General features: G+C 48.2%; 2 protein-coding genes, 1 long non-coding RNA gene and 1 pseudogene across 21 annotated transcripts; 2 read left to right on the top strand and 2 right to left on the bottom strand.

Annotated features, from left to right (window-relative positions):
- Positions 1–45815: 45815 nt before the first annotated feature.
- On the top strand, positions 45816–269032 carry Trerf1 (transcriptional regulating factor 1). Of its 18 annotated transcripts, none has more exons than XM_052192243.1 (18): positions 45816–45904; positions 46773–46857; positions 133983–134069; positions 193804–193918; positions 224403–226118; positions 227391–227437; positions 228608–228761; positions 230203–230547; positions 233877–234261; positions 235180–235246; positions 237039–237178; positions 237296–237399; positions 239233–239308; positions 247386–247474; positions 251182–251295; positions 259587–259793; positions 262632–262879; positions 268169–269032. In XM_052192243.1, exons 5-18 carry the CDS (start codon positions 224691–224693, stop codon positions 268485–268487), a joined length of 3723 nt encoding a protein of 1240 aa, XP_052048203.1. In that variant the 5' UTR covers positions 45816–45904; positions 46773–46857; positions 133983–134069; positions 193804–193918; positions 224403–224690; the 3' UTR covers positions 268488–269032. The 18 variants fall into 18 exon arrangements, with proteins under 18 accessions (XP_052048203.1, XP_052048202.1, XP_052048215.1 ...); XM_052192242.1 differs by lacking the exon at positions 45816–45904 and adding an exon at positions 46049–46123; XM_052192255.1 differs by lacking the exon at positions 45816–45904 and adding an exon at positions 46277–46347 and having other exon boundaries at positions 228611–228761; positions 230203–230487; positions 262668–262879.
- LOC127692172 (uncharacterized) lies at positions 117729–120077 on the bottom strand. The gene is made up of 3 exons (XR_007979417.1): positions 119934–120077; positions 119240–119361; positions 117729–118049 (listed from the first exon to the last, which is right to left on the bottom strand). It is a non-coding gene; the product is annotated as an uncharacterized LOC127692172 (long non-coding RNA).
- On the bottom strand, positions 222894–223209 carry LOC127692171 (60S ribosomal protein L36-like; annotated as a pseudogene).
- A 9049-nt stretch (positions 269033–278081) lies between the features above and the next one.
- Mrps10 (mitochondrial ribosomal protein S10) lies at positions 278082–287397 on the top strand. Of its 2 annotated transcripts, none has more exons than XM_052193442.1 (7): positions 278082–278156; positions 280989–281053; positions 281134–281203; positions 283580–283716; positions 284577–284685; positions 286465–286554; positions 286924–287397. In XM_052193442.1, the coding sequence occupies exons 1-7, from the start codon at positions 278109–278111 to the stop codon at positions 287035–287037; spliced, it is 633 nt and encodes a 210-aa protein (XP_052049402.1). In that variant the 5' UTR covers positions 278082–278108; the 3' UTR covers positions 287038–287397. The 2 variants fall into 2 exon arrangements, with proteins under 2 accessions (XP_052049402.1, XP_052049401.1); XM_052193441.1 differs by having other exon boundaries at positions 281131–281203.
- Positions 287398–288358: the final 961 nt, after the last annotated feature.

The raw sequence follows: 288358 nt of genomic DNA, 5'->3' as shown, positions 1-288358 counted from the left end.
ATGCCTGGCTCAGCACTTCTTCAGGGCTCTGTCTCTTTCACTTTCTACGTCACTGCAGAGGGTCCTAGGGTCTCTCTGACTTGTTTTGTTTAATGTGTACGGATGTTTGGCCTGCAGGTGTGTGTGTGCCTGGTGCCTATGGAGGCCAGAAGATGGCATCAGAAGAGTTACAGACAGTTGTAAGCTGGCCTGGAGGTGCTGGGACTTGAACCCGGGTCCTCTGGAAGAGCAGCCAGTGCTCTTAACTCCTGAGCTATCTCTTGAGCCTTCTTGCTGATGTCTGGCTCAAGAGCTCTTCATTTTATTTTGTGATCACTCTAGAAGCCTGATACTGTTGAAGACAGACTTCCAGGTTAACAACATCCCTTTGTAAACCGAGGGGACCTGTTTCAATGTCTCCTTTCCTTTCTTCTAGCCGAGGAGAAATCTGTTCTCAGTAACTTTCATCCTTCTGTGAGGAGCCAGTCTTTCCCATTTGGTTGGATTTCCCTTCCTCTGGAAGGTTGTGCAGATGGAATGGTGTGGTTAGGTTTGGCCTTTGTCTCCTTGGGGCTTCATCTGCTATTTCAGTTAGAAAGCCTCACTGTGGAGCATGCCATCTTGAAATCCCCCATTCCCTCTATAAATGAAAAGCCCGGGTCCCCAGAGAGTTCAGTTGGAATTGCTCCCAGGAGAGCACGCTCAGTGCTAGCTGCTCCAGGAATCACGGGACATGTCTCGCTGTCTGTCCTCTGGACTTACTTCTTGAGGGCAGTCTGCCTGCATGGAGGTGTGGAAGCCAGGCACCTACATGCTACCTCTAAGCTCCCCCATGACAGAAGGAACACATCCAGCATTCAGAGGACCATCCTGGTGTGGAAATTGACAGTTCCACATCTGGGGATGACAATGAATCTAGAGCAGCTATTAATCCATTCCGTGGGATTGGCTAAAGTCTTTGTGGAGATGGTACCATCTTGCCTCCCACCACTGGGTCAAGCTTCCAATCCCGTTAGTGGAGGGGGATGGGAAATGTCCCCTGAAGCAATGTCCAAGTTCTTAGTGCCTTCTACAATGGAGTAGTAACCACAGTAGTGCAGTGGTTTTAGAGAGGGCTCAGTAGTTAAGAGAGCTTGCTGGTCTTCAAGGGACCTGAGTTCCATTGCTGGCTGTAGGCATAGTGCTTCAGTTACTATGTGAAGATTATCCTCTTGTTATTCAAATGCCTCTTTCCCTGCCCCCATATCTGGTTGCAATCTGGACATGGCATAGTAAAGCTTATTATAAGACACACACACACACACACACACACACACACACGCACACACATGCACACACACACACACACACACACACACACATGAGAGGAGGATTCACCATGTGGAGAGGGTCCTGGAGACACCATGGGAAAATACTGGGAGCATAGAGAGCCAAATCAATACTAAAATACAAGTATCTTGGAGATTTGGCTAGAGATTTTGGTGTAGCTCCGAGATTAAGCCAAATCAGTTTAGAGGATTAGAATAGATGAATAACTGCCCAGATATTGTACCCTAAAGCTCATAATATAAACCTTAAAGTCTCTGTCTCATTTATTCGGGAGCTAGGTGGGATAAAGGAAAAACTATCACTTATGAAGTTTCAATAGTAACTAGCACCCACATTGGTGGCTCAACTCACAGCAACTCCAGCTCCAGGGGGGGGGGGGAATCCGAGGCCCTCTCCTGGCCTCTGCAGGCATAGCACACACATATACCTACACACACACACACACACACACACACACACACTTACACACTCTCTCACACGCACACGCGCGTGCACACGCACATGTATGCACACACACATGCATGCACATGCATACACACGCGCATGCATGCACGCACGCACGCATGCACACATGCACATATGTGCACTCACATACATGCACATCTTTTAAAAAGAAAGTGTAGATTAAAATGACAGTAAAAGAATAGAACACATTCTAAAGAATGGAAGCCAGATGCCTGGGTTCTTTTTAAGAGTCTGGAGAGATGGGAGGAGCCAAGCCCCAGTGGGAGGAATGAAGTGGGTTTTTATCTTGATTAAAGGGTAGATGTTGCTTGCACTCCAGGGCACATGTGCCTTCATGTATAGACGAGAAGAGGGTTTTTCCTGACTGGTAGCTTCCAGGACAAATTTTCCCCCACTGTAGTGGTACTCAATATTGGATTTGAGCTGACAGTGGGAGAACTTTCTCTTGGAGTCTTCTGAGATAGAATCTATTACACACACACACACACACACACACACACTTTCTCTCTCTCTCTCTCACACACACAAGCATGCGCAAACACATACACATGAGCATAGATACTCACATAGACTGTGTACCTTATTGAGGTTTGCAATGCCATTAAGTTAACAATTCACTCCCCCTAGTAATGCTGTGAGCACTAGACATGCATGGGAATTCTCCCAGATCCTTTTCTGATTTTGGAACCGTAACACCACCTTTCTTTAACTTTCTCCATCCTAGATAGCTGGAGTGCCTCCATGTATACCCAGAACCCCAGATCTCAAGCCCTCCCAGTGTTGTTGGAATTTACTGTCCTAATAAGTCCATATAAAGGACACACAATCCAGGTATTTGATTTATAAGCCATATGCCTAGATTGGGTAGATCTAGGGCTAGACTAATGTATTCCCCAGCTATAAGACCCCTTGTTACTTGTTGCTTCTCCTGGCCTCGTGGTTCTGGTTCATGGTAGCTTCTTCCTTTTCCATCTTTCTCCTCCCTCTACCTACAACCCCTGCTCAAGCATCCAGTCCCACCTCTTCCCCCACTACTGCCCAATAACAGGCTCTGGCCTTTTATTAATTTGAGGAGAAGGTTCCCATGGCATCCCTTGAGTATGTGATGGTCTACTTGTCAGGGGCGACCACCTCTTGAGGAGCCAGTAGTTAGTATTAGAATACAAGCAGCACCAGGCCAACGTGCTACACCCCAGAAACTGTCGTGCTACAACCCTGTAACTGTTGAACACACACTAAGCTATTGTATCTGTCTCAGACTTCTGGAATCCCGAATGTCTATGCTCCAATGGTTAAGAAAATATGCACAGATGGATTTAGCCCTCCTTTGGCACTCAGTCAGCCCTCAGTCAGGGCTGCGAACTGGGCCTGTCTCTAACTTTTCATACTGATGCCATCTAAGGAAGACTTCTCAAAAATAAAAAATTAGAATTCCTTAGTGACTCCATTAGAGGGCGAACAGTATGTATTTATATCTACAGCACACACGATCTTAGCCAGCCAGTCTGTTTCTGGTTCTTGAGCGAGCATGGCTTCTGGGAAGCCAGAGTTAATACTATTCTATATGCTGAGTGCTCTCTCTCAACTTAAGGGCCTTAGGATTAGCATTCAGCTTCCTCCCCACCCCTCCTCCTCCCTTCTTCTTTCTTCTCCTCCTCCTCTTCCATATCTTTCCTCTTCTCCTGGTGCTGAGATGGAACCCAGGCCTTATGCGTGCTAGGCAAGAACTCTACCTCTGAGCCATACCCTCAGTCCCAAGATTCTTCTACAAACCAAACACAATGGTGCTCATGACTGGTGTGGTGGTTTAAATTAGAATGTCCCCTACAGTCTCATGTATCTGAATACTTAGTCTCCAGGTGGTGGCTGTGATGGTTTATATATGCTTGGCCCAGGGAGTGGCACTATTAGAAGGCGTGGCCATGTTGGAGTTGGTGTGGCCTTGTTGGAGTAGGCATGTCACTGAGGGCGTGGGCTTTAAGACCCTCATCCTAGCTGCCTAGAAGCCAGTATTCTGCTAGCAGCCTTCAGATGAAGATGTAAAATTCTCAGCTCCAGCTGTACCATGCCTGCCTGGACGCTGCCATGTACGATGTATGCCTTGATGATAATGGACTGACCCTCTGAATCTATAATCCAGCCTCAAAGATATGTTGTCCTTATAAGAGTTGCCTTGGTCATGGTGTCTTTTCACAGCTGTAAAACCATAACTAAGACAGTGGCAGTTTAGGGGGAGGTTATAAGAGGCTCATCCTTGCTGGAGGAAGCATATTGCTGGGGTAAGCTTTGTAAGTTCAAAGCCTCCCCCTACTTCCTGCTCTCTCTTTCATCTTAGTTCTTGCTATTAAAGATGTGAACTTTCAGATTCCTGCTCCTGCCAACACATCTGCCACTTACTACACTATCTTCTTGAGCAATGCAGTCTTCATTCCTCTGGAATCAGAAGCCAAAATGAACGCTCTCTTCTGTAAGGTACTTATTTATCATAGCAACAGAGAAGTCGCTAACACAGATAGATGCCCTTGGATGTGTGAAGATGGATTCGTTCCTTTCCCTATAACTACGGCCAGTTGTCTGACAAGAGACAACTTAAGGGAGGGAAGGTTTATGTGGCTCCCACTGCGAGGATATAGTCAGTTATGGCGGGGAAGGCACGGGGGCAGGAGTGTGGGGCAGCTGGACACATTGCTTCAGCAGATAAGAACCAGAGAGAGGACAGGGGTAGGCTGGAGAAAATCAAGGCCCACCTTTAGTGGTGCTTTTTCTTCTGGCAAGGCTCTACCTCTTAAAGATTCCATAACACTGCTTGCTGGCTTGCTCAAGTTCACCTTAGCTAACTTTCTCATACACAGGGCTGCCAGCCTAGGGAATAGTTCTGCTCACAGTGGGCTGAATCCTCCTGCATCAATTAACAACCAAGACAATCCTCCCTAGTAGACACACCCATAGGCCAGCCTGATGTGTGCAATCCTTCCATTGAGATTCCCCTCTCAGGTGACTCCAGGCTGTGTCAATTGACAGTTAAAGCTCACCATGACAGTGGTGTTTGGTTTCAGGACCACCATCACTAACCAAATAACTAAGTAAGTACCAGGAAAAGTCACTCATCTGGGCCATTCTCCTGGCCTAGGACTATAGCTCTGAAGCTCATTTCCCCAGAGCTTTATTTAAGTAAATGCAAAATGACTGTAAGATCTAAAAGGGGAAAATATCTAACACTATATATTTTTGAAGATGATTTTTTTGAAAAATTTAAAAGTAAAATGTAGTTATTTTTATTGAAGATGGTTCCCCATCTTGAACGCATTTACATTTTTTTCTTCCCCCATTTAAAGCCTGATCCCAGAAGATTTAACCGTCAAATGCTTTCCAAGGTAATCTCATGAAGTTTACAGTTTATTACATTATCAGTCCCAAGAAACTGGCTTCAACAGGAATGTTCATCTGGGTTTTCTTTTCTGATTTACTTCATGGATGGCATGATAATAAATTAAAAAGAATCTCAGGTAACGTGTTTTCTAAGTCCCTAGAACAGCATAGCAGGCCTGTAGGAGCCACGTGACGCCCTTAGGCCATCTTGTCCATGGCTGTGTTCTTACATAGGACTGGAGTTTGTAACTAGAGGGAAGGTAGGGCCTGTACCCATTCCTCAGGGGAAGATGCAATCCCCAGAGAAGGGAAAGGGTTAAGTTGGAATCACCAGTGGCTATAAACAAGGGCCTGAGTTTGAGGTTTCCCCTCTTGGGCTCTCTCCTGCCTTGCTTTGTTTGATTGCTTAATTTTTTTGAGACAGGGTCTCAGACTGGATCTTGCTCTGTAGACCAGGCTGGTCTTGAACGCACAGAGATCCACCTCTGCCTCCTGAGTGCTGAGGTAAAGGGTGTGTGTTGACATGCCTGGCATCTGCTTATCTTGTTTTCAAATCCTTCCTTCCTCTTCCCTTTCTTCTCTTTTTTGCAAGTGTTTATGTGTTGTGTCGACGGAGGAATGTATACATGTTTGCATGTGTGTGGCGTATGTGCATGTGGAAGCTGAGTTTGGCATCAGGTAATGCGGAATATTAAAACCGTCCTCCTGGATGGCCAGTGACACATTATGCTAAAGGAAGGGCACATACCGTGGGAGTTCTTCCTTTCCAAACTCCCAGAATAGACAAATCTGTACAACTGAAAAGAATATTGTTAGAGCAAGGGCCAGAGAGATGGAGAATGGAGATATATTTGCTACTGTTGTCAACACTGTAATCGCAGACCCTGATAGAAACAGCTCAAGGGAAGGAAGATGGTTTTGGAAACTTTATCAAGTTGATATTAAACTTAGCTACAGAGGTGGCTCAGTGGTTAAGAGCACTGGCTGCTCTTCCAGAGGGCCTGGATTTGATTCCCAGCACCCACATGGAGGCTCACAACTGTTTGTAACTCCAGTTCCATGGAATCCAATGCCCTTCTCTGGTCTCTGTAGGTTTCGGACACACATGTGATGCACAGATATACATACAGGAAAAATACCCATCGACATAAAATCACAGAACATTTCTAAGCACCCAGAAAGGATGGCACACACCTTTTTTTAAAAGATGAGATTAAATTTATAAACTGACTTACAGAGAACAAAATTCTGATTTTTTTTAAAATGCAAGAATGTTTTGCCTGAATGTATGGCTGTGCACTATGTAGGTGCAGTGCCTGAGGCGGCCAGAAGAAGCATCGGATCTCCCTGGACGTAAGTGGTGGCACACGCCTTTTATCCCAGCACTTGGGAGGCAGGGGCAGGTGGATTTCTGAGTTCGAGGCCAGCCTGGTCTACAGAGTGAGTTCCAGGACTACACAGAGAAACCCTGACTCAAAAAAACAAAAACAAAAAACAAACAAAGAAACAGAAAAAGAGCAGTGCTCTTAACCGCTGAGCCATCGCTCCGGCCTCGGAGAACAGACTTTTGGTAGTTTTATTGCTTACAAACCAATAATAGCCTCGGTCTTTCAGTCCAGCCTAGGTTTGGGCTCCGTGCTGTGCTTTGAATTTAGCTGCATAAACACATTGCCTGCTTCACTTTCTTTTCTTTTTGTTTTTGTTTGTTTGTTTGTTTGTTGTTGTTGTTGTTCTTGCTCTCGTTTCTGAGACAGGGTTTCTCTGTGTAGTTTCAACTGTCCTGGAACTCTCTGTAGACCAGGCTAGCCTCAAAAGCTTGGTCATGATATCAGGCAGGCCATCGTTCTCAGTTGCTGTTTCTGTCCCTGCAGACAGGGTCTTGGATGTCTCTCCATTTTGTTATTTTAACTAATGTCCTTTTTAGTCATTTAGCCACTCTGAGTAGCTAGTTGGATTCTCTTATTTTCAATGATCTTTGTCTTGGTTTGCTTATATTACTGCAATAAACACCAGGCCTAAAACTAAGCTATAGGGAGGAAAGGGTTTGACTGATTTACTGATTGGTTCATCATCAAGGGAGCCGAGGCAGAGTGCTCTGCCCTGCATTAAGACTCTCACTCAGCCGCCTTCCTCATCTAGCCCAGGCCCACCTCTCTAGGATGGTCCCACCCACAGTGGACTAGCTGGTCCCTCCCAAATTAACTAGCTGTCAAGAAAATGCCCCGAAGGCATACCCACAAGCCAATCTGAGGGAGGCGGTTCCTTAGCCAAGGTTAGCTCTTCCACGGCATGCCAAATTGACAGCCAAGATCAACCATCAGTCTCGTTTAAAAAACAAGTGTGTGTGTGTGTGTGTGTGTGTGTGTGTGTGTGAGAGAGAGAGAGAGAGAGAGAGAAGGTGAAGGTCTCAGGGTGGCCTCGGACCTGCTATATACATCAGGATGACCTGTATTTCTAGTCCTCCTGTGCCTGCCTGGTTTCGCTGGACGGCAGGCGTGTATCAGCATCCTTTTTTATGGCACTGGGGATTGAGCCAGAGCTCCGAGCATGCTCTGTGAACACGCTGTGAACTGAGCTCCGTTCTTAGCCGCTCTCTCGTGGTGTTTATATTTCCATTCATCTAATTGCCTTTGCATCTCAGCTCAGGATGGTGCTTTTGTCAATAGTGGCAAGAGCATTCTAATCTTATTCTTTCTTTCTTTCTTTCTTTCTTTCTTTCTTTCTTTCTTTCTTTCTTTCTTTCTTTCTTTCTTCTTTCCTTCCTTCCTTCCTTCCTTCCTTCCTTCCTTCCTTCCTTCCTTCCTTCCTTCCTTTCGTGCACATTGGCATTTTGGCTACATATGTCTGTGAAGGGATGTCAGATCCCCTGGAACAGGAATTACAGACCATTGTGAGCTTCGTGTGGGTGCTGGGAACTGAACCTGGGTCCTTTGGAAGAGCAGCAAATGCTCTTAACAGCTGAGCCATCTCTCTAGGCCCCGTTGTTGGTGTGTTTGTTTGTTTTTGTTGTGCTGGGTCATGCATCACAGGCCAGTGCTCCACCGCTGAGCTACACCCCCCTTGCCTTTCCTTTGGCGGCACTGCTATTTCCCATCAGGATTGATTCTGGGGATAGGAGAGGTGACTCAGCACTCAGGAGATGAGTTCAGTTCCCAGAACCCATGACTGTCTGCAACCCAGCTCCAGGGGATCTGACGCACCACTCTCAGATGTACACACACATACGTGTATGCTAGTGCTCATGTGTACCCACACACAAATGCACAAACAATAAAGTCAATATTAAAAAAATAGATTCTGGGACTGGAGAGATGGCTCTGCAGTTAAGAGCACTGACTGCTCTTCAGAAGGTCCTGAGTTCAAATCCCAGCAACCACATGGTGGCTGACAACCATCCGTAATAAGATCTGATGCCCTCTTCTGGAGTGTCTGATGACAGCTACAGTGTACTCACATATAATAAATAAATAAATCTAAAAAAAAAAATAGATTCTGGGGCTGGAGAAATAACTCGACAGTTAGAGACACTGACTGCTCTTCCAGAGAACCCAGGTTCAGTTCCCAGGAAGTAGCTCATACCTGTATGTAACTCCAGTTCCAGGGATGCAACACCCTCTTCTGGCCTCAACAAGGTACCAGGTATGCATATAGTTAGACATAAACGCAGGCAAAACACTCATATATGTAAAATAATAATGAAAACACTAATGAAATCAATAGTTAATTTTGTGGTACTGAGCCTGTGGCCTAATAAATATCTGCAGGGAAATTGTACATATTTCACAGGGATTTTCTTAAATCATGAAGGCAACCCCCCCAAGATAAGTAGTTAATATCAAGTAAAATCAAATAATGTTTCTCTTCAGACATGAATACACCAAGATTTCCATCTCTTTGCTTGTTTTGAGATAGCATGTTGCTATGTGGCCCAGGCTGACCTCCAACTCACTGTAATTCTCCTGCCTCAGTCTTCCGAGCCCTCAGAATATGGCGTGAGTGAGTCATCTTGCTTGATGGCAACATTCCTAGACTTCTGATACAGGACCAAGTTTTCACTATGTAACAAATCTCACAGTCTTCGGAAAGCACTCTCCAATTCATTTGTTTCTATTCTATTTAATGTTTTTGTGTTGAAATTTACAAGCAAGGCTGGTCTTTAGTTCTTTGCTTTGTGCAGTCTTTGAAGACTTGGGTATCAATGTTACATCTCCTCTGGAGTCATTTAAAAATAAATCCTCTGGAGTTTCTCAGAAAACACAGGCTGTGTGAAGTAGGCCACAAACCAACTCAAAGGCTCGTTTGCAGTTATGCGTTTTCAGGGGATATTTTTGTTACACCTAACTACCACAAAGATTAAAATAACACGTTTTACAAGTGACCCCCTCTCCCTCCCCCACCCCAAGCTCTTGGCTGGGATCAAACACAAGACCTCGCTCTTACTCGAAGCTATGCCTCAGCCTGCCTGCTGGGCTTTGCTGTGTCCTGTTCTGGTGTTTGGCTGTGAGTCTCTCTCTCTCTCTCTCTCTCTGTGTGTGTGTGTGTGTGTGTGTCTGTGCATGTGTCTTCCAGGCGTCTCTCCTGCTTTGGGAAGCAAAACTTTCGCAAATGAAAACATGAAGCCGGAAAAGCCGCCACCCAGGCTTTTTGTCAGACAGGTCGTTTTTCACGCATGGCTTCTGCGACGCTTGTGACTTCCTTGTGACTCATTTTTTAAAAATGTGTATTTTTTTTTTTACATCGAAAGCAAATCTATTTTTCCTTGCCTTGAATTCAGAAGACTGTTAGCTAGCGCACCGGGTCTCCTCCATAGCTAGAAACAGCTATGATGACTGCCACACGAAAAACTGGAACATTTGGCAATGCTAAAGTAATTAAGAGTTGCATGGCTTGAGTGTACATACAGATAAACCAGACAATTGTGTGGAGTGGAGGCCAGAGCACTGGGCATGTAGATGTGTAAAAATGAATGTTCGGTGTGGCAAGATGGTCCAGTGGTTAGGGGCACCTGCTGCTTTTACACAGGACCCACATTCAGTTCCCAGTACCCCTGTAGTGGCCCGTGACCATCCGTAACTCCAGTGAATTTAAGGCTCTCTTCTGGTCCTGGGGACATTGCACGCAGGTAATGCACAGACAAATATGCAGGTAAAACACTTGTGCACATAAAATAAAAAGAAAAACATAATTTTCCAGAATGAATGTTAGCAAAGAATATTGGCATGATCATACACTCAATCCCAATAAAATAAAAGGTGTTCATCAATACAGTTAGTAGTGATTTGTTGTTTAGTATTATATGTATATTAATTAGTGGTAGATTATTTGGGGATAATAAGGTGCATTTCATACCATTCTCAAAACTGATTCAAAATAGATGAAATGGGTAAACTTTCAAAAACCTCCAAAGTCACAAAATTACTAAATGAAAATATAAATATTTACAATCATTGAGAAGGGCAGAGTCCCTACAGCAAAACACATACACATGAATTACACAGACACAGATACACAAAAGCACATGTACACACACGGATGCATAAGAGTGCATGTACAGACACGGATGCACAAGAGCACATGTACACACATGGATGCAGAAGAGCACATGTATAGACACGGATACACAAGAGCGCATGTACATACACGGATGCACAAGAGTGCATGTACACACATACATGGATACACAAGAATACATGTACAGACATGGATGTGCAAGAGCACATGTATAGACATGTATACACAAGAGTGCATGTACACACACGGATACACAAGAGTGCATGTACATACACAGATTCACAAGAGCACATGCACATACACGGATGCACAAGAGCACATGTACAGACATGGATACACAAGAGTGGATGTGCAGACACGGATGCACAAGAGCACATGTACACACACGGATACACAAGAGTGCATGTACACACATGGATTCACAAAAGTGTGTGTACACACACGGATGCACAAGAGCACATGCACAGACATGGATACACAAGAGCTTATGTACAGACACAGATGCACAAGAGCACATGCACACACATACATGGATACACAAGAGCACATGTACAGACATGGATGCACAAGAGCACATGTACAGACACAGATGCACAGGAGCGCATGTACAAACACGGATGCACAAGAGCACATGTACAGGCATGGATGCACAAGAGCACATGTACAGACACAGATGCACAGGAGCACATGCACACACATGGATACACAAGAGCACATGTACAGACATGGATGCACAAGAGCACATGCACAGACACATCATGTCTGAACATTAAGCAACTGTTTAAGATGTTTAAAGGTAATACATGCCTCATGATACAAAAGTCTTCCAGGAAAGGGTCTTAAACTCGATCCATAGAAACAAACCTTAGCTTAGCATGTGTGGTGCACCACTGTAGTACCAGCACTCAGGAGGCTAAGGCAGGAGAACAAAGAATTCAAGAAGAGCCTGGCCTACAGCATGAGACTCTGTCCTCTCATCCAAACAAGCAAACATATTGTTTTTAAAAACACACCAAAACCCAAGATCAAAGAGGGCAAAACCACGAGGTCTTGTATGGCATCGGGGGCTAGGGATTGGTGGGGCGTGCTTGCCAAGCAGGGACAAGGCTGGGCTGAGTTTACTGTACAGTGGATGGCGCAGGAACCATATCATCTTCTCATGGTCTTTTGCTAGTTCTTGGTTTTTATGTATTGAAGCTTTGAGAAAACATGGCTCAGTGTGTAAAGTCAAACTGAAGGATCTGAGTTCATGTCTCAAGACCCTAACAGTAGAAAGAACTGACTCCTATATGTTGTTTTCTGACACCCCCAAGACCATACATGCCTGCACACATGTACTTGGTGCACACACACACACACACACACACGCATACATGTGTATGCACACACATACTCACACATACACTCACATACACAGACACACATGTGCACACCCCCTCCACTCACACACAACCAGGCATGCCCACACACAAGTGCATGCTCCCCCACACACTCTCACATATACTCACACACGTGCACAATGTAATGAAGATAAAATAAAACAAAAATTTCAGAACACATATCGATTCCAAACTTCCCATTTCATTTGTTCCTAGGTATGCAAGTTTCCAGGTGCATACCATATATTGCATGGGAGATGGTAAATGGGAAGAAAAAATATTCATTTGAATTTAAATTTCTTTTTCTTAAAACGACAAAATTTATGATGTGCTGCATATTCAATCCAGTTTTGAAATAGAATTGTGTTTCTATTCTATTCTATTAGAGAAAGGAATGGGCAACATATTCCCTTTTAAATAGGATTTATGTAAGGCTGGCAGCTGTTGACGGTGTAAGAAATAATGGAATAGCAGGATTCTTTTGTTCTATGTGCCAAGGGATTTTCTATGGAAAGACCTTGAAGAACATTTAGACATAGAGAAACAGTGACCTCATTAATGCCAAGCACATTTGTGTGGGCAAATAATCACAGATGTGGCAGTGTGACAGCCAGCCCGAGGGCTTCGATAGACAGGTAAGTTCAGGATCTCAGGGAAACGTTTAACTAACATTTCTTACAGGTTAATCATGGATAATGACCCCATGGGGTTCTTTGCCAAGTGCATGCAACAACACCTTTTTAAAGGTTTATTTCATTGCTTTAATGTGCATGTGCACATATGCACACACATGTCAGAGTGTGCAAGTATGGAGATCAGAGGTGGGTTCTCTCCTTCAACAAAGTGGGTTCTGGGGATCAAACTTAGGCCCTCAGAATTAGCAGCAAGTCCCTTTACCTGCTGAGCCATCTCATGCTCACAAGATTTTCTTTTTTTTTTTTTTGGAGTGGGGGGTTATATATAGTTTATTTTATTTTCATATCACAAAAATTGTGGAAGATTTAGAAAGTGAAAAAGGGGATGGGGAATCTGTCACACATCCCAACACACACACACACACACACACACACACACACACACACTAAAACTACTGTAAGGTTAGGGAAGGTTTTCTTTTTCTTGACCAACTCTCGTGTTTCAAGAGGCCTGTGAACGCCTGAAAACAGATGCAACTTTGCACAGACATGGACAAAAGAAAAGAATTTTTGTATATATGAGCCAATTAAGGTGTTGTCCCTTGGGTGCCTTCCATCTTGTTTTTCAGAGACAGGTTGATCTTTGGTCTGGGGTTCCCTGACTGGGTTAGACTGGATGGCCAGGGGTCATCTTCCCAGCATTGGGATTATCATCACACACTATACCCAGATTAAGATATATTTTATGAGTATACCTGCTTGTGTGGAGGAGCCCTAGGAGGCCAAAGAAGGCCTCAGATCCCCTAGAACTGGAGTTACAGAGAGTTGGGAGCCACCATGTGGGTGCTGGGAATTGAACCCAGGTCCTCTGGAAGAGCAGCCAGTGCTCTTGACCACTGAGCCATCTCTGTAGACCAACACTTAGCTTTTAAATGTGGGTTCTGGGGATCAAACTAAGGTCCTCAAGCTCGTAACAAGCACTTTACAGACTGATGCATCACCCTAGCCTGGAGTACATAATTTTTCACATGTTAGAAGTACATTAAAAGTGATGAAAATATACACCTCATGAGTCGGGAGTATTCGTTATCAAGTATCACTTTGCATACTTGATATATATGTATAATATGTATATATGTATATATACATATGTCACGAGTCAGGAATATTCATTATCAATTATCATTTTGTATACTTGATATGTATACATATATATAATTACACATCTAGTGCATATATAGACATGCATGCATATATATACATGCATATATATACACACACGCACACACTCACACACATATTGCACTTGCACTATACCCTGGCAACACCAGGAACACATGAACAGCACACAGCACTGAGATCTGAAAATGGCTACAAAGTTACAAGGTTTGAAACTTTCATTTATGTTATGATTTCCGAAGACCTTCACACCTCATATTAAATATTACTTAATATCTTCTTGAAGAGGAGGAACATCATTGCAGGAAATTTTAAAAAAGACTGGCAATATCCCACCAGGCACCAGCAGGGCGTTCTCATCTCCACAGACTCTCCTCTCCAGCCTGGAGCTCCCGAGAAACGTCTCCACCTGACTCGCTACGTTCCCTTGGTGGGTCGCTGCCACACCAGCCACATGCCGTGACCTTGTCACAATGTCCAGTAAATCAAAACTCTAGAAGCTTGTAATTAATCAGTCGGATTTATATACCAATAAATTCTCAGTTCACAAGATGCCCACACAATAATTTCTGGAGCCAACTGTCTACCTAGATCAGACAGGTTATCCCAATCATTCTATCCTTTATGATATTCATAGCTGCCTGTGGCTATTTAAAGCCACGCGGAATCTTAATCTTCTTCCTCTTCCTCCATTTTCTTTTTCCTTCTCCTCCTGTGTCTCTCCCCGTCTCTGCCACTCTTAGGTCCGCCTCCCTTTTCCCTGTCCAATCACTGGCTTCTTGTTGTGTTAATATTTAAAGTGATTGGAGGGAAGATAGTGCTACAGAACTTTACCTTGTAGCTAAACATAATCATCTTGTTTGGATTACATATACACTACCAATACTCTTACAGTAATCAGTAATCAGTGTCGATTGGTTTAGAACACCAGTAATGTCTGAATCAAGCTTAAGGCAAAGAAACAACAACAAAACTCCGGAGGCTGAGGCAGGTGGATCTCTGAGTTCGAGGCCAGTTTGGTCTACAGAGGGAGTTCCAGGACAGCCAGGGCCACCCAGAGAAACCCTGTCTTGAAAACCAAACCAAAACAAAATGGGCTTTATGGGAAGCTCTGGAAGGGGGAAAGGAAAAAGGGGAACGATGTAATTTTATTATAATCTCAAAAACAATAAATAATTAAAATGTAAACAAATAACTCCACTTGTCAGAGCTTTCTGGATTTTCGGACTCGTAAGTGGAGACATCATAGACCTTTACATTTTGCTTGTGTATTAATTTTTCTTGTCGCTGCGATAAAACATCTGACAAAGGCAACTGAAGGGAGGAAGGCTCGGCTTGGGCTCACAGTTGGTTCAGCCTGTCACAGCTGGAAAGTCATGGTGGCAGGGCTGAGGCAGCTGGTCACATGACATTCTCAGCAAGGAAGCCGGAAGAGATAAATGTCTCCCCGCCCCCACCTTCCCATCCCTCTTTCTGACAGGGTCTCACGTAACCCAGGCTGCCTTCAAACTCACTGTGTAGCTAAAGACCTTGGACTCTTGCTTGCTCCTCCAGGTCCTGCCACCCCAGGATCCCCAAGCATGCTTGGCTCACTTGCTCTTCTTTGTTTAGCCTGGTACCCCGCTCACAAGATGCTACCACGCACGCGCACAGTCAGGGTGGGTCTTCCCCCTCGGGGCAGTCTCCCCGGAAATGCTCTTGTAGACGCACCCAGAAGTGTGGCTTCTGGCGCTCCTGAATCTCCGCAATGGGCTGGCAGATGCAGTGGTTAGAGTGTTTGCAGTGCCAGCCTCAGGACCAGGACCAGGGATCCTCAGAACCTTGCTGGGATTGGGATCAGCCTGTGATTCCAGCCTTGGACGGTAGGGAGGGGATCCCCGGGGCAAGATGGCCAATGAGACCTCTGGGTTTGAGTCAGAGACCAATGCCAGGCCTTTCTCAATACATGCATGCCCATGCACATGCTAACACTCACACACACACACACACACACACACACACACACACACACACACACACCAGCTCGCCGGCTGCCTCACCATGCAGGCCCGGCAGGAGCCACTACGATGAGCAAGTATGTGGTGGAAAGATGGAAGAAAAGTGTGACATGCAAAGTGTGACATGCAGATGAGATGGTGGTGGGGAGTCTGCGCTGGCCACCTGAGGCCACGTGATGTCTGGGTCCACACTGCTGCTGAGGTCGATGGCCCTACCGTAGCGGGGTGTGTGTTGAAGCCGTGGCCCGCGTTCTATCAAGGGCCATTCAGATGCCTGCGGTCTGGGCCACCATCAGAAGTGATGTTGATGTCCCAGGGCAGCGCTGCCCCAGGGGACGTACTGATGGGAGTGGCCAGAGCTGCCGCCTGAGGCCGTGGTGATGTCAGGGCCTGTGATGAGGCTGAGGACCATGTCTGTGGTTCTACTGCAGCCCGGGTCTGTGTTAATGTCACCACAAAAAGTGCCTGTGATCTAGACTCCCACCTGAAAACGTGTTACTGTCTGAGGACTGTCCTGATCTGGCCCCGCCTCTCACTGACTGTCACACAATAGCACTGGGATGGCATGGGCCTGGGCCGGTCTGCCTTGCTCCTCAACGGCCACCACACACAGGAGAGCTGACCCTGGTGGTGCAGGAGAGCTGGTCCCAATGACATGGATTCGGGAAAGCTGATCCCAGTGGTGTGGGTGTGGGAGAGCTGGTGGAACTGTAACTGCAGGATCTCCGTGACTGGGGTAACTGCAGAATGGCTGAGAGGTGTCTCAGCGGGCACGCAGCATGGATAGTGTAGCAGAAGCCAGAGTTCTGGAACTAGACAACAACTCATTGTAGTGAGTATTTGCAAGCAGAGCTATTTGGGTAAAAGGCATCACACTTGATGATGCTCCGTAGCACCCAATGCCACTTCGACAATCAGTAATGGAGGGGCGGGAAAGAAGGAGGCATGAAGAGACTTACACAGAGCAGAACAGGAGACAGAACATTTGTGACAGGTATGAGGGGACGCTGCAGTTACCAAGGAGCAGGTCAATGTCCAGAGGGGTCAGGGAGACTTTTTTTTTTTTAAATTTTTAAAAAATTTCCGGACTGGAGAGATGGCTCAGCGGTTAAGAGCACCAACTGATCTTCCAAAGGTCCTGAGTTCAAATCCCAGCAACCACATGGTCGCTCACAACCGTCCTTAGTGAGATCTGATGCCCTCGTCTGGTGTGTCTGAAGACAGCTACGGTGTACTTACATATAATACATGAGTGAGTAAATAAATAAATCTTTAAAAAATGTTTAAAAATTTCCTTTTGGGGGAAGGTTCCGAGAGTAAAGGGAAGACGTGGAAAGACTGGGTAATGGTTGTGCCTTAGCTACATGATGTGAATGTCAAAGAATCAATAAAAAAAATGTGGAAAAAATACAGAAAATCTTTAAAAAGAAAAAAATGTATATTGGGCTCTGGAGAGTGCTCAGTGATTAAAAGCACTGTCTGCTCTTCCAGAGGACCAGTATCCGATTTCCAGCACCCACAGGACGACGGCTTTGGACCTACTGTAACTCCAGCGCCAGAGGATCTGACGCCCCCTTCTGGCCACTGTGGTGACTGCATGCCCATGTATAACTGTATACGTAAAGTTAAACAAATTGAAAAAAAGCAAAGCAGCCCTGGAGCACGAGGCTGAGCGGACATGACTTCTAAAATGGCAGCTCCATTATTAATCAGGATAGCAGTTGTGAGTCAGAAGGAAAGTATTCCAAGCTGCAGCAACCCTGTCAGGAGCAGCTGGAGTTTCAGTGACTGAAAAGCTGATCTGCCCGTCGGAGGCTGGGCCAGGAGAAGTCGGCGAGACTGTAGGAACAGCTATGATGTAACCATAAAAGGTCTGTTTAGGGCAGAAACGGCTGGAGGAGAAGGTCCGGGGACAGCGGCCCCACAGACTCTCCCGATGAAGCCTTCCTTTCATCCTTCTTTTATTTTTTTCCTTTATTGTTTGTTTTGAGACAGGGTTTCTCTGTATAGCCCTGGCTGTCCTGAAACTCACTTGGTAGACCAGGCTGACCTCAAACTCATAGATCCACCAGTCTCTGCCTCCCAAGTGCTGGGATTAAAGGTGTTCTCCACCACGCCCGGCACTCCTTTCATTTTTCCATGTTGTTATTCCTGATGGTGGCTTCCCTCCCCAAGGTTACCTCACGGTCAGAGAAGGCTTCGTGGATTTTTTTTCCCCTTTCCCTTATTTTTAAAGTTTTTGTGTGCATGCATGAACATTCACACTCATGTGCTTGTTGGTGGGTTTGTGCATGCATGTATGTGCACGCACACACACATGCTTACCTACAGACATGAGGAGACCCGAGGTCAACCTTAGGTGTTGTTCCTTAGGAACACGCCACCTTTCCTGTGAGACACGGTCTCTCAGCTTGGAACTCACGGACTGGCCACTGAGCCTCAGGGACCCAGCTGTCTCTCCCTTGCCAGATAATGATCTCATGTCCCGGTTTTTAATGTGGGTGCTGAGACTCAAACTCAGATCTTTGCTGATTGGGGAACAAGATGGTGTACACCTTTAAGCTCAACATGCCGGAGGCAGAGACAAGGGGATCTGAGGCCAGGGATCTGACAAGGGGATCTGAGGCCAGGGATCTGGATCGTGACCTCCAGGCCAACCAGGGCTACACGGTGAGATGAGAGTCTCCCAGAAGAAGGAAGGAGGAGGAGGGAGAGGAGGAGGACAGAGGAGAGGAAGGAGGAGGAAGAAGAAGAACAACTAAACAAAAACCAGGAGAATAACAAAACCCCCAAGAGCTGACCATAGCTCTGGGCAAAGCCTGATGACTTATAGTCCATCTCTGAAAACACATGAGAGGTAGAAAGAGAAGCAATTCCACAGAGTTGTCCTCTGATGTCTACATATGTGCTATGGCCCGCATGCCCTCTGTCTCTGTCTCTCTGTCTCTGTCTCTGTCTCTCCCTCTCACACAAATTACTAACAGCAATAATTAATAATGACGATGATGGGGCTGGAGAGATGGCTCAGCTATTAAGAGCACCTGCTGCTCTTCCAGAAAACCCTGTTCAATTCCCAGTACCCACTCTTGGCAGCTCACGACTCTAATCCAGCGCCACGTGACTTGAGCCCCTCAAGCAGACCCTCAAGATGCAGGCAAGACATCAATGCACATCAAATAAGCATAAATAAATCATTAAAAAATAATAAAATAAAATAATTTCAAGTCCTCCTTGCCATGATCAAAGGTGAGGACACTGGACTGGAGAGATGCCTCCGAGGTCTGAACGGCTGTCTCTCCTGCAGAGGGCCTGGGGTTTGGTTTCCAGCACCCACACGAAGGCTCATAACCTTCTGTGTGTGAGTCAGTTCCAGGGACTCGGAGGCACTCTTCTAGCCTTTGTGGGCACCAGGTATACACATGGTACACACAGACACGCAGGAGAAACACCTGTCCAGATAAAATAAAAGAGAGAAAGCAATTAAAATCTTCAAGAGAACGCCTCGGGCGAATATGTGACCCCGGGCAGTCAAATGCGTGGGACCCAAAGCCTCCAAGCAAAGCTCTCTCCCAGGGTCTGAGGGAGAGGAGGCTCACACGCAGGAGTTAATGGTTTATCTTATGACTCTCATACTCTGACCAGACCTTCAAGCTCCCCTTTCTAGTTCACTTCCATAAAGGATTATAAACCAGAGAGCAGGTTGGTTTAAACAAAGCAATGAGAAAGTTAGCAGCCTTCTGTGAACCCTGGCTGGCTGCAGTCTTGTTTTGTCTGTTAGGAAGCTCTGCTCTTCTAACCCAAGGCCTCAAGGTCAAACAGAGGTCGTGATTTGCCTTTTTTTTTTTTTTTTGGTATAGGTCTTTGTTTGCACTTATCCAGTTAAGTAGCTCCTCCTCAACACACATGCACAAGCACACACATGAGCATGCACACACACAATTACACACAGAAACACACAATTGCACATACAAGAGAATGAGAGAGAGAAGAAGAAGAAGAAGAAGAAGAAGAAGAAGAAGAAGAAGAAGAAGAAGAAAGAGAGAGAGAGAAGGTGGGGACTAGACAGTAGGCCTGGTAGGAAGGAGGTGTGTGAATGTCTTTAATCTTACTCAACAGAAGCCAACCAGACAAGTTCAAATCTTATTAAATGTTGGACAAACAGGATGAAAATAAGACTTCCAATTTTGATATGGAAGATAGAACCGGAGCAGGGATGCCTTCGTAGAATAAATTGTGTGCCAACATGATACTAAAACTGTCAACTTGGTGCTGTGGCGGGGGTGGGGGAGGGGAAGGGCTCAAAGTCCATTAATAACCTAACAGCCAGCTTTACTTTTTCACACGAGGAAAATTCCATTACAACAAACAGCCTGGGGCTTTCAAATGGCTTTTGTCGAATGGTTATAAAGAATATATTGCTAGCAATCATGTTTTTGGATCTTCGAATGAAATCTAGATTTTTTTTTTTTAAAGAGAGACTCACCAATGACGGGGGTCATCGCTCACAGGGCTACGTGGAAATGACGGCTTTTACGCATTAAAGACGTGACCTTTTGCAGGGTGCTCAGCTTGGTTGCAAGAGACAGGCTGGAATCCAAACCCACTCTCCCCTGTCAGAAAGCCACGAGCTGTGTGACCTTTCACAGTGGCCTTGGTTTTGCGAGATTGTTCTTTGAAGGCCTATTTATAACGTGGCTTTCGGGCATTTTTCTTCCTCGAGTCTATCATGACATGAGCCTTACTGTACACAGCTGACTGGTCAGAGTTCTCTAGAAAACCAGAACCCATAGAAGAAATGCATTGCAAACATATGTTGCAAAGGGGACTGAATAGATTGGCTTCTGTGACACCATCTAGGGAAGCCAACCGTGGTTTCTGGCCACTGGGGAGACCAGGAACCCTTAGCTGTCGAGTCCAGGGGGCTGAGTGCCTCCAGAGCCCCAGTCCTAAAGGCTTGGAGTCCTGGAAGTCTGTCCCTCTGTTGCTGGAAGGCTGGGGAAGCTGGGTTTCCATGGCAGCACACCGGGGGGGGGGGGGGGGGAAGCAGGGGGACGGGGTAGAGATGTGCGGGCAACATCAGCACCACTTTTTCTTCTCTGTATCTAGCCTGGCACTGGAAGGTGCTGGCTCCCCCAGGGAGCATGGCCTCCCTGCAATCACTCCTTCCTGAAAATGCCCTCACGGGTCTGCCGAGAGGTGTTGAGATCCCAGATCCAATCAAACTGACAGGAAGATGAACCGACGGCCTTTGAAATAATAGAGAGAAATTTTCACTTAGGGTGTGGGCTAGTGTTTTCCTTTCCCTTGATTCCAACAGCACTAGATTCACCCCACGAAGGTCTTACAGCTCCCTAACCCACCACAGCTCCCATGCACACAGTGCCTGTAGGAAGGTGTATAGGAAGGCGGCCGCGGCCGGTGTGTGTGTGTGTGTGTGTGTGTGTGTGTCTTGTCTGCCTGGACAGAGTTCTTGGGCATGATCTCCAAGGAAGCCATCTTAGCTGGGTTCCCTTAAAAGCAGAACTTCTGGAAAGGATCGAAGTAGCTTACTTCAAAGGTGATCCTGAAAGCATGGGGTGGGGGGGAGCGGAAGTGAGATCGTTAGACTAATGGTCAGAGTTGTGTCTGTGGACAGGGGTGGGCGCTATGGGCACCCTGGGTCCAGTACCATCAGCCCTGCTCACCAGGAGAGACTGCACAGAATACAAGAGGGCTTGTGCAGCTGAGGGCAAAGGTGTTGGGTGCTCACAGCTCTGCCTTGGTGGTCGGGATTGATCTGGGGACCAGGACTCGCATGGCGCTGAGTCAGAGATGGCGCTGAGTCAGAGATGGCACTGAAATTCCTGGTGCTGCTTGATGTGGTTCGAGGCTTGAATCCAGGGCCTCACGCATGCTAAGCTAGTACCCGGAGGCTACATCCCAGGCCCCACATAGACATTTTTAGAGTTACAGTGAACAAAGGTAAAGGAGAATGCTGGGGTGTGACAATACACTCATGTTCCTGGCTGAGAACATTGGGCAACATTGCAAGACATCATCCAAGGAAAAAGAAAAGGGAAAGCAGTTTGTTATTGAACTATAATAGCCTTCCACCCTCTGTAGCCCTCTTCTTTTTGTGCCTTTGTTTCTTTTCTTTTTTTATATAAGGTATCTCACTAAACAACTCTGGATGTTCTAGAACTTACTATGTAGCCCAGGCTGTCCTAGAAGCCACTATGTAGTCCAGGCTGTCCTAGAACTCACTATATAGCCCAGGCTGTCCTAGAACTCACTATGTAGCCCAGGCTGGCCTCAAACTCACAGAGATCTGCCTACCTCTGTCTCCCAAGGGTTGGCATTACAGTGCTGCCATAGTCTCCCTTTATCCGCATTCTCACTTAAGATGGGTCCAAGTTGACACCTCAAACAAATACATGCAGTCCTTAAAATATTAATAGAAAAAAGTAGTAGGAAAAAAAACCCAAGCAGCTCACTACTTTTATGTGGCACAGTGAAGTCTCTCTCCAGCCTACTTCATGCCACCCAGGGCATGAGTCAGTCATGCCTTCCCAGAGCACTAATGCGGTATACGCTGCCTGCTCCTCCACATCTGAGAGAAAGATTACATAACAGTCATTATAGCGTAGCCCTGGCTGTCCTGGAACTCACTCTGTAACAACTGGCCTTGAACTCTGAGATCTGCCTGCCTCTGTCTCCCAAGTGCTGGGATTAAAGGCATGCACTTGGCTTGTATGAGTTTATTGTTAGTCATGTTTGCCTTTGTTTTTTGAGATGGGGGTCTCATCATGTCCTGGGTCTCACTGTGTAGACCAGGCTGGCCTTGAATTCACCGAGAGCTATCTGCCTCTGCCTCCTGGGTGCTGGATTAAAGGTGTGAGCATTATATCTGGCCCCTATTGCTAGCCTCTTACTATGTCTAATTTGTGAGTTAAACCTCCTCACAGGTAAGTCTGTGTAGGAAAAATGCTGTGCACACACAGAGGGAGCTGGGCAGCCAACGATGGCAGATTTCCAGTAGGTTCTTGGGACGTACCCCTTGCTGATAAGGGGGACTGCTATCTGTAGAATGTTCTAGTCTAACCTTATAAGTACTATGAGCAGCATAAATCAGACTTAGTAAGTAAAAACACATATAATTGGGAGGGGTGGATCTGGGAGGAGTTAGGGGCAGGCAAGTCTGGTAAATATGATCAAATTGTGTGTGTGTGTGTGTGTGCGCGTGTAAAATATTCTCATATATATGAGAGAATTAAAATTAATATAAACATTATATTAAGAAGGCAACAATTCTCAAGAACCCACCAGATCCTTAGATCTCTTAGCTGCCATGAAGACGATGATCCCAAGTGTACATATATCAGTGTGTAGCTTTTTTTGTGTGAGATTCTTGTTTGAGTGGGTGCCCATGGAGGCTAGAGTTCACAGCCAGTGTCTTCCTGAATCACTCCCTCTCTTTTAAAGATTTTTATTTTTATTATATTTAACTGTACTGTGTGTGTGTGTGTGAGTGTGCAGGTATGAACACATGAGCACACATGTTCTGGTATCAAATCCTTGTGAGCTGGAGCTCACAACTGTATAGTCGCGAGCTGCCTGTGTGCTGGGAACTGAACTCAGGTCTTCCCAAGAGCACTGGGTGCTCGTAACTGCTGAGTCATGCCCCAGCACCTGTGACAGGCCCTCTGTGGGCTTAATTCACCAACTCACCTAGACTGACTGGCTGGCCATCTATGGAGGTGTTCTTCAGAGCACCGGGGTTCAATTTCCAGCCCTTCTGCTGCATCTCATCACTGTCTATAACTCCAGTTCCAGGGGACCTGACACTCTCACACAGACATATATGCAGGCAAAACACCAATGCACATAAAATAAAATAAGTAAATATATCCTTAACTGAGCAATGATGGTACATGCTTTTAATCCCTGCACTCAGGAGGCAGAGGCAGGTGGATCTCTGTGAGTTTGAGGCTAGTCAGTCAGGTCTACAGAATGAGTTCCAGGACAGCCAAGGCCATGCAGAGAAACCCTGTCTTGGAAAAAAAATGAAAAAGAAAGAGAGAGGAGGAGGAAGGGAGGGAGAGGGGGAGGGGAAAGGCAGAGGAGGGGGAGGGGAGGGGAGAGGGAGAGAATGTGTATTATGATTTTCAGTTCAAGGAGATGCACACATTATCTGAATAGACAATGGCACACGGGCATGAGGTGGCAAGTCACATTGCATCTGCAGACAGGAAGCAGAGAGCAGACAGGAAGTGAGCCCAGTTATAAAACCTCCTCCTAGACAGTTCACTTCCTCCACCTAGACCCTCAGCTCACATCAAGAATCATGCCCCACTACATATTCAAACACATTCAATGATGGTCCTGTGGGAGACATTCTGACTTTCAACCAACAATATGATGGAATGACATGGTATAAGAATTGTCAGAGAGGTGCTAAAGAGATGGCTCAGCGGTTAAGAGCACTGACTGCTCTTCCAGAGGTCCTGAGTTCAATTCCCAGCAACCACATTGTGGCTCACAATCATCTATAATGATATCTGATGCCCTCTTCTGCTGTGTCTGAAGACAGTGATAGTGTACTCATATACATTAAATGAACAAATCTTTTTAAAAAATTGCCAGAGAATAGCATTCCTAGTAAAGTTTTCAACAGAACAAAGAGTCAACTCCATCCAAGGTTAGATACTAGTTTATGTTTCTGGAAAAACCTATGAACACAGCTTATAAACCATATTGTGGTTATATAGAAAAGAGTTAAGGCTTCAGGTGTGGTCCTTATAAGGAAGCTGTGTATGTCTGTGTGTCTGTGTATGTGTGTTTTTGTGTGTGTATGTGTGTGTTTTTTGTGTGTATTTGTGTGTATGTTTGTGTGTGTGTGTGTGTGTGTGTGTGTGTGTGTGTATACCTATAGAAGACAGAGATGACGTCAGGAAACTCCATGTATTGTTCTCCACTTTCTTTTATCTTAATTCCTATTTTTTAACTGTGTGTGTGTGTGTGTGTGTGTGTTGCAGGGAGTGGACATATGTGTGAGTACAGATGTTCTCATATTCCCAAAGAGGGCACAGACCAAATGAAGCTGGAGCTGCAGTGGGGGGGGGGGCACTGACTCCAGTCTAAGGAACCAAATTTGAGTTCTTGGCAAGAGCAATATGTGCTCTTAACCCGTTTCTCCAGCCACCCACCCTTCCTGCCAAAACAAACAAACAAACAAACAAACAAAAAGCCAACCAACCAAAGCCCCAAAACAAACAAATAAACACACAAAAAGCCCCCAAACCCTAATTTTTTGAGACAGGGTTTGTCACTGGACCTGGCTCCTGGGTTCAGGTGCAGTGACTGGCCAGGGAGCCCCAGGGATCTGCCCGTCTTTGCAAGTTGAGTGCTGGGGTCAGATGATGTATGTCCCCTTTGCTCAGCTTTTTACCTGGGCGCTGGTGATTAGCCACAGGTCTTCTTGCCTATGTGATATATCGGTTATTTTTCTATTGCTGTGATAAACCTCTATGACCAGAAGCAAATCATGGAAGAGTTTATTTTGGGCTGATGGTTCCAGAGTAATAAGATCCCATCATGGCATCAGGCATGATGCAGGCAGCAGGCAGACAGGCAGGCGGGCAGGCAGCAGGCAGCAGGCAGCAGGCAGACAGCAGGCAGGCAGCAGACAGCAGGCAGCAGGCAGCCAGCAGGCAGCCAGCAGGCAGGCATCAAGCAGACAGCAGACAGACAGCAGGCAGGTGGGCAGGCAGACAGCAGGCAGACAGCAGGCAGGCAGCAGGCAGGCAGCAGGCAACAGGCAGACAGCAGGCAGGCAGCAGACAGGCAGCAGAGAGCAGGCAGCAGGCAGGCAGCAGACAGGCAGCAGACAGCAGGCAGACAGCAGGCAGACAGCAGGCAGGCAGCAGACAGCAGGTAGCAGGCAGACAGCAGGCAGCAGGCAGCAGGCAGACAGCAGGCAGGCAGCAGGCAGACAGCAGGCAGGCAGCAGACAGCAGGCAGCAGGCAGACAGGCAGCAGGCAGCAGGCAGACAGCAGACAGGCATCAAGCAGACAGCAGACAGACAGCAGGCAGGTGGGCAGGCAGACAGCAGGCAGACAGCAGGCAGGCAGCAGGCAGACAGCAGACAGACAGCAGGCAGGCAGGCAAGCAGCAAGCAGCAGGCAGACAGGCATGGATGCAGGCAGCAGGAGGTGAGAGTTCACACCTTTAGCCTCAAGCATGAAGCAGAGGGAGGTCTGGAAGTGAGATAACGCTTTAAACTTTCTAAGTGATGATATACTTCCTCCAGTGACTCCAGTTCCCCTTTACTTCTCCAAACAGCACCACCATTTGGGGACTAGCTGTTCAAATGTCTGAGCCTATGGGGGGCATGCCTCATTTGGACTGTCCCAAGTCAAACCCTTTGCTCGATGAACCAGGTCCCCATCCTCTGTCTGGAAACTGTTAGATAGGACTGTCCCATTTGCTGAAGGAAGTGGGACACTTCTGTCTAGCCACTAATGCAAACAAAGCCAAGTATCAGAGTTTCCCTCAAGAGGCTGCAGAGATGGCTGGGGTGCTCTTGCAGAGGACTGACTGGTTCCTACCAGCTGCATCTGACCGCTTACAGCCTACCCTGACAGGTGATCCAACACGCTCTTCTGGTGTCCGTGGGTACCACAGTCATGTGTACAACTTCCCTCCCCAAACACACACACACACACACACACACACACACACACACACACACACACACGCACGCACACGCACATTTATATGTATAAATAAAAGTTAATAATAATAATGATAATAATAATTCCTTAAAAATGCCTAAAAGACATCCTAACAGGTATTGTTTTTGTTAGCAAAATAGTCTTTTTTTCCCCCCAAGACAGGGTCTCTCTGTGTAGCCCCGGCTGTTCTGGAACTCACTCTGTAGACCAGGCTGGCCTGGAACTCCCAGAGATGCTGGGATTAAAGGTGTGCATCTCCTTGCCTTGGCTTAGCATTGCCTTTTGTAGTAAAAACCTAAAGTAATTGGAAATGCTTCAATGCCATTAACAGAACATAGGCTAATCTAATATCGTATGGGAGTATTAGGTGACCATTACAGTGACAAAATTTGACTTTGTGACTGCACATAGATAAATCTTAAAAACAATATAGAACATCTAACTGTAGGGTATGTGGAACGTATTACCATTTGAATGGTTTAAAAACCTTCAAAATAATATCATACATTGTTTGTGAATAAATGAATATGGAGTAAAATCACAAAATGTGCAAAGAAAAGATTTGCGGGAAACTTGAACTGCTCTCTGTCACATCTTTATTCTCCAAGGAAACCGACTGGGTGCTGGGTGCTGGGGCGGAACTCAGCTGGTAGGAACTCTGGCCTCATGTGCACATGGCTCTGGTTCTGTCTCCAGCACTTGATAACTTGTAATCTCAGCAGCCAGGAGAATTAGAAGTTCAAGGCAATCCTCTGCTACACAATAAGTTCAAGGCTAGTCTGGGCTACGTGAGACCCTGTCTCAAATAAACAAAAATGCTAACTCACTAAGCACTAAGTGTTGTGGCTGAGCTGAGTGGTCATGATGCGCTGATGGTCGGTTAATCTCTTGAAATGCTGGAGAAATTGAGCATCGCAGGGCACCCTGGTGATCCAGGATGTTGTACGGGACAGTCACATCTCTAACAACCGCCCAGGTGCTGCTGCTGCTGCTGCTGATTGGGACCACACTTCATTTCAAGTGGTAAAGGCCATTGAGGAAGGATCTCTTTTAAAATACCTTAAGGTTTGTTTACTTATATTTACGTGTATGAGTGTTTGTCTGCATGTGTGTCTAGGCACCACGTGTGTACCTGGTAGCCACATAGACCAGAAGAGGGTCCCCTTGAACTAGAGCTGCAGGCACAGACACACATCATAGTGGCTATAGAAAGGTCAGAGAAAATCTTTCAGGAGTTGATTTTCTCTTCTACCATGTGGGTGCTAGGGACTAAACTGAGGTCCTTACATTTGGTAGCACCCAGCCACTTCTATGGCCTTGACAGCAAATCAAACAATCCATTAAAAATCAAGTTTCCTTAAGACAAATATACTTCCTGTTTGGCATATGACATATACAAAATATTAGCAGTAATCATTCTTGGATTGTGGACCTCTGGGTAACTAAAAATTCTTCAAATTATGCATCAGGGAATTTTTCCATAATAAACATTTCCAGTATGAACTAGTGCTAGTAAGACATGAAGAGAATGTTATGTTTGATTATATACCAACTGTTTGGTGGTTGTTTTGCCTTGTTTTGGTTGTTGGGATAAACGTCACAACCAAAAGCTCCTTGGGGAGGAAAGGGTTTATTTGGCTTACACATCCTGATCATGGTTCAACACTGAGGTTGGTCAGGGCAGGAACTGGAGCAGAGCCCATGGAGGAGAGCTGCTTACAGGTCTGCTACTGCCTGCTCTTCTTACACAACTAGGACCACCTGCCCAGGACTGGTATCACCCACAGAGAGCTGGCCCCCCTACATCAGTCATCAATCATGAAAATGTCCCACAGGTAAGCTCCTAGACCCATCTAGAGAAGGCAATTGCTCAACTCAAGTTCCCTCTTCCCAGTCTGTCAAGTTGCCAACTGACGCTTGCTGTGACAGGGATGGGACACAGTTGGTAGAGCACTTGTTAAGCATGTATGAAGCCATGTTTTCACTCCCAGCACTGCATATCCTGGGGATAACAGCACAGCATCCTAGCACCCATGAAGCAGAAGCAAGAAGGTCAGAAGTTCAAGATTACACAGCAAGTTTGAGGCTAGCCAGACCTACGTGAGTCTCTCTCCCAAGGAGGGCCTAAGATTAGGATAGTGATGTTGTGATGGTTTGTATATGCTCATCCCAGGGAGTGGCACTATTAGAAGCTGTGACCTTGTTGGAAGAAGTGTGTCACTGTGGGGTTGAGCTTAGAGAGATCTTCTTAGATGCCTGAGCATGCCCAGTCTGTTCCTGGCTTCCTTTGGATCATGATGTAGAACCTTTAGCTCCTCCTGCACTCTGCCTGCCTGGACGCTGCCATGCTTCTGCCTTGATAACAATGGATTGAACCTCTGAACCTGTAAGCCAGCCCCAATTAAATGTTGTCTTGTATAAGACTTGCATTGGTCATGGCATCTGTTCACAGCAGTAAAACCCTAACTAAGACAGGAGTCAATACATTTTGTCTCTGAATGGTTACGAACACATCTAGAAGGGATCACAGACATTTGGAAAATGTTTAGATAGAAGAGGAATTCGTTGAGAGAAAATGTACAATTGGCAAGCACTGCAGAGGGAAAAGGTGACTTGGCCATGTGGCCTTGGGAGGCCCTCATGGGCTCACCCTCAGACAAATGACAAACCAGCTTGGGACCTTGCGGGCAGAGGTGTGTGTGGGGGGTGCAGAATCTATAAACTCCTACCACACCAGACTGTACCCAGCAGGTGCTCAGCGAGCTCTGTTGATGAAGTCATGTGAAGGACGAACGGAACGGTTAACCTACTCATACAGAAACCTCACTCGGGCCTACCATGCACACATTCAGCACAATCAGACTTCACACCTCTCCTAGACGGTGGCTGGAAGACTGAAATAGAAACCAAAGGCTTCGGGCAAGTCAAGGACAGTGGGGTCATAGGTCATTTTCTGTGTGACACGACTTTGGCACCGTGTTGGCAACTGGAGAGTGTACTGAAGACTGGGAAAGAAAGATCCTTCTGCACAGGACACACCTATCTGATGTGTTCTCTACTGTTACTCTTTGGATTTCAGGGTTCTCAGTGGAATATCAGTCTTCTAGCTTCTTGGTCCAAAACCGCACTTTCCTTGAAGAGTAATTCTTTTATATTTGGGCTGTTAGGTTTTTTTTCTCTGTTTTTGTTTTTTGTTGTTTGTTTGTTTTGGCTTGGAAACAAACTATTTTGTGGGCGAGATAGAACAGCAGGATTTGACTTTCTTCGTTAAATAACTAAACCAATGCAACTATGTGATGGGCCAGCAAGATGGCATTCAGGCGCTTGCTGCTAAGCCCAACAAGCTGAGTTCAATCCCCAGGACCCATGTGCTGAAAGGAAAGGACTGACAGCCACTGCTGCCCTCTGCCCTCTGCACATGTGCCATGGCACGCCTGATCCACACACAGACACAAAGTCAAGGAGGGAGTAAATAATACACGTAGTAAGGCACCGAGGGACGGCTCAGCACTTAAGGGCACCGGCTGCTCTCCCACAGGTCCTGAGTTCAATTCCCAGCAACCACATGGTGGCTCTCATCCATCCGTACTGGGATCTGGTGCCCTCTTCTGGCCTGCAAGTGTACAGGCTGATAGAGCGCTCATACACATAAAGTAAATGAATACATAAATAATCAAATAAACGTTTTTTAAAAACGTTTTTAAAAACACACGTAATAAAATTAAATAAAAATACAATAAAAATGGAGCAACAGTAGGGGAGACGTTCAGGGGAGTTAACAAGAGGCAGTCAAGGTCAGGTGGGAAACTCAGGAAATCCGGCATCCTTTCCGGATGATGATGATGATGGATGTATTCATCAGGTCATTCGCACTGATGCTCTCACAAGCATGCCCTTATCTGACCCTACTGCACCCATCAAATACTAGCAGTCCTATGACAGTTACCTTAATAAAACTGGTTACAAAGTAATAAGGCGGAGGCAGGGCGTGACCAGTCTGCTATCCCACACTTGGGATGTGGAGAAGGGAGGATCAGAAGTTCAAGGCCAGTCTTAACTACATAGCAAGTTCTGGGCTGGGTTGGGCTAAGAGACTCTCTTTTTGAAACAGAAACAAAAACAAGGGCCTAGAGAGGTGGCTCAGTGGTTAAGAGTGCTGACTGAACCTGTGGAGAAACCAAAGGTTCAGGTCACGACTAAGTGTTACTCCAGCTCCAGGGGATCTATCTGATGTCTTTGCCCTCCAAGAGCATCTGCACTCAGATGCATACACACATGTGTGTACATGCACACCTACACATGTGTGCATATACACAGGCACACACATACACATGCTCACATGCATGCACATACACATGCACATACATACGCATGCTCACACACATGTCCACACACATAAAAACACACATGCTCACATGCGCATGCATACACACATGTACACCCATGTACATACACACAGACACACAGAAATAATAAAAATAAATCTTAAAAATATATGGAAGAAACAAAAGTATTGGTGGCTTTCCTGTGATATTAATTGGGACGTGTATCTTCTTGGTAGATGAAAATCCTGCCAAGCAGAGGTGAGCATACAGTACAAAAAGTTAAAAATTCCCTCCATTGATCAGACCTGTCACTGCCATTAGACACAGGATGGTGCACTGTAGAATGAATTGTAAACTTTCAGATTGTCATTAAAGGGTCCTTTCCAGGGGCTAGAGAAATGGCTCAGCAGTTAAGAGCACTTTCTGCTTTTGCAGAAATCTCAATTCAGTTCCCAGGACCCTCACTGGATTTAACCACCTGCTGTAAGCCCAGTTTCAGGAAACCCAGTGCTTTCTGGCTCCTGAGGGCATACACAATGGGCACACACACACAATCAGGCACTTACACAGACACGAGAAGTAAACATGAACCAGCCTCTGAAAGGCATTTTTACCAAACTCTTGTATCTCATTGGATATTTCTTTCCTTTTTTGTTTTGTTTTGTTTGTTTGTTTGTTTTTTGAGACAGGGTTTCTCTGTGTAGCCCTGTCCTGGAACTCACTCTGTAGACCAGGCTGGCCTTGAACTCAGAAATCCACCTGCCTCTGCCTCCCAAGTGCTGGGATTAAAGGCGTGCACCACCACTGCCCAGCCTCACTGGCTATTTCTAATTATGGTTTTCCCCTCTTCCTCCTCATCCTTTGGTTTTCTTTTTCTTTCTTTTTTGCTTTTTCTTTTTTAGCTCAGGCTGGCCTTAAACTCCCTATGTAGCCAAGGATGACCTCAGTCTTCTGAACTTCTGATCCATCTGCCTCCATCTTCTGAGAGCTTGGATTATAGACATGAGCCACCACGCCTGATTCAGGTAGTGCTGGGATTGTACCTAGGACCCAGTGCGTGCTAGGCACTTTACCAACTTAGCTCATCCCTAGCCTCCCTTCTCCTTATTCTTTTTATATAGTTCTCTTCCTCTTCCTCTGCCTTCTCCCAGGTCTTTAATAAAAGATGCCCAGCGGCTGGAGAGGTGGTTCAGCAAGGAAAAGTGCTTTGCTCTTCAGAGGACTGGAGATTGGTCCCCAGTACCCGGGGCAGCTCACACCTGAGTCATTCCTCTCTGGTGGATCTAATACCCCTTTCTAGCTTCACTGGACACTTGTACTCACAAAATATCAGGCATGGTGGCACATGTTTATATTCTGAACACAGGAGGCTGAGGCAGGAGAATTGAAAGATCCAGGCCAGCTTTGGTTAGAAAGTGAGTTGGAAGTCAGCCTAGGTTACATACAGAACCAAGAAATGGGGATAGCTCATCTCTCTCTCTCACACACACACACACACACACACACACACACACACACACACACACACACACACACACGTATAAACACTAGAACCAGAATAAATCTTTTAAAAAGGTTTTTAAAAGATTCCCAGTTGGATAAAGTCGGGCTTCCCAAAATCTGCCCCTAAGCTAATGTATAGTTTAAATGAGAAATATCTCTCAAATAGACATTTTGATAGTAGGTGCTCAGTCGGTGGAGCTGTTGGGGAGGCTTGGGTGGCATGACTTTACGGGAGAAATTACATCTCTGGGGTTGGGCTTTGAGATGAAGAAGCCCTTAGCGCTTTCGATTTGTTCTCTGGGCTTCGTGCTACAGCTGATGTGAGCTCAGCTTGCTTGCACGCTTTCTTACCACAAGGGAATCATGCTTCTGGGACCACGAGCCAAAATAATTATTGTTATTTGTATATGTAATTTGTTTTGCTCATGGTTGTTTTATCACAGCAACAGAAAATTAGCTAATGTAGGTGGCTGAAGAGAATACTAACGTGCCATTTCTTCTCATCGCCGCTCCCTTCCTCTGTGACTCGGAGTCAGAAAGCCATGTGGTGGAGAGCTTTGCCTCGTACGCCTTGTGACTTGGGGAATAAATATGGAATTTGGAGATGACCATGAAATGAGATTGTATGACATTTGGCCAGATTTCATACATTTTGAGTAAAATACTGTTGTTTCCTTCTGCTTGCCTGGTCCTGCTCAACCCTTTGCCTCCTCAGAGCTACCCAGCCCAGGGTAAACTGTCTCTTCCTGGGATGGCTGTTCTTGGTTGCCAACTTGACTACATCTGGAATTAACTAAAACTCAAGTGGCTGGCTACACCTGTGAAAGATTCTCTTCTCTTTCCCTTTCCTTTCCTTCCCTTCCCTTCCCTTCCCTTTCCTTTCCTTTCCTCTCCTCTCCTCTCCTCTCCTCTCCTTCCCTCTCCTCTCCTCTCCTCCCCTCCTCTCCCCTCCCCTCCTTTTCCCTCCATTCCCCTCCCCTCCCCTTCTCTACCCTCTCCTCTCCTCCCCTCCCCTTCCCTCCCCTTCCTTTCCTTTCCCTCCTTCCCTCTTTTCCTTCCTCCCTCCCTCCTTCCCTCCTTCCCTCCTTCCCTCCCTCCCTCCCTCTCTCCCTCTCTTCCTTCCTTCCTTCCTTCCTTCCTTCCTTCCTTCCTTCCTTCCTTCCTTCCTTCCTTCCTTCCTTTCTTTCTTTCTTTCTTTCTTTCTTTCTTTCTTTCTTTCTTTCTTTCTTTCTTTCTTTCACTTTACATCCCAGTTGTAGCCTCCCTTCCTCCTTTCCCCCCAGTCCCACCCTTCCACCCCCTTTCCCCAATCCCCCTTTGATGTCTCCTCAGAGAAGGGGAACCCCACCTGTACCAACCCACCAGGGCACATCAAGTTGCATCAAGACTAGGCACATCCTCTACCACTGAAGCCAGAAAAGGCAGCCCAGCACCCAGCTAGGGGAAAGGGATCCAAAGTCAGAGTCCCACCCCCTGGAAGACAGCCAACCCCCGTCACTATTACTGAAACTCTGCTATGCGTGCAGACAGGAGCCTAGCATAGCTGTCATCTGAGAGGCTTCAGCCAGCAGCTATGGAGACAGATGTACGATGCACAGCCAAATATTGGCTGGAGTTTGGGGAGTCTTGGGGTAGAGTCAGGGGAAGGGTTGAGGGAGCCAGAGGGGTCAAGGACACCTCAAGAAAGACCTACAGAGCCAACTAACCTGGGCCCATGGGGCTCACAAAGACTGAACCACCAACCAAAGAGCATGCAAGGGGCTGGACCTAGGCCCGCTACACATATGTAACAGATGTGAAGCTTGGTCTTCATGGGAGTCCATTAACAATTGGGGTGGAGGCTGTCTCTGACTCGGGACTTTTTTCCCTTAATCATTTGGCGTGGGAAGACCTACTTTCAATCCAGATCTTTTGAGGTGGGAAGAACCACCTCTAATTTGGGGCACACCTTCTGCCGGAAGCCTATATAAAGGACATGGAAGGAGGAAGCTTTTGCTCTTTGCCTGCTTGCTCTGCTCTCAGTCTTGCTGGCAAGTCCATTCCTTCACTGGCGTTAGAGCCTACCTCTTCAGGAGCCTGGTGCATACTGGTGTATACAGTCCTCATGGACTGAACAACTACTGGATTCTTGGACCTGCGTTCATAGGCAACCATTGTTGGACAGGCTCAACCTGCTTGTAAGCCATTTTAATTGATCTAATAAATATCTACATTTATTCTATAAGTTCTGATCCTCTCTCTAGGGAACCCTGACTAACACATTCCCTGCCACTCATAACCCTTAAACTACAACCTTCCCTTGAAACTAGTAAGAGGTCAGACTTCAACACCTGCAGTCATGTGACATAGAGAGGCCTTTCTGAATCTGGAATTCCCCAACAGCAACTTATTTGCTATGGTGACCACGTGTTAACTGCATCGTGTTTTCTGATGGCAATAACCACATCTACTGAAGTTGGATCCAATGTCCTCCTCTGACATCTAAGGGTTCCTGCACACGCATAGTACACATATGTGCATTCAGGCACACATACAAAAGGCAAAATAAAATAAAACTTAAATATGACAATATGTGGGAGTATCTTTTGTAATTATAAAAAGCTGCACAAAATATAAATTAATGGCAGAGGTGAGACTTTCAATCATGTCATGACTGGTAAGCACTGACTTTGACTGAGTCAAAGAAAACATGGAGCTGGCAGGCTCTTTTCTGGGCTGTTCATTAGCTACACTAGAGGAGAAAGGTTTGGGGTTCCCCAAAGAAGGAGAGATAATACAGGGCTAGTGTACAGAGCCTTCAAGCCACAGATCTCAAAAACAGTTTACTAACTGGTAAATATTATGACTCTACTTCGCATACCAAGCGTTTTAGTTAGGGTCTCCATCGATGTGAAAAGACACCATGACCAAGGCAACTCTTATAAAGGACAACATTTAATTGGGGCTGGCTTATAGGTTCAGGGGTTCAGTTCCTTATCATCAAGGTGGGAACATGGCAACGTCTAGGCAGGCATGGCACAGGAGGAGCTGAGAGCTCTATATTTTGTTCCAAGGGAAACGGGAGAAGACTGACTCCTGTTTGGCTAGGAAGAGGGTCTTGAAGCCTACCCCTGAAGTGACACATTTCTTCCATCAAGTCCACACCTCCAAAGACTGCAACACCCTGGGCCAAGCATATTTAAACCACCACACCAAGACAGCATCTTTTTGTTTAAAAAAAAAAAAAAAAAGAGCAGACCAATAGGTAGGCATGAATTTTTCTCAGCCTACTTTGATAAGGGTTCAACCTCTCCTTTGGCCTACCACCTACCAGAGGTAGTGGAAGAGAAAAGTTATTAGGACACAGGGGAAGTATACCTGTTTAGAAATAGTACTTTGGGAGTGAGTCTAATCTCATGGTCAGGATATCAGCAGTTCACTCCTATAGCAAACACCAAATACAAATCAGCAGCTGCAGTCCAGTCCTGTCAGCAGGCAGTCACCACACCTGAACCAGAAGCTGCAGTCCAGTGCACATGGTAGACACCACACATGAACCAGCAAGGGCAGTTCAATGTGTAAGAAATTGCAAGGCTCTCCAACTGGCCCAAAGCTGAAGAAGCAGCAGGATGCCACAGGAAGCTCACAGGAAGTTCTTTGGCTAGTGTCTCTCTATGGTGTCACCATAAGCAGAGCTCAGCAATGCAATGGAAGGTGGACCAACACATGTGTGTCATTAGTGAAGAATGGTGAGGTAGGGCAAACCAAGTGAATGTTGGAGTTCCCACTGTCTGTGGGGTCATGTTTATATTCCTTCAGAACATCATATGTCCTTTCATGTGTCTGCTTCAGCAAAACATCCTTTCAAAGTGTCTGCTTTAACAAAACATCCTTTTGCCTGGGTACCCCAGCAAAGCATCATTTGACATAGTTGACTTTCCAAAGAAACCAGAAGTTTCCACTTTAGCAATGCCTCTTAATTCATTAGCCATAAAGTAACAGAATTCAATAAAAACTTGTAGGCACATATACTGTGTGTGTGTGTGTTTGATTTGTTTTTTTTGAGACAGGGTTTCTCTGTGTAGCCCTGGCTGTCCTGGAACTCACTCTGTAGACCAGGCTGGCCTCAAACTCGGAAATCTACCTGCCACTGCCTCCCAGAGTGCTGGGATTACAAGTGTGCACCACCACCGCCCAGCTCTGTGTGTGGTTTTGAAAACAGTGTTCCCAACACATACAAAATCTTTCATGTTCTACTAGTTTATAACATTAATATAAACCTGAAAATTCTGTGAAGGAATTATATTCTTAAGTCATTTTTATTTACTTTTATTTATTTATGTTTTGAGATTTTTATTTATTTTTTTAAAGATTTATTTATTGTATGTATGTGAGTACACTATTGCTGTCTTCAGACTCACCAGAAGAGGGCATCAGATCCCATTACAGATGTTTGTGAGCCACCATGTGGTTGCTGGGAATTGTACTCAGGACCTCTGGAAGAGCAGCCAGTGTTCTTAACTGCTGAACCATCTCTCCAGCCCCTTTATTTATTGTTTTATAAGCAGATGCCTATGCCTATGTGAGTTTTTTGTATCCTGCATGTACAGAAGCCTGTGGAGGTGAGAAGAGGGTGTTGAATTTCCTGGAACTGAAGTTACAGATGGTTGTGAGCTATCATGTGGATGCTAGGAACTGAACCCAGGTCTTCTACAAGAGTAGCCAGTGCTCTTAACCACTGAACTATCTCTCTAGCGCCTTCAAGGCACTTTACACATTTATTCATTTGTGTGTGTGTGTGTGTTGGGTGGCTACCCCGTGTCACAGTATGTCTGTGTATCCTCTCCTTCCACATTGCCTTTCTTGTTTATGCTGTTGTGTTGTGTGTTCTGCTTGGTTCTCCTGTGCTGTGTACTCTGCTGTGCTGAAATATCTGCTGGATTCCCCTGTCTCTGCTTCTCAGCACACTAGAGAGTCTTTAGTCTTAACAATGTTCAGGATGGAAACCCAGATCGTTCAACCGTCAAAGAACCTGGAAAATCTCTCCTGACAAGTCAAAAGACACCAACCTCAAGAAAACCCAGATGTGATTATGACACACTCTCAAACAGTTACTAACACCGCAGACAGGCAGATGGATGTTCTTGGGATAAACAGAAGGATAAATCTCATCAAAGAAATAGGAAAATGCAAAAAAAAAAAAAAAACCTGAAGAATTTTAGAGGAAAAATGCAGTAAACTATGGGGGCTAGAGAGTTAACTCAGCAGGCAAAGGGTATATTGCATATAGTTATGAAATAATCAACAAATCAATTAAAAATCTTTGAAAATAATTGTTCTTTATATTCAAGGACTTGACAAGGAATGGTAGCACACATTTATGTTCTGAATACTTAGGTGGCTGAGGCAGGAGGATTAAGAGTTCCAGGTCAGCTTTGGTTAGAAAGTGAGTTGGAAGCCGGCCTAGGTTACATAGAGAACCAAGAGATGGGGATAGCTCATCTCTCTCTCTCTCTCTCTCTCTCTCTCTCTCTCACACACACACACACACACACACACTTCTCCCAAATTAATCTATAGAGTTAATGAAATTTCAATGACAATTCTGATAGGATTTTTTCAATTAAAAAAAATCATTATTTGTGTGTGTGCATGTGTGTGCACGAATGTGGTGTGTGTAGTGTGCATGTGTGTGGTGTGCCTGTGTATACGCGTGTGCTGTGTAGGGGCCAGCAGACAACTTTTGGGAGTTCTCTGCTTCTGCTTTGTCTGGGGTAGTGGCTCTTTTCTTGCCTGTGTCACTGTGCTGTGCACTCAAGGCGCAGCCCTGGGTCCGGTCTCCTCTGCCCCTGTGTTGCTGTAGGAAAGCTGGGATGCATAGCCACTCCATGCCGTTCTTTAATCGGATCCCAAGGACCCAGCTCTGGGCTTGGCACGGTGTGGGTTTCAGGCCACATGTTCTTACTGCTGAACCACTCTGCTGTCTCCACACCAGAACCCGTGGAGACCTGGAGACCTGCGTGGACCTTAAAGCTCACACAGAAAGACAAAAAGAGACCAGGAGAGCTTCAAACATTGGGGACACAGAGGAGGGAGCGGGAAAGGGAGAGGTCTATCTATTCAATATCCTGAATTTAATTTAGTTTTTTTTTTTATTTTTGTTTGTTTGTTTGCTTGGTTTTTACAATATGACTTAAACTGAGAGGCCTTTCATAACCTGGAGCACATTTTTCACTCTGGACGGACTCTTGCCTGACACCGAGATAGCCATCTCTCAGTATTACTAAACAAATACCAGTTGGGCCTCCGGTCTTGGGTAAGCCAGATCTCTCAACACCACCCTTAACAACCTTGGGGTTGAAGTGATGATGGGTAAATTATACTCCTTGCATAGGCTAACTCTAAGTGTGAGTTTTGCATGCCCCACATTATGGTTTTGACTGTGTTGCTTAGGACAGACTCAAAGATGGAAAAGGAACAAGAGTGGGGAGTCCCCACACCTTCCCTCCCCCCACCTCCACACTCCCATCCTGCATTGCTGCTGTCTTTGCAGACCTTACCCTGCATCCCTGCAGCTGCATGTGGCTCCTCTAACCACCGCTTGGGGTCCTGCTGCAGCTCCCGGGATTTCTCCTGCAGCAGTGGGCATAGCAGAAGCAGAGACATTTTTTTTTCAGTTAAAAAATGATTTTTAGCTGGAAGGTGATGGTAAATGTTTTTAACCCCAGTCCTTGGTGATTAAACTTTGAGTTTGAAGCCAACCTGGTCTACAGAGTTAGTTCTAGGACAGCTAGAGCTACACAAAGAAACACTGTCTGCCCCCCAACCCCCCAAACCAAATTATTATTATTTTTTAAAGATGTATTTATTATTATAAGTGAGTACACTGTTGCTCTCTTCAGACACACCAGAAGAGGGCATCAGGTCTCATTACAGATGATTGTGAGCCACCATGTGGTTGCTGGGATTTGAACTCTGGACCTTCGGGAGAGCAGTCAGTGCTCTTAATCACTGAGCCATCTCTCCAGCCCCAACTTATTTTTAATTATGTGTGTATGTATATGTGGCTGTAGAAGCTCATGGAGGCCAGAAGAGGGTACGAGATCTATGGGACCTGGCGTTTCAAGTGATTGTAAGCTGCCCAGTGTAGGACTCTGGTCCTCTGCATGCACAACAAGTTCTCTAACCACTGAGCCCTCCCTCCATCCCCCAGGGTTGGAATTTCTTTCTTTTTTCTTTTTTCTTTCTTTTTTTTTTTTTTTTTCCGAGACAGGGTTTCTCTGTGTAGCCCTTGGCTGTTCTGGAACTCACTCTGTAAACCAGCCTGGCCTCGAACTCAGAAATCCGCCTGCCTCTGCCTCCCAAGTGCTGGGATTAAAGGCGTATACCACCACTGCCCGGCTTATGTTGGTATTTTAAGACATGTTCTCTTCCTATTTCTTCAACATTTGAGAAGCTACACCTTTAACACACACACAAAAAACGTGCGGTCAGAGGTTGCCTTGTAAGTACAAGGAGGACCCGCGCGTGACCCCCAAACCCCACTACAGTGCCCCAAATGCTTGGAATCCCCGAGCTGAGGGGGTTAAGGCGGGTGGCTTCCCCTTGTACAGTGACACTGAGCAGTTCCTGTCCTGTAGCCCAGCGGGGACTCGCTAGGCCAGTGAAAGACTGTCCCAAAAACCAAGATGGACGGTGCCTGAGGCCAGCCTCTTTGAGGCTATTTTCTGCCCTCCGCATGGGTCAGTGCGTACATGTACCACTCCATATATACACGCCTGCACACGCAGACACGCACATGCATGGAGACAACCAAAGAAAAGCATTATGTGGAAGGGTTCATGTCCTTGAAGAGTTACATATGAGATACATGGTCTTTTCTTTTCCTTGAAATACACACATTTTTCGCTCTCAGAGGCCAAAATTTCATTTTAGAACCAAGTCATATGTAATGAACATTTAAGGGGCTGAAGAGTTGCCTCAATGGTTAAGAGCACTGGCTGATCTTCCAGAGGACCCCAGTTCAGGTGCCCCACCCATGACAACTCACAATCATCTGTATCTCCAGCCCCTTGGGGATCTGACACCCTCTTCTGGCCTCCATGGGCACCAGGAATGTATATAATGCATTCACACACACATGCAGGCGAACCACCCATGCACATAAAATTTAAAAAAATTAAACTTAATTAAAAAATAATTCCAGCTGTTTAACTTCAGAACACAGAAAAATGTCTCCCAGAACAGCCCAGCCAAGCTGACCGGGTCTAAAACATTCCCATTGGTTATGAATTGGCTGTGTTTCTAGTTTTCATTCAGTTCCGATCTGTCCCGGAGATAGGCAAAGAGCCCGTGCGGCCTCCGCAGTGAACTTCCCCTTTGGAAAGCCAGCAGTCGGGACGCTCTGAGCTTTCTCCATCCAAATGAAATGCGCACTAGGTTGGGGCGAGGTGAGAAGTCGCGTGGAGGACACCTTCTTCCAGCGCTTTGGCTGCATCTGTGGACGTGGAAATGGTGTTCCTTCTCAGGCAGGCTTCTAGAATTTTCCCCACTTTGCAAAGAAGTGACAGGGCTGGAATTCAGGGAAAAGGACAGGTGTCAGGTTGGTCTGGTGGAAAATTGGTGAATGTCTCGTCAAGCTCCCTCAGCTTCCATTTCTGTTTGCATCTGTCAGCTGAGGGTAGTGTGATTCTAAGGGCAGAGTAAATAATCCGCGTTTAGTATTTAGCACACAGGCAGAGCTTGGCAAGGGATCTGGGGAGGAGGGTGGGTCGGTGAAGCAGTTGCTGTGCCAGCACGAGGACCTGAGTTCAGATCCCAGCACTCACCCGAAGTTCCGAGTCTGGTGGTGTGTCCCTGTAATGCCAGCCCTGGGGAGGTGAAGACAGCAGAGGGCCTGAGGGTGCTGCCCAGATCCTTAACTCAGCTGTGAGCTCTACGTTCACTGGGAGACTCTGTCTCAAAAAATAAGGTGACGAGAGATTGTTGTAAATTTCTAACATTCACATGAATGTGTACGCACATACATGTACAACCAGCACACATCCAGAAGAGAACACACACACACACACACACACACACCACACACACACTGTTCAATAAATGTTAGTGGTTATTTTAGTGCAGAGAAAAAAAAAAGTCCACAACTGGTTAATCATTTTCAAATGTAAGTAGCTCAGGTAACCATTTAACCTGTATGAGGCTAAGCATTTGGGAAGAATAGGTGTGTGTGTGTGTGTGTGTGTGTGCGCGCGCGCGCAGGGCAGTGGCTCTGCCAGGGCTGGGAAAGGAGCACTGATCATAAAGATTAAAACAGGCATCCAAAGAGTGTTTCACAGCCTCTGCTGGAAAACAGCTAGGCATATCTTCTGCCTGTGAATTTGCTTGCATCTACTCAGGGAAAATGGAGTGGATGGGAACAGGGAGGAGGAGTGCCCTTCTTGTTGTTCATTTGGACTTGATACCTTGTAAATGCATTAGGCCTAAAAATAAGGAGGAAGAAGAGGAGGAGAAATAACTACATTTAAGCAAGCTTTACCATGAGGACAAGTGCTGAGAATTGGCCATTTCCATTACTGTACAGAGGTCACCTGCCTTCAGTCTCCAGAGGGCAGGCTGTATCCAGGATCAAGAATGCCTTTTAGCTCTAGTCAGTTAAAAGACCTGATATTTTGGTAGTAGCCATCTTCTCTCTGACTCTCCCTTTTTCCATGTTGCTTTTATTTTATAGGTATGGATTCTTCGCCTCCACCCATGTCAGCGTACCACACATGTGCAGTGTCATGGAGACCAGAAGAGGGCGTTGGATGCCCCAGGACTGGAGTACCTGTGGTTGTAGAACACCCTCTGGGTGCTGGGAACTGAGCCCAGGTCCTCTGGAAGGACTTCGGTGTTCTTAACCCATGAGCCATCTCTCACGCTTTTGACTCATTACAAAAATTCATATCAGGGTGTGGTGGCATATACCTTTAATCCCAGCACTGGAGAGGCATAGGCAGGTGAATCTCTTGTGAGTTCCAGGACAGCCGGGGCTGCATCGAAATGTCAAGCAAGCCAGGTTTACATAGTATTACCCTGTCACCAACCAACCAATCAACCACAGACTGAATATATAGTACAATATAGCCTGAGCTAACTGCAGACCTGTGCCGAGACAGACTAAAACCGCAGTCCTTGTAGGGGACCGGGAATGCCACTCTGCAGACTGTCTTTAGAAGTTGGTTTCCTTGATCGAGGCCAGTGACTGGCTCAGTGAGTAAAGTCGCCTTCCACCGAGACTCATGACTTGAGTTCAATCCCTGGATCCCACTTGGTGGAGGATGAGAACTATTTGCTAGTGAGTTGTCCTCTGACTTCCATGTTCCAAGTTGTTTTCTTTTAAAAGGTGATTTCATTGACTAAATGTGGTCTTTCAGTTATCTACATCTTTATTGGTGTTTTCCAATCATTTAGGCCTAAGATAATCTTGCTTAAATAATTTCAGATTCTGGGGACATACTTTTCTCGTGTGTGTGTGTGTGTGTGTGTGTGTGTGTGTGTGAGAGAGAGAGAGAGAGAGAGAGAGAGAGAGGACTCCATTAAAACTGAACAAGGGCTAGTTGTGGTCTTCTAAGACTTGTAACTGTTTACTTGGTTGAGCCTCACCCTGACAATTTATTGTTTGCGCTATCGTTCCAGAGAGAGATTGCTCAAGATCTTCTGGGCTAACTCTTCAGCCACACTGCCTCTCTGCTCCTGGTGAACTCTAGGACCAAGTAAGAAAGCATGGTGTTTTAAGGTGGCTGGTAATAGCCTGGAGCAAATCCTCAGCCTTCTCCAGCCTGTGGTGGAGGAACCCCTGCAAACCTGGGTCGTAAAGGTCTGTATACGACCTGGGGCCACTTACTAACTCACTGGAACTCCTTATCTATTAGGGTTTCTTATCAGCCCCAGGGAGGAGCTTTTGTTCGGGCGACCTCTCAGTCTCAGGGCACTGTGTGGGTGTGAGTGCTGACGTTTGGAGGTGGAGGGGCTCAGGTTCGTAGGTAGGGCAGGGTGATGCTTTCTCCAGGCTCTCTTGAAGAATACTTGCTCAGGGAACCGACAGGCCCTGGGGCAGTGGTGGCACTCAAGCTCGGCAAAGGGCTTTCCTTAAGGTTCTGTGACAGCCTGGGTGTTAGAAGGTCTGGAGAAAGGCCCGCCAACCCCAGGGAGTCGGAGATGAAGGTGTAACTTCTAGAAGGCTTCTTGGGGATAGGGGCAGTGGACTGGAACATTGGATGTTCAAAAGGTCTAGTTAAATCAGGTAGGTGAATGGTTAGGGACCCCCCCCCCCCCAACCCTGCTCTGGGACAAAGCAGTGGCCAGACTTATCACTGAAGGAAGAGAGGGCTGCAGAGGTGAAGCACACCACCCTGACCCAGGCAAGGGGGGTGGGGTTGTTTCAGAGACTACTTTATTCTGAGACCAACCGCGTGCAGGGTTTAAAAGGCAGCAAGCTGGGGTGTGGGACACTAGTGTCCTGGGAAGGGCGGCAGTCCTGATGGAAGAAGAGGACTGGCCAGGTGCTATGCTCCTGTTCGCTGTCCTTGGCTCTTTGCGGAGTCGAACGGAGCCGGCACCGGCCAGAGGTTCACTGAGAGAAAACAGACCCGAGCCTCTCTGTTTTCTTTCAGAGGGTCTCACCCTAGTTCAGGTGTTTTAGAATTTATAGGATTTTTAGATATGAGGGCTTTCCAGTGCTGAAGATGGAGAACCGTTGCCCCTCCAAACACACACACACACACACACACACACACACACACACACACACACACACACACACACACACACACCACCTCCGAGGCTTTTGGCAGCAGCCTCTTCAACCCATGACCTCATGCTTTAAGCTTCCATATAGTCTTTCTCCCGCCCTGTCCACACCCGGAGCCTAAGTGGGGGTGGGGTGGGTTGGGGACAGTGGCTTATCTCGCGCCAGATTTGGGGAGCAAAGAGCACACCGATTCCTCCACACCGGGGAGGGAAAGGATGGTATAACTTTTCCTCGTGTAAAAATGGAACCCCCCCCCCCAAAAAAAAACCAAAAAACAAAAACCACTCGTGGTCCTACAGATCCTCCAGCACTGAAGTCTAGATCTCCGCGCGGAGTGGCTGGTTTAGTTGAACTATCTTTGGCGCTTGTTCCTCAGACTAGGGAAGAAGTACGGAGATGGCTAGAGATGCGGGGCAGTTGGCTTAAGGTCGTGGCACCTGGACTGATCCGCAGTAGGGACGAGGTCTTGTTCGTGTCCGTTCCCATTCCGAGGCCAGCCAATGGCCCTTCCGAGGGGGGTTCGAACCCTTGGCTAGCCTGCCAGCCGGCGCCCTGCCCCCTTGCTCGCAGCTGCTCTCGGTTTGGGTGCAGCGGTTTTCCCCCGCAGAGCAGGAGGAGGAGACAAACCCAAGGAGGGGGAGCGACTTCAGGGCTCGGGTTTCTGCAACCAATGCCGAGCAGCCCCGGGCGGCCCCCCGGCGGCGGGCCCTCCTCCCCGGCACCACGTTCCACAGTCATGGCGCACGGCGAGGGGCGGACGCAGGGCCGCACCCGCGCCCCCTCCTCTCCTCCCTCCCTCCTGCCCGCCTCTCTCCTAGGCAACATCCCTCCCAGACCCAGCGGAGAAGGAGACCTCTCCCCGCCCCCAAGGGGCAGAGGATGGAGGCGCGAGCTTCTCCAGAACCCGCAGATCCCTTCCTGGGAGCACCCCCAGGCCCTAGAAAGACCGGGGGATGCGGTGGTGGTGGTGGTGAGGGTTCGAGGCACAATCCTTTCCTGCAGCCCGCCTGGATCTTGGCATCTTTGCAAATCCTTAAATAAACAACAACAACAACAAAAAATCTCCCAGCCCGAGTCATTAGATTTGCAACGCGCCTTTTACAATAACCGCGACTGCGACGCAGGAAGCAATCCTGCAACGGGTCCGGAGTGGGAAGGCGGCAGCTTCCCGGCCGCAAGCTGCTCTCCCACCCCTCCCGCTCCAAGGGGGCCGAGTCTCCCACCCCCTCCTCTGATCTGAGTCTCTGCTGCACTCCGGGGACTGACAGGTCCTCGGCTCGTGGTCTTGTCCTCTCGCGTTCAGAGACTCGCCAGCTTACAAAAGGTGCAAGCTCACGCACACACAACGCGGAGCGCGGAAAAAAAAAGTCGTCCGTGCACCGGCTAGGGGAAGGCTACGAACAATGCACCGGGCGGCCCGCGCCTGCCGGAGCGCGGCGCCCCGGGGGACAGGGGCGGCGGGCGGGGGCCGCGGCGGAGAACCCGCCGCGCTGGACACCTTACTTCCTGCTTCCCCGCCCGCCGCCAGCCCCAGCTCTGCGGAGGGATATCTCTCCCCTCCTCTGTCCCTCTCCCTCCCTTTACCCGCCTGTCTGCCCCCCTTTTTCTGACCCCCCCCCCCACTCCACCCCGCCTTTCTCCTTTTGCAAGAAAATAATTTGACAGTCGATTTGCTGACAGGGGAGGAATTTGCATCCTGGATTAAAAAAAAAAAAAAAGGCCGAGAGGAGCTTAGGAACGGTTGCTAGGGGTGGGTGATGGGTGAAAAGGGGTGGGTTGGGGTGCTGGGGAGCGGATCCGGAGGGCTCGGGGAGGGGGCCATGCAAAAAGGTAAGGGCAGGTTAGCTCTGCTCGGCCCTGAGTGGGCTGCGGCCGGGGGAGGGGCGAGAGATACATATGTATTTCTGTCTCCCCAGCACACCCCCTTCCCTCTAAGCGATGGCTGAGAGGCGGTGCATGCAGATGGGGAGTAAGTTTCCTGGAGGGGAGGAGGGTGGATGCACGCGCGCAGCCCGGCGCTGCAAATTTCCACCGGGGAGGGAGAGAGTGGTTGGATGCGGAGAGTTTGGAGTTGGAGGGCAAGGAAGGGAGCAGGGCCTGGGGGAGGGGGGTGGGGAAGAGGGGTGCTGGTGGTGTTGTATCTGGGAGTAAGTTTCCAAGAACGAGAGAGCCTGCACGCTTGCTTGCTAGCTAGTAAGTTTCTGGCCGGGGAGGGCGCATGAGGAGGAGAGGGGGGGTGTGCATGTATATAGAAGGGGGGAGGGGGAGCAGATTTCCTGCGGGGAGGTTGAATACATATGGAGAGGAGATTTCCTGGAGGGAGGGTTGAGGCGTAGACCGGACCGAGTAAGTTTCTTGCTGGGGTGGTGGCTGAAGGTGGTGAGTTGGTGCTTTGGAAAACCCTGAGCTTCCCACCCGGGACTCGGGGGGAGGGGAGGGGACCGTGCTGTGGGAGGGAGGGGCGAGGGGCCAGGTTCCCTGCTTGGGGAGAGGGGCTTGCATCTGGGGAGTATGTTTCCTGGCGGAGCGATATTTGTTTACAGGCTGAGGGCAGTACTGTAAATGAGTAGCTGCGAGAAGGCGGCTGACATAAATTAATATTGAAATTATTCCATCAGCTCGGCTCGCCCCCATCTCACCCCCCCAAGTGGAGATTGGTCGTCTTGTCGGATTGCCCAGGCACTTGTTGCCGAAACAGCCAAGGTAAGCGAAAAGCTTATTAAGTTTCATTAAAAAAAAATAGTTGGGAGGAGGGATGCTCCGTAAGAAGATGGGGGTGGAGTGTGGAGGGAAGCCTGCGGGGGACACAGAAAGACAAGTCTCCCGCGGCCTCTTCACTTTCAGTACGTTAGCAGGGCCTTTTCCCGGCTCGCCTTCTACCCTGTTCCCTCTCCCGGCTCACAGCATCCCAGCAAAGGGGGAGGGGTGAGGTGGGCGGTGTAACTGGCAAACGCGAGCTTCAAGGGTGTTGGTGGTGGGTTTGAAATTGAAGGTTGGTATATTATAAAGCCTCCATTCTTCCAGCCAAGAAACCGCAGCACCCTAGGGATGTGTCTTTTGGGGTTTTTGACATGATGCATATGTGTATATATGTGAGTCTACGGGCTCTGTGGGGGCTGGGTAGTCCCCTGAAGTAAGTGTGACCACCCAGGTGGGAGAAGCGGGTAAGCGGGCGAACTTGCCTCTTCACTCCCCAACTTCAGTCTGGGAGCCTGGGAAGTTACCGCTGGTGGGCTGAAGAAGCAGAAATTACAAACCAAACCACCATTTGACCAACGGAGGGAAGCAGGCTGACAGCGCCTCACAGGGAGCCTCTGGCCAGCGCCTGGCTGTGTTAGCCATTCTTGGGTTAAAGAAGAAAATGCCTTTGGGTTCCGGGCAGGTTAGAGTCAGCTTGCTGTCAAACTCCTCAGACAAATGTTGCTTTGGTCAGTGAAGTGTTGGTGTTGTAGTCGTGCTTGATCTTTCGTGGTTTTGGACTATCTGGTAAAGTGTGTGGAAGTCATGCTTCGAGCTGACCAGCAGTTCAGGCATGGCCCAGGACGGCAGCAGAGCACGCCCGGGAGAGGCGATTTACTTGACCCTTTCCTCGGCAGCAGAGGTGATTTTTTTTTTTTTTAAAGAAAGGAGTTTGTCCCAAGTGGTGACAATCTTCCTCACCACTGGTACTCCTCACGCAAGGAGTTCTGTGTGGACTGTGCTTTGTGGATCACTTGGACAAGATGCTGGAGGACCCAGCACTTAGCTAGTTAAACCAGCAGTCTTTGCCTCTCCTTGCCAGCTTTCTTGGCGTTCAGCCTACTGGGTTCTGCAGATACTTTTACTTTGATGGGTGCTGGTGTGAGGAGTTGAACTTGGCCTGGAGAATCTGAGCACCAGGGGGTCTGGCCAGGAACTGGTTAGTAGGGTTAAGGCATAACCAACTAACACTGGGGTTAACTAAAGGCGGTTACGCTTTCCTTAGTTCTGTAAACAGGGCTTGAGTCTAGAAAGGGAAAATGGGTTACACACACACACACACACACACACACACACACACACACACACACACTAACACCCCACCCCCTTATGTTGCTGATGAAAGTCCATGTTTTCCTTCTGACCTTCCCCCCATCAGGTTTCAGGATGGAGGGTTTGATATTTGGCTGTTTGAGAGCTGAGTTAGTTATAATTATTAGTGCCACCTATCACATGTTCTCAACTAGGCATTAGCTAAACAAATTAGCTGTTATCTTTAACTGGGCGAGCAGCTGAGCCTGATTGGGTGCATGTGCTGGGAGAGTAAATAAGAATTCCTCATGTGTGTTTATTCCTGGGTGGAATTATTTACATGTCTAACCTGGGAGCCAAGAATAGTCCTTCATGGGTTTTTTTTCCCCCTCTTAACATTTATAAGATTTATTTTATTGTCTTGCTTTGCCCATTAATCAAGTCACAGTAGCCCCCCACCCCCACCCTGCTCTTCAATTGAGAATGTTCTCGTGGTAATAAAGGTTTGAAGGCCCACGAATCACAATTCATTCTTTTTTAAAATATTGTGACAATTGTCAGGATTTGATTTACAGGAATTGATACCCGGAGTGACACACCCCTTTGGGCCCCGCCCTTTCAGGCAAGTCCATTTTTGCCAACTGATTGTTTAGAAGCCAGCCTGAAGTGGTGGTGGGGGGGGAGAGGGGAAGGGGGTGGGAGGGAAGGCGCCTTTGCCTTATGCATTATAGCAACAGAGAAGATTAATTCTGTAGGTTCCAGAGTGAACGTGGGTCTTTTCACAGCTTGATAAGCAGACGTCCATATAGCAGGCATGTGCTAATATCAGAGAGCATTTACACAGGCTTACTGTGAAAAGAGTCAGTCTATGAACTATGTAGAAAGTACTCAGTTAACCGGCTTGGGCCTGTGGCATTTGTTGAGTTCAGAGTTTAAATTATAAAGAGAGGAGAGGGGACAGGGTGTTGTGTTCTGTGCCTCATATATAACAATGTGCAGACACGAAAACAAAGCTTATTTAGAATTTTTCTCTTTCTCCTTTGATGTATAGGTTGATCATAAGAACACAAAGTATTGTCTCTCCCTCCACCCCTTCAGCAGGGTAGGGGGGGCATAGACGAATTCGCTGTGAGGCTGATAGAGTGAGAGGTGCTAAAATTGTTTATATTTAGTAGTTGGTTCAAGTTTGTGGGCATTTGTAATGTGACAGAACTTCTAAGGCGTCTAGATGTCCAAGGCAGGCCAAGGTGAATCTGAAAATGGATAGGATACCAATTTCTAGCTGTTTCTGCATGTGGGGTTATTATTATTATTTTCAGAAGGGTAAATCTTTGGGTCCTAGCTTTCTTCTAGAGTCACGTGGAAGTGAGGACCCAGAGCTCTTGACACTGTCTTCCTGGGCCAACGGCCAAATTGCTTCATGGACTCGGGGCGAGCTGATTAACTTCTGTTTTTTGTCTTCTCATGGAGAAATGGATTTGTACATTGGCATTCCACAAAGGCTCTTGAGCGGCCTGGCAACCGTGCCAACGTGTAAAAAGCCATCACTTAGGAGAGCCTGCTGCTCGTGTAGACCCGCTCATCCATTTATGTCTTACGGATGTTTTTAAAAAATACGTTTAATTGTGTTTATGCGTGTGAGTCTGCATGTGGGTATGTGCACACGTGAGTGCAAATGCTTGCACGCGAAGCCAGAGGCATGGGGTCCTCTGGAACTGCAGTTACAGGCAGTGGTGACGCTCCTTGTGGATGCTGGGAAGGGAACTCTGGTAGTCTGCAAGGAGCAGTAAGTGCCCTTCACTGCTGAGCCACCTCTCCAACCCTGTTGTAGATTTATTAAAAAAGAAAAATCCTAATTATACGTGCTGCTGGAGAGGGAGCATGCACTTTAGGCACCCAAAATAATTTCAGTTCATCTTTGAAGTTTCCTCTCCAGCCAGCTGGCAGGATGATCTAATGTTTAGTCAAGCTTGAGGTTAATTAAGCTGTTGTTCCCCAGGCGGCAGGTAGCTTTGGGGAGGAGAATGGGACCCCCAAAGTTCAGTGTGGCCTTGCCTGATTAACTGTGAAGTCACGTGTGGGCTATTGCGGTTTGTCCGAGTAGTGATGGGGTCCTTACTGCCGGTGTATGGTGACTTCCGGGACCTGTACCGCCACCCTGGGCTTTTTGGGAGAAAGCTCTAGATCATTTCATTGACTTTGGATATTGACCCAGAAAAATAAGGATCCAGACAGGTGCTCCAGACCTCCCGGGGCTGCATTTTTAGTGACTATTAAAGTCTTTCTATGTGAATTTGCTCCATGATTCTTTTAGAAAATCTTTTTCTGAGTTAAAGGACAGGCACAGCCACCAAAAACCCCTCTGTGATGTTTTCTAAGAATTTCAAATTCCCCGAGTAGCCACTTACAGGAATTCGGGCTGAGGGAATGAATATTTGGGTTGTTTCCTCCGAGAGGACGGTAAACTAGGAGTGGTGTGGGCCATGTTGGCCCACTGCTCTACTGACACTGAAAATACTTTTAGAGGAAAAAGAAAAGGAAAAAGAAAACTTTGGGCCTAAATGGCTATGAAAATTTTGGGATCACATAATGTGTTGCTGTTGTTGTTATTTTAATTTTTGACTTGAGAAGCCCTGGTTTTCATTTACACATTTAGCAGCTACTTTTTTGCTTTTTATAATTATTTATTTGTTTTTTTATGTGCATAAGCCTTTTTTTTTTTTTTTGTCTTGCCTGTCTGTGTATCTTGTGCATGCTCAGTACCCTCAGTGGCCACAAGAGGGCATTGGATTCCCCTAGAACTGGAGTTATGGGGGGTTGTGAGTCACCATGTGGGTGCTGGAATTGAACCTGGGTCCTCTGCAAGAGCCACCAGGACTCTGAACAGCCGAGCCATTGCTCCAGCCCCAGTTGATTTATTCTTCGTTGAGCACTTGCTATTTGCCAGTCACATTAAGGGACTGGGAATCTTGGCGATTATAAGACGTGCTCCTCTCTGGCCACCTCGGATGGATGTGGGCAGAGGTGGAGGCTGCAAACTCTGATGTGTGCTCTCGTGAAGTTGTGACCAGGCAGAAGATCTCATGCAGCCCCCTTGAGGAGTAGGGTGGGAGAAGACAGAGTGGCCATGCAGCAGAGAGCCTGTGTGGCAGCTTTACATCTGTAGGAAGCTAGAGGAGGCCATAGATAAGGGAGAGGGAGAAAGGGCAACCGTGGGTGGCCATTTGGACTCCTGTGGGCCTTGGAAAGGGTTGGATGTCCATCTCTTATTTTTAATGTTAAACCTAAATAATTCTTTACACATGCCAAGCAAGTGCTGTACCACTGAGCTATGCCTCCAGCCCCTTCCCTCCCCTCCCCTTCCCCTCTTTCTTCCTTCCTTCCTTTTCTTCTTTTTTTCTGCCAATTTTTAAAGGGATTCTTAAGTGTGTGTGTGTGTGTGTGTGTGTGTGTGTGTCTGTCTGTCTGTCTGTCTGTGTAGTCTGTGACTGGTCTTAAACTTATTGCCTACTCCAGGCTGGCCTTGAACTAGTTTCAATCGTCTTGCTTTAGCCTCCAAATAGCTACAATTAAAAGGCCTATAGCCCTAGACTCTGATTAAATATTTGGATTTTTAAAAAATTACATCTAAAGTGTGTGTGTATGTGTGTGTGTGTGTGTGTGTGTACCTGTTTCTCTCCTTCCACAATGTAGGTCCTGGGAATTGAACTCAGGTTGTTGGGCTTGGCTGCAACTGCCTTTTTGCACTGGGCCATCCATCTTGGCCACCCAAGGATTCGTACTTCTTTTGCAGTGTGCTGAGTGGGAAGTGGTGCACTCTAACTCACAGTTCAAGGAGCTTGACATTTTCAGGAAAATAGAGATTGGTTGCTGTGGGGGCGAGTGTGTGTGTGTGTGGCCACAGTAGAGAAGCAGTTGGAGCCCATGATGTAAGGAGAAGAGCAGGGTGTCTGGAGGAGCAGTGGGTGGGTGTGGGGTGGAGGTTGGAAACAGGACAGGCGGGAGTAACAGTTTGGCTTTGGTAGGGTGGACAGGGGGTGGGGTGATTCTAAAAAGTTTCTGGTTGGTGCTCTTGGAAAGATGGTGTCCTCTTTGCTGAAGTAGGGAGGACTGGGCATTGAGGCGCACAGTCAGGATATTTCCAGTTGAACATCAGTAAGTTGGAGGCGGCTGGTCCACTTAGAGTGGCTATCTCAAGTCCACAGTTGGATGCTGTAACCAGTGTCAAAGGAGGTGGGCAGCCAGGCGAGAAATGAAAACACAAGAGCCATCAGGTGGCTAAATCCAGGAGACCCGTCCAAATGCCTGGCGAGGATGGAGAGTGTGTGTGTGCACACGTGTGCACATGCATGTGTGTGCGTGTGTGTGCATGTGTGTGTGTGTATAATGCTCATGAAGGGTCAGTGTGATGGTTGAGAGGGACCACATCATGGAATGAAAAAACCTGATGAGAATTGACTTCTTAAAGTTGTTTTTTGACAGCTACACACACATGACTGCAGGAGCTCATCTCCCCTCTTCCCCATCCCACCCCCACTACACACACACACACACACACACACACATGCACACACGTACACACACATTCGCGCACATACACACACATACACATACATACACGCGCGCGTGTGTACACACACACATACATACACGCACGAGTGTGTACACACACACATACACACACACCACCTGATGGGAGTGATCAGTGGAGAGGGCTGATTGATCTCGAGACATGAGCTGCGTCAACTGAGAGAAGCTGTCCAGCAGGTCTGAGGGGGAGGCTCTGGCCTTTGCAGCGGGGAGTGATGTCTCCTCCATCCTGTGCTGAGGATACAGCCAGAGTGAAGGTGTGGGTAGCCAGACAGGAGCTCTATGACGCTACCACACACTGCTCCCCTTTCCTGTACCCCAGGCTGAGGCTGCGTTGTCCTTGGGAAGGGTCCAGGCTCAGAGCACTGGCCAGATACTCCAAGGGTTAAAACTGCATCAGGAATTACACTGCATTTTTTCCCTGATCATTTGACCGCATTACTGAGCAGCACAGAGAAAGAAGAGATTACTTTTGCTTAAGGAAAACAGTCTTCAGTTCTTTGGGGGCCTTCCATTTGGTTTATTAGCCAGCTACAACTAGAAAAAGACCTTAGCCCTGTTCAAGAGGTGAGGCATGATGCTATATGTTTTGAACAGGAAGCTTAAAACCAAAACCAACCAGCCAGCCAAACAAACAAACACAAACCACGCTGAACATTTGGTCAAATGCTTGCCAGTTATGCATGAAGCCCTGGATTCAGTTGCTACCACTGTATCAGCCAGGTTCTCAAATCTTAGCCAGGGAGGTAGAGGCAGGAGGACCCAAAGTCCAGGGTTCTTTTCTTCTGCATAAAGAATTCGAGGCCAGTCTGGGATGCACAAAACCCTTCGTGAATAGGTGCCTCTCATTTTTGTTCTGCCGTTCGCAGAAGTGTCTCATTATCCTATGCTGTGACCTCTACAAGGCCTTGACTGTGGGGTTTATGTAGCAGGTGGGTGGGTAAGGAGGGAGTTCAAAGAGCTGAGGTCCAGTTGTGCTCCCAGCTGTTTCTCATCTCTAACAGGAGGATGACAACATCTGTCTCCTCCCCACCTACAGTTGTGTATGGTGGGATCAGGCAAGGTCTGTGAAGCATGGACCCCGACAGGCTTCACTCGTGGACTGGAGAGAAGTGGGCCTAATCCTGCAGCTAGTCTTCAGTTTCCCATGTGAAACCTGAGACTCTTCCCTTAGTTCCCAGAGCCTCTCCTAGAACTGCTCTCGAGTCTCCTCCCACTCTTGCTCCCTCACCAGAAATGCTGACTGACAAATGTCAATCAAGACACATTCAGACTCCGACTCTGTAGGCAGAATGTGAGACTGTCCCCCCCAAAGGGACAAGCAGGTGCAGGGGAACCTTGAACTTACTCCAGAAGGCTGGTTGTGGCTCCAGCCACACATATACCTGTATTTCCATTTATTTAGTGTGTGTATGTACGTGTGTATGGGTAAGTCACACACACCTGTGCAGGGCAGAAGACGTACTGTGGGAATCTCCTGCCATGTGGCTCCCAATGAGGCTAGAACTCTCCGAGCGTGGCAAGCAGGCCCCTTCACCCTCTGAGCCGTCTCCTTGCCCTCCCTGTCTTAGCTGGTTGTAGTCAGTATTCTTAGCACCACACAGCTGAATGTAGCGTAAAACAGGCCTTCAGCCTTGCTGTGTATGCTGGAAAGTCTTTTCCAGTTTTAAAACTCCATCCCGTGCACGTGAAATTCTGTCGTCCACCTTAGAGCGTGAGACTTGAATTATTTATTTTAAAATTATCTTCATGATGGAAAAACTTTAACCACACCCCAAACAGAAGATAGGACTACATTCATCTCACTGCCACGAATTGCCGGAGAGATTTTGTCACACTGTGGATGAAGCGTCTTCCTGTATTTATGTGGGAAATGCATGTTGTTTGAAACAGCAGGGTGTGGTTTGACATTACTGGAGAGGGAGATGCGTGGAGAAGTCTGATATCTCTCCAAGACCTGCACGCTACACTGACGTAAAGTTCCTAGGATTTGGAAGTTCTGCATGTTCTTTGGCTTGTCTTACGGGTATTTCCCAACGACAGTGCAGAAGCACGTGTTGATTCAAACCTGTAACTCCAGCATAAAGATGAAGGGGAGAAAAGGGATGGAGAGACCCGAGTGTAGCTGGCAACCAGCGCTCGCTTTGATGCTAGACTGTGAACAGCCTGTGCTCTGGGTGTCTCACAGTCAGAACTGTGTGACATTCAGTAAGAATTGGGTGCAAACATAGGCAAGGAGTCAAGGAAGCCAAGAGGGTGCTGTGGGTGTTAGGGCTCACCACTCCAGTGATGACCCTCCCTAGTCCTCCAAAGATTTAAGCCCCTGAGAACTGCATGTACTTATCTATTTGTTTTTTGTGTGTATGGGTGTTTGCCCTGATGTATGTCTGTGGACCACATGCAGTCAGTGCCCCCTTGGAGGGCAGAAGGGGATACCTTAGAATGGGAGTTCTGGATGGTTGTGAGCTACCATGTGGGTGCTGGGAATTGAACTCAGGTCCTCTGCAAGAGCAGCCATTTTGCTTAACCACTGGGCCACCTTTTCACCCCCAACTCCACCCCACCCTGGACAAAATGTTATATTTTTGAAGCTCAAATTGGTGGTTTTGTTATTCCGGAGCACACAGCTTAAGGCAACGTGGCATCTAGTTCCCTGGGCTGGGCTACCTGGAGAGGCTCTACGGCCCTTGGGCTCTGACCTTGAGACATAACAGGGCTACCCGAGAAACACTAATTTCCCTTGTGCAGAGAGTCAACATCGCGCCCTTACCATTCAGTGTAAGGGTCCCTGGATGGATGCTGGGCGTGTCACCATAACATGGTCAAGGCCTTTTTTAGAAAGAAAGAAAGAAAGAAAGAAAGAAAGAAAGAAAGAAAGAAAGAAAGAAAGAAAGAAAGAAAGAAAGAAAGAAAAGAAAAGAAAAGAAAAGAAAAGAAAAGAAAAGAAAAGAAAAGAAAAGAAAAGAAAAGAAAAGAAAGAAGGTAAGAGTTGATATCCAAGGAAATTTGGTTGTTAATCGAGTGTTCCTTCAAGGTCTACAACCTTAGGAAATGCAACCTACTCTTAAAGTGAAACTAGAGGCTGTTCACACAGCTCTTAGCTGCTTTTCTTGTGTTTTTCTATAGCCGGGTGAGAATGTGGTTGTCAGAAGTGGAACCAAGAGGACCCCAGGACATCCTTGCTTTTGACTAGGTTTTTAACTCATTACAAGCTGCTCTGGGATCTGATCATATCTCTCATAAACACCCATTCCTTAGGTATCTCAGTGTCTGTGTGCCTTGCTTGGTCTTGGAGCAGGACTGTCGGGGCGCACAGGCCACAGTCCTGGGACCCGTGCTGCACTTATCTTGCAGAATCACTCTGTGCGAGTTTACCCCTTCTGGACTGGGAGTTTGGGGAGGGCAGAACTGGGTCACCTCTGCGCTCTGCACCCCAGCTTCTTGCACACAGCCCGCCACTGTACACATTCTTATGTAAGAATCAGATTTTTTTCCCGTTGTTTAAAAAAAAAAATTTTTTTTTTAAATCTCTGGTTTTTCTTCCCATTGGTTCTTGATGTGGAGAGAAACCCAGGCCCAGTGTTTTCAGCCTGTGAGGGAGACCAGAGCAGGGTATAGTTCCTTTCCATGCTGCTGTTCTGTGGCCTTGCAGCATGGCTTAACTAGAGCCCTTGAATGCAAATACCATCCCTCCCCCCACCCCTTTTGATAAGTGACATTTTGTTAAATCAGTTATTCAAGGCCTTATCTATATTTCTGTCTGTGCTGGCTTAGTCAAAATAGGAAAGAGGGAATATTAGATTTCTTCACCCGCCCCCTCCTCCTTCCCCTTTGAGCAACTCTGCTGAAGCTTTCTGTCAGGGGAGGGGCGCCATGTCCTTGAAGCTGCAAAAGCTTCCTGCAGAAAAATGTGGAGGGCTCGGGCTTACAGCGAGTGGTGCTTCTTAGCAGCTGTGATTTTTTTTTCCATTTTTCTCCCCCCCACCCCTTTCCTCTCTGTTTTGATTAGTGGAACTCATTGTGCTGTGGGGTAGGGTTTGTGCGGAGGGGGGAGGGGTGCCCGGGGAGGAGCAGCATTTCCGGGGAGAGCTCAGAGTTCGGGAGGGGCGAGGGAGGGAAGGGATTTATTGAAAATATATGTCTACTTCGGCTATGATAAAGCAGCAGGCATGTGAAAATGCAACAGGGAAATCATTATTGCGGTAATGCAGGCAGGGCTTCGCGTTCTCATTAGCAGAGCTCGGCCCACGTGGAGGAGGGGGCGGCCGAGCTGCCTTGAGAGTTGGGGTATTCAATAATAGCAGAAACTGAAGGGAATTCTCTCCACCTCCCCTGTGCCCCCCCCCCCCCACCAGCTGCCTTCGGTTTTTTCACACACACACACACACACACACACACACCCCTGATCGCTTTATAACCTTTGGGAAACTGCTGGTCCGGGTTCTGCTGCTTCCTTCCTTGCCCCTGCCACCCTGAAAGCAGCGGGGACCGTGCCATTTTGAAGTTAGAAGGAATTAAAATAAATTTTTCTCTTGGGAACAAGAGGAACGTTTTGGTAACACTTTGTGAGCAAGAGGCTGGATTTTGTCTTTTGCATTCCAGAGAGCAGGAGGATGGCCTGTATCGGGGGTTCAGGAATTTGCCTACTCCCTGTGGTGTCAGAATCAGGGGGTCCAGGCCTCTTTAACCCTGGCGCACTGGTTGAGGGCTCACTGTGTGTGTGTGGGGGGGTGGTGGAGGGTGGAGGGGGGGCTTGGGCACCTTAGTCATTTCGTGCCTTACCGTTCGCTCTAAGGGCTGATGCAATACTCCAGTTCTTCCCATTGGGGAAACTGAGGCAAGTCCTCTGCAGTAGCTTGCTTGGGATCATGCCCACACTGAGGGATGGAATTGGTACCCAAGCCCGGGACCGCTCAGAGGCTGGATTCTAGGAGTCACTTGCTCTGAGCTGACCCGGGGATTCTGAGAACCGAGAACACCTGCTGCATCCCTGAATGCTGGTTGAGAGCTGTAGGAAGAGCTTCCTTACCAAAGTCTTTCATTCTAGAGATGAAGGGCCTCAGGTCCTTGATAGAGAGGTTGATCAGTCCTTTCTCTCCACTACTTGTTCATCAAATGTTTATGGGTTGTTGCTGTGTACCAGAGGCTGGAGCCATCCGGATGAAACAGAGGGGTTCAGGTCCAGTGGTGGGCACAGAAACACAATTCTAGTTGTGCTTGCCCGGAAAGTGAGAGGTAGGAAAGTTGTCTAGCACAGCTGTGGAGGCAGTACATGAAAGGGCTTGTTCTGTAGATGTGGAGAAGGCCAGGGCAGGTCCCAACATGGCTGTGGGCATTCATACAGACCAGGCCTCTAGGAATTCCCTCTGCAAGTTCAGGAGTTACCTGTTCATCTCAGTCCTTGTAGACCACTCTAGCACAAGCACCCCACGCCGAGTGGCTCAGATGGCAGATACTTAATTTTCTAAGTTCCAGAGTAGAGAGGTCAACGTCAGTGTGCAGGTGTAGCCAGATCCAGGATCTGGTAACAGCCTGGTTCATAGTCTTGGAAGGCTGTCTTCTCTCTGGGTCCAGGCACGGTGGATTGGAGGCGAAGCAGCCTTTTTGAAGTTGTGCGTGCGTGTGTGTGTGTGTGCATAAAATCAAGAATCGTGTATATGAGATCTTATTCTGTTGACCACCAGCCCCTCCCCGCTGCAGGCCCTACCTCCTGACGCCCTCACACTTGAGGGTTAAAATGTCATGCTCTGAATTTGGGGACGACATTTGTCTTATCTTCATTTTCCATCGTCTGCATTTAACTCCCTATGCTACCTAATACAACAGCCACTAGCTTTGCATGGCTATTTACATTTAAATCCATTAAACGTTGAATAAAGTTAAGAGTCCAGTCTTCCAGGCTCATGAGCCGCAAGTCAGGTGCTGTGGAGCTGGTGGCTATCCAGATAACCAGGGACAGAACGTGTTCATATTTGCAAGAACATCTGGCTGGTGGAGGTGGTGCTGCTGGGACTTGGCCTTGTCTGCCTGGGGGCTTCTCCCTTCCCTATAGGCCTGTTTCACCCTCAAGAATTCCAGACGTCTTCCCCGGAGACGGAGATGGAGGAGGCTGGTGGGCTTCCTCCATTGGGCTGGATCACAGGGTCCCTCGTTGGCTCTGTCTTTGCTGTAGGACTCTCAGCTTCAGAAGGACACAGGCGATGTCTCATCACTGTGACCTAGCACTCAGCTTGAGTCCTGGTGTATGTGGAATTGCAACGACAAGAGGGAGGGGGCTCAGAGGTTAAGAGAGTGTTCTGCCCTTGCAGACAGCCTGGGTTTCGTTTCCGGCCCTCACGTGGGGTGGCTCACCAACCACCTCTACCTCCAGCTTCAAGGGGATGTGAAACCCTCCTCTGGCCTTTTTGGACGCCTTTGGTCAGCTCTATACAAATATAATTAAAATAAAATCCTTATTTTTTTCAAGGTGGGGATTGGGCTGGGGGGCGCGGGGGACCTGGAACTATGTCAGGACACCGGTCTTAGCCCTGTCAACAACTTGGGGGTTACTAAGGGGTTTGGAGTTAGGAGGGTCTGTGGGGAGATGGCGCCGAGCCATGTGCCTGTGTTTAGGAGATTCCCTCTGGGGACGTGAGGGCAGTAGGGTCAGAAGGGCCGAGCAACTCAGCTTTCTGTCCTTGGGATCAGTGTAAGAAGAGGACAGATTTCTTTTCATTCACATTTTGGGGCATTTCTGGTGCTGGGGAATGGACCCAGGGCCTTCTTCATCAAATTGAGTGTCCTATCTATGAGTGGCATCCCCAGCCTAGCTGACATTTTGTAGGTTCAAGTTCATGATTGGTCCTGCTGGTGATTGGGATGTTTGATGGGGCCTCTGGTGAGACAGCATGTAGCTGGATTGGAGTGGAGCAAATCCACTTGTCAAAGTATTTTTTTCTCTCTCCTGAGTAATTGTCATCTCAGAGACTTACTGCCTCAGTCTGCTAACCTAGGCTTAGTCCAGGAAGTTTAAGTGCAATCTTATTTAGGCCTAGAATGTTTTCAGCATCTGGGACTGACTGCTGAATAACCTCACCCTTCCTAGTTCTCTCTGAACTCTGCTGGTTGAGCTGCTCTGGCTCAAACTCCTCTCCGCGCTGACTGATTCAGTCTGGCTCCTCTCGGCTTCTCCCGAACTGCCCTGCTCGGCCTCACGCTAACTCTGACGGTTATGTTCTAATCCTCTGGCTCCTTCTCACTCTCTGGCTTGTTCTGCCTCCCCCGTGTCTAGCTGGTTCTCTCTGCAGCGTGTCTCTCTATAACTGTGCCAGTAAACCTGCCTCCTCGCTGCCCCCATCTCTGTACTGCTTTCTTAAGTAGCTTCCCTTCCTTTCCTCTCTCTTCTTTCAGGAGTCGGGCATATCCTGGTCTGTCAAATCTTTCTCTGATTCATCACTTTGTCTGCCCCTCAGTTAGGCATCACTTTCAAACACAGGTGCTTCCTTTTACAAGCTAACTTATTTACCTAACTTGTTTGGGAGAAAGAGTGTGTACTAAGAGCAAGTCTGTATTCCAGTCAGAGGGATTAAAGGTGTGTGCTCAGGGCTGAGCCACATCACAGCACAACTAGAAACAGGGCTTTTCAGTAAATAACACAATCTCTGGGTTCACAATGTGATCAGATATCATGCAATAACTACTCACTTCATGGTTTGAGGACAAAGAGGGTCCCACTTCCCCCTGACCCCATGCACACTCCCAAAGACTGGAGATCTCCCACCAGGCCCCACCTCTCGATAAGTGCCACTCTGGGGAACAAACCTCTATCACCCGAGGCTTTGGCAGTGGGGAAATGACCCCACTACTGGCTTTCCAGCAGGGGCTGAGGAGGGGCAAGGGCTCAGGGCTTTGGCCACAGCAGGTGAGAAGCCACTGCCTTCCTCTCCATGGCCGAGGCTTAAGAGAGTTGCTGCCGAGGGGCTTCCCCTTTCTCCTTCTTCCCCTTACCCCCATTCCCCCTTTCTCTCTGAGGCCCCAGTCTCTTTCCCTTGCTCCGTGGGCGGGAGGCCTCTGTCCCCTGCGGTTCCCTCTGCACCCAGCTCATTCCTGCTTCCTCTCTGGGTGTGTCTCGAGCTCTGACATCACAGACTGAAACCCCGTGATGGTGGCGGCGGTGGAGTGCGAGCAGGGGCTGAGCAGGGGCTGAGCAGGGGCTGAGACGGCCCTGTTGAGCATCCAGCCCTCCCGTCTTCAACCCTTACAGGGTCCTTCTAGAGGACACTTTAGGGGACTTGAATTTAAAAGCATGTACACAGGCTTAAAAGGGAGTCTGAGAAGAAAGAGATGCCATGCAGGAGGCCCTTGGAAGCAGCTAAGAGGAACTGGGTACCAGATGTAGAGGCTGAGGTGGTACAAGAGGATCCTTTCCTTCTCCTCAATACAAGGCAGAGCGCTCGCCACATCAACCTTACTTGTGAGCGTTTGGGGACGGGGGTCACTTGAAAATGTAAGAGCCACTCGTAAATTCATCATCCTTATTTGAACTCTGAGCATTTTCCACAAGGGTGGTGGTGTTCCTCTACCCAATGCACGGATGGGGAAATGGGGGCACAAAGGAGTTAAGAAGATTGCTTCAGGTCTCGTGGCTGGCGAATAGTAGGGCAGAGATTCAAATCCAGAAACCCAGACTTGACTGTGAAAGCAGGTACTTTCCCCACTTTTTCACATTGCCTCCGATTAGCCTCTAAGGCAGCCGAGACCTCAGTTTTGTTAATATAGATCCTGGCATGTGATAGACACCAAGGGATAGGGTACCACACTGACCCTCAATACAGTTCTTGGGCAATTTGGCATCTCTGAGCCTTTTTTCCTCAACCTCAGATTTCCTGAATGAAATGTTTGCTATTTCTTTGTTTGGAGGCAGGGTCTCCTGTAGCCCAGGCTAGCCTAGAAGATGCTATGTGGACAAAGCTAATCTTGAGCTTATGGTCCCCCTTCTCATGCTCCCCAGTGCTAGGATAACGGGTGCACCACCATGCCCTGATTATGTGGAGCTGGGGCGTCAAACCCAGGGTCTTGTGCATGTCAAGCCCAGCTTCCGAAAGGCTTATTTTGAGAATAAGATGAGAGAAAAGATTCAAAAAATGCTTCGAGAATTCTAAAGAACTTTTCCCTCTCCATAAAAAATCTCTGCCTTCACAAGGCTCTGCGTTGGCACTCAGGGCTGGGCCTGGGCTGTGGGCATGGCGTGGGGATGCTAAGACTCTGCTAACTTCCAGGAAAATGTTTGGATCTGACCATGCTCATGGGTCTGCCCCGATTAGCTGGATTATTTGGGAGAGTGTAGGATGTCTAGGTTGGAGGTGGGAAGACCTTCACCAGGAACTGAAGGATGTTATACGATTTGGGAAATCCACTTGGTCTTTGTCAACTTCTAGTTTCCCTGACATGGTCTCGTTCTCTTTGGTGGGGCGAGGAGATTAGCTAATGGCTCAACTTGAAATCAGGGCTGTCTGAGTCAGTCTGTGGAAATGGACCCAAGCACTGAACGCCTTGGGCAACTCTAGATGAAGCTTTAGACCCATCTTGCTCTTTTACCTAGAATGTTGTAATTAAGATTTATCATATAGTGACTTCTTACTGCTTTCATTTTTTAAAAAGAGATTTGTTTCTTTTATTTTTGTTTCATGCCTATGAATGCCTCTGTCTGCATGCATCTGTATCTCATGTGCTCACAGAGGCAGAAAAGGGGTGTCTGGATCCCCTGGAACTAGAGTTACAAACAGTCGTGAGCCTTCCAGCCTGGGTACCGGAAACCCTGTCCTCTGTAGGAGTGTCCAGCGCTCTGATCTGAGGCATCTGCCGGCTCTCCAGCTCTCTTCTTTTGCTGTTGTGAGAGGGGGCCTTGCTGTGGAGTTCAGGTAGCCTCGAATTCTCTGAGGTCACCTACCTAAAACTCCCAAGTGCCTTTAAATCACTGTCATGCCTGGCATGAGCTATTAACTAATTTTTTTTTTAGTATTTATTTTATTCATGTGTACATGTGTGTGCGTGTGTGTGTGTGTGTGTGTGTGTGTGTGTGTGTGTGTGTGTGTAGGGCAGAGGACAGCTCATTTCATTCTCTTCCACCGCCTGGGTCCTGGGGATCAAACCCCGGCGGTGTTCAGTCTCGGCTGTGTGTTTACCTGCTGAGACAATCTTGCTAGCTCTCTGAACATTTTACAAACCATCTATGACCATTTCCTACAGGTGTATAATGTATTTCTGCCATTTTACCCCGTTGCCCTCTCTGTCCTCCTGGACTCTTTCTCTTTCTCAGTGCTTTTCTTCCCAGCAAGTCTCCTCCCTGTCTTCACAGTTTTCTTTTCTTTTTTACTTTTTTTGTCTGTTGTTTTTAAAGGCCAGAGGAGGCAATTCAAAGCTTCAGTAAAGTTGTTTTTGTGGCCGAGTTTATGTACTGATAAGTAAAAGCACTTCACTGACGATGTTTGATAGCAGGAGTCTATAAACCGCATGTGGAGGTTTTAGAGTCTGGTGGAGAGACTCTCCTTCGTGTGGACTTTCTTCTTTCAGCATTTCCAGGCACACCAGGCAGTCGGGTGGTCTGATGACTGAGATTTTAAATCTGGGGCCGGGGCTGCAGCTCAGTTAGTAGAGGGTTCACAGAAAGCAGCTCAGGTCTGGAGGCCTGTATTCCAGCACTTGGAAGTTCAAGGCCATCCTGAGCTACACATCCAGCTTCAGGCTGGGATACAAAAAACTGTACACAAAAAAACTGTGTGTGTGTGTATTTATGTACACGTATATGTATACTACACACATATAAATGTATTTATACACACACATATATACATATATGTGATAACATATAGTAATAAGACATATATACATGTATGTGCACATATGCATATAAATATATACGCACATGTACACACATATATGTATATATGTATATGTAATATGGTATATATACACAGATAATACAGATATGCAAACACACATATATATGCACACATATAATATGTATTAATATGTCTTACATATACACATATATAAATATAAACATATGTGTATATATACATACACACCTATCTATCTATCTATCTATCTATCTATCTATCTATCTATCCCCTTTAAAATCTGGAGGCCGAGCCTATAGTTGTTTTGTGTGATATGTATGTTTCTCAGTGCCTACCCTCAGGCATGGAGAGCAAACACTGCCACTTGCACCCAAACTCCTTTAGCCACTGGAGATAAAGCTGACCTTTAGGCCTGTGAGCTGAGCAGAGGTGATGCTTGCTCAGCACCCAGAGTTCTGTGCGCATGGCTGCCTGGCCCCCGAGGTCAGCACTAGAACTGGGCTACAGTGAATGTGATTTTCTATCTTGCTCAGAAAGTCTTCTTTGAAACTTTTTTCTTAAGTACTTAATATCTTTTCAATTATACTTATTATGTACTGGGCACAATTTAATCAATTAGCTTTATTAGTTTATCTCTGGTTATTAAAATATAGCTTACTTATTGTTTCTAACTTGTAAATGTAAATATACACACAAATCTTTGAACACATCTCAGATTATTATTATTGTTATTATTATTATTATTATTTGGGATAAATTGCTAGAGGGAACAAAGAGTCCAAGATTCATTGTTCGCTTTTTTTTTGTTGTTTTTTTTTTTTTTCGAGACAGGGTTTCTCTGTGTAGCCCTGGCTGTCCTGGAACTCACTCTGTAGACCAGGCTGGCCTCGAACTCAGAAATCCGCCTGCCTCTGCCTCCCAGAATGCTGGGATTACAGGCGTGCGCCACCACCGCCCAGCTCTGTTCGCTTTTTTTGTTTGTTTGTTTTGTTTTTTGTTTTTGAGACAGAGTCTCATGTAGCCCAGGCTGGCTACAAACTCACTACATAGTTGAGACTGGCTTTGAACTCCAGGTCCTTCTACCTCCACCTTCCAAGTGCTGCGATCACCACGCCCCACCCCTGCCTGTTCATGTTTCTAATCGCTCTTTGGGAGTTTTCATTTTCACCTGCACTGTGAGCATATGAAAATTCCCACCGAACTCCACCAGCCTCAGCGTGATTGCTAACTCAGAAGCAGGAGGTTCAGGGACCTGGGGAGACAAACTCTCTCCTAGTAACAGAATTCACTTGTAGGTGGGATAGACGACTTGCATTGTTAATTTTTAAAAAAAATTTTTTTTGAAAAAAGATAGTTTTCCTAGAGTTAGACTTTCCTTGTGAATTTATAGAATTCTCTTCTCTTGGGAAGAAGATTTGAGGGACGCTGCTTCTCTGCTAGGGTGGACTGGGTAGCATCCTTCTGGGCCAGAGTGAAGATGTGCCGGGTGCCTGGTTGGTCCAGGTCAGCAGACACACATCATTATTAAATAATGATGATGATGATAAATTTCTAAAATTATGTATATGTTTGTATGTGTGCATGCATGTATTTACATATACATGTGATTGGACACTGGTTTATTTCATTTTCATTTTATGTGTATGAGTGTTTTGCCTGCATGTCTGAGCACCACATGTATGTACTGTTCTTGGAGGGCGGACAGGGCACTGGATCTCCAGCCCTCCTGGGACTGATGTTGCAGGTGAGCTGCCCTATGCGTTCTGGGAATCAAACTTGGGTCCTGCAACAGCAGCGAGTGCTGTAAACCATGGAGCCATGTCCCTGTGACATCATTCTTGATTCTTAAGAGTAGGCATTATTGCTGGGCAGTGGTGGCACACGTCTTTAATCCCAGCACTTGAGAGGCAGAGGCAGGCGGATATCTGAGTTCGAGGCCAACCTGGTCTACAGAGTGAGTTCCAGGACAGCCAGAGCTACACAGAGAAACCCTGTCTCGAAAAAAACCAAATCCAAAAAACCCAAAAAACAAACAAACAAACAGTTTAATAACAAAGAGTCGGTGTTATTAATGCCTGCCTCAGAGAGGGATCATAGAGCCAGGGCCCAATTTTCAAAGAATGTGTTCTGTTTTTTGTTTTTGTTTTTGTTTTTTTAAGTTCTGTAAGAAGGCAGAAATCACAGTCATTCCTTACGGTGTAAGAAATACTAGATTTGTTTTATATGAAATGAAATATTGAAAAATATTTCTACCAACAAGCCAGAGAGCACAGAGACAATGAAAACTGGCCACGACTGTGTTGGAAGGGGACAACACCGGCAGCTACTCTTAGTGCGTTTTAATAATGGCTACTTTGTTGCCCTGGGCTTGCATCGTGGAAGCTTTGTGAGCATTTGGTTCTGCATCTTTTGTTTTAGACTTCACCTTGTGTTCAGGTAGTTAGTGCTCTGGGAAATGTTGCAACAGGCCGTCTTACTCTTGCTGCAGGAGCGCAGTGACCTGAGTTCCATTCCCCCAGGACCCAGATAAAGCTGCAAAGAGAAAGAACTGACGCCATGAAGCTGTCCTCTGACCTCCGTCCTTTAGCACACCTCTTCCCCAAACCATGCATACAGACAAACCAGTAAATGTTTTAAGCATTTTGTGAACTGTTTGATATCTTAACATTTGAATTCCCCCCCCCCCCAGATGCTAAGACATTGCTTTATGGGGACCAGAGAGATGGCTTATGGGTGAAGAGCACTGATTATTGTTCCAGAGGACCAGAGTTCAATTCTCAGCACACAACTGTTTCCAACTCCATGATCTGACACCCTCACACAGACATACGTGCAGGCAAAACACTAATACATGTGAAATAGAAATAAATTATTTAAAAAAGACACTGCTTTACATAGTTAATAATTTAGACAGATCTATATATTTAAGTTTAAAGTTATCTGGTGTAATTTATTCAGATGTGTGTTTGCCTGCGTGAGTTTATGTGTACAATATGTGCTTGCCTGGTGCTCTCAGAGGCCAGAGAGCATCGGAACTTGGAAATAGAGTCGCAGGCAGGCATGAGTTGCCTGATGTGGGGCCTGGAAGTGAAACTTGGGTCCTCTGGTGCTTTTAACTGCTGAGCCGTCTCTCTAGCCCATATATATTAAGTTTTTGATGTTCTTCATTTCTTTCTGAGATTAACTTTCTTCACTCTGGAGTATGGTGTGTGTGTGTGTCTGTGTTTGTCTGTGTTTGGTGTGTGTCTGTTGTGTGTATATTTAGGAGTCTGTGTGTGTGTGTGTCTGGTGTTTGTGTGTGTCTGTGTATTTGTGAGTCTGTGTATGTGTGTCTGGTGTGTGTGTATGTGTGTCTGTGTGTATCTATCTCTTTGTGTGTATTTGTGAGTCTGTGTATGTGTGTCTGGTATGTGTGTGTCTGTGTGTATCTATCTCTGTGTGTGTATTTGTGAATCTTTGTGTGTCTGTGTGTGTCTGGTGTGTGTCTATCTGTAAGTCTGTGTTTGTGTGCCTGTATTGGCTTCTGTTGGTGTCACAGTTCTCTCAATATTTGCCTGAAAAAATGTCACTTACTCACTTTTAACACTGGGAGGCTATTTTTACTGGCCATAACATTCTAGCTGTATTTACTTTCAGCCCTTCAAGGAGGAGATCCCATTTCTTCTAGCTTTCTCATTTCTGTTTTAGGGAGAGCTCTGCCGGCTTTGCTGCAGCTCTGCCGGTGTTGCTGCGGCTGGCTCTGCCGGGATGTGCGGCACCGAGTCTCTTCTGTGTGCTCTGTGGAGTTTGGAGACGCTTCTAGGAATCATGGCACAGGGTTTGGGGCCAGCTTTAGAAAATCCTTGGGTCACTCTCTTCAGATCTTGCTTTTTCCCTGTTGTTTTCCTCCTTCCCTTCTTAGATGCCATCGAGCATGGGAGCCGCTGTGGTGGCCCCTGCTGAGATGCTGACTCTTTCTCTGAGTGCCCTGTGTGTCCTATGAGTAGTCCTCCACTGGCCCGTCTTCCTGGTTAGTAGTCAATTCCTCTCTTTTCCTCTTTACTCCCCAGCCCTTCTATTCAGTTCTTAATTCAGTAATAGCAACGCTGTTTACATTTTTAAAAACATTATTTTTTGAGTGTTTTGTTTTGATTTTGGTTGAAATTTAAGTCTTTGGTTTTCGGAACTTTATCCATTTTCTTTTTTAGAGTTCTGTTTGGTGAGTCCAATATTTGGGCCTCTATCACGTTTATCTTTATGGATTGTATTTCTCCAAAGATTTGATCCTATTCCATGACATTGCCTGGTAATTTTTGTTTGAATGCTGGACATTTTACATAGACAACATAGAGGTTCTGGATGTTGGCTCAGTTGTGTTCAGGTACGCCTGGTCTATTTCTGATTTGCTTTCATTTTAGGGATACTTTTTAGGGTCCTTATTTCTTGAGAGGCCCAAATTCCTGTCTTGTTCATATGTCACCGGGAAGATACCAAAATCTTGGCTTAACACTTTAGATTTAGTATCTCTCTCTCTCTCTCTTTAATGGTTTATTTATTTTATGTATGTAAGTACACTGTAGCTATCTTCAAACACACCAGAAGAGGGCATCAGATCCCATTACAGATGGCTGTGAGCCACCATGTGGTTGCTGGGAATTGAACTCAGGACCTCTGAAAGAGCAGTCAGTGCTCTTAACTGCTGAACTGAGCCATCTCTTCAGCCCAACACTTTAGATTTAGTTCTTTGTTTGAAATAGGGTCTTATGTAGCCAAGGCTGCCCTCAAATTTTCTGTGTAGGTAAGAGCACCCCGGAACCCCTTTAGCTTCCTGATTTATCCTCCCACGTGCTGAGGGTTACAGCCCTGAGCCACCTCATCCAGTCCCTCTAGTGTTTTGATAGCTTCTTTCTGCTTAGACCTCCCCGTGCCAACTCTGCACACCAAGTGCCAGGATAAGAGAGGCACTGCTCCCAGAGGGGCGGAGCGTGTGCACTTTCCTTCTCTTTCAGGTCGCAGAGGCCCCTGTAGCACTGAACTGCAATGAAATGGGTTTTAGATTTATTTCTTTTTATTTTGTGTGTGTGTGTGAGTGTGTGTGTGTGTGTTGCCTGCATGTATGTATGTGTACCATGTGCATGTCTACAGGTCAGAAGAGGGTGCAGTATCCTTCAGGACTGGAGTTATGGGTGGTTGTAAGCTGTCCCGTGGCTACTGGCAACGGAGTCTGCATCTCTACAAGAGCATCCAGCGCTCTTGACTGTTTAGACGCCTCTCCAGCCCTGAACCTTAGTCAGGTGTCTGCCTCAGAGCTCCTCAAGGTTTACGTTGTTGGTTTCCTGTTACCTGTGTGCTTCCTGTCCTCCCCACCTCCCCCTGTAATCCTGAGGGAGGAGACAGTAGACCTGAGCTGTGCCTCACAGGCTACGCTGTCTCCTCCAGACGCCTGAGCCCTTCCATACAAAGCTACCCGAGTTTCACATTTCATCCCTCTTCTAAGGGAGATGTCCTCTTCTTACAGGATGGTTAGTGTCATACAAGTGGTATTGTAATAGCCGGAAGTGCTTCTATGCCCTTTAACTTTGATATGAGGAGAATTTGCCAGGTCTTCAGAAGTTCTTCATTAGGGGGACCTGCGAGAAGGCTCAGCAGGTGAAGGTGTCTGCCCCTTGTCACCAAGCATGACAGCTGGAGTTTGATCCCTGGGACCCACACAGTGGAAGTGTGAGGAGGAAGGGGGGGCTGATTCCCACACGCGCATTTTGGCATCTGCACAGTTATGCTCTCACATACAAATGAAATAAAAATAAATGTTGAAATTAGTCCTTCATTGTGGGCTGGAGAGCTGGCTCGGTGGGAAGGAGCACTCATGACACAAGCCTGTGGATCTAAGTTCAAATCCCCAACATCCACGAACAAAGCTGAACATGAGTGGACATGACTGTGATCCCAGTGTTGGGAAGGGGAGACGGGTGGGTGCTGGGCGTTGCCTGGCCAGCCAGTCAGCCGAACAAACCACAAGCCTTGGGTTCTGTGATAGACCCTGTCCTAAAGGAGTGAGGTGGAGATTGACCTTGGTGGACGCCTGAGTCTCTGGCTTCTATACCTTGCACTTGCTGGCATGCAGACTGGCACACCCATATTGACGCAGCTCACACACACACCCTCGCCTTAATATATTGGAAAATAGTCATAATATTTCCTGCTTGTTAGACATCCTTTACACGTTGAATACTTCTGGCTTTAAATTCTCCTAAGAGTTCTAGGGTTTCATGGTCGTTTTTTGAAGAGGGGTGACCGGAAGCAGGAGGGGTGACATTACCCCTGCTGTGTTGAGTCCCACCGATGAGCGTCCATACAGCTGAGCGGTGCAGCTTGGGTCTGGAGCCAGACCGTGAGCTCCTACATCCCCAGCATTTGAAGCTCCACGTTCCCATTTGGCATTGCTTCCTTGCTGCCGGTTCTAGCTTATTGGAGGGCTTCCCCATCATTTCTTGGGCTCTCAATCATTCTTGCTGTCTCTCTGCCAACAGGATCTCATGCGTTCCAAGCTGGCCTTGTGCTGATCTCTTTCCCTGCCTCCACAGGTGTGTGCGGCCACATCTGGTTATGTGGCTCTGGGGCAAAACCCAGGGTTTCACTGGTGGTGTCAGGCAAGCACCACCAACTGAGCTGCATCCCGTTTGCCCTCCACTAATTCCCTTTTTTGGCTACTCCATGCCCCTACACACACAGACACACACACAGACACACACTCACACACACACAGACATAACTCACACACTCACACACACACAGACATAACTCACACACTCACACACACACTCACACACACAGACACACACACAGACATAACTCACACACACAGACTCACAGACACATACACACTCACACACACACACACACACACACACACACATACACTACAGAGTAGTTGCTAGATGGATACGAAGGTGGAGACAACTTGGGAAAGGGGTTTCTAGACGGTTCCAGTACTGGAGTTGTTGTTGGCATTACCCCTGACCACATCTGGCCGCCTGGCAGCTTGTCGTGTGTCTGTTGCGGGGGTTCTGGCATGTACTAAATGACGGGGGAATTTCTGCTTCCTCCCCTGGGTTTGACTGGCACGTGCTTGCCAGGCCCTCGCCGCTGCAGTTTAGTGAGAAAGGAGAACTCCATCCTTCTCCTCCCGTCCCGACTGCTTCAGGCAGCTCAGAATAAGGAGGCTGAGGCTGACATACCAGGCTCGCCCCAGTTGGATTACCCGGCAGCCTTCGCACAAGCAGGTTGAAGCCATTAAGCTTTGATCTTGTGAACTGGCAGTCTCCCTGCTTCTCTGTCTGCTTACTCTAGTTCCCAAGCACCACATTCTCTTGTTCCTACCTCACACACCGGCCCTTTCCTTCCCCTCTCCTCCTTTGTATTGACTGTGAATTTTACAGATCTTAATCATCTCATTTTGTTTGTTTGTTTTTGGGTGCGTGCGTGTGTGTGTGTGTGTGTGTGTGTGTGTGTGTGTGTGTTATCCCAGGCTATCCTGGAACTCACTAAGTACCTGAGGATGACCTACCTTTATTTCCTGTTCTACCTTCCAAGTGCTGGGATTAGAGACCTGTGTGACCCCACCCAGCTCACCTGATAGACAGGGTGGCACACACCGGAAATCACATGGGAGGTTGGAGGCAGGAGGATGACAAGTTCAGGACTAACCTGGCTACAAAGTGAGACTTAGTCTCAAAAACAAAGACAAAAGCATAATATTCTATTGGTTAAATAGAAAACTGTCCTTTGCTTTTAGCCTAAAAAACCGCATTTAAGATTTCTTATGTCTCAGAGAAATTGCTGTGAGCTGTTCATGTTTTCTTTGGGTTGGCAGCACCAACCTGAAGCCTGTGTTTCTTGCTTCTTGTTGTGAGCTTGGGGTGCGCGAAGGGGGTTCGCGTGGATCGGGGAGCAGAGTGTGAGTGGGACCCGCTGCTGTCCTGATGGCTGTCTGGTGCCCTGGGTTGTGATGGAGGGCTGTAGAGATGACCAGATAGCTTTAAGCTCTGTTTATTAAAAGGTAGCAAGGGAGATAGCCTGGAGGAATGAGGGCGAGGTGGCAGGAAATTGAAGGGAGCCTGCCTCCCTCACCTGAGGCGGAGGAAATCCAAGCCTGCCCAGTGGCTTGAGTCTGCCCCTCCCCCCTTTGCTCCCTCCCCCCCCCCCCGCTCCCCATCCCCCCTTTGCCTTTGTGTCACTATCTTCTGCTGCCCCACCCCCAACCCCAACTCTGGTATCTCAGCTGTTCCTGCGTGTTCTCCTCAGGGCCTTTGCACAGTCTGAGTGGGACCTGCTGCCACCCATCCTGAGGGCTGTCTGACCCCCGACCCTTCCCAGCTTTATTCCTCTGCAGCCTCTGGGCCTGTGCTGTTCTGATTTACCCAGCCCTCTCCTCGCAGGCCTTTGCCCAGGGGTGTGTCTTTCTGGAGGTGCTTTTTACTGCCTCCGCCCTCTGCCTGGATTTCCCATCTACCCCCAGCCCTTGTGTGCAAAGACCAGCCGTCCGGTACACACTGTCCACCTGTTTTTATTCTTGACACAGGGTCTGGCACTGGCCTGGGACCCGCACTAGCAGGCTGCAGACCAGTGAGGCGCAGGCCCCTATCTGCCCATCTCCAGCTTCCGGGCCCTGGGACTACAAACCCATGCTCTTCTCCTACCCCTCCGTGCCTTTTTTAATGCAGGCTTTGTGGAACAAACGAAGTCCTTTAAGCACATTATTAAGAGCCATCCCTCAGCCTCGCTGCCTTCTTTCCATGCTCACGATCTTTAACAGCCTATCTGCTTCCTCTCAGAGCACGAGTGGCGAGTATGTCGTAGGCGCTCCATACGTGCACGCTGGATGCTGTGTCCTGCGGGCTTTGCCGGGGCTCCGACTCCTAGTACTTTCATTACATCTTAGGATTTGGGAAAATATCTGCCTGTAGGAATTTTTTTTTTTAATTAAGATTTTTATCATTGCCACTCCCCTCCCCCTTCCAGTTCATTTAAGACTGTTATGAAACAAAACTCATTATGCTTCAAAATCTGACAGAGCTAAGGCCCCAGGGAGAGAGAGAGGAGGAGGCGGCGGCTGCAAGAGCTTCCACCCCCCCCCCCTTGCTTGGTTTTGTGTTGGGCTTTGGCTCTTTTAGGATGGCCTGCAACCCGCACTGTTGAGGTGAGCAGGGGCTCCCAGAGCTCCTGGGGCCCATCAGCCTGAACGAGGGAGGAACCACCACGAAGGGCTCCGCTGTCCCAGTGTTCGGGGTAGGAGCGGAAAAGGAAGAAAGCTGGGGGAGAGAAAAGTGGGGTGCGGGGGGGGTGTCGAGAGATGCTGGCTGGTACGAACCGTCCTTGGAGAAATGAAGTCATCGGAGAAAGGTGGCGAGTCTTCTTTCTTAGGAATGCCTTGGTTTTTACTCGGAATAGCAAGTGTTCTCATCTGTTGGCGCAACAGCATTTATCCTGCGCCTGCTGTGTACAGATGCGTTTGGAGAGCCTACGGGCCTGGGCCTGGATGGAGTTCAGTCTCCAGCCACTGTGGTGCTGACTGCAGAAGGGACTCTTTCAGAGGAACTGGGTGTGACCCTGTGGCTCAGAGCCAGTGTGTTGGACTTATCTCAGGCTGTGGGTTCCTGGGAAGTGGGCAGCGTGCTGGGAATAATTACTGTGTGTGGAGGGGAGGCAGGCTGAGAGGGAGTGGAGGGGCCTCCTGGATTTCTTTTCTAAACATTCCCTAAATGAATTCATCCTTAGTGCTTTGCCTTGTGTTGTTTTGAGAAGACATGGTCTGATGTACCTCAGGCTAGCCTCCAACTCACCACATAGCCGAGGATGACTCTAGACTCCGGATCCTCTGGTGTTGTGCCACACCCAACTCGTTCAGTTTGCATATGCTGAGGCAGATGTGTTCTTGGCTTCAGCAGGTCTGGATTTTGTTTGTTTGTTTGTTTGTTTGTTTAGGACCACAGCTGTTATTTCCCTCTGAATTGTGGAAGGGAGCTGGGGGATATTCTCAGACCATTGCAGAGAGGTTGTGGAACACAGTTACTGCTGCATCCTTAATATATGCAGTATAAGGGGCGGGCGGGACTCGGATAGTAGATGCTCGGAGAGCGTCCACTGGAGTCTGCGCCCAGGCTCAGCCTCTCATCCCGACCTTCTCGTCCCCTCTCTCCTGTCTTCTGTTTCTGGGACCATAATGAGTTCAGAAAAAGACCAGCTGGACGAGTGTAGTCCAGGGTGCAGAAGGAGAAACATGGATGCAGGATGAGGCTGCCTCCCTGATAAATGCATCCCTGGGTTGCTTACTGATACCAGGAGTGGTTGGCATTGGGAACAAATTGACAGTACCTGTGGTTTGGGGTTTGGAGCGTTCTTAGTTGATCAGAATAGAAGCCCCGAGTCCTGCTTTGAGGCCCAAGGGTTTGTTATCAAAACAGCATCTTCACAGGTTATCCGGATTCCACTTGTGTTTCTGGCCCCAAGTGACACAGCAAGCCTTTACCAGCTGTCTCCCCCTGCAAGCCAGTGCTCACAGGAGGCTGCACAGCTCTAGAGCGTGTGTGACGGGGTGCAAGGCATCTGCGCCGTGGGAGCAGGTCCAGAAGGATGTCAGGAGGCAGTGTGGTCTGCGTCACACACGTACGCTGGTGTGTGTGCACACTCCCGGGGTGAATCAAGGCAGGCAGAGCATAGTGATGCTCTCGGTCAACCTAACGGGTGTCACTAGACAGCCACCCCGAGGTGAGTCTGTTGTCATCCCAAATGGGGGATAGACAGCAGGGTGACTTTGTACTCTAAATTTCTGTTCCCCAAGTTGAAAGAGAATTTGTGGAGCTAAGCGTGGAGCCTGAGGAGCAGTGCGGACAGGCTAGGAAGAAAGGCAGGAGAGGAGCCATGCTTCAGGAGAGAGTGGATTAGATCTGAGCATCTGTTTTAGCTGTGAGTGTAGACCAGAGATCAGCCTGCTGAGTGCCCATCCTGTTGTTTGAGCCTCTCACTCTTGTGCAGTTCGCTGGCCAGAGAGCTGCAGGGTCTACCAACCTCTGCTCTGTGGGGCTGTGATTACAAACTTGTGCCACCACACCCTGCCATTTCATGTGGGCTCTGGGCATTGAACTCAGGGGCTTACGTTTGTGTGTCAAGCCCTTTGCCAACTGAGCCATCTCTCCTGCCACAAAATGAGGGAACCAGCATGATCAGATGACTGAACAGCAAACGAGAGACTCCTTTGTAACCGGCCCTGGCTGTTGGTTAGCGCTACGTAATGTTCGCAGTCGGAGTGTGATTCACAAAAGCTGCCTCTTTCTTATCATTGGTGTTTACGGTGCTTCACCACCTGCCCTGTTCAAGGCTTTGGTGCTCACTCCCGTTCTTCAGCCCAGGTTTGGAGACTCCGTCACTCGAGTCAGGGAGGCCAGACTCGACTCACAAGCCCAGGCTGTACTAGCCAGTACCACGTCAGAGTCTGAAGTGGATCTGCTTATTACTCGCTGGTGTGGTCATTCCTCAGCACGTATGGAGATGCTTTGGGGTCAGTGTGTGGAGGAAACAGCTGTGGCCTTAGCTTGAATCCAGTCATCCCACAGGTGCTCCACTGTTACGCCGGGCTGTGATACGAGCCATAGAAGAAAAGTACAGAGAGCGAGGGGAGAACGCTACGCTTCAGGAGGGGCACAATTCACAAAGATTCGGTGTGCACCCATTTGACGGGCAGACATTGAGAAGCAGTGTTAGGGCAGATGTTGGAGGATATCGGTAGCCATGGCGTCCTGGTGGCTGAGAAAGGTGCTGTTACTTCATGAAGTGGTGTGTTCCCATGTTATGGGTCTTGGCTTTATTATTATTATTATTATTATTATTATTATTATTATTATTAATTTATTTCTGGATATGTAACAGCCTGGAGAAACTTGTCCACGTGCCTGGGAGAAGCTGTATACCGAGAATGCTTCTGGGAAAGCATTGTCCCTAAGAGCGAAACACTGGGAAGGGAGGTGTCCGTGAGAGTCTCGGACTGATGGTGGTCCTGTCACACACGTGGGATCATGTGACTAGCTGCGGGATGCATAAACAGCAGACACACAAACAAACGGCTTGAAGGATCTCAGTCATTGTTGACTGTAAGAAAGTCAGGACTGTGACAAGTCGCTACTGCATGGGACCCTCTTATTAAAATGTCAAACCGACCTCCAACACCTCGCTGAGGGACGCAGATGGAGGGGTGGCAGGCAAGGGGGCAGCCCCTGGGCTCATCCCTTCTGAATGAGTCTGGTGAGTTCTGCAGTACGAAGCAAGCCCAGACAGGCCTGCTCAGGTTTTGATGACAGAGTAGAAATTTTTTTTTCATTGCTTTGGAAACCTTTTTTTTTTTTTAAAAAAAACCCAAATTACAAAATGTTATCCGTCCAAGTAATGATACTAGGCATGTGTGTATGCATTTAATTTAATTTTTTTTTTTTTTGGTATTACCATGAATGCATTCTCGATAACCACAAACGCAGATAGGATATGGGAAACTGTGGCTGTGTCTGATGTCTATCTCTTCCTGCCCATGCAAGGTGGTGCTGGGACATCTCAGCTCAGAAGGGCTGTGCTTGCAACCAGGTGTGAGAGTCCTTGTTGCAGGGCTGGTGGCTCTTACTCTGAAGGGAGGCAGGTGCGGCTGAGCCAGGAGGCCCTCTAGATGTGCAGTCAGTCAGCAGGCAGAGCTGCTTCAGAAATGAGTAGGGAGGGGCGCTTGCTGCCGGTAGATTCTCGCTCACATTTGCATAGCGAGACTCGCCTCCACTTTTACTTTTCTCGTTTGATGAGCCCTGAGGTATTCTAATCTAGTTGTACAGGGACAGACGAGGTAGGTAGTTTTTTTGTTTTTGTTTTTTTTTTAAGGACATATCTAACTTTGAGAGATGAGTCTGGGATGAACGGGAAGAATCCAGATTTCGGTCTGGGCATCCAAAGTGGTGCTGGCATAGGACCCACCAGAGGGCGTGGCAACCAGTGAGCAGGGTCCTACTGGTTCCAGTGTTTAAAGGGAAGGCATATGGAGCAAGCAAGGAGTTCAGAAGATGGGGATAGGTCAGGAGGGGAGGGGACGGAGCTGCAGGAGATGGCTCATTGAGTAAAAGGGGCTTGCAGCCCAAGCCTGGTGGCCTGCGTTCGAATCCCAAACCAACATAGCAAGGTGGTTGCAATATTGTACCCCTGCAATCCCAGTACTCCTGCTGAGAGATGGGAAGCAGAGGCAGGGGGATTGCCTTGAAGCGGCTAGCCTAGACTAAGTGACAAGGCCAGAAAAACACAAGATCCTGACTCAAGACAGAGTGGATGGTGGTGAGAACGCGCCCCAGAAAGCTGTTCTCTGGACTTCACGTGTGCACGGGTGCCTGTTGGTGCTGCACTCACAAGTCTGTCCATCTGCACACAAAGACTATGCATGGGGGTGCGGTGGGGGTGGGGTGGGGGTGGGGTTGGCAAGCCAGGTGACATCTGTGCCTGAGGGAGTGGGACGCTTCAAAGGCAGGTCTGGTGTGTGGCTGAGGAAGCCAGGTGGCTGTTCTTTTTGTTGTTAATGTTATTATGTGTGTTTGTTTTGTATGTGTGAATGTGCATGCAAATGCATGTGTGTGGAGACCAGAAGAAAACTACAGGAGTCAGTCCTCTCCTTCCGTTGCTTATATCCTGGGGATTGAACTCGGGGCTTTGGGCTTGGCTTCAATCGCCTTTACTCACTGAGCTGCCTCGCCCTCCAGCCCTTTTCCCCCCCAGTCTAGAAGGTAAAACTAAGTTTGAATGTAGGAAGCTATAGAAGACCATTGATTTACTATAAATCAGGGCTTTTCAAACCACAGTTTGTAATCACCCAGTAGGTGGTATAATCAGGCTAGTGATCAAAATCAGTAATTAAAAGAAATGATCTGGAACAGAAAAAAAGCAGAAGAGGAAAACCGTTGAGTAGAGCAGATTCTCCTGGCTCAGCAGTGCCCCGAGACAGCATTTCTCCACTAGTGTATGTGCATCTTTAGGTAGCTGCTATATGCTTGGTAATGACATAAAGGAACATCATTCTAAATTCTTGTGACTCGTGTATATGAGTGTTTGTTTACATATGTGTAAGTGCATGTCATGCATGCAGTGCTCTCAGAGGCCAGAAGAAGGTGTCACATCTCTTGAAACGAGAGTTGTGAGCCACCATGTGGGTGCTGGGAACTGAACCTGGTCCTGTGCAGGAACAGCCAGTGCTTTCAACTGCTGAGCCATCTCGCCCAGGGAACATTTCTGACAGGGAGCAAGGATGGAGAACATTTGAACGTGATTACTATATGCTACCAGTTAGTGATCATATTTGTTCTTTATTAAGCACATCCCTGGGCTCCAGCTATACATTTTATCATTTAAATTTTAGAACATGACAGGCATAGTGGTATATACATATAATCCTAGAATTTGGGTAGCTCTGAGGCAGGAGGATAGATTGAGGCTAGTCTAGCTATGCAGAGAGACTCCATCTCCAAACAAGCAAACAAAACCAAACAAAAACACGACCACCACCACCAAAACCCACAACTCTTTGGAACAAATATTGTTCTTGGAGACGAGAAAGGTTTAAGGTTTAGAAAGTCTAAGACTTTCTGGGAACAGAGAGCACATGCGAGACCAAAGTTCGTTAATGGCGTTGGAGAAATTGCTCAGGAGGTAAAGATGCTTTGCCTACAAGCCTGACAACAGGAACTTGGTCCCCCGCCACCTACATAAGATGGCTAGATGTGGTGGTCACCTCATGTAGTCCCAGTGTTCCTACTGAGAAATGGGAGGCAGAGGCAGGGGTTTTGTGGGAAACTCTCAAGGCCAGCTTGCCTCGCATGCGGAAGTGTAGCAGCAAAGACAAAGGAAGGAGACCCTTACTCAACAAGGTGGAAAAAGAGAGCAGATACGGAAAGCTGTTCCCCGCCTTCCACATGTGTGCAGTGTCATATACAGTCTCCCCTAAGATAATAATAGTAATAGTAACTTTAAAAGCATCTTCATACAAAACCTACCAGGAGGCACAACTGGTAGAGCATACTGCACAGTGGCCCATGCTAGCAGGAGAAGAGCTAGAAAGTGGGAAGGATCGGGGTGGAGGTGGGTGGCCACCTGCCGGGGACATGGAGATATGCCTTCTTCCCTTCCTGTGAGAGACTTGACCAGGTCCCTGTAGCCTGTCATGACATAGCCTAAGACTTAACCAATGCAGTCTAGAAGGCCAACTTCAGACCCTCATGTGACTTAGACTCTCAACTGGAATTTGACTTAATTAATAGAATGGGTTTAGATTTGTTGACAAGCGGGGTTTTCTTTTAAGAAGTCCTTGACTTCTCCATAACAAGTATACATTTATTTTATGATTTAAAGAAGTTATTAAAATAAAATGACTTTCTGATTATCTATAATGAATTCATCCTGAGATTTATAGCATTTTAAAAAAAGTCATTAAGAAGAAAATAATACTGTAAAGCAACAAAATAGAAAAACTTTGATGTAGGTTTCTTCCTGGCAGGCATTCGAGGGACAGCTGGGAGCTGGCGTTCCTCCTCCTGTGTGGGCGGGCGAAGCCCGGGCTGTCCACGCAGGCGATTGGTGGGCGTCAATGGGTTGCAGTTTCTTATCTGCTTCCTGGCTCATCCCCCTGTGCAGCTCAGGGGCGGTGGCCGGGGGCCTCTCTCTCCACCGCAGAGGGAAATGCCTACTGATTGTATTTCAGTGTGGGAAAGATCTTAGGGACCGTCGCACTCACTTGACTCTAAGCTGAATCCTGAAGAGGTCACATGACTTGGCTCCATTACCCCGCGCCCCCCCCCACCCCCCCAGCCTAAACCTGGGACCTGCTTTCCTGTAGGTTAAAGTGTGCTTCTTTGTCAAGAGATGGGGGAAGCGGTTGTTGTTCAGGAATAAGGAAGTGTCCCTTTCTTCTTGCTGTTACTGAGACAGCATGTCGCCCAGGCCAGCCTCACGCTCTCTACTTGGTCAAGGATGACTTTGAACTTGGATCCTTCTGCCCCCACACGAAGGAGCTACCACACCCAACTCGATGACGTGCTGGTGTTGAACCTAGGGCTTTCTGCAGGCCAGGCAAACGCCTAACCAGCTGAGCCACGTCCCCTGTGCTCAAGTGCCATGTTTAATTCTAATTTCATAAGGCTCTCTGAAGTGAGGTTAAGATTTATACAGGGATTTAGATACATTACCCCTGGTTGGTAAGTTCTGGGGCTTGGATTCTGGCCTTTGCTTTAAAGTGAACTGGGTGGTTTGGGGTGAGTGGCTTAGCCTGGCTTGTGGAGGATAGATTAATTGTCCCTTTGTGTTCCTTAGTCACCCTCACTGCAGGAGTGCCCCGCAGAGCGTGCCCTCCCTCCGCCGTGGGTCTGTTTAGAACCCATAGCCTGCTCTTCGTTGAAGAGTGGTCCTTCACTGCTCTGCACAACTTTTGGCCATGGATGTGGGAGACTCTCCATCCTGCTGCATCAGGGGTGTGAACATCTGGTTGCTCCATGAGCACTGGAAAGACTCTTCCTTCCAGCCCCTCGAGTTCAGGAGACGGTGGGGGTTCTGCATACATTCATTAACCACTCAATGTGTGTCAGTCCGCTGATGTGCATGGCTTCATTTTGTGGGTCACATGAATGTGGAGTCTGGTCTGTCTTGGAACATGGTTATCTCTGTAGGCCTAGCACGTGCATAATTCATCACCATGGCCATAGGGTGTGAAACACAGAGTTCGACCACAGTGTCTGAGCAAGTAGTTTGAGGGATGAGACCTCTGTAGAAAGAGCCTTTTCTTTTCTCTTCTCTTCTCTTCTCTTCTCTTCTCTTCTCTTCTCTTCTCTTCTCTTCTCTTCTCTTCTCTTCTCTTTAAAAGATTTTTAAAATTTATTTTATGTATATGAGTTCACTGTAACTGTCTTCAGACACACCAGAAGACGGCATCATAGGCCATTACAGATGGTTGTGAGCCACCATGTGGTTGCTTGCTGGGAATTGAACTCAGGACCTCTGGAAGAGCAGCCAGTGCTCTTAACTGCTGAGCCACCTCTCCAGCTCCAGGAGGAGCCTTTTCTATCTTCCAAAAACTTGTGGCAATGAGACAGGAGAGAAGCCCCAGGAGACAAACTCCCGGAAGAGTGGAGCTGGAGACACGGCTGCGGTTGAGAGCCCGTGCTGCCCTTGCCTATGACCCAAGCTAGGTTCCCAGCATCACCTCAGGCTGCTTGCGACTGCCTGCCACTCTAGGTGGTGTCTAGGGGATCTGACACCCCCTTCTGGTCTCCATGGACACCGTACTCTCGTATGCATACCTGCTTCTCTCCCATTTTTTTTGGAAGCTACTGGAGACTGGCAGCTCCCATCAGTTCCCTGCATCTTCTTGAACTCTTAGAGATTTCTATGGACTGCCCCGCCCATTTCAAGAGTTAAGTGTGTTCTCCTTTGAACAAAATGTGAACCTTGATTCCCGTAGCTGGGAGGGGAGGCAGATGGAAGACCGTTCAAGGTTTGTTTTTCTTATCAAGACTAATGACATGACACCTTAAGGCTTCATGGCTTAATCCAGTGGCATCAGCTCTCTAAAGAGCCCCCGACATAGGCCCCTTGAGTGGTTCTGTGAAAGTAATCAGAAAGCAGCTGGGACATCCAGCGGCCCCCCGGCTGTCCTGTCTGATAGTGTCTGTCTTCCCTGTAAATACAGCATGTGTGGGTTCATTTGTGTTCTCCCGATGTAGGATCCCCACACACTTGCCCCAACCGTACGCCCGCAGCCTCCAGCCTTCTCTCAGCTCCTGCCCTACGGGCCCATCACACCCTCAGACCCATGTAGTCCTTTGCCACCCCAGAGTAGTATGACAAGGAGGTCCCCACCCACAATAGTCTCCTTGGAGTTTTCCTCTCCATGTGTGCCTGGGCACATGCGTGTAGACGCCAGAGGCCAACCAATGCTGGGCTTCTCCAGTCACTCTCTCCCTTAGTTTATAAGACACGGTGTCTCACTGAATCTGTGGCCCAACGATTCATGTACCCTGAGGAATCCTGTGGTCCATGCTTCTCCATCGGTGAGATTGCCGGTGAGTGTTGTGTTCCCAGGCTTCTTTGTATTGGCTTTTGGAGAATCGAAGTCAGGTCTTCAGGGTTACACAAGCGCTTATGGACTGAGCCATTTCCCAGAGCCAGAATCTGCCTCTGACAGGGTTGTCTAGAGTGCTTTAAGGTGGAGACACACAGGGCCAGCATAGATGGCCTATGAAGTTGTGTGTGGTTTAAAGGATGTGTGGTTTGGTTGTGTAACACGAAGACAACTGTGTGATTCCTGTCTGCAGCTTGTCATTAAAGCTTGGAGTGTGTGTGTGTGTGTGTGTGTGTGTCGTTTGCAGTTCACTTGCGGAACAGCCCAGGGCTGTGGTTTTACACACCCCTAGCTCACCCAAGTTCTTGGCATAGCTAGTCATTTCTTTGAATACAAGCCTGGCATCATGCGGTGTAGGGAGTGTGACCAGATCACCACTTTCTTCCTGTTCCTACCTGTACAGGAGCCCATAGTGGTTCCTGTTGCCTGCTCTCTGTGACCTCCATAGCCCTGCTCTGGCTCTGGAGCAGGCCTCTCTGGAACCTACCTTCTCTAGCCAGGCAGACATAGCCTTCAATGCTGGCTATTCTCCAGGCTAGAAGGGCCTTGGCATAGCATTCCCCGACTGTGGGCACTTTGTGTTTGAAATGCTTCTATGTGCTCTGTGTCGCCTGGGGCATTCTGGGCTTGTGTTCTGCTGGACAAGTCCTCCCTCCCTCCTCATGTGTACCAAGTGTGTCACCTCTGGAAGGTGCATGGCGAGCAAATGCTTGTGCGTCCATCTGTCCTGTTTATTTGGACATGTGTATTTGGATAGCAGGTGGGGGGCTGCTGGCGTTAGAGAAGTGGGAGACCAAGATGGCTCATCGGGTAAAAGCTGTTGCCACACAAGCCTTATAGCCTGAATTTGATCACCGGAAACTACAGTGGAAGAATGGAACTGACTCCTGAAAGTTGTTCTCTGACCATCTGTGTGCGTGCATTTTGCACACGCATGTTCACAGTTTCTCTCTCTCTCTCTCTCTCTGTCTGTCTGTCTGTCTCTCTCTCACACACACACATGCACACATGCACAGACACACAGGAACATGCACACACATATGCACAGACACACATACATGCACACACACACACACACACACACACACACACACACACACTGATGTTTTAAACATTTTTAAGGAGAGATAAAAGGGGCCTAGAAGCATCTGGAAGGGTCCCTCCCTGGAGCCGGAAGGGTCTGGCTGCTGAGACCAGGAGAAAACATGAGGGACTATGTCGTCCTTTCTTGATGCCCGAGGCAGGTTTGTTTACTTGTTGGTGACAGTCTGTCTTGAGGGGAAGTCAAGGCAGAAATCTGGAGTCAGGAACTGATGTGGAACCACGGAGGAGTTGCTCCCCATTGGCTTGCTCCCCATTGGCTGCTCAGCCTGCCTTTTATAGCCAGGAGTGGCTCCGCCCACAGTGAGCTGGTCCCTCCTACATCAGTCACCAATCAAGAAAATGCACCTCAGGTTTGCCCACAGGCCAGTCGGTGGGCCATTTTCTCAATGGTGGTTCTTGTTCCCTCTAGCTTACGTAAAGCCAGCCCGCGTGTGGCAATGCTGGGCCCTGGGTTTCTCTGGAGTGTTTTTCTGGTTTGCTGCAAACCTTCCCTCCTCTTTTCATGTGAATCTCAGGGTAAAGGGGGCGGGGCTTAGCTGAATTCCGGAGCCAGGGTGGTTGGTGTTGTTCTGGTAAGGTCTGGCTGGGGTGGAGTCTATAATTTGCTTCTTCGAGTGAGCCTGGAGGAGTCCTTTGCTGTGTCTAGAAATCATTTATGAATTATGAAAGTATGTGTTCTTTAATTTTAAAAATGGTACCGAAATAGAACACAATGTAAACAGACCAATTACTGCGGGAGATGTGGAAAAACTTAAAGGAGCTAGCCCTTTAAATAGTTCCAGGAGCAGAAGGGCAGTGAAGGTGCAGGTGATGTTGCTGCCAATCAAATTGTCCCAGAACAGAGAGGGGACACTCACATTCTTTGTTTGAAGGCAGAGTTGTGATCTATGACAGAAGAGAGCGCGTGTATTCCGCGACAGGGTGATTTTTGTTTTGTAGGATGGGATGCAAAATCCTAACAATACAATGAACAGACAGAATCCAGCTGCCCAGGGAGAGACACACACGGTCACGTGGACTTCTGGAGAGGGATGTCAGCATAGGATAGTGCTAGGGTTTCTAGGAATAAGCATTTGTTATATTACAGGATCTGAGGAGAAAATAAGAGACGGAAATAGTTGATAAAAAATTAAACATCTGTTTCCAATAAAAACTCTTATGGGAATAATTAGGCGTTTCCTGAACAGGGAAGGTAGATTTTTGTCTACCAGTAGCCAACGTTTTGCTTAGTACCAAGGCGGCAAACAGGAGGTGCCCTATTAAAGTCCCATAAAGAGACTGCGGATGTGGCTCAGTTGACAGAGTTCTGCCTCCTGTGAATGAAACCCTAGCACTGCATAAACCCCGTGTGCTGGTTCAAGCCTCCGAGATCACAGCACTCAGGAAATGGAGACAAATCCAAACTTCCTTGAGCATCCTTGACTACACAGCAACATTTAGGCTAGCCTGAGCTACACAAGACCTTGTCTTGAAAATAGAAAAGACCAATAACATCAAACCCATAAAAACAAAACAAAACAAACAAACAAACACCAACTAGTGGGGCAGTGGTACAGCACGCCTTTACTCCCAGCATGCAAGAGGCAGGAGCAGGGGGCGGAGCCAGGGGCAGGGGTAGGAGAATCTCCGAGTTCAAGGCCAGCCTGGTCTATAGAGTTCCAGGATAGCTAGGGCTACACAGAGAAATCCTTTCTCAGAAAAAAAAAAATGTCTATCATTTTAGAAATACATTCCTAAATTTGAAACTGGATATAAGTCATAAAATAAAAGATCAGTAGATTTTTTTTTAATTGTGAAAATGAGCTGTGCATGGGGGGGGGGGGGTTGGGGGTGAACCTACCCCAAAGGAAAAAAATTACAGTATAGAAGGAGGTTTGTTTTTTGTTTGTCTGTTTGTTTGCATACAAAGAGCTCTGGGAAATAAATAAACGTGTCACTAATCTTACTGAAAATTAAATGAAGGACATGAACATGCATCTGCAGGGAAAACAGTGTGGCAGTTTCTTCAGGATTCAGAGATGTACAAACTGGTACACAAACCTTCACCTGAGCTACCCACCGGGAGGGAGGGCACTCGTAACCTATCAGATCAGAAAAGATGAAACACTTGATAACACACTGATTTGATAAAAAGTAATTTTAGACATTGCCGGTGAGAGCCAGTGTGCATCATTGTGTGGGAAGGGAACCTTGCAATTTATTGAGATTATAAACGCCCACATCCTAGTACCTAACTGTGCCAGTCTTAGGCGCCTTGCCCTGGAGGAAAATTCTCCTGCGTGTGCAGGGTTTGGGGGATGTTGCTGTAATCCGGTAAAGTGAAAGACAGTGACATAAATATCTACCCCTAAGGGAAGGGCTGCTGAGAGCTGGGCCCCTGGACCATCAGAGGGCCAATGAGTCAACTAGCAGGTTGTACGAACAGTGAAGTAAAAACATTTATATGCACTGCTGCATGCAGATATCCGGTGCTTTTTGTTTTGTTGTGGATAGTTGTGTGAACTGGGCCACAGTATGCATTTTGTTAATTACGATTTTGTGTGTGTGTGGAGTGTGAGTGTGTGTGTGTGTGTATGTATGTATGTGTGTGTGTTACTGTGTTTGGATGTGTATATATGTGTGTGTGTTACTGTATGTGAGTGTGTATTACTGTGTGTGTGTTACTTTATGTGTATGTTATTGTGTGTGTGTTACTGTGTGTTACTGTGTGTGTGTGTTAATGTGTGTATGTAGTATGTGTATGTATGTGTTACTGTATGTGTGTGTTACTGGTGTGTGTGTTAATGTGTGTATATAGTGTGTGTATGTATGTGTAACTGTATGTGTGTGTTACTCTCTCTCTCTCTGTGTGTGTGTGTGTGTGTGTATGCATGCTCCCGTGAATGTGAAGGTATGTGCCTGAACGTGGAGGCCACAGCTTGACACTGGGTGCCTCCCTGGACAGGGTCTCTCACTTAAACCCGGAACTCATCGATCTGCCTAGTGTAGGTACTCCTTTGCTCAAGGGAATCCCTTGACTCTGATTTTGATTGTTCTGCCTTCCTGAGCTCCGGGATTACAAGTGGGCTGTTGTGCCCACAAGGCACTTGGGCATTTATGTGGTGCTAAGGGTCTTGAACTCCGATCCTTCTGCAAGCATAGCAAGGAGCCAGTCCCCAGACAGAAATCATATTTCTTGAGATGATGATCCTGTGGCAATGTGTGCCTGTAAGCCGAGCACGTGGGAGACAGATGCAAAGATGGACCAAGAGTCAAAACTCACTTTTGGCTGCATAGCCAGTATAGCCAGTTTGAGACGAGTCTGGGCTATGGGGGATCCTGACTCAAATGAGTAAAATCAATCTGTTGTCAGGGCATTGGATTAAGAAGGAATATATTAGATTAACACTTGCCCAAGACTAGCTCTCAGATCGTGAGGAAGGAAGCAGGTTATGGAATAAACACATGTGTACATACGTTTGTATGCATGCATGCATGTATATATGTAGCCTGTCTGTTGATAGTTGTGCTTTACGGCCCCTGGAGCAGCTGTCTGGTCCAGCCCCGCCCATTAGCTGGTAAGGAAATCCAGGCTGAGGTTTTCCCTGTGTTGAGACCACGTTCCAGTTCTAAGTGTGAGTGGGGGTGCCGTGGGGGTGAGAGACCTGCTTGCCTAGATGTTGATCTGCCTTAGGTTCTGTAGATCTGGGAGGCCTCCCTACCCAGACCCAGCCTGAGACATCTTGGGTGTGGACAGCCTCGCAATTACTTCCTGTAGCTCAGCCCTACCCTCAGCCCCAGCAGTCTAGTCTGAGGAAGCAGAGACTGCGATTCTTTCCGGCTGGGATCCTGGCCCGAGATGCCGCTGCCCTGGTGGGACAAAGCCGAGCCTCCCGCTTTGCTCTGTGTCCCATTTCCTTCTCTGAGTTTTGGTTCTACTAAGAGGCTTCCTGTTCTGCTAAGATGCTGGGTATCCAGGCCCTGACCTGGGACCCAGGCCCCCTGCCGGCTCTGTCAGGGATGTAGGGGTGTGGTAGGAGGGCCTTTGTTTGAATGCTAGTCCATCCACTTGCTGGTCCTAGGATTCTTGTGTAAATTATTTACCCCAGCTGGGCCTCAGGTTCTTTATGTGTGGAGCCGGAACAATAGGCTGCCTTTGAAGAGTGGTGACCAGCACATACGCTGTAGGATGGTCGGGAGCTCCACCAGGCTGTGATCCCGTTTTGACAGATGACATCTTTACCCCTGAGTCCCCTGTGCTGGTTTGGGATGCTTTCTGGGACCATTCATAAGTTCCTATATTGCCTCTTTCCTAAAACCATTGTGAAACAAAGTCCCTCTCTAGAGATTTCTGGTACCTTCCCTCAGCAGGGCGTCTGCCCACACCAATGCTCAGATCCTCTGTTTAAGCTTAGATCTATGTCAGAAGAAAATTCCACACTAATGTCATGTACAAACACAGTCTCAAAAATTATCTGTGAGCTAAAGAAACGGACGAAAGGATGACCTGACAGATTCAGGAAGTATTCCTTGAGTGACTGCTAGCCACTGCCCATGGGGATATATCCGGCCATTCCTGGGGCACCAGTGAGTCCTGTGGGATTCGGCGATTCAGGTACCTGGTCACATGGTTATTTTAAAACCCTCTTGAAGAAGTCTTGATGTCTACTTCAGAAAGGTGGGAGTTGGGAGACCTTCCCAGAGGAGGGGGTGACATTTGAAGTTCATTTCTCAATTCTATGCAAATTTTAAGCCACCTAACAAGTTCTTAAAAAAAGAAGAAAAAAAAAGTCAACCAACTGACTGAAACAAGTCTTAAATAGCTTCTCAGCCTTTTGGTGAAGATCAAGTTTAAAAGTCGTAAAGCTGGGTGTGATGCTGAACACCTGTCACCCAAGCACATGGATGTCGGAAACCAAGGGATCAGTTCTGGGCCAGCCTGGGCTATATGTATCATGCTCCTTCTCCCAAGTGACAGATAAGGCTGGGGTCATAGCCCAGTTGGTAGTGTGTTTGCCTATCATGCCTGAAGCTTTAGGTTTTATCCCCAGTACTGCGGAAACCACCACAGTAGACCACACCTGCAGGCCTAGCACCCTAGGCAGAAGACTCAAGGTTATCTCCAGTTGCCTGTGGAGTTTAGGCTCTGTCCCAGAACCAAACAACAAAGTAAAATTAATTTTTTTAAAAAAATGAAGTCTTGAGAAATTACTAAAGAAGGCTTGTTTTGTTTTTTTTGTTTTTTTGTTTTGTTTTGCTTTGTTCAGGAGGAGGAATTCTTCAAGCCAGGGTTTCTCTGTGTAGCCCTGGCTGTCCTGGAACTCACTCTGTAGATCAGGCTGACCTCAAACTCAGAAATCCACCTGCCTCTGCCTCCCACGTGCTGGGATTAAAGGCGTGCGCCACCACTGCCCTACTAAAGAAGGCTTATCCCAGGGAGATAAGTTCAAATCAACACAGACTAGTGTTAGGAGAAAGAAAGCATCTGATATGTACCCAAAGTTTGATGAATGGATGGAGTTTGTCTCAATAGATGCAAAAAAAAATACTGAAAATATCATGATAAATGTAGTATTAAGTATCATAAAATTAAAATAGGTGTCAAAGACTCTCCTCCTATACACGAGGGAGGGGTCTGTGGAAGTGAGCAGGTCACAAGCCTTCCACAGAGGCTGCTTCTAGGAAACAGGACTAAGTCCAAAGCCTGTTATCTTAACTCTTGCTTTACAGAGGCTAACAGAGACTTGCCATGACAATATAGGAACAAAAGAGAAAGAAAAAAAAAATACCAGGGATTGGCAGAGGGAAGGAAGAGACAGAACTACAGCTGTTTACAAATGACACGATTTCTACTCCGAGGATGTGACAAGCGGTCCTGTGGCTGTGTGTGCAGAAGTTAAAGTGATCTCAAGTCGATGCTTCGATCTCATGGCCAGACAGTGAAACTCTGGTGTGAGCCATCCTGAAACCTAGGGAGCTGTTGCAGCGAGAGGGCGGGGCGGTGGGTGGAGCCACGCCCAGAGGGCCTTGTGAAAGCAGCCAGGTCCTTGAGGCCCGCTGGACAGCAGGTCAGAGCTACATCTTATTAGGACAGAGCAGAGCAGTGGGAAGTGACCACCCTCACTAGCACAGGAAGGGAAAAAGGGGAGACACTTGTAGATGACAGATGACCTTAAAACAAATGGCTCTTTGGGCAAAGCTGATGACCGTTCAGACACAATGGTGTCTCATAGATCCTAAGTTGCAGATTCATGGAGAAATTCATTTCTAAAACTCACAGAATATTAACCCTTGGTGTAAAGAGCGATTGTGCTGGAATGCTAAAAAAAACCTTAATACCAGGCATGGTGGTGCAGGCCCTTGATGCCAGTACCTGAGAGGCAGAGGCAGGAGAATACATGAATTTGAGGCTAGCCTGGTCTGCATATCTAGTTCCAGGACAGGCTTATATAGGAAGACCATATTGAAAATAAGAAGATTAATAAACAATACTAAGTATAAAGGAATAAGTTTTCTTAAAAATGATAACGTCAAAACTAGGCACAGACAGGCCTGCAGTCACAACATGCAGGAGGCGGAGGCAGGAGGATCAGGAGTTCAAGGCCATCATTCGTTATGTTTTGAGTTTAGGCCAGCCTGAGCTACATGCGACCATGTCTCAAAAATAAATAAAAATTAAAATAAAAATAAGTAGAATGGTGGAATGGGAGAAAGGAAAGGCTGGGCAAATGGTTGTGGTAACCTGTGGGAAAGGCAATGTGAGAATCACGAGCAGGCAGAACAAACGGCAGAGGCAGGCACAGAGGCTGTGTCGTTGACATAGTCAGCCCAGGCGGGGGATGATAATGTCATATGAAATCTAGATAATAAACAGATGTGTAGAAGAAATGTAAGCTACAATCCCTAACTATAAAAGATAAAAATTCAACAGACTCAGTAGTGTTTCATTGGACTTGTGATGTTAGCTGTAATTGGGTAAATGTTTTATTATTGTTATTATATTAAGACAGGGTCTTCCTATGTAGCTTTGGCTGGCCTGGAACTTGATATCTAGGCCAGGCTGGTGGAGATGCATCTGCTTAGGCCCCTGGAATGCTGGAAAGAAAGGTGTGGGCCACCACACCTGACTTTGGTTGGTTTTAGGGAAGGAAATTGGGTACCTCTTCAGTGGCTAAGGAGTGGAGCTGGGGCATTTTTGCCTTTGGGGGAGTAAGTCCGGAGAGGAAGACTTACTGAAGACAGTCTTGAGGAAGAAAGTAACTTGGTGTCAAATGAAGAAACAAATACATTAGGTAACATTAGGTAGGTAGGATAACTGCCTTGGTAGAATGGCAGACTCCCTCTGGATACAGGGAGGACGTACCCTAGTCTGGCTTGTCGCGGTCCTTTTATTAGGCAGACTCATTGATGAGAATCTGGAAAAGCCCAGAGCCTGCTGGCTCTATCAACTATAAATCAGTGTTTATTGAGTTATAAACTTTGAGCCTGGTTAACCTAACTGCAAAATATTTTTTTTCCAAGTTCTTTACAATGAAGTTTTAATTTAAGAATCATTTAATGAATGTCCTTTTGGGTGAAGTTGTGACTGTTACATATTGCAGTTTGTTTAACTTAATAATTTTATTTAAATTTTTAAAAATTATATTTATTTATTAGTGTGTGTGTGTGTGTGTGTGTGTGTGTGTGTGAGTGTGTAGTATGAGAACATGGCACAGCATTATATAACAGTCAGAGGACAACTTCTATCTACCTGCCACATGAGTCCCAGGGATGGAATTCAGGGGGTCAGGCTTGGCAGCAAGCGTCTTTACCCACTGAGCCATCTCGCTGGCCCACACTGAGGTTTTTAGCAGAAAGGAGGGGAAAATCCTAACCATGAAAGGAAACATTGGCACCGGGCATCCACACAGAGTTGGATTTGAGTCACTGTGTTGCCCTGTGGTTTGGGGCAAATCACATATCTCTTCTCTATGCCTTTGCCTCCACCCAGGAGGGGTGACGGTGATACCGCAAATGAGATGGGGGCAGGGCGGGGGTGTGTGTGGCCTTTTGTTAAGGCAGCTCTGCAGGGAACAGTAAGCCCTCGTCTCATTTTGCCCTCATGTCTGCAAGCGTCTGGTGTTCCAAGCAGGGCCACCTCTGTGTGGCAACAGAGGTGGGAGGTGGATGTTCCCCTAAAGAAGGCAGCCGCAGAATCACTACAAATGCCCCCAAGAGGACTCCAGCCCGGGAAGGCCAAGCAAAGCCTGTCCTTCCATTTCAGACGGGATCCAGGACCCGGGAGGAGCAGACAGGGGCTTTGAACCCGTGCTGCAGCTCAGTGCTAGAACCTCCCCTGGCCTATGGGTTGTCTAGGGTTCATTTCCCAGTCAAGAAAAAAACAACCCACACTCACAGGCAAGGTTCAGATGGCCACGTGTTACTCTTGTAGCTCTTCTTAATGACTCTTCCGAGACAGGGCCAATTATTCGTGTTTTTGCAGATGAAGAAGTGAGTGAACGGTTTAGAGAGTTTCCACAGGAAGGGATTCAAGCCCTGGCTTCGTGGATGATACACAGCCAAGAGGCCACAGTGTCCTGGGCCTTGTACTTGAGGGCTGAAGGAACCATAGTCCCTGTCCCTGGTTGTCCTAGCTACTTTTCTATTGCAATGACATAACTTCACGATTAAGGCATCTTATAAAAGGAAGCATTTAATTAGGGGCTCATGGTTCCTGAGGGTTGCAGTCCATGGCTGTCATGGACTGAAGCATGGCGACAGGCAGGCAGCAGGCAGCGGGCAGGCAGGCAGGCAGCAGACAGGCAGGCAGGCAGGCAGGCAGCAGGCAGCAGGCAGCAGGCAGGCAGCAGACAGGCAGGCAGGCAGGCAGGCAGGCAGCAGACAGGCAGGCAGGCAGCAGGCAGCAGGCAGCAGGCAGGCAGGCAGCAGGCAGGCAGGCATGGTGCTGAAGCAGTAGCTGAGAACTTACATCTGACTCTTGGGCATAAGGCATAGAGGGAGTGAGGTGAATCTAACTGGGAATGGCGTGGACTTTTGAAAGCTCAAAGCCCACCCCTCAGGGACACACCTCCTCTTCAAGACCACATCTCCAAATCCTTCCCAAACAGTGCCACTAAGTTTGGATCAGACATTCAGACACATGAGCTAATGGCGGCCATTCTCATTCAAACCTCCACAGGGACACTGCTTGGGGTGTCCTCGATTCCTTCCTCTTCCAGCAGAGTCACTATACGTGGTCCCCAGAGCCTCACTTTCCCGTCTGTGAAATGGTGCTGCTGCTGATCCCTTAGAAGGGTTTCTAGAAAGAAGACACTCAAAGCTCTAAGCACAGCTGTAAGAGTGGAGGTAGTTAACGTGAGTCTGCAGTTGAGGTATAGTCTACCTTGAGGAATAGATATGTTTCTGTTAGTTGGGAATGACTGTAAATTCCTTCAGTGTTTCTGTCTGTACTGTCAGGGCTAAAGCTTTTTAATTTGAGACAGTCTTATGTAACCCAGGCTGGCCTTGAACCCACTATTTAACTGAGGATGATGATGATGATGGTGATGATGTGTGTGTGTGTATGTATGTATGTATAAATGCCACATGTTCTGTGCCCTCAAAGAGGCTGTCAGATTCCATGGACCTGGAGATACAGGCAGTTGTGAGCCACCTGCTGTGCCCAGCATTTCTTTGACTGGTACAAAAGTTCTAAGTGGCAATATCCCAGGCTATGGAAGTGTCAGCCCTAAGGTGGTTATTGCCTCTGGTTTTGGATGCTTGGCTGGGACAGGGATGTGGCATCAGGGCGAGGAGCAGGGAGAGGAGGCACCATCAGCGATGGAAGGAAGAGACTTGAGCAGACAGAGATGGGGTTGGGTGGGGCCCTGAACAAACACTGTCTCTCCAGAGGTCCCAGGCCAGGGTGGCATCTCTGGATGTGTGCTTCTGATAGCTGCCTTTCTGAATGTGGCTGAACTGGGGGGAGGGGGCTTGCGGGAGAGGGAGGGAATGGAAAGCCAGGGAGGGTGACTGCAGCAGCCTGGGGAGGAGAGAAGCAGGATATGCCACGGGCAGAATGCAGTGGGGTGCACTCCAGAGATAACCTGGGAGTTTCCTGGGGTTTGGGGTGGGAGTGGAGAATGTAGGGCGACCTCCCCAGCTTTCAGTGAGGTCATGGAATGAGGGATGTGAGGATGCTGGAGTGAACTCACTGTGGACACATGGAGTTTGAGCAGCCTGCCTTGTAGGTCAGAAGAATGTTCCCAGGGAAGTCAACCACTGTCTGCACAGAGATGCTTCATTCAGACTTGAAGCCATTAGTGTGGATGTGCCAGCGAGAAGGATATGGTTGGGCAAATCCAGTTACAGGAGTGGACCATACAGATTGGAAGGTTCCTCCAGTTATAAAACACACATAAAACTACCCCCTTCTGTGCCCAAGAGCTGGCAGCAGCCTGCAGGGTGGCGTCCCAGCTCCTCAGCACAGCTGGACATCTGTTGGGAACTTGGCTTCTCTTAGCTTCCTGCGGCTACCCTAGAAGACTGCCTCAGGCTGGATCAGTGTTCTGGATGTTTGAAATCAAGGCCTGGGTGGGAAGAGTGGGGGCACATGCGTGGTGTGGGGGGATGTATTTATGTCTCTACAAGCCAAAGTGTACTAAGGACTACAGGAGCTGAAAGTGAGGTGTGAAACTGCAGTCTCCCCAACACGGTGTGTGTGTGTGTGTGTGTGTGTGTGTGTGTGTCTGTGATGAGTGTTTGTGTGTATGTGTCTTTCTCTGTGTGGTGTATGTGTGTGCGGTGCGCACATGCAGTGCGCATGTGTGTGTGTATGTGTGATGTATGTGTGTGTGTGGTATATGTGTGTGTGCTTGTGTGTGTCTGTAGTGAGTGTTTGTGTATATGTGTCTCTCTCTCTGTGGTGTGTGTATGTGTGTGTGTGTGTTTGTGTGTGTATCTATGATGAGTGTGTGTATGTGTCTGTGTGTGACTATGTGTGTCTGTGTGTGTGCGGTGTGTGTTTATGTGTGTGTCTGTGATGAGTGTGTATGTGTGTGTGTGTTTGTGTGTGTATCTATGATGAGTGTGTGTATGTGTCTGTGTGTGACTGTGTGTGTCTGTGTCTGTGCGGTGTGTGTTTATGTGTGTGTCTGTGATGAGTGTGTATGTGTGTGTGTGTTTGTGTGTGTATCTATGATGAGTGTGTGTATGTGTCTGTGTGTGTCTGTGTGTGTGCGGTGTGTGTTTATGTGTGTGTCTGTGATGAGTGTGTGTGTGTTGTGTAGAACAGTAGCTGTGGCTCACTTCAGCGGCTCATATGCTAAAATTGGCATGATACAGGTATTAGCATGGCCCCTGTGCAAGGAAGACCACGGAGCAGTTCATATGTTTGGTACCCGGCCTCAGAGATTAAAGTGAGGAATGATTGACAAAGACATCTGATGTCAACCCCTGGCCTCTAGAAACACATGGCATCTTTAGGGGCTTGTGGTTCCTGAGGATTGCAGTCCATGACTGTCACAGAGTGAAGCATGGTGGCAGGCAGCAGGCAGCAGGCAGGCAGCAGGCAGCAGGCAGCAGGCAGCAGGCAGGCAGGCGGCAGCCGGCAGCCGGCAGCAGGCAGCAGGCAGGCAGCAGGCAGGCAGCAGGCAGCAGGCAGCAGGCAGGCAGGCAGCAGGCAGCGCAGGCAGCAGGCAGGCAGGCAGCAGGCAGCGCAGGCAGCAGGCAGCGCAGGCAGCGCAGGCAGCAGGCAGCAGGCAGCAGGCAGCGCAGGCAGCAGGCAGGCAGGCAGCAGGCAGGCAGCAGGCAGGCAGGCAGCAGGCAGCGCAGGCAGCAGGCAGGCAGGCAGCAGGCAGGCAGCGCAGGCAGCAGGCAGCAGGCAGGCAGGCAGCGCAGGCAGCAGGCAGGCAGCGCAGGCAGCAGGCAGCGCAGGCAGGCAGGCAGGCAGCGCAGCAGTCATGGTGCTGAAGCAGTAGCTGAGAGCTTACATCTGATTCTTGGGCACAAGGCAGAGATGGGGATGGGGTGACTCTAACTGGGACTGTCGTGGGCTTTTGAAAGCTCAAAGCCCACCCGTCAGGGACACACTTCCTCCACAGGGGCGGGTTCCAGCACTGAGCACAGCACCGGCTCAAAGTGTGCAATGCAGGTCCACACACATTTGAAACATTCATACATACATGCTTGCACACCACATACCTGTGCACGAACAACAACATTAAGAAAGAACGAGCTCAAGACAAGCTACATTCTAATTCCATTTGCTGAGACCCTGTCTCTAAAGAAGATTGCACTATGGACCCCACTCCGTGTGACCATGAACTTAGGGGACATAACCAGACATTTCCGTTTCTAGTGTTAGTCCCTCCATCAGATTGCCGTGATCTCCTTTTAGGAAGGTGTTCATAATATACCCCAACCAAAGTTCACTGTGTTTCTGAGAGGACCCCATACTGCCTTTACAGTCCATGTCCTTAACTAGGCCCTGGACTCCTTTAGACCCCAGTCCACCTGCCCCCCCCACCCCGTTTCCTCGTGCTGAGTGGCAGAGACAGCCCCAGCTTCAGAGTATCATGGGTGTAGACATGAATGCTAGTTCTTAACTAGCTGTGTGATCTTGTGTAATTGTCCTCTCCCTCGGTTTTCCTTTTCGTGAGATGGGGCTGTTAAATGAGACCTTACTGGGTCAAATGAGGGAGTGGATGGTGGGAGACACTGAGGGACCCCTGTCTCCAGGAGGCCAGGATGTGTCTACTTGTTCGCCTTGGTATTCGGTGCAGCGTCTGACATGGGGCTATAGACCTATAGGGACTTGCTGAGCTTGTGCATATAGAGAGACACTCAGCCTGAGGAGAACTGAGGACACCTGTGCGTTTGTAGTTCACGAGCCTTCCTTAAAAGCCCCACCCTCCTCTGCCTGAGTGCCCGGTAGACGGCAAGCTGCAGTGTGAGCTTTGGCTGGATGTAGATGAACGCAGTGGTACACAGGGGTCTCGGTTTGACTCAGCCACAGAGCCCTGTACTCGCTTCTCTTTCATGTGGATGGAACAAATTTTGGCTCATTACACAGTGGTATCTACGGTGGCTTCTATAGATGAGTCACCATTTACTGTAAAGCTTTCAGATGCCCGGCAGACACGCCCATCGGTGCGGTTAAGGCCCTCGGCAAGACCCGCAGCCTGGCCTCAGGCATTTAGCAAGAGACTGAGTGAGCGCTGTGGTCCCACTAACATGCAGGTCGCAGGTGAAGGTGTCTGCTGCCTTCAGCGTCCATATTGCTTGCAGGAAGTTTTAAGTAATTGGGTGGTAGATATACATGCTAACATCAGACAACAATGTGAACATTCGTCTTGCTCTGCAAGAGCTTTATTCTTGTGCCTAAATTTATTTGAGCTATTAATAATAAAAGAAGACCCATGCTGGGCTGGGGAGACGGTTCAGTTGGTGCGTGCTTGTTGTTCACGCGTGGGGACCTGAGTGAAGTCCCCAGAGCTCGTGCAAAAAGCTGGGCATGGTGGTATGAGCTCAGTGCTGGGAGCTTGGGGCTCCCTGGCCCCCCAGATAGCCCAGTCGGAGAGCATGTGGTCCCAGGGAGAGACCATGTCTCAAAGCACAGGGTCTCAAAGCGAGAGACTCAGCTTAATGGGTAGAAATGTTTGCGTGATGATCTGCGTGGTGGAGGGAGCCACGCGAGACCTAAGGCTGTCCTTGGTCCTCAGCACACGTGCTGGGCTGTGCAGCTTTTAAATTTATCTTTGTTACATTTCTATGTTTTTATTTGTGTGTGACTGTGTATGTGTGTGTGTGTGTGTGTGACTGTATGATTGTGTATGTGACTGTGATTGTGTGTCTGTGTGAGACCGTGTGATTATGTGTGTGACTGTGTGTGTGTGTGTGTGCTGACTGAAGGTTGAAAGAGGCTAGAGCACAACCTTAGGCACACTTTACCTTGGTTTTGCTTTTTGTTTTGTCCTTCCTTCCTTCCTTCCTTCCTTCCTTCCTTCCTTCCTTCCTTCCTTCCTTCCTCTCTCTCTTTCTTCCAACATTAGGGTCTCTTATTGGCCTGGAACTTACCAGGTAGGCTAGGCTGGGCCCCGTGAGTGAGTCCTAGTGATCCACTTGTCTTCGTGCCCTAAAAGCTGGGATTGTGAGCACACTTCCCCATGCCTAGCTTCATCGCCCCTTCTCTTCCTTCCCCTCCCTCTCCCCTCCCCTCACCACTTCTCTTCCTTCCCCTCCCCTGCCTTCCTCCCTCTTCCCTTCCCCTTCTCCTTTCCCCCTTTCTCTCCCCTCCTTTCTCTTATTGCCCCTCCCCTCCCCTTCTCTCCCCTCTTCCCTTCTCTTTCCCTCCCCTCACCCCTCCTTCTCTTTCTTCTTCCTTCCCTTCCTCTGCCTTTCTCGCATCCTCCTACTCCTTTCCCCTCCCCTCCCCTCCCCTTCCCCTCCCCTCCCTCCCTTCCTTTCCCTTCCCTTCCTTTCCCTTCCCTTCCTTTCCCTTCCTTACTTCCTTACAAAGCAAGTGCTTACCAACAGCCATCTCTCCAACTCCGTGTAAGACAGTTCTGAATGTACCTCTCAAATCCAGTTTCCATCCTGTGTAAACTGGGGACAGTTTCCTCAATAGGACCATTTTAAGGCTTTTTAAGACAAGACATGTTAAGGTCCTTAGTGTATAGCAGATCTCAGTCAGGAGCCGCTGTTATTTTCAGGAAGTGCTGTGCACTTGGGGATTGGAGCTCATGTGAGGCAGAAGCTGGGTAGCTCACTGGCGGTCTGCCCCCTGCTTTGTGGTGGTAATTCATTCAAAAGCTGTGGCTAGTTATTGTATCCATTGGCCTGATTTGTGCTACCTTATCCGTGCCCACAGATGATTCCCCCCTCAAAAATAAAACAAAGCCCACCCCTACCTCCTGACCTGTGCCTGCCCTCCTCTGGAACCTCTCTGAGAACTGCTTTCTCCTGGCTGTGCTTTTTCCAGTGCTTTTCATGGACCACAGAGTCCCTGCCGCGTGGTCCCCACTCCTCTACTCTAGCCACCTGGCTGGGTCTCCCGAGGTCCCGCCTAGCACCCGGGACTCTTGAGATTGTTGTGTATGAGTCTTTGGATTGAGGAGTCATGGCCTTCTGGAATTTGGCACTCTTTGAGAAGTAGCCGGTATTTCTGGGGATGGTATGATAGACAGCCTGAAACCCACGTTTAGGAGACACTCAGTAGTTCCCACGTCTGGACAGTATGTCCTAAAGGCCCAGGAGACGGAGGGACATTCTTTGCTTCTTCCTCCTTGTTGTTGGGTTCTTCTGAAGTCTACTCTTCCCTCGTCCCAGTTGCCACTTGATTTTGTGAGAACACAACCTCCTCTCCTTGAATTACTAAGTGTCACTACCTTCCTAAGGGTATGGCCCCTGCTGTGGGCCCCTGTGACCCACACAGACACCCACCGTAAGCCAGTACAGAGTGAATTCATGCACCGAGTGCTACATGAAGCCCCTGTGATGAGAAGGGGCGGAAGCCCTCTGCTCCCCTGAGGAGAGAGGCCTGCGCCCCTGAGGAGAGAGGCGCCTGCGCCCCTCAGGAGAGAGGCCGTGCTCACCTGCTCTCCCATGCCTACATTCTTTCTTCTGTGCACGCGTTCACGGGCTGGCTGTGCGTCCACCATGTGAGCTGTGCACAGTCCTTTTGCCTGGTTCCTCCTAGTGAAGGGATGGGGCAGTGTTCGGGGTGTGGCTGGCTGGGTGAATGATACAGTCTGTTCCTGGGACCAGGGGTATTTTGGAGCCACACAAAAGATGTGGGTCCTGTGACCTCTGTTACAGGGAACTGCTTTTGGTGTAGAGGAGAGTGGGGAGGAGTCTGCCCATGGCGGCTGGCTCCGCCAACCCATCACGCCAACTCATCACGGTTCTAAGGTAGTACTAACTCCAGAAGTGATGTCCTTCCCACCGCATCCCAAAGCCTCCTGGAATTTAGAATGCTCCAATCCTGGGATCCATTCACTGGGGAGGGGGGAGGGGGCTTTAGGCCTCTTTTTAAAGTTTATTATTTTTTTAAAAGGTTTTATTTTAGGTGTATTGGTGCTTTGCCTATATATGCATGTCTATGCACCGTGCATGTGTCTGGTGTCTGGGGATGCCACAGAAGGGTGTTGATAGCCTGCAGTTGGTGTTACATTGTAAGCCACCGTGTGGGTGCTGGCAGTTGAACTCCTGTCTTCTGTTAAAAAGAACTCCTGTTCTCTTAACTACTGCACCATCTCTCCAGCCTCTTCCAGTGTCTGGTGGACTGTGTTGTTGGATGGAAAGGTCAGAGGCGACTGTTCCCTGACATGTCTGGCTATAAGCACTGGTCGAGAATTCGACCTCAGGACAGGGAAATAGCCTCCGTCCCCACATCCCTCTGTCACTACTGGACGGGCCTGCAGTGCCTTAACACTAGTGTCAGTGACCCTGGAGTTCTTCCTCCATTTCTTTAGGGCAGCTTTGGGGAACTTCCTGTAACTTCACATCATCATTAGGCCTGGCAAGGCTTCACCAGAGGCACAGCTGGAAGAACTTGCCTGGGCCTGGGCCTGTGGTGGAGACCGAGGCGAGAAGCTCTCAACCTCAAGGCTTGTCTGGTTGCAGAGAGAGCTCAAGGCCAGGCTTGGGTAACTTAGAACCTCCCCCCCCCACACACACACACACAGACAGACAGACACACAGACACAGGCACATGGCTGGGATATAGTTCAGTGACAGAAGGTTTGTCTTTTATGTTGGAGGCCCTGGATTCAATTCCCAGTAGAAGAGGCCATCTCAACAAACACCACTGTCCCCGTGGTTTATGTGTGCAGTTGTGTGACTTGCATATATGGTGTGTGGGTGGGATGTGTGTATGTGTAGGTGTGTGTGTGTGTGTCTGCACACACGTGAGTGGAGGCCGGGGGTTAATGCCAGCTGACTTTCTCCGTCACTCTCCACTGGATAGGCTGAGGCAAGGTCTCTTGCTGAACCCCGAGCTCCCAGCTCTGGGGATCCCGTCTCTGCCTCCGCACGCTGGCCCATCACACCCACCCAGCTTTTTAATGTGGGTTCCGGGAATCAAAACTCCAGCCCTCACACGCTCAGCACACTCTGCCCACTGAACCATGCCCCGTTTTGGATTTTTTGAGTCAGTCAGCGTCTGACTACATACTCCCAGCTGGTCTAGGACTCGGGACAAGTCTCTTGCCCCTGGCTCCTGAGTGCTGGCACGAGGGTTGTCTACCACCATATCTGGCTCCCAGTGTATTAGTGGAGAATCTTGATGTCATGACCATTCAGAAGGTCTGGGCTCCTTCCTGGGTGTAGGTTGACACTGGTGTCATCTGCACTGTGGGATCAGGCAGTAACCTGGCAGCCGTTTGGTAGGGAGCAGAGGCCAGGCTCATCCGCTGTGACGGGCCCTGGTCTTGATCTTTGATTGTCCGGGATGTTTCAGTGCCTTCCTGATGTCTGACATTCAGCTGTAGGCTTAAGGAGAAACCCCTGAGAGGGACACACTTCCTCTTCATTTGCGTTTTATTTTTGAAAATTCTACATATTCCGTCTCATTTCTCTTCCTCTGGATTGAGGGAAAAAGAAAAAAAAAACGACAACCTACTATAAAAAACAGAACCACCTGGAAAGTAACTTGGCCTTGGGAAACGTAGCAGTTTTTCTGTGAGGAGCCCTCTTTCGTTGAAGGTGGAGTTTCTGCGAGTGTTGACAGGCAGCCGGAGTGGAGGGAGACACTGAGGCTCATGGGATTGGCGTGGGGGTGGAGTTGATTGACGTGCGCCCTGGAGCAGGGGCGGGGCCACCACGCCTCACTCTTCTTCCCTTTCTGGTCCTTGCCCAGGCTCTCCGCCCCTCCCGCCACCGCCTCCTCCTCCCCCTTTCTCTTCTTCCTTTTCCTCTTCCTCTTCCTCTTCCTGCTCTGCTCTTTCTCGTCCTCCTCTCCTCCTCTACATTTATTTATTTACGTATTTGTTTTTAAGAGAAAGGCTCATTTTATTTTTCTGTATGTGTTCTCGGTCTTTCTGAGACAGTGTCGTTTCACCACTGTGTGTCTTTGGCATCTTTGTGGAGAATTAATTGACATAAACGCTGGGCCTTCTGTCATCAGGCAGTGTGCCTGTTTTGATGCTGGGACCGTGCTGTTCTGATTACTATGGCTTTGTAGTATATTTTGAAAATAAGTGCTTGTGCCGGTTGGTTGGTATTTTTTGTAATTCCATGTAAATTTTGGATTTATTATTTTTTTCATTTCTGTGAAGAATGACATTGACACTTTGGGACCGCACTGGGCACTATGAGCAGTGTGTGTTTTTTGTTTTTGTTTTTGTTGCTCTTCAAGATGGCCTTTCTTTATCACCCAGGCTACTCTTGAACTCTTTCTTTTTTTTTTTTAAAGATTTATTTATTATATGTAATGTACACTGCAGCTGTCTTCAGACACACCAGAAGAGGACCTCAGATCTCATTATGGATGGTTGTGAGTCACCATGTGGTTGTTGGGATCTGAACTCAGGACCTTCAGAAAGGCAGTCAGTGCTCTTAACCGCTGAGCCATCTCTGCAGCCCTGCTCTTCATCTCTTAGAGTCAGGAGCACCTTCCCTTTCAACTTTCTGAGTGCTGATACTGTAGGCAGGTGTGCTTACCATGTCTGTCTCAGTACAGTGTTGGAAAAGATTTATCAGTTTTTATGTGCAATGGTGTTTTGCCTGCATGCAGGTCTGTGTGAAGGTGTCAGATCCTCTGGAGTTACAAACAGTTGTGAGCTGCCCTGTGAGTGCTGGGAATCGAACTCAGGTCTCTGGGAGAGCTGCCAGAGCTCTTAACCACCGAACCACCGTGTGCTGAGTCCTCAGTACAGACATTTTAACACTATTAATTCTTATAACATTTTCAGTTTTTTGTTTTTTGTTTTGTGGGCAAGAGTGAGGGCATGCCCACGTGGAGGATGGAGGACTTGGAGTTAATTCTCTCCTGCTGTCGGGGTATTGGGTATCAGTCTCAGGTTGTCGGGCTTGGCACCTTTACCCACTGAGACAGTGCCCTGGCCCCAGGAGCAGTTGTAATCCATGAACATGGGCTATCCTCCATTCGTTTATATTTTCAATTTCTTTTGTCCATGCTTTGTAGTTTCCCATATATAAATCTTTCATGTTTGTGGCGAACTTTATCCCCAGGAATTTTTAAAATATCACTTCACATGGGCATTGTTTTCCAGTTCCCTTTTCTCAGTTAATTGTCAGCAGTGGAAACGTTGTGATGCTTTGTTGCCGTTTGTGTCACTCCGTTTGTGTTGAGGGCGCTCCAGGTATCAACCCTGGCCTGCTGCTTGAGCTCCCAGAGAAGCAGGTGTCTCCTGACCCCTGACCTACACAAACTAGCAGCGACAGGCTTTGCCTGAATGGTGGTTAATTCCTTTCAAAGGGAGATAGTCTGGATCACTATCTCTGAGCACAGCTGGATTTTCATTGGACCAAGGAATGCAGCTGGGCTGCAGCTCAAGCTCAGAGGTGGAGAACGCGCCTAGCACACACCAGGCCCCGGGTTGATTCCCAGCACAGAGTAAGGGAGGAAGGAAGTCAGTCCACTGTCCCAGGAGTGAGAAGGGGCTGGCGACTGAGTGGGGTGAGAGCTTTCCTCATCCCAGGTTGTAGCCCGAGCCTGGGGAATGTTGGAGCAGAGGGCTGAGTCAGGTAGGTAAATGCGGGGCAGAAAGGAGCAGAGCGGCCCAACTGGTGTAATTCTAGAGTCCGGCTGCGTAGTACCTCTGTCCTGTCTTTCAACCCTCAGACCAGGGCCATCCTACGGAACACCCATCCAGGGATGTCACCCAGGCTATGACAACACTTTGTCACAACAATGAAGTGTCACAGGCCTAATTTCTCAGGCCATCATTCTCCCCCAAAGATGTCCTCCACGCCTTCCTCTCCCCTCCCCCATTCCATGTAAATTTAGTTTGAAGCCTCTGCTGCAGTCTGGTTAATCTTAGACTCCAAGAGAGAGTGTTGTTTTAGCTCTCTTCGCTATATCGGGGTCTGTGATTCTAGCACAAAAAAGAAAAGGCAGGTATCTGGAGCTTTTCAGTAACTCCTCCTGTCTCTGAGGTGGCCAGAGGGACTCCAGGACCGTATTCCCGCTTCAGGGGTCCAGAGAACAGGGAAACCCATGCGCCTGTGCTGCTGGCTTCTTCCCAGGTCTGGGTCTCTCCAGCGCTCGGCGGACTTAAAATTCTCCTCCTGTCAGCCCTGGCTTCTGAGGAAATCAGTTTGTGGGTTTTCTTATGAAAAGTAATGAGCAGATTTCAAATTATATACTCTCAATGACACTCATTTTGGGGGTGAGGAAACTCTGAGGGGCCGAGGTCACAGTGCTATTAAGGGATGGGACCCACTGTTCATTATTTTTGTTACTATGTATGTCAGCTGTCCTCTAGGCTTCCGGTCAAAAGTATTTATTCTTTTTTGGGACTGGGGGCGGGGTGTGGCTTTGTTGTGCAGGTATGAGGATGTGAGTTTGAGTCCCGGTATCCAGGTAAAAAGCCAGGCATGGTGGTGCACGCTTGTAATGTGAGCACCAGGAAGAGGAGACAGAGGACCCCTGGGGCGGTCGCCAGCTTAGCCTAATCAGCCAGGCCCAGGTGGGTGAGAGATCCCATCTCAGAAATTACAATGAGGAGAGGTATCTGAGGCTGCCCTTGGGGTGGTGTATACACAAGCACACGAATACAAACATTAATAAGTAGTAAACTTAGTATTTTCTGTCGTTTTTCTCCTCTTAGGGCTGTAGCCTGGATAACTTAATGTAGTGTTTGTATCTTATTTTTATTCACTTTTAACAGTTATGCCTTTGGAGGGTCAGCATTTGGGGCCTTGATGGCCCTGCGTGTAGTGTGTGGTGCGGGGTGTGGGATGTGTGGATGCGTTTGTATGTTCTCAGGGTCTAGTTCTCCATCTAGGGTCAGTGTGAGAGAAGTCTGGATGGTCTGAGTAATTGAATCATCTGTCTTGGCACCCCAGGGCACGCTAGGGGCTTAGTTTCCTTCTGTCCTGAAAAACCTGCTTTCTCGTGCTCTCTGTGGCTTGGCTGTTGGATTCTTGTGGAGTCCTCAGCACATAGTTCTGGGAGCAGCCTGCTCAGGGAAATTGGGCGGGTCCACTGGCTGCAGAGGCTGGAACCACATACACTGGCCAATCAGCACAGTCAGCCCTTGGTTGTCAGGGAGCCTTGAGTAGCTTCCTGGCCCTCTACTGTGAAGTGGGGCTTCTCTGTGCATTTTCCATATTAATTTTATTCTCTTCTGCCAGGGTGTTCGGTGCCTCTGTGTAAGAGGATGGGTACTAGGAAGGGCCACCTCAGACTGTCAGCCCCGCACTGACCGAAGTCTGGGGCTGAGGGAGGACAGCCCGTGGTTGTGCCGGTCATGCCAGCGGCAGCTGGCAGCTCGTGGGCTGCTGTCACTCGGTAGCACGGGGTGACCGGTATCATTCCATCAGGTGGCTGGAGTCCTCGATGCCCTTGGGCTGTGGCAGACTTGGCTATCCCTGCAGTCACTCTGACTTTACAGAAGAGGGGGTGAGACGCAGAGAGACAAAGCTGGTTATTCCGAGGTCACTCAGCTCCACCGGGCTGAACCAGGTCACAGAGCTGGCTGTGCCCCTCCCTCTTTATAAAGGCCTCCCTTTAGCCTAGGGAGGCTGGCCCCATGTGCCTGGCCTGCCCCGGTTTCCTTCACACAGGTGTGGGCGCGCCAGCTGAGGACTTCATGACTTCATCTGCGACAATGCGGTTGGGTACAGTGTGCCTGGTGGCGGCCTAAATTTAAACGAAGTGGGCTGTGGTGGGTGGGAGTGAAGATGAGCGCCCTGACTTCATTAAAGCGCGATGTGTTGGGGGCAGGCTCCCTTTCTCTCTGCCTCACTGAATGAGGGTTGGGCTGAGGGCTGCGCATTTCGCCTCCCCTCCCCCTTTCCTTTTCTTACCTTTTTTTTTTTTTTTTTAGTGATTAAATATTCTTATTTATATGTTCTCAAATTGGGACCGGCGGTGCATTTCACTTTCAACCTAAATCTAAGTGAGAGCTGAAGGGCACTTGTTAGTTTACTCGTGGTTGCCACTGGGGGCTATCCCAGGCCGACAAAACATCTGCAGACAGATGTGCTGACACTGGAGCTGTATTCCCAGCTCCAGGCCCCAGGGTCGCTGGGTGACCCTGAACCTGTTTCCTCTCTATAAAATGGTGTTAACAGTGTCTGTGTTTTAGGATCACTGGGCATGTGACGTCAGGTTCATGCAGTCCTTGGTGAGCTGTGTATGTAGAGGGTATCCACACCTCCTTGGCTGACCTCATTTGCTCTGTGCCCCGCTGGCTGGGGTGGAGCGGGATAGGACACTGGGAGGGCTATCCTGCTGAAGGTGGCTAAGAGGATGGCATGAGGCATTTGTTGGTGTGTGTGTATGTGTGTGTATGTATGTGTGTGTGTATGTGTGTGTGCACATGTGTGCATAGGCATGCATCCTTATGCATACACACACACACACACACACACACACACACAGGAATTGTGTGGCTCTGACTTATCTCTTTGGGGACTTTGGATGTTGTAGAGATCTGAGTATCTGCACTGTCCCTCCCAGAGGCTATCTTTCCAAGATTTTACCCCATTGAGTCTTCCTAGTTAGCGTTCTCAGCCTTTAAATGCCCAGATTAATCGCAGCGCTTGGGAGGCAGGCAGATTTCCAAGAGTTCAAGTACAATCTGGTCTACATAGTGTGTTCCAGGCCAGCCGGACAACAAACCTAACCTTGCCTTAAAAAATGATCTTGCCTACAGCTAAAGAGATAGCTCCATGGGTAAAGGTACTTGTCACCAAACCTGCTGACCTGAGTTCAGTTCCTGGGACACACAGTGACAGGAGAGAAACAATTCGTGCATGGGGTCCTCTGACTTATAGGTATGTGCTGTGTTAATAGATAAATGTTTAAAAAAAAAAAGGCTGACCTAGGGCTGTAGCTAACACGTGCAAGATTTGTTCCTTAACACTGCAAAGCAAAAGCAAAACAAACAGACCCAATATTTAGTCTTTTATGATGATGATGATGATGATGATAAGTTATATAAAAGCTGGGGAATTTTTGAAGATAAGGGGAAGAAAACGCAGAGGTCCATCTCTACTCTTCAGACAGTTTCAGGATCTTGGATTTTTCCCCAGTGATTTTCTCACACGTGTATGCATCTCCGTGCCTGCCTGCGTGTTGTTTTCTTAGAGAACCAGAGCCAGGCCGTGTGTGTTGCTCCGCGATGTGCTTCTGGGATACTGTGTGGTCGAGCTTTTACAGCCCAGGCAGTGTTTAGTAGCTCGGATGGCTGTAGCCTCTCTCTGCAGCGCCTTTTACCTCAGGCAGCTCTTTCCTGGGCCTCCGTCAGTGAGTACTTCTGTGGAGCTGGCAATTCCCACGGCTAGGTAGAGATTCTCTGCCAGCCAGAGATGGTTCCGTGGTTAAGAGCATTGGCTCCTCTTCCAGAGGACCCGGGTTTGAGTCCCAGCACCCATGTGATAGCTCAGCAGGTCCAGGGAATCCTCCATCCTCTTTTGACATCCATGGGCAATGGATACACATATTGTACACACACACACACACACACACACACACACACACACACACACACACGGGGAAAACACATATACAAAAAATAAAATAAATGGAAGGAGATTCTCTAGCAGGGTCCTCCGAACTAAGTGGTGTGTGGCTCTCAGAGTGTGTTGTACCCTGCCTGCATCTGGATCTTCAAGTCCCTGGACCTGGCTCTCTGCAGTGAGCTGGGGTAAGCTCTGTGCTTCTTCTGTCTTCTGTCTTTCCACTCTGCTTTCGGTCCCTCACCCAGTCCTTCAGGTGTGTTCCTCCAGGGGCTGTGGGTATCCGGAGAGGTCACTGTGGCCCTCTGGGGATCCTAGTTCAAGCCCCAAGAAGGCAGAATAAGAACAAAACCATTCTTTTTGGTTGACAACCAGTTTCCCTATGTCAGACCCACTGACCACCACGAGGCGAGGGAGAAGTGAGGTTTCTATCTCAAATATGATGACGAGAAATGTAGACGTACGGTACACGGGGCTCCTTCATGACATTTCTTTTTATTCATCCCCTGAGTGAGATCTCAGGGCCAGAGCTAGGGCTTTGAAGGGTTAACTTATGCTTGTGTGCTGGCTTTGTTGGAGGCCCACAGAGTAACACTTGGATGAGTGAGCTGAAGATTTCACATGAAAACCGCACCAAGCAGCCCATACTGCTACCCTGCCCCTGACAGAGGCCCTTACATATGCCAAAGTCTAGAGATTTGCTCGAAACTGCCCAGGGTATTGTCAAGGAGCTGTAAGTCCATTCTGTCAGTGACTAATAATGTTTGTAATTTAATAGTTATTGAGTGCTTGATACATTCTGAGAATTTTTTTAAAAAAAGTATTCATTACGTGTGTGTGTGTGTGTGTGTGTGTGTGTATGAGAGAGAGAGAGAGAGAGACAGAGAGAGAGAGAGAGAGAGAGAGAGAGAATCCCAGGGCATTTGGGTATGGTATATTTATGTGGACACGTGAGACACTACAGCAGGCATGCTGAGGTCAGAGGACAACCTAAGGAAGTTCTCTCCTTCTACCATGAGGATTCTGGGCACTGAACTCAGGTCTTGGGGTTTGGCAGCAAGCACTTCAACCATGGAGCCAACTCACCAGCCTCCAAAATAGTTTACAATCATTTCCTTCCTTGTTCCTCGTTCCGTTTGTATAAAGATGTGTTTTTAGCCAAGGCCCCACCCCTCTTTTCTAATAAATGAAGAGTATGTGAAACTTAAAGATTCAATTTAGTAACTTGGCTTTAAGGAACATCATTGATGGCTCGTTGGTTAGTTCGTTCGTTCATTCATTCATTCATTCATTCACAAGTTCCCTGATTCCTTCATGTCTTAGATTATTGATTCAGTCCTTCATCTCTTCTGCAGATGTCAAAGCCTCACCTTGTGCTGGTTGCAGCTCTGTCTGCGGCATGTCCTCGCCCTCACAGAGTGTTCTTTCCAGTGAGTGAGACAAGATAACTTAGTAACAAATTCCCGATGCCTGGCAGATGTGCTGGCAGCTGCAGCAGGCAGAAAGGCAGGGCCCTGTGTTAGCCATGGTGGAGGGCAGCGCCTATGTTTCGAATCAGAGACCTTCAGGGCCAGCAAGAGTCTTGGAGATGGATGCTCTAGTTGCACACATGGGCGCAGGAAGGCAGGGAGGACTCGTGGAAGCCTCCAGCCGACGCAGTTACAGAAGGGCAGGTTCAGGTCTCTCTTCTCAGTCCTGCGCCTTGCACAACACCACCCTATCTCCCAGGGTTGCTTTTCCTGGAAAGGAATCCCAGCAGATGTTGGTCGCATGCTAAGCTGGCCTTCTGGAAAGCACACCTGGGTTACCTGTAGCCCGGAACCAGAGTTGATTGCCAGGCAGGTGAGTTTACCAAAACACACATCTGGAAGATGGAATGTTCTGGTATCTGGCAATATATGTGTACTCTCTGAACTGGGCAACGAATGTCCAGTGAGGCTGAGTCAATATTAGTGTGTGTGTGTGTGTGTGTGTGTGTGTGTGTGTGGTGACTGTGGAGGCTAGAGGTTGACATCTGGCATCTTCTTCAGTTGTGTCTCCACTTTTTGTTTTAGAGGAAGGTCTCACTGACCTGCAGCTAGACTGGGTGTCCAGCAAGCCCCAAGGATCCTGTCTCTGTCTTCCCAGGGCAGGGCTTGCCGGCCTGTGCCGCTCCATCCGGTGTCTGTGGAGGTGCCAGGGACTGAACTCAGGTCCTTGTGTACATGCAACGAACACTTCCACCACTGAGCCGTCTCCCCAACCCCCCTCCCGCCCGAACTGATATTATTAAGCATCTGCTTCTTGTTAATTTGATAAGATCTTAAGAAGCCCCACCCTGCAAGACAAGCGAGCTGGGGCCCAGTGCTGTCTGGCTATAACCAGCTCTGAGACAAGGCTCTCAGCCTCAGCACCCTCCCCTGTGAATGAAGGGCAGGCAGATGACATCCGCTCAGATGTCCATTTTTGCTCCTCTCTTTTAAAGTAGAGAATAGACAGGGTCCCCCTCACAGAGCTTTCCAGTGCCTCACACATCTTCTAATGGAGAGGCTCCTCCAGGCCACCAGGCTCCTCCAGGCCGCCAGTCTGAAGCTACCCGGTATTAGTTAGTGGTTAAGTGGCCATTGCCCACACAGCGTGCTCCCCACAAAGTCAGCCTTACCCACAAGTGTTTTCCTAGAACCCCCACTGTTGACATGAGGTTGTGATATTTTGGGTGTACTTTCCTGGCGGTTGGGCCGTAGTGATTTCTGTCTTTTGTACAGTCCTGTGTCTCAGAACACATCCAGCCACATCCCACTCCCTCCCACTGAAACCTAGAGCGAAACCTGGGCGGACACACGGGCTTCAAAAGTACAAAGTGATGGGGGGGGCGGGGAGGGAGAAAGCAGCAGGAAGTGGGGGGGAGACAGAACAAAGCTGGTGGTGTCTGTTCAGAGAATAGAGCAAAATGACCTTTTTAAATTTTTTTCTTTAAAAAAAATTGTACTGTTTTCTCTGGTTGTTGAGGTGGATGCTTTTGCTTGTGTCTAATGGTTTTGTTTTTCTGAGGCCTATGGGAAGATCAGCAGTGAGGGGGATCTGGCTTTAGGGAAGCCTCAAACACTCCACCCCTGCAGAGGTTATGCAAATCCCAGGGAGCAGTCTCCTCCTCCTCCGTTTTTCTTATCTGAGGATTTGGGGGACACAGTTAGTACAGTTGAGCCTCTGTACACCTTCCTGTGTAGAATTGCAGCAGGTTAGCCATGCAGAAGCAGGTGGAGAAAGTGGAATTCTGTCTCACACTTTCTTTGCCTCTACCTTAGTTTCTCATTTCCTACCGACTCGGTGGGGGGGGGGACCCTAAAGAAACAGTCCCCCTCCTGGGGAGAACTACTCCTGGCTCCTTAAGGCAGCTTGCCAGGGAAGACTGCACCATACACGACTATGAAGGAGTGGCTTGCTGGCTAGATAGAAAGCTAAATTAGTGGAGAAATTAAACATTTGATTTGAGTGTGGATTAGCTTACACTGAGTTTGGCGTCCAGGGGCCGTGCGTGGTTTTGCTATGTGGTTATAACCGTGATAAAACCAGGTGTAGATTCACTCGGATTGTCTTCTTATAGCTTCCCTTCAAGCTGTTGATGCTGTTTAAGCGATGGCTGGAATACAATAGAGTTGTGTGAAGGGAAGAGATTTGAGCTGGTCTCGCTGGGCACGTTCTGTGTGGGTCCAGTGGCCCAATATTACGTCACGGGTATGACGGGGGTGTTGTTACAGCACAGGCCGTGTGGTTCGGTGAAGTTCGGTGGTGTGGAACGATGGCGTGGCCATCCTGGTGGCTCACTTCTGAGTTGTCCCTCCTCTCCACATGGCCTTCTGTGTTCAGCAGTGTCTGTCTGTTTCTAAGGTGTCTGGATTTGGGGGAGTCTGCCTCCAGGTTATAGGTCCAGCTGGTTAGCCCACAGCACAATCTGACCTTGACTCATTACTTTTATTCCTGGGTGGTAATCTATAGCTCCCGCCGTGCCTTCTTTGTGCCACAGCTTTGAAGATGTCCATGTTAACTCTCTTTGTTCTACCAAATGAACCCGGGCAGGCTGTTTTAAAGAACAATGTAAGGTTTTCGCTAAAAAAAAAATTCTGTTTCCCCAAGATTATTATTTTTTCCTCTGATTTTGTTTAGTGGTGACACGGAAGGTTTAGGTGATACTCTTAGTTGGATTGGTCAATCTGTTTCCAAGGTTCCAACCTGACAGTTTTTAAAACCAAGCCAGAGGGCTGAGGACACAGCTCTGTCAGCAGAGCCCATGCCTAGCGTGTATAGAACTTGGGGTTCAGTGCCTACTACTGAAAAAACATGCTCTCAGCTGCTATGTAATGTCCAAGAGCTAATTTGGGGAGCTTTTCCAACAATCCCCATCTCCTGAGGGCTCCCATCCTGAAGCTACTCTCCCTTTTGGCAATGTCACCATTGTTGAGAAGTGTTCTTGTTTGCAGACAGGTTCTCATACCACAGTCCAGGCTATCCAAGAACTCACTGTGTAGCTCACACTAACCTTGAACTCAAGACAGCCCCTCTCACCTTCTGAGCACTGGGGTTACAGGCATGAGCCCCTGTGCCTGTTTTTGGCATTCCTGAAGTACGGGAAGCTCGGGGGAGGGTAGGTAGAGTGTACTTCTCAAGTTTTGGTTTTGTTTCAGTGAACCAAGGCTACAGAGAAGTTGGCTCGCGTGACTGGAAGCCGTGCTTGGCTGTGGTCAACGGTCAGTGTGCATGCGCTTGATAAAAGGCCTGCCAGTACTGAAGCGAGGCTGTACAGGTGCTCAAGGGACAGATTACTCTTGCTCTTCTATTTTGGGGTTTGGGCACCACCTAACCACTCGATCGACGAGTACAGAGAGATGGAAAATGGTCTAGCCTGGCTTTATTATTTTCCACATGCTTCTCATGCTATCTTAATACAATCATTTGCTTTTTTTATTCTCTAAATCCACAGTGATGGGTTGGAGAGCCAGCTGAGCATGTAAAGACACTTGTCACCAAGCCTGGTCACCTCAGTTCCAGCCTCAGGGTCCCACAGACTAGAAGGCGAGAGCTGACTCCCAAAAGCTGTACTTTGACCTCCACATGCATTGTTACACACACACACACACACACACACACACACACACACACACACAGGGACATACACACACTCTTGCATATCCACACATATATCTGCACACACAAATGTAATGATAATAATGCTTAAAAACTCCACAACAAAGCCAAGGCTCAAACCTCCAACTACCTTTGCCTCTGTTCCTAGGGCATGTTATCTCCCAATAGTGTGGCCTTTTCTCTTTCTTTCCTTTTCCTTTCTTCCCTTTTCCTTTCTTTCTTTTTTCTTTTTTCATTTTTTTCATTTTTCATTTTTTTTTAGACAGGGTCTCACAAAGCCCAGTTTGGTCTGAACTCCCTATGAATCCAGCAATGACCTTGAACTTCTGACCCTCCTGCCTCCACCTCCCAAGAGCTAGGATTACAGGTGTGCACAACCATCCCTGGTTTGCAGCGCTGGGGTGAGAACTGAACCCATAGCAAGCACTGTACTGACTGAGCTAGGGCCCCGGGCGCCCTCTTTGGCTTTAATGCCCAGATAACCAAGAGCTTACAAGGCACAATCACAAGGCACACTCACAAAGCACACTCACAAAGCACACTCACAAGGCACGGGGAGCAGCTTGATCGGGTGGTTGTAAAAATTCTTGTGAGAAATTCGGCACCTAGCATGACTATGTGAAGTTGGCCTTTAAAAAAAAAAATTAAAAAGTAATTCCGATCCGTCTTTGTTTAGTTTAGTGCTGTAAAGACTGCAGTGTTTGCCACTTGGGAGGAGTTTCCTCCCTTACACGCCCACGAACAAGGAGCGTGCATTTGAACATGAAATTAATAGCATGTGTATATGCGTGCGTGCGTGTGTGTGTGTGTGTGTGTGTGTGTGTGTGGGGCTTAGAAACCCACCTTGCCATTAACCGCCAGTACACGGCCGCCCCAAGCATGGTCTTGCGCCTGATCGAGCCGTGAGGTTGTGGAGCGGTGCAGAGGAAGTGGGATTGGGGTGACTTGGTAGTAAAAGGTGAAGCTGGGTGGGTGGGTGGGTGTGTAAGGGAGCTACCACAGGTGAGTGGAGGAATGAGGCAGAGGCCACCCGGCAGCGGCTGGCCCCACCTGTGAGAAGCAGCAGCAGCAGCTGCAGCCCACACTGAGTGAGGGCTGATTTCTGCCCCTCCTCAAGCTGGCCCGCCCACAGAAAGGCGCACAAAGCGGAGAGATTATGCCTGTCAGGGATGGGTTGGCCTTTCAGCGGACCTTCCAGGTTCTAGAACAAAGCTGTCTCAATCCTCCCTGTGTGGCCCCGTGTGGAGGCCTGGAGACTGAATGGGAGCGCGTCGTGAGCACCTCCACCACCGTGAAAGGGTTCTCAGTGTGTGGAGACCAAGAATTAATTCCAAATCCATTATCAATTATAACCTTAATCCTGACTGCTCTGCTTCCAGTGCTATCAGGCAGCTTCACAGCAGCCTTGGTTGGCCAGGCTTGGCAGCAAGAACCTTCACCAGCCAATCACATCTCCAGCCCCATTTATTTATTTATTTATTTGTTTGTTCAGTCGTTCATTCATTCATTCATTCATTTACTTATTATTACGCCTGTCACCTCTTCTTTCGGGTGGGTTCCCCATCTTGTCCTGCTCCATGGACCTGTGGCTCCTCATGCACTGCTCCCCCACCCTTCCCCCCACCCTCGCATTTTGCGCCCACAACGCCTATTACGATCTTTCTTGCCTCTCTATCTTTTCCCACTGGAGAGGACTTTGCTTCTCTGGGAGAATCAGCTTGTCTCAATCCCCAACCTGGTGTTAATGAGCGTTCAAATTGCTAGCCTGGGTAGGACTCATTTGAAGGGCCCCACCTCCCCACTCCCCCACACAGAGAACTAAACAGAAGAGCTATGGCTGTTCCCTTAGCCGCAGCCAACTGCACGCTGCCTGACTCTTCCAGGTCACTTTTGACAAGGTTTCAGGTAAGAGTGATGGCATTCTAAATTACGGAGCAGAGTTATGACGGGGCAGGGAAGATTTATCTTTTGATGAATAAATATTGCCTTGGCCCAATTTAGAGCTTGACAAATGCTGATTTACAGCTGAAAATATGAGGGTTATTTTATGACAACGCGGCAGGGGCGGTGGGGTGGGGTTGAAAGCGATGTCGGTGGCACCCTTGGGTAATAAGCCATTAAAATGTTGCTGCAGGCAGTGCCTCAGGGAGTTCCCTTGGGTGACTGCTCCAGGTTCTTAACTGCTCCTGAGAAGTTTTGGGGTCCAGGCCATTCTGTGATGCGCCACGCTGGTTAACAGTGCTTTGAGGCATTATTAAGAGCTCTGATGTCCCTGCATTGCTGGCAGTTGATCCTGAGAATAACTTCTAAAGGGATTTTGCCTGTCTGTCCTTGTAACTGTGGGGCGATGGTGGCTGGCCATCTAGGTGACTTTCAGAATGCAGATAGTGACAAGATAGTGTTGAGGTTTGAATGCCTTTAAAACACTGTTGAAGAAGGGAGCTGGTGGGCTTCTTTTATGCTTTGGATGTGGCAAATACGTCCTGCTTTTGAATTAAAAACAAACAAACAAGCCTTAGGGTTTGGGAAGATATCTCAATTGGTAAAAGGACTGAGTTTGATCCCCAGACCCTATGTACACAAGCAGTGGTTGGTGGGGCACATTTGTAATCCCAGTTCTGTGGAGGCAGAGGCAGGAGGATCCCTGCCGCTCGACGGCCAGCTAGGCTAGCCTACCAGGCAAGCGCCAGGCCAGAGAGAGACTCTGTTCTAAAAACAAAAACAATGGCAGACACACCTAGTGCATACACCTTCGTATACACACAGGCATCTGGACACATGCACTGAACACCTGGACCATTTGAACTCCGGCAGGTGGGAAGACTCGCGGGGATAAAGGATTTAATGGAAAGCAGCTTGTAGCATATGGCGCGTGCCTGCACACAGCTGTCGAGAACAGCACAAGGTTGGAGACTGTCTTCTTCTCTAAGCTCCTTTGTTATTGACGGATTCTTTGACTAGCGAGTGTTGGTAGCGTAAAGTCTGCGTGTATCTAACATGAGGTAAATAATTCTTGTTACATAGCCCTTCTCTCAAGAAGCAACCACTATTGTGAGCCTTTTTTGTGTGTCTCTGGAATAGTAACTTATGGGCATACATGCTTGTATAAATACACAGGGCTTTTCAGCCGATCGCACCCACTTGGCGCCATCCTGTTCCTCACATCCCCTCTTGTAGAATAAAGACCGTTGATGAAACCGTCCCCCAGTGGCGAGCATCTAGCTTATGTCCTTTCTTTGGTCATCATTAAACCTTATATTGCACCATTTTTCAGAGGTGGGGCTGTTTCTGCAGGATACGTGTCTAGAATCCCTGGCAGACACCTGTCCACGTTTGGGATGTCTGCAGGCATTGAAAAGAACCTTTCAAGTAGCCCGTAGTAGTGAGTTCTGTCTGTGAATGAGACAGCCTTACCAGCGCGGGCTTACCATACCCTTTGATCTTTGCCACCCTGCAGGATAGGCATTGGTGTCTGTTCTCATTTGCATTTCTTTCCTGGTGGGGTCGGATGGGATGGTGGAGTATCTTTTCACAAGTCCAGGGTCCAGTTGTGTTTCTTGCCTCAGAGCTCCTGTCTGCTCATTCTTCTGCTGGGTCGTGGATCTTTCCAAGACTTTTAGATTCGGTACCTCTGACCTTTTTCTATGTTTGGCACAATGTATGTACTTTAAAGCACACTGAGAAGTGTTATGGAGTGTATAACGGCCCCACCATGCTGGTAATGAGAATGGATCTGCTCTCCTGGTATATCCATCCTGGCGTAGCCTGCTTCAACCTTGCAATTCTTCAGAGCTGGAAGCGCTGGACTCAGGCAGCCAATACCTGGAGGTGTGTGGCGCATGCGCAGATGGGCAGGTCAGAATGTGGGCCACAGCGCGACTGGGAAAGTGGGGGAATCACTGAAGGGCTCCAGGCACTGAGCATTTGCGTTTAGGAAGATGAATAAGCCGAAGTGTGGCAGCTACACACTGAGTTTGCAAAATCATGGTGTCCAAAGAGACAGGGGGAATTAGATGCTCATATTTTTAAACAATATGTCAGTTATTATTTTTCAACATGTCTCCTCGGATGTCTAAACTTTAAGCAGTGGTTCTCAACGGAGAGTCTTCTCGAACCTTGGAGGGGTGGCATTGGTTATTGTCAAGTAACCCCTTGACTGTCACCTCTGGGGGAGGGGGAAGAAGTGTTACTGGTGTTGAATGAGTAGAGGCCGGTGCTGCCAAACACTCTTGTGGATACAAGAGTGAGGCCGAAGCACCGGTACCCACACCTGAGATGCCCTGAGCTCAATAAACGTCCGATTCATGGAGCCGCTGTTGCTGTGCATTGCCAGACATTTTGGATTTGCGTTCTTTAGCGTCCCACAGGGATCAGCTGACTTACTTGTAACTTAATGCCAGTTGTGGAGGCAGAAGGAGCTGTGGGAAGACTGAACTCATGTCCAGCTCCCTACTGAAGGAGTGCTGGCTCTCACTGTGTGGACAATGGTGGACCAACCCTGTCGGTGGTCGTCTGTTCCTCGGACTCCTGCGTCCTTGTTGGGTTTCTTTTGGCCTCACATCTTTGGTCAGAAGTTTTAGGGCCAGCCTTTCCCTAAGGATACTAAATATCCGAGAATACCTTTCGATGTGTGTGTGTGTGTATACACACATAAATAAATATATGTTTATATTTATAAATAAAATATAATATATATATATTATTTAATGCATATGGGGATTTCAGTTTTGTGTATATGAGTGCAGCACATGTGTGCCTGATCCTCAGAAGCCAGAAGAGGCTTTCAGATCCCCTGGAACTAGAGTGAAAGAAAATTGTGAGCTGCCATGAGGGTGCTGGGAATCGAACCCGGTTCTCCACAAGAACAGCAAATGCCCTTAACCCCTGAGCTATCTCCTCAGCCCACAGGTGGCATTTTCAGTGTGCCCCAGCTCCTGGGTGCAACGGGACCCTGCTGGTCTCTAGCCAAGGCTCAACTACACAATTTCCCAAGCCCTCTAGACTTCGAGGGAAGGTCGCGTTCCACATTCAACCTGGGTTGCCAGTAGGAAGCAGCAGAAATCTCCAAGGCTTTCTCCAGTTTAGGAGAAGTGGGGGCTGACAGTGGATGTTTAAAAGACCCACTCCTGGCTGAAATGGCCACTGCTCCCCATGTGGGCTGTGGAGAGGCTACGCTCTCTGGTCTGAAGGTGAGCTAATGAGGAAGCCACCAAGCAGTGGCAGACATTGGAAGTCCCCGCCCTGACGCCCCTCTGCAGTTCTGTGGTAGAAGCTGGGTTCCAGAGGAGCCTGCTGGCCTTGCCCAGCCTTCCTACTCCTCCTCTCCCTGTCTGGGGTAAGGTTCATGTCTCACCTGAGGCAGCAGATGCGAGCTGAGCCAGCCTCCAGCCCCAGTGCTAAGCTTTGCACACACACACCCCTCACCACTGTTGCTGCTGAGGGCTGCAGCCCATGTGAGTCCTCTCCTCAGCACAGAAGCCAAAACACAGCAGTGCCTGGGCCGGCATGGCACCCAGTGTGGTCCCTGCTCTCGGTCCCTTGGTGCACCTCAGCTTCCTCAGCCCCTGTAACACAGAGGAGGGTTTGTAAATTGAGGGCAGCCTTTGGGCTGGACCCAACCAGTCTCTAAGAAGATGCTGGGCCAAGCTGACTTCTGACTCTCTTTTCATTCAGTAGAGAGGTTCAGATTTCATTTTCATGGCTGATTCGGTGGCTAGGGATGTCAGGGTGCCTGGGTGGGCGGTTCCATCTAAGAGTTTCACTCTGCCCTGTTTAAAGAAACTGTTTAAAGAAACTGCTAAAAATAGAGAAGGCTGTGGGGCGCAGGGAGTGAGGCAGATAAACCCCATCTTCAGGATGCTTCTAGGCCAAAGGATGGGCAAGACCCCTGCTGTAGGGACCCACAGTCTGTCTTGGGGAGCTCCCCATTGGAGTGAAAGACAAAGTTCTCCTGAGAGAGACTCAGTCTGATGGCTTGGGCCTAGGAAGAGACTTCTGATGCTCTCGTAGTTTAATGGGTCCATATTCTCAGGAGCTCCCAGGCTGACTGGGAAGGAGGAGTGTTGAGCCTTCCTTCCTTCCAACGCCATCTGATCCAAGACAGGGCCCTCAAGGAAGCAGGCAGAAGGAGCAATTCTTTTTTTTTTTTAAACAGAAATTAACCTTACTGTAGTTTTTTATTTATTTATTTATTTTATTTATGAGTACACTGTAGCTGTCTTCAGACACACCAGAAGAGGGCATCAGATCCCATTACAGATGGTTGTGAGCCACCATGTGGGTGCTGGGATTTGAACTCAGGACCTCTGGAAGAGCAGTGAGTGCTCTTAACCACTGAACCATCTCTCCAGCCCCAGAAGGAGCAATTCTTACAGCCAGGAGAGCACTTGGGAGGCAGAGGCAGGCAGATCTCTGTGAGTTCAAGGCCAGCCTCGTCTGTAGAGTGAGTTTCAGTTCACTATGTAGCTGAGACCCCGTCTTGAAAAAGACTAAATACAAAAGAAAAGAAAAGAAAAAAGAAAAAGCAGTCATTGAGGGAAGTATAGGATCTGGGGAGAGCACAGAGAGGTGAAGGCTCAGAGCACCCGATGGTTTGGCTTCTGCAGGCTGCACTCCATCCTGACGTGTGTGAAGTATGTACTCTCTTTAATGGTAGGTCTTCAGAACCATAAAAAAGTATTTAAACAGTATGTGTTGTGTGCATGCCTGTGTGTTGTGTGCATGCCTCTGTGTGTTGTGTGCGTGTGTGTGTGTGTGTGTGTGTGTGTGTAGCCATATGTCATGATGTGTGTGTGGTAACCAGAGGGCAACTTGTGGGAACCAGTTGTAGAGGTGGGGCCATCAGCTGAGGCAGCGAGCTGAGCCACCTTGCAGGCCCTGTCACTGGCCCTGTCACTGGTCGTCTTTAGCATTTGTAACTGAGGCCGATTCTTTGGCTGGGCTCTTCATCCTAGAGAGCTGTGAGAAGATGATTTGGAGTCGGGTAAGCATGGGGAAGAGCGTGGTGGTGGTGGGGGAGCTTCAGAAATGTGGCCGCTGTTCCTTTGCCTTTTCCTGGATCAAAGGGGGACAGATGCTTTGGGTCTCTCATTGTCAAGGTCAGAATGTACAAATCTTGTAGAAAGGACATTAGACTCCACCCAGCATGATGTTCCCATTTCACAGAGGAGACTCTGGGGATTCAGAGAAGGGGAAGGTTTTTCTCAGTAATGCTGAGAGGCCATACTGAGCTCAGGGCCTGGCTCCTAAACCTGGTTCCCCTTACTGCTCAGCACAGGCTGCCTGGTGATGACAGTGGTCGGGGAAGTTGTGTGACTTGCTAAGCCAAGTTACTTACTCCCCTGCATGCTCCATGCCTGGAATAAAGGCCAAACACTGCCATAACTTCAGGACTCGCCGACTCTGGCTCCCACCTCCATCCCGTCTTCTCCTGCATCCATAACCAGGCATTGCCCTCACTCCTCAGAGCACACTAGAGACTGATGATCCTGCCTCAGGACCTTTGCACTTGCTGTTTGTTTTGTCTGGAATATTCTCTCACCCTACCCCATCCCGGATGTCCCACACTTCCTTTTGAGATTCCTCCCTTGACCCTCTAGGACTAGGTCCGTTCCTTCTGAGCCGTTCTCTGCCCCTCCACCACTGTGTCATCTTCTCTAGCATGTTTATAACCACACACCTTGCTGTATATTCATTTATCCAGTATGTCTCCTCCTTGTAAGTCAGAAACACTGAAGTGTGTTCTCACTGCTGCTTGTCCAGCATCCAAATCATTCCTGAGACACAATAGATGCTCAGTTCCTATTTGTTCAAAGGAAAAAGAGAAGAGAGGGAGGGAGGGAGAAACAGAAGGAAGGGAGGAATAATAATCACACATTGAACTACAAGGAACCCCAGCATGGGTAGAGCACTTTCCCAGCATGCTCTGAAGCACTGGGATTAATCCCCAGTATCACAGAGCTGGAAGTGGCTCACAGTCTGTAATCCCAGAGCTCTGGCTCCATCTTTCTGGTGTGGTGGAGTGGGAATGTTCCCTGTCTGACCTGAGCTCTGTCCACTTGTATGGGCCTCACCTGTAAGTGAAAAACCTAGGGCTAAACCAGTCATTCAGAAGAGTCTGTGCTGGGGCTGGGGAGATGGCTCAGCTGTTAAGGGCACTGACTGTTCTTCCAAAGGACCTGGGTTCAATTCCCAGCACCCTCATGACAAGTTATAGCTGTCCGTCCCCCAGCTCCAGGGGATCCTAACCCTTTATGGCCTCCTAGGGCACACCAAGTTAAATAAACACAATTTTAAGAAAGAAAGAAAATGCAGTGTTTGTAAGCATCGAGGCCTCACAAAGGCCCACAACTTGACTTTTGGCTTTACCTTACCAAATGATAGGTTGAAGGGAATGTGCTGAAGGCTTTGCACCAGGTCCATAGATTTAAAATCCATCCATGAAACCAGATTTCATTTTTTCTGGAAGACAAAGAAAAGGACAGAAGACCTGAGCCAAAGATGTAAGGAAAACTGTACTGTCTCTCTGTGTGTGGTAGAGCTGGGAGGTATATAGTGAATACCTGAATGTGTTTGTTCTCCTGAAATTGAGAGGTCAGGAGGGGAAGCTGAAAGTTTCCGGGTTCTGAATCTGCCCCCATTTGGGGGCGGCGTTGACCAGTTACTTCCCCTGTTATATTCTCAGCTTCCTCATTTATGAAATGAGAATTGAACCAGGTTGTGGGGTGGGGGAGGGAGGTATCAAAGTTCCTTGGAAGCCATATTGATAGCTTTAGGAGGATCTTCCCCAAAAGGACAAGAGTCTGAAACCTGATGGTTCCCAAGGTCCTTTCTGGTCCTGCCATCCCTGGAGAAGGCCATATTTTAGAATCATGGTTCTCTTTGGATGGAGGATCAGGGTTTGGGTGAGAGAATAGTATCCTTGATAGGTTGGAAATAAAGGTGACAGCTTGATCAGATAGTAAAGGTTGACTAGTGTTTTCAGGGCAAGTTAACATGGGGACTTTCTTTCTTTCTTTCTTTCTTTCTTTCTTTCTTTCTTTCTTTCTTTCTTTCTTTCTTTCTTTCTTTCTTTCTTTCTTTCTTTCTTTCTTTCTTCCCTTCCTTCTTTCATCTTGGTCTGAACCTATAAACAATCATAAGATCAAAAGAGTTTCAGTTTGACATGCTGCCACACTCCACAACCCCATACCCTGCAGTCTGAGTCTGTATCACATGAATTTATCCAGCCAACTCTCATCTTGTCTGCCTCTTTCACGGAAGCATTATAGGCCAACTGGTCGACCTCTAGGGTAGGGGATGTGGTCTAGGTCAGTTTGGGTTTGGTTTTGAGCATTGCTGTAGCACCGTGCCCTGTCTCCACTTAATCTGTGTCCACCCCTGTTGCAGTCCCTGGCCTGGTCCATGGTGGGACAGCCACATCCCCATCAGCTTTAGGAAGAGGTTTCTTTCTCTCCTCTTCCCTCACCCTTGCCTCTTGTTCAGAACTAGCTTCACAGTTTGTGGGACCCAATGATGGAAATGCAAATGTGGGGCCCCATTTTTAAAAATACAAAGGCTGACTTTGAAGACAGGGACAGAATTACATCAAGCCCCTCGAGACCGTGCAGGTACATGTTTGTGATGCCAATTTGAGCTTACTGTTCCTTTCTTGTGCTAGCAGGACCCTGGAGACACTGGACATGGGTTTTCAGTCACTACAAGCTCCCTCAGAAGGGCTTTGGGCTGTATCTCTCATGGTCTGTTTGACTCAGGGCTACTGCCTGAGCCACCTAGTGTTTGGAGCAGTGTAGAGATGGATAGTTGTACTATCTCAACTGCCCCAAGGATGCTGAAGGAACTTGTTTCTATTCTTCTGGAGCCACCATCTCTCTAGATCACTTGTCAGTTAAGAGCACTGACTGCTCTTGCAGAGGACCCTGGTTTGGTTCCTAATGCCCACATGATGGCTCATAACCACCCTCCAGTTTCTAGGGATCAGACATTTTCCTCCAGCCTTGAAGGCTCCTGCACACACAAGGTACACACAAGGTACAGACACACACACACACACACAAAGGCCCCCATGCATGTACATACTAAATAAAGGGGTCAGGTGGTGGTGGCACACACCTTTAATCCAGTACTTGGGAGGCAGAGGGAGGTGAATCTCTGTGAGTTCAAGGCCAGCCTGGTTTACAGAGCTAGTTCTAGGACAGCCAAGGCTACACACACACACACACACACACACATACACACACACACACACACACACACACCCTATCCTGAAGAACAATCAAATATAAATAAATAAATAAATAAATAAATAAATAAATAAATAAATAAATAAATAAAGGAAAGGAGATAAACTCACAAAGGCTCTTTCTCACACACACATGTACTAAATAAATAATAGAAGGAACCAAGAATCGTTTAGTCTTTTGATGAATAAAACAGATCCCTCATCCCTCACGAACCTGTTTAGAGACCGGCTGCAGCTCAGATGACACACCCCTTGCTTAGCATGGCATTGGCCTCTGAGGGTACCTGCATTCACATGCACAAAAACACCTTCAGATGCGCATGTGTACATGTAAGGCTTTTTAAAATTACTTATTTTACTTTATGTGTACAAATGTTTTGCATATACACTGCTTGTGTGCCTAGTGCTCTTGAAGGCCAGAGAGGGTTTGATCCCAAGCACCACAGGAAAATGTCTGTGAACCCCAGCACCAGGATGGTGGAGGCAAGATCTGTAATTTGGCAGCATCCTTGGCTATACAGCAAGCTCAAGGCCAGTGTGAGCTGTGGAACTCTTAAGAAAACAAATAAACCACCACCAATGCCATTATCAGATCTAGTTTAGTTCCCACTTCACTCTTCTCTGAGACCTCCTGGGTCATACTCAGCCTCCCTCCTTTATGTCTCTGTGGTCCCCAGTCCTGAGATCTTGGTTGGCATTTTTAACCCTGGCAGAGTTCTTGACCACAGAGAGCCCTTAATGGTTTGTTTGCAGTGCTGGGCCTCAAACCCAGGCCCTCTCGATTGCCATTTCAATAAATGAGCTTGCATTACATCCAATCAAAACTGACCCTGTGAGGGTGAGCCAGGCTCAGCGAGGGACAGGGCAAAGGGACTTCCAGGCTGGGGCTTGACCGGCTGAGAGAGGAGGAAGGAAGCTGTGATACAGGGAGGAAATCAGTCTGCTGCAGGGAGGGGCATCCCTGTGCCAGTCACCCTGGAGGAGAGAGCAGCTGCTGTGCAGTGTTTTGTCCTGGACGAGCTCTGTTGTCCCCACCCAAGGACCTCAGAGTAGTTGCGCTAGGCTGAACTAGAAGCACTTAGATGCTCTGGCTGTACCTGTTGAGGCCAGCACTCGACTTTCTTTGTGCTCCCTGGGGAGTTGGGGATACACTTGAGTCCTGGCCCCCTTCTTTGCTTTTTGGTGTGTGTGTGTGTGTGTGTGTGTGTGTGTGTGTGTGTGCAGGTGTGCAGGTGTGCATGCATATGTATGTGGAGGCCAGAGGACAATTTTATGTCTGGTTCCTCAGGTGTCCATCTGTCTATATTTATTTACTTTTATTTAAGACGAAGTTCCTCTCAGGCTTGGCACTTGCCAAGTAGGCTAGCCTGGTTGTCCAGGGAGCCCCAGATCTCCCAGCCTGCCTTTGCCATACCCATGTTGTGATAGAAATATGTGCTTCTCTACTAGTTTAGGGCTGGAAGTCAGGTTCTCCAAGACTTGCAATGGAAGCATGTCACTGACACCTACCTCCCCACTTCCCACCTCTGTTAGCCCAGGCTAGTCCCCATGTTGTGATCTCCCTGCCTCTTCTTCCTCAGTTTTGAGGTTGCAGGTATATATCACTATGCCTGCCTGGAAGCTTGAGTGCCTGTCATAGCCATTTATTGTTGTTGTTGTTGTTTTGCCTCTGAGGGTAATTGAGGGCAAAAGGAATTGTAATCTCAACCATGTCTATGTGGTAGACTGCTGTCAGTCAGAGTCCCTGAAGGAAGTGCTGGGTGTGCTGGGAGTACCCAGACCCAGAGAATTTAGTGGAGGGCAATGATTACAGAAATTCAGGCAGGGCTGGAAAAACCATCACAGGATGGTGGGTCTCCTCCCATGTGGGCAGTAAGGGGAAGCTTTTGCCTCCGTTAGGTCATACTTTGGGGAGAAGAGGCCCAGAGAACAGCTGGTGAAGGGGTCCAATCACTGTCAAAACCTGGTGAGGATGGGGGTGGGGAAGCAAAGGCTTTCCCTTTGACCCAGTTTATCTGTAAGCTCAGGGACACAGTCAGTCATTGTAGAATGTTCTAGAACAGAGTAGGTGGGCAGCAAGTTGAGGTTCCCTATCCTTGCCTGCCTGAGTAAGGTTGGCTCTCCCTTTTAGGCTCTCAGGATGTGGGACCAGGCGGCCTATACTCACTTCTCCTTAGAATCAGGCTGTTAGAGAGAAGAAAGTGTGTGCTGAGCATGGTGGTACATGCCTGTAACCCCAGCACTTGTCGGAGGCAGGAGAGTTGTGATTTTGGGGCCAGTACGGACTTCCAAGCAAGCTTGATGCAACCCTGGGCTATATAGTAAGGCCTTGAATCGAAGAAGAAGAAAGAAGAAGAGAGAAAATGAGGAGGAAGATGTTGAGGAGGAGGAGGAAGCTGCAGCAGAATCTGAGGATCTGATTTAGATGATAGAGTGCGTCTCTAGCATGGACGATGCCCTGGGTTCGATTCCCAGCCACACATGAGCTAGGCATGACAGTGCACACTTAGAATCCCAGCACTTGGGACGTACAGATGCAAGAGGACCAAAAGTCCTCTTGCTTATCCTCAACTGCGCTAAATTTTGACACCTGTCTCAAAATTTAAAAAGGGGGCAGGTTGTGGTGGATGGCTGTGGAGCTGGCTCACTCAGTGAGGTGCTTGCCTTAGGAATGAGGATCCAAGTTCAGATTTCTAGCACTCGCCTAAAAAGCCAGGTAAGGCAGCATGTCCCCTTAATCCCAGCACTTGGGAGGCAGAAGCAAGAGAATCTCTGTGAGTTAGAGGCTAACCTGGTCTATAGATCAAGTTCCTGGACAACCAGGACTACACAGAGAAACCCATCTACACCCGTCCCCCCCCCCCCCCCCCCCCCCGCCACACACACTAAAGAATAACTGCATTTGACATCAGGTAACAAATACCCCAAGCATTTCAGGAGTACCGTCTTCTCTTCACAGCATCCCTGGAGGTTGGGTACCATTATCCCCGTCTCCATCATGCCTTTGCTGATGAGGAATGTGGGTCTGAGAAGCAGAGGTGGGCTCAGACCAGCGACTCCTCAGTATTTCCACTCACCACCTTCAGGACCCATTCCTCCATCTTAGTCCCCACCCATCCTGTGGCTATGGCTTGTATCTGCCAAGCCGCGGCTGGGGTAGTCTTCCCACTTCCTTTCTGTCTGACCTAGTTGAACCTAGTTTTTCGAGATCCAAGTCAGATCTCACTTCCTCCATGAGGCTGTCTCCAACCACTCCCCCTCCACAGCTCTTCCTTGGCAGTCAATGGCAGGTGACTCTCCGCTGTACCTCAGGATGTCACCTGATTATTCAGAAAGCAGGCTTCTCAAGGACTGGGTAAGAGGCCATGCGTCTGGGTTGAGTATGGTTAGTCTCTGTGCTGGGTCTTTTGACATTGCGAAGTGCAGCATCCCGGCAGTCCTGATAACTGGCAGGAGTCTGGTTTGGGAGCTCACGTCTCCCTCATCTCTGGGGTGACTCAGGTCACTTGCAGTGACTATGTGTTACACAGGGAGGGTTTGGCCTATCTCCACGTGATGTTGCTTAATTTCATTTCTTTTTTCTCTATTCCTATTTTCCACCCACCCCGTTTGCTTAGATCCTCTTTAGATGCTGGAAGGGACGCTAGAGCTTCAGAGAAGTGGTCACAGACAGTGGGAGGCTGAGCCTTCGCTTGGGTCCCTCCTGGCATGCCCAGAAGAAATTTGACATTGCTGAGTGTCTTGGGGTTCTTTCGGCCTGGCCTTGTGTATGCCAGACAGGGCTCCTCCTCTTAAGTGGTGCGACCTGAGAACCTTGTATCTCCCTGGCAGTATGCCGTACTCAGTCGTCCCCTGGCCCTGAACTCTCAACTCTCTTCCTGCTTCCTGGAATAGTCTCTCATTTCTCTTCTTTGCCTCAAGAGATATTAGGGAGTGATGGGGAAATGGCGGGTGGGGGACTCCATGGTCTGTCTTTTATGACCCTAAGAGTTTCTAGGCTCTGGACCTCTAACTTGTAAGTTTGCCTGTTAAGTGGAGTGAGTGTTGGTGGAGGCAGCACCTCAGGTAACAAAGATGGAGACCCGAGGAGACACACAGGAGAGGATATGGCTTGTGTGGCTATAGAGGACCAGATGGGCCCTGTACCAGGCATGTCACTCATGCTGGGATAGCTCAGGGATGACTTGGCGTCCAAGGCCCAGGCAGGGCACAGAAACCTAGGGGGGCCTGATGGAGGAGTCATCCATTTGTCAATAAGGGTGTTGTTCCGCAGTGCATCCTGGGACCTGGCCTGGAGTCAGCTGTTCATTATGTATTCATTCTGGACTTGCTCTGGTGCTTGGCTTTGGGTCTGAACTGTTGTGATTCCTATGCTCAAGCCGTCAGGAGTAATAAAGTTTTCAAAGAAAGGGGGGAAGGGCAGTTCGTGCCCCCTGTAACTCATACTGTATCATTTACATTTTGAACTAGTATATGGAAACTTCCTGGACAGATTTTTCTGCATTTACAAAGCAGCGAATTTATTTTATAAGCTGTGCTTCTGTGTCTGTATCTTTAAATTGATCAATTAAAATTTTGTGTTTGTGTGTACTGGCAAACACGTCACAGTTCATGTGTGGCGTTCAGACAACTTGCAGGGGTTGGTTGTACCTCTTGGGTCCCAGGGACCCAACTTGTGTTGCCTGGCATACCTCTGCCAGCGGACTGATCTCCCTGGCCCCTGGTGTTTATCCACTAAAACCAACCAATCAATCAAACAAACAAGCAACTTCTTTGCTCCTAATTCAAGCTGAAATGTCAAAAGTAAAAAGACACACCTCCTGTGCCCTGCCTCTGTCCTCTGCCCCACAATCCTGTGCCTCAAAGCTGGTTCCCTATTTACAGTTGCCCGGTTGCCCTCAATTAGGGAGACATAGGGCAAGGCGGATTGAAAAGCTTAGGAGGAAAAGTGAGGTCGGGGGTCTTGGCTCTTGTAACCTGGGTAGATGTCAAACTGCAGGTTGTGAGACGGGGTCAGAGGGACTGGGAAGCAGTTTGTTGGGATGGAAGGAACTTTCAGAAAAGGTGTGTGTGTGGAGGTAGGGAAAGGAGGCATGGAGACTTTCTGAGCCTGGCACCGTTATGAGGAGCAGGGGCGGATGCAGGTGAGCAAGATGGTGGTCGGGTCGGAGGGGGTCGCCTGCACACTTCCCTCCTTGGGTGGGGGTGGGGGCGGGGCGGGTGGGGTGGCAGAAGGTGAGTGAGTCACAGCGTCAGGAAGTGGTCGTAGTAATTGCTAGATAAGTGTAAAATGCTCCACAAGAAAGATCAACAGCTCCGTGGTGACCCCACTTACATTTAAGTCAACTGTGGGGATGCCAGAGTCCAGAGCAGAGCTAACACGGGAGGCACGGATATCAAATTTGGGTTTGATTTTGTCTTTGGGACCACTTTGGACTTTTCCTTATTTTAACTTTCATGGGTTTTGTTTCATGTGCACACACATGTATGTGTGTATACATGTCTGTATGTATGCATGCACATGTGCATGTGTATAAGTATTTTTGTGGTTCCAGGGGTGGAGCTGAGGGCCTTGTGCATTCTAGGCAAGTATTCTGCACCTGTACCACATCCCTAGCTTGCCTTAATTGTTTTTTAGATATTTTATTTATTTATTTTAAAGATCTGTCTTATTTTATGTGTGAGTGCTTTGCCTGAATGTACGTCTGTGCACTATGTGCTTGGTGCCCCTAGAGGCCAAAAGAGGGGATCGGGTTACCTAGAGCTGGAGTTATAGATGGTCGTGAGCTGTATTTGTGCCAAATGCATGCTGGGAACCAAATCTCCATTCTCTCTAAGAGTAGCAAGCGCAAGTAGCAGCGCCCAGAGCTCAGCTTTTAAACTTATTTTAAATATTTTAATGTATGTGCGCATACTACGTGCACACATGCATGCATAATGTGTATGCAGAGATCAGAGGACAACCTTGGGTTTTGTCCCCAGGCTCCTACAATTTTTTTTCTTTTTTCTTTTTATCTAGTGTCTCTGACTGGCCTGGAGTTTCGCTGCATAGCCAGACTAGATAGTTCTCCATCGTCTAGGAATCCTCTCTTAACCTCTCGTCCTGTCATTCCTGGGACTGCTGTATCTACTACCATGTCCGGTTATTACACAGGTTCTGCCAAACTTAAGTCCTCATGCTTGCAAGGCAAGTGTGCTACAGACTGAACTATCTACCATCGCAGTTTTTTTTTTTAAATCTGTGTTTGAATAATCCTCAGTCATTATCATACATTAATATTGTGGAAAAACTAGAAAAATAAACATTTTTTTAAAAAGACCCAATCCTGCTGCCAGGTCCCCAACTCCAAACCAAATATAGGATTGGATGCTGGGGCACAGAAGCCAGGAACTCAGGAAATACAACAGCATAGAGCCAGTGTTGAGAACCCTCGAGTTCTGGAACATCTAAATGGTTCATTTGACTTAGACTTCCCAGGAGTTCCTGAGGTAGGTAGGTAATCTGAAATGTTATATAATTTTATTCCCCTTGAATATCATGAGCACAGGTAAACATCTTAATGCCAAGAGGTCTTCTTTGTTAGGAAGACGTATTTTAATTTTAATTCCCTGTACTGTGTGCAGTCTATGGGTGTGGACGCGCATAACCCGTGGAGGCCAGAAGAGGGTGTCAGATTCCCTTGGAGGTGCAGTTACAGGCCACTGACCAAATTCTGATCCTCTTAACCACCGCCCCATCTCTCCAGTCCCTGGGATCTTTTTTTTTTTTTAATGAGAAACCCTTTGTCATTTTCATTAGGTTCCTGGTCTAACGCCAAAAGCCTTCCTTAATAACTCAGAACCCACATGACATTTTGACCCCATTGAGAGTATGGGCTTGAATCTTTAATTTTTTTAACTGACTTACTTTTTTTTTTCTTTATCATTGTTGTGTCTGTGTGAGGGTGTCGAATCCCCTAGACCTGGAGTTACAGACAGCTGTGAGTTGTCTTACGGGTACTCAGAATTGAACCGGCATCCTTTGGAAGAGTATGTCAGTGCTATTAACCACTGAGCCATCTCTCCAGCCCAAATCTTTAATTTTGGATTGCTGTTTTGCAAAAGATAATGGGCTGGAGGCCTGGGGCCATCTTCATCTGTAATGAAAACCCAAGACATTGAGAGTGGAGATATTACTGGCAGTGTTTTCGCTAGAAGAATAGTGTGTACCGTCAGTTCCAAACTAGCATGGTCAGAGTGGGGAGGCTGATCCGATATCAAGTCTGCGGGAGTGGGAGGTGTTTAAAGAGTTTGGTACTTTTTTATCTTTACCATTGAAGTTTTTGGTTTTTGCCTCTTCCTAAATGAGTCATTATTTTATTTTATTTTATTTTCTTAAAAAAAAAAAAAAAAAGGAACCTTACTTGGGGAAGGAGTGGGGAACCACTGCAGGGGGTAGTGACTGGAGGCCTAGGCAGATGGGGTGGTCACGTGACCGCGTTTACAGCTGGACTACCCTGCCTCTGCTTCTGGACCCAGAGCGCTGGGATTAAAGGCGCGCTTGTGCAGTTTCTTTGGTGCTGGGGGTGGGACCCAGGGCTTCGCGCACACTAGTCAAGCAGTCCGGCCGCTGAGCTAATCCCCAGCCTCTTCCTGCACTCTTTCTATGCGTCTCAGAAACTTCCTGTTCGCGTCTGTGTGAGGCCACCAGGCATCCCTGGGTCTCCCTAAGATCTGGAGCTTCTCCAGCGCCTGTCCTGGGCTGGCCCATGTGTCCCCCTTGCTGCCTCCTCTCCTCCTTTGCAAACCTTGCCAGGAAGTGCTCGGTGGTTTGTGTCTATGAGTGATTGCTGAGGACGGAGGGCTGCGGGGTGGGGGTGGGGTAGGGAGAGGAGCAACACGAAATGGGTCCCTTATGTAATGCCATAATGAAGGATGTATTTATATACTTCTTGTTTTATTTAGGCCTCACATTAACTCATGCAGAACCAGATCAAAGAAGCTAGGCTCGCAGCCAGAGGTTGAAGTGGCTGGGCGACCAGGCTGGCCTTGTATCCACCCTGGCCTTGACTCCTGAGTTCCTGTTACGTCAACCAAGTCAGGGGGAGCATGCCACCCCTTTGCCGGCTTGGGTAGATCTTGATTTCCTTCAGGCAGCTTAGCAGACAGTATCTTACTGACCACCTTCGTGTTCTCTCCGGTTTTGTGCGGCAGGGTTTGACGGTCCTTCAGTACTTGGCCGATTTTTATAGCTCCCAGATGAATTCCCTTGATGCCCTCTGGATCCCAGCTTGGTCGCCTGGTGGCCCATGCAGACTAAACTGAAGCTGCATGCATCAGCTTGCCAGGACGTGGGGCGATCTTCTTTCAGCCCAGGGGCAGCCGGCACCGCCCACTCGTGCACCCACCGGCTCCTTCTCTCAGCTAGCCTGCCCACGCGGAAAGTGCTTCCTTTGCAGAAAGCAGAAGATGGGACATTGGCATGGCTTGGGGCGAGGGTGCACAGGCAGCTGAAGAAGAGTGCTGGGGCTTTGAGTCGGAGCATGGGGGACGGGACAAGGCAGAGAGGGGAGAGCCTAAACCTGCTGCCTCCTCTTTTCCTTTCTTTTTGGGATGGCTGCTAGCAAGCAGACATACCAGCTCCTAAAGGCCACTGTCCTGCTGTCCTCTATCTCAGTTCTGCTTTCTCAAAGTCCTCTGCAATTGTATCTCATAAGCATCACAGTTGCTTTGTGGGCAATATTCACCAGTCTACAGTATTCAACAGTAAACAGTCTTAGGGTTTTTGTATTTTGGGGTGCGTGTGTGTGTGTGTGTGTGTGTGTGTGTGTGCGCGTTTGAAGATTTGTGTATTTTTATTTTATGTGTATAGATGTTTTGCTTCCATCTGCATGCCTCTGTACCACATGCCTGTCTGGGGTCCTAGGAGGCCAGAAGACGGTGTCAGATACCCTGGAATTAGAGTTACAGATGCTCGTGAGCTGCCACGGGGGTGCTGGGAGCTGAACCCAGGTTCTCTGCAAGAGCAGCCAGTGCTCAAACTGCTGAGCCATCTCTTCAGCTATATCTAGTGTCCTTGAATAAAGTGTAATTGTTGGGTGGTGATGTGTATATTTAGGTAGTGTTACAGTCTATGTGGGCACACAGAAAAGCTAGATGCGGTATGCTCAAAGGAGGTGGTAGACGAGCTGTGTGAGGCCCTGGAGGGACCAGAGAGGACTCGGTAAACCAACGGATTGTAGATCTTCCTCAGCAGTGCCTCAGGAGAAGTTCAGGAAGGACAGAACATCATGAAGTAGAGTGTTCATTCCTGGGTCCCGGGTCCTGAAAGAGGCATTGTGGAGGGGTGGGGAGTAGGATTAAGGATTAGGTGGAGCAAAAGTTCCTCCCAGAAACAAGGCCTAAACAAGACTCACGCGCCATTTGCAAAGGAGGGGTGGCTGTGGAGTTTTGATTTTTTTTTTTTCTGGCATGGTAAGCCAAGCAAACCAGCTGAATAAATAACAGGAGTTAAAGTAGTGCCAGGTGAAGTTTTACCTGGATGTGTGCATAGTAAAAGGGAGTGTTGGCGGTTAAGCATGGACACATGTATCATGTAGGATACAAGTTTTCTGTGTATGTGGCGTGCGTGTACGTTAGGATTCCCAGATGTTACTTACTTAAAGCTGCAGGAGGGGGCACGCACCTGTAGTCAGTCCCAGCATGCCCTTAGATGAGACGGACCCCAATCCTCAGAAGACCCCCAACTCAGCTAGCCTGCTATTCTCTATCTACAGCGTAGGAGGCAAGGGCTGACAGCTGAGGTTGTCTTCTGACCGGCACATGGTGTGTGTGTCCTGGCAGTGGCGTGCGCATGCACACACACACACACACACACACACACACATATACACACAAAGATCCAAAGGCAGGTTTCTCTCTCCCCAGTTCCAATCACATTGAATTTTAAGAATGAAAATGTTGAGGACATAAAACAGGAAGGTTTAAATCGGGTGGGGGGGGGTACTCAACTGCCTAAAAGACTCTAAGCAAGTTACTTTAAACCTACTTTTTGCTCTCTAAGCAAAAATCTGTGGAGGAAAAAAAGGCTCAAATGCTTCAGAGGACAGTTGTGTGACGATTTCAACTTCTGGCAGACCCCGCTCTTAGTAGGTATTTTTTTAAAAAATTGTGTCACCATGTCTAATAAGAGCCATGGTTTTTGTAAGCAGCTGGAATCAGGGAATGGGCCGTGAAGCACTGATCCTGTCAGAATCTCGGGGAAGTGAAGCTTCTCCGTGGCCTGAACCATGCTGTTGGTGGCCCTGCTGTTGAGTTTAAGGAGCACTGTCGACTCGAGCTGCTCAGAACCCCATAGCCATACAGCTCGCATTTCTATCAAACCAAAACCGTCGCCTCTAGCTGAAACTGGGCCTCGGGGTTGCAGGCCCCAGAGGCTCTCTCCAGTTAGGGACAGGGCTGTGACTGGAGGCCTGCTTCTTAAGGGTAGGCCTGAGGAATACCAGGCTGAGGTGTGGGCCACACCACCTCCACCTCCAGTGACCTCGCCCCATCTGCTAACCTCACTCCAGACAGCCAGGAGCTCCTTGGATCTGTCTCCCCGTCTCCTTCTCCACACTGCTCTCCTACTCTAGAAAGAAACGGCCCTCTTCCTACATAGAACTCCTCCTCACACACTGATCCCTTGGCCTACTGTGCACCTGGAACCTCACCCTGTGCGTCTCACAGTAGGCAGGGTTAACTCAGGCCCTCATCTGGACAGGTTAGACCAGTATCGTATCTTCTGGCTTTGTTCCTTTGCTGTTGCCTGAGAGAGGTGGGTCTGGCCCAGAATAGGCTCTTGGTAGAGTGGTCGGCAGGCGGCGCCTGCCTTCTGTAGAAACTGTCCCTGCCAGGCCTCCCTCCCAGGGGCCTCTGTGTTGCACACCGATGGAACATCAGTTCTTATCACTCTGAACCCCACGACTTTTGACACTGGCGACAACTTCCCTTTTCGTAGTTCTTTCCTCTTCCTTCCTTCGATCCACAGTAAATCTTTCAACTGTTTCGCCGGCACCTGCCTACAATGTACCTCACTCTGTGTTTCCACAACACAAGGCTCTGACTCTGTCAGTGAGCTGGTCACTGCTCTGAGTCTGTGTCACTAGCTACTGAAGTCGAGTGGCTGCAGAGGTGGTAAGAAATGACCCAACTTCGGAAGTGCTTTACAGTTAATACTGATGACATTCACAGGCGGATTAACCGTGGAACTTGAAGAGAAGAGCCTAGGTGGGGTGTGTTGCAGGATATTTGATCACATTGTGAACCCTGAAGTTCTGTTATTTACTGAAGGAAAACAAAACTGTTACTAGTTGTGGCGTCGCTCAGCCATGCCTTTGCTTTCTCTGGCTGAACTACAGACATACCTTTAGCACGCACCTTTAATCCCAAACCATGAAGGTAAAGTTAGTTTGTAGAAAGAAACACCTATGTTTAAAAGTGATGTCTGATTGAGTGGCAGACAAAGTGACGAATCAGAGAATGATTTGACAGAATTGGCTCCGCCCAACTTTCACAAGGAAGCTGCTTAAGAGAGCAGAGCCTAGGAGGCAGTTTTAATGGGGCAGTAGTACAGAGACAGGCTCCAAAGAGAGAACAAGCTAGGCACAGGTGGATCTAGAACGAGCCAGAGAAAGAGCCAGAACACTGGAACAGATTTGCCAGAGTTAGCGTGAGGCCGAGCAGGGCAGTTCGGGAGAAGCCGAGAGGAGCCAGACTGAATCAGTCAGCGCGGAGAGGAGTTTGAGTCAGAGCAGCTCAACCAGCAGAGTTCAGAGAGAACTAGGAAGGGTGAGCCACTAGTCAGCAAGCAGTCAGTCCCAGATGCTGAAAACATACTAGGTTTAGACAATATTTTACAGAGGCTAGAAGCTTCCAGAGCTCAGCCTGGGTTAGCGGACCGAGGCAGTGAGCCACAGAGTGACCATCTGAGGCAGGAACATAAAAGTTACATTTACACTGAGGTCGCGGCTTGAATAGGTAGGGTTGGAGTTTATGCTTGCCTCTCCCCAAGTCCTGGCCTATCCCAGAACCCTTCCTCACCAGTGGCTCTAGGGCCTCTCAGAATGAGCTTATCCAGGCTTCCTGTCCAGCCCTAGCCTGGCTACCTGCGCCCTGGCCTGAACCAGGTTTCCTGACCATATCGTTTGGGTCACCTCTACAGGCTCCGGGTCCAGAGGGCGGTGAAGGAGGAAGGCACAGGAGCAAGACGACCCTGAAGGAGTCCCCGCTGGTCTCGATCCTGAAACAGGTATCACCTCTCCGGCTCTTGTCATCAGAGCATGTGACTGGTGGGCGGGGCCTGCGGTTACTCGTCTGATGCCTGCTGGTGTGGGAAACACCCAGGAAGGCAGAAGGGCTGCTGGGACCCTGGTCTCCCACAGGGTCTGGGAAAATCATCTCTAGGAAATGTCAGTGGACGCACATGTGGGTTTTTAGCATTATCTAGAGTAGGGCAGAGCACATCCTGTCTTGTCTGTGTTTTCAGAGTTATAAACAGCTAAGAGTAAACGTTTGTTTGTGGACTGAGTGGGGTATTCGGAAGGCACTGTGTTGACTAGGGTATGTGTTGATGGGGAATTGTAGTTCTGGTGGGTAATCTTTAAGATTTTATTTTTATTTCTGTGCAAACTTGTGTGTGTGGATTTGCTCACATGATTATAATACCCATAGCTGCCAGAATAAGGTGTTGGATCCTCTAGAGCTGAAGTTGTGGGCAGCTGTGATGTGAGTTCTGAGAGCAACACTCTGGCCTCTGCTAGAGCAGAGCGGAGCCACCTCCCCGTGCCCTGCTGGTTAACCGTGGCCGTCGGGTCCACGCCATGTTGAATCAGCTTGGGCACACTTGTGGGAATGCTGGTGAAGACATTTCCTGAGATGTCTATCTGAGAAGGGAAGGCTCAGCTTGACCGTGGCTGGTGCCATCCCAGAGCTGTGCTACCAGACCAAATGAAGAGAAGAAAGGGAGCTGGTGTGGCAGCGCCATCTTGGCACTTGGTGGTGGAGGCAGGAGGATCAGGAGTTCCAGGTTATTCTCAGGTTTCATCGTGAGTTCAGGGCTAGCCTGGACTTTCAGAGACCTTTTCTGAGCCGGGAGAACAGAGAAGGAGGTGGACATCAGATTTCACCCCATTCTGTTTCCTGACTTGGTCCACAGTGTGGCCGGCTCCAGCGTGCTCCCCGACCCAGGAGTCCCAGGGTCCTGAACATCTCCAGTGTTTGTCATCTTTGGTTATGAGGAATTTCTTTCTCCCTCTAGAAAGCAGGCACGTGGCTCTCAGTCTTTGCTAGGCCTTTCAGAGGAGCTCCTTGAAGGGTCTTCCGTATAAACAGAGCCTTCTGTGTATGGGGATTTTGCCTGTGTGTGTACCACATGTATACCTCATACCTGAGGAGGCCAGAAGAGGGCGTCAGAGCCCCTGAATCTGAAGTTACAGAGGCTTGTGAGCCACCACGTGTGTGCTGAGAACGACGGAGCAAATGCTCGTAACCTCTGGACCACCTCCCTGCTTCCACCTTTAACTTTAAGCTGCACTCCTGGTGCAGCAAGAGACAGTTCCTCCCCACATCTTCAGAGTCAGCTTTTTGTTTGCTGGTGGGTTTTTGTTGTTGTTGTTGTTTGAGACAAAGCCCTTGTAGCTCAAATTCCCTGTGTAGCGAGGATGCCCTTGAACTTCCAATCTTCCTTTCTCTTCCTCCTAAGTGCAAGGTTCATGGCCTTCTACCCTGCCACTACCCCTAGGGAGCGAACCATGGATTTGGGCATACTAGGTGATTATTATTATCTACTGACTGAGATCCTTTAGATGTTCCTTTTGACGGACTCAGCTGCTTACATCATTTCTCTTATACTGTGACTGATTTTGATGGAATATTTATGCTGTCGTGCCCAGGGGTTCTATCGTGTAGCAAGTAGGCAATGGGGGATTGTGTTGGAAGTACTCTTTGTGATGGCGTAATGGCAAGGCAAGGGAAATCTAGTAAGGGAGGCGTGAGGCATCCCCCGCCAGCAGGGGCATGGAACTGTTTCCAGACCTGGTCCAAAGGAAGAGAGTACGGAGGGTCTGAATGGGAACTCTAGATGGAAGGGATCCCCAGCGGGATGCAGACAGAACGAACCAGGAAAATGACATCACAAACGAGGTCCTCTCCCTATCCCACCCCACCCCCTTCCTACAGTCACCCACAAGGCTAGGGAGCCTGGTTGGTCTGCTCACAAAGAACTCGGAGCCTACAGGGTAGAACCATGTCGTTGATGGAGCGTGAACCTCAGTAACAGGTGGAAACTGCCCGACAGGGCTGGAGGATGCTGGTCTCTGGGAAGTTCCTGTTTCAGTGGCAGAGCCGTCCGTACTCTTGGGAGGTAGCACAGAGAGGCTTGCCTTGTGTGCTGGAGGCCCTCCCCAGCACCAGAGCAGAAAATGGTTCATGTTCGAGGGAGTGAACTGTACAGTTAGGTCAGCAGTTTGGACCATTGACTGGAAGGTTCGGAAAGAACAATGAAAATCTTGACCTTTTCAAAGTTAAGAAAAAGATTCAGGTAAACCAGGTATAGTGACATATGCCTTTAATCCCAGCACTCGGGAGAGCAGAGGCAGGTGGATCTCTGTGAGTTCAAGGCCAGCCTGGTCTACAGAGTGAGTTCCAGGACAGCTCACATAGTGAGAGAAAAAAAATGAAAGAAATGAAAATGAATGAAAGAAAAAATGAAAGAAAGAAAGAAAGAAAAAAACCCACCAGAAACAAAACAATAGATCCGAGGAACTCAAATAGCTTGCAAAGGGCCGGCCACCCGTCCCTTCTCTAAAGTGATTCTTGGGAGCCTGTTCTGCATTTCTTTAAAAGCATCTTAGTCAATGAAAGTCAAAATCTGAGCAAATGCAGATGGTAGGGGTGACAGAAAGACCCTGGATCAGTGCTGGGGCTAACCTCAGCTCATTCTGCCTGCGTGGCAAGCACAGACTCCACTCCCAGCCAGAAAGGGTTTTCATGGTGTGCTTGTAAGCAGAGCTCTCCCAGGAGGTTCTATTGGCAGCAGGGAACATCAGGGTTTCGGCAAGCCTGTGGGGCTCGGACCGTCAATCCAGTAAGCTAACTATGCCTCCTTCATCCCCTTAGCAAATTTCTAATTTGTTAATTCAACCTTTTTATAGCCAGAGTAAACAGTGAACCCGGAATTCTGGGTTGGTGAAGATAAAATGGCTATAATGAAGCCTCTCATTTATAACCACATCTATAAAATGGGAACAAGAATAGCAACTGCTTTACTGAGGTAATCCAATCAAGTGCTTAGCCCAGTGGCTGGCCCAATAAATGTTACTTTTATTAGTGTCATATATCTCGGACTCTGTCACCTTCTTGCATTCCTGTGCATCTTTAATCCAGCAAATTAACTCTCTTCACTCCAAATAAATTGTCTGCCCCTGGTTAGTTAGCTCTCCTAGGGATAAGGTAAATAAACGTACTAAAATATTTAGTGTTTATGGATTTTTTTTAAATTAAAGTGTTTTTATTAGAATGTATTTGGGGAGGGACATTAATATAGAAATGTTTATGCGGCGTATATTTTTAAAGTTAAAAAGTAGGTGTTATACCTAGAAAAATAAGGTTTTGTAGACTTGATAGCAATGAGTCTGTATCTCAGATATTTCAGTCCTGTTGAAAAACCCTTTGGGTACTCGATGGCCCAACGTCACCTGCCACATCTGATTTTCCTCCTTTCTTTAGTTCTGAGGACCCAGAGGAATGAGGGACCTTTCTTGGCTCTGGTTTTCCAGGCTAGCCGCCCAGCTGGGTTCCTGGTCCACTATTCTGCTGGGTTCTCTGGTTACTCACATAAAAGACTGGATGCAGCAACGTAAGGGAGAAGGATGTAGTTGGGCTCCCAGGGATGGGATGGTAGAACTCATGGCAGTGGGAACTTGTGGTCGATGAGAAAGCGGAAAGGGCTAGGGGCAGGGCCAACCAGGACTAGGGGCAGGGCCAACCTTCAAAGGCCCCAGAGATCCCACAGGCTTCAAGTCCTGCCGCAACCTGGTGACCCAGTGCTCAGAACACAAGGCTGCGGCTGGCGGTGGCGGCGGCAGTGGCAGCAGCCATGGATAAGTCAGTTCCTTTCCAAGGTAAGACTTCCATCTTCCCGGCCAACATCAGATACTAGAGAGTTAGAGCGCCTCCATTTGCGATTGCCAGATTAAGGAAGGGAAGAGCGGATGTAGCTCCTCTCCTGAGTTTCATCATTTCAGTTTCAGAATTAAGAAGGGGTCAGAGGCTGTGCAGAGGGGTGGGCTCTGTGGGGGCTTGAGAGTGACCAACAACCCTCTCCAGGGCTATCACACTGTTCTTCAACATCAGCTTGCAAGCCGCCCTGGGTGGGCACTGCCTGGAGGAGGCGGGGTCACCTGGAGATGGGAGTTACCTGAGCGACTCAGAACGGAAAATATGATGCCTTTGTGAAACCTTGCTTAGAGACCAAGAGTTCTTTCTAGTCACATCTCGACTGAATGTAAAGGTTAAAGTTGTGGGGGAAATTCACTCCCCACAAATGTTTTGATAAATCCAATTCATTTTCAAGAGGAGACATTCTCTCTCCAGACATTTACTGAGAATGCTCAGTTTACGACGCACGCTGTCGGAGGGAAGGAGCCTGAGATGCTTAAGTAGGTCAAATGAAAAGGCATGCCCACAGCTTCTCCTTGCGCAGTAGTTCATCCTTAATGTGATTTTAGAGAAGGAAAATCCCCCTTCGAGTTGTTTTGGCCTTCAGTTCTATGGCATGACACTGTGGATGGGAAAGTGTGTGTACGTGTATGGATTCTCAGATGGGTTTTATTTGAAGATTCCCCATCCCACCCCCCGAGGAAGGAAGGGATGCGTCCACCATAAGCAGCAGCAACCAGCAGGCAGTCTCTGGCCAGTGTGAGTTCCCGTAACTAAGCTGCCTCCCAAAGGGCCTGGGCGGCAGCTCGGGGTAAAGCACTAAGTGGACAGCTGTGAGAAACTGGATTTGAATTCCCAGCACACATGTGTAGAAGCCAGATGCCGTAGTGCTTGCCCCGGATCCCAGTGCTCCTGAGGCATGCTGGGAGGGGGAAACAGGGGTCTCCCAGAAGCCCATGGGCCAGGTAACCTGGTGCATACAACTTCTTTGAGACCCTGTCTCAAATAACGCAAAAGGTGATTCTCTGACCTGTACATGTTCTCTGGGGCATGTTCTCACATATACCAGCTCTCTCTCTCTCTCTCTCTCTCTCTCTCTCTCTCTCTCTCTCTCTCTCTCTCTCTCTCTCTCCCCTCCCTCTCCCTCTGTCTGTCTGTCTGTCTGCCTGTCTGTCACCCTCCCTACCTCTCTTCTTCCCTCCCTTTCTCCCTCTCTCCCTCTCCTCCTCCCTCTCTCCCTCTCCCTGTCTGTCTGTCTATCCATGTGTGTGTGTGTGTGTGTGTGTGTGTGTGTGTTCGTGTGTGTGCATCAGAGGCAAACATCAGGTGTCTTCCTAGATTGCTCTCTCCTTGCTTATTGGGACCGGATCTGTCTGTCACTGAACCTGGAGCCCACCGATTCAGCAAGACTAACTGCCCCATAAGCTCTAAGGACCCTCTTGTCTCTCCCACCCCAGTGCTGGATTGCAGGCACACCCAGCCACGCCCTGCCTTTCACATGGGTGCTGGGGATTTGAACTCAGGTCCTCATGCTTATGCCACCTGAGCCATCTCTTCAGCCCTTGTTATGATGTCTAAAGAAAGATGTGTCTTAGAGCCATTAAACGTCCCCAAGCAGAGGCCAGCACAATGGGTTTCTCTCTGAGAGCTCCATGCAAGGAGAGGACTGAATACCTGCGCATCGCCCTCTGACTCTCCTGTGTGTCCCATGGCAATAATAAATGAATGAAACCCCCAAACTCTAAAAAGTAGGGTGTGGGTGTGGGTGCTGCATTGCTAAAAGCGCTTGTTATACAAACCCGAGGGCCGGAGTTCAGAACCCAGAACCCATGTAAAATACCAGGCATACTTAATGATCCATGCATACGCATGTGCACAATCACCTATGCACACTGCACAACATACAAACGTAAAAAGGGAAAAGAATTAAAAAAAAAAATACACCCCCCCTACCCACCATTGACATCCAGAGCAGACACAGCAATGCTGTTCCTTCTGCTCTGACACTCATGCCTGCTCAGCTGTCTCAGCCACAAGCACCTTTACCCAGGGGTTGTGACCATAGCTGCGTGACCATAGCCTGTACTGAAGTAACTCCCCTGTCCTGTTGACAGGGCAGAGAAAGCTGCTGACACCCATGCACAGTAGAAGGAATGAAGTCCTGGAACCCAGAAACCAGAGGGGGTCCCATGGATTCTGCCTTCATGCTGAATTATCCTGCTGGTTAACACGCTGCCTGACAAAGGCTTGGCTGCTGCTGCTAACTCAGATCCCTGGTGTTTCATGGGTCCCCTTTCAGCAGGGACATGAGCTTAGAGGTGTCTTCTCAAGTTCTAACATCACACATCTATACTGCCTGGTGTTGGGCTGGGATGGGTAGCATTAACTGGCAACTTGACACAACCTGGAATCTCCAGGGGGAAAAGCTTCAATGAGCTGTCCTGTTGTCTATATTGGGTTAGCCTGTGGAAATGTCTATGGGGAACTGTCTTGATTAAGTTGACGGATGTGGAAGACTCACCCTACCATTCTGTAGATGAGCAGTCCCGAACTGTGTAAGAGAAATAAGGCTTCTGAGCATAGACAGGCGAGCACGCGTGCTGTTACCTTTCTCTGCCTCGATTACGGCGTGGTGGTGATGTAACCAGCTGTTTGCAGTGCCAGCCACTGTGGCTTCCCCTGCAGTGATGGGCTAACCCTTTCTCTCCCTTCATTGCCTTTTTTTTTTTTTTTTTTTGAGTTTGGGAAATCCGATATCAAAATATCTGCAAGGAAATTTTCCTGCCTGTGTTTTCCTCTTAGCTTGTGGGTGACTTCCATCTTGATGATCTCTTCTTTGGGCGCTGTTGGAGAAAGAAATGAAGGATCTTCCTCTTCTCAACGGGTACTAATCCCATCACAGGGACCCCACTCTCAGGATCTCATCTAAATCTAATTACCCATTGAAGGCTTTGCCTCCCGTTGGCTTCTTGTTGAAGTTCCGAGCCTTGACACAGGAATGGAAGATGTAAAAATTCAGTCTCGGGTTGAGAATCTTCATCCGTGTCCCCCTTGAAGCATCCTCAAGGCAGTCCAGGGACCCTGCAGTAAAAATTCTCCTCTCACTGCTGTGGAGGAGGGGTGTGTGGTACAGCTGAGATGTCCACTGAGTGGGCACTTGGAAGATCTTTGCGTGGATTCATAGGCCGCCGCGCAAGGTTCCTTATTCACCTGCTGAAGGCGCAGCTGACACACTGAGCCCCCGTGCGGACGCCCGGTGTTCTCTGAGCCCCTCCTGGGCCTTCCTTTATGTGCCCCTAAAAGGGAAACTCTTGGGTACCCAAGCCTCAGAATGTAATTTCTTCTTAACACTACTTCTTTTCGGGGCATTTACTTGGAGTTATGGGAAGAAAGAAAAGCTGTGCATTATAACAAAGCCATTTTGTTAAGGACTGTGGTCCAGTGTTCTACCTCTCATCTGGCAGTGTGGCGAGGGGTGGGGGTGGGATGCCGCTGTCATACCGGCTCTGGAAAGACCGGATGTCTAGGACAGGGGTCCGTAGTCTATGTCTCCCACCAAGCCAGAAGGAGAGATAGGGGCGTGGATGAGTGGGATGCTGGTCGGGTTGGGAGTGAGTGCCAGAGGGGCTGGAGAAGAGAGAGGCGGCCTTTTTCTGGAGTCCTGGTGCTACGGCTCATTTTGGCAAAGGGCTTCCCCGTGTCCATCTTTAACAGAGCAGCTCTCTGAGACCATCTTCTCTTCTTCATATTCCTTTACTGGACGTGGATTTGGAGACATACCCTTTGTTCAGGGTGAACCAGGGATTATCTAATTTTGGGGAAGGACATGAGAATAGCCAAGAAGGGAAGGTCATTGGCAGAATGAAGGCTAAAGCTGTCGAGATGCCTCATTAGCACGGAGAGGCTTTCTCAGGTGCTGTGATGTGACTGATGGCCAGTGGTCACCTTAGTTGAAGGTGTACTCCTGATGCCTCAAATCTCTGAGATTCCTGGGGTTTGAGGATATTCTGCCTCAACAATCCCATGCCACCTGGTGGCATGGCCCATGTGCCCTCAAAGGACTTAAATGTCTGGGTTTTCCTTTTTAAGATTTGCATGTGTGTGTGTGTGTGTGTGTGTGTGTGTGTGTGTGTGTGTGTGTGTGTGTGTGATGTCCTAAGAGGCCAGCAGAGGGCATTGAATCCCCAGGAGCTAGAGTTTCAGAAGTGGTGAGCTGCCCAAGTATGTGCCCTACAAGAATAACATACAATTAATTGCTGAGTCATCTCTGCTGTCCTGCTATTTTAAATGTATGCAAGCATAGTTGTTGTGGGAAAGATTAAAAAGCAAAGCAAGCAAACAAACAAACAAACAAAAAACGAACCCACCAACTCTCTGGCCATGCTGGACCACAGGGTTCCTGCTGTGCCATCTCTCTGGCAGGCCATCCCCTCCCCACCCACCCAGTTCCTCTTGCTACCACGCAACGCCCATGCACCCCATGGTCAGCCATCTCAGCACCTAATTACCTGGTAGAATCAAGACTCTTAAAGCTTAATTAACGAATCAGATTCATATATCAATAAAAATCACATATATAAGATGTCAATACAATAATTTCAGAGCAGATTTTATAATGATATAAGCTTTATACCAGTATTTCTAACCTTGTAAAATCATAACTACTTTTAGCTGTTTAAAGCCACGCGGGATCAGAATCTTCTTCCTGTCTGTCTGCCTCCATCTTGGTTCATCCTACCCTGAGACACTTTCTGTCTCTGCAACTCTTAGCCCCGCCTTCCTTTTCCCTGTCCAATCGCAGGCCTCCTACTGCCCTAATGTGATTGGACAGGGAAAATCCTGCAACACATAGTAATATCCACAAGGACCAATTCCACACACACGCACATGCCTACATACAACACACACACCAGTGCCAGGCAGAATACTATACAACTTGAAAAGGCCTTAGAAAACCCTTTAACCTTCAAGAAACAGACAAGTCCTATGTTACATAAGCTTCCAGATCATTTTTTCTCTACAAATATGACCATTTATATATATATACATATATATATATATATATATATGCAAAACCTGGCAAGTCTCCAGGAGGAACTCTATACCAGCTCACTTCAGAATGTGAGTATCATAGATAAAGGTTTTAGCAAGTAGATTTCAACAGTGGAATATGTATGCATCCTGCTGTAGCCTAGTGAGACCATATCTTTGAAATGCAGGCCTGGTGTCATATATAGAACACACACACACATACAAACACACACACACACATTTCTGTGTTTTTCACATACATTGGTTACATAAAACATAGAGTGGCACTATTAGGAGGTGTAGCCCTGTTGAAGTCGGTGTGGCCTTGTTGGAGGAAGTGTGTCACTGTGGGGGTGGGCTTTAAGTCCTTCCTCCCAGCTGCCTAGAAGACAGGCCTCTCCTGGCTGCCTCAAGATCAAGATGTAGAAGTCACAGCTCCTTCTCTAGCACCATGTCTGCCTGGACACTGCCAGTCTTCTCGCACTTGATAATAATGGACCAAACCTCTGAAAGTGTAAGCCATTCCCAACCAAATGTTGTCCTTTATGTAAAGTTGCCTTGGTCATGGTGTCTCTTCACAGCAATGGAAACCCTCAGACCTTAGCATTTTATTTTTATTATGTTTATTTACTTATGTGTGTATATATGTGGGCACATGCCTGTCAAGGAATATGTGTGGAGGTCAGAGGACAACCTGCAGGAGTCAGTTCTCTCCGTCCACCCCGTGCGTCTCAGGGATTGAAGTCAGTTCGTCAGGGTTGGCAGCTGGTGCTTTCACTTGCCAAGTCATCTTGCCAGCTCTCTAACGGGTCTTTCAATCAATCAACTGATCTGCTAAGTTTTCAAGAAAGACTTATTATTTCATTTTTAATTTCATTATTTAATTGTTAATTGTGTGTTTCTCTATGTGGGTCTATGCACATGAGTGCAGGTGCCTGTGGAGGTCAGAAGAGGGCGCCAGATCCTCTGGAGTTGAATTACAGGCAGTTGTTAGCCACTGCATATGGGTCCTCTGAAAGAGCAGTGTGTGTTCTCAGCCACTGAGTGTCCTTGCAGCTTTGAACTTCTCATTCATTGTTGCTGTTGTCAGGGACTGAGCCTTGTGGGAAGTTGCTGTGCACTGAGCTGCATCCCCAGCTCAGCTTCTAAGCGTTTGTGGACTGCTCCGAAGGGAAGCTGTGCGTTCCCTGGGTAAGAAGATGGATGGTGTGGGCACTGGCATTCTTCTTCCTGAGGAAACACTGAGGGTGTCATTGGTTAATGAGATCAAGACAGGACTGGAGCTCTTAAGCGTTGTTTCTTTACATTTTAGCAGCTGCAGAGTCAGAAAGCAATACCCTGGAGAATAAATATCACAAGGAGAACGAGAGCCCGCTGTGGTGTGTCCCTTTACTCCCAACTCTCGGGATGCACATCTCTGAGTTGGAGGTCAGCCTGATCGACATAGAGGGTTCTGGGTCAGCCAGGGTGGCATTGTGAGACCCTGTGGTATTCCTCAGGGTTCTCTAGAGGAATAGCACTGACAAAATGAATATACATGGGGACTTATTGTAGAAGCTCAGAAGCTGTGGTCCAGTTAGTCCAACAATGGCTATCTCCTAACAAAAAGGCCAAGATTCCAATTCCATAGTCCATGAGAAAGGATGTCTCAGCTGGTCTTCAGTAGATAAACTTGCCCTTGAGAAGGGCAAGCAGGCAAAAGACAAAGCTTACTCGTTCACATCCAGATGTGTCCCAGATTTCAGGGGAGTCTGTCTACCTCGGGTGATCCCGAGGACATCCCTCAGAGGTGTGCCCAGTTGCTTGGGTTTTAGTTGATTCCAGAGGTGGTCCAGTTGACAAACTGAGATTAGCCATCACGCTGACAGAGTTTCCATTCATTCCAGATTGTTTACGTGCAGCCCAAGGGGGCTTAAAAGCTCAACTGAAAACCCTGCTCTGGGTGGCAGAATGAAGAGGAAGGGTTTGGATATTTCAGAAATTACTTCCACACCCCACCATCATCCCTCTCAAAGTCATATCAGACTGCTTTAGACTTCCCAAGAGGGTGCTAATTCTGCACGGGGAAATAAGCAGCTGAGGATACCCAAGGGGGGTTCCGAAAATGATTTTGGTGGTGGTTAGATTTGATGGCCATTAATCTGTAGAGTACTGCCAGATTCTAAGACGCAGTGTGTGCGGCTGGGCAGATGACAGTTAGTGGGTGAAGTCTTTCCTGAACAAGCACGTGGAGCTGTGTCTGTCAAAGAGCTGGGCGTGGCCACACATCTGTGACCTGAGAGATAAGAGGTGGAGACACGTGGGTCCTGGAGGCCCCTAGGCCGGCCAGCTTAGCTAAGACCGCAAGCTGCAGGGTCAGGAAGAGACCCTGTCTTAAAAACTAAGGTGGAGAGAGGTAGAGGAAGAGACTCAACACCCAGCACAGGCATACACACACACACACACACACACACACATTCACACACAGATACACACACAGACATACACATGGAGACCCGCACCCACATGCACATGCACACTTTTTAATCAACATGTGAAGTCCAGTATGAACCCTTTCTAATAAAAGGCCACAGTGGCCCTGTCACCTGGAGAACAGACGAGGCAGGTTGTTCTGGATTAAAACCCTTGAGTAAATAATTTAATAAATCACAAATCAGTCATTGAAAATCAATAGATTATTCAATAAATAATTTGGATACCTTGTTAGCAATTTGCAAGACATCGTCTTGGCTTCACCAAAATGAATTAACGATGGATCAGAGTCGTAAAGGCAGCGTGTAGTAGCACAGAAAATCTATCGAATTGAATATTGCTTGGAAATGAAACTCGTTCTGAAAAGAAAACAGTGGTTATTGGGGCTACAGGGAAAGGGGGGATTGTTCCTTCATGAAAAACACCACGGAAATGAAGGCAGGAAGCAGCATGATAGGCAGCATTAGCTTGGTCATGAGACTTGTCTCAGTTAAAACCAAAGCACAAGAACGCTGTTGGGCACGTGGCTAGGTAGACAACCAAATGCAACACTAAGCAAGCAGTGTGTAAATGCTAAGTTCAAAGTCAGTGTGGTAAAAAGGTGAAAATTCAAACACCATCAAAATCACATTTTCATGTTAGACAAAATACCTCTTTTTTAAAAGATTTTATTTATTTTCTGTGGATGTATCTGTGTATACCTGAATGTTGTGTGTGGTATGGGGGTGCACACACTATTGGAGGCCATCAGTGGGCATCAGATTTCTAGAACTGGAGTTATAAGTGATTGTGAGCACCCGATGTGGGTGCTGGGAATCGAACACGGGCCTTCTGCAAAAACAGCAAGTTTTCTGTATTAGGGTCCTCCATAGTAACAGAACATATGGAATGAATCTCTCTTTAGATATACATTAGATATAAATATATACTATATAATAAATATTATATAATATGTATTATATAAACATACTATATGCTGATATAAATACACACACACATATGGTACAGCTAATCCAACAATTACTACCTGTGATCAGAAGGCCCCAGAATCTGGGATTCCAAAGAAGGAGGCTCTGGACCATGAAGGGATGGACTTGCCAGTAAGATCGAGAGCAGAGCAATCAGGAAAGAGCAAAAGCTTCCTTCTTCCTATCCTTAGCTAGGCATCCTGCATAAGGCGTGGCTTAGATCACGTGTGGGTCTCCTGCCCCAGAGAGCTGGATGGAAAGTGTGCCTTCCCGCTTCACATTAAATAAAAATCCCTAATGGGCTTCCACCTCCATTTTGGAGTTTTTAGGTAATTCCAGCTATAGTCAACCTGACAAGCAAGAATAGCTATCATACATGCTCTTAACCGCTATGCCATCTCTCCAGTCCCCAAAATATGTCTTAAATGGTTAGCTCTGATTTTGCCTCTATTTCAGTGTAGGTATGAAAAGCTATATTATTCATTCATACTTCTTTTGGTGTGTGTGTGTGTGCATCTGTGTGCACATAGGGTATCAGGTGCCCTGTTCTGTCTCTGTCTGCCTTATTCTTTTGAGACAAGGTCTCTCACTGAACCTGGTGTTGGCAACTGAGGAGCCCAACGATCCTCCTGTCTCCATTTCCCACAACCCTCAGGAGAAGCCCCAGGGTCCCTGTGCTTGTACCCTAATCAGTTTACTCAGTGACCAGCTCCTGCCCTTTCCTCTCTAAGACCCTGAGGCCCTGTCTGAGGAAAAAGAAGTAAAGAACTGATAAGAGAGAGGGGGAGGGAGGGAGGTGGTAATGAAGGAGAGTGGGAGAGGTGGGAGAAGGAGGGATGCAGGCAGAAGGAATGTGCTTGGAAGAACAAATTAGCCTGCAGGTACCACTGCACCTTCCTGGTTTGAAAAAGCGTAAACCATGGCTGCATTCAGAGACGTCCTGCAGAGCTGAGGTTTAGTAAAACTAACTAGAGGAGTTAGGGAGGCCTGAACTCCTAGGAGCCCCCCTTTTTTTGTTACACTTTATTGGTTTTGGTCTGGCTATAAAAATACTAAGACTGGCCTGAAATATTCTTAGGAAAACAAAGAGAGCAGCTTAAAGGCAAAGTGGGGAAAGGGGACATGTTACGAGACCCCCGCAGGGATGCCATCAGGAAGGTGCATGGGACGTGTGACCTGAATTTCTTCAGTAAATAAATGTCTCAGGAAAGAGGGGAAGGAAGACAGTCTGTGATAATTCTTCAACCCGAGTGAAGCATCCGTGCAAAGGCAGGAAGGACAGCCCAGTGGGCACAACGGATGCTGCACAGACCTGAGAACCTGAGTTCCAATCTCTAGAGCAGTGGGAGGCAGAGAGGACTGCATTCCAGGGCGGTTTGCCGGTCAGCCAGCCTAGCCAGCTGCTCAGCCGGGGGGTTCAGTGAACCTGTCTCAAAAACCAAGTGGGGAGCAGTTGAGAGCGCGTGATGGTGACCTCTGGCCTCTGTGTGCCCAAAGACATGCACTCACGCTTGCACACAAGCACACGCACACATACACACACACTCTCACACACACAAATACTTTTAAACATAGAAAGAAAACCGCAAGAGGAAAGAAACCATCGCAGGAAGCAGAGGGAGAGAAAGAAGACAGTAATGGAAGACACCGTAACATAAAAACAGAGAGGGGCACCTTTTGGGGAGTGGAAGGGGAACCAGGAAGGGGGGTACAGGAAGGGGTGAATAGAATGAGCAAAGTACAACGGCACGAATGTACCAGCATGTCATAACGAAACCATCATCGCTTTGTGTACTAACTTAACGATATAAAAGACTATTAACAAGGAAAATATAACTCTTGTCTGGATCCTACTTGAAGTAACAGAGGTAGGCACAGAGGGATGGCCTGTGGGTAAGAGGCGCTTACCACCAAGCCCGATTATCTGAATTCAATCCGGGAACCCAGGGTAGAAGGAGAAAGTGACTCCTGCGAATTGCCCGCTGACGTCCCGTGTGCAACGTACGAGCAGGTGCTCCCGCAAGCACACACGGTCAATACACGTAAGGGCGATAAAGCTTCGTAATTTGACTGGGACATTGTACATCAGACAAACTTTGGTACATTTTCCTCTCTCTGTCTCTGTCTGTCTGTCTCTGTCTGTCTCTGTCTCTGTCTCTCTCTCTCTCCACCCCCTCTCTCTCTCCCTCTCTCCCTCTCTCTCTCTTCCTCTCTCCCTTTCTCTCAATTTCTCAGGCATCATTCAGAGACCCAGTTGAGATCCACTGAGTCCATCATGGAGACAATCTACTTTTTAACCACCTTAGCTATCCTTTACTCTACCCCAATGCCTTGGGGGGAGGGGGGAGGGATAGACATCACCTGGGTGCAAGTGCTGCTGGGAGTTGTAGTCCCTGACAGTCGCTTGTGTTTGCTGGTCATTTAGCACAGGCGGCCACCTATCACTCTTCTATGCCTGATATGTATGTTTCTTTATGAAATGGAATCACTTAATTCATAATTTAAAATTTTAGCTTGGATTTTCAGTGAGCATTTAGGTTGCTTCCTAAAACATGAGTCTTAATGGCCTGTGTATCAGTATGGCAATGCCAGAATTCATTCAAACATTTTTCTATTGTGGTGCAGTTAGGTTTTTATTATTATGATCACTGCTTCTGTAAATGTCCTTGTGCATAAATCTTGGTGTGTGCCTCTGATTCTTCCTCCTGGGTACGTTCTTAGGAGTGATCTAGCGGAGTGCTATTATAGGTAACCGATGGACATTCAGGAAGGCAGGCTGACTTACACCCCATCAGCAGTGTCTGAGGACTGGAGTTTGGGCGTTGCGGCGTTCTCAGTTTTTGCTGATTTCATAGTTGAAAATGATGTTGCTTTGTTCAGTTCCCAGCTTTCACTGCTGAGGAGCTTCAACATTTATTCATGATGCTGTCAGCGGTGTGCGTGCGTGCGTGTTTAAGTTGCCTCTTGGTGTACTGTCTCGTTTTTTTATTTCGGAGTGTTTCATCTTATGTCTTAGTTAGGGTTTCAGTGCTATGAAAAGACACCATGACTAAGGCAACTCTTATGGAGGACAACATTTAATTAGGGCTGGCTTACAGGTTCAGAGGTTCAGTTATCACTATGGTGGGAAGCGAGGTGTGCCGAGACAGGCATGGTGCTGGAGAAGGAGCTGAGGGTGCTGCGTCATAATCTGAGGGCAGCCAGGAGCAGACTCTTTTTTCCACACTAGGCAGAGCTTGAGCATAGCACTTCAAAGCCCACCCCCACAGGGACACACCTCCTCCAACAGGCCACACCTCCTAATAGTGCCACTTCCTGGGCCAAGCATATTCAAACCACCACCTCCCCAGCATAAAAGGGGATTTTTTTCAGCTATGTTTTAAGTTGATATATTGCAGATATTTTATCTTGTTTTTTCTTTTCTAATCTAATTTTTGTAGATCAAAGTACATTGAGACCCTGATACATGATGTCACATCCCGTGATATTTAGAACTCCTTAAGACTTACAGCTTTTTCCAAAAGTAAAACACATTGGTTTTTCTGACCATCATGTGCTTGGAATGTGCTCAATGTCAAGTTTCAAGAACTCAGGTTTAAGGGTGATTAGAGAAGTCATTAAGAATAGTCAGGGAATAGTGGGACCAGCCTGTAGTCTCAGCATTTGGAATGCAGAAGCAGGAGGATCAGAAGTTTAAGGTCAGCCTCATGAATATACAAAATTTCAGGGCCAGTTTGCCGTACATGGGCTCTCAAGATATGTATATATGTATATGTGTGTGTACATATATGTATACACACACACTCTCTCTCTCACTCTCTCTCTCTCTCTCTCACACACACACACAGACACACACATATATATACATATGCATTGTGAGACCAACATCTGGTCATTCCTCAGAACATTAAAAGGGACAGAGAGATTGGCAGGCAGCATCTGACAATTCTATGTCTTGCTTATGTTCTTGCAAGAACAACTCCAGCCCTACAGTAGCTGGTGTTTTGTTGAGACAGAGTGTCACGTAACCCAGGTTGACCTTGAACTTGCTGTGTAGAAAATGACCCCCGATCCTCCATTTCCTGCATGCCAAGCACACTGTGCTGCAGGGCTGGGAACCAGGGCCTCTTGCACAACAGCCAAGCACGTCCGAGCTCCATCTCTAGCCCCCACATCTGTTTACACACCTCTGACAAAGAACACATGTGCTAGAGACACACACTGGGGTGTGGAGAACTGAATTGCAGTTCTGAGGGTGAAAGCGAGTTGCTTGTCCATTCAAGGCCTCAGTTTTGCTCATGTGAGGAATGTCATGGGTTGAGGTGGTGTTGAGGGTGTGTGAATTGCAGGCTGGGCAGCCCCATTGTCTTGGAACTCACTGCTGGTACCAACATGCTCAGATGAGAGGTTAGCCCTTCAGTGTCCCCGCGTGATTAGGTAAGAAATCAGTGCAGTATCTATCTGCTCCAGATATAATGTCCTCTAGCTCAGATACTCATCTGATTAGATTAGACAAATCTAACATGGTTTTCCTTTAAAACACAAATACTGCACCACTTTTAATTGCAGTAGCCAAATTAAATTACTCATCCCAAATTAGATTTCTGCCGAATTTAATTTGAGCATGAGCTCGGTACCGAAGACCCTGAGTAATTTTTTTTTTTTTACGATATAAAATAGATCAGCGTCTCCTGGTATTGTTGCTCTGGTCTCTTCAGCTATGTCCATAAAAGGGAATCAGTAAACACTCAGGATTTATGCAGGCTCAGGCCTGGGTAGGGGAAGCTCTCATCTTTCAGTTTGTCATTAAGGATCTCCCCACCGCAGTCCTGTGGCCCTCTCTGGTCTTAGAAGATAAGAAACAAATCAAGACAAGCCCCACAATGCCTTGTTTGATTACCTATGATTGCCCTTCTTTTTTTTTTGTCCCTCTCTGAGTCCCTTACGACCCCCATCTCCTTCCGGCAGAGGCTTTATGGAGGCACAGGGGTGTGGTGAGGAGCTAGACAAGCTTAAAGCTTTACCAAATTCTCTCCTGCTTTCTGTCAGCTGCGCCTTGGATTACTTGATAATTGACCCAAACTGATACTGATCAGCAGTAGATTTATTGGCTCCTGGAACTGAGACATTTAGGAATAGCTCCTCAGATTAGTAACTTTTCTTGATGCCGTGACAAAACATCAGACGGGAGTGACCTTAGGAAGGAAGGGTTTATTTTGGCTCACGGTTCGAGGGACAGTTCACCGTGATGGGGAAAGCACTGGAGCGGGAGACACCGCAGTCAGAAAGCCTAGGGAGACGGGAGCTGTGCTCATTGTATTCAGTCCGGGGCTCCAGCCCACGGGATGGCAATTCTCAAAAGGATGGGTCTTCCCATCTCAATTAGATGATCTCAATCTAGATAATCGCTCAGAGGCATTCTCCCGGAGGTTTGGTTCCCTGGTAATTCTAAATCCCATCTAATAGCCAGTCAAGATTAACTGTGAACATCCACATATTGGGTAAGGCTCCCTTCCTGAGGTATGATCCCCTAGCCCCTCACTCCAGGACGGTGCACTGTCATGCCAGAGCCAATGAGCTTCCCTGGTCTCTGCCCATCAGTGAAAAGAAGTTGGTTTTCAGGCTCAAGCCTGGGATGGAGTGTGATTGCACCCAGTTGGTTTGACCTGGATCCTGGGTCCCTGGGTCAGTTTCCGTGCAGAGGGGATGGGGGTCGAGATCTCAGGGCTGTTGAGGCCAGTTAGCCCTGCTGGGCTGACAGATGTCTCCAGATGTCTGTGCTCCAAGGAGCTCTCTGTGCTCAAGTAGATAAACATACATTATTTCTTATGACCAGGTAGTCCTTGTGTCTGTGATGGGGTGGACATGTCCCCAAGTGCTTCAGGTGACCATTGCTGTCATCTGGGTCTTATCTGCATCCCCTTACCGTAGAGTTATCAATGAGCCTTAATGGTAAATTAAAGTGCATTGGATAAACGTGTGTGTGTGTGTGTGCACACACACACGTGCATGTGTGTATCTATGTGTGCATGTATGTTGGACATATGAAGACCAGAAGACCTCTCCTTTCTTTTCCTTTGGTTTTTGGGTTTTTTGTTTGTTGTTTGTTTTTTGTTTTTTTTGTTTTTGTTTTGTTTTTTTGAGCCAGGGATTCTCAGTGTGGCCCTAGCTGCACTGTAACTCGCTTTGTCATTCTCATGCATGAGCAAGTCAAGGTCACCCTGGGACCCTGTCCTCCAAGGCTCCTCTCTCCTTTCATTGTGTCCTGACATCTTTCTCTGGTCCTGCCTCCACTGCCCTCTCCTCGCCATTCCGTCATCAGCAGCACAGAGCTGTTCATTAAATAGACAGTCAGTCGATAGCTGCTAACTTGTTATTGACTGACCAGGGTACCATCAGGCCAAAGGTGGCCTTCGGCCCAGGGTCTGTGAATAGCATTATAGTAAAACCAATGTGGTCGATTTCCAGTTATTAATCTGTGGATTGTTTCTTATAACTTAGTTTCTTGTTCGTTGAATTATAGGATTTCTTCTCATAGAAGAAGTAAGCTTTGTATTGCTTGATAATACGTGTAGAAAGGAGAACTAGGGGGAGCAGTGGTGCGTGTGTGTGTGTGTGTGTGTGTGTGTGTACACGTGTGTGCGTGCGTGTAGATGTTTCTAATGCTTTGCACATGGAGAGATGACTAGAAGGATAAAAGCACGTGCTGTTCTACTAAAGAACCAGAGGTTGGTTCCCAGTGCTCACACCATGTGGGCTCATTACTCCCTCAAGCTCCAGCTGCCAACCATCTGACTCCCTCTTCTGGCCTCAGAGGTGTGTGTGTGTGTGTGTGTGATTGCAGGTATGTGAGTATGCATGTGTGAGTATGCGTGTTTGTGTATCTCTGTGTGTGTCTGTGTGTGCAGACACGAATATATATATGTATTATGTATATATACATATATACATGAATATATATATGTATGTGAATATATATACTCCTGAAAAATAAAGCTCTAAACCCCAGTGTTTCCGTCTCCTGCCTTCACAATATGCACAGCAGATAGGACCCAGAGTCCATCTGTCCATTGAAATGTGCCTTACATTTTTGAAAATCACAATGATTAAGGTCCTGATGGATCCAAACCAAAGATCTGCAAGTAGGTTGTGTCGTTTAGAAATGTTTTCAGAGCTGAGCAGTGGTGACACATGCCTCTAATCCCAGCATCAGAGAAGCAGAGGCAGGAGGATCTCTAAGTTCTAGGACAGCCTGATCTACACAGCAAGTTCGCGGACACCCTGGGCTACGCAGAGAAACACCGTCTCAAAAACCAGAAAAAAGGAAAACAGAACTGTTTTCAGTAGTAACCAGACATTGGCTTGTCGGTTTGTAGAAAATTTGGATGTCTGTTGCATTCTTCTTGCTTGGAGACTTGAGTTTTGTCTCTGGTCCCTCTGGGAAGTTCTGTGTGTGCTGTTTCTGTCTGGGCGGGAGGTCTGCATTCCACAGTTGTCCCCTTAGCCTGCTCCTGTCTTCCTTTGTCAGGGTTTTATCTTTGGGATCATTTGGTTAACTCTCCAAGGTCAGGGCCTCAACTCTCAACACTTGTTATTGTTGTTGCTGCTGGCGCTGCTGTTGCTGTTGCTGTTGTTGTTGTTGTTTTTGAGTTCATGCTAACCCTGTGACCATGTAGTCCTTGTGTCTGTGATGGAGTAGACGTGCCCAAGGGTTTCAGATGACAGCTGCTGTGCTTAGTCCACAGTCTTCTGGGTCCTGTCTGTGTCCCCCTCCCTTATAGTTGTTATCCATGCACATTAACAGTAATAGCAGTGTGCATTGGATAATTGTTCTGTGTGTGTGTGTGTGTGTGAGAGAGAGAGAGAGAGACAGACAGACAGACAGACAGACAGACATGCAGAGACAGAGAGAGACAGAGAGAGACATGCGGAGGCCAGAAGACCACTATGACTCTCTTCTATCACTTTCAACTTTATTTGAAGCAGGCTTTCTTGCGGCAGCTGGAACTCTCCAATTTGGCTACACTGGCTGGGCTCTGAGCCCAGGGATCTCCTATCCCTGTCTCCCCAGTGCTAGGATGATGGGTGCCTGGCTTTTTACATCTGTACCCAGGTCCTCGTGCGTATGCGCCAAACAATCCAGCCCCATTCTTACATTCTTACGCCTCCACTCCCACACACACCCCTCCCCCCTTCTGTAACAGAGCCGTATACTTGATAAACTCTGTCAGGCCATGTCCTGTTGTGCTTTCTTTGTGTTCCGGATGGTGCCTACTACAGTGTCTGCCACACAGAAGTACTCGATTTTTTGCATGGCTTTCCGTACCTTCTAGGGTCTCGTAGCCCAGGCTAGCTTAGAACACTTACTTCCTACCTGAGGCTGACCTTGAACTTAGGATGCTCTGGCTTCTACCTCCCAAGTGTTGGGACTACTGGTGTTCACCACCATACCTGTTTTCACGTGTTGTTGGGTGTGGAGGCTGGACAGCTGTCATATATGCTGGATGAGAGCTGCTAACAGCCACCCCCCAGCCCCAGGACCTGGTACTGTAAAGCCTTTAGAACAAAATGGAGCTAAATATTGCTGTTGCTTCTGCTCGTTAGACATAACCACAAGAAATATTTTCATGGGTACCTCTATGGATCTTTTTGCCATGACACATGTATGGTCAAACAATAATACATTGCTGCTCATGGGGTTATTTTATATATTTGGAGGCCTGATGTCTTTAACCTTACAGCATCCTTACAGATACTTTCTACCTGCCAGCCTAGAGCATTGGTCTCAGCCTTCCTAACGTTGTGGCCCTTTAATGCAGTTCTTCATGCTGCCGTGAGCCCTCAACTGTAGCATTATGTCTTCGCTACTCCGTAACTGCAGTTCTGCTACTGTTATGAATCATAATGTAAACATTTGTGTTTTCCCATGGTGTTAGCTGGCCCCTGCTAAAGAGGTCCCAGCCCAAAGTTTCAGAATCGAATCGCTGGCCTAGATGAATCTGTGCATTCACTGTGTTCATATGTACTGAACGCCTGTCCTGTGTCTAGCCTCTGAGTGTGCAGTCCTGCACTTCTCCACATTGTGGGAAGCTTGCTGTGACTAGGGAGATGGACAGATGTAAGTGAGCACTAGGAGAAAGGGGTGCATGCTGGGAAAGAGGTCAGATGAATGTGGGGCGCACTCTGCCATGTCCCCTGGGTGCTCGGGTGAGGACGTCCCTAGTGACCAGCCATAGCAATTAAGGAGCGACACCTGTGTTAAGGTGACCACTATGGCTGTAGTTGGGACTGGCAGAGACACAAAATCAGAGCCTTAAATGTACTGAGTTGGAACTAGGGAAGTGGTTTAATTGGTAAAAACCCCCTCTAAAGCACTTGACTTAAATCCCCAGACTCTACATAAACTAGCTGGAGGTTGTAGCACAAGACTGTAACCCCAGGACTTGGGAGGTGGAGTCAGGGGCATCCTTGGGAGCGGGGGGTCACTGACCAGGCAGCATGACCTGTTTGGAGAACTACAGGTCAGTGAGAGACACTTTCTCAAAGCCACATAGTAGGCGGCACCTAAACTGTAACCCCTGAAGTTGTCCTTTGGTCACCACATGCATGAGCACATGTGTGTTATGTACGCCCATATGAGCACCTGTACACACACACACACACACACACACACGTGCTGGCTGGGAACCAGACTCAGTGGCACAATCTAAGAGTCCTTCTCTAGAGACTGAGGTAGGAGGATCCCTGGAACAAAAGAGTCTGGGACAAGGCATAGGGAGACTCAAAGCCGCAGAGGCTTGAGCGCTCAGCCGCCTGCCTGTGGTGGCTGCTCACTGAGCTATCGGCCACCATTTGTATGATGTCCAAAGTAGCATCTTACCAATTCCTCTGACTGAAACTAATGAGCTGTGGGATTTTAGGTAAATAACCCATCTTCTCTGGGTCTCAGTTTCCCCACTTGTGAGCCAGTAGGATTTGTGTCCAAGTATCAATTCATCCACGAAATGTGCACAGAACAGGGTTGTGTAGATGGTCCAGCTGCCATTATCCCTTCTTACATCATATCCTGGCATATCAATCTGAGGAAGGGACTGTGTTCAGTGGGGAGGCCAAGAAGCAGAGGATGGGACTTTGACAGCTTCTATGAGCTAATTCAGAGTAGCGGTAGGTAGCTAGCCTCATCTCTGGCCCTGGGACTGACTCCAGGCACCTGGGCTCCTGGAAACATCTGCCTCTCTGCAGGTCACCACAGACACCAGTTACAAAGCTCCTGCAAGAGGAACCAGGTGTGGTCCCTTGCCTGTCATCCTAGCACTTAGAAACAGAAGCAGGAGGATCAGGAGTTCCAGGCTAGCCTGTGTGTCATCAACCCCATGCAGTAATTCAGCATGGAACACGGAGTGCAGATCACCGTGGAAACTCCTGTAGGCATAATTGTCACATCTGATTAAAATGCAAAAGCAGCCTTCATTTCAAGCTACGGGTACAATGTACGTTCAGAAGACTTCTGTGGGTTGGCCTAGGCATCGAACCCATTCTCAGAATGTGTTTGTGGCCCGTGCCGCAGTCTAGAGAAATGGCTTCCAAGGGAACCCTTGGAGCACGTTGCTAGTAACTGGGAAATTGCCTGGCTATAAGTGATGCTGTGCTTCTCGCAGTCTTGTGGGTTTCCGGATCCAGCTGGAGTGTGAGTTCTAGGGAAGTCCTGCGGCAGATTGTGGCTCAAGAGCATGTTCAGGAATGGCAATGGGGTGTCATGAGTCAGTGGGGGGCGAGGCTGCAGTTCCTGCAGGGGAGCAGAGAGTCAGATATGAGCAGGGCGACCTGCTTAAGAGCTGTCCGTGAGCACCGGTCGGTGTCTGCGTACTGTCGTCTTCCCTGCACTCCCGCCAATTCAGGCACCCAAAGGATGCTACCAGAGCAAAAGGACACACTACCTTTAAGAAAATAAAGCAAGGGGGGCTGGAGAGATGGCTCAGCGGTTAAGAGCACTGACTGCTCTTAGGAAGGTCCTGAGTTCAAATCCCAGCAACCACATGGTGGCTCACAACCACCTGTAATGAGATCTGATGCCCTCTTCTGGTGTGTGTGAAGATAGCTACAGTGTACTTACATATAATAAATAAACAAATCTTTTTTAAAAAGAAAAGAAAGAGAGTCCTGTGATTGACAGGCAAAGAGCTGAGCCTCGAAAGGGAGGCTTAGGAGGCAGTCATCCGCTGTCTTCCATTGCTTGATGTTTCGTTATGTGGGCTGATGCTGTAGATCAATTGGTAGAGTACTTGCCTGGCATGCACAAAATCTCCAAGGTACATATGATGAGCATGGTGGCAAAACATACATGTAATAGAGGCACATGCCTGTAATGCCGGTACATGCCTGTAATGCTGGCACCGAGGTGGTGGAGGCGGGATATCAGTCAGTCTTCCTTGGCTAAGCAACAAGTTTAAGGCCAGCTTGGGGCAGGAGCCCATGCCTCAAAATGAAGTTCCACGTGTCTCCTCAGAAGAGATGAGTGAGAGAGACTGCAGGGGTTCAAAGGCAAGCATCTGAAGAGCTGGAGTGAATGATGCTAGGAGTCTCTTTGGGAGATAGTGAGTTTGCTGTTGTGCAGGGAGAACTCAGCCATCTGTGGACAGCACTGTATGGGTTATAAGCTTTGGGTGGATGGCTGGACTCTAATCTGGGTATCAGCAGGATCTGCCTTGAGCAAGGCCTGGGATGCAGATGCTCAGATTCTACACGTGCTCCGTCTCTTTTATGGTGGTGACCAGCTAGGGACCCAAGTCAAACAGCCTTAGGGTGACTACACATCCCGATCTGTCTAAGATCAATGGGCGACTTTTGTTGTTGTCCCTTTGGGGGTGGGCTTTTTTGTTTGTTTGTTTTTAGTTTTGTTTACTGTTGTTTTTCAAGACAGGGTTTCTCTGTGTAGCCCTGACTGTCCTGGAACTCACTCTGTAGGCCAGGCTAGTAGTCTCCAACTCACAGAGATTCTCCTGCTTCTGCCTCCCAAGTGCTGGGATTAAAGGCGTGCGCCACCACTGCCCGGCTCAAGGGAGTTCTTAAGACTTTCCATTTAAAACTTTAAGACATTCAGTTTTAAAACAAGCCGGCCCCGGGAAAAGACTTGCTTGTTAGGACTGCACAGTGGGCTTCCGTGCCTGCTCCTGATGCACCATGAGCTTCCTCCTTCCTCCTCAGTGTGTGGGTCCCTGTCCTCGATAGATGCTTAGTAGACATGAGGAAAATAAATGAGTTGGTTGCAGTTCCTGGGAAATGGTTGCAATATCCTTGCAATTAATTAATTTGTTTAATTAATTAAAATGACTTCACTAATTATATGTACAGGAGACTGCACATTTCATTATGCCGAGCAGATGGTTCTACTAATGATTGCTGAAGCCTGGGACTGCGGGAGGGGCGGGTCTGTGTGTGGCTTGATGTTGTGGGCTCGTTCATAGTCCATCCTTCTTCCAGACAGTTGGGACTCCCATCTCATCACGTTCAAAACGAAGCAGGCTTTCGCTCTCTCCTGGCTGTGCCAGGAGTCTCAATAACTCGCCTTTCCTGGCTGCCAGCTCTGTTCTTCAGGGTTGCCCAGTAACAGGCGTGGGAAGCAAGGCTTTGGGTGTCGAGTCACAGCAGACAGAGCCGTGGCCTTCATGTGGTTCTGACAGCTTGCTGACCCTGGAATTGTGGTCGTGTGTGCCAGATCTGCAGGAAACATACAGATCATCATCTCTAAAAGGAAAGAGCCTTCCCAAGCTGCATCGCCCAAGTCTTTGCCTTACACCCACTCGCTCACCTGTCCCAAAGACCACAGTGTCCTGGGGAGACCCAGTCCCACATCTGCATAAAGACAGACCCGTGGCAGAGTAAAAGCTCTGGGCAGATGAACACACGCACCACCCAGCATCTGGATGGGGGGATGCGCTTCACTTTCCCAGGGTGTCTCTGCAATGTTATTTTCAGATGGGAACGGTGATCAGTGTTAACAGATGGGGCCTGAGCATGCTCGCTGGACCAGAAGAACATCCTCTCGTATTTCTCATCCTTGAACTTCAGACAGCTGTTCATTTACAGGCAAAGAAACCAAAGCTTAGAGAACTGATCAATTCGGGGTCCCACTAAGCAGGCTTCAAACCCAGAGGTTTCAGTCTACAAATCCTTGGCTTTTATACCATTCCTTGCTCTGCTGACAAGTGACTCCAGATTATGAAACTCACACCCACATCTGGAAAGACTCAGGTAGAAGCCAGAACACTAGGTTCTCTCCTCTGACAGTCTATTACCTTCCAAGAGGCAGCACTTTGGAGAAACTGCCTCCAAACGCTTCCTGGCACCATGGGCACGTGTTGGCTGCATCGGCCTTACCTTAAAATCCAGTTGCTAGGGTATTCTGGAGGGTGACAGGGAGTCAGAGAATGTTCTAGAGAGAAGTTGGTTCAGAAGAAGAGCAAGTTAGATTGTTAACCTGGAGTGATCTGCTGGAATGATCTCCTTTTGGCTCGTAGTTGTCGATAGGGAAAGATGGTCCTTCTGAAGAAAAGATGCTAACACAGGGGAAACATGAACAGACAGTGGGATCTGGAGAGGTGGCCCAGCTGGTAAGGTGCTATCCTGCCCGGCCACCAAAGCTAATAAATTTGATTGCTGGGACTCACCTTCAAAGAAAAGAAGTGACCTCAAAAGCTGTCCTCTGACCCCCGACATGTGCACTGTGCCGTTCAGACACTCCCCAAAGCAAATAGATAAGTGTATTTAATTTTTAAAAGAAGAATAAACAGGCTGGGACATAAATGGCTCAGTCAGTAAGGTGCTTGCATTCTAAGCATGAGGTTCTGAGACTAACGCCCCAACATCCGTGTAAAAAGGCTCAGATGTTGATGTATACTCCTGTGATCCCGGTGCTAGAGTGTTAGGAGCAAGAGAATCGTCCAGACTTGCTTGCTGGCTACCAGTCTAGCCAAATTAGCAAGCTCCAGGATCTTCAAGAGACCCTGTCTCAAATGATAGGGTGTGGTGATTGAGGAAGACACCCAGAATTGATCTTTGCCCTCCATAGCATGTGCATATGCATACGTGTACATGCACACCCATGTGGACACACACAAGCACATGTGCACACCCAGAAGGATGAACAGGCCTGTCTGTGTGTTAATGAGTATATGTTGAACATGGCGGTTATAGTCATCTCCTGACATCCGAGTGTTGCCATCCAGAAGAACCGACTCAGCTGTGTTTAACCCTCACTGCATGGCCCTGAATCTCCAAAGGACATCTTAGGGTGCTCGACCATCCCATAAAGCCACCACAAGGGGGGAGCCCTGGATATGTCATCCATCCCAGTAAACAAGGGCTGTTTGGAGGCTGCATGAGGATTTGAAATTTCTGTTTGTTGCTATGGTTTGGGGATGATACTAGACTCGGCCCTGGGACTGTGGAGGGAGCCATTGCATTGCCTTGAAACCCTGAGTCATAACAGAGGTCATATTAGTTGTCTTTCTCCTTGGGACAAAGCACCCAGCAGAGGCAACCTGAAGTCAGAAGGGTTTACTTTGGCTCATTACACAGGGTCCGGTCCTCGGCAGGGGGTGGGGAGGGGTGGGGTGGGGTGGAGGGTATGGAGGTGGGACTGTATGGGCCGGTTATCTTTTGTCCACAGCCAGGCAGCAGGCAGCTATGAACTTCTCCTGTTCGTCTATCTCAGCCTAGACACTGCCCATAGGACAGCAGCACCCACATTTAGGGTAGGGCTTTCCACCTCAACTTATCCACTCTAAGGTGTATCTTGTGGGTGTCTCCAGATCCTGTGCCGTTGACAATCAGCATTACCCATCCTAGAGTTACTGGCTTTAGAAAGCAGTTGTTTCAATGGATCTCAGCTGGGTCACACTTAAAACATACCTGAGATAAAATAATGCTTTTAAAGAATTTACCTGGTTTTCTTTTCTTTTCTTTCTTTTTTTTTTTTTTTTTTTTTTTTTTTTTTTTTTTTTGGAATTTTGAGACAGGGTTTCTCTGTGTAGCCCTGTCTGTCCTGGAATTCACTCTGTAGACCAGGCTGGCCTCGAACTCAGAAATCCGCCTGCCTCTGCCTCCCAAGTTCTGGGATTACAGGCGTGAGCCACCACACCCGGCCTGGTTTTCATTTTTTAAGATGGGTATTTGGGCTCTAGAATTCACTAAATAGACCAGGCTGTCCTTGAACTTGGGTCCTCCTACATCTACCAATAGGGGCCTATGTTTAAGGGCATGGGCCACCAAACTTGGAAAAATATACCTTTTTACCCCTGTGTCTGATTCTGGAGGTTCCTGGGCCAGACAGGTTCTGTCCAGAGTGTATCAGATTGCAGTGGGGACAGACATGGGCATAACCCAGCAACTTGCTGTCCAGCCAGCCTAGCCTATATTCCAAGCTTCAGATTCAGTGAAGGACTCTGTCTCAAGGGAATAAAGCAGGAAGCAGCAGAGGGGGACACCCAAGCCGCTTCTCAGGGTGGGCATGGGTACACACACACACCGCACGCACGCACATGCACACGCACACGCACACGCACCAATACCTATAAAGGCATGGTTTGGGGAGAAAGAGACAGACGTAAGAGGGAAAGGCTTTCATAAAGAAAAGTCTCCATGAGACAGCAACTAGACAAAGAGATAAAGCTGGCAGGAGAGTTGCTGCTGAGGAAGGACACTGGCCTACTTTGCCCATAAGTCACATAGTTTGAATGCACACACTCGTGAGTTCCAGGCCAGCCAGGGCCACACACTGAGCCCTCGTTCTGAGAGTGTGTGTCCTTTCTCATCCAGCGAGCCATCTGGTGGTGGCGGTGGTTTTCTGGTGTCAATCTGAACTTCCACAATGACATTAGGGACAGACAGGAGTGTCTCAGTCCGTGCTTTCCTCTTCTTCCTGTCTTGGCTTTTTGTCCTTTGGCCTCTTGACTCCCCAGCACCAAGACTAACATGCGGTCAACCCTAGAGACAAGAGGAGCAAGAGATTTGGAAAGGTTTGTCCAGCAGCAGGAGTGGTGGTGAGAAGGAGAGGTTCGGAATGTCTGCAAGGGCTGGGAGGTGACTCAGCAGGTAAAGTGCTCACCACGCGACCACGAAGACTATATGTGGCTTCCCCAGAACCCACACAAATGCCCAGACTGCGTGGTGGCCTACCTGTAATGCCAGGACTCAGAAAGCAGAGACAGGGAATCCCAGAGCAAGCTGGCTAGCTAGAAGAGTCCAGGCAATGAGCTCAGGGGTCAGTTGAGAGACTCCGCCTCCATGAGTAAGATGGGGAGCCATTGAGCTAGACATCAGAACTCTACACAAGCACACACATACACACGCATGCACATGCATATGCACATGTACACACATACAGTGACATACATGCATACACACATATGCTCATTGACACACACATACATGCACACACATGCATGAATGTGCATATGTACACACATGCATGTATACATATATACCCATGCACACATGTACACATACACACATGCATATACACACACACACACAGTTGGTAAATTTGGGCTGTGTGTGGAGTTGTGCATTAGAACACAGATGCTACAGTGTGACTCAGTCTTGTTAAATCCCACTCCAGGGTTGTGGTTGATCATGCCCAGCTCTGTGTAGTAGCAGGAGGGGAAGGGAAGGTAAGTCCCAACAGGCCCTAGGATTAGTACCTAAGGGAGGAGGGGCTAGCCAGCACCCTGCAGGCCCACCCATCCTCCAGTTCCTGGCTTGTAATTCTCAGAAGCAGGGCAGCTGCTTCTTTAGAAGTTGTAACAACGTGCACTAACTTCTTCCTAAATCCCCTTTTAACACACAGATGCAGTAATCACACATCCCAGCTCAGCTTCTGATTGCAGCAGTACTTTCTGGTTTTGTTTCTTGGTAGTTTTTTTCTATCAGGGGTAGGGGGTTGTCACAACAAGGTCTCATGTAACCTTAACTGGATTAAAAGTCTGTATGTATCTAAGGAGGGGTCCTTGAACTTGTGATCTCCGTGCTACCAGTTGCTAAGGCTGAGATTGCCCCTGTGTGCCACCACGTGCAGATGGTGCCCCTTCTTAAAGCCTGACACTGTCGGCGCTGTTCTGAGTGCTCCTTGCCACATGCCCTCCAGCCTGGCCCAGCCTTGTGACGCAGTCACAGTTCACCGCGTTGCTGCAGAATCCCACACTCGCTCAGAACACAGTTGTACATCCAGATCCTTTCTTCTCTCCCTTCCGTATTGTCTCTGTTCTTTATGGTGACTGTGCCCAGCAGAGGCCAGCTCTCTGATACACAGCTAGTGCTGCCTTTATTTGTGTGTTCATGTGTGTGCAAGCATACATGCATGGCTGCACCTGTTACATGGACATATACATGAGGAGGCCAGAGGGCACTCGCAAGTATTGTTCCTCAGAAACTATCCATCGTTTTTTAATTTATTTTTATTTGTTGAATGAGTGTGTGTGTGTGTGTGTGTGTGTTGTGCGCACCTCTGGCACAGCACATTTGGGAGTTGGTTCTTTCCTTCCACTCATCGTCTCAAGGATCGAACCTGAGTCTTTGGGCTCGTAAGGCAAGAGTCTTTACCTGATGAGTCATCCCACAGGCCCCGCCTTGTATTCTGAGCCAGGACCTCTCACTGGCTGATTATCCAGCTCCAGAAAACCACCTATCTCTCTTTGTACAGAGCGCACATCTTTAATGACCTAACAATCTCCCACAAAAAAATGTCCCACTATGTCTTCCACATCTTTCACCCGGAACCCTTATGACAAACCATATCCAAATCTTAACCATATCCAAGCCTCGCGCCCTCCCGCCATGTGTGTGTGTGTGTGTGTGTGTGTGTGTGTGTGTGTGTGTGTGTGCCCGTGTAGCTGCTGTACATGTGTGCTCATGAATGTAGAAACCAAAGGTCTGGTGTCTTCCTCAAATGCCCTCCACCTTATTCTTTGAGACTTGCCTCTCACTGAACCTGGAGCTCATTGATTAAGCTGGATAGACTGGCCAACAACCCCAAGGATCCTCCTGACTCGCCCTCCCTCCCCAGCCGCCTTAGCGGCATGCAGTAGCTTCTACATGAGTGTGAAGGATCACACATGGGTCTTCTTGCCTTAGCCACAAGCATGTGATTGACTGAGCCATCTCTCCAGCCTTGGGTCTCTGACTCTTACTCAAATCAACATAACATTATCAGGCACCACAGTGACGTTGTCACCCACCATGCCCATAGTGCCTTGCACCTGGACACAGCAGGTGCTTAATAAATACAGGATGAGTGACCACGGAACATCAATGTATTCCTCTTTGTATTAAGTAAGCACCAGAAGGGTCCATGTGGCCCTTGAAATTTGTTCCCAAGACCTCTGGCTCCCCACTCCAGGATACTGTAGACTCACCCTGAGCCGTGTAAGCCACGTGTCTTCCTTTTGGATTTCAGAGCCAAGTACTGGAGGCAGGAATTGAATAGGGCACATCTCCACTTGCCTGGCTCAGTTCTCTGCAAAGCTGAGCATGGGGCGGGACAGACAGTGTTCCCTCCCTTGGGAGAAATAATTGGTCTCAGGGATTTTTGCTTGCCGTCCTTAGTACATCTCCAGTCAGTGGAGTAAGGCAGCCTGCAGAGGACATACTTCTTGGCCAAGGTATATAAAATACACACCTATACATATTGGTGTGTATGTATGTTGTTTGTATGTATAGAGTTGTGTTTGGTGTTTCTGTTCTCTGGCCCACAGCTAGAAATTCATTCACCTGAACTGGTCAAAGAGAGGGAGCAAAAATCTCTTCTTTGACCTTGAAATTTTCCATTGCTTTGTGATGAGGAGATGGTTCGATGTGGCCGTTGGGATTTGTCATCTTGGTATCAGTTGATGAGTATCTGTGGGGCAATTTCCTCTTTGTATTAAGTAAGCACCAGAAGGGCCCATGTGGCCCTTGGAGGCTTGTGCATGTGTCGTGTGTGTGTGTGTGTGTGTGTGTGTGTGTGTGTGTGTGTGTGTGCCCATGGAGTCTGAAGTCTCAATTGGTGTCAGCCTTGGCTCTTGTAGTTAAGGTTCCAATCCCCTTTGCCAGTTGGAGGAGGGTGTGTTGCATTTTGGTGGTGGGTACCCTGAGCCCTTGTTCCAGGACTGAAGGATAGTTCTTCTCTGAAAAGGAAGAAACATACTCAAGTCACATACTCAAAGGTCACTACTATCTTGGACATTGCAACTGCGAGTTTTTGCTAGACAGGACACACAGCAATGGGGGAAGGTATCCAGGGAGTCAGAAGCCCGGGAGGGAACACGTGGGTTCACTCATGCATGGTCACATGTATTGACAGCAGTCCTGAGCCCCCAGCAGCATGGCTGCCCCAGCAGTGTTCAATCCCAGAACATTAAAAGCAAGACATGCCAGACCACACTCTGGAAACAGAGACAAATTTTCATTTACTGATTTTTTTAAAAGAATTACTTGATTTTTAATTATGTATATAAGTGTGTTCCAGTGTGTGAGTGTGTGCACTTGAGTGCAGGTGTGGTTGTGAGCTGCCTTATGTACGTGCTGGGAGCTGGATTTGGGTTCTCTGCAAGAGCTGAGCGTTATTTTAACTGCTGAGCCACCTCTCTGGCTCCTTAACCTGGGTCTTAACAATCAGGGCGTGATGCTCGGAACTTCTTAGAAAAAGTTAGCACAACTGGAGCCCGACGCTGCACTGAAGAAGATGAGAGGCGGTGTCCTCAGGAACCTGGGAGAAGCCTTTGAGTATATGTATACTAGTGGGGATTGGGGGGTGGGGACAGAAAATGTGGACAAAGAGCTAGAATGTTCTTGTCTCGAGGGGACCTCCTCCTCCATCAGGGAGGTGAGACTGTTGTCTTTTCACAAGACCATGACAGGTGCTTCTGCTCCGATACCAGTCCCTAGAGTCTTCCCCCTTCCACTGTTGCCTGAAATTTAGGAGATAAGCCAACCACACCACTTGTGTCCTCCCTGAAAGAGCGTTTGCCTTCCGTCTCATAATGGCGGACTACATCTGAGCCATCCTCTCTGAAGAGACTAAAGGGACAGCTGTTGCTTCCCTACGTCTGTCCCACACGCCGTACCTCATGAAATCCCTCACTGGGGTGGTCCTGTCTGCTTTCTGTGTACAAATTGTCTTAATCTAAATTCTGTTGCTATAACTAAGTACTGGAAGTAAGGCTTCTTTAGAAAAAACAAAGGTTTGTTCTACTTACTGTTCTGGAGGCTGATGGAATATAGGATTGAGGAATTGGTGATTTAAGAGTCCTAGAGTCATACCTGGCATTAGCCCACCAGTGAAATAGAGCAGGTCTGACAGGGTCAGCACACTATCATGCTACTTACTTAATAACTTTTTGTATTCATTCACGAATGAGCTAATCCATTCATGGGTCCTACCCAGCACACAGTGAGGACCTTGGGTGGAATGTTCTTTACTCTTCAAAATGAATTCCTCTGGATTACTTACTTTTCTCACTGCTGTGACCAAACATCTGTTACAAACAGCTGTGAGGGAGGAAGGGTTGACTCCAGCTTACAGGGTGTCTCAGTCAGGGTTTCTATTGCTCGACAAAGCACCAAGACCAAAATCAACTTGGGGAGGAAAGGGTTCATCTTATCTTAGGGTTCAGTCCATTGTCTAGGAGAGTCATGGCGGGAGCTGATGCAGAGGCTGTGGAGACTGCTGCTGACTGGCTTGCGCCTCGCGGTTTGCCCAGCCTGCTTTCTTAAAGCATCCAGGATCGCCAGCTCAGGGATGGCTCCACCCACAATGGGGGAGGGGCCCTCTCAAATCAATCACCAGCCGAGAAAATGCCTCACGGACCAATCTAATGGAGACATTTTCTCAGTTGAAGTTTCCATTTGCAAAGTGGCTCTAGCTTGTGTCAAATTGACATAAAACCATCCGGCACACAGGCTGAGAGGACACAGCCCATCAAGGCGGTAGAGATACGGTTCTGGTGTTCGTCCGGTTTTCTACCTTGTCTCCTTTGATAGTCTGCAAGGGACAACCCCTTCCCCAGCCCATGGGATGGTCTGTCCACACTCAGGGCAGGACTTCTGCTCTGGAAACGTCCTCCCAGACACCCCCAAAGGTGCTCCTCGGTGGTGCTCTGGGCATCTCTTAATCTAATCAAGCCAGCATCTGGACTAACTGTGGCATTCTCCTTCCCAGCTTTCCGCTGGCGCTCAGTGGCAGAGCTGAAGGTAAGAAGAGACCTTTCCTCACGACCCCGGAGGCCTGGGTGCGTTCCGCTCAGCTCCTCTTCATAAATGCAAGGCTAGCTTGCATTCCATCGGCAGTGAACAGCCCTGCCTCTCTTCACCCCGTCAATCCTCAATGGCGGCTTGTTGTAATTTTAGGAGCTGAACCTAGGTCCCCATGCCTGTTAGGTGAGGACTGTACCACTCAAGCCCTCTTGAGAATTGTGTTGAACACTGGTTTAGGGGTTACAACGTGAGCATTCTGCAGGATGGGGGCCCTCCCCTGGGTGTGTGCTCACTGACATCGGATGAAGGTCAGTCGGTGTTCTAGGGCCCTCCCCATTATCACGACCTTCTTGCCAGCACTACAGTAGGACACAAAACTCGCTTCCATTTGATAGGCCATTTCCGTCTTCATCTTATTGATCTCTCCCGAGTTGACTGCTTCCTGTGTGTTGGCACCATTTGTATTTCACGTTTTGGGAATAGCCTATAGCTAATTGTTCAGCATGCACACTTATCATTTTCTTATTGATTTTTTTAACCCTCATTTATGTATTAAGGACCGGAGCACGAACCTGGAAAATAAATTTCATTTCCCTGGCATTTAACTTCACATAGGCCTCGCTGTTTGTTTACACATAGGGTGAATACGTTTTGAACAGTTGAACTTCCCAGTTTTCCACCTTTCTGCTGTCCTCCCTGGTGTACCCCAGCTTCTGACTTCACATGCTGGGATGAGGGATATGCTGGCTGCAGACGGGCCTGGGGCTGAGCTGTGGGTTGTGGTCCTCAGTTCCTTTGGAAGACAGTTTTTGGGGGAGGGGGTGCTGCTTAGCCACAGCTGGAGGTTAGTGGGTAGGGGGCAGGGTCTGGGAAGCAGCAGTCCCCACCTGGCAGTCCGGCTCTTTCTACCTGGATCCTCACAGTTTGACCAGGATGCCACTCGATGACCTCCTCATCACTGTGGTTATGTAGAGGCTGAAGGTCATGGGGTGTGGCCATGAGACAGGTGATGCCGCCCTTATCCATCTCTTTAGCTCCTCCTGTCACTAAAGAGGGCGGGGCTCCTCCAGAAATGGTAGCCTCTAGGCTGTAGAAACCGAGGCAGTTGTCAAGAGGACGGGCTAGCTGGTCTGGCCACATCTGTCTACTCTGATTAAGTCCAAGAAGGAGCAAAGATGGGCGACTGGGACGGGGCTTCTGAAGGCCACTTGACCTGGTTCAGCCCTGACTCCCTGTGATAACAGCCCCATGACATGGGCTCTATCCACTGGGCCTTCTCCTCCCCACTTAACAGATTGCCTTCCCAGTGAGGACTGGCTCAGGGTGCTGGTAAATTCTGCTGCACTGGCTGAGTGGAAACTGGCGACTTCTGGGATCAGGAGCACTCAGAGTCCTGTTCTCTTAGTCAGTCCCCCATGACCTAGAAGGTGTGAGCAGATGTGTCCACAGTGCTGGGAATGCAGCTTGGTGGCAGAGGTCTTGCCTGGCATGGGTGTGGCCTTAAGTCCTCAAAATGATGATGATGATGATGAGGAGGAGGAGGAGGAGGAGGAAGGTGATGGTGGTGATGATGATATTGTGTAAACTGCACTACAGAAATTGTGTGTGTGCCTGTTTTTGTGTGTTTATGTGGGGGTGAACATGTGTATGCTTGTGTGTAAAGTCTAGGAAACAATGTCAGGTGTCATCCCTCAGGAATCACCCACCCTTTTTGTGACTGGCCTAGAACTAACCTGGTACTGAGTGCATGCCCCTCCGTTATTGCCTGCAGACACAGAGTACATGGCCTTCCATTATTGACTGCAGGCCCACTGAGTGCATGCATACCCTTCCCTTCTGGCCTACAGACCCACTGAGTGCATGCCATCTCATCCCTAAGCTGTTGCCCTTGTGATGGCTGCCACCTGCTCTGCCCTTCCCCAGCACCTATTGGGCTGGGTCACTCTCCTTCTCTTGGGTCCTCTCCGCTGCACCCTCAGAAAGACCTCCCTCAGCCACTGTGGCTCGTGTTGTCTTACCCTTGTGTGTGTGTGTGTGTGTGCTCTTGTTTTCGAGCCAGGATCTTGCTGTGTAGCAGAGGCCAGTCTCAATCTTGAGATAGTTAAGTCCTGAGTCCTGGAACCACAGGCATATGCTACCATACCTGTCTTCTGGCGAGAATCTCAGAATGGTTTTATTTGACCCATGCACACAAGACACCCCGTGGAATTACGGTATCTAAGACAGCAGTGGCTTCTGATGGAAAGTGATGAGCGACTGACCTTCCCATCTGCTCTGCCCTTTCCCAGTCCCACCTTAGGCCCTGCCCCTCTGCTGCCTCCTGATACCCACCTTCCCTTCGGCCATCCTACTCGGCTTAGAGAGCTGACAATTTGAAACCCCCGAGTCTGTCACTGACACCCTTTGATGGAAACTCTTCGTAATTTGCCTACCAGCCTGGCTGTTGGATTCAGGTGCTGTTACTATTCTGGAAACCAATGCACAAGTTCTGTTTTGCTTTCTGTCTTTACCTAAAACTATTCATTCCAAATACTCCCGCAGATGCTATGTCGCGTGTGGCGTGGCCCCCACGGAAACAGACTCACCTCACATCCACTTCCTGAGATGGCCTTTCCAGTCCTCTAGGAGGAAGCTTTTCTGGTTCAGGCCTGCTCCTCCATCCCCCCATTTCTATCACTCAGGGTTTGTTTCCTGTGTCTCATTTGTTGCTTGATGTGTGTTGGTAACCAAACATGCCCTCACATGTCAGGGAATGCTTGCAGAGCCACGAGGCAGCTCTCCCACGATCCCCCACTTAACAAGAAGGACAGTCATCAGAGTGGCTCGCTCTGGGAAGCATGTAGCCTGAAGGTCCTGCTAACTCTGTGGTTCTGTTCAGTTTGTCTGCTTTGCTTCTGCACTGGGGTACACGGACCTCTGTGGCCCCTTCCACCCGTCCAGTGTCACATTTCTTCTGAAATTCTCATTGTATGTACGTGCATGGTCCTATGTCACAAGCTCATTTTCATCAACGTATGAGTTATGTTTTCTGCATATTCTCCCCAACCCCTCTATCCTCGTCTCTCTCCCCACACCCCAGAATCCATGTGTTCCTCAAGACACTTGCTTCTGCTTTCATGTTATGTCATGTATGTGTATATGACTTTATGCGTCCATTTGCTAGGAACCACAACTAGAGAAAACATCCAGTGTTTTGTCTTTCCATGACTGGCGGAAATTTGCTTTCTGCGATTGTCTCCAGTTGTCCTTTTTCCTGAAAACAATGCAACTTTATTCTTTTATATGACTGAAATGTCTCATTGTTTATTTAGATATACACCACACTTTCCTTTGCCTTTTTTTAAATTCGATATATTTTTATTTACATTTCAAATGATTTCCCCTTTTCTGGCCCCCCACTCCCTGAAAGTCACATAAGCCCCTTCCCTCCCCCTGTTCTTCCATCCAACCCTTCCCACTTCCCTGTTCTGGTTTTGCCCTATACTGCTACACTGAGTCTTTCCAGAACCAGGGGCCACTCCTCCATTCTTCTTGTACCTCATTTGATGTGTGGATTAGGTTTTGGGTATTCCAATTTTCTAGGCTAATATCCACTTATTAGTGAGTGCATTCCATGATTGATCTTTTGAGACTTGGTTACCTCACTTAGTATGATGTTCTCCAGCTCCATCCATTTGTCTAAGAATTTCATGAATTCATTGTTTCTGATGGCTGAATAGTACTCCATTGTGTATATATACCACATTTTTTGCATCCATTCTTCTGTTGAGGGATACCTGGGTTCTTTCCAGCTTCTGGCTATTATAAATAGGGCTGCTATGAACATAGTGGAGCATGTATCCTTATTACATGCTGGGGAATCCTCTGGGTATATGCCCAGGTGTGGTATAGCAGGATCCTCCGGAAGTGACGTGCCCAGTTTTCTGAGGAACCGCCAGACTGATTTCCAGAGTGGTTGCACCAATTTGCAATCCCACCAGCAGTGGAGGAGTTTTCCTCTTTCTCCACATCCTCGCCAACACCTGCTGTCTCCTGAATTTTTAATCTTAGCCATTCTGACTGGTGTTAAGGTGAAATCTCAGGGTTATTTTGATTTTCATTTCCCTAATGACTAATGAAATCGAGCATTTTTTAAGATGCTTCTCAGCCATCCGAAGTTCTTCAAGTGAAAATTCTTTGTTTAGCTCTATACCTCATTTTTTAATAGGGTTATTTGGTTTTCTGGGGTCTAAGTTCTTGAGTTTTTTGTATATATTGGATATTAGCCCGCTATCTGATGTAGGGTTGGTGAAGATCTTTTCCCAATTTGTTGGTTGCTAATTTGTCCTTTTGATGGTGTCCTTTTCCTTACAGAAACTTTGTAATTTTATGAGGTCCCATTTGTCAATTCTTGATCTTAGAGCATACGCTATTGATGTTCTGTTCAGGAGCTTTCCCCCTGTACCGATGTCCTCAAGGGTCTTCCCCAGTTTCTTTTCTATTAGCTTCAGAGTGTCTGGCTTTATGTGGAGGTCCTTGATCCATTTAGAGTTGAGCTTAGTACAAGGAGATAAAGATGGATAAATTTGCATTCTTCTGCATGCTGACCTCCAGTTAGGAAATGGAAGAAGACCTCAAAAAATGGAAAAATCTCCCATGCTCATGGATCGGCAGGATTAATATAGTTAAAATGGCCATTTTGCCAAAAGCAATATACAGATTCAACACAATACCCATCAAAATCCCAACTCAGCTCTTCATAGAGCTAGAAAGAGCAATTCTCAAATTCATCTGGAATAACAAAAAACCCAGGATAGCTAAAACTCTTCTCAGCAACAAAAGAAATTCTGGGGGAATCAGTATCCCTGACCTCAAGCAATACTACAGAGCAATAGTGTTAAAAACTGCATGGTATTGGTACAGTGACAGGCAGGAGGATCAATGGAACAGGATTGAAGATCCAGAAATGAACCCACACACCTATGGCCACTTGATCCTCGACAAAGGAGCTAAAAACATCCAATGGAAAAAAAAAGATACCCTTTGTGTGTGTGTGTGTGTGTGTGTGTGTGTGTGTGTGCATGTGAGTGCAGTTGCTCATGGAGGCCAGAAGAAGGCATCAGGCTGCAGCTGGAATCACAGCAGTTGTAAACCACTGAACTCAGGTTGCGCCTACAAGAGCGGTACACAGGTCTAAGCAGCTGAGCTGCCTCTCCAGCCCTATACGCAGCATTTTCTTTATTCACTCCTCTATTGGTGGGCACCTGGTATATTTCTATAATTTAGCTACTGTGAATAGTTCTGCAGTCAACATTGACCCAGACACTTTTAAGCACTAACTATGGGTCCAGTCTTGGACTTGTGTACAAAGCTGAGCAAGTCGCCTCCTTGCATACAGAGTTCATAGCAGAGACATGTCCCAAGCTCTGCTAATTGGTACCTCATTGTCCCAGTGGGAAGGCAGACTGTGGCAGGAATGACTTCACACAGGATATGACCCTGCAGCTGAATCTTGAACATGAGTTAGGGGCTTCCTAAGTCCCATCATTCACTTCTTCCCCTCCCTTCCTGCAGATACTAAGTTCCTACCTTAACCTTGCCTTCTCTCTGAGTTGCAAGACCCAACCTGCCTTAGACAGGTCACATCATCAGAACACCTTGACAACCTCCTGTCCCAAAGGATGCCCCACTGCGCTCCCTCATCTTGGCAACGCAGCCCCACCCACCTCCCAACACGCCCCGCAGGCTGCCTTCTCCCTGTCTAATTCTATTCTGCCTTAGGGGGCTGAGTGTGACTGGCATCTTCGGGAGGTTTTCCGGGTTTGAACTTGGGAGCATTTGATTGCACATTGGCTGAATCTCTACTGGGATCTGCCTCGTCTCCCCATTGTCAAAAGGATGGGATTCTTGCTCTGTCTTCTCAGAAGACAGTGTGGACCTGTGGCAGCCCCTGCCTACATTTACTGATGAAAGTTGGGGAACAGCCCGTCGTGATTGTGATGAGGCACACCCATAACCTTGGCACTTGGTGGGTGGAGACAGGAGGATGGGAAGCTCGAGGCTAGCCTCCACCATATAGCTAGTTCAAGTCTAACCTGTGCTACATGAGACCCAGTCTGAGGGAGGGGTAGGAAATGGTGAGGGTTGAGGGAAGCTCACATCTCTTTTACTAGAGCCCTTCAGGACGGATGCGATGATGCCACCCTGGGCGGATGTGTGTCCATTCAGTCTGTTCGCAGGTGACTCATCATCTCCCTGGGCCCTGAGGGTGGGAGGTGCACTGCATCTTCTTCCACCATTCACAGCCTAGTGGAGGCCCAGGTAGGGTGGGGTGGGAGTGGCTTGCACCAACTGGCCTCAGCAACACGGGGACAGCTGGGTTTAGCCAGTAGGGGCATGAGCACCAGCTAGAGGGATTAGCGAGAGCACAGACTCTGTGATGTCTCTGCACTTCACCCCTCCTCTGGCAGTGAGTCGCCATCTCCATCCCTGCCTCTGGCTCTTCCGTCTGGCCTTTCAGGCCTGTGGTTATCAAGGGCTTCCTGTTGCCAAGCCTGTGGTGCCACACTATATGTTGTTCATTGCTTGGTCCATTGAGCTTGTTTCATTTAAAACCCTTTGGGTGCTTTTGTAGGATCTGACTGCCTCCTTTTCTGGGAAAACGTGTCTTTTGGTGTGTAGGGGTCAGGAGTTCACCGTACATTCCTATCTTTGCAATCCAGTCCGCTCTGTGGAGGCAATCGCTTCTCACTCCCGATTACCCCCTCTGTCATTCACATCCACACACGCGATAATACGCTTTCATTTTCCTCCTAGCTTAGAGATGATCAGCTGGCTTCCTGTTATGATAGATGACAATGTGGCTCACTCACACCCCACAGCCCCACACCGATTCCTCCTTATTTATAGCACCTCCGTTTCATTGCCTTTCTGAGGAAGATTCTTGCTATTGTCTTTCACGACAGCAGCGCTTGAGTCCATGTTTGGTAAGATGACTATACTAGTAACCCAGCTGCGTTCCACTCTCCTGCCACCTATGTATGTGTGTATGTATTGTGCTTATATGTATGTATGTGTGTATAGGTGGGAGGCATGTATGTGTTTGTGTATGTATATGTGTATGTATATGCATACATATGTATATGTGTATATATACATGTTTGTATGTGTATATGTATATATGTGTGTATATATATGTATATGTGTGTGTGCATGTGCACATATGTATTTGTGTTATTTGTACATATATATATTATGTATACATGTGTATAAGTATGTGCGTATATATTGTACATATGTGTGTGTAGATATGTGGATATGCATGTATATATTTGTGTATGTATATATATATGTATATGTCTATATGTGGGTATATGTGTGTGTATATATGTGTGGGTGAATGGATATATGTATGTATGTGTTTATATGTTTATGTATGTATGTATTTTAGACAAGGTCTTACCATGTAGCCCCGGATGCCTGGAATTTGCTGGAAGACCCGGCTGGTCTCAAAGTCACAGAGATCTGCTGGGACTAAAGGTGTTTGCCACTACTCCTGACTAATACTGAAGAAAAAAATTGTCAGACTTATAATCTACCACTGTTGGTGATACCATGACCAAAGCAACTTCAGGGAAGGAAGGATTTATTTAGCTTATACTTTCAGGTAACAGGTCATCACTGAGGGAAGTTGAGGCAGAAAATTGTAGGCAGGCCTGCATACAGAATTAACTCTGGCCCCAAACCCAACTCCACAGCCAAAGAAGTTCCATGAAAGCTACGGCTGACACTTCTTGCTGGCTGGCCGGTGCCTGCCTAGCTTTCTTCCATAGTCCAAAGCTGCCAGTCTATGTCACCCAGTGGCTGGCCCTTCTCCATCAGCTGACAGTCAACCATAGACACGCCCGTAGGCCAATCTGATTGGACCGGTCCCTCCATGAAGACTCTCAGGTGATTTCTAGGCTGAGTCAAGTTGATAGTAAAAACTAAATAGAACAGGAGACGTAACATCCAAATTAGGATGCCAGGCATGGTGGCTTATACCTGCATCCCAGGAAGGAGGATGACCATGTGTTTGAGACCAACCTGGGTTCATATTAAGTTCCAAGCTACAGAGTGAGACCCTATCTCAAAAACCTACAAAATCAAGTATGGTAGTGCACAGCTGTGATCTCGGCACTCAGGAGAAAGAGGCGCGAAGGGCTGCGGTTCAAGACTGCCCTCGGCTATACAATGGGTTTAAGGCCAGCCTGGACTTTAAAACCTTGTATTTAATCCCAGGATTTACAAGGCAGAGATTGACAGGTCTCTGAGTCAAGGTCGTACACTAAAAATCAAGGGGAATAAAGAAGGAAGTTTCCTCACCACGGGACAGGACTGTGAAGGGGTTTGCTTCCTTTTGTTTTGAATCTGTTTACAACAAACAAGTTTTCTAGGTAGGGGAGAATAGCCCATCTTTTAAACCCTTGAGGAAGAAATTGGCTCCGAAGGTGAAGCAAGGTATCTTCCTCCCTCTGTGCACACAAGTGTGGCCCTGAGAACCATTTCAGAAATTCTGTTGGAGCAAAGTCACTGTGAGGCAGCTGCCCTCTCGCACTGTCCTGGCTAATTTTATGTCAGCTTGACACAAACTGAGGTCATCTGAGAGGTGGGAACCTCAGATAGAAAATGGCTCTGGACGATCCTGACGTAGGCAGACCTGGGGGAATTTTCATCCTACATGGTTCATCAGAGAGGGCTGAGCCTCCTGTAAGTGGTACCATCCCGGATTGATGGTCCCGGGTTCCGTAAGAGAGTAGCTGAGGAGGGGGGGTGGTGGCAGTGACATCACACACCTAAATCCCAGCAACGGGAGTTTTTAATCGGGAGACAGAAGCAGATGGATCTGAGTTCAAAGCCAACCCGGTCTACAGAGCAAGTTCCAGGACAGCCAAACTATACAGAGCATCCTTGTCTGGCGGTTCCTCCGACAACTGGGCACCTCACTTCCAGAAGATCCTGCTATACCACTCCTGGGCATATACCCAGAGGATTCCCCACCATGTAATAAGGATACATGCTCTACTATGTTCATAGCAGCCCTATTTATAATTGCCAGATGCTGGAAAGAACCCAGGTATCCCTCAACAGAAGAGTGGATGCAAAAAATGTGGTATATCTACACGATGGAGTACTATTCAGCCATTAGAAACAATGAATTCATGAAATTCTTAGGCAAATGGATGGAGCTAGAGAACATCATACTAAGTGAGGTAACCCAGACTCAAAAGGTGAATCATGGTATGCACTCACTAATAAGTGGATTAACCTAGAAAACTGGAATACCCAAAACATAATCCACACATCAAATGAGGTACAAGAAGAAAGGAGGAGTGGCCCCTTGTTCTGGAAAGACTCAGTGAAGCAGTATTTGGCAAAACCAGAACGGGGAAGTGGGAAGGGGTGGGTGGGAGGACAGGGGGAGAGAAGGGGGCTTACAGGACTTTCAGGGAGTAGGGGGCTAGAAAAGGGGAAATCATTTGAAATGTAAATAAAAATATATCGAATAAAAAAAAAACAAAAACAAAAAAAATCAAAAAGACAAAGGAGAGAGGGGAGCAGAGAGGGAGGGAGGGGGAAGGAGGAAAAAGAGAAGAAAGAGAAAGCAAGCCTAGAGAATCATGAGGAGCAAGCCAGTAAGCAGCACCCTTCATGGCCTCTGCCTCTGCTCCTGCCTCCAAGTTCCCGCCCTGTTTGGGTCCCTGACTTGGCTTTCCTCAACAGGCTATGTAGTTCAGGATGTGATAGCCAGAGAAACGTTTTGCTTTTGGTCATGATGTTTCAGCAGTAGTAAATCTGACCCTGACTAAGATATTGTGTGCCTTCCCTCAAATTTAGCAAAGCAACAGCCATGGCCTGCGCCTTCCCACAGTGGGAGAGCTGGCCTGTGCCCAGAGCAGAGAATCTGCTCCAATCGTCTTAGCAGATCTAGTCTCCGGCTCTAGAGGTGGGAAAACCTCTCCAACTAATAACAAAGATCTAAAAGCAGGATGAAGACTCGCATCTGTAACTCCAGTTTCAAGGGTCGCATGCTCTCTTCTGAGTGTTGATGGTGCCAGGGACACTTGGTGAGCGGAGGGTGTAGCTCAGGTGAGAAAGCGCTTGCCGAGCATGCAGGGAGCCAAGGGTTCCCCAGTACCACTTAAACTGGGTGTGGTCATCTCTAATCTCAGCACTCGAGAGGGAGGTGGAGGCAAGAAGGTCAGACGTTCAAGGTCATCCTCAGCTAGTTATCAAGTTGAAGCTAGCCTGGGCTACAAGAGACACTGTCTCAAATAAATGAAAAGATAACAATAGGCTAAGGAGGAGTGACATGCTAGAGGTCATTGCTATGCTAGTCTTTGGGGACTTTCCCTAGACCTGTGAACTTAGCCGGCTACATGGCTGCCTGGGTTGACTGACTGTAGAACCCCTGGCCACTATGGCCAGAGCAGAAGATACCCAGTTCTGTAGTGATAACCAAATCCACGATTACAATAATCCTGAATTTTATTGCTTAGGCTTTTCTTGGTTCTTTATTTATATACTCCAGGTTCCTATTCCTCATTTGCATACTCCCGGGCTTTTTGGTTTCTTGTGTACATATTCTGGGATTCTTGGTTCCTCACTCACAAACTCCAGATTCTTGGTTCCTTATTTGCATACTCCAGATCCTTGGTTCCTCATTTGCATACTCCAGATCTTGGTTCCTCATTTGCATACTCCAGATCCTGGTTCCTCATTTGCATACTCCAGATCTTGGTTCCTCCTTTGCATACTCCAGGTGTGGTGGTACTTCTTCAGCTTGGCTGTTTTCCTCTGATGGTCTGATTGTGGGCGTGTTAGTTTTTGTTAAATGGTGGCTACGTGTTTGTGTGTGTGTGTGTGTGTGTGTGTGTGTGTGTGTGTGTGTGTGTAGGCCAGATAACACCCTCACACTGTCATTCCTGACAGCTGTCCATTGCGTTTTTTTGAGATTAGCTTTCTCATTGGCCTGGATCTTACCAAGTAGGCTGTTTATGGACTGACTGGTAAAGCCCCTGCCTGCCTTTGCCTCCCCGTTGCAGGCATGCACCGGCTGTTTGGCTTTTTCATTTCCTTCCTTTTTTCCCTCCTCACATGGGTTCCAGGCTTCCAACTCAGGTTTTCCTCAGTTGGATGCCGGGCAGCATCTTACTGGCTGAGCACTTTCCTCCGCCCTGACAGCTTCATTCTGGAGGCCTGAGCTTTCTGTGCAGCAGTCTCAACCTCGGGCAGGCCGGTGGTGTTACCCACTGCTCAGACATCTTTACTGGCTCTGTCTGCTTGAAAAAACAGCCTCCAAGACCACCAGGCACTTGACATCCCTGGGAGCTGTGCCTGGGTCCTCCTGTCTGTGGCTCTGTGTCCTGGGAGCCCAGGACTTTTCTTCCTTATCCCTGCCCCACCCTGTCTCACCCTCACACCATGAATTATCTCAGCCTTCAAGACCCAGTATCGGGCACCTCAGCCTTGGCTCTGTTGTCATGTTGGGTTGAGAAGGGCTGACCTTTTGAATGCCTGCTGCCAATCAGAGTTCCCCACTTGGGAGACACACACACACACACACACACACACACACACACAGCAGCTCCAGAGCTGGAGAAATGTCTGAATGGTTAAGAACTATGCTTGATGCTCTCCCAGAGGATCCAGGTTTGGTTTCCACCATCATATTAAATCTCATAACTGCCTGTCACTCTGGCTCCTGGGGATCTGACACCTCCTCATGGCTCAACTGACCCCCTCATCAAGGCCTCTCTTTCCACCCCAGGTACCCTGCTTGTCTTATTTATATTATTTCATTCCACCCACAGAGTATGTGTGTGTGTGTGTGTATGTGTGTGTGTGTGTCTGTATGTGTGTGTGCTGTGTGTGTATGTGTATGCATGTATACGTGTGTCTGTATGTGTATGTGTGTATATGTATGTATGTATGTGTGTATATGTGTGTGTGCTGTTGTGTGTATGTATGTGTATGTGTGTGCATGTATGTGTGTGTGCACTCTGCGATATGGATGTGTGTAATGAAACTCATCTGGAAACCAGATCTCTTTTTCTGCTGTGTGGAGAAAAGTCCTGGCATTAAACTCAGGTTCCAGGCTTGGTGACTTTACCCACTGGGCCCCCTGACTCCCCTCTAACATCCCACCCCCTTTTGAGAGAGTCCTCCAGTGTCTCTGGAGTCATCTCTTGCCTCTCTCCCTGCTGTCACTGATCCAGCCACACCAACCTCCTGGCTGGCTCCTCCCCCTCATCCCCCAGATTCTCCATCCTCATCTTTTATGGGTCTTAGTTTGATGTCACATTTTCACCAGACTGCCTCCCCTTTATGCCTTCCTCCCCCAAATGTCTGTAACTATCCTGCATACTTCGTATCTTAATTATAATACTATTATGATTTGATTATATAACTCCCTGTTTCTGAGGGCCCCTATGACCCTAAATTAAACCAAACATGAATCAAAATAATCTGTGATAAGTTTGTCTTTCTTAAACACACACCTATTTTAGCTTTGACATCCTTCCCTAAAAGATGGTAGCCAACAGCCCTTTACTGGGTGTTTGTATTTGACTGGGTATTGTACATCATCTGAAGATGATTTAAAGTAGATGCAGAATGCTGTGCAGGTGACATGAAACACATCAGGGAGTTAATTCTGGTACCCAAGTGGGACCCTGAAATCAGTCTCTCCCATGATACCTTAGAAAAAAATATTGTTGTGTTATTTCATTTTTATCTGTTAAAATGGAATTTCCAGAGCTGACAAGATAGCTCACTGCATAAATGTGTTTGCTACCAAACAGGAGTCTCCCCAACTGCCCCACAAGTGGGAAAGAACTGGATCCCCTTGGCTGTTCTCCGACGCCCACACAATAACTGTGGCACACGTGTCTAAAGAGAACATATAAGTACACACACACTCCAGCATACATCCACACCATGCATACACACACACACACACACACACACACACACATGCTAGCACACATACACACACATGCTCTAGCACACACACACACACACAGAGAGAGAGAATAAGTAAAATTTACATTTTTTTTAATTGGGAAGGGTTGGGGTTTTGTTGGTTGGTTTCGTTTTGGGAGAGAGTCAGTATATATAGCCCTGAGTATCCTGGAACTCACTGTGTAAAACAGTCCACCCTTAAACTCAGAGATGTCCCGCTCCTACCTCCTGAGTGCTGGGACTAGGCTGTTAAACCATGAGAACTTATTTTGAGAACTTTCTGGTAACTTAATTGCACAGTTCTGCCACATGAACTCTGGGTGACAGAGAGACACCATGATGTCAAAACCGTTGGACACACCTACTTTTCTCGTGCCTACTGCCTGAAGATGTTTACAAGATGCTCAGTAAAGGCTTTTCCAGGCGTCCCTTTGGCCATAGCTGCAGTTCTGACTTTAATTGTAATTTGTATTTGCCCTGCCCTGCCTCTTTAATTTCCTATTATGTGCATGTGCTTGTCTAAAAGTAGTTTTTAGTTAATATTTAATTAGCATAAGAGGTCAGACCCGCCGCGATAGCGGTGCCCCAGGAAGGGCTGTGTTTAATGAGTGCTGAATCAAAGCTTTATGCTTTCTGTCCCTGCCCCTGCAGCTTCCTCCCCTCTTACTCCAGCCTCACCCCTGCCCTTTGCCTTCCTGCATTCTCTCCTATCTCAGCTACTCCTCCCCGCCTCCGTGGTCCATGAGGCCTGTGTCTCAGAGAAGCAGAACTCAGTAAGCCCCGAGCATCCTCAGGGTCTTCAGAGGCCTTGGCAGAGGTCACTGGGGACCCGGGCAACTCTGCTGGCTTCCAGCACATGGTTACAGAGGCAGAGATCTCACCCAGTGCTCAGTGGAGGCTTGTTAGTCTTCAGAAGTTCTGCCCCGGGACAGATAGCTCAGGAGAGGACAAACGTGAAACACATGTACCCCAGGAGGGATAGCCAGGGACAGGAGACAGGGAGACAGCGGAAAGGTGCAGGGCGGACTCTCCTGACTTTATCACACCAGGAGCGGTGGGAGGACTGAGGAGGGTAGCAGAGAGGAGGCCAGGGGCGGGGAGGGGGTGCGGGGGATAAGCAGAGGGTAAGAGTGGAGAAGGGAAAGGTTGCAAGAAGGAGGGGAGGGGACAGAATGGGGTGGGGGAAAGTGAAGGAGAGAAGGAACAAGGCACGGAGTGGGAAGAACATAATATGGGAGCTAGAAGAGAAAAGAATTGGAGGAAAGAGAAGGAGGGAGGGGAGAGAGGAAACGGAGATTGAGGCATGCTGAGGAGTGAGCTGTCTGCCTGTCACTTGAAGACACCTGATGGGAACAGTCTTCCCTCCTCTGCTTCCTGCCCTACCCCTTTGTTCTTTGTACCGTGAATCGTGTGACTGTGTGAATAGAGGAGCCTCATTCTGCAGTTATTTTTACAAGGTCTCCTCTCTGCTCCAGATGACTCAGAGTTGAGATCTGGAAGAGGTACCTTGACAAGCACCAGAGAGGGTGGGGCTGAGCCCTGGGCAATCTGCAAGGCAGGAGTAGGGGGAACAGGCCTCTGTCTGTGTCCAGTGGAGGGAGGCGAGGTGGGAGCTTCCCTGCTTCCTCTCCTACCTGCCGGCGCATTCCCTCAGCATCTTTCTCCTTCAGCAGAGCCTGTTGTGCGTGCTTGCTTGCCAATCAGGACGAAAGCAGACACTGCCCCAGGGTCCACACTGCAAGTTGTGGGAACACAAGAGAGGCCTGGTGATCCCGGCTGAAAGGCAAGAAAAGTATTTAGACAGACTTTTAGTCTAGAGTATTAGTGGCACCCACGCCTGTCCCCACCAACCATGTGCAGGAGAACTGTCTGCCATTCTACGAGTCTTCCACACACCGCAACTGACACCAGGACTGGGGGTGCATTGAAGAGCTAAATTGGGGAAGGACACGCCCCACCCATGTGTAAAGGATAGAGCCACATGCTCATGGGCTAGAGTGAGTTCCGTATGTATTCCAGAATGTTCCCAGAACATTCAGGTTCCCAGACTTCCCTGACCTGGACTGTAAGTCACTAACATCCTCTGCCTTGGTCATCATGCCCACTGTGGGAGAGTGGGTCCCTTCTCTCTCTCTCTCTCTCTCTCTCTCTCTCTCTCTCTCTCTCTCTCTCTCTCTCTCTCTTCTCTCTCTCTCTCTGTCTCTGTCTCTCTGTCTTTGTCTCTCTGTCTCTGTCTGTCTCTCTCTCTGTCTCTGTCTGTCTCTCTCTCTCTGTTTCTCTGTCTGTCTCTGTCTCTCTGTCTGTCTCTGTCTCTCTGTCTCTGTCTGTCTCTCTCTCTGTCTCTCTCTGTCTCTCTCTCTCTGTCTCTCTCTGTCTCTGTCTCTCTCCAACTAACTCTTTGGGCACAGATGCAGGCAGCCCATTTGAGAGAACCAACCGTTCTGCTACCCAGCCACTCTTGGGAGAAGGATAACGGGGTGTTCTCAGGCAGCCTTATATGTATGGGCACCAATATGTATGGGACTGGCACGATGGCTCCGCAGTCAAGAGCAAATACTGCTTGTTTTTTCTTTTTTTCCCAGAGTCTTTTTTTCTTTTTCTTTTTCAAGACAGTGTTTCTCTGTGTAGCCCTGGCTGTCCCAGATCTCAGATCTTGCTCTGTAGTCCAGGCTGACCTTGAACTCAGAGATCTGCCTGCCTCTGCCTCTGCCTCCCGAGTGTTATTGGCAGGCACCCTCACTGCCTGGCTTCACAGACTGCTCTTGCAGAGGACCTGAGTCCAATTCCCAGCACTCACATGGAGGCTCATGGGAGATCAGACCTTCCTCTCTGGCCTCCACAGACAATTGCACACATGAAACATTTAATCGCACAAACAAGCACACATATAAAATAATAAAAATAAGTCTTTAAAAAACAAAAAAGAAATGCCTGTTTGCTTCCACGGTAGCTCCAGGTTTGGGAATGTGCAGGGAAGGGGGAGGTATTTTAGTCCCCAACTCCAGTTTCTGGGTTTTGCTGACGTTTTCTTGATTTTTCCAGGGTGAGCGTCTGACACACGGCTCTGTTGACATTTTAAGCCAGTCAGTTTGCTGTTGTGGGATTGGTCTGGGCATTTCCGGTGCTTTGCATCACCCTAACCCCTAACCATAGGTGTTAGCAGGCATCACAAAGGTCTCAGGTTTTGCTCCTGCCATTCCTACAGCCGTAGGGTGTCTTTAATGGCAGATGCAACTAACGAACTGAGATTTTTTTGGTGTTTTTTTTAAATATTATGGGGGGTTTTCCTCAAAAAAAAAATCAAAGAATTCTTTATCTAGGATTCATAGACTAAGGCTGCACCCTAGTTCCCCACATCCGAGAGTCACACTTTAACATTCTCTGTGCTGTACATTTTTATTTAGCAAAGATACCATAGAAAATGAATCACTGCATCTTCTCAAAAGGAAGAAAAAAATCAATTCTTCACAACAGTCTTTTTTTTTTTTTCTATTCTGGCTTCTCCTGTTACAAGCCCGAATTGCCCCCCATGTTGCTCTTAGAGCCTTGATTTCTGTTCCCTAAAGGTGCTGAAAATTCTTCTCCCTCAACTTGGGTTTCTACATCGACTGTTTAGATACCTTCTACAGTCCCAGTACCCTCCATGCCACCAAACAGGGCCTGGCACACTGTTCAAATGTTTCCTGCAGGGTCTGTTCCCATGGTAACTGGGCGTCAGCCCTCTGATTCCGGTACCCATGCTTCCACTGATGGGAGGACATTTGGCCTTGGTGGCTTTCTGTTCCTTCTTCAGGTTGTAATCTGGAACATCCCCCTTCTCTGCAGGCAGACTTCAGCTTTATCCTATTTTTAATTGTGTGTGTGTGTGTGTGTGTGTGTGTGTGTGTGTGTGTGTGTGTGAAGGCAGGTGCCCAGGGGAAGGGCCCTTGAGATCCCCTGGGGCAGAGAGCTCCTGGTGGTTGTGAGCCTCCAACATGGATATTGGGAACCTAACTTGAGTCCTCTGCAAGAGCAGTACACACTCCTGACCACTGAGCCATCTCTCCAGCTCTGGTTTTAGTGATTTTTTTTTTTTAATTGAAATAACCAGTTGTGATCCCCGGGGAAGCCGTTAGCCCTCACATCCCAGCCCAGCCGAGAATCGTGCAGAGACAGCAGAATTTGACTCCAGCTTGGGGTGAGGACTGAGCCTCTCGGAACCCTGGAACTCCCGTCTGCCGACCACGATTTGAGTGAGACAGGTTGAGTCTCTCACGTGAGGAACTTGTTCACGTCTGAGCTGAGCAGTCCTCATCTGAAGTGTCTGGGGCCTACAGTGTTTCCAACTCCAGATTTTGAAATACCTGCCTGTACTTGTGGAACTCCTTGGGGACCTGAGTGTACACATTAAATACTCAGTTGTTTCGTATGTCTGTTACACATACAAGTTAAAGGTCGCTTTGGGTCATGTTTTAAGACGATTTTATTTCATTGATTAGTATTATGCATGTGTGTCTGCGTGCACACATGCTGCTGTCGAGGTCAGAGGACAACTCTGGGGAGCTGGTTTTCCCTTCTCTCAGGGTCTCTGGCAATTGTGTTCACCCATCAGGCCTGTGCGGCAGCACCTGCTGAGCCGCCTCACTGGCCTATACCTCCACGTGGTTTTTAAAGATTATGTTCATGAAATCATGTGACAATGTAGGACTCTCTTCCTCCCTTGCTTGTTTTGTATTTTCAAAGATCTCACTCTGTAACCAGAATGTTCATAAACTCACGAGGAGCCTCCTGCCTCAGCCTTCCGCATGGTGGGAATCCAGCTGTGAGCTGCCATCTTGCCTGATAGTGTAGAATTTTCTCCCTGCGGTGATCCAGATTTTGAAGTACTTCAGATTAGGGATGTGGAGCCAAGACACCCCAGAAATGCCATCTCTGCCACCTGGAAGAGCCTGTTAAATCACGCGGGGGCCAGCAATGGGGATTATGTTCTGTGAAGTCGAACATATTTATTGTGAACGTGGCCTCTCTGAGCCTGCGGCTCCTCATCTGCAAAACAGCTGAAGCCATCCTGCCCTTCGGCGCCATTCTGAGTTGGGGGTCTTTGAAAACACCACACTCAGTGCCTGGCACACAGTCAGCACTTAATGAATGGTAGTCATGTTACTGGCTATTCTAAAGAAAAGCAGTCATTTACACCTCCTAGGCTGCGCCTGGAGACCAGTCGTTCCACTGTTGCTCAGCATGCTCTTTAAGAATCCTAGGGACCCCCGGGCCCCACAGACTCTCGAGGTGAGCTGAGATGCTTCGTGAAGTTTTCTGAACTTTATGTAACATTGACTTAACCATTGGCTATATTAAAGGGTACAAGCCAGGGGTTGAGGGTGTGGCTCAGTGGTTAGAGCGCTTGCCTAGCATGGGCAAGGCCCTGGGTGTTGTCCTAACACCACACAAACCAGGTTTGAGGTTACACACCTGTGCTTCCAGCATCCGGTGACACTGAGCGAATAAAGTTCAAGTGTATCCTTGGGCGCCAGCTTGGGCTGCCTTAGTCACATGAGACCCAGTGTGTTTGCACATTGCACACCCTTAGCTCAGTACAGTTCAGCACTGTCATCCCTCCCCAAGGAAACTCCATACCAGATAAAACAGTCACCCTCATCCTGCCCCCCAGCCCTGACGACACTGAGCTGCCGTCGCTTCTCTGGACTTTCGTGTTCTGGGTGTTCCTTGCATTTGATTTATTTTCTTGATATGCTACACTCAAGGTTCACCTGGGTCAGCCCTTGGGTGACTCTATTTCTTTTTATGAGTAAACAATATTCTGTCATATGCACCCGGAGCACCTTTGTCTGTCTCCCTCTTTGGCTGTTGTGCCTGATGGTGAATTAAGAACACGTATGCCCCTTCCTTCATTCCTGATTATTTGCCTGGGACTAGAAGCCCCCCATCTTCCTACACCCACTTGGTGAGGATCACTGAATGGGAGCAGTGCCTGCTCCTGGCTCCCCTAATCCGAGAAAACCAGATTAGGGGCCAGCTGATGGGGGAGTCTGGGGGGGCCTTCAGGGGGGGTCTTCTGGGGGAGGTCTCCCAGCCCACGTCCCTACAGCCAGCTTCTACAGAATGCCTCTGGAGGCCTGTCTTCCCCGGGGGCTGTCCCAACTACCACTGAACTTTCTTGTTTTGAAAAGGAGGAAGAGAAAGAGGAAGAGGGAGGAGGGAGGAGGAAGGAAAGAAGAAGGAAGAGGAGGTAGTGGTGGAGGAGGAGAGAAAGGAAGAAAGGAAAAATGAGTGAATTTTGACATTCTGCTACTGCCCAGGATAGCTAGAGCTGTTTTGATGAAATGTGAGGTGTTATTTGTTTGTCTGTTAATTTTTATTTATTTATTTATTTATTTATTTATTTATTTATTGTATGTAAGCACACTGTAGCTGTCTTCAGACACACCAGAAGAGGGCGTCAGATCTCATTACAGATGGCTGTAAGCCACCATGTGGTTGCTGGGAATTGAACTCAGGACCTCGGGAAGAGCAGTCAGTGCTCTTAACCTCTGAGCCATCTCTCCAGTCCGCTGTCTGTTAATTTTTGAGACAAGTATTTCTGCATAGCCCTGGCCTGGAACTCACTATGTAGCCCAGGCTGGGTGCCCAGGCTGAGTACCTTAATATAGGTCCCAGACATTGAAATTAGGTCAGTGGGCTTATGTGACTAAGACATAAGAAGACACTCTTCAATGTTGGCCACATACTTCAAACACCTGACCTATATCTTATGGTGGCCTTGGATGGAGTTCTTACCTCCATTACATGAAAGGCATCTTTTCTCAGCCTCTGTGGGGAGGGGTGGGGCATCCAAAGGAAGGAAGAGCTATTTGGAGAATGTCTATCAGTGTCTCCATAGCCAATGTGCTCCTGGCTCCCTCTCTTTTTTTAAAAAAAGATTTATTAAAGTATTATATGTAAGTACACTGTAGCTGTCTTCAGACACTCCAGAAGAGGGCATCCGATCTCATTATGGATGGTTATGAGCCACCATGTGGATGCTGGGATTTGAACTCAGGACCTTCCGGAAAGCAGTCGGTGCTCTTAACTGCTGAGACATCTCTCCAGCCCCTCTGATTCTCTCTTGAAAATTCTATCTTAGGAGGGCTCAGTGGATGAAAGCACTTGCCACCAAGCCTGATCCCCTGAGTTCTAGCCTTGGGCCCACCTGTTCAAAAAGAACTAACTTCTTCTTGAAAATTGCCCTCTGACCCTGAAACCCCCATAAATACAGGCACATAATGATAGATAGATGATAGATAGATAGATAGATAGATGGATCAATGAATCAATGAATCAAAAGTGCAGTCTCCTGCCATCTCCACAGAGGGGAATTCGCCTGGCAGATGATTGGCATCTTGGGTATGGATTTAACATCACAACAAAGGCATCTGCAGAAAGGAAGATTTTGTGGGACTCCAGTTCAAGGATACAGCCATCATGGCATGGAAAGTTATGGTGTCTTGAGCATGAAATATCTGGTCATGTTGCATCTGCAGTTAAGGACTGACAGTTTTGAATCAGTGCTTACTTAGTCTCGGACCCCTGCCCATAGCTGATGCCGCTTTCCTCCTCCTCCTCCTCCTCCTCCTCCTCCTCCTCCTCCTCCTCCTCCTTATCCTCCTCCTCCTTATCCTCCTCCTCCTCCTCCTCTTCCTCCTCCTCCTCCTCCTCTTCCTCCTCCTCCTCCTCTTCTTCCTTCTCTCTCCCTCCTCCTCCTCTTCCTCTTCTTCCTCCTCCTCATCTTCCCCTCCCTCCTCCTTCTCCTTCTCTTCCCCCCTCTTTCCCCCTTCTTTCTGTTTTTGCTTCCTCCCTCAGCCCACCCCTCTTTCCCCTTTTCCCACCTGTGCCAATTTCTAACTTACAGTGGGTGGCAAGAAGAGAATTCTTCACACTTCATTTGGTCCGGCTTCCTGTCTGGGAAGTCTAGTAGGCTATATCCTGTGTCCCTCCCTTCCCAGACAGACCCCCACCCCTGCCTGTTCCTTCCACTTCAGCTGCCCTCTGGCTGAAGGGAGCCGCCTCTCTGACTTGCGCTTTCAGGAGCCCATCTGAAAGGGTTCATTTCTATGTAATGCTGTGGTTCCCTCAAGGCTCAGTCTTGGGGCAGGCAAGATAGCACAAGAGGTGTGTGAGACCCCTTGCCTCCAGGCCTGACAACCCAGGACCCCACACAGTGGAAGAAGAGGACAACTCACAAAAGATGTCTTCTCCTTCACAGAAGCATGATCATACACGTACACAGACACACACAGAGAGACATACACAGACACACAGACATCACCACACAGACACACTCTACACACACAAACATACCAGTCAATGCAATAGAAAAAGGAACATTTTTAGGGTCACTCTTCATTTCTCCCTGACTCTAACAGCCATGTATGTGGTAGTGAACCAATATTTGTCACCTTCCTTGTGCAGGAGGGAAACAGAGGCTCAGGCAGAGGCCAAGCTGGGGTGCGACAGTAGATCTGGCTTTGTTGGCGGCCTCTTGTTGGCCGTGAGTCCTTGGAAGGACACACTTCCTTCCAGAGTTTCTTTGACAGTCACACGGGGAGCTGTCCAGTCAAGTTTCTGACCCACGAGGAGGGCTGGCAGTGGGCAGAGGAAGGGCTGGGTGCCTTTGCCCGGATTCAGCCATTCAGTCTTGAGGACTTGGGCAAATCACCAGGCCTTGGTTTCCTAGTGACCTCCCCAGTGATCCAGGAGTGTGTTAGATTTTGTAGTGTATGTGGTGTGTGTGTGTGTGTGTGTGTGTGTGTGTGTGTGAAAGAGGGGGGGGAGTGGTGGGGAGGGGTTGGTTTTGAGGGGGTTGTTTTGGGGGGTTTTTTTGGTTTTGTTTGTTTGTTGTTTTTTGGTTTCTCGAGACAGGGTTTCTCTGTGTAGCCCTGGCTGTCTTGAGACTCACTCTGTAGACCATACTGGCCTCAAACTCAGAAATTCGCCTGCGTCTGCCTCCCAAGTGCTGGGATTAAGGGAGAGGGCCCTGGTCCTGGAAAGACTTGATGCAGCATTGTAGGGGATTGCCAGGACAGAGGGGGTTGATTGGGGAACGGGTGGAGGGAAGAGGGCTTATGGGACTTATGGGGAGGGGGGAACCGGGAAAGGGAAAATCATTTGAAATGTAAACAAAGACTATAGAAAATAAAAATACTTTTAAAAAATAGGAAAAAAATAAAGGCGTGCACCACCACTGCCCAGCATGTGTGTGTGTGTGTGTGTGTGTGTGTGTGTGTGTGTGTGTGTATTGTGATCTTATCTGTTGCCTTGAGACTGGGCAGTAGGCTAGACTGCCTGGCCCCAGGTACCCTCCTGCCCTTACCATCCCATCACTAGTGACAGGAATGCCCTGTATCACACCTGATTTTCCCCCCATGGGATCTAAGGATCTAGATTGTTCCTTCTGCTAACACAGCAGAGCCTTATTGATGGGGCCACCTGTCCGTTGCGTCTGAAAGGTGGGCCTGCCCTGGATTAAGCCCACCAGCTATGGCTGTTCCCCTCCTCCACTGAGATCCCTAATAATTAGTGATGGGTCTGGGACTAGAACTAGTGTCCGGGGGCCCTGGGTGAGGTCCCCAGGTGACAGTTTTACCACTTTGGGATCCAGTACAGGAGCTATGAACTCTTGAAGACAGATCAAGAAGCCATGAGTCACTGGGACTGTCGGTCAGTCACAGTGTCATTGATTGACCAACAGTCCCAGTGGCCGAGCTCTGGCCTTGCACAGCTGTCCAAGGCCCTGACTGGGCAGTCTTTGAGGATTCCTCTTGGTTTTCCCATAGAGGGAGGGTCATGGCTCCCAGAAGTCAGGGTAGAGTGGGCTCACCTGACTCCTATGTTTGTTGCCAGGCTTAGTACAAGTGGGTCAGCGAGTGAATGTTTGGGTGGATTGAGGTGGTTATTCTTCCCTTACTTCCAGTCAATAGTTTCTTTCATTTTAGTAAGAAAGGGCAATTATAGATTGTAATTATCTGGTCTTGAAAATTTTTATGAATTTGTGTTGTGTGTGTGTGTGTGTGTGTGTGCGTGTGTGTACACACGTCAGTGCCAGAGTATCTTTCTCTCAGTGTCTTTCTTCCATCATTGTCTAACTTAATTTTTGAGACCTGACCTCTCGCTGACCCGGAAGGTCACAGACTCCGTTGGATGGCTGGCCCAGCACTGAATACAGACACAGGAGCCCTGTTCCTGCCTGTCTCATGGGCAGAGGAAACAAACTCAAGGCTTCTTGCTTGAGCAGCAGAAATTTTACCAAGCCTCCCCAGTCTGTACCTGGCTATGTTTGTCTCTGTGAAGAGCTCGTCTTTAGAGAACCAGAGGGGCACCCGGAGCCTGAGGTACAGGAGCTGACGGCTGAGTTGCTGGTCTGAGCTCAAGGCTTTCTCAGGAGACAAGCTCTTCCAAGGACTCCCACAGTCCTCGGGAGAGCCCGGGGCAAGGGCTGTGTGAAGAGACCCCCAGCTCCCAGAACTCAGTCTTTCCCACTTCCTGCCTCTGTCATCTCTGGGCCCTCGTGAGGTCAGCTGTTCAGTTGCCGACAGCTGTATTAACTTTGTGTACACAAACACCTCTCTCCCCCCCAAGGAACCTTCTCTTCGCCAATGTTCAGGGCTAATGATGTACCATCTCTGGAATGGTACAGACGTTGCTTCAGCAAACTTCCGTTGCCATAGGAATGTTTACGTCGCACCCTCTCGATAGAATTTCATGAGCAGCCAACTCCAAAATTGCAGATGATTTAGGTTAAAAGCGGGGGAATAGGGGAGGGTGTGTGTTTGCATTAGGAAGAAAACAAGCTTTTGAAAGGGGAAGTTTTCTTCTTCGGGGCTAGCTGCTTCTAAAGTCACTGGAACTCTGAGCACTTTCTATGCAGATGGGTGAGAAGGGTATGGATGCCTCCTTAGTTCAACCGAAAACCCCGTGCAGTCATGAAGGCAATAGGGATACTATTATTATTATTGTTGTTGTTGTTGTTGTTGTTATTGTTATTATTTTTTATTATTATTATTATTTTAAAGCTAGTGTCATTAACAGAGTTTCCCTATATATAATGTATATATAATATATATTACATATTAATATATTTTATATATGCATTAAGCTGGCTTGCTGAGTAAAGGCGTTCTCTGAGCCCCACATAGTGGAAAGAGAGAACAGGTTCTGCATGTTGTCCTCTGATTGCCACACATCACCGTGATGTGCAACCCCTGAGAAACATGTGCGGGAGCTTATGTGCACATATGTGCAAATATAGTAAATAAATCTGGTTTTGAATTTTCTTAAGATTTGTTTAAATGTGTGTGTACCGTATGTATGACTTAGTGTTTTCCTACATGCACGTGCATACTTGTACTCACAGAGCCAGAACTGGGTATCCAGCCTCCCGGGACTTAAGTTGCAAATGGTTGTGAGCCCCCGTGTGGGTGCTGGGAACTGAGCCGGCATCTCTGCACAAGCAGCCAGAGCTCCGGATAGCTGGTTGGTTTTCTCCCCTCCGGTTGTTTTTCTGAGGCGGTGGCTCAGTGGTTAAAGAGCTCACCACACAGGCAGGAGGATCAGTTTGAATCCCAGAGCTCACATGAACGCTGGGAGGCGTGGCCACCTGCCTGTGATTCCGATACAGAGATGGGGTTCATGCAGCAGCTGGTCCTTAACAGCAAGCCCTGAGTTCACCCGAAGACCCCGTCCAGTCAGTAGAGTGAGGAGCTGTTGAGGAAGACTCCCAACTCACGTCTCGCTCCTCCATGCACACTCACACACAGGTGCGGGAGGTGCCATTTGATAGCATTACAGCGAGCAAGCACTGTAGATGTATTTTCCATTCATATTAATCGCGGTCTCTTTGTTCTCGTTCAGAGAGGCTTCTTGAGCCAGATTGGGAGGGGAAGGTGGCACTGGGAGTTCCTGGACGATTGTGGCGAGTGAGTGACGACACCTAGCTCCACACAGCGGGAGCCACTTTGCCAAAGTCCACATTTTGGTTCCTCTTTCTGGAGAGAGACCCTCTGAAACTTTCTGTAGTCCAGGGGGTGACTTTGAAGCCACTTTTTATTCTTAGCAACTCCAGTTCCTCTGAACCAAGACCCCAGCCAGACACCTAGGAAGGTGAAGCCCTGGGGCTTAAGTGTCTGTGCAGATGTGCTCCCCAGTGGTGCTCCGGGATTGGACTTCGCCAGTACAGCGTCCCTGTCTCAGTCTGTGAGGGAAGCCCAGAAACTGAGAGTAGACACTTGGGGACCATCACATCCTCTGAACAATAATCAGCTAAAAAAGTTTTGACTTTGGGTATCTTTCAGTTTCTCTAGCAGCTAATTTGTCGTAGATATCCGAACAGTATTTGTCAATTTCTTAGAAATAAAGATGCAAAACAAACCAGACCTTTGTTACAAATGGCTTGAGAAGTACTGTATCACACAGTACCTGTAGTTCTTTGTACAGACAGTTGGGGAAGTACTGTGTCACAGTACCTATAGTTGCAACTACAGTTGGGGGAATATGTCACAGTACCTGTAGCTAGGTACAGGCCGTTGGAGAAGTACTGTGTCACAGTACCTGTAGCTAGGCACAGGCAGTTGGAGAAGTACTATGTCACAGTACCTATAATTGCACAGGCAGTTGGAGAAGCACTATGTCACAGTACCTGTAGCTAGGCACAGGCAGTTGGAGAAGTACTATGTCACAGCACCTATAGTTGCACATACAGTTGGAGAATCATGTCACAGTACCTGTAGATAAGCAGTTGGAGAAGTACTATGTCACAGTACCTATAGTCGCACATATAGTTGGAGAAGTACTATGTCACAGTACCCATAGTTGCACATACAGTTGAAGAAGTACTGTGCTGTAGCACCACATCTCCCTTTTAAATCTCTATTTTGGGGGAGCCTTGTCTAAGTCATCTTAGCAGCCTGTTCCTCGGGATCCTTCTGGACACATAGGACAGCTGGGGAAGGTCTTTCAAATGTGTTCCTGCCCACTGGCTCCCCCAGTACATAAGAGGGGCAAACAGAGTTTTGGGGATTCTCTATGCCTTGGAACAGTGGGCTCCGCCTGGTGACGGTGATCTAGGCATGAGTGATGAGAGAGTAACGACGCTCCCTTCTCTTGTTCCCTCAGACCCAGGTCTCTTCTTCCCACCTGCCCAGCAGCATGTGAGCAGCATGACTGGCCAGCTGCAGGAGAAGCCCCCAGAGCCAGGACCCCGACGCAGCCACCCGCTACCAAGGTCAAGGTGAGCTTGCTTACTTGCTTACATCAAGGAAGTCACTTCGCGGAACATACTTGATTTAAATCGTTTGTGCTGTGTTGGGTCCTCTCGGTGTGCTGGACGACCAGGAGGTGCTGGCGAAAGGATGCACTTAAAAAAACTCATGCCCAGCCAGGCCCATACCTTTCATTTCAACTCTTGGAAGGCAGGAAGATCTTTAAGAGTTCAAAGCTAGCCTGGTCTACATAGTAAGTTCCAGGCTGGCCAAGATGATACACAGTGAGAACCTGGCTGAAAAGCAAACAGATGAACAAAAACACTCGTGTTGGGACTGGAGAGACGCTTACTTGGTGTACCCAGAATCTGAGTCTCTGACGGTATACACGTCACGCGCGCGCGCGCGCGCGCGCGCACACACACACACACACACACCCAGGTGGTCTCACTCACACACACAGTTGGTGTGTTAGCCTAAGAAGGCAAGCTGTCCTTATTTCTGGTGACCGAAGAGCCAGGTCAGGGCAGAAAAGGACTCAGGTGTCCTGAACCCAGGACTGTGCTGGGGTCTTTCAGAGGATTTTGAGTGAGTGAATCCCCCATGGGGCTGGAGGATGACAGCCATTGAGTGCGCCGGAAGAGCTCGGGTTAGGTTCCGAGCACCTCACAGTCGTTCCCAGCTGTCTGTAACTCCAGTTCCAGAATACCCAGAACCTCCTTTGGCCTCCCTTAGCCCTGCATGCACATGATGCACACACACCCATGCCAGCAAGCACTCACACCCCTCACACAAACATAAACAAATCTTTACAAATAATCTCTGGGATAGGATGGGACTGCTAAGATTAGTCTGTGGTCTGGGACTCCCAACTAATGCTAGACAGATCTGTATCCCTCACAGAGGTCAAAAGGAACCTTAGATCAGACGTGGCATTGGGGAGAGCATTAGTTACTTTCCTGTTGTGACAAAATGCTTGACCGAAGTGGATTCCAGAGGGAAGGGTCCCGTTGGTTTTACAAGTGGTGAAGGATCTGGCCCATCACGGTGGCAGAGACCCGGCAGGCGGAGGTCGCTGGGCATCCTGTGTCTGACATCAGGAAGCAGAGAGGGTTCAGTGCAGGTGTTCAGCTCATGGTCCTCTGCAGATTCATCCTGTGACACCAGCCCATGGGATCACGGTACTCGTGTTCAGAATGGGTCATTGTTCCTTAGTTACAGCTTCCTGGATAACCTCAGAGACCCAGAAGTCTGTTTCCATAGTGATTCCAAATCCTGTCAAGTTGTCAGTGAGGACTAGCTGTCACAGACACTTGGTGGAGAATCCTTCTAACACTGGGACAGGTTCTGCTTCTCTGGAATTGCTGTCTGTTGACCCCTCACTCGTCCTCTTCCAGAATGCCCTCAGTCTTCGCATTTGGAGAAGTACCTCATGGTGCTGCCTTGGGGGGGGTGGTGCATCAATCATTCCTAGATACTGGCGTCACTCACTCTCCTTGTCTCCCTATTGCAATGGGCTTCCTTAATTCTGATCTGCCCCTTGTATCATTGACTTGTATCATTCTTAAAGAGTCTTCCATTCGTCGCTCACTGAGGCAGGTTCTGCACTCCGTTCAAGATAAGAAAGGCAGGCTGGGCCTGCATGGTGATACAGTACAGCCTTCGGTTTCAGCAGCCGGGAGAGGAGGCAGGCAGTGTCACAGGTAGAGTGAGAACCTGTCTCAAAAGACTAAGGAGGAAAAGAAGGGAAAAAAGAGAGGGGTGAGGAGAAAGACGGACTGACCTAGTGTTTAAGTTACGGTTTTACTGCTGAGAACAGACACCATGACAAAAGCAAGTCTTACAAAGGACAACATTTAATTGGGGTTGGCTTACAGGTTCAGAGGTTCAGTCCATTATCATCAAGGCAGGAGCATGGCAGCATCCAGGCAGGCACAGTGCAGGAGGAGCTGAGAGTTCTACATCTTCATCTGAAGGCTGCCAGGAGAAGACTGGCTTCCAGGCAGCTAGGGTGAGGGTCTTAAAGCCCACACTCACAGAGACACACCTACTCCAACAAGGCCACACCTACTCCAGCAGAGCCACACCTTCTAATAGTGCCACTCCCTGGGCCAAGCATGTACAAACCATCACACCTAGGTTAGCCAAGGCTGCCTCTGTTCTCAAACAAGTAAATTAGTTAATGGCTCTCTGGGAGAGTTTGCCATGTGTATAGAACTATTCTTATGGAATCCTTTATATTTTATCTCAATGATTTTTCTTAAATATTCTGTAAGCCCATGAAATAGTATGTAATCATTAATTATTGCATTTAGTTTTGTTTACATAACAATACAGTAAGGTTGACTTCTGGGTTGGATTTCGTTGGCTTGCTTGTGTTTGAGACAGGGTCTCTCTGTGTAACCTAGAACTCACCATGTAGACCAGGCTAGTCTGGAACTCTCAGATATACTTTGGCCTGGCATGGTGAATCTTTGTGTTGCTCAGATCACCTGGACTACATCCTTTGCTGGTTCTGTATGGTGAATTTGTTTGTTATCTGGAGAGCTGTGAGCTGGAACACGGCCCAGTGGAGTTCTCTCGTCTCACAGGCATGCAGTTCCAGGGTCAATCCCCAGCACTGCTACAAGCTCCCGAAAAGAGAGAGGAAAACGTGTTAAATTTTCCTGTTAGATTTGCCAATTGCTCCGCAAAATGCCCACATTTTTACTTTATTTTAAAGCACTGCTCTTTGGCCATTGTCTATCTTGATGGGTACGTCAGCACAATTCTATCATCCAAGCACTAGGAAGCTGAGGCAGGATGATTCTGAATTCAAGGCCTGCCTGAGGTACTGATTGAGATTCTGACCCTTAAAAACCATTAGGAACGGCCAGGCAGTAGTGGCGCACACCTTTAATCCCAGCACTTGGGAGGCAGAGGCAGGCGGATTTCTGAGTTCGAGGCCAGCCTGGTCTACAGAGTGAGTTTCAGGGCAGCCAGGGCTATACAGAGAAACTCTGTCTCCGGGGGAAAAAAAAGGAACAAAAATCATTAGGAAAGAAAAGATTTACTGCATAGCTTATTGATGGGTTAACAGTCGCTTGTGCCCTGTGAATATGGTTGTGGCTTTTCTGCTCTGTACTCTGAAATGGTTTCCCCCTTCATTCCACTCTCTGTCTTAATTAGAATCTCTGTATTCCATCCCTGTTTTCAGTGGCTGCTCTGGATATTTTAACAGCGATATTAACAACTATATTAAAGTCTAAAATTAACCAGTGTTTCCCCTCCTCCCAAACACTACAGAATCACAGACTGATTTAATATTCATTATTACCTCTCCCAACTTACATACCATAATTTTCTGGTGTTTTTCCTTGACCCTATTTTTTTTCCCTGAAATCAGACACCCTTTTATAGTTTTGATACAGACTTTCTCTCCTGTCTGTTCATTTTCTTTTCTCAGACTTCTGGATTATTCTTTCTCAAATCTTGAATCATTTCTCATCTCCCTGATTTGTGAGGTTTGTAGGTGACAACTCTTGGGATTCTGTAAATGTATGTTTAAAGGTTTTATTTTTTTTTTTGTTGGTTTGTATTATTAAATACTTTTCTTGTGGTCATAACAAAATACCTCACAAAAGCAGGTTCGGGTGGAAGGGTTCACTTGGGCTCACGGTTGGAGAAGTCATCATGGTGGAAGTCACAGCCCATGAGCTTGAAGCCAATGCTCACAGTGACCGGAAGTCAGAAAGCAGAGCTTCGAGTGACGACGGCCAGACCTGCAGCCCAGGGGATGACGCCACCTGAGCTTACAGGTTTAGACTGGATTTTCCCACCTCCATTAGCCTGATCTATGTAATCCCTCCCAGACAGCCCAGGGGTTGTTTCTATGGTCGTTCTAAATCCTGTCGGTTTAACAGCCAAGGGTAGGGACCACAGTGTGGGACGTGCTTTCTCTTGGATTGTTTTGAAAGGTGGCTTTCTCGAGTTGAAATCACTGCACCCAGGCCTCTGGCGCTGAGTGTTCCCTGGGAAGTTGTTGTTTGAGACGGGGTCTCTCTGTGTAGTGTCGGCTAGCCTTGAACTCATGGAGATACCCCTCTACTGGAGTTAATCGTCTTAATTGTCTCAATTAGAAATGCTGAGCAGAGTCTACAGCCGTGACACCGGAACGCGCCTGACCTTGTCTCATCTCAGAAGCTAAGCAGGGCCAGGCCTGGTTAGTCCTCGGATGGGAGACGCGGCAAGCAGAGCATCCACTGTTCTGTCTTGTCAGAAAGTCCCCACATAACATAAGAGTGCTTTTGAGCAGGAGCTTCTAGCTTTTCACAGAAGAGTGAACCAAGGCCCACACGGGCCACTATGGCAGCCTGGTCTGGGAGGACCAGAGAGGGCTCTGTCCCGCTCCAGTCTCCCTTCCCCCTCCTTCCTTGTCCCCAGGATCACTAGTGACCAATTCAGATGATGCTATTCACAAAGCGTATCTGTTTGTGTCTGTGTGCTTTAAGTAGCGGAATGGCTTTGTGAGATTTGTTGGAGCTTACTGTTTATCTCCCGTGAGACAGGAAGTGGGTTCTGCATATTTGGTGGCCTGATTCTTCAGTAGTCACCGGACAGCCTTCCTGCTTTGTTCCCATCCTGTTGAGGCTTCTGGAGCCCAGAGTCAGGTGTCCAGTGCTTCTCCGTTAGAGCCTCTCTTGCTCCCCTCACCTTTGCTCCTTTCCCGTGTGGCTTCTTCCCCCATCCTTTCTGGTATGGCTCTTTCCGTTTCCCGCTGCTTAGCCCTTTGTGGAGGACAGCTGTGGAGCACCTGGGTTGGGGGAGGACAGCTGTGGAGCACCTCGATTGGGGGGAGGACAGCTGTGGAGCCTCTGGGTTGAATGGAGGGCATCTGTGGAGCACCTGGGTTGGGTGCAGGACAGCTATTGAGCACCTGGGTTGGGTGGAAGACAGCTGTGGAGGACCTGGGTTAGGTGGAGGACAACTATGGAGCACCTGGGTTGGGTGGAGGACAGCTGTGGAGGACCTGGGTTAGGTGGAGGACAACTGTGGAGTACTTAGGTCAGGTGGGGAGATAACTATGGGGCACCCAGATTGAGTGGAAGACAGCTGTGGATCACCCAGGTTGGGTGGAGGACAGCTGTGGAGCATCTGGGTTGGATGTGGGACAGATGTGGGGCAGGAGAAAAGCTAAGTGTGACCCAGCTGCAGCATTTCTTGTCAGCGTTACCGTCCTGTCCCCTAAAGACAGCAGACAGAGCTGTTCCAGGACTGAAGTGTGGAGAGCTTGTAACCTGGGGCCTGGATGTCACTGTAAGCACTTGACAGCACTGTCTGACCAAAAGCAATTTAGAGGATAAGAAGTTTTCTTTCAGCTTACAGGTTACAGTCCACCATTAAGGAAATTCAAGGCAAGAACTCAAGCGAGAGCTTGGAGCTGGCCCACTGTTTGCTGGCTCCCTCATACACAGCGTGCCTAGCTAGCTTTCCTGAACAACGCTGGACCAACAGCCCAGGGAATGGTGCCACCCACAGTGGGTTGGACCCCCTACATCAATTAATGATCAAGATCAGTCCCCACAGACACGATTCCAAGCCAATCTGATGTAGGCGGTTCTTGGCTAGAGGCTTTCTCCTCAGGTGACTCGAGGCTGTGTGGGTTGGCAGTGAGAGTTAATGAGAGCAGTTCCCATCGGTGCTATGAGACCAGAACACTGTGTAGACAGTGCTTTCGTTCAGTGATGCTTTGAAGTTGGTCAGAGCTGGTTTGTGGGACACAAGTGGAGGTAGGAATCTGGTGTGAACGAATCCTAGCCTCACTACCGATTAGTCTCTGAACTGGAGCATGATAGATAGATAGATAGATAGATAGATAGATAGATAGATAGATAGATAGATAGATAGATAGAAAGAAAGATAGATAGATAGATAGATAGATAGATAGATAGATAGATAGATAGATAGATGAACTAAACTGGGTATGACCATACTCTTGTGGACTCAGCCATTTGGTGGCAGAAGCAAGAAGATCACTTGAGGTGCCTATCTGTAGAACATAGTGAGATCCCATTTCAAAACCAACTAGCTGGACGTGGTGGTTTACACATATGATCCTAACACTCGAGAAGCTGATGCAGGAGGATCACTATGAGTTTGAGGGCAGCCTGGGCCTCAAAATGGTATTTCAGGCTAGGCCAGTCTATAGAGTGACATCTTTTCTCAGAAAAAAAAAAAAATCAAATAATCAGAGGGAAGACACAGCACATGGCTAGCCATCGCTTGTAGCCTTGGGTCCTTGAAATGAGCCTGAGATATCCCCACCCTCTGTACATACTCCTCGTGTGTCCTGTTCTGTGACATATCACAAGGGGTGCTGGAACCTCTCACTGTGGTCTCTTCCCTTGTCGAACCTTAAGTGAAGGATACTCTAGTTGCCAATAACCATGATCCTTGGGCCAGGGCAGAAGGATCTCCAACATCCATTCACCTCCATTCCGTGTGTGCACCCCGTACACATGGATGAAACCTTGGGTGATGGGGGTGCCATGGCAAGAGCACAAGGGTCAAAGGTCGGTTCGTTAGACTCCCTTCCACTGTTACATGGTCTCCAGGGAATCAAGCTCAAATGGCCGGATTTATGTGGCAGACACCTTTACCCACCAAGCCGTCTTCCTTCAGCTGTCTTCACCTCTGCTTGGCGGTTTTCTGCACTGCCAGGTTTATCTCGGGCCACTTCCTGATTTGATATCGATCAGGTACCCACTTTTGCCTCAGCGACTGCTACTTTTAGTGACTCTGGGCTCTGTGTGGTAGATGTGTGGCATCAAAGAGGCATAACCAAAGAGTTGCCTAAAGAACCAAATATCTTCCTAAGACCCAGGCACGTAGAACGGAACCTAAGGGAGAGAGTGCTGTACCTGGGAGTGGTAGGGAAGGCTTCCTGGAGGAGGAAGACTGAGTCAGTGGCTCCAGTAGGTGAGATGGCAGCAGAGAGAGTTTGTGTTCTATGAGGTTCGGTTGTTGAAATGGCGGGGTCTGGTCTTAGAGATCAGTGAGTGTTCTCATAGGCAGTAAGACCCAGCGAGGGGCTTCCATGCCCACAGATGACCTCCATGGCCCCTCTTGAAGGTTCTGCCAGCTGTTAGCATATGCAAAGCCCTACAAAATCCTACTGTGTATGCCATGAACGCCATCAACCTGTATCCTTCTGCCTTAAGTTTTCCCCAGCACCTGGGTCACCAAGCACGGAGATTGGCATCTTTCCCTAAAACTTGAGATTGTAAGGGCCAAACTTTATTCAAACCACCTCATGTCACTTGGTTGTTTGGGGAGGGAGGGGGTTGCTAGGCAACCTGGGCATGGAGGTGGATGGGATTAGGGAAGGGTTTTTCTCTTCCCTTACAGTTAGGAGATGGTGTCCTGATGTTCTCAATCAAATGAGTGGCCAGGCCCACACGCCTGGGGCTAGAGGCCCAACCCCACCAGTAAACCTCAGAGTCTATTAACAGCCTCTCTGCCAGGTGAGTCACCCTTCCTGCCCCTCCTTGCCTCTACTTACTCAGGGCTCTAAGGCCAGGCTGATCCTTCCATCCAGCTGCTCTGGCCCACGGTGAACTCAATGGGGAGATTAAATATTCCCCAGTGGTGAATCCCCCGGGGCAGCCAAACCCTGACTGAAGCAAGGGCTTGTCCTGGATACACCCAAGGAGATAATTCCAGAACCAGGAAGCAGGGTGCAGCATGTCCAGGGCCATCAGAGGAGCCTGGGGTGTCAGAGGCACTGGGTAGGAAGCCAGGAGGTACCCCCAGGCTGAGGGCTCCTGTGCTGTCAGGGTTACGTAAGAGCTGACAGAAACATGCTTCCAAATGACTCTTTAAGTGCTCCTCTGGAGACTGGCCATCAGCTCAGCTTGGTGGAGTGAGTGTCTCTCTCCTAAAACCACCTTAAGTCCCTGACCTGCACTGGTCATATGCATGCACCATTCTGAAATTTCCTTATTGCTGTGTTTACTAGTTTATGTGTGGATGTTTGAGTCAGGGTCTCTCGGAACTCTGTAGCCGAAACTGGCCTCGATCCCAAGATGCTACTCTCCCATCAGTCACCATGACCAGCTATGTATTTTTAAAAATATGTTTACATGTATGTGCACACGTGTGTGCATGCATGCATTTGTGCATGCCTGTGTGTGCGTGCATGTGCAAGCGTGCGTACATACGTGCTCATGCACGCACATGTGTTTGTGCGTGTGGAAGCCAACTGACAACCTCAGGTGTCTTCCTTGTCTTTTAAGACAACCTTCCATTCATTGGTCTGGAAGTCCCAGATTAGGCTAGACTGGCTAGCCAGTGAGCCCCCGGAATCCTCTCTGCCTCCACTGCCCAGCACTGGCTACAGTGCCCAAGGAGGCCAGAAGAGGGGGTTAGGACCCCTGGACTGGAGTTACAGGTCATTGTGAACCATCGTATGGGTGCTGGGAACCAAACCTTGGTTGTCTGGAAGAGCAGCCAAGTGCTTTTAACTGCTGAGCCTTCTCTCCAGCCTTTCTTCCCCCCCATAGGCTGCTCCTTGGTGATCCCCTAAGATACTAGTCTGATGGAAGATCTACTGTTTCAAATCCTGGCCCAGGGTTCTTGGGGTGTCCTGGGGAGCACGTAGGGAAACTCCTCACACTGAGTTCCCCCTTGAAGCTTAGGGCCTGGGGGATGGGACAGGAAGTCACTTGCCCAAGGTCACAGAGCTGGTCCTTTTCTGTTTGGTCCGGCTTATCTTTATGTGGGGTTTGCATTTCCTGAGTCTTCAGCAGCTGGGTGGGGGTGGGGAGCAGGGCCGGGGAAGTGGGCTTAAAGGAGCCCCGTCTGAGACTGTTTAAAATTTCCGGTGACAGGGAGATATTAAATATTATTTACAGTATATCTGTGAGCCTGGAATCCAGCAGACGTGGGGGAGACTCAGTCTGAATCCAGAAGGCCGAGAGGAGAGGATGGACACGTGAGAGCTGATCAGAGGCAGTCAGACGTGTTCAGTGATGACACAGAAATAAATAGGCGTGTGTGTGTGTGTGTGTTCATGCACGCTCACACCTCCAGGGCTCCATGGAGATGCTTGGGTTGAGAGCGGGGACTTCTGTCCCCAGGTCTGCCTATTAGTGCCCGAACCACTGGGCTTCTGCCTCCCTGGGGCTCCCATCACTCAGCCTGGAATGAGTTTGCATCCAGAGAAATCGTGGGTGGCCATGTCCCTCGTGTTGTTCTTAGAGAGCGCTTCTGACGTCTGGGAGGCTGGTGCGAGGTCTGAAGGCATTCCCCTGGGAGCAGGAAGGGTCCATCAGACCAGATGACACACATGGGAACTGAGGCCACTTCGGGTCCCCATCCCTGGTGTAGTCCGGCTAGACAGCATATGCCTAGTTCCTCAGAGAGCCCAGCATCCAGTGGGAGCGAAGGTAATGCAGCGGTGACCATGCTGACAGCTTCCTGAAAGGTGGCCTTCTCAACACAGGAAATGACAGGCAGGGACCATGGGTGGGCTGAGACTACTCCAGGTGCCTGGATGCAAGCTCTTAGGCTTCTCATTAATAGATATTATTATATTTTTTGTTGTTTTAAGTTTTAAAAATAATTTTATGTGTATGAGTGTTCTGTCTGCGTGTATGTTTATGCACACTATGCAGTGCACCGTGGAGGCCAGAAGAGGGAAAAAGATTCCTTGAAACTATAGTTGATTGTAAGCTGCCATATAGGTGCTTGGAATTGGACCCTGGACCTCTGGAAAAGCACATTGTAATATACATACATATATACATATATGTGTATATATGTATATATAGAGAGATATATAGATATAGATATGTAGATATAGATATATACATATACATCATACACATATCCTACACATATACATGATCCTACTATGTAGTACAGAGAGACTTTGGATATGAAATCCTCCTTCCTTGGCATCCTACAGACATTGCAGACACTGCCATGTGTCTTCTGGCACTGACACTGTGACTTTTCTTTTTCTGGACCCCACTTAGCAGAGTCCCATCTTGAAAAGTCTCAGGTTTGGAGTTGAACCCTGGAGTCAGGCAGTCTTGGGGTCCATGGTACTGGGTGAAGGGGAAGGAGCCACCTGCCCATCACAGGAGGAATATGTGACCTGGAGGATGTAGGGAAATGGGGGAGGGGTACCCTCTTAGTCACATCCTATGGATGTGTCACCAGTAACCCCCTGGAAGCCTGGAGTCTGGTGGCCTGGGGCCTGGACACAGTTAGGTGCAGCTGTAGATGGGCGTGGCCTAAACAGCATCTGGCCTGGGTTCTGACACACCTATGTTACCACTAATACCAGGGTAGAGAGTCTGGCCTGGCCCATAGCCACATTCAGATCCTCACACACACATGCACACACGTGTCAGAACGAACCCCGGGAAGCTGCCTACAAAACCAAGTGATGGTGTGAGTTTTCTACCTGTTGGTGGCTGCTCTGCCTGGCAGGGGCAACTGAGCCGTCTCACCTTGGTGTTTTGCAGCTTTATCCTTTAGCCTTGGTGCCTGGGGACAGAGTAAGCAGGGTCCTTGGTTCTTCCTGGAAGAGGACCCCAGGCTGCTGAGGCTTCTCTCTTTCCTCTTAAATCCAGTCATTCTGCTAATCGAAACAGGGACAGCTGAAGGTTACCCAGGAGACAAATAACCAAACCCAGCTAGTCATGGCTGAGTCACTGGGCCCAGTCTGAACTGTAGCCATGCTAGAACTAAACACCAGAAACCTCACCTGTCCAACACTGTACCCACCCGCAGGAGAGCATGGCCTGCAGTTGCATTGAATCTTCAAAAGCACCGGGAGGGTAGCCATCTCTGTTCCTCTCCTCAGATGCCAGAATTGAGCGCAGTAGCTCAGCAGTAAAGAACCCTGCCTGCTCATGCAGGACCCCGGGCTAAAGTTCTCATCACCCACTCAGGGGCTCACACAAACCTGAATTTGCAGTTTCGAAAGATCTAATACCCTCTCCCAGTCTCCAAAGGCTCCAGGCCCATGTGTGGTGCAAGCAAACACTTGTGAATGTAAAATAGAAATAAATCTTTCAGGAGGGGAGAAGAAAACTGTCAAAATGGAGGCTCTGAGGCTGAGGAGATGCTCAGTCGGTAAAGTGTTGGTCATGTAAGGGTGAGGACGGGAGTTCAAGACCCAGCACTCAAGTAAAAGGCCAGACATTGTGGCTTATATTCCTGTGCTGGTAAAGCAGAGGTGAGAGATTCCCTGGGGGATATCCTGGGCAAATCAGTTAGCTCGGGTCTCAAAAAACAAAGTGGGTGGAGCCTAAGGAAAAACAGCCCCAAGGCAAGCAGTCTGGGCCTGAAGAGCTTCTTCACTGGTTAGAATAAAGTGGGATTCAAACCCTGACCTCGGGCTGGAGGGATGTCTCAGTGGTTAGAGCTCTGGCTGCTCTTCTAGAAGTTCAAATCCCAGCAACAACATGGTGGCTTACAACCATCCATAATGGCATCTGATGCCCTCTTCTGATGTGTCTGAGAACAGTGACAGTGTACTCACATACATGAAATAAATAAATCTTTAGAGGGGAGGGAAAAAAACCAAAAACCCTGACCTTCTGACTCCAGATGCTGACTTCGTGAGGAGAGTTCTCAGCCTATGGTGAGATGTTCGAGATGAAGGACTTTTAGCCCTTTAAGTAGCATTCACTCACTGACTCATTCAATCTTTTTTGGTGGAAAGTTCACCATGTTCCCTCTCAGTTTTTACATATGTGAGTTTATGTGCATACAGTGCCATCGGGTGGCCAGAAGAGGGAGTCAGCTTCCCTGAAGTTATATCTCGTGGGGAGGTACCAGATCTGGGTATGCAGAACCAGACTCCCATCCTTGACCAGCTCAGGAAGCTGAAAATAACGCCATATTCTCTCTCCCACGTCCAAATTTACACCCGCATGCTGGAGTGTCTGTCTTGGGGCTGACAGCCAGATCCCGAGACATCTCTGTACATCAGTGTAAACCAGCTCCTGCTGACCCTTCAGAGATCAGAGCTGAGATCTCCGAGAATCCAGCAATAGGGAAGTAGCCTCAAACTCCTCACATCTGCAGTGCTCAGCAATGCTCCCTGCAGAATAATTGTGGAAGCCCCATTCTTTAGCAACAGAGCGTTGGAGGGAAATGGCTGTTTGATGGCCATGCGGTAACCTTAGGAAGCTCTTGCCCTGGGCTAGGGTCGTGGCTTGGTTCCTTACTGGGCACTTACCAGATGTGATGGCGCACGCTTGGCATCCCAGCACTTGATAGAGTTAGGAGTCCCATGGGAAGCAGCATGGTTGGGGGCTGTAACAAGCGCTCAGACCCCCTTGTCAGAGTGGACGAGGGAGGATCAGGAGTTCAAGGTCATCCTTGGCTAGATAGCTGGTGGGAGGCCAGCCTGGGTCTCAGGAGGCTCTGTCTCCAAACACAAAGACCAAGAAAAACTGGAAGGTCACCCCTGAGTGTTAAGTTCCCATCTCTGAAGTAGAGCAGTTCTGACTGGCAGGATCTAGTGGCAACAGGTAACGTATGTCTGTGTTTTGTGTGGTACTTTCTAGAATGTTACTGTGAACCATGGAACCCGCGTGCCTCTCACAGAAGTCCCCACTGTCCCTCTTGGAGACTCCACACACACAGTCAGAGGCTATATAGAGCTGTGACCCAGGAAGGCTTATCTTCACCAAGTTCCACTGGTATCAGATAAGTCCTGTGGTCACTGCTTAGACCACCACAGTTGTCACTCCAGGTCCCCCACCTTGAGCTCTGTCCCCTGGGACCACAGAAGAAACAGCTATGAGCTCTTTATTCTAGGGTTCAAAATATTTTAATGGGGAAACAAAGGGCAGAGAAGGAAAATTAATTTTGTTTCACCACGCACTTTTTTCTTCCTCTCCCTATTGTTATGGATAGGATTACCAATTGTGTGTGTGTGTGTGTGTGTGTGTGTGTGTGTGTGTGTGTGTGTGTATCTTGAGTGTGGGTTTGCGCATGTGACCCCAGTGCCCACAAAGGGTGGGAGAGGGCGTGACAGAGCCCCTGGAGCTGGAGTTAAAGGTAGTTGTGAGCTGTCTAATGCGGCCGCTAGGAACAGAACTCGGATCCTCTGGAAGAGCATTATGTGGTCTTAACCACAGAGCCATCTCTCCAGCCCCACATCGCCACTGCTTTAATTTTTAACTGGCATTCTGGGTAATGGAGCATAATATTTAGACGTGTCAAGCTGACAGCTGACAGGTGTATTGTCAATATACTTCCACAAATCCTGACGTGTTGGGAGGCGTCGTGTGCGCAGGCGTGAACGCTTGGACCATCGAGGGTGGTTGAGGAGGTCTCTGGTGGGCCTCAGTGGAAGCATTCATGTCCTGTGGCATACAAGCCCGGGGGTGAACGGCCTCTCAGAGGATAGACTCCGCTTCCATTGTACACAAAGGGATGCCATCTTCCAGAGGTAGCTCTGTGGATAGAGGTTTGCTGCTGACCCTTCAGAACAGAACCAATGAGGCATTCATTAGATGGGGTGCCAATCTGAGGGAGGAGGTGGGGCCACTTAGACCAGTATTGGAAACTCTCTCTCTCTCCCTCTCCTTCTCTCTCTCTCTCTCCCTCTCCTTCTCTCTCTCTCTCTCTCTCTCTCTCTCTCTCTCTCTCTCTCTCCCTCTCCTTCTCTCTCTCTCCCCCCTCCCTCCCTTCCTCCTTCCCCCTCTCCCCTCCTCCCCCCTCCCCTTCCCCTTCCCTCTCCCCCTCCCCTTTCCCCTCCCCTCTCCCCCCCACTCCCACCCCCAAGGCAGCATTAGTGTTTCTCTGTATAAGCCTGACTGTCCTGGCACTCTGTAGACCAGGCTGGCCTTGAACTCCACAGATCTGTCTGGTCTTCCTCCCGAGTGCTGAGATTAAAAGTATGCACCCCCACACCTGGTCTGGGCATACTTTTTAGTTAATGCATGTGTTGTGGGGGATGGAGGTCAGAGGACAGTGTTTAGGAGCTGATTCTCCCTGCACAATGCTTCCCGGGGTTGAGCTCAGCTGCCTGATGGCGGCAGGCATCTTACCTCACTGTCACCTCTTCTCGGCCTGCCTTCCTTTGACCCTGTTCTCAAGACCTCATACTTCCTGTCCACCTGCCTCTGAGACGGAGCCCATCGCAGGTATCAAAGTGTACTGAGATTCTGAGGCTTCATCCATGTGAGCCCAACCGCTGCCGGCCCCTCCCCTCACCCACATGGCCCATTTCATCACCAAGTCCGGACAGGTTCTCTGCATGTCCCTCTATCATGCCCTTGACAGTATTATAAAATAAAAGCCCTCCCCATGTCACGTGGCACCGGTCAGCCCGCTAGCTTTTCCATAGCACGTGAAGCTGACAGGGCACCACGGCGCACAGTCAGTATTGTCTTCACCAGCCTCTGCATAATGGAAGGGCAACAGGCTTTCTCCATAGCTTGCTGGTACCCCACAAGCAGAGCAATCACGCCACCCAACTATAACATCTACTTACAAAGGCCAACCTGGGCTACACAGCCCAACCCTGTGCCAGAACTAGATAAACAGCCAGGTGTGCTGGTTCTCACCTGTAATCCCAGCAGTCTGAACAGAAAACTCATAGCTGATCTCGTACTTGCTAAACTCATGTCCAGCCTCCGCTATGGGTCAGTGTCCGGGACAGGTTAGATATCATTCAGGTCCCCGCTTGCCAGTGGGTCCAGCTCACGGGCACACTAGTGACTCTCTTGCTATTCTGATTACCCCTCCTTCTGATTGTCCCCCACCCTCACCCCCACAACTGACCTCCACAAGGTACTGAGTATACCCCAGGATACCAAGGGCTCTCCCTCAGCAACCTAAGCTAAATTCTGGGTGTCTGCTGTCTGACGATACGTTTGGGTCTTATCCTTCCTGATCTTTAGCCGCTGCATGCACGGGGATATGGTGGACAAACTTGGTCACTGTGTTCCGTAAACATTGGCTGAGTCAGCTTTGAGCCAAGCCAGCCTGTGATGTATGGGACAGGGAGGTAGAGATGTCAAAACAGGAGCACAACGATGCAGTTTTGCTCCCCTGGAACTTAAAAGCTAGTATTGTTTAAAAAATAGACACATTTCACACGCCAAGAGGGGGGCGGCTTGCCTAGCCTGCACCACAGCCACTGAGGGTTCAGGTCTTTTCCTCACACCCCACCGGCTCCCCACCCATCGCTGTTCTCAGTGGGCCGCTCACTTCAGCCTCTGGTGCTCTAGCAGCAAGAGATCGACTTTTGACAAGAGACTGGGACCGGAAGCTAACGGGGCAGGGATGGACAGGATGGCTGTCTTGAGCAGGTCCAGACAGGCTCAAGGGGGCATTTCAGGCGTGAAAGGAAGTACTGCCAGAGGGAGGGGCAATGAGCTGTCCTGTACACTGCTGAGGCCCTTCCCCTACAGATCCGGACAACCAGCCTTGTGACTCCTCCCGCTGCCCACACACAGAACTTACCTCGCTGGGGCTTCCTTGTCGGCTTCCGTTCTGCTGGAAGGGTTAGGAAGGGCTGGGTCTTCTACCTAAAAGGTCCCATTCTTCCCCAAAACCTCACCCCCAGCCCGGCACCAAGTGTCCGACCACGTGAACCTGTGGAGGACGTTTCCCATTCAAACTATAATTGGTAAGCAGCAACCTGCAGTCTCTCTTAATCATGACATTCTATGATTTGGAACACATTTAGAATAAGATCCTCCTGCCTCAGTCTTTCACTGGGCCCATGACTTGGCCCCACCCACACCCAATTCATTCCTTCATCTCTCTACACCCTGCGTCCTCCTCCGACCCTAGCAGCTTGGCAGGGGCCTTGAGACCCTGCACAGTGTGTTGCCCCTCGTGAGACTTCTCTCCTTGACTGGATTTGCAGGGCCTCCGCTACCACAAGGAAGGACAAAGGAGAGGTCACCGAGGTCACCAGGGGCAACTGGGTAACTGAGTCAAATCTCCAAGCTTCGTTCTGAGCTCTGGGGCCTTGTGTCCAGCTCCATCAAGGTCCTAACTCCAACAGAGTACCCAAAATCCTGGGACACACACTCTCCTTGGGTATGTGGCTTGCACAGTGATGGTGACAGCTGCATCCTTCTCTATGGGCCCCTGCAGAGGAAGCTGGGCTGTGGGACCACCCAGCTTCCTCTAGAAGGACCCCCAAGCTCTGACCTTCTAAAGCTTCCTTAACTTCTTGAGTCACTCTCCAGGATGTCTGGTGTGGGACTTACATCACAGAAATGGAGCCATTGGGAACTTAACTTGTGTTTTCTTAGCTTAATAGTTCACTCTGAGACTGTAAATGGACCGCATCCCCTGAACCTTCCCCTCCGTCTTTTTTTTTTCAATTTAAAATGGATTCTTTTCTTTTCTTTCTTTCTTTCTTTCTTTCTTTCTTTCTTTCTTTCTTTCTTTCTTTCTTTCTTCCTTCCTTCCTTCCTTCCTTCCTTCCTTCCTTTCTTTGATTGGATATTTTCTTTATTTACATTTCAAATATTTTCCCCATTCCAGGTCTCCCCTTCAGAAACCCCCTATCCCATCCCCGCTACCCTCTATGAGAGTGTTCTCCCTCCCACCTACCCACCCACCCACTCCCATCCTCCCGCCCTGGCATTCCCCTACACTGGGGCATCAGATACCCTCAGGCCCAAGGGCCTCTCCTCCCACTGTTGTCCAACAAGGCCATCCTCTGCCACGTATGCAGCCAGCACCATGGGTCCCTCCATGTATATTCTTTGGTTGGTGGCCCAGTCCCGGGAGTGTCTGGCCTGTTGACACTGTTGCTACCTCCGTGGGGCTGCAAACCCCCTCAGCTCCTTCAGTCCCTTCTCCAACTCCTCCATTGGGGACCCCTGAGATCAGTCCAATGGTTGGCTGTGAGCTTCTGCCTCTGTCTTTGTCGAGCACTGGCAGAGCCTCTCAGGAAACAGCCATGTCAGACTTCCATCAGCAAACACTTCCCTGCATCCACAATAATGTCCGGGTTTGGTGTCTGTATATAGGATGGATCCCCAAGTGGGGCAGTCTCTGGATGTCCTTTCCTTCAGTCTCTGCTCCACCCTTTGTCTCCATATTTCCTCCTGAGAGTATTTTGTTCCTCTTCTCAGAAGAACTGAAGCACCCACACTTTGGTCTTCTTCTTCTTGGGCTTCATATGATCTATGAATTGTATCTTGGGTATTCTGAGCTTTTGGGCTAATATCTACTTATCAGTAAGTGTATACCGTGTGTGTTCCCTTGTGATTGGGTTACATCTCTCAGGGTGATATTTTCTAGTTCCATCCATTTGCCTAAGAATTTCATGAATTCATCGTTTTTAATGGCTGACTAATATTCCATTGTGTAAATATACCACATTTTGTACATCCATTCCTCTGCTGAGGGACATCTGGGTTGTTTCCAGCTTCTGGCTATTGTAAATAAGGCTGCTATGGACATAGTAGAGCATGTGTCCTTATTACATGTAAGAGCATCTTCTGGGTATATGCCCAGGAGTGGTCTAGCTGGGTCCTCAGGTAGTACCATGCCCAGTTTTCTGAGGAACCGCCAGACTGATTTCCAGAGTGGTTGTACCAGCTTGCAATCCCACCAGCAGTGGAGGAGCGTTCCTCTTTCTCCACATCCTCGCCACTTCCCCTCCATCTTAATCCTCCAGTGCCTGAGGCCTGGCGGAACAGCTAGGTGGGTGTCACCTCTCTTCTTTCCACCCTGCCCTGCACATGGCCGCCCCTGGGGTGGGGATCGTCGTTCTGGCTGCAGGCCCAGGGCTGATTCAGAAGGTCTTGTGCCTTAAGGACAATAGTAGCTATTTCCTGAGAGCCCTGGCTCCACACCACGCTTCCCTCCAGAGATCCCACCTGAGTTCCTACGGACAAGGACCTACCCACTGCCCCGCCCCACCCCCACCTCTCAGCCCTGGCTAGAATAACTTTACTCTCCCAGGAGATTAGAGGGACCTAGACTGTGGCCTCTACCCTGGAAGGTCAGGATTGCCAGGGAGGCTCTTCCTGTGTGGGGCACATTCTCCTTGTCTACGTTGCTGAGGGCTTTCGTAAGCATCCCAACCTTCAGACTGCAGGGTCAAAGGCACATCTGTCATAGCAAGGTGTTTGCACACTGGGTCCTAGATGGCTTCGTGTGAAACAACAGGAAGAGTAGAGAAGGTGTCAGCCTCCAAACCATCCGGTCTCCAGCCCATTGGACCGTGAGCCTCACGAGACCTGTTCACTCCTGAAACAAAGCATCGCCTGTGAGTTCTGTGCCCTCGCTCCCTAAACAGCTGTCAGGTTCACGCTGCAACTGCAAACACCAACTGCCCGTAGAACGTGGACTTCAGTTTCCATGGGTCAATGTGGATTTGATTTGCGCTCCTTCTAAGAAAGAAACTTTTACGTCAATTATTTGTAGAAACTATAGGTAGGAATAGTGGTTGCTGTCCAGAGAGAACACACAGGGTCAGAGAGTCTGTGGAACCAAGACCAGAGAGCTCTGCACTCTACCTCAGTGCCCCTTGAGTAACTTCACATCCACTCCATGCCCGTGGCCCTAATCAGCCTACCTGATACTGACCAAGGGCAGAAGTGTGTGACTTGTGAGCACACGGAAGTCAGGGTCTAGCCTTGGGTGTCTGTGGCTCCAAGTATATTTTTGAGACAGGATCTCCCATTGAGCCTGAATCTGACTGTTTCAACTAGACTAGCTTGTCAGTAAGCCCCAGGGAGACTCGGCTCTCTGTAACCCCCACCTCAGCATTGAGGTTGCAGACCTGCCCCGCCGTAGAGAAATTTTATGTGGGTGCTAGGGGATCCCAACTCAGGCCCTCATATTTGTACAGTAAGCACTTCCCCCACTGATGATCTCTTTAACCTACTGATTTTAAATTTGATAAGAGTTTGTTTCCTCTTGGCTAGCCTTGAACCCAATGTATAGCCAAGGATGGCCTTAAACCCTTGGCCCCCGTGCCTTTGACTCCCAAGTACGAGGATTATAGACATACTTCATTTCAGTTAGCAAGTTCAACCACCCTGGTAAGGAGCTATCCCTAGACCAGAGGAAACATTGCTTTGACAGTGAGGACCAGGACTCTCCACACTCAAAAAGAGCCAGGGGGCAGCACCCACTCTGTCTGCTTTGCACGTTCCCAGACTGAGGGTCAGGCTCCTAGTTGGTTCCTGGGACTTCAGAGGTGCAGTAATGTCACTGCACTAGAGGGTAGAGAAATTAGTGTCCCTTGGAACCACTAGAAAATCCTCCAGTAGCGGAGAGTTATCCTCAAACCCTGGGAGGGGAAGAGCAGGGTCAGGAAGGAAGACACTTGTGCCAGATTTTCATGGGCTGGGAAGATTTAGACACTAACCACCATTGTTGGCAGAGCATCTTGGTAATCGGGTTACTGGATTGTAAAATGCCCTCCGGCACTATTTAGGAGACTAATCAGAAAGCATTTAGGGCAGTGACATCCACTGCTCAAAGGGGGAGCAGGAGCCCACACTGGAGCTGCTGCCTCCTGAAGGGGGTGGGGGGAGGGATCCCAGAGGGATCTGAGTTAAGCATCCTTGAAAGCCAGCAGGAAGATTTGCCTAAAGCATAAGCCAATGCCTTTGGGGAACTGTATAAAGTCTCTAAACGGTGGCCCTGGCTGGAACAAGGAAAGGCCTGCAGGATTTTCTTCCTCAAACAATAGGTGGTGGTTTGGCAGGATCAGGAGTTAGCCCTTTTGAATTATTAGCAAACAAGTTCTACAGAGACCTCAGCCAAAGTCAGCTTCCTCCCTACTTGTGCCTGTCTGTCTCTCTGATTCAAATGCTGCCCCCAAGACAAATGTCCTCCTTACGGATTGTACCCCCATCTCCTGGTGCCCCAAACTAGAGGGTCAGGGAGTACTTTAATACTGGAGTGGAGGGCCAGACCGTGGCTGGGATCGCCATAGCTATTCCTGTGCAGTCAGTTAGCTAAGGAGGGGTGTGTGTGTATGTGTGTATGTGTGTGTGCATGTGTATGTAATATGTATATATGTGTGTATACTTGCATGTGGCGTGTCTGTGTGTGTATGTGTGTGTGAATGTGGCAGCCAGAGAACAACACTACACATCCTGCTCTATGTCTCTCCACTTTATTCCTTTGAGACAGGGTCTCTCCCTGAGCCTGGCGCATCACTGGCAAGCCAACACGGTCTCCTTTCTCCACCTCTATACATGGCATTACACGGTAGCCACACCAGCCTTTTACATGGGTGCTGGGATCCGAACTCAAGTCCTCATCGCTGTACAGCCACACCCTTCTACCCACTAAATCATCTCTTCAGCCCCATAAGGAGACTTTTTAATAGAAGAAAACGTATAAGAAGAAAGTTTGAAAAGGGGAATAGATAGCTAGAGCTGTGTCTCAGTTGGTGAGGTGTTTGTCTGGTGTGCACCAAACCTTGGCTTCCAAGGTCAGTGCCACATAAATGTGGCATGGTGCTGTAATCACAGGGTTCAGGAAGTGATGTTTGAGATCAATTTCTGCTACGGTTCCTGACTTAAACAAAATAAGCTGCCTAGCATAACTTTAGTCCCAGCACTCAGGAGGCAGATGCAAGCAAATCTCTGTGAGTTCGAGGCCAACCTGGTCTGTGTCTCAAGTTTGAGGGGAGCCAGGGCTGCATATTAAGATCCTATCTCGAGCCGGGCATAGTGGTGCACGCCTGTAGTCCCAGCACTTGGGAGGCAGAGGCAGGCTGATTTCTGAGTTCGAGGACAGCCTGGTCTACAGAGTGAGTTCCAGGACAACCAGGGCTACACAGAGAACCCGTCTCAAAAAAAACAAAAAAAAAAAACAAAAAAAAAACAACAACAACAAAAAAAACCCTGTCTCAATAAAATTTTTCCTTGCCATAAGGAAATTAGAGGGGATTCCAGTTCCAGCTCCCGTAAGTGTAAGCCTCATGCGACCAGGAGCCTTGACTTAGCTGTTAGAGCATGCTGACACCCAACCTACAGCCGCTTTCACGATGGTCAGCAATTATAACAGACCGCACAGTACCCAGACAACAGTGCTTAGTAACTGGTCCTCTCTGTGTAAGTGTGCCAGCTCCTACGAGGCCCCTGCAGAGCCTTGCTCTGATCTATACCACTCCATGGATCCACTGTGTTGGAGCCCTAGACCCATCAGGAAACAGAAGGCGTGTTTCTCAGCCCATGTCAGAGGCCAGACCTGGGAGTGAATCGACCCACCATGGGCGTCATTTGCCTGGCTCAGTATTTCCGTTCTGAACATGTACACTGAGCATGTGTGAGGACCCAATCCCAGGGACACACAATGTCTCTTGGTGACGGGCACAGGAGCCATGGGTTGTCTGTCCCAGAGTCCTGTGGCAGGAAAGACAGGCTCACACACCCCTCCCTTGTAGGGGAGTGTGGAGGCGGAGCTGAGTTCTTAGTGGCCTTTTTATTTATTTGACTCATTCTGAGTACCTGAGTCTCATTTCTAGTAGGGAACTGAGTGAACAAATGTAAAGGCAGTGATATCTCTGGTGTGTTCAAAACACTTCTGATGCCAATTACCCAGGAGGCTATGCACACCATGGTCAAAGCTGTTACCCCATTAGAAAAATAATAAGGCAACAAAAGCAATACAGACAACAACATTAAGAGTAATTAAACAAGAAAAAGAATAAGGTAACACCCTCCATCCTCAGCATGTCAACAGCTCTGCAGATTGACGAGCCAGTGTGATAAATGGCTTCCGGGTTTTTCGGTGATATGTGTGTGTAGAGCGGCAGACAGTTTGGCAAGATGCTGACTGGGGTTCTAACATGCTGCCACTTGTGTTAGTGGGGCTCTGGACAGCTGTCCTCGGGACGTGTAAGAGCCTGCTTGCTCCAGGAAGGGTGCAGGCGGCTGGGGTCAGGCAGGAGTGGCTCCTCATAAACTCTCTCTTTCTGAATTTTTGCCCTGGTTTTTCACTCTATTTTCACGTATTCCTTTGGGATTTTTTTTTAACCTGTCTGTAGCTTTTAGCCTTTGAGTTTTGAGTAGACATTCAGACAAATACACAAATTATATGCAAAGTGACTGGCATGTGGTGTAGCCATGGCCTCCTTGTGTTGTGTGGGGAAGTCGTTGTCCTCTCTTAGTTGAGCAACTGGCTCAAGGTAGCTGTGATCCAGGTGCCGTTCCAGTCTCAGAAGACACATGTCTGGGTCTTGGTTTCTCCAGCTGTATTATGGGGAAACTAGATGATCCCTATGACTGGGTGTGACCTTCAGGTTGAGCATACAGGAGACGGACGCCTGGGAAAGCTCAGTAGGACACAGACTGGCAGCCACCATGGAAGACAAAGGATAAGGCGTTTGTCTTAACTTTCCATTTTCGGAGGTTTCATTGCTGTGAACAGACACCGTGCCCAAGGCAACTTTATAAAGGACAGCATTTAACTGGAGCTGGCTTACAGGAAAGATTTCAGTCCATTATCATCAAGGTGGGAGACATGGCAGCGTCCACCCAGGTATAGCACAGAAAGAACTGAGAGTTCTACATCTTGTTCAGAAGACAACCTGGAGAAGGCTGGTGTCCTCAGGCAACTAGGAGGAGGCTCTCTTCCACTGTGGGTGGAAGCTAAGCATGGGAGGGGCCCTCCAAAGCCCACCCCCATCATAACACTTCCTCCAACAAAGCCACACCTCCTCACAATACCACTTCCTATGGGCCAAGCATAGTCAAACCACGAAAGAGTTTTCAAGATACTTAGTTACATAGCAAGTTTGAGACCACCTTAAGCTACCTGATACTCTGACAACAAAAAGGATATATAGACAGCTAGGGCCTGCTCAAAGCTTCTGAGCTTTGGGTCTGTGTGTAGGGAGAGCACAACTGGCACTGATGTTGCTAGCATCCTGGGAGCTGAGAGCTCACTAGAGGTCTACCCAGGGCCCGTGCTCATGAACAAGCTACAGGCCTGCTCTAGATATACGAAGGGACAGAGATTCACTTCCTCAAGCTCAGAATGCAGAGCCATCCTTCTCTGTCCCCAGCACCCAGGTAGGACTTCACACCACCACAGGAGTGACAAGATGTTGCCTTCATCCCATTCAAGATGTGTGGTGGGTGACACGTGAGCGGGCGGCTACCTGCATGTATGTATGTGCACTATCTGTGTGCCTGGTTCCCCAAGAGGCTAGACAAGGATGCTGGATCCCCTGGAACTTGGGTTGCAGACAGACAGGTGTGTGCCACCACATGGATGCTATGAACAGAACCCCGGTCCTGTGTAAAAACAGTGCCCTTAACCACCCACCAGTTTCTCCTTTTTTTAAAAAAGATTTATTTATTTATTTATGTTATGTATATGACCGCTCTCTTTGTGCACACTAGAAGAGGGCATTGGATCCCATTACAGATGGTTGCAAGCCACCATGTGGTTGCTGGAAATTGAACTCAGGGCCTCTGGAAGAGCAGTCAGTACTCTTAACCACTGCACCATCTCTCCAGCCCTCTCTTTCTTTTTCTAAATTACATTTTATTTATTGACATGCTTGTGCATGGATGCTCCTGTGGGAGTCTGACAGAACACAGTTTGGAGAGTCCGTCCATGCATTCTACCATGCTGAGTCCAAGGATTGAACTCAGGTTGGCAGGCTTGGTCGCAAGCCCCTTTACCCTCTGAGCCATCCCACCTACCCTACTGGGAGAGTTCCTGGTGAGGATGTGGTGTCCTAGTATGGACCCCTCACCTGGTTACATGGCTTCGTTCATGATGTATGTTCTCTGGAACATTCTTCTGGGTCCCCTTCCCATTAAGTCCTATTGTCCACAGAGAGATTTGTCTATTGTAACTTCTGCTCTGACCTCTCCTGTCTTAACTCTGGGAAGCCGGTCATTGCTACATGGTTTCTCTTCCGCACAGTTTTTAAACAGGAGGATGGTTTTCTGTGGATAAACAAGAAACGGTCTGATGTAGACTATGGAGGTGGAGTGGGGCTAGCTTTCTTAGAAATGTTTAGGCTGAGCTAAGATTTCAGGGATAACAAAGACTAGGCTAGGAAAAGAGGAGAGAGAAGAATTTTCTAGTCGTGAGAAATAGTGTGTGCAAAGGCCCTGTGGAAATAGTGTGGGACTGCAGATAAAGCCTGGAGGTCTTGTTAGCAACTGTGGTTTTTAACTAGGAGCATAAAGGTATCGTTTATGTTGCTGGAATGGAGAGATGGATTGGTTACATTTTTTCTTTTTCTTTTTCTTTTCTTTTCTTTTTTTTTTTTTTCCAGACAGCGTTTCTCTGTGTAGCCCTGGCTGTCCTGGAACTCACTCTGTAGACCAGGCTGGCCTCGAACTCAGAAATCTGCCTGCCTCTGCCTTTGCCTCTGCCTCCCCAAGTGTTGGGATTAAAGGCATGTGCCACCACTGCCCAGCAATTCTGCTGCAATCTAGATGACAAACTAGAATGGATTGGGGGCAGGGAGTTCAGGGGTCCACAGGCAAGTTGCAGGCTGCTGGAATAGTCCTGAGACAGATACTGTGTCTTACCCAGGGATGACAGGGGTGAAAACAGAGAAATGGGCATGGAATTAAGAAAGTGTTTAGGGGTGGCAGAGATGGTGCTTAGGGTAAAGGGCCTGCGGTAAAAGCCTGGTGCCTTGAGTTCTATCCCCCGAGTACTCACAAAGGTGGAAGAAACACTTCCGCAAAGTTGTCCTCCAATCTCCACATGGACACTGTGACATCGTCACAATACACACACACACACACACACACACAGAGCACATATCACATACCATAAATTAAAATTTTATTTTTAATTATGTGTGTATCTATGTATGGATATGTGGGCATGATGAATGCAGGTGCTGTGGAAGCCAGAGGCATCTGATGCCACTGGGGCCGTAGTTACAGGGGATTGGGAGCCGCCTACTGCGAGCACTGAGAGCAGGCCATGGGTCTTTTGCAAGAGGTACCCCTCTTGACCATTGAGCCATCTTTTCAACACCAAATAAATGTTCGTTTAAAGGGAGTGTTAAGAGGGCTGGGGGTGTGGCTCAGACCCCTTTTCTTATATATGTGAAGTGCTGGGTTCGATTCCACAGCACTGCATAAACCAGTCATGGTGGCACCAGGGTTGGAAGCTCGAGGATATTATGGGCTACATAATGAGTTCAAGGCCAACCTGGGTCACATGAGACCTTGTCTCAAAAAAACAAAACAAAACAAAACCAACAACAAGAGCAGAGTAGTTAGGGGAAGCTGTGACGTGTAGAGATTGGTTAAGGAAAGGGCGCAGTGTGAAGGAATACAGTTTTATGACTTAATTCTGTCATCACAGAATTAAGGGCTGCGGATTGGTTCGGTCATTAGCAGTGCTTGCTGTTCTTCCAGAAGACCAGAGTCTAGTACCCAGCACTCTGAGCAGCTCAGTCGTAAGTCCAGCTCCAGGGCAAGCAGCATCCTCTGCTGGCCTCCATGGGAACACACAGAAATACAGACGCTTTGATGATTAATTTTGTTAAGAAATAATAGAACCTTAGGTAGACCTGGGGCTGGAGTCAGGCTGGACTCCCTAGGAATGTGTAGTCTGAATTCAGGACTGAAAGTGACCTGGTGCATCAGCATGTTGGAGACGGGCTGGGGAGAGAGGGAGATAGCTCTTCCTATGGGGCCTGTCGTAGTCAGGGCTTTACTGCTGTGAACGGACACCATGAGCAAGGCAAGTCTTATAGGGACTACATTTAATTGGAGCTGGCTTGCAGGTTCAGAGGTTCAGTCCATTATCATCAAGGCGGGAACATGGCAGCATCCAGGCAGGCATGGAGCAGGAGGAGCTGAGAGTTCTACATCTTCATCTGAAGGCTGCTAGCAGAATACTGGCTTCCAGGCAGCTAGGATGAGGGTCTTAAAGCCCACGCCCACAGTGACACACCTACTCCAACAAAGCCTCACCTCCAAATAGTGCCACTTCCTGGCTGACACATGTGCCAAGGCCCTGTTGTAGGACATCAGGATCCTTGAAAGACTGGCCAATCTGTAACAGATGGGGTTGAGTTAGCTGGAACGTGGCAGTGGTAGGCTAAGGTAGGCAGCTGCCCAGGGGCTCAGCCCCTGTGAATTGGGCAGGTAGAACTTCTCTGGGAGAGCTAGAGGGAAAGACAGAGCGTCTCCTCAGACTGGGACGCCAGGCTCTGAAGGGCAGAATATTGCAGGGGCTGGTTCTCAGGGCCTCGCCTGAATGCAGCTAGGCCAGTGCTTTCTGATTGATGCATGTCAGCCCCTAGTCAGAGCTGCATCCCCTGATAAAAAGCAATTTCTGTTTTGAGACATGTTCCTGCTTCATTTCTGCCACTGGGATAAAAATACCCTGACAATAAACAAGACATTGGTCCTGGAGAGATGGCTCAGAGACTAAGAACATCAGCTGCCCTTCTAAAGGACCTGGGTTTGATTCCCAGCATCCATTTCACCGCTCACAACCATCTGTCTGTAATTCCAGGCCCAAGGGATCCACTGCCATCTTCTGGCCTCCACAGGTACCACACACATGGTGCTCAGACATGCATGTAGAGAAAGCATAAAATACACATAAAATGAAAATAAAGGAAAAATAATTGAGCAACTTTGAGACAAAGGAACTCATCGTAGTTCACAATTCCAGACTGTAGTTCATGACTGTGGGTACGTCGCAGCAGCAGGAGCTTGAGGTAGCTGGTCACATCACATCCACGGTCAAGCAGAAAGAAACGGATGTATAAATGTTTTCTTGTGCTGGCATGACTGTGTTGCACTTGATTTCTCTATGCTTATGTAGTTCAGGAGCCCCGGCCTAAGGAATGGTGCTGCCCACAGTGGGCTGGGCCTCCCACAACAATTAATTAAGGTTAATCTCTAGAGATGCCCACAGCCAACCCAGTGTAGACAGTGCCTCACTGACACGCTCTTCCCAAGAAACTCTAGGTTGTGTCAAGTTGACAGAACTAACCATTGCAGTGGGAGTGGGCAAGAGGCGCTGGCTGTCAACTCCTAGCCAGCTCCTCTATGGCGTGGGCCATCTTTTGAGTAGTGAGGGATGCTGCTTCTGGAACATATCACCCCTGTTCCCAGCACCCTTGTGCAACTTCTGAGAAGTCGTCAGGGATGGCCCCTCACTTTCCATACCACCTCAAATTCAGGGTCAACTCCAGATGTTTCTGCTTATAAAAAACATCCTCCCTAAAATGTTTGTAAAACTCCTTTGTCTTCAGTTTTTTGAGACAGGATCTGATGTAGCCCAGAATGGCCTTCGTCCCTCGGGATCCCCCTGGCTCTGAGTGTTGGAATTACCAGCATGTGTCACCACGCCCAACCTAGCTTTTGCAAAATTCTTCACCCCCTAGCTCATGTTCAAGTTTACATCTATGGTTTTTATCATGTTTGCCAATGTGATCTCCAGGATATTATAAATATTGATATTTAAGAAAACTATGACATCACCCATTACTCATTTCACACACACACACACACACTCACTCATACACACTCAGAGTAACGCAACACACAGAGACACACATACTGTGTCTTCTGTTATTCTTTGAAACTTTATATTTCACTTCCCCTAGGAATTCTATGTGTAATATATTTTTAGGTTTAAAGCTTTTTCGTTTGAGTCCCCATCCTGTTTGTCTGTAACAGTTTTATATAAAGTTAACATTTTCCAGCTTCTGAATCATGAATCTGTGTTAAACTTTCTTCTGGTTTGAGTTATAATTTTTAATAGTGCACAATTGATCAGACCACAAGTAAATAATAAACAGAAAAAAGTAAAATTATATTGAAAATGTACCTCAGGACAGTGGTACTGAATGACTTTTTAAAAATAAACTTCTCACTGGGGGCTGGCATGTTCCTCAGTCTGTAATTTGCCTTGCCTGCATCAGGCCCTGGGTTTGATCCCCAATACTGTATAAAGCTGGGGTCCCCACTCCTGTGATCCCAACACTTAGGAGGTAGAATCAAGAGAGTCAGAGGCTACAAGTAATCCTCAGTTACACAACAAACTCAAGGCCAGCCTGAGCTACATGAAACTGTGGAGAGACAGCTCACTGGTTAAAAGCAGTTTCTGCTCTTCCAGAAAAATTAACTCAGTTCCCAGCACCCGTGGTCAGGGAATGATAACATCCAAGGGTCTGACACCTTCTGACCTCCATAAACACCCACATTCATATTACATAAACACACGTGCACATATAAAGAAGTAATTAAAATAATCTAAGAAGATTATTTATTGCTAGTATATGAGCAGAACCAGCATTTTCCATCTATCCAGACATAGCACCGAAAACCATTGTTCATACTTGATAGGAAGAGCACGGAGTTTTATCTTTAAAAAAACTAAATAATAAAAACCAGGAAAACCTAGGAGCCGGAGAGATGGTTCCGTGATCGAGAGCGTTTGCTGGTCTTCCAGGGGACCCGGGTTCGGTTCCCAGCACCTACATAGATGGTGCAAACACATCTGTGTCTCCTGCTCCACGGGACCCAGTGCTCTATGACCTCGGCAGGCACGGCCCACGCAGGATGCATATGCACTCGCACAGTGCACACACACACATACACACACACACGCGCGCGCGCGCATGCGCGCGCGCGTGCACACACATTTAAAAACGAGTGATCAAATCTTTAAAACAACAAGTCCTCACTGGTGTTCCGGGTGCGTGGAGCCAGGCATCCAGCCCCACTGTCCTTGTGCCTATGATCACTGCACTACTCTGCTAAATACTTCTTAAAGCAACATCACTCCGTTCTTCCGTCGGCTTCTGAATGCTACACCGAAAATCACATCATGATCCACCACCCAAAATTTGCATTTGATTATTTATATTAGAACTTCCATTTACATTTCCTTTCTCTATTCTTGTATGATGTTTAGGAATGGCTGTGTATGCCGTGGCATGGGTATCAGTGTTGGAAGACAACATTGTACCGCTGTAGAATTTCTTTGGGGTTTGTTTGTTTGTTTGCTGTTTTTAGGAACGATCTTTTATTGGGGGAGGGTTCATCAGTCCTTCTTGGCTGCCGCCTTCCCCATGGCTGCCAGGACGTTGCTCAGCTCCTCCCACTTTCTCTTGGTCCAGATGTGCATGCCCGCCCTCTTCTTGATGAACTAGTGCACTCTTGTCCTTGGACACCTTGAGCAACTTCATGGTGCGCTGCTTGTAGGGTGCAAAGCCGTACACCTCCCAGATTGTGTCCCGCACAAACTTGGTGTGCTTGGTGAGGCGGCCGCGGCGCCAGCTGTGTCTCTGCTTGCTGGTGTCCTTTGTCACCTTGTGGCCCTTGTCGAGGCCCTCGGCCATGGGGTAGCGCAGGGCCATGGCTGCTGCTCTCTAATGACAGCTGGGGCAGGAAGCTGTTTGGTTTTTTTTTAAGTTTTATTTTTGGTCTGTGTGTTCATGTCTTCAAGTATCCTAAGAAGCTAGGAAAGGGCATCTGATCCCCTGGGGACAGAGTTACAGGAGGATGTGACTGTCCCGACTTTGGTGCTGGGAAGTGAACTCAGGGCTTCTACAAGAACAAGAGGTGCTCTTTGGGATTAGAAACAAGACGGCCAATGAGATGCCTCAGCAGGGACAGGAACTTGCTGCCAAGCTCAGTGATCCAGGTTCGAGCCCCAGAACCCACCGGGCAGGAGAAGAGAGCTGACTTTCACGAGCTGTCCTCTGACTTCCACATGCACTGTGGCATATGAACACTGGAACACTCACATGTATATGTGCGCACACGCATGCACAATCAATCAGTCAACAAGCAAATAATGAATCCAGTTGACATCTGCGCTGGACCAGGTGGGAAGTTACCTTCCTTTTTGTAAAAGAGGAGAGCAGATGGAAAGGGCCAGGTGTACCTGTCTCATCCCCCTGTTCTAGAAAAGTACTTCTGCAGGTGTTCGGGAACCTGAGAACTGTTTCCGCTTAGAGTCTGGAGTGCGTGTGCTGTGCCTGCAAAGCCCTCCTGTACTCCCAGAGATTCCCAGCCCAGTTTGAAAACGACAGAAGAACTGTAACGGAACAGGGAAAGCTGGGAGGTGGCTCACCTGCTGCACAAACGCAAAGAATCGAGTTCAAATCCCCAGCATGCATATAAACAGCTGGCTGTGCCTGGCTGTGGCTGTAACTCCAGCCCTGTGGGAGGCCTAGAGAAAGAGAGCATGGGAACTTGCTGGATACCAGGCTAATGCAAGGTTCATTGAGAGACCCCGGAATAAGTGGGAATTGATTCTGACCTGCACGTACTCACTTGCTCCCCCTACAGGTAAGTCTACACACCACACACACCATGGCACTGCCATGGCTGTCAGAGTACAGTTGTCGGGAGTCAGGTCTCTCCTTCCCCCATGTGGGTTCCTGGATTTGAACTGAGGTCACCTGGCTTAGCAGCAAGGACCTGCTGGACCGCCGCACCGGCCCTCCCTGTACCTATCTTTCATTAATGACCACATTATTCATAATAATGGTTTGTCAAAAACATACAGGGAAATAAATTTTGTCCTTTGCATCCTGTCTTCCAGGCCTGAAGGACGTTCCCCCACTGCGGTGGTGTCTGGTCCGTGCCTCAGCCCGGGTGAGGATGTAGGCACCTTGGCTCTGCTGATGACTGGTTCCAGCCAACAGGGACCCCTGCCTCCAGCCACCCCCACAGACATGTCAGCCGTGGAGTAGGGTGGACTCTTTCTCTCATCTTCTCAGGGTTTCAGGATATTTTTTTTTTTGGATTTTCTTCACTTCCTCTTTTGTTGTTGTTGTTGTTGTTTTGGTTTGTGGTTTGTGGTGGAACACTCGTAAGCAAGGAGGACATCATGGGGGACCAGCAGCTGTACAAGACCAATCACGTGGCCCATGGTGGTGAGAACCTCTTCTACCAACAGCCAGCCCTTGGTGTCCACAGTGGGCTGAACCACGGCTATGGGAGTACAATCTCCGGGGCTGGAATGGACGCCCCGCAGGCCTCACCCATCTCCCCCCACTTCCCTCAAGATAGTCGGGATGGTCTCGGCTTGCCTATCGGCTCCAAAAACCTTGGCCAAATGGATACCTCCAGGCAGGGTGGATGGGGAGGCCACGCAGGGCCTGGGAACCACGTCCAGCTTCGTAGCAACTTAGCCAACTCAAACATGATGTGGGGGGCGCCGGCCCAGGTGGAGCCCACCGACGGCTACCAATACACTTATTCCCAGGCCAGCGAGATCCGGACCCAGAAACTCACCAGTGGTGTTTTGCACAAGCTGGACTCTTTCACCCAGGTGTTTGCCAACCAAAACCTGCGGATTCAGGTCAATAATATGGCCCAGGTGCTGCACACCCAGTCGGCAGTGATGGACGGAGCCTCTGACAGTGCCCTCCGTCAGCTGCTAGCTCAGAAGCCTGTGGAGCCCTCGGCATCAGCTATAGCTTCCCGCTACCAGCAGGTGCCCCAGCAGTCTCACCCAGGTTTCACGGGTGGACTGCCCAAACCAGCCCTTCCAGTCGGGCAGCATGCTCCCCAAGGACACCTGTATTATGACTACCAGCAGCCCCTGGCCCAGATGTCCATGCAAGGAGGACAGCCACTGCAAGCCCCTCAGGTGCTGTCCAGCCATATGCAACCATTGCAGCAACACCAGTATTACCCACAGCCGCCGCCTCAGCAGCAGCAAACCGGACTGCAGCGGATCTCCATGCAGGAGATGCAGCAGCAGCAGCAGCAGCAGCAGATCCGCCCCTCACCGCCTCAGCAGCAGCAGCTCCAACTGCAACAGCGGCAGAGCTCACTGCAGATACCTCAGTATTATCAGCCCCAACCCATGATGCAACACTTGCAAGAGCAGCAGCAGTCATCCATGCACCTGCAGCCCCCGTCGTACCACAGGGACCCTCATCAGTATACCCCGGAGCAGGCACACGCTGTCCAGCTGATCCAGCTGGGCTCCATGCCCCAGTATTACTATCAGGAGCCTCAACAGCCCTATAGCCACCCCCTCTACCCGCAGAGCCACCTGTCCCAGCACCAGCAGCGTGAAGACAGTCAGTTGAAGACGTATTCTAGTGACAGACAGACCCCGGCTATGCTGAGCTCCCATGGGGACATGGGGCCTTCTGAAACAGGGGTGGCAGATCCAGCAAGCTCAGAAATGACCCGGGTCACTAGCAACCTTCCTCACCAACCGCTCCTGTCCCCCAGTGGGATCCACCTCAACAACATGGGGTCTCAGCCTCAGCAGCCATCTCCCAGTGCGATGTGGCCCCAGGTATCTCAAAGTTCTTCCCCATATCCGCATGCATGAGACACTCAGCCAGGTGCGAGTGTCTAATTCTGCAGTGCCTAATTCGGCCTCCAACCTCCATCTTCTACGCTCTGTATACATTTCACAAAGGTTAACCTACATGTGCCAGGCGCTGTCTGCTCCAGACACTTGGAATACAAAATCAATTTGGATTTAACCTTTGGCCCTTGGAGATTTGTCACCTCACTAAGAGGTGGCCAGAATATTGTATGAAACGGTTAAAGTAATGAACAAGACCTAGAGTCAGGGGCCGGAGGGTTGGCTCAGTTCAATCGTGGGAGGGCTAATGCCAGCCAAGCTAGCTTACAGAATTCTGGGCTAGTAAGAAACCCTGTCTCAAAAATAACAAGTTGGGCCACCATGATGGCTCAGTGGGGAAAGGCACTTGCCTGTCTTGGCTGAAGACCTGAGTTCCGGCCCCCAGGACTGAGGAGAAAGGGAGAGCACTGCCTGCCACAAGTTGTCTGTTCACCTCCACACACATGTTATGGAAACACAAACACACACACACACACATATACAGAGAGAGAGAAAGAAAGAGAGAGAGAGAGTAATAAAACTGTTGATGTGAACAGTGCCTGGGGAACAATAGCCAAGGCTAGCCTAACCTCCAGCCTTCACTCACATGTGCATATATAGCGACATGCATCTGCACACATACAAATGCATACTCGTGTTCAGTGTCTATGTCAGAGGCAGGACCACAGAGTGGGGACATCTCATCCCCACTGAAACTCTGTCCTCAGAGTATCCCCATGACACAGATTGTCCTGTGACTTCTGCACAAACACTGTGCACATGGATGCTTTCCCGACCTCGGCCCACACCACTTCCACACACGCCATACGTGCAGTCAGATACACGAAGGTCTTCTTATTTGTTTAGTTTTGATGCTATCAGGTCTCCTGGAATGATGCTGTACCACCCATTTCCTGTCTGTTCCGGAATGGACCCTGTTAGTGCAGACTAGATACAGGCAGACTAAGGGGGATAGAGGGGCTTGTGTCCCAGTAGGGTTGGGGCTGGCATCAGCTGTGAGTTCAGAGAGTAGTGGGAAGAATCCAGATGTGGAACAAAGGCATGAGCAGACATGTCAGGGTAAATGGGCAGAGAAAGTTCTGGAAGGGTAGATCCAGGTGTTCACACAACTTGACATTCCTCCCTTTAGAAATAAATGTTTGTTTGTTTTGTCTCTTTTCTTGTTTTCTTCCGGTGCCCTGTTTGGCTCAAAATTAGATGCACTTACCTGATGGGAGAGTCCAGCCTGGATCCCCGGAATCAAGGTATGATCAAAGATTTGGAATATTTGGGAGGCTGGGGGGGGGCATATCTTGGGTTGTTTAAATAACTCATGTCTAAATCCAAGGTCAAAGTTTCAAGGGAAGTATAGGGAAAACAGTAGCTGCTGTGTTTGAAGACTCAACCTGTGTGTTAGACAGAGGAAAACACCAGTAAAGCAGGCATGGCTGTCAGGTGCCCGACAATTGCAAGTCCTCAGTGATCCCCAGCTACTGCTGTTGTCATTTTAGAAATGAGCAAGCTGGGTTCAGAGGGCTACAGGTACACACAGAGCAGGAGCAGGGACGTTTGGCCCATGTGTGCTCTCTTCGGGCACTGGGGACTTAATGGTGCCTGCCGTCTGTGCTCCAGACTTAGAGCTGAGCCTTGGGTGTGACACAGTGAGCAGTACAGACTCGAGTCCTTCTCTCAGGGCCATGGTGGGTGGGCATTGAAAGCTGTGGATGAGAAAGCCCCAGTGCCTGCAGGTCTAGAATGACGGAGGCCATATCCTATATGACATGATTTTAGGCAAGCCCTCTCCTTTCTGCTGGAGAGATGGCTTAGCCATAAAGAGCACTTGCTGTAGACTGGAGTTGGAGTCCCAGCACCCACATGAGGTAGCTCACAGCTGCCTGTAACTCCAGCTCCAGGGGATCTGGTGCCCTCTTCTCATCTCCCCAGGAACCAAGCACACAGACAATGCACATACAGACAAGAAATTGAAACACTATACATGAGTGCATGTATGAACACACACACTCGGGGATCAAGGAGATGGCTCACCAGGCAGAGAGGCTAAGCCTAATGACCTGAATTTGAACCCTGGGATCTATATAACAGAAAGAAAGAGCTGACTCCAAGTTTTCCTCTGACCCAACACACACATACACACACACACACACACACACACACACACACAATATGTGTGTGTGTTTATACATATATGCATTAATTTAATTCTTTTTAAAGAAAGCAAGCGTTTGCTCCCTCTGAGCCTCAGTTTCTCTGTCTGTACATTGGGCTTGGTTATCTGGCCAATATCAAAAGTCACAGAAAGTGGTAGATTAGATAAGCAAAATGATTTCATTGTAGGTTTGATGCCTTGTGATAAATTCTTGTTTCCCTGTCCTCGATATGTGTGTGTGTCCTTTCCATGTGGCCCTACCCTTCAGCAGCGGCCAAACCAAAGGAGTGTTTGGGGAACAGTTTGATGCCAAGAACAAGCTGACATGCTCCATCTGCCTGAAGGAGTTCAAAAGCCTGCCTGCCCTGAATGGCCACATGCGCTCCCACGGGGGAATGAGGGCCTCCCCCAGCCTCAAACAGGTCAGCAGGACCCCCCCCCCCCACTTTTACAAGTCCTGTGCTGCTTGCTTTGCTTTGCTGCGGTTGGAGTGAGACAGGGGGATGTGTGCCTTTTGTGGGCACCAGGAGAGGCACAGTCTCCACTTCCCCAGCTTCTTAGACAAGTGTCAAAAGCCGAATGCTAGAAATCTCTTTAGGGAATCCCATCTCTTTTCCCAGAGAAAGGTCAATGTGAGATCTATGAATATGTAAGTGAGAGTATATGCATATGCAAATGTAAAGTACAGTTGAAATCTAAAGCGTTCCTGAAGTACCAAGACTATAAGCAAATGGTCTCGGAGATCAGTGGTCGGTGACTAAGAAAAGGCATGTAATTCTCAAGCTTGTGGCCAGACTTTTCTGTCCGTCCGTGCAGTGGTGATTGGCTGTAGGTAGGACCCAGTGATCCTGTAATACCCTCAGGACTATCCAGGTGGACAGTCATGTAAGAAACCATCTTTGGGTTCAGTTAAAACTCAGAATTTTCTGAAATTTCTTTGAATACTGAATTTATGAGATTCGCTCTCCCGCCTCTATTTCCTGGCTGTGCCAGATAAAAGAGGAGTTTATCTTAACTTTTTTTTTAAATTTTTTTTTTATTTTATGTGCATTGATGTTTGGCCTGTATTCGTGTCTATGTGAGGGTGTCAAGTCACTTGGAGGTGGCTAACACCGTTTTAAGTTGCCCCATGGGTGCTGGGAATTGAATTTGGATCCTCTGGAGATGCAGCCTGATTTTAACCGTTTCTCAGCCTGGCTTCACGTTTTAAAAATAGTATGTTGCCAGGCAGGTTCATGGCTCATGCCTCTATAATACCAATGTCCTAGAGAAAGAGACAGGGAGGTCATTGCAAGTTGAGGCTAGCCTGGTTTACAAGGCTAGCTAAAGCAACATAGCAAGACCCTTGACTCAAAAAAAAAAAAAAACAGAAAGGGAAAATGTATGTTTTCAGCCTCCCAGCACTTGGGAGGCTGAGGCAGGAGGATTCTGAGTTTGGGCTACCTATTAACCTGTCTCAAAGAAGCAAACACAGCCGTAAGCATATTTTGCATTTTCAATGTGGTTTCCTAGCCTGAATAAAATTTAGGCTGCAATGATTATTTCCATTAGACACTGAGTCAACTGAGACCCAAGGAATGGAAATCTACTTAAAAATCATGTTTAGTTTTGACTGAATAGCAATCCCTGTCCTTTGCCTCACAAAGCCACAAAAGCCACCAACCTTTAAAAAAAATTTTTTTTTCATATACAAGTGATATCTTAAATGTAGCTCAGGGACCCAGAGTTACAGGAAGGAAACCACCCAGCTGTGGTTTTCTGTTCCCCACCACTAATGTCCTGGAACCTCTAAGGAAAAGCTAGTCTATCCCTCTTGGGAGAGCTGCTTTCAGCCCAAGATCAAAGCCTTTATTGTCTATGTAGGAGGAAGGAGAGAAGGCCCCACCGCCTCAGCCTCAGCCTCAGCCTCAGCCTCAGCCTCAGCCTCAGCCCCAGCCGCCACTGCCACCTCCGCCTCCGCCTCCGCCGCCACCGCAGCTCCCTCCTGAGGCAGAGCGCCTCACGCCCATGGTCATGCCCGTGTCTGTCCCTGTCAAGCTTCTCCCACCCAAGCCCAGCCCTCAGGGGTTCACCAACAGCGTCGCTGCCACCCCCTCGGCCAGAGACAAGCCGGCCAGCTCGATGTCGGACGACGAGATGCCTGTGCTCGTGAGGATGACCCTCTCCCCCCCTCACTCTCCCCAAGGGGCTGCCCCCCGTGCGCCTGCTGTGAGTTGCTGCGCTGCCACACCTGCCTGGGGTGGGGACGTTGCTTTGCTTTCCTGGAGATGAGGACAACTTTTCCAGAGTGACTGGCCTGAGCTACTGGATGTAGTCTCCCTCTCAGGTTCAAGGCTTCCAGGCCACCTGCATTTGCCCAAGGGTTCCATACTTGTTACTCCTCCAGTAACAAGTGGTCTAAATCCAGTTCTGAAAGCTGACGTGTTCTCATGCCTAAACGTAGATGACAGTCCACTTGGCAGCCATCAGAATAGCCTTACCACTTACAAAGATTGGAAAAGTATCTCTGCTAATAAACAGCTGTTTCCCTGGCCTGGGTCTTTCCTAAGATCCCTGGGTCTCCCCAGATTCAGCTGCCAACAAAGTAAACCTTGGAATGACCGCGCTTCTGAGAAGTAGGAGAAGCATCGGCTCAGATGATCTGCCTGGTCAATAGCTTCAGTGACTGTCACACCTGCTTTAATCCCTGGGGTCTCGGATCCATGACAGTTTCCCCAATAAGCCCACTGAGAGCCAGACCCTGCAGGTCTCGGGAAAGCAAAGCAATTCATGTTTCTCAGTCCCTATTAAATTTTCCTTGCCTCCATCACCCTCTCTCCCCTTCTCTCTGCCTCTTCTGCTTTCTATCCTGGGGAATTAATGACCTGCATGGTTGGCCATAGCAGACCTTTCTCTTTCCACGGTCTTACACAGCCTGAGAGGATGAGGGCATTCTGGGAGTCTAGGAGCCGTAAGAGTAAGGCTGAAACACTCAGAAAAAGAACTTGTAGGGTTCTTGGGTGACATTGAGGCTCAGAAGAGAGGCTAAGGGACCTCCTCTGTATTCTGGCCAGAAGGAACGAGCAGCAGGCATAGATGGAATAGCTTATCTACACACACACACACACACACACACACACACACCTTGCCTGGGGAAGTTGTATGGTAGGTATCCTGGAAGTCACACAGCGATTACAGACACCCATCTCATTCAAGATAGCAAGAAGAGGAGGGGCTAGGGAGAAACCTCTTCCCTGGGGGTGGCAAGATGGAAAGATAGATGGCTTCTGCCAAAATGGCTCCTCTTACAAGTTTTCAGCTTTACATACACCTAAAAGTTCTACTTTGAATTTTGGATCTTGCCCTTCTCCAAGACCAGTGACGTACAACTATGCCCTAGAACCTTCGCTCCTGATGCTGAGCCGTGGCATTTGGCCACTGATTCCAGGCAGCTACTAGGTCAGGAAGGGAAGGACTACAGACTGTTTGCCCTGAGTTGCAGAGGCAGGACACTCTGTGGGTGAGGGGTATTAGCTGCAGTTTAAACTTAATGGCTTTGTTTGCTGTAGGTTATTTGAATTGTAGCTCCATCATAAATCAGGGTGCACCTGTATACCAGGTGGGCGGGTCCAGCTAGCAAGGCAGTGTGGTGGCATTTTTACTTAGGAAATCACTATGGATGTTCTGAGTAAGAAGGGGTGAACTTGGTTTACTTCAGGGGAGAGACAGCGAAGCATGCTCATGGAATGAGTAAAGAACGGAAAGCAAGCCCTTGATGTAAAAATAAGTTTAAAATCCAGGCAAGAGCTTTAAATTCAAATCTTGGCTCTGGGATAAAGCCAACTTGAAATGTCCCTCTCAGAGTCGCCATTTTCTCCGGAGTATTGGACTTACCAGTGGCCTTCTCCCTCCCCTGGGGCCAGGAACTTTATAAAATTCAGTGTTTGGCTCTGCCCCCGTAGAGTCCACCGTTTAAACACTTCAGATGTGACCGTAGTGTGACTGTCTGGGTGGTCTGACCTTCTGAGGTGGGCCTCTGGTCCAGGGAGCTCAGAGAGCCTTGCCTGGGAGATAATAGGGTATTATTTAGAGGTAAAACACCAGAAAGAGCCAAAAAAAGGGACTTTTGAGCTCTGTGTTTAGGCTCCTGAGCAGGGTTTGAGGTCACCAAGAACTCCACATTACTTAAATGACTCCTCAGTGACCCAGGGACAGGGCTTCAAGGTTTCCAGATTTGCTCCGCAGTCAGGAGTGGGGATAGCCAAGCCTCCCTTTCGAGGCACAGTCTCCTCAGCAGCCCCCTGGCTCCTCGGGTCTCTTCTGGGCCTCGGCTGTGAGGCGCCCCTGCTTGAGGGGAGGAGGGAGGCTGGAGGGCACTGGTCTACGCAGACCGACCCACCGACCCACGTTAGCGCTCCCTCGACACCTCCACGGTGAAGCCGGGAGTCCCTCTCCCCCTCGGCCTTCGCTGCCACCTCCCCCAAGAGTCTCTCCTCGGGGCTGAGGAAGACGTAGCCGGTGGGAGGGGAGAGGCAGAGCCCACACCACCCACCACCGAAGGCAGGCCGGTGAGAGGGGCCCAGAGCTGAGGGGCGCTGGGGCAGGTCACATGGCCTGGAGGCAGCTGGTCATGTGACCATGGAAGTCTTTCCCATCACCCCTTGCTGCTGTCTTCACTCGCCACTCTGGCACTAGAGCTGCTGGGCACTGCAGCTGTGCCTGAGCACCTCAGAGCCTCTCCTCAGGTATCCCGGCTGGCTGTCACCCCCAGCTCTCGGCTTTTCTGGGTGGATGCTGGGCCCCCCGCCCAAGTCTGTTCCGTCTGGCTTTGGCACACCCTGCTTCTCTATTCGACGTGCATGTGTGGACTTACTAGTATACGTGTCTCCGTGTGGCAGGTCCCCCCCAGACGAGGCTGGGTTCCCCGCCATAACCTAAACTAGCTCTGCTGACAGGAAGCAGGAGGAGATGGGGGTGCTACAGAGGGGCGTGACAGGGGAGCGTCACCAGCTCCCTCTCCAGGAGAGCCCGTTAAAACGGCCTTGACGATTGTGGGCCACTGTGCCCCGGCCTCAAGTAACCCTGTAGTGCCGTGGTGACAGCTCGGGGAACCTGTGCTAGGCACGACCCTCTTCCTGCCCCTCAGCCTTGGGCCTTGCATCCCTGAAGAGAGGATTCTGTGTCCCCTGCTTAGAACATGTGTGATCTATCCCTGCAGGAGCAGTGGGGGAACTAAAGAGCCACTCTGCTGGATTCCACTCAAGACAGATGGAAATGCAGTGATAAGCCAGAGTTTTAATTTATTACTTCTTGCGGACCCACCCTACCCTTCTTAGACCTTCCGGATTTTCTTTGCTAACCAGCCCAAGGCCGATGTGGTGGGAGCGGGAGGGGACGAACAGAAGGGAGGCAGGCTCTCCCCCACCCCCTTAGAATTTTCGAGATCCCTGGCCAAATCTATGGAAAGGGGCCAAGGCAAGGATAGCAGTTCTGTACTTAGAAAGGGGACAATGTCTGGGATGACCTAGTTTGAATCCCAACTGTTCCTCTCACTCCAGGAAATCCCCCGGAAACATCCACCCATCGCCGCCAAAGTTGAGGAGCCCCTCAAGACCCTACCAGAAAAGAAGAAATTCCGGCACCGGCCTGAGCCCCTCTTCATCCCACCACCGCCTTCGTCCTATACCCCCAACCCCACCTCTTACTCGGGGGCCACCCTGTACCAGAGCCAGCTGCGCTCCCCACGAATCCTCGGGGACCACCTGCTCCTGGACCCCGCCCACGAACTGCCCCCCTACACGCCGCCACCCATGCTGAGCCCCGTGCGCCAGGGCTCAGGGCTCTTCAGCAATGTCCTCATCTCTGGCCACGGCCCAGGAGTGCACCCCCAGCTGCCCCTCACTCCCCTCACGCCCACGCCACGCGTGCTGCTGTGCCGTTCCAGTGAGTCGTCCCTTAACCCCTGGTGTCACCCCTGTTGATTTGGATACTACTCTGAGTGGGTGGGGAGTCTCACTTGCTTCAGCTGGCTAGTTTGCCCGTGGATTTCTGTGAAATATCCGTTATGTGTTCCACATACGGTGCGAGGTGTTCTTAATGTCGCCACATAGCAGTTAGTAACTCGAGGGAATCAGTCCGAGGAGAGAAGCGAGTCAGAGAGAGTGTCTTTGGGATAAAGAACGGGAAATGTGCACACTAAGACTGCTTTGGGTGGTCAAAAAAGATGCTTAAGATAAATATTTAGCTATTATACACATGAGAGCTATTATAAGAAAGAGTAAATCTTAATATTTACTGTGCTTTAAAAAAAAATATCAATCATGAACCCTGTAGGTCATATTCGAGTATAGCCCCAACTACTGTAGAAGCTGAGGCAGGGGGAATTGGGGGGGGGGGCGTTGAAGATCAGCTTGAGCAGCACAGGAAAACCCCATCTCCTCAGTAGATATTGAAGGGGCCAAAGGGAGATGAGAAATCTTTGTAGCTAGGTTTCTTTCTGGTTGCCTAGAAACCATGTAGCTCAGCCAGCCAGCTTCAACTCACACAGGGAGAAATGGCTATCTTAAGGCCTGTGATCCCAAGCACTGGGGAGGCCGGGGCTTAAAGCTGGAGGAGAGGAAGTTCAAAACCAGGGTGAGCTGCACATCAAGGCCCTGTCAAGAGGCTGAAGGATAGGGGAGAGAGACAAGAAGAAAGACAACCTCATGAATCCATCCCATCTTCTGGAAATTGATATGAGTTGGGTAGGAGAAGAGCCTTGTTGTTATTGCTGCTTGGCTGATTACTGGTCAGCTCACTTCCATCTGTATTCATTTCTTGGGACGTTTTCTTGTCCAGTAAACTCTAGTGTTTGTGTTTCAGGCAGCATCGACGGCAGCAATGTGACAGTCACCCCAGGACCTGGAGAGCAGACTGTGGATGTTGAACCGTAAGCAATAGCCAATTATTCTTTAGAGCGTACGCCTCAGATGAGGAAAGATTTGGAAGCTTCTAGAAGGGCAGTCAGTATTTCTATATTCAGTGGCCACTGAGAGGGGAGATCTGTGGAAACGTTAGGATCATGGTTTCCTTCCTACCATTTACTTATGGCTGCTAATATTTCTGAGACTTAGGACTAAATGTGAAACCCTAGAGTCAAATAATCTAGCATCCCTACCTCCACAGGCCAGCTTCTAGACTCGTACATGTTCATATTCCCAGTGGCATTGCCACCTCTCTCTCTCTCTTGAAGGTGCTTAACTAGAAGAGAATCCTTCTGAATGTTCTTTTTCCCATGTTCCCTCTGTGACTCATGGCCAGTCTTCCAAATGGGCCTGTTGAGTATTTGAATCATTTCATGATCGGTGGGAGGTACAGTATCCACACACACACATTGGTGGCTTGGCCTCCAGAGGGTACCAGAAACCTCTGATAGGACGATGATGCCCTGCTATTAGCACTATAGTGCCACAACCATCTGTCTGATGACTGAGACAAAGTCTATCAAAGTAGATAGACTATCGATTTATCTATCATAGACTGTATAGATCCTAACTGACTAACAGATGGGCACTGGGGCAGGTAGAAGTGACTTGGCTTGTGTTTTCATCCTGTTACTTGGAATAGTATGAGAGTAACACCTACAGCATTATTTAGTTCTGGATTTTCCCGCTTAATATTTTCCTCCAATATTTATTCTAAGTATTCCAACTAATGTTAGTTAGTCCTGAGTAACTGAAAACCACAGGAAACTGTAGATAAAGAGACACCACTTTACTGTGGAAGGAAATGAAAAGAGGCTGTGGGGTGGAGCTTTGTAGAGGCCAGCATCAGAAAGCTTGAGTTGACACATGCTAGTTTTGATTTTTACTGAGTTGGGTTTTTTGAGGCCTTGAAGGGGATCCTGATTACAGTCTTGTTTGTATCCCAGGTCTTTGTGAGCATAGATGGCATAGCCCATGGGAAAGCGGTCTCAACGGGATACATACTTTACCCTGACACCCCCACTTAGCCCCTCCCTTCGTTCTATGGTCTGCTGTAGCCATGCCCTCGGCGACTCCTCCCCTAGAATTAGCTGTCGTTCCATTCCAGTTTCCATAGAGAGCCTGAAAGCTGAGAAGTCTCAGACTGCCCCTTCCCCGGGTCCCCAACTGTAACAGGCCTATCTTGAACCCACCAGCGACATAAACGACACCGAGCCTTATTAATATTGTAAAGCGTGAGCCTTTTGTTGGGCAGTCTCCTGACTACTCTAATCCTGGCACTACATCCCACCACGTGGCCAGGTCTACCTCTCTGCTCCACTCTGATGCCACCATTTACCTCTGTGTCTCCAGGATGAATCTCCCATGTCTGATTCCTGCCAGCTACTGGCTGTCAGATCTTTATTACAGCCAATCCGATACAATTCTAGATTGTCTTAGGCAAATGAGGAAGAATGAATATGAGACTAGTAATAGGCTATAAAAATAACAAGATCAAGATCTTGCCAGTATTTAGCTCTCTACTGGTACAAAATTAACAATTGAATGTGCAGTGACACGCCTTCACACAATGTTACCTCAACACCCAACATGAAAGCTCTTCTCACCAGTGAAAAAGGCCACGCCTGGACTTGGAGGGCCCTGCTCTGGCATTCTTTTAGCAGAAGAAACTGCTTCCCTGATGTTTGCAGTTCATGACAACTGTCCCTGGTCTAGGTTGTCACATTGAAGACGATACTGTTTTTCTTTTCATTAAAGACGCATCAACATTGGCTTAAGGTTCCAAGCAGAGATCCCGGAACTACAAGACGTCTCCGCCCTGGCTCAGGACACACACAAGGCCACACTGGTATGGAAGCCATGGCCTGAGCTGGAAAACCAAGCCCTCCAGCAGCAAGGTACTGGCATTTAGGAGGAGCTGGCTGGGTGACGCTGGCTTCTCTAGCAGGGATGTCTGGGTGTGGGCTTTTGTGACACTAAACATATCTGATACAGCAACTTCTTATTCTCACCAGTGGAGAATCTTCTGAATCTGTGCTGTTCCAGCGCACTGCCCGGTGGAGGGACCAATTCAGAATTCGCTTTGCACTCTCTCTTTGAGGCCAAAGGTGACGTGATGGTAAGGACACTAGGAAAGACAGGAACAGGGGCTTTGTAGATGCAGCAGCTCAGTGAGTAGGTCCAGACTGGTTCAGCAAAGAAAGCTACACTTAGACTCCTGCTGACATCTCTGTAACTAAATTATGAGGGGTACATGTGTTCAGAATTAAGAATTTCACTTCACGTACCATGACGGAGGTGGAAGAAAAGCTTGGGTAAAACAAGAACTGGCCTCGGGGCTACTCCCACTGTGGAAACCAGCCAGGCTCAGATGCCTCCAGACCTCTTTTCTCCATCATTAAGTGGGTCTAGATTCCTACCTTTAACATAGTTCTGACCATTGGGGACCTTCATTAGGGACACTGAGATGTCCCTAAACTAGAGCCATGGGGCCATCTTCCCAGAGTCAGCACTGTCCATGTGTCTGGTCTGCCTTCACTTTGGGCCAGTTAAGTCCATCATCCCCAGCCTCAGTTTCCCTTCTATAGAAGGACATGGTTCTAATACTAAAATCAGGTTCCTGCTTTTAGATTTTTATGGAAATGCAAAAGAATAAACAAATGTGCCAGTACTTTCCGTGTAGATGCTTGCCTTTGAGACCAGTGTCTTTCTGGAACCTTCTGCAATATACATAAATCCCTGTGGAGTACTGCTAAGGTGTTTGAGCTGAACAGCAGACGGTGGAGGGCCTGGGGTTCTGGATTCTCTTCTCCCTTTGTTTTTTCTTTATTTTTATTTTGTGTGTTTAAGTGCTAATTGTGTGCAGTATCTGTGGAGGCCAGAAGAGGTAGCTGTCACCGGAGGTACAGGCTTGTAAGCCACCTGATAGTGCTGGGAACTGAGCCTGAGTCCTCTGGAAGAGCAGCCAATGCTTTAACCTCTGAGCCATCTCTCCAGCTCAGAGCTTCTGGGCTTCTAAGCAGTTCCTAAAGGTTGCTGAGGCTTCTGACATGTGGACTTAGAATAGCAAGATTTCTCGGCCATGCTCCACCCAAACCCATCTACTCTCCTGCTGTTGTTCCTTTTAAAACCTAGAGGGGAGCTCTTTCAGAGGATCCAGGTTTGATTCCCAACAGCCGTGTGGCAGTTTAAAACTGGCTATAACTCCAGTTCCAGGAGATCCAGTGCTTTCTTCTGGGCTTCATGAGTACCAGGTACACAGACAGGCATACGGACATAGGTTTTGGGCAGTGAACTTGTATTTGTAGTGCTGGCAAATCCTTGGCTTTCATTGGTCAGATAGCCTCATCTGCTTAGTGACTTCTAGGCCACTGAGAGATACTCTCTCAACACACAAGGTGAACGCCACTTGAAGAATGATTGACAGCTTGTCATCTCACCTCCGCATGCCCACACACTGTCCCTTTCACATGCACCTGCACACACATACATGTACCCACATGAACACAGACATGGATGCAAGACAGCTGCAGGAGGCAGATTGAAGGGTTTACTGGGTGACACTCTGGAAGGACAGCATGTACACTTACTACTTAAAGCTGGTTTTATTCAGTGATAAAGAGAGTATGATTGACTCTAAAGCAGTCACTGACCACTCACTTCTTCCTCTCAAACCCTTCCCTAGAGAATCAGCCTCCCTTCAGGAGACCCCACTCTGTCTCTCCAAAGGAGTGCTCCATTCATAGCCGCCGTTTATGTTTTCTGTGGTGTGACCAGCTAGCTTCAGGTGGGAGTTAAAAATGTCAAATCCTATTGAAGCCAAACTGAAAGGAAGTCTGCATTAGCATCGCCTGCCCCTGGATTTCTTCCCGGTTCTGCTGCAGTGTTAGACCTGCTTTCCTGTGGGACTCACACATAGACTGACTTCTGCCTTTTCTCTCTGACCCCGCAGGCTACCCTGGAAATGCTGCTGCTGCGGAAGCCAGTCAGGTTAAAATGTCATCCTTTAGCAAATTACCACTACGCCGGTAGGTTGCCAGGATCCCCGGGCCCTGTTGCTTCCTGACAGTGGGCAGCTCACGTTTGGCTGTGTGTCATTTATTTGAACAAATAGATAACCCTGGGTCTATTAGCCTGACACTGCCAGGCTTGTGTCAGTGTAAACACCCGCCCCTGTGAATGTCCCAAGACCTGGGAAATGGCTCACGGTGGCTGCCCACACGGCAGTGGGAACTGTGCATCAGAGGAAAGAACCATCAAAGCTGTAACACAGAGCAGACTACTAACAGCAGCCCTAATAATAAAATAGTAAAGGTGGGCTCGGGTCTTGACCAAGGCCCTAGATTTTCTATAGGCTTGAATTAGAAAAAGAAAAAGAAAAGAAAAAGAAAGGAAAGGAAAAGGAAAGGAAAGAGGGGAAAGGCTATTCTAATTCCAGGAGAAAGACTTCATGCATGCATGTTCCAGGGTACATGTGTGCCTGTGAGTGTGCATGCGTGTGCATGTGTGTGTGTGTGTGTGTGTGTGTGTGTGTGTGTGAAGTAGAAAAAAGCTTCAGCTTTAAAAGGAGTGTGAAGGAAATAGGTTGCAGAGCCTGAAGACAGCAGATGAGACCACGGATGGAGGTTCCACGAACTGGAAACCCAGCCACTCTGTCTCCACAATCTTGCTTTGGTTGTCTTCTTCAGAGTGACTTGATCTTCCATTGCCCCTTGATTTTTTTTTTGAAGATTTTATTTTTAATTACATCTGTCTGTCTGTCTGTCTGTCTGTCTGTCTGTCTGTGCATGCAAAAGAGCACATTATCACATTGCCCACAGAGGCCAGAAGAGGGTTCCAGATCCATGAAAGCTGAACTTTGAAGCAATCTGGGGTCACCTGTTAGGGGTGCTGGCTACCGAACTCCTGTCCTTTGCAAGATCGGTATACACTGTAGGCCATGGGGCTGTCTCTCCAGCCACCGCCCCTTGATGTGTATCATTTGAGGGTTTCTTTGGTGCCTTGGGCAGACCTCCCATAGGTAGATGCTGAATGTATGGTCTTGGAGATCGGCTACCACTCCATCCAGTCCCTCACCAGGCAACTGAACTCAGCCCAAATGTGAAGGTCTCTTTACAGGTCCTGGATTATCCTCCATTTGTCTCTCCCTCTGTCCTGTTCTTCACTTGCGAGTTGGCTTTGCCACCTGTTGTCACCAAGTAGAAAGGCCTCAAAGTTGTGTATGAAGAAGACCCACGGACATCTACCTGTGGGTCAATTTCGGCTGAAAGCAGTTGCAAGGAAGAGACAAGCAGGAATGAACACTTGGGGTCAAAGGCATCATGGAACCAGGGCCAAAGGAGCCAACGTCACCATCTCCCACTTGTGTGGGTCCAAAGATGTGGGAGCTCACCAATCTGCCATGCGGTTTCATTGCCTCTTAATCCCCAGCATCATATGCTGTTCCATTAAACAGGACAGCAGGACTCCCAACTCCTGGATCCTCTGCATCCAGGAGAGATTCCCAATCTTCTCTGCAGAGCTTCATGTGGGCTGCTCTGGTTAACTTCCGGTCACACTGCCTTGCCAGAACCTTAGGGTTGGTTGTGACCAGCTGTGAGCCTCTTCATCCAGGACATGATTCCTCTTGAGTTGTTCCCAGCATGGTGAACAAGAACTACTTTATTTTTATGGGCATCATGACACAAAAGACTCGGAAGCCATGAGCTAGTGCACCTCCAGCCCAAAGCAAAACAAAACATGAAAATGTCACCAAGATCTTTGAAGGTCTGCTAAGATACATTAAGCTTTTTGGATGGAGTGTTCCTAGCTGATCTGTTCCCCCAACTCCTTCCCTCTCAAATATCTTAAGGAAAACTCTTGCTTTCTGAAGTCATTTCAGCCCTTGGAGACCAGAAGTGGGAGTTATCAGTCACTTTTCCTTCTTCTCAAAGTGATTACGAATATTCTAGTGAGTCAGGCAGTGGTGGCACACGCCTGTAATCCCAGCACTCTGGGAGGCAGAGGCAGGTGGATTTCTGAGTTCGAGGCCGGCCTGGTCTACAGAGTGAGTTCCAGGACAGCCAGGGCTATACAGAGAAACCCTGTCTTGGAAAAAAAAACAAATCCAAAAAAACCAAAACAAAAAACAAACAACAACAACAACAAAAAAAAAAAAACCAAGAATATTCTAGTGTTGTGACTCCTCACAACACGAGATGGGACAGAAGACACTGGTCCCTAAAGTCTGATACAGCTCCATATCTTTAACAGTTGCCTATCAAGACATGGAGACAACTGAGTTCATTGCATCTTATGTCCCAGCCACCATGCCACACTCTGAAACCCCCTGTATTTGGTTCCTGGGGGAGGGGGTCACTGAATCCTGTCCCATCATAGGCCTGGCCTCCCTTGGTCTTTGTGCCCAGAGCCTTTCTATTACTCCCAGTTGGATGGTCAGCCTCATTGGAACACTTACCCTCAAGTTCTCATTGGCTTCCAGCCTGAGAACTAGACTCATCTGACTCCTGGAATTTCACTTTAGGATCCTAGTCTGGTTTGATCTTCATTGCTGTGATAAAACACTGACCAAAACCAACCAAGGGACAGAGACTTTACTTGACTTATAGCTTATAGTCCACCATTGAGGGGAGCCAAGACAGGAAGCAGGAAGCGGGATCTGAACCAGACCAAGGAGGAACATAGCTTATTGGCTTGCTTAATCTGGCTTCTTCAGCAACCTTTCTTACGTAGCCCAAGCTCACCAGCCAAGGATGGCACCATCCACAAATGCCTGGGCCCTCATCCATCCATTAGCAATTAAGAAAATGTCTCACAGCAGTGGTCACAGGCCAATCTGATGAAGCTAGTTTTTCAGTTGAGGTTCTCACTTCATGGGTATGTCAAAATGTATGCCAACTTGACCAAAAACTAACTGGGACACCTAGAAAAGGAAGTCAGATCCAGGCTTTGCTGTGCCCTGGAGGAAAGACAGACAGTTCCTAGGCAGACAGATACAAGCCTGTGGAAACACTCTTCCCCCTCAGTCAGGACCAGGAGGAGAGAAATGCCATGGGGCAAAGGACCGGTGAGCAAGATGGGCACCTGACCCAGCCCTCAAGGCAGTCTGCTGAAGTTGGAGAACCTGTCTGGCATCCTCAGAGAACAGCTGTGCAGTGCCTCCCAGCGCTCAGTCCACACCAGACACACTGTCCCTCTGAGTTCCCTCCACCCATGGGTGGCCAGTAGGCCTTTCCATTGTTTTCACTTAAGCACTCACATGGGGCTGGGGGGTCTGCACATGGAGGAACCATGGCGCTTGTGCTCAGACAGCTGGAGCTTCAGTGATGTTTCTGCTGAACAGGTCTTTTATGCAGATGTGCGCAGGGTATTGGGGGTGGTAGAATTAGATCTTGCTTCTGCGCAAGGTACAGCAAAGACTTCGGTCATGTCCCACCACAACCACGAGCACCCATTAGGGCTTCGAACTCTGCCTTAACTCCGCCTTGACTTTTGAAAGACCTGGGAAAGAAGACACCCTTTCCATAAGGAGAGTCTGGGCTCTTGTCTTGGAAGCTGCCCAGAGTTAATGAGACAGAATTCTGTCCTTGGCTAGAATTACTTTTCAAAGAACACAGCTATGGGTGCTTTTGCTTTATTTTTTACTATATAGTAGGTTTCTTATAGCAGGACCTGAGTCAGCACATTTGCCTGACACAGCATTTGTTTTGAAAAAAAAAAAAGTTTAGTGACAAATTCAAAATATGGGCTCAGATTGAGGCCCTCCCTCCTTTCTTCACTAGAAGAAACTTGGGTAGCAGCCTGCATTCCAAGAAAAAAAAAATCTGACCTTTACCTGCTGTTGATAGCTCTGTATGACATTGAAAATCTGGCATAAACATTTTTTTACAGCAAGCATGTCTTTCTGCCGCAATCGCAGTAATGACATTGATAAAAGGTTTTGGTTTTTTTTTTAATCCTGAATGGAAGCCAGAGAGACCCTCTAAAAATGAAACTGTGTCCAAGTTTTCTCTGCCCCAGGAATGTCTGGTTTTAATTGCCCGGATTTGCTGCAGATTGGCCCCAAATTAGCCACCATCCAGAGGCTGTTTCCCAGCAACCAAAGCGCCGCACATTTTGCCTCTAGATACTATACTAGTGCCATTTCATCCAGTTAATTAGGCTCTTTGTCATTAGCCTTAATCGGCTTGTTAGGGCCCCTGCTGATAATAGCCCCATAGCCAGGAATCCCCAGGTGGAACAAGAATGTCAGCCCACTAACCTCATTCGCCAGCCTGGAGGGCGGCGGAGATCTTACAGAGAGGCAGAGCTTTGAGGAACCGAGCAAGGAGTTCCGGCAGGGACAGGCAACCTTGTAAGTTGCCACACATCAGAGGGACAATGTGGGTCCCCTCGCTGAATCAGGATCTGCCTCAAGTGACTTGTGGAGACACGGAGCATCTATTGAGCACCTATTTATGACCAAACAGTGTTGGTCACAGTGAACTGGCCACCTGTGCCCCAAGGTGAGGAAAGAAGTGGACTTGGAGTGCTGTCGTGGAAGGAAGAACTGGCGGGGACACATGCACAGCAGAAGTTCTCCTGACTAAGGTCAACGTTGGTCACAGCCTAGTGAAGCCATCTGGAGAGAGCGCTCAGGTGTCATTTATCTATACCAGGGACTCAGTCTAAGGCCCAAGGATGGAGCTTTAACTGCAGGGTGGGGGAGGGGAGGGCAGTCCCTGGTCTCTGGAGCCCTGTGTTGTGTGCCGTGCCCTGTTGTGTGCATACAAGTAGGAGTGACACAGACAGGGAAAGGAGCCACCATCCCACTGTTTTTCTGGACAACTGAAGATATGAGACAGAAAACCTCACTACAGGGCAACAACCCAAGGTATGAACGTCTCCAAGAGGTGGGGTTTTTTTTTCTTCAATTCTTCAAATATGGGGACTCCTACCCAGCATACGGACCAGCAAGCTTTGTGGACACATAAAGGAGTGGATGTCTCAAAAGCAGGCAGAGCTGGGAATGTAGCCCTGCGCTTTAGACCAGCACTAATAGGGAGCCCAGTGAGGCGTAGTAGTTAAGTGTGGCCTCCATAGAGATGCTGCTGGCTTGCGAAGGCTGAGTAACCCCGCCAACATCTCCAGGCGGAGTGGCAATAACTCTGAGAAATGTACAATCTAAAGTTGAAAAGAATTGTCGTTGCTCAGCCTGGGGGTGAACATGATGAACATCCCCTGATGCTTCGTCTGAGGAAATATCCAAGGGCCACCCATCCTTGAATTGCAGGGGACAGCACAACGCCCCCCTTCCCTTACGAACTGCTATGACTGAGCTTCCGGCACTGTCTCTCTGACCCTCTTAGCTCTTCACTGTTTTGATGAACACCTGAAAGCAACCGTGACCGTTCTTTAATCACCCAGGTGAAATTGCTGGCTGGTTGTTTTCTGCCTTCTTTCTCTTTGGACCTCTCCAGCAGCGGAGAGGAGCTGGCAACCCTCTTCCCCCAAGGCCCAGAATGTTGGTCATAATCTGAGGAACATTATGGGATGGCTATGAAGGCAAAGATGTTCCCCTACCCACCCACCCTCTGCACACACACACACAGTTGCTGTGGTTTGCAGACAGTGAATTGGGGGGCCCCAGATCTGAAGATACTTTCTCTGCTGAGATTGTTCCTATAAATTAGAAGGTGCTTCTGTGCAGCATTCTCTTTAAAACTGTAAGGATAAAACCTTGGAAAGCAGTGGAAATAAGTGATTCTAAAGTCAGCCAGACTATGGTCTATTCAGAATCTAGAACACTTGGCTGGAAGACACACACACACAATGTGCAAAGGGTGTTTATTTCAGATTGTTTTCATATGCTTGGATAGAAAATGCTATTCAGATTGCCTGTAGTTGTGTCCTGTCAGTTGGCCAGAGTACAGTGGAAAACTTGGACCTGCTCATAGCTAGGAGGAAAGATGCTGTGGGGATCAGGCACAGTGGTGCACACCTATGAACCCAGTACCTTGAAGGCAGAAGCAAGCAGGTATCTGTGAGTAAGAGGCCAGCCAGGGCTACATCAGGAGACATGTTAGAGAAAAAAACAAGCAAAGCCACAGTTTAAGAGCTCTGAGAAGAGAGATAGACTATCAGCAGCCAGCCATGTGCCATCCAGGAATCAGAGAAGTCGAGAATGTGGGAGACAGAAGAGCAGTGTGGCTAGCTATGTACCCACCATAGTGGGTGAACCTGCCCTCAAGTGCCCAGAACTAGGAGGCCTACATTTTCTGTTGGTACAATGAAATGTTCAAGGTTGGGCATTTCATAGAGAAAAATAGATGTATTTTGTCTACAGTTTTAAAAAAAAAAAAAAGTCCATGTCATGTCACATCATGACAGCGTGGCAGGTGGTACCATCTTGGCAGGCTGATTATAACAGGGAAACATCACTTGGTGAAACAGCCAGCCAGAGAGTCACTGGGGAGGGGCTAGGAATGGCTTCCCGCCAGGCCTCACCTCAGAGGACAACTCAATACCGCACACCATGGTCTATGCTGATAACCTGATGCTATAAGTGTACAGTTAAACCGCTCCAAACCGCAGCAAGCCTCCCTCCCACCTCAGAGACTTTGTTTCTTGCTCCAGATAGGGCGGTCCATTTTTGATCCAGTCTCCTCAGCAGTCTACTCTCCTAGTAAGCAAAAACCATGCATCACTTTTGATGATCGAGACAGAAATAGCACAGCAGGACCACCGTGCCCCTGCCCGTCAGGCTGCAGATTTGCTAACTGTTCCCACTCTTCAGCCCGATGTGTTTCCCCTTCCCTGAAGCCTAGAACTAAAGATCGCCATGTCCTCATCTGTAAAGGGGGACAGTAATGACACCAGCCTCAGAGTTGTTGTTAGTAAAGCCTGGTGACTAGTAAGTATAGAATACTCAGCATCTGGGATGTAGCAAATACTTTCAAATGGCAGCTTCTTTAGATGTGGTGTGTGTGTGTGTGTGTGTGTGTGTGTGTGTGTGTTCACGCACTTCATGCACATGCAGAGGTCAGAAAGAACAGGGTATCTTCCTCTGTTCTCCACCTTATTGTTTGGGACAGGGTCTCTCAATAAACCTGAAGCTTGGTTCCTGGCCACGTAGCAGGTGCCACCATCCTCGAGGGCTGATTATAATAGGGAGACATCATGTGGTGTGACCTTTAATACTCCAGTGTAATTTTTTTTTCCTACCTCACAACCTTTCCGGCAGCCCTGGCCCTAACCTGAGTGCAGGGATCCTTCTGTGTCCCACTAAACCCCTCATTTACCATCATGGTTGTAGCTGTCATCTGGAATACCATGGCCTTTGCAATGATGGAGACTGAAGGTTAGCCACACCCTGATAAGTGGTAACTTCGTGAGCGCTTTTCTTCATGGATATAACAATAGGGCAAGAGCTGCGGATGGGCCGCACCAATGAGCCCTCGCGCCCCCATCCCGCCCCCATCAAGCTTCTGTAGGGATTTTTAATCTTCACAAAAGTCTAATGTGGGGACAGTTCTTTTTTTTTTTTTTCTTCATTCTTTTTTTTTATTCGATATAATTTATTTACATTTCAAATGATTTCCCCTTTTCTAGCCCCCCCCCACTCCCCGAAAGTCCCATAAGCCCCCTTCTCTTCCCCTGTCCTCCCTCCCACCCGTGGGGACAGTTCTAATTGCTACCATTCACTGATTGCAAAACTGGCGTCTTGGGTTTAGTGACTTGCCCAGATCCAGAGCAGAGCTGAGATCTGAGCCAGAGTCTGGGCTTCTGGCTACTGCGTTTCAAAGGCTGCTGTTTCGTTTTTCTAAGCAAGGCTTCAGCTGGGCCGGGTCTTCCTGCACACGCCACTGTTCCTGGCTCTAGACTAGCTTTGTATTCAAATGAGGGTTTCCCTTGTTCTTGTTTTGAGACAGGATTTCGGGTTGCACAGGTTAATTTTAAATCCACTGTGTAGCTCAGGCTGGGGTTGAACTCCTGAATCGCCTAACTCTGCCTCCTGAATGTTGAGATACGGGTCTGCAGCCCCTCTGGGCCGCAGTTTTGTTTTGGGGGGTTGGGGAGAGCACTAGAGGGTGAGCTGTCCCTAATGGAAGTTCTGTTTTGTTTCAGGTTCTGACAAGTGGACATCCCTAGAAAGAAAACTGTTTAATAAAGCATTGGCCACTTACAGCAAAGACTTTATTTTTGTACAGAAGATGGTAAGCCTCTCTTCCCACTGCTTGTTTGAAAGGAACTTTGAGATGCTGGACATCATGATAGTGAGATCTTTTTGTTTACTGCTTTTATAACATCCCCACAAAAGGTCTGTCTTCCACCATTGACAAGGTGGAAGGACATTACAAGTGAGGAAGATGGCGGTCACTACAGAGGCGGTGTGGCGTCAGTGTTGGTGACAGTATGGGGCCATTGTTGGTGTGACTGGAGGTGATAAGGGAAAAAAAATACATCAATTGTTTGGACTCAGCTGTATTGAGGTTTCTGTGTGTGCACATGTGTTTCTGTGTGTGTGTGTGTGTGTGTGTGTGTGTGTGTGTGTAAGTCAGGGGATAGCCTTGGATATTGTTCCTCAGATAGAGTCCTCCTATCTCTTCTTAGTGATTTATTTTTATTTTATGTGTATGAGTGTTTGCCTGCATGTATGTGTGTGTGTGCACTACATGTATGTCCTATGTCTGCAGAGTAAGGAAGAAGGTGTCCAGTCTCCTGGAATCAAGTTATGAATGATCATGAGTCACCATGTGGGTGCTGGGCATTGAACCTGGGTCTTCTGCAAGGATAGCCAGTGCTCTTAACCACTGAGCCATCTCTCCAATCCCCACCATCTATCTTTTTGCTTGAGACAGACTCTTGATTGCTTTGGAGTTCACTGAGCAGGCCAGCTGGCTGGCTGGTGGGCCTCAGGGATCCCCCTGTCTCCACCTCCCCAGTGCTCAGCTTACTGGTGTGCTCCACCGCACTTGTCTCCCTTAAGTGGGCTCTTGGGAGCCCTCCTGCTTTCCAGCTGAGCCTCCTCCTCGGTCCCTGGGCTTCTGTTTTAACAGACGTGTGAAATGCACGATTCTTTCAGAACAGCTGGAACTGATGCTGAGTCTAGGCGAGTGATGGAGTTTCTGTCAGCATTTCCTACAACTGCATAGAGGGGAGGGAGGCATGTGGTCTTCCCTTACGTAGTGTGAGGACTTCCAGAGTCAGACCCATTCATCGTGACAGCAATGATAAAAAACAGTACCTGTCAGGCACTGTGGTGCACACCTTTAATCTCAGCACTCTGGAGGCAGAAGTAGGTAGATCTCTGTTGGATCCAAGTCCAGTGTGGTCTACATGGCAAGTTCTGGGCCAGCTTGGGCTGTATAGTGAGAAACTGGCTCAAAAATAACCACCCCTTACTCCCACCAGATAGATAGATAGATAGATAGATAGATAGATAGATAGATAGATAGATGATAGACACACAGGTGATTGATAGATATTATATACATAGATACATAAATTATAGATAGATGGATAGATAGATAGATAGATAGATAGATAGAGATGACAGACACATAAATGATTGATATATATTATATATAGATACATAAATTATAGATAGATAGATAGATAGATAGATAGATAGATAGATAGATAGATAGATAGATCCTTCCAGGATTGGAGTACAGCTCAGTGGCAGAGTCCCTGCCTATCCTGTGTGAGGCCCTAGATTCAAAAGGAAAAACAGAAAGAAGAAAAAGATACTCATAGAGGAAATCAGACATTAATAGATAACACATTTCATAGGCTTTAATTGGCTGAGAGTGGTTTAGAGATAACATTCAAATGTTTCAAAGCATCCCAACAGCTGTGTAAAGAAAGAGCCCACCGTTTTGACTGCTAATGCTCAGGAGGTAGCCACACTGGCTTGGCCTCCCCTGAGGACAAGATGGCTGATGGCACAAACAGAAAGGAGATGTTCTCCTGAGACAGACAGGGAGCCAGAGCCACTGAGGGTCGGTTCACTCTGGGGACAACGCTCTTTGAAGAACTGCTCTGATGACGGGAACATAGCTCTGAGGGAACAACTGCCTGCTGCACAAGTAGCAGGGCTTGAGTTCAGATCCCTCGCACCCTAAAAATCTAGGCGTGGCCACGCATGCGCCTGCACTTTTGAGACAGAAGGATCCATGAAGCCTGTTGACTGCAAAGTTGAGCTCCAGGGCCAAAAGAGACACCATGTCTTAGATAAGGCAGAGAGTAATAGAGCAGCACAACTCCGTCTTTCATATCACACACATATACATACACACACACACACACACACACACACACACTCACACTCACACTCACACCTAATACATCCCAGGGTAGTGCTCATCCTCACAACCTAGTGATCTTTAATGGAGCCCCACTCTACCCCACCCCCATTTTGGCTACCTCTCTCTGTGTAGACCAGGTTAGCCTAGAACGCAGAGATTTACCTGCTTCTACTTCTCCCAAGTACTGGGATCCAAACCCTGCTATCATTCCTGACAAGCCTGACTTATTACAGATTTCACAGCTCCCAAAGCACGAGCCCTCTGGGGACGAGCCACACTAAGACTGTGCCACTCTGTCAACACCTTATTCCTTAAAGCCCCTGCGCTTGGGGTCCGTGGCCAGTTGTGTGTGGCATTTACCAGCCAAAACAGTGTATTAACCAAGGGCACGGGGCAGTATCTCGCATCTCAGGGATGACTCCAGTGTAGTAATCCAAATGGCGGGTGGACGCTGAAGAAGACAACAAACACTTCTGGTGGTACCCTCCTCTTCTCATGGTGTAGGTGGCTGTATCCCTACTGTGTCATCTCCATATCTGGGTGACTGAACTCTCCCTGAGCATAGAGGCCTATGAACTAAGTGAAACAATGCTTCAGTCCAAAATACATGTGCAGATTGGGCTCCCCTCATCCAAAGACCTAAGGTCCAGAATGTTCTGAAGGTTAGAGCAGCTAAGATTTTCAAGTGAGAGACTGCAGCCAGGAAAGGTTGTGCAGTTTCTAATCCAATCCTGACCCTTCTTGTCCCACACATATGCGGTGTTTTAGTTACTGTGTTTATGGGGGAGTTGAGATCAGAAGATAACTTATGAGAGTGTTTCAGGGAACAAGCTCAGACTCTTATACACCTTTACCCACTGAGCCAGCTCAAGTATCCCAGGATGCCCCCCACCCCACTCAGTGTGTAACCAAGGATGATTTCCAGTCCTCCTACAGGCATCACACCCAGACTGAAGCATCTTAAGTAAAAGTTACCTTTGTTTCTTTGGGACATCACAGGGCAGAGCTTGTACCCCGCATTAGGGAAGCTCTTGTACCTATAATGCTTACACCTCTGTCTTATACATCATACATACACACACACACACACCTGTTGCTGAGGTCTTGTTGGGTTGATTTTAAGATAAGGTCTCACATGGCCCAGGCTAGCCTAGAACTGGCTGTTTAGCTGAGTCTGAACTTCACCTTTGACCCCTTGCCCACACTTACCAAGTGCTGGGATCACACCTAGATTATAAGTAGGTTTTGATAGTCAGCAATATAAAGAGCCAAACACCCCGGCACTTTAAATGGAAGAGCCTCTGTTTTGGTCTACAAAACTCCAAGCTGGGTAAAGGTTATCATGTCACAAAACAGTGTTTATGCTGTGCTCGCTGCCTCTTGTGAGGAAAAATATCAGAGAGAAGAACATACCTGATACCTGAGTGAAGAATTTCTGGAATGAGTCTTAAGATAATGGTAATGGATGGGGGGGGGGTGCTGTTAGACAGCTCACTAGGTGCCGCCAAGCCCAACACTCTTGAGTTCAATCCCTAAGACCCACTTGGTGAAAGATTCCAAAGTCTGCCTGCCATCGGGTGCTGGAGCTAATCATGGCTGCCCTTTCTTGGCAGGTGAAGTCCAAGACAGTGGCTCAGTGCGTGGAGTACTACTACACGTGGAAGAAGATAATGCGGCTAGGGCGGAAACACCGGACACGCCTGGCAGAAATCATTGATGACTGCATGGTGAGAGTGTTACTCAGTCGCTCCTCTGTCCCCTCTGACCCCTCTGACCCCTCTGCCCCCTCTGCCCTGCCCGCACTCTACTCCAGGGCTAGTAAGTGGCTAGTGTGTTTTGGTTTTACCAGGTAGCAGCTAGGAAAGGTGACAGAGTTTCCTGCGCACTGTGAAACTTAGGACTTGATTTCCTCCTGTAGGCAGAGGAAGGCATTCCCAGGTTCGGACTGTAGCCCTTCCTTTAGTAAAAGATGTAATGGCTTTGCGTTTGTAGGCAGGCAGGAGGCGGAGGGAACCTAGTGTGCTCTGTCCCACAGTTGTCTTGGTTGACTCAGGAATGTGTTCTCACAGCTCTACTGTCTATCATGGCCTGAGAACATAATGTGCGGGGGTCTCTGTGACCACCATGGCCAGCACAATAAAGTCCACAGGAGCTGAGAAGGGAGCATGGTTCTACTCAGTAGATAATGACGGTTTAAATTTTAGGACTCTGGTCTAAGTAGTTTTTTTAGGATATTTAAGCACAGCACAGTTTGGTGAACATTTTCCTGGTGATAATTAACACAGTCCCATGAGCACAATAAGGCTGAAGACATGACTGCATAGAAAGTTTTGTAAAGTACATGTGACATCTTCCATAAAGTGGGTTCTGTAGATCGGCAAGCTCATGATGAGGACGGGGTGGGCGGGAGGTCTGGTGTGGTCTTTGTCACACAGATAGCACAGAGGTCACCAGACTAATAACCACAGCTGCTCCCAGCCTCTGTGGTAGATAGGAGGTTATAGATCCATTCCTCCGTAAGGGCAACCCTCTGTGTTTACCATAGTACTATCTGGGAGCACGAGGACCTCCAGGCCTCCCACAATAACCTATGTCAGAAAGATGGAGGAGGTCTGGGACTGTGTGGCATTCCCTCTAAAGAGTGACCAAGACGCACTTTGACCTGTAGGGAGTATTACCAAAAAGACTTATCGTTGAGGAGCTACTATAGGGGTGTGGATGATTCCAGTCCTTAAATTCCAGTCACCAGCCACTCCTGGCATTGATGCTTATTTTCAGACAATCCAGAGTCATCCTCATATTCTAGACCCAAGACCTGATGACTCTCTGGCCATTGCAGCTCAGAAGCTGGTGATGAGGAAGGTCAAAAGGTCTAGGTCATTTTTGGTTGCATGATTCATGGCTAGCCTGGGCTACATGAAAACTTAAACTAAATAAATAAAAATAAAATTTAATAGTAAAGGCCTGGGGCTACAGAAATGGCTCAGTATTTAGAGTGGATCCTGCTTTTCCAGAAAACCTTAGTTTAATTTCCAGCATCCAAATAGCAGCTCCCGCCCCAGAGAATCAGTGTCCCTCCTACATTCCTACCACACCTGCTTTCTCAATGTGAACAAATTGTCAGCCAGGCAATGGTGGCACACACTTTTAATCCCAGCACTGGGTAGTTTGAGGCCAGCCTGGTCTATAGAGCAAGTTCCAGTTCAGGCAGGGCTACAGAGAAACCCTGTCTCAAAAAAATACCTAAATGAATAAATTAAATAAGTAAATATGTAAGTCTTTAAAAACTGAAAATATAAAATGTGAAAGGAAGAGAGAACAAAGGAGAGAACAATCTGGACTACTGTGGTTCTGTCAGCTGCACACACCATGCACATCAGTATGTGAGCTGAGAGACTGACTGGTTAGTGGCTAAGAGCACTGTCTGCTCTTGCAGAGGATCTGGTTTGGTTCCCACAACCCTGTGGTGGCTCACAGCTGTCCATAAATCCAGTCCTGACTGATCCAGCGCCCTCTTCTGGCCGCCTCAAGCATCAGGCAAATTCTATGGTGCACATGCATAATTTTTTAGCAGTTTTTTTTGGGGGTGGGGGAGGTTGGAGGATGCATCTATTGGGGATAAGGAAACGCACCCATGCAGCAGACACACAGAGAAAGATCCCTTGCAAGGCAGAGGAGGAACTAGGGAAATCAAAAATAAAAAGTTCCCTAATTTTCTTTTCTTAATGTTTAAACAGCAGTGTAAGTGGATGTCAGCAGTCAAGATGCTAAATGGTGCCTGTCTTCTCTGAGCTCACCACTCACAGAATATATTCTAATTTGGATGTATGTGGAATTCCACATACAATGGAAACTTGACTGTGAATTCCAAGAGTATTTGAAAACAATATGAATGAGAACCAGAAGGTCCTAGAGCCAAAGTATACCCAGCCTCAAGTGCTGCGGGCCAGGCAGGAGGCTTGCCCGGGTCAGGGAGCCAGGCTGTCCGCATGAATAGACTAGATGGAAAGGGAGCAATCCCAGGAAATGCTGTCCTGAGGCTTGGGACCTCAGTCCCTGCTCAGCCGTAAAGTGGGACAGATGGCGTCAGTGATTGGGAAAGACCCTTTTGTTTCTGGAATGTTCTGGACCATGTCAGTGCCATGTTTCAGGGAAAAAAAACAAACACAAGATCTCAGGGACTAGGGAAGTGGCTCAGTGGTCAGAGTGCTTGCTCTGAGAGCAGGGGGCCAGGGTTTGGATGCCCAGAATCTGTGTATATATCATGTGAACATAGCTGTATAGCCATAATTTTAGTGTTTAGAAGGCTCAGAGATAGAGGATCCTGGAGCAGGCTGACTAGCCAAACTAGTCGTGTCTGAGCTCTGGGATCAATTGAGAGACCCTGAATGCGATGGAGAGCGCTAGAGGGAGACTGCACACGGCAACCTCAGGCCTCCACACACATGCACACATGCACATCAGGGAAAGTCGATGATACGGTCTACTAAAAGAGCAGTTTCTCAGGTTCTGGTGTAACAAGGGCCCAGGGACAGTGCCCCAGGGAATGGGAATACGTAAATGAAATATTTGTCGGTTGAACGAACATTTTCCTGAGACAGGGATCTCTGGTTCACAGTAGCATCCCTGTGTGAATGCCCGAGGGAGATGGATGGGGCACAGAGGTGCTGTGCAGAGGAATGTCGCTAGGGAGGCTTTGCCATGCAAAGTAGGAATGCCATCTTGGCCAGTGTACGTCAATAGAGGAAAGGCCGGGCCAGGGTGCTGGCTGAGAGGAGGAAGAAAAGCGGAGAAGGTGCCGCACCTACCGACTTCCTCTGGGGCTCTAAGTCCAGTCAAGAGTCCAAACACCGACTGACTGCCAAGTAGAATGGAAACCCAGGACAGGGAACAGTGCAGAAGGCCCAACCGTAGCTCATGGTCCTCACCCTCAGCCTTGGGATAGATGAGGGGCCAGCAAGAGGGCTCAGCAGGTAAAGGCGCTTGCTGCCAAACCTGGTGATGTGAGTTCAGTCACTGGGGCCACAAGATGGAAGGAGAAAACCCACTCCTAAAAGTTGTCCTCTGACCTCAACATGTGGTATGTGGGAGGATACACACACACACACACACACACACACACATATAAATGTAATAAAAAAAATTAAAGGCATTTTTCCCAGAGGGGAAAAAATAACAATAAAAAACCCAAAGAGGCTCCCTGAGGGCCAGCTGAAGGCCTCGGTCCTACAGATGGTCGGGGGTGGGTGTGGCATGCTCACATGCTCAGCAGGATAGTGTGAGGTCCAGCCTGAGCCACCACTGACCCTCTCCCACTGGATCCAGTGCTAACTGGTGAGCCTTGGCTGCCCAGGGATCCCCGGAGAACTGCCTGTCACCACCTCTGTGACTCTGGGATGTGGCCTTCACAGGCACATGTCACCATGCCAAACTCTTTTAGTGGTTTCTGGAACTTGAACTCAGATCCTCATTTTGCAAAGCAAGCACTTTACCAATGGGACCAACACCCCAGCCCCTCAGTTCAATTTCTTGGTCAGCTATGTGAGCATAGGAAAATGACCTAGTCGGCTGACTTTATAATGTCTTTAAAAAAGAAATCTGTAGAGTTCTGGGAGAATTACAAATCCTAGGGGGAGGGGAGGTACCCAACAAATACCACACATTTATAATACCTTTCATCGTTGCTATCAACTCAACCCTGACACTCGTGTGTATATCTTTGGCATATTTGGGTTGGATGTCAGTAGTCCAATTTCCCTGTTTATTGCAGTGTGAGTATAAAAGACTGTCCTCTACAAGGAGCTTGTGGACAATTTAGCTTTGGGCATGGTGTTAAATTTCGTTCCTTGGTCTGGAGAGAAGGATCAGTGGTTGAGAGCAATTGCTGCTCTTCCAGAGGAGTTGGGTTTTATTCCCAGCAATCACAAAGGGCTGCTCACGATTGCCTGTAATCCCAGCTATGGGGGATCTAACACCCTCTTCTGGCTTCTGCAGAAAGGGCATGGAGGTAGCACACACACACACACACACACACACACACACACACAATTATGTCTATATATATATAATTGTATCTACATATAATTGAGTGTGTGTGCACACGTGCACATGTACACACGTGTGTGTGTGTGTGTGTGTGTGTATCTCTTCCTCCCTGCCCTGTGTTTGCCCAGGTCCCATCTGAAGTTGTTCTAAATGTTTCCATCTGCAGCACATCATAAAATGGCCAACATGTAGCTGCAGAGTGCTGCATGTTGGGGTTTGATCCCCCGATCTTTGCATCTCTGAGTTACTTCACCTTGATGATAAATACGTTAGGAACTTATACAGATTGCCAATTGAAATAAAAACCCATCTGAAGTCCTGAGATGTGGGTAGCTGCTATGCAGTAGAATTCAATCTGTAATTTTGTGGCTACAAATATGAAATATGTCTTCACAGTTCTTAAGCCAATGGAGATGGCATTGTGGGAAAATTGCAATTATAGTAAGTACCGTGGAACAAGTGCTATTGTTATAAAGCTTTATTGTGTAGCATGTCTTATAAATGCCAAAGTGGAGACCATGTCTGCTTAATAGTTGAGACTTCAGAGTAACAGTTCTTGTAAAGATGGCATCCACTGTTTCACCTGAGACCCTGGATTTGAAGGGGGATGGGTAACAGGAAGAAGGCCATCTATATAACACCAACCTGTATATTCCTTACTATCAAGGGGCCTTTTTTCTAGAAACTACTCCACAAAAGGTGTTGGGCCTGTGCAGTTCGCACTAACTGTGTAATCATTACTAATTGATCTTAATTAACTGGCGGGAAACTGGCCATTTCTTAGCTTGCTAACGCCACCTCTTGACTCTGCGTCTACATGGGCATGATACCTGTGTGTTACATCACATTACCTGTGAACAGCACTGAAGAGGGGAGAGTGGTAACTGCCTTGTGTTGGCGGGTCTTGTCTCTGTAATTCCCCACTGGAGAGTGGCCACTAGTGTGGTATTGTATGGTTGTAATGCTGGCTCTCAGGAGGTGGAGACACAGAATTGCTAGAAGTTACAATCCAGCTTGGAATACATAGTGAGTTTTAGGCCAGTCTGGACTGCAGTGTGTAACTTTGTCCTGAGGGATGGGGGCAGGAGAGTCTGCAGACATGGCTTCGTAGTTAAGAGCACTTGTCGCTCTTGCAGAGGAACCTGGATTTGATTCCCAGCACCTACACTGGCTTGCTCACAACAGCCTGTAGCTCCCAACTCCAGGGGATCTGATGCCTCTGGTTTCTGAGGCACTTGTTTGCCTGTACCCATATACAAAGACATCCACATAATCTAAAAGTGAAAATAAAAAAGCCAGGAGTAGGGTTGGAGAGATGGCTTTTCCAGTGGTCCTGAGTTCAATTCCCAGCAACCACATGGTGGCTCACAACCATCTGTAATGGGATCTGATGCCCTCTTCTGAAGACAGCTACAGTGTACTCATATACATAAAATAAATGAATAATTTTTAAAAAGGAAAATCAAAAAGCCAGGTGTGGTATCTCATATCTTTAATTCCACTACTTGAGAGGGAGAGGCAGGTGGATCTCTGAGATTTCAAGGCCAGCCTGGTCTACAGATAATTCTAGGCTAGCCTGGGTTTTGTAGTGATGAGTCTTTGTCTTAAAAAGTAAAAATAAAATACCACTGGAGAGAGGAAACCTCAATCTGTGGATTCAGGGTATCACTATTGTCAGAAATCTTTATTCTTCAGAAATTCCTACTTCTAAGAATCAAAATCTCACCTGGAGCTGCACAGCCCTGGGGACAAGCAAACTGGAGCTTGCCTGCTATATATAAGCAGAGGCAACTGGCCTGTCAGGGAGAGACAGCTGGACATATTTATGTTTCCAGTCATTTGTAAATGGGATGACTGTTAGAGGGTGTTCAGTGGCCTATGTATGCACGCCTTTTGTGAATGGTTAAAAAAAAAATCTAGCTAAAATGAAAGTCCTGTGTCAGAGGATTCCTGATTCCTGGTCCTCGACCACTTCTGGGCGTGCAGGAACAGCCACCCTAGCTCTACCCTGGAAACACAGAGCAGAGTCAAGTAGTTGCCTGAGCAGGAAAGAGAGGAGAGTTTCTTAAACTCCCATGTCTACTGATGCGTGTCTATTACCCACTTAAGCTGTGACAAAGGGCTGGAGAGATGACTCAGCTGTTAAGAGCATCTGCTGCTCTTCCAGAGGTCCTGAGTTCAATTCCCAGCAACCACATGGTGGCTCACATCCATCTGATGCCTTTTTCTAATATGCATGAAGACAGGGTACTTAGATACAATAGATAGATGGATTGATGGATAGATGGAAGGAAGGAAGGAAGGAAGATAGATAGATAGATAGATAGATAGATAGATAGATAGATAGATCTTTAAAAAGAGAAGTAAGGCAGGAGGATTGTGGGCTACATTGAGAGATCTTGTCTGGGAAACAGAAAGAGATAGCAGGAAAGCAAGCTAGGTGTGGTGAGGCTATGCTTCTAAGTCCAGCACTGGAGAGATGAGAGCGCGGGCTCAGGAGTCAAGGGCAGCTTTGGCTACAAAGCAAGCTCAAAGCCAGGCTGAGCTACATGGAACAAAAAAAGATGGAGAGACGGCCCCCCAATTAAGAGCACTTAGGGTTCTTGCTGGAGACCCAAGTTGGATACCCAGTACCCAGATTAAGCAGCTCATAACTATGCGGAGCTCCAGCTCCGGGGAATCCGACACCCTCTGCCCTCCTTGGCCACGGGCTTCCACATGGTGCACATAAACATACAAATAAAAACAAATAATTTAATCTTTATTTTAGAGTCAAATCAATCCCTGAATTCTTTCCTAGCCTACCCACACCACTCTGCTCAATAACTTGCTATCTGAAGTCTTACCTTGTGCGCAGGAGTATTTTGCCTGCATGTATGTATGTGCAGCGTATCCCTGCCTCGTGCCTATAGAGTTCAGGTCGCTTGGGATGGAGGGGTTATGGCCACTATGTGGGTGCTGAGAAGCCACCCTGGGAGCTCCGCCAGAACAGCAAACACTCTTGACTGTGGAGCCATCTCTCTAGACTCCACCCCACCTGAAGATGTTTTTAAAGATTTATTATTTTGTATATATGTGCTGTGGGTCTGAATATGTATTGTATATGTGTAGCACAGTCATGAAGGTTCCTGTAGAGGCCGCAAGACATCATCATATACTCTCAAACTAGACTGAGATTGGTTGAGAGCTGTCTAATAAGGGTGCTGAGAACTGAGCCCTGGTCATCTGAAGAATAGTAGTCACTCTTAGCTGCTGAGCCATCTCTCTAGCCTGTGTGTGTGTGTGTGTGTGTGTGTGTACCCAAGGAAACCAGAAGAGGGCATCAGATCCCCTGGGGCTGGAGTCAGTGGTGATGGTGACCTCCTAGACATGGGTGCTGGGAATGTAATTTAGGTCCTCTGACAGAGCAACCGGAGTTCTTAGTGGATGGGCCATCACTCCAGTCCCTCTACCTTATTTCTTGAAGCAGGGTCTCTTCAGTGAGACTGGAGCTTAACTTCTAGACTAGGCTGGTTGGCCCACAACCTATAGGGACCTCATTGTTCCAACAGTGCCCTGGAGGCACCCCTTACACAGCTGGCTTTTATCTGGGGTCAAGGAATGGGACTTCAGGTCCTGATGCTTGTGAAACAAGCGCTTTGCCCACTGTTGTTCTCCCCTCCCCCACCCCTACCTTCCCACCCCCTACCCCCTATCCCCCCCAACCCTCCCACTCCCCCACCCCCAGGCAGAACTCTCCACACCTTTCCCCTCTGCCTTAGCAAGTTTCTCTATGAGGGATCATGGGGGCACCCAAGTGCAATAGGAAGATTTCTTGACCTCGAGATCCAAAGTGTCCAGAAACCTGCCTCCACAGACTCTGTCACTCTCCGTAGGAAGAATAACCAGGCCCCAGTGTCCCATGGCTTGTGATTTCTGTCCACCATGAAGTTGCCTTTTGGGGATATTACCCTCTCGCTTTTATTAACAACAGACCAGCGAAGAGGAAGAGGAGGCTGAGGAGGAAGAAGAGGACCCAGAAGAAGATAGGAAATCCATAAAAGAAGAGGAGAGTGAAGTGTCCAAGTCGCCAGAGCCACCGCCCGCCCCTGCCCTGCCTCCCACTGAGGGGCCCCCCATGCAGGCTGTGGGCCAGCAACCGTCAGGCAACTTCATCTGTGAAATGCCCAACTGCGGGGCTGTAAGTATCTGTGCTGTCCCCGCTCTGGCAGACGTGAGGGTCGTGCCGCTGTGCCTAGTTCTGAGAGCAGTGGACATCTGGCAGACGCCTGACGCCTGCCACGTAGCTACCACGTTCTTACTCGCTTGGCCAAGGGAGAGTGACGACTGTATGTTCTCCGCCAAGCATAATGCTTCATGCTGGGGAAATTAGGAGGGGCCCTGAAGCCAAGTGTGGGGGCAGGCTTGTCATTGCCAGCACTCTGAGGCCAGCCTGAGGTATATACTGAGACTCCGCCTCCAGGCCAAAAAAGAAAAACTGCCTTCAGCAAGTGAAGTGATTGACAGCTCTGCATGAGCGCAGGCCTCCAGAAGGCCCACATTATCTACTGTACTGTCTCCTGGTACTCTGCAGGTCCTCGACTGTGTGTCACCAAAGGCCACATTATACCCTGGCAACACACATTTAAATTCACTAGAAGATTCCACCAGGGTTTCCCCTCCATAACACAGTGACATGCCTGAACCACCTCTGGTTTTATCTCTCTGGATAGTTTAGCTTTTTATATTCAATAAAGTGTCACTACTTCTAATTCAAAGGTCACATTAGTGACATCTGAGCAAGTTGTTTCCAAGCAACTAAAGTTTGGCTTTACAGTCTGGGGAGACAAAACTTCACTAAGCAACTTACTGATGTGACCAGGATGGGGAGAGTCTGGGGTCCCCTCCACTTCCTCCTGAGCACAGACGAGCCTGACGGAACGTGGGCCAGTGTCCTCTAAGGTTCCACATCCTAGACGCTGTATAGCATGGCGTCTGTGTGTCCTGTCCGTCCCCAGTAGTCTGCATGGCTGAGATTTTCCCAAATTGGGTTTCCTAAAGCCTGACACTGGCGTAGACTTGTTCCGGGGGTGTCAGCCCCTTCTCAGGAGGCCCCCCCGTCCTCTGCTCACCTTCGCTTGTCTGACACAGGCATATTGATGTTGTCACTGAGTCTGCCATTTAAAGACAGATGTTAAAGTGTTTATCTCCTGGACTGGGCAGGTGGCACACACCTTTAGTCCCAGCCCTCTGGAGGCGAACACAGGCTTCTCTAGTTCAAGACCAGCCAGGACTACACAGTGGGACCTTGTCTCAAATGAAATAAAGAAGTAAAATGTTTTATAAAATGTTTTGAGAAAAATGAAAAGGTTTTTAAAAAAATAACAGAAGTGAGCTGTTTGGTGGTAGCACATGTCTTTAATCCCAGCACTTGGGAGGCAGAGGCAAGTTTAAGCTTGAGGCCAGCCTGGTCTACAGAGTGGATTCCAGGACAACCAGGGCTACACAGAGAACCCCTGCCTCAAAAACAAGCAAACAGAAAATAGGAGTGTATACATGCCCCGTTCCCATGCCTTGTGGGAGCGTGAGAAGTGGTCAGCAGGCTGGGTTTCTGGCGCCTGACCTCTGCGCCTGACCTCTGCGCCTGACCTCTGCGCCTGACCTCTGCGCCTGACCTCTGCGCCCTGGCACTGCTATTTTGCTTAAGTGGCTTCCTGCAAACTAAGATGTAACTTTAAATGACAATGTTTCTTGGTGAATTTGTTCAGAAACTGGGCGCTTTTTCAATTCATTCTTTAGGGTACAATCAATGTTTGGTTTTTAATTTGGGGGTTTGGGGTTCGTTTTTGGTTTGGCTTGTTTTTGGCAGAGGGTGGGGTCATCTTTTACTTTACCCAATCAGACATGCTCAGCAAGATACATTCTTAATGACTTTTTTAAAAATCTCATTTTAAAAAAAAATGTGATTGATGGTTTATCCCATGCCTAGCAATGAAGACTGGGTTCAGTAAATCAGAAATAAATTCTTTGGAATATAATAAAGAGGACTTTGAGGTGAACAGAGAGAGGAAAACCACTGGGATGGAATAAAGGCTGTTGGTTTAGAGGTCTGTGGGCCGTAGCCCAGTACTCCAGCAGCCCTGGACAGAGCTTAATTTGGTACTGAAAGCACATTTTTGCCAGGACTGGGAAGGTGGGGCCAGCGTCTGGTGGGTAGAGACCACAGCAGCCTCTAATCACCTTCTGTGCACAGGACAGTCACTACCTGTGCAGTCCTGTGTATCCACAGTGCTGAAGCCAAGAAGCCCGGCTCCCTGGCAATATCTGAAAAACTAGCCAGGCGTGGAGGCAGACATCTGTCCTCCCAGCACCTGGGGGAGGGAGGCAGGAGGCTAAGGATTCAGCTACACAGTGTGGTGAAGGCCAGCCTCACTGCAGATAGACTCTGACTCAGTGAAGTCATCGCTCTGCGTACTCCCAGCCAGGCATAGTGATACAGACATAATTCTAGCACTCGGGAGACAGGCGGGAGGATTGCCTCATATTTAAAACCATGAGGCCTTTTTGGCTTCTTCAGTACACTTGGATTGGGATTGCAGGTGGAGCTCAGAGCAAGAACATTCACCTAGCAAGTGTGAGGCCCAGGTCATCCCCAGCATTACAGAAAGCAACAAGATTTAAAACAATGAGCTATTGAGGGGCCCTCTAACTCCTCTCATTTTGCATATGGGGGAGGGAATAAGTATTTGAGAATCTAGTGGTTTAATGGCCTCTGATATTTGCAACAGAGTTTCAAGTTAGATCTGGATGCTAAGTCTCCTGGCCTTGAGACAAGAGCTTTGTCCTTGGTACTGAGCCACGTGGGCTTGTGCTCTGGTTAGACCAGGGAAGGAAGTTTGATCCCCAGAGTTTGTGGTTGGGGTATTTAAGCTTTGCTTTCTGTGGCACACACCCAGTGCTTGCTTGTGTGATCCCTGTGCTGTTTCTTGTATCCCATGTTTTGCCACCAAGTAACTAACAACCCTAATTTCCTTTTCAGGACTGTAGATGTCATGTCGCTCCCTTTCTTCCTCAGGTGTTCAGCTCCCGACAGGCACTGAACGGTCACGCCCGCATCCATGGTGGCACCAACCAGGTGGCTAAGACCCGAGGTGCTGTCCCCTCTGGGAAGCAGAAGCCAGGTGGTACCCAGAGCGGGTACTGCTCAGTGAAGAGCTCACCGTCTCACAGTACCACCAGTGGAGAGACAGACCCCACCACCATCTTCCCCTGCAAGGAGTGTGGCAAGTAGGTACACTTGTACTGGGATCAAACCAAGGTCAAAATGAATGATGGTTCTGTGGGGCTGTTTCTCAGCTGACTCTCAGGAACCCCTTAATACCACCCAGGGGTCTGCAGATAGATCTTCTCACTCCCTAAATTCATGCCTCTGCCCACAGCAGACATCACTAATCAATTACCATATTCTCTAACATCACAGCAGCTCTAAGCTGCTCTGTTTTGGTTAGCTACCTTACAAAGAGCCTAACTAGTGGTAAAAATGCATGGCTCCTTCCAAGCTTCCTTCTCAGTGAGTCTGCCTAACCCCAAGGCTACAGCATTGTCACATCCTGATAACTGGGAGGGCCTTGTTGAGTTTCTTTGATAGTCTCTAATATCTCAAGCATATAAGGAAAGGTAACTGGAGTGACACCTACCAGGTGGCTCTCTTAGTTCCGTAAGTGAGGCCAATGGGGACTTCTGTTTCCACGTCCTCACAGAATATGACAGGTGGGCTGGGAAAATGTGTAAAAGTAACTTATATTTGCCTGATATAATTGTCTCCAAGGCTTACTGCCTCAGTCTGCTAACCCAGGACTGGTCCTAGAAGCTTCTAGCCTGGACATTCTATCTATGCCTAGAATGTTTTCAGCCTCTGAGACTTAACTACTGAATAAGCTCACCCTTTTCTTGTTCTTTCAAACTCTATAGATGGTTAGTCAACTCAGCTGTTCTGGCTCAAACCCTTCTCCAAGCTGACTGATCCATCCTGACTTGTCTCTTGGCCTCTGACCGTTTGCTTTGCTTGGCCTCAAACTAATTCTGGCAATACATTCTAATCCGGTGTCTCATTCGTGGCTTGTTCTGTCTTCACCTGTGTCTATTTGTTCTCTCTCTGCAACCTCTATCCATAACTGTCTGGTAAAACTGCCCCTTCCTTCTCTCTCTGCATCCCTCCCTGAAGTAACTTCCCTTTCCCCTCTCTCCTCGTGAGAGTTGGAGATAGCCTATTCTATCAAAATTTTCTCTGATTTATCACTTTGTCTGCCACTCAATTAGATATCAACTTCAAACATCAATGCTTTCTTTTATCGACAAACTTTAACGTCATTGTTTGGGATAAAAAGTGTGTGCTAAGGGTGTGTCTGTAGTTCACCCAGAGGGATGTGCTAAGGCCTGAGCCACACCACAACTAGAAACAGATTTTTTTTCAGTAAATAACAATCTCAGGGTTCACAGTATGATCAAATATCCTGCAACAGAAATATGTAACTGTTCTTGGCTACTTTGTGGGTTCTTCTTTTCCTACCCTTTATCCCCCCTTCATCTTCTATCACTAGATAGAGAAGAGAAAGAGAAAGATTCCTGAATTGAATTTCTTTTTATTTCTTCTTTGAACATAACTACTAACATAGCACAGCCAACCCTCCCAAGTGACCAACCCACCCCACCTCTTGGACCCCTAGCATTCATCTACCCTCTGAAAATTTCAGAAACAATGTCAAAAACAATCTGCAGATGGCAAAACCACACCTCTGCTATAGCATGAGACAAATCACAGTAAGCAGCTGCAGATAGTCCAAAGCAGCCCCACAGCCCCACACCTGGGATTAAAACGAAAACATATTCTTATTATAGTTTTATGTTTTTTTTAAAAGAAAATCCAGAATTCTCACTAGAGATGGCTTAGCAGCTGGGAATGTCGGTCTCTCTTCCAGAGGACCCGGGTTTCCTTCTAGCACCCAAATGGTGACAACCATCAGTAACTCCAATGTTACCCTCTGATAGCCTCTTCTAGCATCCACAGATGCTGCACAGAATTACATAGTCATGCACCTATTCATATAAAAAATAACAACCAAGTAAAAAGAACAATTGTGATATTAGATAATAATAATGATAATACTGTATCAGGAGACTCCGTAGCATTCTGCGGTGAGTAGGTCCTCCCTGCTTTCGCCCAAGACTGTTAGACGTTGTTTTAGACTCTTGATGACGCACTGTTTAGAGCAGCCCAGTGAGGGGATGATGAAACGCCCAGCAGACAGAGTACTTGCTGCCACTCGCCGACAAGTCCAGATCCCACGTGGTAGCAGGAGGTAGCTGACTTCAGAAAGTTGTATCCCGACCTCCACGTGTGCAGACCTCATGCCGTGGGAGCGTGTACCCCCATGAAAGGCCTTCTCAGGCAAAAACTCCACAGGCTGAGGATCCCTAGTCTTAAAATCCAAAATTTGCTGAGCAGGCACTTGACACTGCAGATGAAAAGCTCTACACTGTGAAACTTAGTTTCATTCAAAATATGACTTAAAGCCACACAGGGGCTGATGGGAAAGGATCACAAGTTCGAAGACAGCCTGGGCTACCTTGCAAGAGCCTGTCTCAGATGATGGATGGATGGGTGGATGGGTGGATGGATGGATGGATGGATGGGTGGATGGGTGGATGGATGGATGGATGGATGGATGGATGGATGGGTGGATGGATGGGTGGGTGGATGGATGGGTGGGTGGGTGGATGGATGGATGGATGGATGGGTGGATGGATGGGTGGATGGACGGATGGATGGATGGATGGGTGGATGGATGGGTGGATGGGTTGATGGATGAATGGGTGGATGGATGGATAGATGGGTGGATGGATGGGTGGATGGATAGATGAGTGGATGGATGGATAGATGGGTTGGTGGGTGGATGGATAGATGAGTGGATGGATAGATGGATGAGTGGATGGATGGATAGATGGGTGGATGGATGGATGGGTGGATGGATGGATGGACAGATGTAAATGAATTATTTATTCTAGCTTGTCCCTATGAAAGACACAAGAACCTGGTATTTTATTTACAATCTGTAAGCCTAGACTAGGCAGGTTCTATGCATTCTCACCTATATCCCAGCCATATGCCCCTTGTTCCTCACTGTTTGAGTTTCCCAGGCTGCTCCTGCTTCCTCGGCCTGTTCTCAGGATGCACTTCTGGCCAGGTGCTCATGAGCCATCGGGTTTCCTGGCAACCACCTTCTCTCTCTGTCCTCTCTTTCCTTCTCTGTCCACCTCACGGTCCCTACTTGCAACCCGTAGCCTGGTAACTGACTACCTCTGTTCTATACCGCCTACCAGTAATTGTCGTCAGCCACTTTTATTTAAGCAGTCAGAGAGCATTAGCAAGCAAAGTTTACACAACATGATAATGTGCTCTCTGGACTGCGACCAGATCTTGGGGGCCAGTATTTAACATTAAATACCAGACCAACCCCCAACAGACAGATAGATGGATGAATGGAATGGAAGCAGGGGGACCCAGAGGTCCTCCATGGGCTATATGGAGTTGAGAGCTAACCTGAGCTACAAGAGAGCCTGTCTTTAAAAAAACAAAACAAAAAAAGTATAAAAGTATGTTGTGTGCTAAAAGTAGGTGTAAATCAGTGAAAGTAACCGTGCTTAGGCTTGGGTCCCGTCTGCAGGAAATCTCACTCTGTGCAGATGTAGAGCATCTGATCGGTGTGGGCAAGAGAGCGCTTGCCTGGTGTTTCCAGCTGTGCTTCAAAAGCACAAGTGAGGGGGGGGGGTTGTTTTGTTTTTTGGGGTTTTGTTTTTTGTTTTTTGTTTTGTTTGTTTGTTTTTGGTCTTTATGTTACTTGAGATCATTTCTTTCTTTTTGGCTTTATTTGTTATTAGTGTGCATGTGTGTCCACGCACATGCCAGGACACATGTGGGGGGCCAGGAGACGGCTCTGTAGAGTCAGTTCTCTCCCTCCATCTTTATGTGGGTCCTGTGGGGTTGGGGAAAGAACTGAAAGCGGTCAGACTTTCTCTGCAGATCCTTTTCCCAGCCAAGCCTCTCTCCTGCCCCTCCATAGATCATTGCCTAGCAAAGTCCAAGTAAGACTTTAGGAAAACTAGAAATGTTTCCTGAGGTTTTCCAGGTAGGAACAACAATTGAACAAGTTCACAGATGGCCTCTTTCAGATGCTCAAATCCTGTTCATTTTCTTTTTTTTTTCTTAAGATTTATTTTTATTCATTATATCTAATGAATAGTCTAAGTACATTGTAGCTGTCTTCAGACACACCAGAAGAGGGCATCAGATCTCATTATGGATGGTTATGAACCACCATGTGGATGCTGGGATTTGAACTCAGGACCTTCAGAAGAGCAGTCAGTGTTCTTAGCCACTGAGCCAGCTCTCCAGGGCCCCCCCCCCACCCTGTTCATTTTCTACATGTCCAGATAGAAGCCCTCAAGCTGTAGAACTCAGGCTGGGTGGGTGGGTTGTCTGGTTGGTTGGTTAGTTTGGGAGAGTGACTAAATTGTATTTATGCTTTTCTTTCTCCATAAACACAGACACATCTGGGCTGACTTTCTTGAAAACAGCGTATATGATAACAGTGTAGCAAGTACAGGCCCTGCTCCTTGTCTTACCACCTCACTCTCCCATCACATCCCAAAAGCAGTAGGAAAAAAATCAACAGACACAGCTGTGTGCCAGTGTCTGGAATAATAAACACAAAAATGAAAAAAAAAACCAATAGAATGATAAACAGGCCGGACCCTTGAACTAGAGACTCTGGCCTCCTTTCTCCCAGGGCTGCAGGTACTGCTGACATTTTGGATCACATGATTTCTTGCCTGGGGGTGGGAGAGAGGACTGGCCTTGAAAATAAGACATTTAACAGACCAGATACCTCCTGGCTTGGTTACAACAAATATGTCTCCGGACATTGCTGGATACTTTCTGAGAGGGCACAGCCTCTCCTAGCTAAGACCCGCTTTCATTCTAAAGAAACAGTATGAAATGATAATTATGGTGGTCAAGGGGGGTGTCTGCAGCAAAAAAGAAATGGTATAAGGAGAAAAGGGGTCACCATGTGTGTGCAGGAAGAACCTTCCAGCCCTTTGACAGGAAGAAGGTTTGAAGCCAGGGACAGAGGTGGGCTGTTTTATGGTGAGGCTGCCATCAGCAGAGTTTGGGATTTTCCAGTCCAGAGGGTGTGGTTAAGGGTGGGAATGCAAGGAGGCCAAAGGAGAGGCACTAGCACCTGCTAGACAAGTTGACAGACTAGAAACCCTTTGCCATCTCCATTAGCACAGAGAGGAGACAGGACACACCATCTGAGTTTTCCTGTCCCCATTCCTCTTCCTCATAATGCTGGAAGAGGTGACTGGTCACAGCAGGAAGAAGCTACCACAAACTGGACCTCTATGCCCGAGTCCCCGAAGTCCCTGCAGGAAACTGCGGGGGAAACGGGTATCTATATCTCTAGGAGCTGAGGTTGGCCCGTAGGTTTCACAGGCTGCTCTCTCCCTCCTCTGCAGGGTCTTCTTTAAGATCAAAAGCCGGAATGCGCACATGAAAACCCACCGGCAGCAAGAGGAACAGCAGAGGCAGAAGGCTCAGAAGGCAGCTTTCGCAGCAGAAATGGCAGCCACCATCGAGAGGACTACGGGGCCGGCGGGGCCTGAGCTGCTGCCCCTGGACCACCTGAGTCTGATGAAGCCGGTCAAGGACGTGGACATCCTGGACGATGACGTGGTCCAGCAGTTAGGCGTCATGGCCGAGGCCGAGGTGGTAGGCTCGGATCTTCTCTTGGATGACCAAGATTCGGTTTTGCTTCAGGGTGATACTGAACTCTAAACTCCCATTCACCACCTAGAGACACAGAAGCCACGGCCTCCACCTCCGTCGTCTGCAGAACCTGGGCCTCCTGCTCCCTTGGAAACCCTTTTAAACTACCTGTTTAAAAGGCGGTTCTTTTCTTCAGGTTAAGGGAGGGGAAAATCCAGTTCTTTCTCTTTTACCTTCTTTTACATTGTTTTTGTTGGGGGTTGGGGGGAATAAAATATTGGCACAACTGTCTTTAAGAGGTGTCTCATCTGGGCTGTGTTCTCGTGAGGCCGTTTCTCTAGGGAACGGCCTCACTTTCGTGTGGCTTTGCTTTCAGATGTCAGCCACCCTGGTTGCCTTTTATCTCCATACTTTCTGTGTGTGTGTGTGTGTGTGTGTGTGTGTGTGTGTGTGTGTGTGTAGTTAGCAGGTTATCCCATTCATTCTGGGACTTTAGGCCATGTTTTCCCATGAAGAATTATTTTATTCTGTTCTGACCTACCAGAAAGAGTTCTCTCTCTCAAATCAGAAGAATTAACATCTCTCTCTCTCTCTCTCTCTCTCTCTCTCTCTCTCTCTCTCTCTCTCTCTCTCTCTCTCGTTTTCAACATGGTCCTTGGCCAGTGGAGTTCTGAACTTATTTTGCACCACTTGAACATACTGTGAAACCTCTTTCACTCTGACTCGCTCTACCATGTGTGCTGTACTGAGCTTTGCCTAGATGTTAGCTACAGAGAGATAGGGTTTTTCTAACACATAGAGATGGAAACTGCTTTGGAAGCCAAGACAAATGCGTCCAGATTCAAAGTTCGCTACAATGCTCGCATTCAAACAATGAATGTATTCATTCCAAGTCACTTACCAAAGCGATTCCAGACTTCTCTAAAGCTACACGACTTTGCTCCGTCCCCGACGGCAGGGGGCGCCATTCGTACTTGAAGGCAATAAACTTGTAATCCGACAAAACTGTCACTGCCTAGGCTTTCGTTCTCGGTTGGGTTGACCCCCCTTCCACTGCTAGTGCACGGTCAGACTGGTCCTCTGCCCCTGGCGCAGAGGGGCGCCTGCCAGCCTCCGTCCTGTGAGCATGGCCCTGTGGCTTCCGGGTGTCTTCAGGTCTTAGCCCTCTTGAGTAGACTCGCTCCCCAGCTCTGTGTAAGCGCAGCTGTGCGCAGGGCCACTGTGCTGGCCCGCGATCAGCCTGGCATTAGAGAGCATCCTAGTGGAGGAATAGGGCTGGACACCCTTCACACGGGATTCTACAAAACCATTTGGCACATAGTCGGGGCCAGGGCACCATGGCCCACCGCAGCCCCCACTCAGGCCGTGGCTTCCCGAGTCTCAGGAAAGCCGCAACCAGAAGACTATTTACAAAGATTCTTTTCCTGTCCTTCACTGTTTTTAGAACTCTGTTGAGGGCCTTTCTAGGCGGGGGGCGGGGGTATGTTTTCCTCGCTGTTGTGTCAGAGGGGTGGCGTCGTAGCCTCTGTGTGATCTCACGAGTGTCGCTCTAAGAACTCCCTGGTTGCTTCGTGCATGAGCTTCCTTTAAATCCATCCCAGCTGCCGCTCCTCAGTGGACCCCAAGGCCCTCCCTGTCTGTCGTGGCGTCTGCTTAGCTACAGAAAAGAGCAAATGCCAGAGAACTTGAGGAAGGTGGGGACCTCCTCCACTTGGGGATTTGCCCAGTTTGAAACCTTTGAAACCTTCTGACCTGCAGAATAGCATAAGGAATATTTTGACTTGAAATAACCAAAGAACTCCTCCTTAATGAGACAGTTCAGATACCTGTGTTTATATTTCCTGACTATCAGCTTCAAGTTTAATTGACTTCCGATTAAAATATTGCACTTTTTTTTTCCGGAAATGATTTTACCTGCATGTGCGTGTTGTGTTTTAGCTGCCCCTCCCCCCCCCCAGGCCCCAAAGAACTTTTCTTCCTAATGGTTAATGTCTTCACACAGCTCCCACTGGCGCGATGGATTTTCAGTAATGGATTTAGATTCCCTTGAGAAAGCCTGTATATAAAAAGTTAACAGATATATTTTATGGAAAAACCCATCTTATTTTCAAATATATTTAACTGCTGTTATATTTTATTAGAGGAAGGTTGTAAATATTTTCTAGGAGTTCTATTGTAAAGAAAAGTATTTTTGAAAAAATTAATGTAATAAAAAGGAAAACGTTTTTAAATGGTGGCTGTGACTGCTTCCTGCTCTGCTCTCATTCTGCCGTGCTCTCGGCCAGTGACCTGCATGCATCAGACCGGGATGTGACTCAGATTTGCACTATTCCAAGTTAACATCGTAATTTCTAATGTGCTTGACCTGTATATTTCCGGAATGTGGCTCCCTCTGCACAGCAAAGTGCTGGATGGAGTCTACTCATGTATTTTTAATGCGTGTATTTTTAATAAGGATTTTATGTAACATTTTGGCAAAAAAGAAAAAAGAAAAGAAAAATGAGGACAGTATTTTCTAATGACTTTTATAACATTTTGCTAAAAAAAAATGTTTCTTCCTAGGTCAGTTTCTTTCTTTCTTTCTTTTTTTTTTTTTTTTTTTTTTTTTTTTTTTTTTTTTTTTTTTTTTTTTGTTAAGGTGAATCAAACGTCTTATTTTCCAGGGGTTTAAAAAAAAAAGTTTGAAGCTAGAAAGCAATGGTTTATTTAAACATCACATGTAACAAACAAATAAAGATGTTTTGTAGACCTGTCTTTTAGAGGTGCATTCCTTAAATTAAGTGATGATGATGATGATGATGATGATGATGATGATGATGATCTGGGCATCCTAGGCCGTCTCCCATCCCAAAATGTTCTGTGTCATGCTGTTTTGGATTTGGTTTTGTTGTTGTTGTTGTTGTTTTGTTGTTGTTGTTGTTGTTTGAATGGTCAGAAGACTTTTGCAGATGAGAACGGGAGAATATTAAGGACAGTCCAGCCAATCAGCCTTCTGAGAAACTGCCGGTTCCCACAGGTGGCCACTCCTCCACTAGAAGCGCCATAATCAGATACACAGTGGGGATTGCGTTAGCTGTCCTGAAATAAACCATTACCTTTACGGGTCTCTCTCAGCTCACACAGTCCTTCTTTCGGCCTTAGACGATTCCAGGCGGCATGGTCAGTGCCAACTCCGCTGTCTCGCCTGTTCTGTGGACAGCGGGTTTAGACCTGCTGGTCAGATCCTATTCCCATTAAAGTGTTCCTCCTGCCTGGACAAACCAGGGCAAGGACTTCCATGTTGGCTCCTCGGGTGATAGCATTCCCCAGACTGTGCCACCTCCGGAGTCTCTGATCCCAGCCCTTGGGCAGCACAAGCAGGCAGAGCTCTTAGTAAGGCCCGCTATCTACAAAGCAAATCCCAGGTCAGCCAGGTCTACACAGTGAGACCCTTCACTGCCCCCATCCCCAGCAAAAGAAATCTTATTATATGTCTCCACAGCAGCTGTCTTAACCCTAATTTATTTACATTTTAATACAAATTTCTAAATTTTATTTGCATTTGCTTTTTAGTAGTCTTGGGAAGAAATGTGAAAGTTTCTGTTTTGTGCCGTTCGCCCTGAGTGAGGCTTTCTCGTTCCGCGCCCTGAGAGGCTGAGCCCCTTCGTGGGGCATTAATTTTAATCACTCTTTTAGATCGTCCGCTATCAAAACAGCCACCCAAGCTATGGTGTACATGCCGCCAGGACTGTAAACTGAGTCAGCTTTTAGGAACCACAATTCCAGGCCCCTAAAAGGGGTACTACTGCACCCACTCAGTCCTTCATTCATTCAGTCCTTCATTCATTCAGCCCTCATGAGTCACTTGACACTTTCAATACTATAATGTGTTTGACAATGGTTGTACCAAATACTTCACTAAAGAATTGGACCCTGAACAAAAGCAGACCAGGGGCTGGCCCACTCCACCATCCAAAGGGCAAAATGTAGACTTTATTAATACCAAGAGCATCTCCATGTACACCTCCTGGGTAATAATTAATGCACAGCCAGGCTGTCTCTGTGTTAAGGCCTCTCTGTTCTCTCAGGTCCACTCTGGAAGGAAGCACTCTTTTTTTTTTTTCCGGTTTTTCGAGGAGTTTCTCTGTGTAGCCCTGGCTGTCCTGGAACTCACTCTGTAGACCAGGCTGGCCTCAAACTCAGAAATCCACCTGCCTCTGCCTCCCAAGCGCTGGGATTAAAGGTGTGCACCACCACTGCCCCACAAAGCACTCATTCTTTTGAGAATGAACATTGAATCCTGAATTCTGCACATCTGTCAGCCCCAGGTACAGCCAGTTCGCTGAGAGGTATGTTCTGGGAAACTGGATAGGATTTTAGTCAAAACATAATTCGGAAGACATTTTAAGGAACATCTCTTAAGAGAGGCAGAATCACAAATATCTCTACATAGAAGAACCGTAAAAGAATATTTTGGGGAAAATAAAATTAATAATTCTCAACATAACAAAAAAGCTCTAAAGCCGGGTGGTGGTAGCTCACACCTGTAATCCCAGCACTCTGGGAGGCAGAGGCAGGCGGATTTCTGAGTTCGAGGCCAGCCTGGTCTACAGAGTGAGTTCCAGGACAGCCAGGGCTACACAGAGAAACCCTGTCTCCACAAAACCAAATCCAAAAAAAAAAAAAAAAAAAAGAAAGAAAGAAAGAAAGAAAGAAAAAGAAAGAAAGAAAAGAAAAGAAAAAGAAAAAAGCTCTAGAGGGGGTAAATTGCTTCCTTTATGCAAAGTCAGGCATGGCGGTTCCTGCCTCTGATCCCAGTGCCCGGGTGGTGGAAGTATTAGAGTCAGGGGTTCAAGACCAACCTTGGCTACACAGCAAGTTCTAGGCCAACTGAGCTACACAAGACTCTATCTCAAAATCAGTTGGTAAAATGGCTCAGCAGACAGAGATCTGCCAAACCTGAGCTGGATCCCTGGACGCCACAAAGTAGGAGGAGAGAAACAACTTCTGAGAGTTATACTCGGACCTCCACAGGACACTCAGGACACACATACAGTGAATACATGCATGCATACATACAAACATAAACACGCACAGTGAATACATATACACATACACGCATGCATGCATAAAGAATCAGTACAGTCAAAATAGGATTCCACCTAGATTCACTTCCATCTATGTTCTGGGCCTAAAGCAAGGGGCCCTCACTGGAACTTTCCAGAACCGCTCCTCTCAGTGAGGTCAGATATTTGAAAGTTCAGGCTGTAATGTAGAGGAAACTGTGATGACGGCCCAGGGTCAGAATGTTGCTGGTGCCACACCCGTGCTCCAAGGTCCCTGTACACACCCGCAGCTCCCAGACTCAGCTGCTTCCTGGAGCCTAAAGGAACCGACAAGCAGAGACAGGAATCGGATCTTTAAAGCCTCGCTTCATTTAGAGAGCTGTCAAATGGAAGAGCCCGTGGGCTAGCAGCCTGAAGAACTAAGCTAAGCCTCGGCTCTTACTAGATCATAGGAGAGGACACAGGCAGTCTGGCATGCAGAGGTCAGCCCTCCACCCCACCCCCACCCCGCTCTGGGCAGTGACCAGCCAGGTCTCTGAGACTTGAGGTGTCTATGCCTCTCTCGTTATCATTGTGTGTGTTCTTCCCTCATTCCATGGATCTTTGGCTTGAAACACTTCTCAAAAGCCTGAATGTAGAGCCCACCAAGATGACTCAAAGGTAAAGGAGACCTGAGTTCAATTCCCCAGGACCCACATGGCAGAAGGAAAATACCACTTCTAAATGTTTTCTGTCCTCTGACTTATACACACACAACACACACATGCAAAATTAATAAATAAAATACGCTGGGGGGAGGGGAACCGATCTAGTTAGTGTCTGCTGGTATTAAAACTCCTCCCAGATCATCAGGGCTGGGGGCAGGAGTTACTTCGGAACAAGCAAGCCAGGCCCAGTGTGGACGTGCTAAGCCTAGAATGTCACGTATGTGCCGACTCCTTTTTGCAACATGCAGTACAAGTGTGTGTATGACACAGAATATGAAAGGGGCTGACCTCTGTCACCCCAGCTCCACTGCTGGCAAAACTTGCCTTTTTCCTTTAGAGTGTGTGCTGGATAGTTTTATGTCAACCTGACACAAGCTACGGTTGTGGTGACTATTCCTGGTTATCAACTTGACATCTGGAATGAACTACAATCCAGAAATGGAGGGCTCACCTGTGATCCAGATCTTGAGGCTGGAAGACACAGGCTTCTGACCCAGATCTTGGCATGGACATCTTGAGGTATAGCGGCCATGAAAAGCTTAGGCCCTGGCAAGATAGTGCACACCTTTGATCCCAGGAGACAGGGGCAAGCAGATTTCTAAATTCAAGGCCAGCCTTGGGCAGGGACAGTTCCAAGTAAAGAATGGCTTAGGTCCAGGCGTGGTGGTCACACCTCTCATCTGGACCATACCTGCTGCTGGAGGCCTACATTCGGACAACGGAGGAAGGAAGGCTCACTCTCTTCCTGCTTGCACTTTCTTGCCAGCACATCTGTTTGAATCTACTTCTTCAGGACTCTAGCTTATACAGAAGACCAGCTGAAACAACTAGCCTATGGGACTGAGCAGCTACTAGATTCTTGGACTTCCCATTGAGAGCTGCCCATTGCTGGGTTAGTTGGACTGCGGACTGTAAGTCATTACAATAAATCCCCTTAATTGTTGCTACTTTGTTTCCAACCCAGTTACCCGGTAAAAGAAATCTCAACTCAATCAGTAACAATACAAGCTACAAGCCTAGATTGGGCAGATCTCCCACTACACTACTCTATTCCCATCTATATTATCCCATATAACTTGCAGTTTCTCCAGGCCAAGAGTTCTCTGTCATCCCTCATGTTGATTCCCCATGGCTCCTCCCCCCAAACTCTCAGCTCCTCCCCCTTCCTCCTGCCCAATCATTGGCTCAAGCCTTTATTTGAAAAGTTAAGGGCTGGTGATCCTGAGTTCTATAAGAAAACAGGCTGAAAAACAAGTCAGTATGCACGCATCCCACCCGGGCATCATGGCTTCTGCGTCAACTTCTACCTCCAGGTTCTGCCCTGCTTGAGTTCCTGCCCTGACTTCCTTTGATGATGAACAGTAATATGGAAGTGTAAGCCCAACAAACTCTTTTTTCCTAAAGTTGCTTTGATCATGGCGTTCACCACAGCAATAAAAATTCTAAGACCCTCACTTCTGTACCTACCCCTGAGGCATCACACTGAAATGTAGTTTTATAACTCATAACTTGACTTAGGAGAGGAAAATAAGGGGGTTTCAGAAAACCACCACATTCAGGCATAGATGTGGAGAAGTCTAATGAAGCAAAGGCAGCTTCGAGCAGTCCTGAAAGAGCTGAATCTCAGCTGAGAGAATCCATCAAAACAAAGGCCAAGGCCTCCACGGAGAGGACAATTAGTCATTAAGGTTGCTTAGAGCATACCTCTCTAATTCCAAATAGCAGATCATGCCACCAAGTCAATAAAAACAAGTCAATAAAACTTTCTCTGTGGAGTGGGGTGGGCAGGAGGGTACCTTTAGTCTTCTCATCCAAAAGAGACATCAAATGCTGAACATCATCATAGACAGAACCAGCCCACTACCTGTTTATAACAGTCCTTGAACTGGGATTGTGAAGGTGGTTATGGGTTCATCTAGAACTCACTACATGATCTTAGCCAAGTCAACTTGACTCTAAACTTCACCTTAAAATTACGATACAATTACTTCCGTGAGCGTGAGATTAGGTAAACTAAGTGAGAGTCATTTCCTAGCCGTACTGCCACATCGTTAAGGGTGCAGCAGACTCACTGAGCTGAGACCACCCAAAAGGACAGGAGGCTTGGGTAAGGAGCCATCATGAAGGTATCACGTGGAGAGATGGATGCAAAGTTTAGAAGAAGCAAAGAGATGAAAGTTGGGGTACTGTCGGGACAGACCACTGGCTGAGAGGGACCACCCTGAATGTCACAATTTGGAGAGAGACTAATTCTGAGGAAGCTTCTGGATTGCCTGCGTAGAGAGGGCATAGCCAAGTCCAGTCACATACTAATGAAGATTCTGTTTCCATGTAGAGACCATCTAGAGGCCAGCCTGAGGGCAGGAACGTGGACAATTCGCCAGCTGTGCCATCTGGATATGCTGCCCTTTGCTTAGTTCTCTGGGCTGCCAAATAAGACAACTCACGGCCACTTGTGGGAGACCCAGCTCTACACTGGCACGATGCTTTATTGAGACACTGCATTGGCTGGTTTTGTGTGTCAACTCGGCACAAGCTGGAGTCATTGGAGAGGAAGGAGCCTCAGTGTGAAGACATGTCTCCATGCGATCCAACTGTAAGGCATTTTCTCAATTGGTGATCTGTGGGAGAATGCCCAGCCCACTGAGGGTGTGGCTATCCCTAGGTTGGTGGGTTCTATAAGAAGGCAGATTGAGCAAGCCATGTGAAGCAAACCAGTAAGCAGGACCCCTCCATGGCCTCTGGATCACCTCCTGCCTCCAGATTCCAGCCCTGCTTAAGTTCTTGTCCTGACTTCCTCCAATGATGAACTATGATCTGGAAGTATAAAACAAATCAACCCTTCCCACACACACACACAGCTTGCTTTTTGATCATGGTGTTTTGTCACAGCAATAGAAACCCTTACTAAGACAGAAACTTTGTATCTCATTAAGTTGATCCTTATTCATTTTCCCAACAACCCCTTATGGCCCAGGATGTAGAAGAGATGTCACAAATTCAGGATGACATTTATCATGTAGCATTTAATCTCATTTAATCCTTTATAATTTTATACTGCAAGTATAACTTGTCCTCATCTCTATTTGGTAAATGAAAAATAGGTCCAGAGTATAGAAGAAATTTGATCGAGTCACCCACCTAAATAGAAACTAGAGCGCCTAAGTGTGGTGCTTCCTAAGTATGGTGTTAAATTGCATGGGAAGGCATTTTGAAAAAACACAATTGGGGCTAAAGAGATGGCTCAGTGATTAAGAGCACTGACTGCTCTTCCTGAGGTCCTGAGTTCAAATCCCAGCAACCACATGGTGGCTCACAACCATCTGTAATGATATCTGACTTCCTCGTCTGGTGTGTCTGAAAAACATCTACAGTGTACTTACTTATAATAAATAAATCTTTAAAAGACAAACAAAAAACAGCAAATGCTCTTAACAGCTTTAAAAAAAAAGAAGAAGAAGGAAAAACACAATTTAGAAATATCCATTAACAAGCCTGGCATTCCGACAGTGTAAACAAAGTTTAAGAACAAAACGGCTTTTGCAATAAAGTAAAATGTTAGAATTTGGACTCAGTAGCAGCAAATTCCTTTCCAAGAATGTCTTTCATTGTGTTTGTCTCTAAGCAAACAGAACCACCCAAGACAAATAGGATTTTAGGATATATAGCATATAGACAGAACCTGGTAGTTTATCCAGATAGCGAAAGCGACCATCCACTCAAAAACCTAAATGTATGAGTGAATAATAAATAATTAAATAAATAATAAAGTAGAAATTTAAAAATAAAATAAAATAAAAAACCCAATTTTCAAGGAGCTACGTCTCTATGGTCGTTTCAGTGCCGGAACACAGGAGACACTCTCTCTTTTTCGAACTCTATGGTTCGTGAACAAGGCTGTGACCCCGGAAGCGATCCTGGGAGGTCAGGGCACCAAGATGGCGGCGCGCGCAGCGTGTGTGGCTATGTGCCGGCGCCTGCAGCAGGTAAAGGGCTGGGCGGGGGATCCTGGCGGCCGAAGGCTCCGTCGCCGAGTCTCGCTGCCACGCTCTGCCCGACCGGTTCGGAATCTTCCTCCAGAGTTGTTATTAGAAAGTGACAAGAAAAGGGCAGGTTTTTCTTTCGACAAGACGAATGACAACTTTAAAACGTCAGAGTGGGGAAGATGAGAAAAACGTGTTCAGAAGCCCTCCCTCCACGTTAGAAAGGGTAATGAAAGCCTTGATCTGAGAAGACAGGAAGCTAGCCTCGGATACTTAGCAGAGCCGGGCTGGGTCTCATAAAGCTCTAGTGGAGGTTCACTGAGACGTCCTGCTCGCCCCCAGGGGTTAGGACATCGACCCTGAGGGCTCCGAGGGGAAAGGAGTCAGGCGGACTTCTGGATAGGAAGACAGCCAGGCAACATATTGAGATTCTATTGCAAAATAGTTTAAAAAAAAAAAAAAAAAGGCCCTTGGTCTTGAAACCTTTGACTTCTCAGTAGTCACTTAGTAGTTTTGAAAATAAAGCTCAGAACAGGATCTGATGGCTCACACTGAAATGGCATTACTTGTAAACTTGGCCTGCATATTGAGACCCTGCTTCCAAACATAAACAAATTTTAAAAAAGGAAGGGCTGAGTCTGTCGCTCAGTTGCTCGAGTGCTTGACGCCAGAGCCTGCCCTGGGTTGCCTCCACAACAGTACCTAACCCAGAGATGGTGGCCCACACCTGTAATACCAGCCCTTGCGAGGTCAAAGCAAGAGGATCGAAAGTTCAAAATCACTCTCAGCTACATACAGAGTTCAAAACCAGAGTGGGCCCCATGAACTTGTGTCTCAAAAAGAAAAGAAAAAAAGTGTTTGTTTTTCATACTAGAGATTGAACCCAGGGCCTTGCTCACACCGGACAAAGGTTCTGCCACTGAACTCCATTCTTAGCCTTCTGTGGGACTTAGGTCCTCTGCTTCTAATCCTACCTTAATGACACCCAACAGCTTCTAGCCTCTACACTTTTGCACATACATGTACATGCATGTAGAAAAACCCATACAAATGTAGAAATGTTTTTAAAAGAAAGCTAGGATGCTAGAGACAGTTGTTTGCACTTGTGAGAAAAACTTTATCCTGCCAGCTCTGTGCATGCCCAAGCCCTGGATAAAACAAAGTTCTTGCAGTGAGTGGTTCGCAGCCAGCACTTGGGAGGTGAAGGCAGACATATTGGATGCTCAAGGCCTCCATATCTCTCCAGTCGGAGGCCAGGTTGTGTGGCATGCCACCCCTACCTCAGAGTCGACAAAACGATTTCAGAGGAAGCATGTGACTGGGAAGTGTCCCACTTCTTAGCATTTGGGTCACTAGTGTTAGGAGAGCTTGCTGTCTTGAGTGTTGGGGGGTGACCACACACACTCTCACACTGAGCCTGGTGCCCAAGGCTGTAACCTGTCTCACAGCATAAGAGCAAGGAAATGCTGTGTTTTAAGACAAGGTCTCTCCATGGAATCCTTGCTGTCCTCGAACCTCCTGGGTAGACCAAGCTGGCCCCAGGGCCACAGATCCTCCTGCCTCACAATGCTGGGATTAAAGGCATTCACCACTACGGCGAGCACAGGCTGTTTTAAATGCACCCGCTAGTTGTTCTAATTTCTGTCCTTGTGCCTCCCTGTTATTTCCGTCTATGTTGTATTTTTAAAGATTTTATTTTGCTGTATTTTTAAAGATTTTATTTTTAAAAATAAAGATTTTATTTTATATATTATATATATCAATATATAAGTAAATATTATTATTTATATAATAATTTAAGAATATACTTTTCAGTTTAAAGTATTACTGGGTAGCTAAGAAACCATGAGCTACCCATTTGCCTCCTTTCCACTAGGGGGCGCTCGCTTAAAGGGTTTGTGCTGTGTTGTTAGGGCAGCTTGTGGAGTAGTAGTTAATGATGGGTAGGGACTTGGTGTGTGCTGTATTTTAGGTAATTTACAAGCAAGGTGCTTCGGCCAAGCAAAGATTAAATTATAAAGACATGTAATTTTAAAAGACTTGTTGTTCTCTTTTGTTTCTGGAACAATGAATCCTTGGTACATCTGGCTGTCCTTGAACGGGGCCTCTTCTACCCCACCTCCAAAGTACTCAGATCACAGGCCTAGCTAAGTTGTTTCTGGTTTTGGTTTTTGGGTTTTTGGATTTGGTTTTTTTTTGAGACAGGGTTTCTCTGTGTAGCCCTGGCTGTCCTAGAACTCACTCTGTAGACCAGGCTGGCCTCAAACTCAGAAATCCACTTGTCTCCGCCTCCCAGAGTGCTGGGATTACAGGCGTGCGCCACCACCGCCCGGCTCTGTTTTTGTTTTTAATTCATGTGTCTTTGTGTGTACCTATGTGAGTTTTCTGTGCACCGCATGCATTTGGGCACCTATGGAGGCCAGAGGGAGTTACACTGGAGTTACAGTAAGTGTGGGTGCTGAGAACTGAACCGGGCTCCTAACAGCAGTAAACACTTTGTTTTTGTTTGTTTGTTTGTTCATTCATTAATTTGCTTTTTGGTTTTTCAAGATAGGGTTTTCCTGTGTTACCCTGGCTGTCCTGGAACTCGTTGTATAGACCAGGCTGGCCTCAAACTCAGAGATTTGCTGCCTCTGCCTCCTGAGTGCTGGGATTAAGGTGACTGTGCCACCACCACCCGGCACTTTGTTTTTGATTCAACCTAATTTGGTCTTTTTGACGCCCAGTATTTCCCTCTGAAAGATTGAGATCCCCCTTCTGAGCGCCTTGTGCCTTCTGCCTTGTGCTCTGGGAAGTGACTTTACTTCTGACACCTGTCCCCTCCATCCTTTTTAGGAATTGGGGAATTCAACTATAAATGGTTCTAAGAGCAGGACAACCAGAACTGGTGGCCTCCCACTGTGAGTATGCAACCGCATTTGCTTAATCTTGCTAGGAAACAGAACTGTGCTGTGACTGAGCCTTCTCTCCCCCACAGCAGCGCCAGTATGACGTGGTTGCCATTGTCCAACCTGCACATGGATGTCCCAAAGGATCTGACCAGACCCACGGTAGGTACTTGCGCAGGGCAGGGCAGGGCGTGGAAGGCCTGTGACTCCAGCCAGCGTTTAGGAGCTAGAGGGAGGATATTCTCATTTACATAGCAAGTTCAAGGCCTGCCTAGATTACAGGTGACCTGTCTCAAACAACAGCAACAAATGGAATTAATAATTTCAATTTTTCCTGGTTATTTCACTCAGCCTTATTTCCCAAACACATATACTTCTTTATCATAGAATACCAGCAAGTACACAGCGTGGACTGTGATGTCCCTGGGAGATCCTGGGCTATTTCATACTATCCAAGAAAGGCCTAAAGAAAGTCATTATTTGCACTAGATAAATGCGGCAATGCGTGGCCTCTTGCTCTTAGCTCGGCATAATTCAGGAGTATGATATTTTAGATTTTAGTTGTGCTGAATCCTCGAGTCACCAAAAAAAAAAAAATCTTTCTGTGGCTTTCAAGCCTTCCTTGTGGATTTTGAGCCTGGGCTTGAGTGTTGCTCCGTCACACTAAAGCAGTTTCATTGGTACAAAAACGGTGAATACACAAGTAGCTATGTGGCCTTACAGAGTTTAAGACAAGATGCTGTCTAGCCCAGGCTAGCCTCTAACTAGCTATATAGCCAAGGATGACCTGGAACTCCTAATCCCCCTGCCTTACATTAAGTGATAAGCTTACAGGTCACACTCCAGTTCTTAATAAAGTTCTAAAAATTCTAAATCTTTCCATTTCTCATTTTAGTCTGAGCCCAGTCTAGCCCAGTCACCAAGCTCCAGGCTCAGTGTCAGACAGTTTTAAATACATGGTCTGGCCAGTGAGATGACTCAGCGGGTGATGGCAATTAGCCTGGCGCCCTGGGTTCAGTCCTAGGACCCACACGGTAAAAGGGAGGGCCAATTCCCACGAGTGTCCTCTGGCCTCCATGTGTATCCATAGCACAAATGTAGACAAATACAATCAAAATGCTTCCTTTTTAATAGTAAGATAGATGACCAGAAAGGTGGCTCAGCAGGGGCCCAGCCTGGGCTCATTCCCAGAACCCACATGGTGGAAGCAGGGAAGGTGTCCTCAGAATCCACCTGCATGCCATAGTGCATGCATGTGTATGTACACACGCACACATGCACACGCTCACACACACACATGCACACACATGCACACTCTCACACACATGCACACACACACACACACCCTCACACGCGCACACACACACACACAGTCTCTTTACTGCTTGTTCTAGCCACTTAAGTACTTCTGGGAAATCAGACCCTGTGATGTTAGGTGTCTATTCCAAGCTAAATTGATAATGATCTCACAAGACATCTTCAGAAATCTTTTAAGATTTATTGCAAATTCACAGTAACTTTAAACCTAATAGGGGATCGTGAGGCTAACTCAGTAGTAGAGTTTTTACCCAGCGCTCTAAACACCACAAAAGTTTAAATTAGTAAACAAGCCCTACAAGATCAAATAGACAACCCCGTAGGACTGTATGCCCCTCTAGGCCCCCAATTCTGATAGAGAGGTGAGTTAATCCTGTCTTTCCAACCATCTTATTTGGAATAATTGAGAACAGATGTCTGTCTTCCTGGTTACTAAGTGGCTCTCTCTCTTCAGGGGTGAAGTACTTTAACCCTGACTCACTAGATTAGTAATGACATTTCCCAGCCTAATGGTGACTGAAATGAAGATAATTCCCCTTGTGGAAGAAGCCAGAGGGCCAAGCCCATCATCTCTAAGGCCTTTCGTACTGGTGTGGATGGTCCAGCCAGTGTCATAACATTTTAATTAGACATGAGTAATTTCTGTGTGAAGACAAGCCAACCATACATGAATGAATTCCTAATAAAAGGGATGCGTGGAGCTGGCTGTGCTTTGTATAACAACTACAGTGTTTAATAGTTGTATAGCAGTGTTTAACGATTTATAAGCACTTTAATTTGTGTCTTCATAGATTTTCCTTGTAGAAATTCGAAGAGCTTTAGCACAAGCATATTACCTTAACCCTGAGTTCCCGGAGGAGCAGGCAGGGAATCACACAGTTCTCATGGTGTGGCCACCAGGGGCGAGCTTTTCAGGTCTGCCCTTCTAGCTGGGTCACTTGTTAACAGACCCTGAGACGAAATCTGGGGCTCAGGCATAATTGAGTTTGAACCTCCATCATGATTTTGTAGTGACCTTGAAGGTTGTGTGATCCTCACGGACTCTCACGGGTTTGGAAGGTCATGTGCAGGTCTGTGTGGCCCTGGGAGGCAAGCTAGTAGGTTAAAACATTGTCTGTTTTCTCATTTATTAGTCTAAAGTCGTTCAAACAATATTATGTTAAATTTGCTGAATGTAAATATTACAAGAACCAAAACCAAAACTTGTATTTTGTATCTTAGATAACCACTTCCGATGAGCCAGACATGTTGTACAAACGCCTGTCCATTTTAGTGAAGGCTCATGACAAGGCCGTGTTAGACAGCTACGAGTATTTTGCTGTGCTTGCTGCTAAAGAACTTGGCATTTCTATTAGCGTGTAAGTATGACCTTTCCTAGTCTGACCTGTTGTCTGCCATGATGTGACTGGGACCCACCCCAGGTAGGTCTGCTTGTGACATTGATACATGTGTGGGGAAGCTGAGGCTTGTCCTGTGGAATCCTGGCAAGCGGTGTCACTTCCTGTCTGCTAGATTGTTAAGTACTAAACAAGAAAAATAAACCCTTTCTAGAAATCACACTGGCATGCGTAAGCCCAGGAAGCTTCCTGTCTAGGGTCTCTGTGAGACAGGGAGGCTCTGAGGCTCTGGTCGGACATGATGGTTTGTTGGCTCACGCCTGCACTCTGTGCAACCACCCTGAGCCACCCCGGCTCCCGAGAGCTTCCTGTGAGGGGAGCTTCCTGCAGCACCCGAGTCACTGCCTCGCGGCACCCGTGCTGCTGACCAGGCCTCATCTGAGGCTTTGCCAGTCTGTCCATAAATTACCCTGAAACAGCAGACATTACTCTTAGGTTCATCACCATTGCTAGTCTTCATAACTGGCATGCATGGGGGTGGTGGTAGTGGTGATGGTGGTGGTGGTGGTGTGTGTGTGTGTGTGTGTGTGTGTGTGTGTGTGTGTGTGTGTGTGCAGGGTGTCAGCTGCGCATGTGTGCACATTCTCGCATGGCTCTGCTTGTCTGGGTGTGGGAAAAGGTGCTTCCTGCTATCTGCAGTATTTATTTTGGCCTGAGTCTTGTGAAAGCAGCTGTTACAGATGCGACTTGACACATGGAAATTTAAATGCCAGTTAGCGCCTGTAATTGAGCGAGTCTGACCTGCAGTGCTGTGTTCTGATGCTGTGGTCCAGTGACTCACACAGAGCCTCACTGAGGATTTGTCCTCTCCACTAATGCAGACATGAGCCGCCACGGAAAATAGAGCGCTTCACTCTGCTCAAGTCAGTGCACATCTTCAAGAAGCACAGAGTCCAGTATGAGATGAGGACGCTCTACAGGTGTTTGGAGGTGGGTGTCGTTGCCCGGCATGCATCTGAGGAGCACCCAACGCCATTAGCATGGAGCATGCGTCAGCCTACATGGCCCAGTCAGTTTCCATTCAGCCAAGCCATGGCTGCCAGGGGTCTAGAAGGCCACTCTTGTTCTGGTGAAAGCTGTCCGGTAAGAAGAGCAGACACAGAGCCACCGTGAAATGTGTGCACTTCAAATGGCTCAGCATGTAGAGCATGGCACAGGAGACAGCACTGAAGCAATGTTTGCTCACATTTCAAAAGGTCTAGTTAATATTTCATGCAGTCCACGCAAGCAAGCACGGGCCTTGCACAGCACTTGGGAGGTGGAGGAAGGAGGAGCAGCAGTTGAGGGTCATTCTTGGCATAGTGAGCTTAGTAGTACTCTGCGCTGCGTAAGTCTCAGAACCCAAAAAGCAAGGGACATAGATGTCGCAGTTGGAGGCAGAGGTGACAGAATCACCTGTAATCCCAGCACTCGGGAGACAAGGGCAGCAGGGCTCAGTGACCCTGTCTCAGACAAAACAAGGGACTAGAGAGATGGGTCAGTTGTTAAAGCACTGGCTACTCTTCCAGAGGACCTGAGTTCAACTCCCAGTACCCACATGCAGCCTCTCAACTACCATCCCTAACGCCAGTTCCAGGCTATCCAGTGTCCTTCCTCTCTGGCTACTGAGAACACCAGACACTTGGGTGCGGTGCACAGACATACTTGCAGGCAAAACACCCATATGCATACATATTTCTTTTTAATTTTTAAGCAGATGGGCAATAACTTCCCACATGCTGACTGGATTTCCCACACAGTGATACTCGGCATAGGGGCTGCAAACATTAGCTGTGGATCGTTCATACATCTACCTGGGCCACCATTGTTATGATTCAAGTTTGCATTCTGAGGTCAGACTGACAGTGCAGAGCTTCGAGTCTTGGTGCTTACTCCCTGTGTGGCATTTATAAAATGGGAGCAGGAGCAGGAGCACAACCCATTCCCTAGGATCAGTGAGAGATGAAATGAGGCTTTGAGGCTCACTCGGGATAGTTCAGAGTCACCAAGACAGGCGTGTGCCTGCATGTGGAAAGCAGGGGACAGGCATGGGGTCCACTGCTGAACTCGACACCCCACACCAAGTTCAGTTGGGAGCTGTATTTTTTTTTTTTAACATTTATTTCTTTGTGTTGGGCAGTAATGAGGGATGTCTCTAATCCCAGCAGTCAGGAGGCAGAGGCAGGTGGATCTCTGAGTTTGAGGCCAGCCTGGTCTAAAGAGCAAGTTCCAGGACAGCCAGGGCTATACAGAGAAGCTCTGTCTCGACACAAAACATTTACTTATTTTTGGTTATAGATGGGGCACATGCCACAACCCTGGTGGGGAGGTCAAGGACCTCTTGTAGAGGTCAGCTCTCTGTAGCACGAGGGCGTGGTCGTCAGGGCTGAGAGGCTGGGCCTTCCCCCTGAGCCACTGAACGGTTTTGTTTCTTGCCCCACGTGTCTGCCCACAGCCAGGAGAGGTCAGGAGAGGGGACTGGATGCTCTGGAATTGAAGTTACAGGCAGTTGTGAGGCATTGTGTGGGTGCTGAGAACTGATTCCGAGTCCTGCAGGAGCAGCTGGGGCTCGTGACCACTGCCCACCTCTCCAGCCTTCCTGCACACTTCCAGATGAGAATCCGTGTAAGGTTTCTTAGAAGACCAGACTTCATCACTGGAAAGGGACGAAAAAGCCTCAGAGATCTGTGATCTGGCTCTGTGGCAAAACATGTTCATTTTCTGTTTTAGTTAAAACATTTGACTGGATGCACAGCCAGTGTCTACCTGGAGTATATCCAACGGAACCTACCTGAAGGGGTGGCCATGGAAGTAACAAAGGTATGGCTTCAATTCCTGCCTCCTGAGTGCTGCCTGGGCTGTTACCCTCCAGCCTTGTCCTGGCTGTGGAGGACAGGGCCTGTGGCACACTGGGCACAGAATCAGGCCCACCCCACCACCCAAGTGCTCCATGAGCCATCTTAGAAGTCTCCCTAATAGTTGTTAAAACTTGGATATTCCAGCATGGCCCCCCTCGGAGGACACTGGGGTCAGACAGCTTACACACTGGCCTTTAGTCTCCGTTACTCGGAAGCCCTCGGAGGTGACGGGTGAGAGAAAAGCAGAGGGTGACAGGTCGGTGATCAGGTCGTAGGCAGAGTTCATTTCAAAGTCAGCACTGCGTTGCAGGTGCTTTGTTTCTGGTTTTAGACACAGATACAGCAGTTGCCGGAACACATCAAGGAGCCCATGTGGGAAACAGTTCCCGAGGAGAAAGAAGAAAGCCGGTCACAAGCCTCGGGACAGCAGCCGTGCCAGGCCTGAACTGAGCATGTGTCACAGGAGAGCCGCCAGCCGAGGGGACTCAGGGCCGCCTGTCCTTGCTCTGTCGGGCCTCACGCCTGTGTGCAGCCAAGAGAGAGCAGGCTGGGTTTCAGGGAAGAACCGCTGTATCCCTCCTTTTTAGCAGACTATGCTTGTGCTCCGATTGGAACAAACATTAGCAACCTTCTGTCCAACCAGAAGCAAAGGAGCCGGGAATCACACTGCTGACTTCTCGTTAGCTTGTGCTGATTTTATTTTGTTTTTATTTATCCATCCATTCATTCATTTTTATTTCTGGAACTCACAGAGATCTACCTGCCTCTGCCTCCCAAATGATGGATTAAAAGTGTATATACCGTGCCTGGCTGGTTTGTGCTAATTGTAAATGTTTACTTGTTCATTCAACAGGAAATGAGTGGTACCTTTCTCATGCACATTTGTGTTTTCAAGTCCCCCAAACAACTGTGGTTAATGAATGCCAGGCAGTTTAAATGTGGCCTTCCCCTTGTGCATCCAGCCCGGAGGTGATGAGCAGCCCACGACTGATGTCAGCGCTGCTTCAGAAACTGGCCACGCACCATGGCCCAGGCTCAACCCCTGTAGCCCAGAGCCCTGTGGGGCCCCTGCCCGTGGCCAGTGCCGTGAATCTCTTCGCTCAAGCATTAGGCATCATCTGTCCTGTGAGTCATTTGTTCATCAAGCTGTTATTCAGTGAACTCTGCCCTGAACTGTGGTGATTACCATCAGTTAAATAGAACCAGTGGCTTGTACGGACTGTGGGAGCAAATAAGTGTTTTCCCTTGAGTTTCACATGGATAGGCGTTCTTGATTGGTGGGCGTCCCTGCCTTGTTTGAAGTTACCTACTTCTCTGTGAAATTCAACTGCATGGAAAACCCAGGAGGCAAACCGCACTGGGGCGAAACAGTTGGTTCTTTTGGCTTTGGTGTGGTGTGTAGAGGAGGCCTGCGTCTCACGTGGTTTCCTTTGCTTTGTCCCCTACACAGAATTGCCTGGCCTGACACCATGTGTCAGGGCTCTGAATACATATTGCTTGTGTGCTAAACTGTCATTACCATGGGAAGACTCACAGCCCGTCGCCTGTGACCTCTTGCTCTGGTGTTGACTGTCATTCACAAAGTATGTCTGAGCATGCTTACCTCAGGAGTAAGCTCACGGTTGGGAAGGAACTGGTCAGGCAGGAGCAGGACCTAAGGCCAGGTCTAGCAACGCAGCAGCCTGACTCACTTTTATCTAAAAGGCGTGATTCTAAAATGGTCTAGACTCACACATAAGATTTGAGGGCTTTTTCTTTTATAGACA

This window comes from Apodemus sylvaticus, chromosome 9 (assembly GCF_947179515.1).
Source record: "Apodemus sylvaticus chromosome 9, mApoSyl1.1, whole genome shotgun sequence".
Taxonomy (NCBI): Eukaryota; Metazoa; Chordata; class Mammalia; order Rodentia; family Muridae; genus Apodemus; species Apodemus sylvaticus.
The sequence above is the reverse complement of the archived record's forward strand: the minus strand, read 5'-3'. Positions and strand labels throughout refer to the sequence as shown.

What these genes read in the sequence shown, in the direction of transcription:
- Mrps10 (XM_052193441.1), top strand. Translation starts at nt 278,109, where the DNA reads ATGGCGGCGCGCGCAGCGTGTGTGGCTATGTGCCGGCGCCTGCAGCAG. An exon ending in AGAACTGGTGGCCTCCCACT is followed by an intron (nt 281,054 to 281,130) that starts GTGAGTATGCAA and finishes TCTCCCCCACAG; the next exon opens with CAGCGCCAGTATGACGTGGT. An exon ending in CGCTCTACAGGTGTTTGGAG is followed by an intron (nt 284,686 to 286,464) that starts GTGGGTGTCGTT and finishes TTTCTGTTTTAG; the next exon opens with TTAAAACATTTGACTGGATG.
- Trerf1 (XM_052192243.1), top strand. Translation starts at nt 224,691, where the DNA reads ATGGGGGACCAGCAGCTGTACAAGACCAATCACGTGGCCCATGGTGGT. An exon ending in CCTGGATCCCCGGAATCAAG is followed by an intron (nt 227,438 to 228,607) that starts GTATGATCAAAG and finishes CCTACCCTTCAG; the next exon opens with CAGCGGCCAAACCAAAGGAG. An exon ending in AAATCATTGATGACTGCATG is followed by an intron (nt 251,296 to 259,586) that starts GTGAGAGTGTTA and finishes TATTAACAACAG; the next exon opens with ACCAGCGAAGAGGAAGAGGA.